We start from the raw sequence: 244972 nt of genomic DNA on the forward strand, positions 1-244972 counted from the left end.
GGCAGGGGTGTTGGTGAGGCCAAAAGGCATGACGAGATATTCGCAGTGGCCGCGGGTGCTGTTGAAGGCGGTCTTCCACTCGTCCCCCTCTCCTATCCGCACCAGGTGGCAGGCGTTTCGTAGATCCAGCTTGGAGAAAACAGTGGCCCCTGGAGCGGCTCGAAGGCAGAGGAAATGAGTGGTAGCGGATTACGGTTCTTCACAGTAATGTCATGGAGTCCCCGGTAGTCAATGCACGGGCGCAGGGTCTTGTACTTTTTCACCCGCCAGTGGGAGAGGAAGAGGGACAGATAAATCCTGTAGCTATGGAGTCCCCAATGTAGGTCTCCATTGCCTTGGTCTCTGGTCCCGACAAAGAGTACAGACGTCCCAGGGGCGGCGTGGTTCTAGGGAGAAGGTCAATCCTGCAGTCATAGGGGCGGGGAAGGGAAGTGAATGGTCTCAAGCCAGCCAGCTAACATTAGCTAGCTCGCTAACAGTACACTTTAACTTGAAATGGAAAGACTATGTCAAAATTAGAAACATGTCATGTCTGAAAATGTAGCTATCTAGACCATCTTGCCCGTGGTCTGAAATCGAAGTAGATAGCCAGAGTGAATTTCCAGCTAACGTTACGTTTATCAAGTTGTTGCAGTGACATTCTAATGAAACGGATACTTGCATAGTGGATTATTTTGTTAAGACATGTAACCAGTTAGTTAGCTAGCTAAACAATGAACCATAAGCCCAACTCATGACGTTACAACCCTGCATTAATCTGCAGGTAGCTATCTGACCAGGTTCAATGTCAGCTAGCTAACATTAGGTTATAACTGGCCAAGCAAATGGCTGTGAGATACAAATAATAAGATCATACATGTAACGTTAGCTATCAAGCCAGCTAAAATTAGCTAGCTGACAGTACACTTTAACTTGAAGTAAAACCACTTTCTGTCAAAATAAGAAACGTGTAATATCTAAAAATGTCTTGTTAACAAACTATAGTTTTGGCAAGTCGGTTAGGACATCTACTTTGTGCATGACACAAGTAATTTTTCCAAAAATTGTTTACAGACAGATTATTTAACTTATAATTCACTGTATCACAATTCCAGTGGGGCAGAAAATAACATGCACTAAGTTGACAGTACCTTTAACCGCTACGCTAAATGCTAATAGTATTAGTTAAAACTTTTAAAACATTAAAATACACATGCAGGGTATTGAATTAAAGCTACACTCGTTGTGAATCCAGGCAACACGTCAGATTTTTTAAATGCTTTTCGGCGAAAGCAGGAGAAGCTATTATCTGATAGCATGTAACACCCCAAAAGACCCGCAGGGGACGTAAACAAAAGAATTAGCATAGTCGTCGCTACACAAACCGCACAAATAAAATGTAAAACATTCATTACCTTTGACCATCTTCTTTGTTGGCACTCCTAGATGTCCCATAATCACTATTGGGTCTTTTTTTTCAGATTAAATCGGTCCATATATAGCTTAGATATCGATCTATGAAGACTGTGTGATAAACGGAAAAAAAATAGCGTTTCATAACGTAACGTCATTTTTTAAAATTCAAAAAGTCGACAATAAACTTTCACAAAACACTTCGAAATACTTTTGTAATGTAACTTTAGGTATTAGTACACGTTAATAAGCGATAAAATTCATCAGGAGGCGATGTCAATTCTATAGGTGTCTGTTTCGAAAAAAATGTCTTGGAGAGAGCTCGACCAAAACATCCGGTCGGATGTCCGGTCGGATGTCGGATTTTTTTTTTTTTCAATTGCGAATCAAATGACAAGACTCTAGACAACGTGTGGAAGCTGTAGGCACTGAAACCTCGGTCTCATGTAATTCGATTCACTTTGAACAATTCCTTGAAGTCGCGGATGGATATTTATTTCCATTTTCATTGATCAGATATTCCTGCACTTTTCGATGAAACGCACGTTCTGTTATAGTCACAGCCGTGATTTAATAACCAGTTTTATAAACGTCTGAGTGTTTTCTATCCACACATACTAATTATATGCATATACTATATTCCTGGCCTGAGTAGCAGGGCGCTGAAATGTTGCGCGATTTTTAACAGAATGTTCGAAAAAGTAGAGGGTCGACTTAACAGGTTAAACAGCTTGCAAAATTCCAGAAAATTATCCCATGGCTTTAGAAGCTTCAATTAGAGGTGTACCTGTGTAAGTATTTCAAGACCTACCTTCAAACTCTGTGCCTCTTTGCTTGACATCATGGGAAAGTTCAAATAAATCAGCCAAGACTTCAGAAAATAAATTGTAGACCTCCACAAGTCTGGTTCATCCTTGGGAGCAATTTCTAAATGCCTGAAGGTACCACGTTCATCTGTACAAACAATAGTATGCAAGCATAAACACCATGGGACCACGCAGACATCATACCGCTCAGGAAGGAGACGCATTCTGTCTCCTAGAGATGAAAAGTGCAAATCCATCCCAGAACAACAGCAAAGGACCTTGTGAAGATGCTGGAGGAAACAGGTACAAAAGTATCTATATCCACAGGAAAATGAGTCCTATATCGACATAACCTGAAAGGCTGCTCAGCCAAGAAGCCAATTCTCCAAAACTGACATAAAAAAGCCAGACTACGGTTTGCAACTGCACATGGGGACAAGGCTCGTACTTTTTAAGAAATGTCCTCTGCTCTGATGAAACAAAAATAGAACTGTTTGGCCATAATGACCATTGTTATGTATGGGGGAAACAGGGGGAGGTTTGCAAGCGGAAGAACACCATCCCAACCGTGAAGCACGGGGATGGCAGCATCATGTTGTGGGAGTTATTTTCTACAGGAGGGATTGGTGCACTTCACAAAATAGATAGCATTATGAGGAAGGAAAATTATGTGGATATATTGAAGCAACATCGAAGTTAAAGCTTGGTCGCAAATTGGTCTTCCAAATGGACAATGACCCCAAGCATACTTCCAAAGTTGTGGCAAAATGGCTTAAGGACAACACAGTCTAGGTATTGGAGTGGCCATCACAAAGCCCTGACCGCAATCCTATAGAAAATTTGGGGGCAGAACCAAAAAAAGCGTGTGCGAGCAAGGAGGCCTACAAACCTGACTCAGTTACACCAGCTCTGTCAGGAGGAATGGGCCAAAATCCACCCAACTTATTGTGGGAAGCTTGTGGAAGGCTACCCAAAATGTTTGACCCAATCAATTTAGACGCAATGCTACCAAATACTAATTGAGTGTATGTTAACTTCTGACCCACTGGGAATAATAAAAGCTGAAATAAATCATTATCTCTACAATTATTCTGACATTTCGCATTCTTAAAATAAAGTGATGATCCTAACTGACCTAAGACAAGGACTTTTTACAAAGATTAAATGTCAGGAATTGTGAAAAACTGCATTTAAATGTATTTGGCGAAGGTGTATGTAAACCTCTGACTTCAACTGTACATCATAGATGGATGCGTCTCCTGTTTTCTCCATCTCCTTAGCTATCATACTCAAATTCCACTGATTTCAAAACTCTGTCCACCATATCAAATAGACAAAAGCGTCCTATGTGACAGACCAATTCAAATTCATCTCTTGGCATGTCCAGCCTACTCATTATCTCAGTCAATCATGGCTAGCAGGAAGGTTCCTGTCTTTTTTCGTGGCTAAACCAACTAGGTTTGTAAATTAACAATAGTATTTGTATTTACAGATGACATACACATTTATTATTAAGGCACATGAAAGTTCACATGTTCGAGAAGGTATTTCTGTCAAAAAAACACATTTTGATAAAATAAAATAAAATTTACGTTCAAATGGCTCTCCTGTGAAGTAGTGACCCGCGACATATGCCTAGTTTCCTGAAACGGGTCACATATGAGATGTGAATAGGTAACATTTCATTCTGAAGTCGGAGTGTGTTTTTTCTCACTTCAACTCGAATGATGGCCATGATCGATTTAAATACATTTTTTATGTGGTTGCGTCATATTTCTGTGCTTACTTTCCATTGAAGCTTGCATCGATGCATGCTTCAAAATATGTACAAATGAAGTACGCATTTGAGAAGTGCCCTCCGTGCTCCAATATGGGTGCTCGGATCACGGTAGCCTGCATTTTGAGAAATAACCAATGTGTGTCTATGGGCTAATAGCAGAAAGGCTCAATTCAATGTTTCATCATATATATATTTTATACCTACAGGGGTCCTAATATGTAAAATAAAATAGCTACATTTTCAATGATATGACCATCTTAAAACCATTCCAAATGCTAACTTACAAGAAACCCAGCCCTTCGACCTGGTGGTAATTGGGAGCATATATGTGTGTATGATGACAATCTTCTCATGAGAGGAGCTGACATTATTTGATGCAAACAAGGAAAGCACTTGACAACAGGAGAATAATACAATTGTTTTGTAAGTCTTGCATCAATTCTGAAACAATCAATTAACATGAGGGTACGTTTAGTTCATCTGCTTTGACTGTGTAATCACAGGCAGTCATAAACCTAAAAGAGGAACATCCTGATTCCCAATCAAACTAAGTCAATAAATCATCATCCCTGGCTTCAATCTACTCAACACCACTCATAAAATACAACCTCAACCCAGAAACCAGGCTCTATAGCAAAATCCTTATTCAAAGACCACACAAGCCATCTCTTGTCCCACCAGATGTAAATTATTGGAGAGTCCCCACAAATTAGCATCACTGCGGGCTGACACACTGTAGGTCCTCACGCTGACATTGTACAGTGACATGGCACGGTCTCCGATGGCCACTCTGCATGACTGATCATGTTTCAGCTCACATGAAGTGGGGCAGGACCCTGATGCAGCTGTAGGTTTTATACACCGTTGATTACTTCCAATGAATTACCCTAAGTCTGGGCACATGGATTGACTTTGGCAACCTTGATTTAGGCTGACTGTGCCATAAACAAAGGGCCCACCACTAACTCATGGTAACAGTTATATCAGCGTGATTGAATGACCACCTGTCATCCTTTCCATCACTAGCTACAAAGTGATTTTGTATTTATTCAACACTCATTGAATTGGATTTCAATCTGTTTGGGGTTCAAATCTGGTTTAGTTACCACAGTACTACTCATGGGCATGGGAGATCAAAGTCAGCAAGAGATGACGTTGTTCTTATGTGATGCTGTGAAGGTCAGTTGAGTATATCACTACATCCTAGACCGGGGACAGAGGAATCATCTTCCATCAATGTAACAAATGAATTGGACAAAATGAGAAATGGGAGCAGCCGGTTGGAGCTTAGTACCTAGTATCATCACCTCACATCACCTCGGTTCCCTGTGAGAGGGGAGGCTAGGGGGTCTGACTGGATAATCAAGGATAATCAAAAGGCTTATTGTTGATCATATTTCTAACATTTTAAGAACAACTTAGAAATAATCTGCCATTATTACTGAATTTAATGTAAATGGAAACTAAATATGACAAATGCATTATTGTCAAATGTAAAGTTTCAATTTATGTAGCTAGGGAAATGCATTTGTGGGTAATAGATGCAAACACTAATGATTTAATTGAAATAAACAAATTCCTCTTCCCATCTCCTCTACAAAGACCTGGCAAGACTTGACAGTAAAAAACCCAGAAACATATGTTCTCTTGGCAATCCTAGCCACATCCTACTATAACACCTCTGTAATAACCACGTCTGTCAGCTCCAACGTCACTGAGCCATGTTACATGCTTTGTTCTGTAAATGTCAATACTGTCACTATCATCATCTCTTATCTCACAGGTGAATGAATTTAAACCTCGGTTTTTATTTGAATTGATGAAACTGATCAGAATTCCAGTAAAATGAAACCTGAAACTGAAACAGAATATGTCACTGCAGTCTGCTTGCAATGTCCAATTCCAAAGAACTGTTTTTTCTTCCTGTGGGATATTATTTTGTGGTATATATTTTGGCAAGCTTAACAAAGTGTGATAAAACAGCATTTACGATAAGAAAGTAAAGCTCAGTATGGCTCTTTGTATTCAAAGAGTTATTATAGCAGGTGAGGCTCTAAAATAGACATGTGAGATAAGGAAGAGGAAGGAACTGGTGTGTTTTTTAGCACGAAAACAATCTACTTGAACATTTAGTACATTTTCATCCGGTTTCCATTTCACTACAGTTAAATAACATTAAATCAGAGGCAAATAGAATTGACTGCACATTTGCCCTGGAAATGTACAGTAAAGATCCTAGGATCAAACACCATGTTCTTGATAAAAACATGTATATCTTTACTACTTTACTACATAACTACAAGCTGTGTTTATAAATAGTAGGCCTACATTTCTACTTCTGAGGATAGTTGTATATGCATGATGTAGATCTTGATTCCTGAGTTCTGAATCCACGATTTGGCAGAGGTTGAAAAGCCATGGCACATAAATTTTCCTAACAAAAGGTTATGGTCGATAATATCAACGGCTGCACTGAAATCTAACAGTACAGCTCCCACAATCTTCTTATGATCAATTTCTTTCAACCAATCATCAGTAATTTATGTCAGTGCAGTACTTGTTGAGTGCCCTTCTCTATAAGCATGCTGAAAGTCTGTTAATTGTTTACAGAGAAATAGCATTGTATTTGCTCAAACACAATTAACCAGTGAAGGCTGTTTTACCACTCTTGGGTAGGCTTCACTCCAGGCCTGAGGACAATTACTTTTTTCTAGGCTCAGATTAAAGATATGACAGATAGGAGTGGCCATAGAGTCAGCTACCATCTTCAGAAGGGTTGCTCTCCACTTTCTGGAGGACCGAATTTTGAAATCAGTGGAATCCATAATGGAATTAGAGTATGATAGCTAAGGAGATGGAGAAAATTCTGCCGTTTGATTGCAAATATGCAGAGAGAGTCGAAAAGAGAACACACAGAAGGCTATTAGATATTATACGTTATAATTTTGTCAGAAAGTTGTTTTCATTTCAAGTTAAAGAGTACTGTTTGCTAGCTAACTAAGTAAGTGTATGGTCTGTGTAGTAATATTATTCGTATCTCAGAGCCATTTGCATTGCTAGTTATAGCCTAATGTTAGCTAGCTAACAATGAACCTCGTTGGTTAGCTACTTGCAGATTCATGCAGGGTAGTAACATTATGATTATGGATCATTGTTTAGCTAGCTAGCTACATGTCTAAAATAAGCAAGTAACCATTTCACTACACCCTCTGTATCCTGTGCATTTGACAAATAAACATAGATTTTATTTGATATATAATGTGTTTTCCAGATACGGTAATGTGAAGAACATGACCTGCACCAAAGTCAAATTAGGATATAACGTTAGTTCTCCAAGTTCTAAAATTCTCTGGTATATTGCCCTGCTTTTATTTCGTCACACTCACAACCATAAGAGATTTTCTACAATTGGCTCGCCATTAAATAATGATCTTGTTGTGAGTTTATTTTCCTGTAATAATGAAGACAAATTAGTTAAAGTGAAGATGTTGTCAGTTATATGATATGGTCATTATTTGAATTGGCTTACCAGCTAAATTGACATTAGCTACCTAGCGAACAAGCTAGAAAAAATAAACATTGTTTAGAAAATTATTTTTAGTTGCCTGGTTTACTAGATTGAAATATGCTAAATTCCTTTTTAAATGGGGGAGGGGGGGTGGTGGTGTTAAAATACACTAGTTATTCTATTTTGGACAACCAGGCTGCTGATGTCATGCAGCCTGTAGATTTTGTGTTTCTACTTTTTCATAACGACAATGACAAGTTTGAAGTCGGACGACAATAGAATGTTCATGATGTCACTGTGATATCTGTCAATAGACATAGTATCCACCAGACTTTAGTCTTTAAATCTTTGATTGTTTAGTTGATATCCCCACCATCTCTCTTGTGAGGCTAAGGCTTAAGAGGGTGTGGACAATGCTGAATGGGTGTAGACAAAGAAGAGCTCTCCAGTAGGTTTACCAAAACATTCAAGTGCCATTTTCTCAAAAGTGAGGTTACAAATTTATCAGCTTTCAAAGCAGAATGACTTTCCCATTGTTCCTGAGGTAGCAATTATATAGGAAGAGAGACTACATATTCTGTCAAACAATATTTTTTTAAAGACTTGTAAAAATGGAGCAGTTTAACAATCCACTGATGGTGCACAGTTTTTAAAAAAACAAAGAACTGGATTGGCCGTCTCCTTTTATAGAAAGTACATCCTCTTATCTATGTGACAGTTAGCAGATGTGCAGAAACAGGGCCTGGGAACTGAGTTGTAAATCTCCAACATTCTCTGTTCCTCCCTGCATTTCCCACATAGCTACAGTACCAGTCAAAAGTTTGGACACACCTACTCATTCCAGGGTTTTTCTTTATTTTTTACTATTTTCTACATTGTAGAATAATAGTGAAGACATCAACACTATGAAATAACACATACTGTATAGACTCATTAAGTAACCAAAAAAAAGTTTTTAAAATATCTTTGATTATATGAAGAAGCCACCCTTCGCCTTGATGACAGCTTGGCACACTCTTGGAATTTTCTCAACCAGTTCAATGAGGAATGCTTTTCCAACAGTTTTAAAGGAGTTCCCACATATGCTGAGCACTTGTTGGCTCCTTTTCCTTCACTCTGCGGTCCAACTCCTCCCAAAATTGGTCAATTGATACATTTTCAATGAAACTCAGCAAAACAAGAGACATCCTCTCACTGTCAACTGTGTTTATTTTCAGCAAACTTAACATGTGTAAATATTTGTATGAACATAACAAGATTCAGCAACTGAGACATAAACAGAACAAGTTCCACAGACATGTGACTAACAGAAATTGAATAATGTGTCCATGAACAAAGGGGGCTAAAATCAAAAGTAATAGTCAGTATCTGTTGTGGCCACCAGCTGTACTGCAGTGCATCTCTCCTCATGGTCGGCACCAGATTTGCCAGTTCTTGCTGTGCGATGTTACCCCTCTCTTCCACCAAGGCACCTGCAAGTTCCCAGACATTTCTCAGGTGAATGGCCTTAGCCCTCACCCTCCGATCCAACAGGTCCCAGACGTGCTCAATGGGATTGAGATCCGGGCTCTTCACTGGCCATGGCAGAACACTGACATTGCTGTCTTGCAGGAAATCACACACCGAACGAGCAGTATGGCTGGTGGCATTGTCATGCTGGAGTGTCATGTCCAATCATACAGGTTACAGATACTTTTACCCCGTAACAGCCTGTACTATAACCTGTACATTCATGATATGCACAGCAGGCCTCACAGTGCCTGAGGTGTAACACAGAAAGAGAAATCCCTGCCCCTGCCTCTCCTTTACATGGCTTTTGACTTCTGCAGCTTCTTTACATGCACTCCAACTTCTGCCTTTCATAGAGCTCTGTTTTTGTTGTTTTGAAGTAATGTGTATGTGGTTAGAGCAATAGCTAAAGACCTACGTTTGTGGTAATTATAATCATACTGCTTCCTTGTTAGTTTCAGTTAGGATAAGTTACTCAACTGATAATCCCTTAGAAAAAGCTATCACTGGATGGTCAGCCCAGGGAATTACAGGAAATGTTGGTTTATTTCAAGGCATGTTACAGCTGAGTCAACAGTCGATACAAAGCTGTCCAACATTCTGTCCCTATACAGGATCCAGAGACAAAGCCAGCCCACACGAGTATTGTTAAACATTTTGTTTGGAGGGGGGATTGGATGTCTGTGTCAGATAGAGACTTTCCCATGAAAAAGCCCATGTTTTAAAAGGGTACAAGGACACACACACACCCATTGCTATGTCACAACCAAAGCACAATACGAATACATACTCTTTAATAAACAAAGAAGCACGACGTTATAACATCCCGAGTACTGACACAGGCAAAAACACATTGCCAATAACCCACAGATAAACCTAGGAATATGGCTACCTAAATATGGTTCCCAATCAGAGACAACGATAAACAGCTGCCTCTGATTGAGAACCAATCTAAGCAACCATAGACATATAAACACCTAGACTAGAAAAACCTTAGACATACAAAAAACCCTAGACAATACAAAAAAACTAAACAAACCACCCCTTGTCACATCCTGACCTAACCAAATAAAGAAAGAAAACAAAGATAACTAAGGTCAGGGCGTGACATGCTATCTGGACAATTACAAGGGTGGGGTTTGCAGGTTTTTATGGCAAGCTTCAATCTGCAATGTAAAAGTCTTTTTTTTCATCTTCTGTGGGAACTAAAAGCTCTATCCAAGCCTTAACATCAGGTTGATTATTTACCCTGTGAATCTGCCTTTAGTCCTGTTATACACCTGGAGCAGGGCATCACTATGATATTTTCTGTTGCTTTATTATACATTTTCAGACAGATCTGTTACTTAATTCTCCCAAAATTATTTTGTCACCTATTTCCCAGGCTCTGAAAAAACCAAGCGTAATGCTTACCTACTGTAGCAGCTACAGTGTCTTCAGAAAGTATTTAAAGTATTTGAATTTAAAATGGATTAAATTTAGATTTTTTTTTGTTACTGGCCTACACACACAATACCCCATAATGTCAAAGTGGGATATTTTTTGAGGTGAGAATAAAAAAAATCAATTTGGAATTCAGCCTGTAACACAACAAAATGTGGAATAAGTCAAGGGGTATGAATACTTTCTGAAGGCACTGTATATCTAAGGTGACAGTTGATGCTTTTAAGGCCTGTGTCCAGAAAGCGACTACACTTCCTTATTTGGCCTTGTGTTTTTAGCTCGCTTATTAAAAAATGCTCTCAGCCATGCATGGAGCTGAACGAGAGTTCTCACTATATAAGACGCCCACAAAGTCAAAGGGCAGGTCTGTATCACAGTTTTCAGTAGTTACCACAGCCACACAAAGTCAAATAGACTGCAATTACTGCAGCTAGCGGAAGAGGACGAACTCAAAATGTGTTTACCTTAGTGATGCATGTATGTTCCAAACTCAGTTTTGGATGAGACTCGCTTTATGACCAAAATGATCCTATTTCCACATTGTAGTTAATTTTGACACTAGAGTAAATATTTCTGACTCATATTAATTGTCACGCCTTGGTCATTGTATTTTCTGTTTTTGGTAAATGTTTGGGTAGGCCAGGGTGTGACATGGGTTTATATGTTGTGTTTCGTATTGGGGTTTGTATTAATTGGGATTGTGTATGATTAGGGGTGTGTCTAGTTAGGCTTGGCTGCCTGAGGCGATTCTCAATTGGAGTCAGGTGATTCTCGTTGTCTCGGATTGGGAACCGTATTTAGGTAGCCTGAGTTCGCGTTTTATTTTGTGGGTGTTTGTTCCTGTCTCTGTGTTGTAGTCACCAGATAGGCTGTAATTAGTTTCACGTTTTCTTATATCAGTTATTTCATGTACCGTTTTCATTCATTAAAGTCATGAGTAACCTACACGCTGCATTTCGGTCTGACTCTCTTCTTACAACAGACGAACGTCGTTACATTAATGCCATATGGTCCGTTTTCGACGAGATTGGTTGCTTTTTAAAGGCAGTCGCTCTTCAAAGCTACATTATGTTACTTTTTGGGAGACCCGACCAAATTCACATTTTGTGTCATTGTCATTGAAAGCAAGTCTAAGAAGAAGTAGATATGTTCTGTGTGCACTATTTCTATGCTTCCCATTCTTAGTTTGTTTTTGTACACCAGCTTTAAAACAGCAGAAAATACTATATTTTTTATTTATGAAAAATATATTTCACAGTGGTTTAGATGGTACAATCATTCTTTGCACTATACAGTACTAGGTTCTTTTGTCACAAACTGAAATTTGGCGAACTTTTCTAATTTCTGCGATTTCTGCATAGAACATCTTTAAGTGTTTCCCTTAACTTCTTAGGGCTGCAATCCTGTTAACGGGATCGATATGACAACAGCCAGTGAAAGTGCAGGGCGCCAAATACAAAACAACAGAAATCTCATAATTAAAATTCCTCAAACATACATGTATCTTATACCGTTTTAAAGGTAATCTTGTTGTTAATCCCACCACAGTGTCCGATTTCAAATAGGCTTTACTGCGAAAGCACCACAAACGATTATGTTAGGTCACCTTGTGTATGACGCTACAAGCTTGGCACACCTGTATTTGGGGAGTTTTTCCCATTCTTCTCTGCAGATCATCTCAACCTCTGTCAGGTTGGAAGGGGAGCGTCGCTACACAGCTATTCTCAGGACTCTCCAGAGATCAGGTTCAAGTCTGGGCTCTTTTTAGGCCACTCAAGGACATTCAGGGCATTGTCTCCCAGTCCCTGCCACCGAAAAACATCCCCACAGCATGATGCTGCCACCACCATGCTTCACCGTTGGGATGATGCCAGGTTTCCTCCAGACGTGACGCTTGGCATTCAGGCCAAAGAGTTCAATCTAGGTTTCATCAGACCAGATAATTTTGTTTCTCATGGTCTGAGAGTCGTTTAGGTGCCTTTTGGCAAACTCCAAGCGGGCTGTCTTGTGCCTTTTACTGAGGATTACCCATTGGAAACTTGGTCACCTCCCTGACCAAGGCCCTTCTCCCCCGATTGCTCAGTTTGGCAGCTAGCTCTAGGAAGAGTCTTGTTGGTTCCAAACTTCTTTCATTTTTAATTATTATTATTATTATTTTTTACCTTTATTTAACCAGGCAAGTCAGTTAAGAACAAATTATTATCTTCAATGACGGCCTGGGAACAATGGATTAACTGCCTGTTCAGGGGCAGAACGACAGATTTGTACCTTGTCAGCTCAGGGGTTTGAACTTGCAACCTTCTGGTTACGTAGTCCAACACTCTAACCACTAGGCTACCCTGCCATTTAAGAATGATGGAGACTACTGTGTTCTTGCGCCAAGATAGGATATTGCTGCAGACATTTTTTGATACCCTTCCCCAGAACTGTGCCTCGGCACAATCCTGTCTTGGCGCTCTATGGAAGATTCCTTCGACCGCATGGCTTGGTTTTTGCTATGATATGCACTGTAAACTGATGTGTGTGTGCCTTTCTAAATCATGTCCAATCAATTTAATTTACTACAGGTGGACTCCAATCAAGTTGTAGAAACATCTCAAGGATGATCAATGGAAACAGGATGCACCTGAGCTCAATTTCGATTCTCATCGCATAGGATCTGAATACTTCTGTAAATAAGGTATTTCTGTTTTTTATTTGTAATACATTTGCAAAAAATTCTAGGGTTGGGGATTCAATAGTTGAACTTTCAGGAGTATGTTGAATGCCGGACTGAATTCTCACCTTTCGAAATTTCTGCAAATGTATTACAGGGTGCAATTTTGAAATTGGGTAGTGCATTAACAGTTTCCTTCTTGTCATGTCAGTCACTGCAGACCTTAGTGCGTTATTTATAACTTGTCAGAAATGTCTGGATCAACTCGCCCATGTCAGCTAGCGTTTGTATACTCCTATGAGTATAAAATCTCCGTATGGATGGACCCAGCGGGAATCGAACCCACGATCACCCATGATCATGAGAGACATTAGCATAGGAAGCAGAAAAAGTGTATGGGGTTGCTAAACACTCAACATCATTCCAGGTTTTCCTGCTGCTTGAATACCTAGACGGCAGAGGGCTGTGGTGGTGCACATCGCAATGGCATGTGCTCCAGACCAGTGTAACTTAAGATCAAAGTGCTTGTGCCCTGGAAAATTACAGTGTTCACAGAGTCGTGTTATCCCAGAATACATTAATAATAAAAAGGGGGCAGCATCTCAATTAAAAGATGGGTGGTATTTTCTGGTTTTCATTTTCTGATTAACTCATAGATTTCCAATAAATAGGGTTTGTACAAGATAAGTGGATATGCGTTTTCAGAATTGGTCATTAGCACTGCCCAGCAAGGTTCCTGGTTACCACTGATATTCTAATCCATGCAAAGGTCAGTAAGAATCTACAGGCTTAGGGGGAAAAAAAAATAAACTGAGTCTCTCACATTAGCACATGATGGTCATGTTTACACCTTCCTCTGTGTACGATGTGGTATGAACTCTGGTAAAAGGATGACATGGGCCTTTCAATATTCAGTTGCCATATGAAATGCATTATTGCTTGCATCAGATGTACTCCAAGACTGTCCTTTTATATAAAAAATAATAATAAGGAAACAGATATTTTTAAATGGTTTAATAAAATCTCTACTCACCAAATAAAATATAAATAAATACATTTCAAGTCAACAATTAATACAAATTTTTTAACTTATAAAGTGATAATGCTTGTTAGTGGAAGTTCAACATCCCCAAGAATATAGTCTCTTTTCATAGTGGACATTTTATTGACAACTTTAAATCTCAGGGAGCGTTGGCCGAGATCTGAGATGGCATCAAAGAAAAAGTCCTCATTGAATATGGGGTTATGACACTTCCTGATGACTGTGCTACGCTGCTTTTGGACCTTTCCAGGCACCAGGGAGAGGCTGAAACTGCAGTTTATACTCTTGGGGTCCACCGAACGAGTATATAGCCCCTCAGCACTGATGAGCCGCACCCGCAGCCTCTGGTTATCAGGACAGTATTCTGCAGAGAGACGCAGGAGGCCATCCTTCCCTATTGGGATCAAGCTCTCCCTCATCACCCTTTCCTTGTGCAGAACCAAGTCTGTGGGGAAGATGGTAGGAGGAGCCAGACCGAAGCTTGGTGGAAGGCCCTCTACCAGCCCCTCTGACACCCTCCTTATGACATTGGGGCTATTGTCCGTGGAGCTGCCCTCGTCTGTCGACAGGGAGTTGTTTCTGGACACCACAGTCTTCCTGATGTTTCTGGAGAGAAGCCTTTCATGACTCAGTGTTTTGAAGAGGGAAGACTTGGGTGGGGACCTGCTCAGCATTGGGGAGCTGAAAGGGGATGACTCAGCTGACGAGGTGGTGTCGCTGTCCACTGTGCCCTGTCTGTTGAGGGTATAACCTCTGGGGGACAGTCTGGAGGTCAGGGTGTGGAGACTGAAGGAGGAAGGGGAGGATGACAGGACGGTGTTGGACCTGCTCCTGGGGAGCAGCAGCGATGTGCCACAGGACCCAGGGTCATTGTGGAACAGGGACTCCTTCCTCCTAGTGTGGGGGCTCTCCAGCAGGGTACAGAAGCCGTAGCAGGTCTGGGCTTTGGCCATGTGGGGCAGGGAGAGGGCTGCCTGGCTCTGAGGGTCTGCGTTGGTGGTCTCCTCATCATTACAGTCATAGGGGCTCTCGTCCACACTCTCCACCTGGATGATGTGTGGGTTGATGAGCTCTCGTGCTGGGGCCTCCCTCTTAGGAATCCCCCTCTCTCGCTCAAACAGTAACACTCTGATGGTGGGGGCCTGGTGGCTCTGCTCTTTACCTTTTGCCTCCTGTAAGGGAGGGATCTTAGGAGGGATGCAGAACTCTGGTATAGTGTCTGGGGTGATGACGTTAGGACACAGGGAAAGTCTCTTGTGTTTGTTAACTTTCTCTCCAAACATGTCTCCGATCCTGAAGCTGTATTCTGTTGAGGGGAGATGCAGGTTGGGTCTCTCTGCGGACACACGGATCTTCTCCACCACCCACATTAGTTCTCTGACAGGGCTTGGAAACTGCAAAAGGAAAAGGAAATCCTAATTAGATAACAGAAATGGACCCAAATCACAGGCAATCCAAAATTATATTTAAAAAAAACAAGTTAAATACTTTTTATAAACACAAATTCAACTTTATATTGAAAGCATATAGAAAAGGTAAATATTGAAGTTAAGCTTACCTTTTGTGAATGAGATGTGAGCAAATCCTACTGTCCTTCCAGGCAGGCTTGTGAGATATATAATAGATAATGATTGTAATAGTAAAGTTTTTATAAGCAATATCTGAGGCTCTCTATAAGTAGCAGGCTCAGGCTCTCTCTTGTTAAGACCAGCTCATCTGTAAGCGACTGACAGAGAGCTGCAGGCTGTTTAAATATGGCCGGGTGATGGGGAGGAGACCAGGATGACTTCCATACACCCTTCAGTGTTCGGACAAGAACCTCCCTCTCTCTTTGCTCTCCTGTTCCCATGGAGACACCCAAGCAGCAGGGGGCAAGGCCAGCATGATAAGACAACTGAACTACTTTCAAATTGAACACATGTATTTGACCAAAGGAATACATGTTAATTGTTTGTTTGATTTCCATTTATGCAGATGAGAAAGGAAATGTAACTTTGGGTTGTTCACAAATTTCACAAATAAAGTGAAATGGTAAGATTATGGCTGAGGCCTATTGGTGAATTTTATTGAATAGAATAAGAGTCAAACCTCTCTACATCAATGAATTACAGGAAGAAACAATTGCTTGCTTAAGACACTTTAATATGTGCTTGATTTATTATTGACGTCAATACGTAGTCTTTGAGTCAAGTGAATCTTTGTCCATTTATGTTGCTGATAATATTTGTTAAATCCACATACATGTGTCCCTTTCCTATCAATACTACTTACAGTTTTGCTATGAAATAACTGAGTCACTGTAAAGATAGCCTAAGTGTATAGATGTTGCAAAGCCACACACTGAAATCACAATATCCGACAGGTTTGTTTGTCATCTTCTTTTATCGATTTTGAATGCAACACGCTATCATTTCAAATCACATGAATACTCAATAGCCTGCTATAAGTATTTTCTATACAGGTCACCACCTTAATGTAGCACATGTATTTGTATTAAATGTAACCTTTATTTAACTAGGCAATTCAGTTAATTAAGAACAAATGCTTATTTACAATAACAGCCTACCCCAGCCAAACTGTGCACCGCCCTATGGGACTCCCAATCACAGCCAGATGTGATACAGCCTGGATTTGAACCAGGGACTGTAGTGACACCTCTTGCACTGAGATGCAGTGCCTTAGACGGGGGCGCCACTCAGGAGCCCAGTATAATGACTGTGATATTGGCATGAAGATTACAACAGTTATAACTGGACTTGTTGAGCAACTCTACAACACAACGCTACTTTGAAGACAACACAGATCACGCTCTCACATTATTTTAGTCACTTTGAAATTAAAACACAAGTCTAACAGGTCTACACAATGCAACCTGTCTTAATTCATGCCAGGGATACCCTCTTGTGGTGGGAGAAGTATCAGCTTTTATGCCATAAAAACTATTCTATTTTGGACAGCAAAAGAAGATGAGAGCCAGTGGAGCAGCATGGACACCTCCAATACTTTACCCATAGAGATCACGGATCATTCAATTCTTATTAAAACCACGTCACACCTCAAAAGGCATGGTGTTAAATGGTAATTGCCATTGTGTAGGTTGATTAGTATACCTTCAATATTCCCTTTGACTTTCCTCTCTGGGTTTCTTAGAAAAGCTCAGTTCTCTAATGGCCAAAGTTCAAGTGGAGTAGCTTAGTAACTATGTGCAACCACACCATTAGACAGATGGTGGGATCATACCTAATGCTATCTAGAGATAAAATGTAAAGAGTGGAAGTTCTTAGAAATGTTGTTTTTAAAGGTCCAAACTTATTGTGGTTTCGTCAGCTGCACCTGTTACACGGATTCCAGACAGCGGAGAAAAAGGGGAGAGTGTTTCAAGATCAAATCAAGTCAACATCCCTTATGATCTATTTAGATTTGCTTTTGGGTTTCAAAGCCTATACTTTTCATCGTCTCATCCTATTCGATCAAATTTCTTTTTTTTAAACTAATCCGATTCATAGTTCACTTAAATGTTATCTTTTTAGCTGAACTAAGGTTAATGAGGGTTTTTTTGCCTCAGAAACTGAAGTGTGATACCAGTTGTCTCATTAGCTTAACCAAATGTATGTGACCCTTGCCCCAGTGAGCTGGATCTGGCAGCAATAATCATCCAGTGCTGCCAGGTAATAATGTACATGTGTTCAAAACCTCAAAACATAACCTGTTTTCCATCTAAAAGTAATACTATGCCCTTTCATTCCAAACAGGGGGTTACATTCTGTAGGATAATGTATTCCCCCTTCAGAGTATGTAACAAGCTTTCAGTCACCAGGCTGTCCGTGTGTTCATTCACTACTGCCAACAGAGGGCAACATCTAGCTAGGTAGAAAACACACATTTGTCTTAAATTTGTCTCACACAGATCCCTATGTAGAATGATGGAAACTCTACCTGACCCACCTGAGGAAGTACTACTATATCAGGGATACTGTTCTTTCATATCCTGAAGGGATGCCGCAATGGTTCACATAGAAGGGGCCAATATGGGGGTGTTCTGTAACCAGGCCTCGTCACAGCTCTCCACTAACACGGAGATCCACATCTTCAGCACAAATGTGATGCGAACCCTGAAAAACCACACAACCCCTAATCAATAAACTACAAGTCTTCATCGACAACTGCCTACGTTATGTACGGAGGATATAATTGCCCTTTAAATTAGATACATACTCATGAAAGACACAATGGACATACATTAACTGGACTACTACAACCCACTAGGAAAGAGAAAGCAGGGAAGGCTAAAAAACAACTGGAGACACTCCACTCAACAAAAACCGAGTACAGCGGGCAAAAGCCCTTGCACAAAACAGAAATGGGCTTACAAACAAGTATATTAGGCCACCAGCTACATCATCCTGTCACCGGCCACATCATCATGATATGGAGAGGCGGCCGGTGACACTTTGCTTCTTGAAAGTCCAATATCTTGAAAACTTGACGTCTGACATGCAAAACGTTTTGGGACTGTATCAACAGTGGACTAATAAATCAAATACCAAAAGATAGTTTTTGAGTGGATTTTCCCTTTAACTCTGTCTGAAGAACATTTCAAACTCCTGGTTACTTTTGGATCGGAACAGCTATTGATCCCAAAGCGCACTGCCAAAGGGCGTCCAAACCACAGGTGCTCACTGTTATTGATTGGTGTGACGTCATTGGAGAACGTCACTTTGCCTAATATTAAATTATGTTTATTATTTGGTGTGCGTTAATAGATATGAATACTAAGGCCTAAATAATGAAGCCTAAATGAATAAGGCCTAAATAATTACTGGAAATATTTTGAGATGATTCATATTTATTATAAAGGTTTTATCATTATAGGCTAGCCTACTTACCTATTGTGAGGTTGAAGAAAATGTACCCATGTTATTTGGATCGGACGGCATTGCCCAAGGAAGGGATAGGCAGTTTCCCTTTTGTGTGGGAGTCTGCTATAGTTTCTGTAACAGAGAGGGGCTACAGGCCTAATGTACATAGTTGCTGTGAGCTGTGCCATGACGCATAGGCGTTTGTATTGCGCTGTATAAGTATCTTAAGATGTTTATACAACTAATGTTGATAATGTTTTGTACACTCAGTGTATATGATGATTGTGTATAGACATTATTATTATTATTAGTATATGAATATAAAAGGTGTGTACAGCAGTAGTTATATATGATAGGCCTTGACTAGAATACAGTACATACAGTACATGTGAAGGGATAAAACAGTAGATTAACATTATTAAAATGACCAGGTTTCAATGACGATGTATATAGGTCAACAGTCTCTAAGGTGCAGGGTTGAGTACCAGGTTAGTTCAGGGCAGGGCACTGGGCAGAGGCCTGCTAGTGATGACTGTTTAACAGTCTCTGTCCCAGCTTTGATACACCTGTACTGTCTATGCCTTATAGATGATACAGCGGTGAACAGGCTGTGGCAAAGGGGGCCAAGCCAAATTTGGATGGTTGTTGAGTCAATTAGACCATGCCAATTTGAAGCTTATCTTATTTCAAGCTTATCATGTTATTTCAGAATATTTTGCCAAGGTAGCTGGCTAACTCCTTGATCCTGCTTTGTAGTTTACCCCTCTGCACCCTGTCACCATAAATAAACCATTAGGCTCCTATGCAATTGAAGACGTTGTAAGCCTGCCTTCCTACATCTCCCTTGGCTACCCTGGGCCCCCTATTGTTTTACATAATAACAAGACTCATACAATACAATGCCATTCCTGTTACAACATTACTATACAGGTAAGTTATAGCACAGCATACTGCAAAGTGTTTATTATAGTTACCTGCTGGAGTTTTGGGCAACTGTCTAAACATATTGTAGGTCTATTGTGGAGTGGGCCTAAGTTTACAAAATGGAGTGCAATCATAAGTTGCTTTACCATTTCCATGCCAGATTCATTACAGCAGACATTTAAATAATATGATATGAGCAATGGTTTCTCTAAATAAATCAAATTACGTTTTGTGTGCCTAAACTAATGACACACATTACTAATAGAATGCTAAATGACTCCAATCAACGCTACATTTTCTAGCCCATTACCAGGGAGTGTGTTTTCATTTTGTTTCAAATTCCATCCATTTGAAGGGAAATACATGCATCATACGTGCACATAATCGCCCCCTCTCTTTCTCACGCTCTCACCTGCTCATTCTCCCTCCCTCCATCCCTCAAACGCACACACAGACGCATTGCATTACTGTATAAGATGAAGATGCGCCAAGTGGTTTGGTATACATACATACTGCTACAATTGTCAACCTACTTTATGGTAAAGAGAGGCTGGATCCAAACGTATGGAGTGCGAGTGTGTGACGCGCTTCCTCTTTTCTGCGCACAGAAGTAGGAGGGGCTTGATACGGTGGAGGCAGGACTGCTGCTGCACAGTGTGTGTGTGTACATCCAATTCAGCTCGAACGCACTAACTAGTGACAGATTTCAGGTAGGATTTAACGTTCTTTTATCGTTCTAACGTGTTTTAACACTGACGTTTTAGGTTGGTATGTGTACTGGCCAACTGGGCTGTATGGTAGCCTATGTCATTACGGTATTTGATTCGAACGCTCTAATGCATTTCACATAATGAAAACCTATGTTCAGTCGTTCTGATTCAGACTCAGAACGGACTTTTAATTTATCTTGTCTATGGGTGTCGCATAAATTCAATATTTAACCAGTTTTATTTTTGACCAGGGTACGTTGCAATGTCATGTGTCGTTTGCCCATAATTGCATCATTGATGATTGTTGATATAATTGCACCTGACACTGCAAACATGTACGTTATTTAATATGTGACAATCATACAACTTCATTAGACATAAGTGGCAAACTTAAGTAAATGTGGACTGGTTTCCTGAACCTCGTGTTAATGGAAAAACATTCAGTCCAGTCTCCAGTGCTGTTATCGGAAGGATCTGCGAATTTAAGAGGCATTCCCATATTGGTGTTGCTAACGTTTTCTGTAGGCTACTTTGAAGGTTCCATAGTCAGTACTGTCATCGCTAGTGTGAATTTGCCGCCATATCATAATGGTAGCCGATGTCTGAAAACTATCGATGCCATGTTATCAAAATTAACCAGTAATATAAGTACTGTAACCCAATACACAACTGGGCTGCTCTACTGCTAGTTTACATCAAGACAAAACAAAATCAGATTATGATATTAGGCTGTAACCCAATAAATCGTGTCCATAGGCGCATCAGTGGTTAAAATAAGAACCTGATTTAAATGTTTTATCAAGGTTGATTGTTTTCCTGTAGCCTACATGCAGTTTGATTGCAGAATGACTTTAAACAACGAGCCTCCCACTCATAGCATAGGCTTAGCAGTTTACATCAATAGCCTATGATGCTGATTCCATGTCAGAAGCAGAAGACGGGTTGCGATTACTGCTACTCCTGCCTTCTTGTTCATGCATTTCCAAACCCGAGTTGCGCCCATATTTGGTATCGGAAGGCTACGATTAAGAGATTTTAAACCATAGTGTCCAAAGGTGCATTCCAGGACAGTCATAAATAATAGGTCCACATTTACCAATCAGGGATCCTTTTTACATTTCTGTCCATCAAACCATTTGGACTAGCATGAATGCCCATATTAGCACGCTCCATATATCAAGATGTGAAATTGATAATAGAGGCACAACATAGACACAAAATAAAGGACATATCTTGGTAGACTATAAGTGTGATATCTTGTGCTCAGCTTTTGTCAAAATGGTACATAGTTGATATGCCTCAGGGCATTCTGCTCCACAGTAAGCTTCCTTGTTTGCTATATGTGGACCATTCATGTGACAGGTTTCCCACCAGTCTGACATGCTGAATTCCAAATTGACCCTTAACCCTTACCCCCCAGGCACTCCTGTAGATCTGAAAGGAATGCTTATGTGTAATGTCAAGTTTTTAACATATTGCTTAAAGCTATCCAGCCCTTTCAGAACTACGTAAGTGCCTTAGGGGCTGGGGGTTTAATTAGGCCGAGACTAAAATGTCTAAAGTACATCTTTGGCCTTATCAATCACATAGACATTCCATGCAGATGCTTTGCCTGCCCACTCCCCATGTCAGTTGGCAGTGTGCCTTCCTACTCCCATGAGTCAGCTGTCTATCTCTGCATTGCCACTGGAGGAGCTGGAACACAAGTCCTCTATAATGTATGTCAGTCACTATTGGTGGCTAGAGGAAGGGCTCTCTGAAGATCACGTTGACATGATGTGCCAAGAAAGATGCGCTTGAGACTGTAGGCTGCTGGAAAGGATTGAAGAATTCTAAACCTCTTTTTGCAAAGGGATTGTGCTGGATGGGTCAATTGATGAGTGTGTGTTAATTTCACCCTAGCCACTAAACTGATGTGTGCCATAATCAGACTTAAAATACACTCCAGGACTTTGCATAGAGTAATGATATCTGAATGTCATATACTCTTTGAAGGATAAGGGCATGTCTAGAGTGTTCAGGTGTTATTCATAGGGATGGGCATTTGACATATTTTGACTGTTCGAGTACTTGAATAAAACAAATTATACATTTTTTTCGAAGGCCCGCACTGGGAAAAAATCTGTATGCATTTGTCTACACTCAGCGGACAGTTTATTTAGTACACCCATCTAGTACCGGGTCGGATTCCCCTTTGCCTCACGAACAGCCTGAATTCTTTGGGGCATGGAAACATCGCTCAATTGGTATCAAGGGACCTAAAGTGTGCCAGGAAAACATTCCCCACACCATTACACCCCGGGAACAGCCTGTACCGTTGACACCAGGCAGAATGGGGTCATGGACTCATGCTGCGTACACCAAATCCTGACTCTGCCATCGGCATAACTCAACACGAACCAGGATTAAACGGACCAGGCAATGTTTTTTTTCCACTCCTCAGTTGTCCAGTGTTGGTTATCACGTCCCGACTGGAGCCGCTTCTTCTTGTTTATAGCTGATAGGACTGGAGCCTAGTGTGGTTGTCTGCTGCAATAGCCCATCCGTGACAAGGACAGACAAGTTGTGATTTCCGAGAAGCCGTTCTGCACACTGCTGTTGTACTGCGCCGTTATTTGCCTGTTCTTGACCGCCTGTTAGTTTGCACGATTCTTGCCATTCTCATTTGACCTCTCATTAAACGAGCTGTTTTCGCCCACAGGACTGCCACTGGCTAACTGTTTTTTGTTTGCCACACCATTTTTGGTAAACCCTAGACACTGTCGTGCATGAAAAGCCTACTGGGCCGGCCGTTTCTGAGATGCTGGAACCGGCGCGCCTGGCACTGAGGATCATATCATGCTCAAAGTTGCTAAGGTCACTTGTTTTGTTCAATCGGACATTAACTGAATGCCTCAATGCCTGTCTGCCTGATTTACAAGGCAAGCCACGTCCACATTACTCATTGTCTGTAGGAGCAAACCATTGTTGTGTACCCAATAAAAATAAAAGCAAGTGCCATGTAAGATTAATTTATTGAAACCTTAAACATCAACTGCTTATATTATAACGTAGAACACAATCTTCAATAAGGCAGTAACCTCAGCAGTGACACTTGCTTGTGGAAGCCTATGGCTGTGCAATGGCATTGCCTTATTTTGTTAATTTAGCAGACAAGACCGACACTCTTATTTCCTGAGCCCTTATCACAGTGAAGACGCCTATTTTATAGTAAAAAACAACAACATGATGCAATATAACAAAATGAAATAGAACCATATTTTTTTCCAATTGTAAAAGAGTTGCCAGTACAAATCTCATGCCTGGAACAGTTATTCTCAGAGTGATCATTTGAAACAGGGCTCAATTTGGCAAGTTGAAAGACAACTTTTTTCAGGGTTCAAGACTAAATCTGTCTTCTTTTCAACATACAGAAGTTTTATTTAGTTTATTTTTCCTGTTTGGAATTTTCTAAATGGATGAACAATTCCACATTGAACACTGCATGGTAATTAATTGTGGTGAGTAGGCATATGCTTAATGATTCTGATGAAGACATGGAGCGTATCTCTTTTCAGTGTGGAAGCTGTCTATGTTTAGTGGGTTATAGCCTATGCTAACAAATTCTAAATGACAGTAACAGTTAGCAAAGTAGCTTAAGCGGAAAATAGAAGGGACACAATTATTCCAAAACTACAGCTCATTGTTGGAACACATATTTTCCTACTTCAATACACCAGTCCATGTTGAATTTGTGATAAAACTGTCGTCAATTGTCAAGGAATGTTGCTTGTGTATCCCATCAGTTGGATACGTTTTTATAGGGATTTATTACTGTAGGCCTAGCGGGAGCTTGTGTGCGCACTCAGCACGCGTGTAGAGAGAGAGACACGGAGGGTAAAGGAAATTAGGGAGAAGAACATGTGATGCTTGGCTTGTTTTTTTGTTGTTGTTTTTGTGCCCCCGCAAATGCACATGTACAAATGGAACACTAGAGTCAAATGCACATGTACAAATGGAACACTAGAGTCAAATGCACATGTACAAATGGAACACTAGAGTCAAATGCACATGTACAAATGGAACACTAGAGTCAAATGCACATGTACAAATGGAACACTAGAGTCAAATGCACATGTACAAATGGAACACTAGAGTCAAATGCACATGTACAAATGGAACACTAGAGTCAAATGCACATGAACATTGTCTTCAAAACAACATTTCACTTGCCTGTTTGGGCAGCCACAAAGCACATTCCACAAAATAGTTATACAGTATTTGAAAATGAATTGATCGCTAGTTAAAGATCGAGCTTTGACATCCATTCGAATACTCGACTTCTCATGCCCATTCCTAGTTATGCATCCACACTGAACCATTCCAGCGCAAACTCTTGGCCAGTCCATGTTCAGAGATAGTGGGACCTCCCAATGATTCTACAGTACAGAAAATCTGTGCTCCGTCAGTCTGTCTTGTACACAGTTATATTTAGCTAACATTACCACAAGTGTCACAAGCTCAGATGGAGCACGCACTTGCCAACGACAACTGATAAAATCCTATTCAATTAATCAAACATCACCTCATGGAAACACAAAGGGGAATTGTGCAGCTATTGATCCAGAGGTTACAATATCAGCAGCACTGTACCACTCTTAAAACTGTCTGAGGCACACAACATATTTCTAGATCCCAACAGAGTAGTCATGTCCATGGGTCTCATTCTACCCTATATTCTATCAGTTGTTGATCTAGCCAATAGACTTCACAAAACAATATATAGGCCTACCTACAGTAGTAGACCACCTGGTGTAGACAACAGACAAGTGAAGTAATCCTGTCTCTGTCATGTGTGCACACATCAGATTATAATCAACATGCATTCAGTGCTGTCAATACGCACTGAAACCTGGTATCAGGTCATACAGTAATTACTATCAGTTTACCTCTTATTGACTTATCCTCATCTAGCTGGAGTACATATACTTCAGCTATCTTTTTAATCATTTGGACATTGCCTTTGCCTAATCACAAACCACTCATTTAAGAGGCCATTATGAAAATTACTCTGGATTATGGGAAGCTGTTAAGGTCTCTGTTATAACACACTCTAATTCATTCAAAAGTGCCCTCCTTGCGTAAATTATTCAATTTTATTGTGTTCTGGGGAATTACTAGTATTTGAGATCCCATATGGGACTGGGAGACGGCACACTCCAATTACCAGTGGCCCATGCTAGATAAATATATTTTTTCATTTTTGGCAAATTAAGGCATTTTGTGGCATGTGTTTTAGATAAACAGGTGCTACTGACAGTCTAATGAACTGTGCTACTCTCTTCATCACTCATGATCAAAGGCTTGAATAAGTCCAATTACGCTGGACAAAAATCTAAACGCAACATGCAACAATTTCAAAGGGTTTACTGACTTACAGTTCACATATTTAAATAAATAAATTAGGCCCTATTCTATCGATTTCACATGACTGGGAATGCAGATATACATGTGTTGGTCACTTATACCTTAAAATAAAAAGGTAAGGGCGTGGATCAGAAAACCAGTCAGTATCTGGTGTGACCACCATTTGCCTCATGCAGCGTGACACATCTCCCTCGTGTAGAGCTGATCAGGCTGAATGTGGTCCCACTCCTCTTCGGCAGGGTAGCCTAGTGGTTAGAGTGTTGGACTAGTAACCGGAAGGTTGCAAGTTCAAATCACCGAGCTGACAAGGTACAAATCTGTCGTTCTGTCCCTGAACAGTTAACCCACTGTTCCTAGGCCGTCATTGAAAATAATAATTTGTTCTTAACTGACTTGCCTAGTTAAATAAAGGTAAAATAAAAAAAATGGTTGTGTGAAATTGCTGGATATTGGTGGGAACTGGATGACACTGCCTTATACGAGCATCGCAAACATGGTCAATGTGTGACATGTCTGGTGAGTATGCAGTCCAGAACTGGGACATTTTCAGATTTCAGGAATTGTGTACAGCTCCTTGCGACATGGGGCTGTGCATTATCATCCTGAAACAAGAGGTGATGGTGGCGGACAAATGGCACGGAAATGGGCCTCAGGATCCCGTAACGGTATCTCTGTGCCTTCAAATTGTCATGGATAAAATGCAATTGTGTTGGTTGTCCGTAGCTAATGCCTGCCCATACCATAACCCCACCACTACCATGGGGAACTTCGCTTGCCCACAAGACACCATATATGCTGTCTGCCATCTGCCCAGTACAGTTGAAACCGGGATTCATCCGTGAAGAGTACACTTCTCCAGCGTGCCAGTTGCCATCGAAGTTTGGCATTTGCACAATGTAGTCGGTTACGATGCCAAATTGCCGTCAGGTCAAGACCCTGGTGAGGAGCTTCCCTGAGACAGTTTCAGAAATTTTGTACAGATATTCTTTGCTTGTGCAAACCCACAGTTTCATCAGCTGTCCGGATGGCTGGTCTCAGACGATCCCGCAGGTAAAGGAGCCGGATGTGGAGGTGCTGGGCTGGCGTGGTCTGTGGTTGAGGCTAGTTGGACGTACTGCCAAATTCCCTAAAACGATGCTGGAGGCGGCTTAGTGTAGAGAAATTAACATTATGTTCTCTGGCAACAGCTCTGGTGGACATTCCTGCAGTTAGCATGACAATTGTACGTTTCCTCAACTTTAGGCAAGTGTGGCATTGTCTTGTGCGACAAAACTGCACATATTAGAGTACCATTTTATTGTCCCCAGCACAAGGTGCAAGTGTGTAATGATCATGCTGTTTAATACGCATCTTGATATGCCACCTGTTAGGTGGATGGATTATCTTGGCAAAGGAGAACTGCTCACTGACAGGGATGTCTACACATTTGTATACAACATTTGAGATGAATAAGCTTTTTGTAGGTATGGAACATTTCTGTGATCTTTTATTTCTGCTCATGAAACATGGGACCAACACTTAACAAATGTTAGTTTGAGGTGAAATATGTGGGATAAGACTGTTCTAAGACGTCGATGAGAGATTATACAATCTGTTGATCTGCAAAAAAGCAGTCCAATAATGCAACACAGGTCATAATGACAATGGTTAATTAAAAACAGGGAGTTGTTCTTGGTCTAGTGCCAGTGAAGAGGACAAGCTGCTATTTACTGTCTGTGAGATTTGACCTATGCGTTTCTGCCATCCACTAGAAAGTGGTTTTCCTCCCAGCTGTTGCAGTTGCTCCTTCATCAACATAACATAACATTCCTGGACGGAATTCCCCAGGAAATGTTTAGTCGCAGGGTTGGGAAGTAAGGGGTTGGGACTGTTGGGGAAGTGAGGGTTTTGGAGTCATCAGAGAGTGTGATTGATGAACCATAATAATGCATGATGATGATTGTGTGGGAGCTGGAAACTGCAGCACACCCTGTGCTATACTGTACTGCTGTGGCTCTTGACCCTGTATTTGTGTTCTCTGTTTACAACTGAAATAGATCTCTCCTTTTCACTGCTGTCTATATGGTCACGCACAGCAGCTTCCATAGGTCTTGCCTCATCCTCCCCTGTTTTTTCAAGGAACTCAAGTATGTTATTCTTTCTTCTTCCTATGCTTTGGGCCAACCATAAGTATTTCTAGCATGGTGGATGGGTTTTACAATGACTAACCATGGGTACTATGAACAATCCCTTTGATTCCGTGGCAATGAAAGGCTTGGGTGTGGAGAATTGGTGGTTTATCTTATTTATTAAGTTAAGATTGTCTGTGGTTGTTTGGTGGTTGGTTGTTGGGTGTGTGTTCAGGTTAAAGGAGCAAGACATTATTAGACTTAGACAGTGAGAAGAAAAACCTTTTTTGTTGTTGTTGGTTTAATATGTTCTGTCCACATGCCACTAGTTTGAGTATGGCGCATGTGGCTTGTCTCATATGAGACACGGATGGAACTCCTGCATCATAGCTTTTCACTGGAGCAGCACTCTTCTTTGTGTTCCAATAGCACTTACACAGCCTGGAGGATTGTTTTGGGTAGTTGTCCTGTTGAAAAACAAATTATAGTCACACTAAGCGCAAACCAGATGGGATGGTGTATCGTTTCAGAATTCTGTGGTAGCCATGCTGGTTAAGTGTGCCTTGAAATCTAAATAAATCACTGAGTGTCACCAGCAAAGCACCCCCACACCATCACACCTCCTTCTCCATTCTTCACGGTGGGAACCACACATGCAGAGATTGTCCGGTCACCTACTCTGCTTCTCACAAAGACACCACGATTGGAACCAAAAATCTCAAATTTGGCCTCATCAAACCAAAGGACAGATTTCCACTGGTCTAATGTCCATTTCTCGTGTTTCTTGGCCCATGCAAGTCTCTTCTTCTTATTGGTGTCCTTTTGTAGTGGTTTCTTTGCAGCAATTCGACCACAAAGGCCTAATTCACACAGTCTCCTCTGAACAGTTGATGTTGAGGCTGCAGCTGAGGTAACTCTGGGTCTTCCTTTCCTGTGGCAGTCCTCATGAGTCAGTTTCAACATAGCACTTGATGCTTTTTGCGACTGCACTTCAAGAACTTTTAAAATGTCTTCAAATGTTCTGCGTTGACTGACCTCCATTTCTTAGAGTAATGATGGACTGTTGTTTCTCTTTGCTTATTTGAGTTGTTCTTGCCATAATATGGTCTTGGTCTGGTATTGGTACTGTAAGTGCATGTGATGCCAAATAGCCTACAGTGAATTTGTCTCCCAGCGTCTGTTGGAAAGCAGACTGAACCAGGTTTTCTTCTAGGATTTTGCATGGGCTTAGCTCTATTCCATAAATTTATCTTAATTAAACTCCCTAGTTTTTACCCATAACAATGCAGCCACCACCGTGCTTGAAAATATGAATAGTGGTGTTACTCAATGATTTGTCGTTGGATTTACCCCAATCATATTGCTTTGTGGTAAGGACATAAAGTTCATTTCTTTTCCACATTTTTTCAGTTTTACTTTCATGCCTTATTGCAAATAGGATGCTTGTTTTGGAATATGTTTTTATTCTATACAGGCTTCTTTCTTTTCACTCTGTCATTTAGGTTTGTTTGGTGTAGTAGAGTTGGGTGGTATCCAGATTGTCATATCCGCATACCTTCCTTCTCTCACATTTGGATTTACAGTATTACCGGTTTAGTACACAAGGGGGCACAATTCATTTTTTTAAAGACCATTTGGTGTCTATTACCAGAATGCTAACAAAATTAGTACAAGTAATAGCAAATTTCGATAGAGGCTGCTAACTAAATAAGGGCAAATGAAAATAAACTAATTGCAAAGACCGGCAGTCCAGCATATAAAGTTATACATATATAGGTAGGAGCTACCGAATGTCATGTTTTGTTAATTTGGACATTTACAAGCAAATGTGATCGGGAGACATTGTGCTTAATGAACACATTTTTGAGGCACGCTTGTTTGAAGAGAGGACAGTACTGTGTGGAGTCTGGGAGTTGCTAGGGCAACAGGCATGCCTGCTCTGCTCAGAGAAGATAGGGGAGGAGCAGACTGGCCCAGAACTGAGAGGATAAAAAAATGCAAGGAAATCAAGCTGCAGTGGCAGCTGTACATATAACTCATCCAAAGGGCTTTGACTTCTCAACCATGGCAGAAAGCTAACATAATATAATGCCCTGTGACCTTATTAATTCAGCCACTTACTTAGATAACTAGCATGTTAAACTTAGGGGTCGCCCTAACGCAGAATTCTTTGTTTTCACGCAGGAAAAAATATTAAATGCGTAAGAAATATCTTGTTGCATTTTGTTAATGCAAATCTAAAATGCTTCATATTGTAATTTCTACTCAGCATCAACCAAATTTTGTGCTTCAGTTGCACTTGGATTAGAATTCAGGAAGGAGCCTTCTATCAAAAGACCGCGCTCTGACTGAAGTGTAGCTTCTTCTCTCTGGTATTGTTCTCGGTGTAGCCAGCCTACTTCTCTCTGGTAAAATGCCAGATTAACTTTGGGAAAAACATTAGTAAATGTAGCTGATTACATTCTTTCTATAATGAACATTAGAAATATAATGGCAATGCATAATTTTTAGCAAAAAATACCTTGATTTTTAATTGTAAGCTCATTTAGCTGCTAGCCAAATAATGTTGCACTTCTGTTGTCGCCTGATGACAATGAAGCTATTTTCTGCTGAATGTGTTGCACTCAGTTATTTTCTGTGAAGGAAAACTATAGTTGTACGTCCCTGATCACTCTATTGAAACAAAAAACACTGACTTTCAATATAAAACAAGACCTCTGTCAATACATAGCTGGACTCACCTGCTCCTGCTATCTCACGTTGTGCCATTTACAAACACAAACGTGACTGGCTCAACTGTTCTGGGGAGCTACGGTAAGATTCATAATGTGACAGGTGAAATGATTAACGTGGTCTGCTTTATCTCCTAACATATTGCACAAGTTGACTGCAAGTATCTGGCTATTTCCAAATTCCCCAGTATATGGTATTTACGGTATACTACCTAGTTTCATGTGCATTTTTATAATCATCTGATTTGACCATATATGCACAGTGGCGTAGTGCAGTGTTTCCCAACCATTGTCCAGGGTTACAATAAAAATGTGTACTGTTGGTGGTACTCGAGGACCAGGGTTGGGAAACAGCGGAAGGTATACGTTCTCATGCAACGCACTACCACAGAAATCTGTTCCTTTTCTTACCCCTGTGCTTATCTGATCCCTTACTCTAACATACCAGCCATAAGTGCTAGGTCTATTATTACATGCTGGATATCATGGTGAATGAATTTCACATTGCCATTATTTTCGGTTATTCTGAATGTCACCATTTCTCATATAATTTTACTTCGCCAGAGTGGGCGGTTAAAAACAAATAAAATAAAGAAATAATGTGAATGTACCCACTTCTCCATCTACCACTACTCTACTGCGTATTTGTTATTTGACTTGAGGTGGCTGAGCATTACAAAGTGTACAGTAGGATTGTAGTTTGCACTCTGATTATCATGCTACTGCAATTCTTTTAAAGATGTTTATCGCAAGTCCGGAGGACTCAAATTGACAGCCTTAATGAGAATAAAAAAACAAAAAGAACAATAAATGTTGTGCTGTCACATACACAGGATGGGTGCAGTGAAATGTGTTATACGATGCCCCTACAGTAAATTAAGATTAAGTGCCTCCCTCAAGGGCACATCCACAGATTTTTTTTTTCTGTCACCGGCTGGGGTTTTCGAACCAGTGACATTTGGTTACTGGCCCAATGCTGTAACCGCTAGGCTACCTGACGCCCATAGAAAAACACCTGGCTGTCATTACCCCATAATGACTGTTTGTTCCCAGTGAATAATGGTTATCTTGTTGTGACTTACATTTACATTTAAGTCATTTAGCAGACGCTCTTATCCAGAGCGACTTACAAATTGGTGCATTCACCTTATGACATCCAGTGGAACAGCCACTTTACAATAGTGCATCTAAATCTTTTAAGGGGGGGGGGTGAGAAGGATTACTTTATCCTATCCTAGGTATTCCTTAAAGAGATGGGGTTTCAAGTGTCTCCGGAAGGTGGTGATTGACTCCACTGTCCTGGCTTCGTGAGGGAGTTTGTTCCACCATTGGGGGGGCAGAGCAGCGAACAGTTTTGACTGGGCTGAGCGGGAACTGTACTTCCTCAGTGGTAGGGAGGCGAGCAGGCCAGAGGTGGATGAACGCAGTGCCCTTGTTTGGGTGTAGGGCCTGATCAGAGCCTGGAGGTACTGAGGTGCCGTTCCCCTCACAGCTCCGTAGGCAAGCACCATGGTCTTGTAGCGGATGCAAGCTTCAACTGGAAGCCAGTGGAGAGAGCGGAGGAGCGGGGTGACGTGAGAGAACTTGGGAAGGTTGAACACCAGACGGGCTGCGGCGTTCTGGATGAGTTGTATGGGGTTAATGGCACAGGCAGGGAGCCCAGCCAACAGCGAGTTGCAGTAATCCAGACGGGAGATGACAAGTGCCTGGATTAGGACCTGCGCCGCTTCCTGTGTGAGGCAGGGTCGTACTCTGCGGATGTTGTAGAGCATGAACCTACAGGAACGGGCCACCGCCTTGATGTTAGTTGAGAACGACAGGGTGTTGTCCAGGATCACGCCAAGGTCCTTAGCGCTCTGGGAGGAGGACACAATGGAGTTGTCAACCTTGATGGCGAGATCATGGAACGGGCAGTCCTTCCCCGGGAGGAAGAGCAGCTCCGTCTTGCCGAGGTTCAGCTTGAGGTGGTGATACGTCATCCACACTGATATGTCTGCCAGACATGCAGAGATGCGATTCGCCACCTGGTCATCAGAAGGGGGAAAGGAGAAGATTAATTGTGTGTCGTCTGCATAGCAATGATAGGAGAGTACATGTGAGGTTATGACAGAGCCAAGTGACTTGGTGTATAGCGAGAATAGGAGAGGGCCTAGAACAGAGCCCTGGGGGACACCAGTGGTGAGAGCGCGTGGTGAGGAGACAGATTCTCGCCACGCCACCTGGTAGGAGCGACCTGTCAGGTAGGACGCAATCCAAGCGTGGGCCGCGCCGGAGATGCTCTACTCTGAGAGGGTGGAGAGGAGGATCTGATGGTTCACAGTATCGAAGGCAGCCGATAGGTCTAGAAGGATGAGAGCAGAGGAGAGAGAGTTAGCTTTAGCAGTGCGGAGCGCCTCCGTGATACAGAGAAGAGCAGTCTCAGTTGAATGACTAGTCTTGAAACCTGACTGATTTGGATCAAGAAGGTCATTCTGAGAGAGATAGCGGGAGAGCTGGCCAAGGACGGCACGTTCAAGAGTTTTGGAGAGAAAAGAAAGAAGGGATACTGGTCTGTAGTTGTTGACATCGGAGGGATCGAGTGTAGGTTTTTTCAGAAGGGGTGCAACTCTCGCTCTCTTGAAGACGGAAGGGACGTAGCCAGCGGTCAGGGATGAGTTGATGAGCGAGGTGAGGTAAGGGAGAAGGTCTCCGGAAATGGTCTGGAGAAGAGAGGAGGGGATAGGGTCAAGCGGGCAGGTTGTTGGGCGGCCGGCCGTCACAAGACGCGAGATTTCATCTGGAGAGAGAGGGGAGAAAGAGGTCAGAGCACAGGGTAGGGCAGTGTGAGCAGAACCAGCGGTGTCGTTTGACTTAGCAAACGAGGATCGGATGTCGTCGACCTTCTTTTCAAAATGGTTGACGAAGTCATCTGCAGAGAGGGAGGAGGGGGGGGAGGGGGAGGAGGATTCAGGAGGGAGGAGGAGGTGGCAAAGAGCTTCCTAGGGTTAGAGGCAGATGCTTGGAATTTAGAATGGTAGAAAGTGGCTTTAGCAGCAGAGACAGAAGAGGAAAATGTAGAGAGGAGGGAGTGAAAGGATGCCAGGTCCGCAGGGAGGCGAGTTTTCCTCCATTTCCGCTCGGCTGCCCGGAGCCCTGTTCTGTGAGCTCGCAATGAGTCGTAGAGCCACGGAGCGGGAGGGGAGGACCGAGCCGGCCTGGAGGATAGGGGGCATAGAGAGTCAAAGGATGCAGAAAGGGAGGAGAGGAGGGTTGAGGAGGCAGAATCAGGAGATAGGTTTGAGCAGAGGGAAGAGATGATAGGATGGAAGAGGAGAGAGTAGCGGGGGAGAGAGAGCGAAGTTTGAGACGGCGCGATACCATCCGAGTAGGGGCAGTGTGCGAAGTGTTGGATGAGAGCGAGAGGGAAAAGGATACAAGGTAGTGGTCGGAGACTTGGAGGGGAGTTGCAATGAGGTTAGTGGAAGAACAGCATCTAGTAAAGATGAGGTCGAGCGTGTTGCCTGCCTTGTGAGTAGGGGGGGAAGGTGAGAGGGTGAGGTCAAAACAGGAGAGGAGTGGAAAGAAGGAGGCAGAGTGGAATGAGTCAAAGGTAGACGTGGGGAGGTTAAAGTCACCCAGAACTGTGAGAGGTGAGCCGTCCTCAGGAAAGGAGCTTATCAAGGCATCAAGCTCATTGATGAACTCTCCGAGGGAACCTGGAGGGCGATAAATGATAAGGATGTTAAGCTTGAAAGGGCTGGTAACTGTGACAGCATGGAATTCAAAGGAGGCGATAGACAGATGGGTAAGGGGAGAAAGAGAGAATGACCACTTGGGAGAGATGAGGATCCCGGTGCCACCACCCCGCTGACCAGAAGCTCTCGGGGTGTGCGAGAACACGTGGGCGGACGAAGAGAGAGCAGTAGGAGTAGCAGTGTTGTCTGTGGTGATCCATGTTTCCGTCAGTGCCAAGAAGTCGAGGGACTGGAGGGAGGCATAGGCTGAGATGAACTCTGCCTTGTTGGCCGCAGATCGGCAGTTCCAGAGGCTACCGGAGACCTGGAACTCCACGTGGGTCGTGCGCGCTGGGACCACCAGATTAGGGTGGCCGCGGCCACGCGGTGTGGAGCGTTTGTATGGTCTGTGCAGAGAGGAGAGAACAGGGATAGACAGACACATAGTTGACAGGCTACAGAAGAGGCTACGCTAATGCAAAGGAGATTGGAAGGACAAGTGGACTACACGTCTCGAATGTTCATAAAGTTAAGCTTACGTAGCAAGAATCTTATTGACTAAAATGATTAAAATGATACAGTACTGCTGAAGTAGGCTAGCTGGCAGTGGCTGCGTTGTTGACATGCCTGTGTTTTTTGTTCAAGTGTAGTGGACCAGACTCATGGTCTACTGTCACTCTGTTAACCCCTCTAAAACTAGGATTATATTTCACTCATGTTTACACTTACATCATTTTTACTGTTGGTGAACAAATGCCACGGTAGTCTTACACATTACACCCGTGTGTGTGTGTATGTGCTGTTGAAGCAGTGTGTGTGTGTGTGTGTGTGTGTGTGTGTGTGTGTGTGTGTGTGTGTGTGTGTGTGTGTGTGTGTGTGTGTGTGTGTGTGTGTGTGTGTGTGTGTGTGTGTGTGTGTGTGTGTGGGACCGGGCCAACGTGACCATAGCTATATTTCCATCATGTCCAGTGATTTATTTTTTTGATGTCGTCGACATTTAGAACGTTTGCATAGAAAATAAATGTCACAATTTCCTGCTATGGTGCGTTTCCATTTAACTGTTGTGTCGATACAAACAGCTAGACGTAATGACGTCACACCTACATTGTTTTAACGTTTCAGCAAAAACACTAGAATGTCGAATACAAATGAAGTAGTTGAAGTGTTTCCATTACCCATTTAGGAACATTTTGCGTTAATAAATTGCAGACGGCCTGCATGCCCTCCCACCTATCTCTTTCATGTTGCAGGTAGCCTGCAAAATTCTACATGGATAGAATACTAGAATATTTGCCATATTCTAATTATCGTCATGTGCCAATGTATCGCCACGGCCCGTGCCCTGGTGAATCTTGCACTCCAGTAGATCTGAAATAATTGGATGGTGAAACTTGCATCCAGCCAACTGGAAAAGCAAGTTGAAGCAATTCAGTTATTCTTTTCTCTGGTACTTTTCTCGGTATAGCCAGCCTACTTCTCTCTGGTAAAATGCAAGATTTAGCAAACAGTAGGTAATAAATAAATTAGGCAACTCATCATTTATTTGAAAAACACTGTTTCAATCATTATTTGTCGCAAAGAAATTTAGACAACACATTCGAACAGATACAAATATTGTTTATCTTTAGAAAATGTATCCTATATCTGCCGTTTCCATTACAACATTGCTTTTGGCGAATAAACCTGGGTCAATGGAAACCTGCCTACATTAGGAGAATTAGGAGCTGTCTCTGTGGGTTCCTGAGGGCATTGCCCCCCCCCCCATCACCACGCTGGGAGTGCTCTGTGTTGACAGGGTCTACCACAGCAGCCCATAGGAGCCAAAGGTCAATGACAGTGGAACGCTGAGAACTGCTGATCAAGCTGCTCATCGATCCGCATTAATGATACATCACTGCTAAATATGGCAGAGCAGGAGAGCTGTTGGACATGGAGGACATTTGGATTCGATTCATTTTTATGAATGTTGTTCTCTCTATAATCAAGATTACATTGTTTATCAGACTGGTAGAGGTGATGGTACTGTATAGTTTGAAAATCATCCCATTGTAAGTAGCCTACGCCATGATGGCAGTGGGCCAGTGGCTTTAAAGCCAGACTCCCTGGACAACAGATGATGCCAAGGGCTGGGGGAGCAGGGAGCTTGGATGTAAATACAACAACAAATTAACCAAAACAATGATATTGTTGTTGAACTACACAGTTGATTAGCTAAGGACAAGCCAATGCTTCCCGATCAGATCAAGGTCAATAGGTTCCTTCTCGTCAGGCTCCTGGTGCAGGGCAGCTATCAGGATGTTTACATGGCTGTCTGTCTGCTGGAGATGACCATCCTGTCTAAAGATCACCTCTGAAATAGTGCTGTCCTCTAGTGAGATCCTCTGCAGCTTGCTGCTGACCCAGCGATACCAGGCTCCAGCCCCCTCTCTCTCTCTCCCCTCTCTCTCTCCCCTCACTCTCTCCTCTCCAGAGCCCAGCGCCCTTTCAGCCTAGCCCAGCTAGTCAGCCACTTCTGTCTCACAGCTACGGCGTCAGCACCTTGACTCACAGGGAGAGAGTGGGCCATTTTGGCAGACAGCGAATTATTTCACATTTGGAACGGAAATGCATTTGGCTGCTAGAAGCTGTGTTGAGTGAGTGCCTTGTTTTAGTCCTGTGCGTTCAGCTCATCAGCATAACCAGCAGTAATGTCATAGGGATTCTCAGTGTACCCGATGGGGAAGATGAGTCGCATCAGTAGTTTTGATCTATAACAGTGATTAATTCAAGAGACTGACAAGGCCTTCTAATGATTGATAAGCAATGCATTTCAACAATGAAAAATATTATCATGTACCATCAATTTGAAACATTTCCTGTTAACAGTGTTTAATTAAGCCATAGTTTATTTCTTCTGACATGGGAGTGTTCAACGTGTTTGTTTCTATCACTGCAGCTCTGGTGATCAACATAACTGGACTCACTGTGTGGTCTTCCCTCTCTTACAAAGGAGCATGCATCGCCTCGTTGTCTACAGCTTTGGTCTGACAGTCACAGTACACTGAGGAGCTGATTGGCAGTTTGTTTGTATTGTGTACAATGTGCTCTGTGCTGTTCTGACTCTTGTCTCAACAGGGTTCTAAGCAACATCACAGTACTCTCATAGTTTGTTGTGTAACTGAGAAACTGGACTGAGTGTTAATCTCTAGAAACCTGGCTGGTGCAATCCCAGCAGCTGTAAAGAGGTTAAGGACAGTACTGTACTGCCAGTATAGGCCTATATCCATGGGACTCTTCTCGTCTTCTGACCTCTTGGAGAAAGATACCATTTTTAGAGCTACTGTTCCACAATGGTCGCCTATCATATTTCTCTACATTATATATGAGGTTATTTTCTTCTATGGTAGATTACAAACCAGGTGGTTTGAGTCCTAAATGCTGATTGGCTGAAAGCCGTGGTATACCACGGGTATGACAAAACATGTATTTTTACTGTTCTAATTACGCTGGTAGCTAGTTTATAATAACAATAAGGCTCCTCGGGGGTTTGTGGCATATTGGCCATAATATCATGTGATATAAGGCCAATAAACCATGGCTAAGGGCTCTATCTAAGAACAGCCCTTAGCTAAGGAAAATTGGCCATATAGGACACCTCCACAGGCCTTATTGTTTAATTATACTAGTTATTTATAGATTTATTGTATTTTAAGCCATAAATACCAGCATTTATTATTATATTGGTCATCAACAAAACATTTTCATATGGAACATTTTCATCATACACCAGGCAGTTGGTGCATTCATGCACTGTTCAGCACAATGTAATAATCTCTGTGAGATGTGCTTTTCCTCTGTGTAAAAGCAGACCTGTTTCTGGGAAATGACCTCTCCAATGTATCTAACCTCTCCTCACAGCCACATGAACATGCCCCAATTAAATAGCTTCATCCTCCATTTCCACTGCAATCATGTCCATGCTTATACTCTGTCTCCTGTTCATCCTCTGTGTGGGATGGTCTGCTCTTTCACTATGCAATATTTATGCAACGAAGCAGCCGCAGTATCGCTTTCAGCTCTCTCCACATATCCTATATGAACAGAACATTCACCAGAGACACTACAGATCTGTTGTCTGTTTGTTAGAAGTAGCGTATTTAGAATGTCAGGATCTATTCACATTTGTGCCAGATGTATTAAATAACGAGAGAGGATTAAAAAAATGTCCAGTTTGTTTTAATTCTAACCATTCATTTAGTTCTGTAATGGGTGTGAAAGGTACAATTTGAAAACCAAAGATACTGACCCACTGTGCAATCATACAATACAGATTGTAGGGTTTTTGGTTCAGACTTGGGTACAGGGATATGTAATGTACAAGGATGGATCATGCTATTTCATCTTGTATGGATTTTGGTGGAAGACATTTTCATTAGTCTGTTTTTTAAATCTCTGCTTGCATTCAATCATGGCTGTGAATTTATCATTAGTTACTTAAATATGACCCCCCTCTTTCGTTCTCTTGTCTTTGTTACCTCTCGCTGGCGCTCTCATAATCTTTGTAATATACACAAACTGAAATGAGATATTTAAAGACTATCTAATAAGTAGGAAAGGGGAATTAAGATTGAAGGGCATAAAAAGGTCCATTCAGCAACCAATAATGGCCTTACTGTAGATGTCTACCGTGTCAGAGTAAATGCTTGTGTGCAGAGCAGTGTGCTAACAACAGCATCAGTGGACACACAGTGACAATGGCATGGTGTCTACAGTAGCTGTCACTTTGGAGGGCCTCTTCACACAGCAGTTCATTCTGTTACTATACCAAGAAACCTTACCACTGCCTACTCATGCACCACCTGCAATGCACAAACTACTGAGACTGCCTGTATGGTTTTCTCCAGAGGAGGTCTAATGTACAGTAGCCGATTAACAGTGCAAGGCATAGTCAGAACATTTTTAAAAATCTATTAATATCAAAAAGTATATGCAGAAGCAGTTTGTCTAGTACTGAAATGGAAATGCTGTCTATAGGTTTCAAATGATACTGTGTGAACTTTTTGCCACCTTTACCATCTGCTCTGTGTATAGTGCATGGCAGCTGCAGTCTGTTCCATGCAGGTCTTCAGTTTCCAAAGACGTGAAATGGCACTTTAACCAGTGACGGGTGGTGGGCCACCCCGGGGTAGACAGGCTATCCTCTGCCATCCCCAGGAGATGGCTCCTATCCAGCCTGGATCGGTCAGGGCCAGAGGGTGTCATGTAACACCACCAGGTGTGTGTGCCAGTCTAGGGTCATAGGTCACAGCATCACTATGAACACGGCTGGTAGGGCTCTCCTTTTGATATACTGTACAAGACTGGCTGATGGAAGGCTTTATTCCACTTATAGTTCCTCATGTAAAGCAGCTTTCTCATTCATTATCTATGCTCACGTTTCTTTCTTTTTCATAATCCATAAGAATGTAATTATTGACTCGGTTATTTAATGACTGCCAGGATCTCTGGCATTTATTAGTGATCTACTGGCCTATGTGAGTAGCTCATACTGGGGAAACATGCACTATATTTACAGTTTGATTTGATTTCTCTGGGCCTGGGAAAAGACTGTAATAAATTATAGGAGTGTCATGCAGAGAGGCACTGCAGAGCTGTATGAATTCCCTGTAGGGATGAGGGACAAAGAGGGAGCAGTGCAGAGAGGGTTTTGAAAGGGACCGCTGTGCTGTGAGAGAAAGAGAGAGAGAGCCAACTCTCAGTCTCTACTACTGACACATGGAGGAAGCTTGCTGCTGTGCTGTAGGCTTACCGGATAAGGTGGCTGCCTCTTCTTTTCATGTGACAACAAAAGGACCATGGCAGTTTTCTCTGTGCTTTGATGGCCATAGCATGCAATCTCTGCACATTGTCAGTGTATCAGGTTCAGGTTTAGGTTGCCCGGGTGGCAGAACAGTTTTTCAGAGCTTGTGTTTAGTGCCCGAGGGATCTATAGTATGTCAGAGTGGCTTTAATGTTCAGCACTATCACCTGCGACATTTGTGCCAGTTGTCCTCTATGTACACTAGATCCACACGTCCACTACACCCCATTCACAGCTCAGCACTGGAGCTAAGGGGCTAATTGAATTACACCCCCTCCATATTCCTTCTCTATTCCTCTCTGCCCCATGGGGAGGCACAACTAATCATTTGGAATCTCTTCTTTTCAGGAAAGGGGAGGTGGGAGTAGGGGCGTGGTTATCCAGTGTGTAAGCAAAAGGGAAGGCTGATGTTGGGATTAGATGGTGTCTCTCCAGAAGGACACTAACCTACTGACCTGTAAGGACATCTGGGCCGGGCTGGCAACAGATGCTCCACAGATGTGCCCAACTTCTAGTTCGCTAATAAAAGATGATTTGACATTCAGAACATGATAGAAAGAGCCCTGTGATGCCTCTTATGGTACAATTCTTAATGGCACGTTTCACATGTCTGTCTGAGCATTTGAGTGGTGGTTTTGGTGTGTTTTGTACAGAAGTATTAATTGAGTGCACTGCTCAGTTTGAATATTTGACCATGTTGAATTTGTATTTGTTTGAGACATTTATATAATGTGCCCTGTACGCTACGTGGCTTAGAGAGCTGTTACGAGAACTCTACAGTCTGTACTAGAGGTCGACCAATTAATCGGATTGGCCGATTAATTAGGGCCGAATTCAAACTTTCATAACAATCGGAAATCGGTATTTTTGGACGCTAAAATTAATTATATATATAATATATTTTTTACACATTTATTTAACTAGGCAAGTCAGTTAAGAACACATTCTTTTTTCAATGACGGCCTAGGAACGGGTTAACTGCCTTGTTCAGGAACAGAACGACAGATTTTCACCTTGTCAGCTCTGGGATTCAATCTTGCAACCTTACGGTTAAACTAGTCCAACCACCTGCCTCTCATTGCACTCCACCAGGAGCCTGCCTGTTACACGAATGCAGTAGAAGCCAAGGTAAGTTGCTAGCTAGCATTAAACTTATCTTATAAAAAACAATCAAACAATCAATCATAATCACTAGTTAACTACACATGGTTGACGAAATTACTAGTTTATCTAGCATGTCCTGCGTTTCATATAATCGATGCAATGCTGGGGGATGATTTAACAAAAGCACATTTGTGAAAAAAGCACAATCGTTGCACGACTGTACCAAACCATAAAACCAATGCCTTTCTTAAAATCAATACATGGAAGTATGTATTTTTAAACCTGCATATTCATCCCCTTACACTGTGTATAAGACAGTAGTTTTGGAATTGTTAGTTAGATTACTTGTTGGTTATCACTGCATTGTCGGAACTAGAAGCACAAGCATTTCGCTACACTCGCATTAACATCTGCTAACCATGTGTATGTGACAAATAAAATTTGATTTGATATAAAAGAAATCCAGGTTAGCAGGCAATATTAACCAGGTGAAATTGTGTCACTTCTCTTGCGTTCATTGCACGCAGAGTCAGTGTATATGCAACAGTTTGGGCAGCCTGGCTCATTGTGAACTAATTTGCCAGAATTGTACTTAATTATGACATAACATTGAAGGTTGTACAAAGTAACAAGAATATTTAGACTTATGAATGCCACCCGTTAGATTAAATACCGAACGGTTCCGTATTTCACTGAAATAATAAATGTTTTGTTTTCAAAATGATAGTTTCCGGATTCTACCATATTAATGACGAAAGGCTCGTATTACTGTGTGTTATTATGTTATAATTAAGTCTATGATTTTGATATTTGATAGAGCAGTCTGACTGAGCGATGGTAGGCCGCATCAGGCTCGTAAGCATTCATTCAAACAGCACTTTCGTGCATTTTGCCAGCAGCTCTTTGCAAGCACAGTGCTGTTTATGACTACAAGCCTATCAGCCTAATGGCTGGTGTAACCAATGTGAAATGGCTAGCTAGTTAGTGGGCTGCACGCTAATAGCGTTTTAAACGTCACTCGCTCTGAGACTTGGAGTAGTTGTTCCCCTTGCTCTGCATGGGTAACGCTGCTTCGAGTGTGGCTGTTGTCGATGTGTTCCTGGTTCGAGCCCAGGTAGGGGCGAGGAGAGGGACAGGAGCTATACTGTTACACTGGCAATACTAAAGTGCCTATAAGAACATCTAATAGTCAAAGGTATATTAAATACAAATGGTACAGAGAGAAATAATCCTATAAATACTATATTAACTACAACCTAAAACCTCTTTACTTGGAATATTGAAGTCTCATGTTAAAAGGAACCACCAGCTTTCATATATTCTTAAGTTCGGAGCAAGGAACTCAAACGTTAGCTTTTTTTACATGGCACATATTGCACTTTTACACTTTGTTTTTGCATTATTTAAACAAAATTGAAAATGTTTCATTATTTATTTGAGGCTAAATTGATTTTTATTGATGTATTATATAAAGTTAAAATAAGTGTTCATCCAGTATTGTTGTAATTGTCATTATTACGAATAAATAAATAAAAATTGGCAGATTTTTATTTTTTTATTTTTTTTTTTTTTATTTTTTAATTTTTATTTATTTTATTTTTTATTTTTATCGTGATCGGCTTTTTTGGTCCTCCAATAATTGGTATCGGCGTTGAAAAAGCATAATCGGTCGACCTGTAGTCTGTACTCACTTGTAAAGGGACACATACAAAACAATTTGGAGTTCTCCTGATGTATTGTAATTGCTATAATGGGAACAACAACCTGCCAGGCGGGAGTGAGCTTCTTTCTCCTTGACCTTTGACTGACTATGGTAAAGTTGTGGTTACGTATGGGTCTGAAGTTATTATTGCTAACATCCTAACATTAAGCAGCATTCACCCGGTTTGTCTGCTGTGGTTTGTTTTGGGAGATGTTTATATGACCCTATTAAATCCACGTGGGGGAGAATGCGGATGGAATCACGGAATCCAAAAATTAAAATGACATTAATCAATATTTTCCCAGAAAAATCAAAATACATGAACTAAATGCTTCAGTGACTGGTATTTTCCTTCATCTTTCTGAAATGGCACGTGTGTGTGTGTGTGCGCGTCTACACTTCATGTAGCAGTTAGTAATGATGCTAATGATAGCCTTCTTCTGGTACCGATGGAAAGGCTTTCCCACAATCCTTCTCAATTAAGTGTTAACTACACAGTAGCCTATGCCTACAGTACCTGGCAGAATATGATTATTTGCATCAATCTTGCCATTAATTTAGCAAACTCTGAAATCACATGAGCAGTACAGAAACATTGCTAACCAAACAATGGTATCTTGCATAAAAGGGCAACTACACCCAAAAATCTAATTTCTTCTATTTTTCCTAAACCTCAAAAGTGGTCTCCTGATGTGGTTGAAGCATTGTTGTGGACATGGAATATCCAAATGTGTTGTTTTTCTAAAAGTGTGCTTTTGAGAGTAAAAACTGAAACCTGGAAAAACTAAATGGAATTTGGGGAAAAAACTAAACGTAATAAGGCAAACAATATAGCAGATTTTATAGGGCCGTATGTCTGTGATAAATCACATTAACTGTTACTACATCTGTAGAAGCCATGCAAATAAAGTACCACCAGCCCAGAGAAATGGCATTGATTTAATTTTCTGCCCGTCTGTGTTACTCTCAGGGTACTAGATAGAAGATTACATGGGAATGTCATATCTAAATGGAGAGATTCAATAATCAACTGCATGTCTGGAGGAGATGGGTCTCTGTTCTCTGCCTCACAAGTAGATGTGGATGTTTAAGAGATATTAGCTACTCTTCCTCTGGCTCGTCCAGACCTCTGGAGCGTAGCCTATCCTCAGATACAGTTTGAAGTATGGTGTGGCAGGCTCTGCTCGTTTGGACAATGGAGGCCATCTGACAGTCTAGGCTAATCCCTGTCAGGGATCTTTCCCCTCACAGCTCTGAGCTGGACCTCACTGAGGCCAGGCCAGTTATCATAAGCCAACGCTAAAACAATTCACTGCCTCTCTCTCTGCCTGCCTAGTCTCTCTGATGTAGCTAGGGGAGAATGGCAGGCTTGGCAGAGCACTCCTCCACTGCACCAGTGGCCTCTGTACTGGCACTGGTGTCCCTTACATACAACCACACGAGTTCACATGAAATGTCAGATGAATTCATGTGAAAATGGGTTTTGCAACACTTCACATGTTTTCACGTGTAGTTTCATGTTCTCACATGTTGCTTTACAAGTCACGTTATCACATTAATGTTATCACATTCTGTGTGTTACTGTTCATAAGGACAGCATTGGGTAACTTAACTTTGTACTTTTGATAAATCAATATATCTGCAGAATGGATGGTGTACATACTGTATATGTAAATGTTATACTTAAAAGTTATATAACTTGAATAAGATAACTTATCAGCTCCTCTTACTATCTTTCCTGCTCTGATATTGTTAGATCTCATTCTATAATGACATTTCAACAACTCATATGGAGAGCGACAGATTCCTAAGTAGAATACTATATACCCTGACAGTAAGTATCAAAAGCCCTATGGTTTACCTATCACCTCTCCGTATCCAAGAACCAATGTATTTTTCATGAAAAGAGACTTGATACTGTATGCCTTTGCTAACACACCGTCCTCTATTATACCGTCATTCCTTCTCTCTGGGTTCCTCAGTTCTAAGGACATCTTCACATTGGCTTCCCCCTCAAGGTGCTGTTCAAATCTTAATCCCATCCTGTAAATGGTATCAACTGCTCTTTTTGAGATTGTCATCTATATGAATAACCCTGTTGAGAAATGCCATACATTCCTGACTTGTGATACTATATGTGCTGTTTGATAAGGGGCATTTTATACAGTTAAACTTAATAGGTATAATATATCTAGCTGGCAAACATTTAGTTGGGAATTCCATATTGTAACTAGATTGCCTGGCGCATGCTGCACAACAGTGAGTTATTTACAAAGCTCTGGTCTCTCGTCTTTGTGTGCTTGTAAACAAACACAACGTGACACATGACTGGAGACTACCATAAGCTTATAATAATGTTACAGGTGAAATTAACAATGCAATGTTCTTTATCTCCTAATGTATTGCACAAGTTGACTGCAGGTATTTACTAGAAAAGTAGCTACAAATATTCAAATGTATTTAAAAAACTACAAATAAATAGTTTCAACAGTATTGACGGTATTTTAATACCCTCCCATGGCTATTTCCAAATACCCCAGTATACAGTATATACAATATACCGTCCAAGCCTAAACCACACCTGTTTGGAAGCACCTGCTTTTAATATACTCTGTATCCTGCATTTACTCAAGTGTTTTCCTTTATTTTGGCAGTTACCTTTATGTACAATATATTCCATTGAATTTCTCTGCGTAAAACATGCATAAAAATCAAATCAAAGTTTATTTGTCACGTGTGCCGAATACAACAAGTGTAAACCTACAGTGAAATGCTTACTTACAGGCTCTAACCAATGGTGCGAAGAAAAAGGTGTGTATGTGTGTGTGTGTAAAGAAAGAAAACAACAGTAAACAACAGTAAAAAGACATTTGAAAAAAACAGTAGCAAGGCTATATACAGACACCTGTTAGTCAGGCTTATTGAGGTAGTCTGTACATGTAGGTATGGTTAAAGTGACTATGCATATAAGATAAACAGAGAGTAGCAGAAGCGTAAAAAAGAGGGGTTGGCGGGTGGTGGGACACAATGCAGATAGCTTGGTTAGCCAATATGCGGGAGTACTGGTTGGTCGGGCCAATTTAGATAGTATGTGCATGAATGTATAGTTAAAGTGACTATGCATATAAGATAAATAGAGAGTAACAACCGTGTAAAAGAGGGTTTGGGGGGGGGGGGGGGTGGCACACAATGCAAATAGTCCGGGTAACCATTTGTTTACCTGTTCAGGAGTCTTATGGCTTGGGGGTAAAAACTGTTGAGAAGCCTTTTTGTCCTAGACTTGGCACTCTGGTACCCCTTGCTATGCGGTAGTAGAGAGAGCAGTCTGTGGCTGGGGTCTTTGATCGTTTTTAGAGCCTTCCTCTGACACAGCCTGGTGTCGAGGTACTGGATGGCAGACAGCTTTGCCCCAGTGATGTACTGGGCCGTATGCACTACCCTCTGAAGTGCCTTGCGGTTGGAGGACGAGCAATTGCCGTACCAGGCGGTGATGCTCTCGATATTGCAGCTGTAGAACGTTTTGAGGATCTCAGAAACCATGCCAAATATTTTTTGTTTCCTGAGGGGGAATAGGCTTTGCCCTCTTCACGACTCTTTTGGTGTGTTTGGACCATTCTAGTTTGTTGTTGATGTGGACACCAAGGAATTTGAAGCTCTCAGCCTGCTCCACTACAGCCCCTGAGAATGGGGACATGCTCTGTGCTCCTTTTCCTGTAGTCCACAATCATCTCCTTAGTCTTGGTTACGTTGAGGAATAGGTTGTTAATCTGGCACCACCCGGCCAGGTCTCTGACCTCCTCCCTATAGGCTGTCTCGTCGTTGTCGGTGATCAGGCCTACCACTGCTGTGTCGTCAGCAAACTTAATGATGGTGTTGGAGTGGTGCCTGGCCATGCAGTCGTGGGTAAACAGGGAGTGCAGGAGGGGACTGAGCACTCACCCCCGTGGAGCTCCAGTGTTGAGGATCAGCGTGGCAGATGTGTTTCTACCTACCCTCACCACCTGGGGGCGGCCTGTCAGGAAGTCCAGGATCCAGTTGCAGAGGGAGGTGTTCAGTCCCAGGATCCTTAGCTTGGTCATGAGCTTTGAGGGTACTATGGTGTTGAACACTGAGCTGTAGGTGTTCCTTTTGTCCAGGTGGGAAAGGGCAGTGTGTAGTGCACTAGAGATGACATCATCTGTGTATCTGTTTGAGCGGTATGCAAATTGGAGTGGGTCTAGGGTTTCTGGGATAATGTTGTTGATGTGAGCCATTCAAAGCACTTCATGGCTACGGACGTGAGTGTTACCGGTCTGTCGTCATTTAGGTATGTTGCCTTTGTGTTCTTGGGCACAGGGACTATGGTGGTCTGCTTGGAGCATGTTGGTATTAGACTAAATCAGGGACATGTTGAAAATGTCAGTGAAGACACCTGCCAGTTGGTCAGCACATGCCCGCAGCACATATTCTGGTAATCCGTCTGGCCCCTCAGCCTTGTGTATGTTGACCTGTTTAAAGCTCTTACTCACGTCGGCTACAGAGCACGTGATCACACAGTCGTCCGAAACAGCTGATGCTCTCATGCATGCCTCAGTGTTGCTTGCCTCGAAGCGAGCATAATAGTGATTTAGCTCGTCTGGTAGGCTCGTGTCACTGGGCAGCTCGCGGCTGTGCTTCTCTTTGTAGTCTGTAATAGTTTGCCAGCCCTGCCACATGCGACGAGCGTCGGAGCCGGTCTAGTTTGAATTAATCTTAGCCCCCTATCGACGCTTTGCCTGTTTGATGGTTCGTGGCAGGGCATTGCAGGATTTCTGGTAAGCTTCTAGGTTAGAGTCCTTCTGGCTTCTGGTTGGGGTATGTACGTACAGTCACTGTGGGGACGACGTCCTCAATGCACTTATTGATAAAGCCAGTGACTGGTGTATTCCGCAATGTCATTGGAAGAATCCCGGAACATGTTCCAGTCTGTGATAGCAAAGCAGTCCTGTAGTTTAGCATCTGCTTCATCTGACCATTTTTTATAGACCGAGTCACTGGTGATTCCTGCTTTAATTTTTGCTTGTAAGCATCAATCAGGAGGATAGAGTTGTGGTCGGATTTACCAAATGGAGGGTGAGGGAGAGCTTTGTACGCGTCTCTGTTTGGAGTACAGGTGATTGAGAATTTTTTTCCCTCTGTTTGCACATTTAATATGTTGATAGAGATTTGGTGGAACTGATTTAAGTTTCCCTGCATTAAAGTCTCCGGCCACTAGGAGCGCCGCCTCTGGGTGAGTGGTTTCTGTTTGCTTACTTCCTTATGCAGCTGACAGAGTGCGGTCTTCGTGCCAGCATCTGTATGTGGTGGTAAATAAACAGCCACGAAAAGTATAGCTGAGAACTCTCTTGGCAAGTAGTGCGGCCTGCTGCACAGACGCCCCCCCCCGGGCTGCTCTATCCTGCCGGTGCAGTGTGTATCCCGCTAGCTGAATATCCATGTCGCCATTCAGCCACGATTCCGTGAAGTTATAGGATGTTACAGTTTTTGAATGTCCCGTTGGTAGGATATTCGTGATCTTACCTCGTCTAGTTTATTGTCCAATGATTGCACGTTGGCGAGTAATATTGACGGTAACGGCAGCTTTCCTAGTTGTCTTCTGCGGATCCGGACGAGGCATCTGGCTCTTCGTCCTCTGCGTCACTTCCTTTTGTGAATAATTGGGATGTCTGCCCTGTGGGGTGTTTGGAGAATATCGTGTGAGTCCTGCTTGCTGCTGCTGTTGTTGTTGAAATCTTTGTCTAATCCGAGGTGAGTGATCGTTGTCCTGATATCCAGAAGCTATTTTCTTCCTTAAGATACAGTTACAAAAACATTATGTACAAAATAATTTCTAAATATTGCACAAAAAAACACATTGGTTAGGAGACCATCTCCTGTCCATCTCCTCCGGCGCCATTTTCATTGCATCTCAAGGGAAGAATGCTGTTATTGCCAACTTGTACCATTTGAACTCTACCCAATTTATTCTGTTGACTAAGGCATGCTTCAGAAACAGGCTACAACATGTATTTTCTATAAAATATATTTGTTTGAATTCTCAAACTATACTGAACAAAGATATCAACGCAACATGTAATGTGTTGGTCCCATGTTTCATGAGCTGAAATAAAAGATCCCAGAAATGTTCCATACGCACAAAAAGATGATTTCTCTCAAATTTTGTGCATAAATTTGTTTACATCCCTGTTAGTGAGCATTTCACCTTTGCCAAGATAATCCATCCACCTGACAGGTGTGGCAAATCAAGAAATTGATTAAATGGCATCATTACACAAGTCCACCTTGTGCTGGGGACAATAAAAGGCCACACTAAAATGTGCAGTTTTGTCACACAACACAATGCCACCGAAGTCTCAAGTTGAGGGAGCGTGCAGTTGGCATGGTGACGGCAGGAATATCCACCAGAGCTGTTGCCAGAGAATTTAATGTTAATTTCTCAACCATACGCCGCCTCCAACGTCGTTTTAGAGAATTTGGCGTTCAACCTGCCTCACAAACGCAGACCACGTGTAACCATGCCAGCCCAGGACCACCACATTCGGCTTCTTCACCTGCGGGATTGTCTGAGACCAGCCACCTGGAAATCTGATGAAACCAAGGAGTATTTCTGTCTGTAATTAAAGCCCTTTTTGTGTGGAAAAACTCTGATTGACTGGGCCTGGCTCCCAAGTGGGTGGGCCTATGCCATGGTTCCACCTCTGCCCAGTTATGTGAAATCCATAGATTAGGGCCTATGGAATTCATTTCAACTGACTGATTTCCTTATATGAACTGTAACTCAGTAAAATTGTTAATTGTTGCATGTTGTTTATTTTTGTTCAGTATAGTTTTGCTTCAGAAGGCAGATAAATCATGTGTGTTTTCTATCAAACACTTATTCATGTGAAAACAGGGAATACTAACTCATTCATAAGGTGAATGCACCAATTTGTAAGTCGCTCTGGATAAGAGCGTCTGCTAAATGACTTAAATGTAAATGTAAATGTAGTTCAACTTGACCATTTTCAGTTCTGTCCAATTTTCATCTGATGTGAAATCTTATGTAACATAATTCCAGTTATGTAACAGAATGAAATGCGGAGGTGTTGTCAATTTGTCTCACACTAATAGATCTGTGTGTGTTATGCACTCTAGATATTTTCCATGCCCTAGAATTAATGTATTGATTTAACAGTAGATGGTTGTGTGTGGTCGAGAGAATTAAATGTCACTATGCTATGCTAAAATGTATTGCATTCGATGCCCCCCAACTAATTAGAAGTCTGTGTCGGCGTTAATGAATTGTGAAACTGTGGGAAAACTCATGAAGGCAATTAGTAGCCTCAGTAAGCAGCTACAGAAAAATGCTGAGCTCTAAATATTGAGACCTGTATGATTGAGAGGTGTGAGGTTAATGCTATGCGCTAAGCCCGATCATGACCGCTGCCAGTGTTATATAGACTTTGACAACACATAACAGCACTGGGTGCATGTATACTACATGGATTATGGTGGGAAATGTTGATTTCAAGTGCTTGAGCCTGAAGTGTGTGTGGCATTTAAGTGTGGGCTTGTTGTGAAAGAGAGGGATTAGCTCAGTTGACTGGTGAATTGGGTTACCTTTTAGCAAAGAATCAGGGGCAGATAATTTGTCTACACTGCTAAAGGAATGCGAGTGGTGTCTATATATTCTTTGTTTTCACCCCAGTGTATTGTTTTTGGATAGAGCTGTGAAGACTCTGTTCAGAGTGGTTCACTGTTACACCCCCAGAGTTGGCAGCTGTTTATTCTCTTGGCACGAGGTCTCACAGGCACTACTCACTGAACTGGGTGAATAAGAATAGATTTATACTAGTAATGACAAAGATGATATCTCACACAGGTCAAAAAATACTTTCTAGACAATCACAAGGTCAAGACGGAAAAGTATCATTAGATATCATTCAACACAGTAATGATTTGGAATGAATGTGTGCTATGTTTACAGGGAGATAATAGAATGCTGACCATCCTGCTGATCAAGCTGCAACTCATATTCCAGAGTCACTGGTCGAGTCAGAATACCCATACTACATACTTAAACTGCATACTGTTTACTCATACTCGCATACTATTTAGCACATACTGTTTTGTTAAAAGTATGCAGTATGACATGGTGTCAACGCAGTAGCGGCTCCTGATTGGCTGAGTAGGTAAGATGGGGCCGAGTGCGGGTGGATTTTTGCAAATTCAACATTCATGTATCGCATTAACCAGCCTGATAATAGTTGATTTCCAATTTTGATTAATTTCTCTAAATTCTGTATAGAATAGGATTGGAGGTATAGGCCTACGGTGGTTCCTCCTTTAAAAGTTGTAGCGTACTGCGGCGCAGCTTGCATGGTGCCGCAGAATTCTATGGCACGTTATTTAACTTCTTGGATATAAGGGGCGCTCTTTTAATTTATGGATAAAAAAACGTTCCCGTTTTAAACAAGATATTTTGTCACGAAAAGATGATCGACTATGCATATAATTGACAGCTTTGGAAAGAAAACACTCTCACGTTTCCAAATCTGCAAAGATATTATCTGTGAGTGCCACAGAACTGATGCTACAGGTGAAACCAAGATGAAATGTCAAACAGGAAATGCCCCAGATTTTTATTTTTTTTTTTTTTTATTTTACCTTTATTTAACCAGGCAAGTCAGTTAAGAACACACTCTTATTTTCAATGACGGCCTGGGAACAGTGGGTTAACTGCCTATTCAGGGGCAGAACGACAGATTTGTACCTTGTCAGCTCGGGGGTTTGAACTCGCAACCTTCCGGTTACTAGTCCAACGCTCTAACCACTAGGCTACGCTGCCGCCCCAGCGTGTCTCCTTATATGGCTGTGAATGCGCAAGGAATGAGCCTACACTTTCTGTCGTTTCCCCAAGGTGTCTGCAGCATTGTGACATATTTGTAGGCATATCATTGGAAGATTGACCATAAGAGACTACATTTACCAGGTGCTCCGGTTGGTGTCTTCTGTTGCAATTATTGCGTAATCTCCAGCTGCGTGTATTTTACCATTTGCTTCAAAGGAGAAACCAAACTGCCACGAATGACTTATCATCGAATAGATATGTGACAAACACCTTGAGGATTGATTCTAAACCACGTTTGCCATGTTTCTGTTGATATTATGGAGTTAATTTGGAAAAATGTTTGGTGTTGTAAAGACTGAATTTTCGGGGTTTTTTCTTAGCCAAATGTGATGAACAAAACGGAGCGATTTCTCCTACACAAATAATCATTTTGGAAAAACTGAACATTTGCTATCTAACTGAGAGTCTCCTCATTGAAAACATCCAAAGTTCTTCAAAGGTAAATTATTTTATTTGAATGCTTTTCTTGTTTTTTTGAAAATGTTGCCTGCTGAATGCTAGGCTTAATGCTATGCTAGCTATCAATACTCTTACACAAATGCTTGTGTAGCTATGGTTGAAAAGCATATTTTGAAAATCTGAGATGACAGTGTTGTTAACAAAAGGCTAAGCTTGTGAGCCAATATATTTATTTAATTTAATTTGCGATTTTCATGAATAGTTAACCTGTTACTCCTACCCCCTACTTTTTTGAACATTCTGTTAAAAATCGTGCAACATTTCAGCGCCCTGCTGCTCATGCCAGGAATATAGTATCTGCATATGATTAGTATGTGTGGATAGAAAACACTCAGACGTTTATAAAACTGGTTAAATCACGGCTGTGACTATAACAGAACGTGCGTTTCATCGAAAAGTGCAGGAAAATCTGATCACTGAAAATTGAAAAATATATCCATGCGCGACTTGAACCCATTGATAGAGGTGAACCACATTTAATGGGGCTGAGGTTGCAATACCTACAGCTTCCACACGATGTCTAGAGTCTTGTCAATTGCCTACTATTTGTTTCTTGGTCAAACAGACGCAAGGCAGCGCAGTTCTTCCGGTCTCCGACCGGATATTTTGGTTGAGATTTACCAGGACATTATTTCCAGACGGACAGCTAAAGAATATACATCGCCTCGTGATCAATTTGGTCGCTTATTAACGTGCACTAATACCTAAAGTTGCATTACAAAAGTATTTCGAAGAGTTTTGTGAAAGTTTATCGTCGACTTTTTTAATTTTAAAAAATGACGTTACGTTATAAGACGCTATTTTTTTCCGTTTATCACACAGTCTTCATAGATCGATATCTAGGCTATATATGGACCGATTTAATCGGAAAAAAGACCCAATAGTGATTATGGGACATCTAGGAGTGCCAACAAAGAAGATGGTCAAAGGTAATGAATGTTTTACATTTTATTTGTGCGGTTTGTGTAGTGACGGCTATGCTAATTCTTTTGTTTACGTCCCCTGCGGGTCTTTTGGGGTGTTACATGCTATCAGATAATAGCTTCTCATGCTTTCGCCGAAAAGCATTTAAAAAATCTGACTCGTTGCCTGGATTCACAATGAGTGTAGCTTTAATTCAATACCCTGCATGTGTATTTTAATGAACGTTTGAGTTTTAACTAGTACTATTAGCATTTAGCGTAGCGCATTTGCATTTCCAGATTCCCATCAACTCTGGAGCCCCCATCCACAAAGTATCAAAATACAGAGCGTTGTTACTAAAGGTATATTGTGCTGCTAATAGCCCATAATGGGCAAGTATAATAATGTGCATGGTGCCCAGGTTAGGATAACCAAAACCATTTATTTATTAAAGACTATCAGAAAGAATGTTGATACTTATTTATTTTGATCCAAAGCCATGAATGAGTGAGTCACTCAGCATTATGTTGGTGCCGCTATATGACTGTCATCAACGATATTTTGGAGGTTATTTCATTTTCCAAAAAATGAAAGAGTGATTTGTAATCTGAATAAAGGCCAAAATAATATTTGTAAATGCCAAAACATGTATTTCTGTTTTTAGAGGGAGAGAAATGCTGGGCCAATTGTGCGCTGCCCATGAAGGTAAAAAAATATAGCCCTGCTAATAGCCATAATGGCGCTGTACCACGTGACCGTGTGTTTGAAAGTGTATTTTCCAGTAAGCAACAATTTGTTTACCTTCATTAGGCAACTTTGTTCCAATATTTCTGTAATTCAGTGATATTTATTCCCATAGTAATTCCATAACTAAATAAACATTAGTATTTAGAAAGAGTATTTTTATCATTATTTTATTAATGAAAGCATGAAGATGTTGACGCAGAAATCCTGTATTGCTGTTTTGAGTTAGAATTGTAACACTTCAGAGTACTTATGCATCAAATACATTGCAGGTAGGGGGATGTTCACATCTACAGTAGCCGGGCTATAAAGAGTCTGTTATCCTGCTAATCGGGCTACAAGTGTTTGAAAACCTTTTTCCAAAATGCCACAAAAATACAGAGGGTTTTTCAGTTTCCTTGGAATAGAAACACTAAAATATTAATCAAATTAATCCCAAACTACCTTTCCAAGGTAATTTACATACAAAGTCATTGGAAAGGTAGTTTGGGATTAATTTGATTAATATTATGGTGTTTCTATTCCAAGGAAACTGAAAAACCCTCTGAATTTTTGTTAGGATGGAAAGTATAATGTGGTGCTGTACAAAGTGACGGTCGGGAGTACAGTACTGGGCTATTTAGCTAAAGAATCCGGTGTCCTGCGGGCATGCGGGAGACTGGGGTCCAATTCTCAGATGGGGAGGAAGTTGTAGTTGGTGAACTTGGTTAAAGTTAATTTCCTGCAATTCTACAGATTTTGCTCGAGTCACATGACTTAGAATCAAGTCTGACTCTGTCACAAATTTGACAACTTGATATAAAATAACTTGAGACTTGACTTGGAGCCTCAAGACTTGGAACTTGACTTCGACTTGAGACTGACTTCAAATGATCTGTCCAGGTTTTGTAACATTTTGTCTCTCCTTTTGTGGCTCAGTGTCTCTGTGGATGACTCCACGAAGCCAGAGACCGTATCACACTTGCAAAAAAACAGATTGGTTATTGAAACGCACACTCGGCAATGTTCCCTCTAAACTCCATGCGGGGCCTTGCTCCTCCTCTAGGACTGCCACGCAGGCCGCGCAAAGATGCAAGATATTGAACTTCACTGAGTTTTTCCACTAGTTTGCACTATATAGATGAACGTTTTTCCTGTGATCGAATCAACGTTAAATCAGCCCCTTTTCAATGCAACAAACCAAACCAAATCTAACTTTGCAAAATTGAGTCTGTGATTTTGTTGTAGGCAGATCGCAACAGAGTATAATTCTATTGGCGGTGGTAGCCCATGAGGTCTTTCAATAACTCGCCAGTGAATATGCTCTTCAGTTCTGATCAGACCACATATCCATACATGTGCAGATTTTGTTGATATTCTTTGCTAGTTAGCGAGTTATTAGCCCAGTTAAGTATAGGTCAGCAATGTGTAGTTACTGCTTCCTACAAGAGCAGAAAAAGGTATAGGCTAAATTTTCAAGCTGTCTTTGTAAAGCAAGTCAAGGGGCAGTGTTTTTTATTTTGAGATGGCTTGAATATTTAAATAAGGCAATAGGCCGAGGGGTTGCCTACATTGTCTAATTCTCTGTATGGTAATAATGATTATTTTTATTTTGAAAAGTGGTTTCTTGTGTCATACAACACAATACAATGCAATTTACAGTCACCTATTTTACCCATGGTGTTATAGACAAAGTAAAAAATCATTACATTAATGCATAATGTAAAATATAGTCCTTCATTGAACACTGCATATAGGCTACTGTAGGCTATATCATAGAAATCAAAATCTTTTTCCAATGTTATGGGATTTGCTCCATTGGTTTTGTTGTTAGGCCTACATTAATGCATCACTGTTTATGGCTGTAATGACAGGCTACATTTTCTCAGTGCAGGTGCACGCATGCATGTGCGTTGGGGGTCACAAGCTTTGAACCACTTATTAATTTGGGGTCGTCGGTCAAAAGGTTTTAGAACCACTGAGTTAGCAAACAGATTGGTGATTTGCTGTACAGCTATAGGATCGGGTGCAATATGCAAATGTAAGATGTAGGGAGAGTGGATTGCCATAAATAAATATGTAGCTCAAAAACAAGTTGGTGATTAAGAATATTACCTGTTTACTTTTGCAAGCTCACCAGCAATGGGGCATCAAGCTACAATTACTAGCATAGGCATGCTGGTATTTTGTTATGTCAAAATTGCTTGAACTTGATACTTTACATATGAAGCTTGCATTTGTAGAAAGGTAGAACCCTTTCCTTAAAGGGTTCTACCTGGAACCCACGAGGCTTTCTCTTTTTTCTAAGAGTGTAGTTGAACAAGTCATTGCATGTGCGCGTGTGTGTGGGGGGGTCGCAAGCTTTAAATCACTCCTTTTTGGCTGGTCAATACGTTTCTGAGTGACAGAGTGAGAGGCTTTGCATAGGTGCTTTTTTTTGTTTGTTTTTTGTCAGACTGGGAAAAATATCCCGGAATGTAAATAACGTTATTAACTGGTTCCCATGCTTTTAAAATAACTTATGTTCCGGAACAGTATAGATCACCTTTGTTTCAGGTTCTCATTCTGTTCCTCTAAAATGTTTGTTATTTTATGGTTTTCAGTTCTGTTCCCTGAACCAGTTCCTACCCCTGCTTGTGACTAGAATAATAGTGACTTGGTCCCACCTCTGCATTTCGCCATGGGGCGTAAAGAAAATGCACTTTTAAAGGAGGTTTTCTTCAGTTCTACACATTTTGCATGCCCCTGTGGTGAGGGTGAGAAGACAGATGTGGAGGTCCAGGAAGTGAACCAATCAATATGTGCTTTGGTTAGTTGATACAACTCAATTGACATTACAAAAAATACATTCCATTGAATGAGCCCCATCACTTTAAAAAATTTGAATGAACATTCTACATTAAATTATTGTACATGCAGGCAGCCATAGATGCGGTAAAGGTCAATCGAACTCGACCAAAACAATGTAATTGCCATAGAAATACGTGGCGGAAAGGGCCGTGGGGGAAAGATCCTGAGTCTCCTCATTACCCCCAGCTATTGTTTATAATGTATGTGTATTTAAGACTATGTTGAGGTAAGAATTGGAGTATGATGCATGTATGGAGGTGAACCCCAACACATGCTCATGTCATTGTTACCAATCAACTGCTTTACAGTTAAAAACGACTAACACCACATATTTTTGTATGCTAGGTAAGCTAATCGACCTGGCCGGGGTATCCTGGAAGGATGTTGATCTCATCCCGTCAGTAGAGGATGCCTGTTTTTTTTTAAATGCCTTCCTCACCTTCTTAAACAAGCATGCCCCATTCAAGAAATGTAGAACCAGGAACTGATCTAGCCCTTGGTTCTCTCCAGACCTGAGTGCCCTTAACCAACACAAAAACATCCTATGGCGTTCTGCATTAGCATCGAACGGCCCCCGTGATATGCAACTTTTCAGGGAAGCTAGAAACCAATATACACAGGCAGTTAGAAAAGCCAAGGCTAGCTTTTTCAAGCAGAAATTTGCTTCCTGCAACACAAACTCAAAAATGTTCTGGGACACTGTAAAGTCCATGGAGAATAAGAATATCTCTTTCCAGCTTCCCACTGCACTGAGGATAGGAAACACTGTCACCACCGATAAATCCACTATAATTGAAAATTTCAATAAGCATTTTTCCACCTGGCTACCCCTACCCCGGTCAACAGCACTGCACCCCCACAGCAACTCTGCCCAAGCCTTCCCCATTTCTCCTTCTCCCAAATCCAGTCAGCTGATGTTCTGAAAGAGCTGCAAAATCTGGACCTCTACAAATCAGCTGGGCTAGACAATCTGGAACCTTTCTTCGAAAGCCAAATCAACAAACAGATTACCGACCATTTTGAATCCCACCATACCTTCTCCGCTATGCAATTAGGTTTCAGAGCTGGCTATGGGTGCACCTCAGCCACGCTCAAGTTCCTAAACAATATCTTAACTGCCATCGATAAGAAACAACACTGTGCAGCCGTATTCATTGACCTGGCCAAGGCTTTCGACCCTGTCAATCACCACATCCTCATCGGCAGACTCGATAGCCTTGGTTTCTCAAATGATTGCCTCGCCTGGTTCACCAACTATTTCTCTGATAGAGTTCAGTGTGTCAAATCGGACGGTCTGTTGTCCGGGCCTCTGGCAGTCTCTATGGGGGTGCCACAGGGTTCAATACTTGGACCAACTCTCTTCTCTGTATAAATCAATGATGTTGCTCTTGCTGCTGGTGAGTCTCTGAGCCACCTCTACGCAGACGACACCATTCTGTATACTTTGGACCGTGTTAACAACCATAACAAGCATCCCTCACTCATGCTGACAAACATACCCTTGTAAAACTGACCATCCTACCGATCCTCGACTTCGGCGATGTCATTTACAAAATAGACTCCAATACCCTACTCAGACTACATCCAGTTTGCTATCACAGTGCCATCCGTTTTGTCACCAAAGCCCCATATACTACCCACCACTGCGACCTGTGCGCTCTCGTTGGCTGGCCCTCGCTTCATACTCGTCGCCAAACCCACTGGCTCCAGGTCATCTACAAGATCCTGCTAGGTAAAGTCCTCCCTTATCTCAGCTCGTTGGTCACCATAGCAGCACCCACCTGTAGCACGCGCTCCAGCAGGTATATCTCTCTTGTCATTCCCAAAACCAATTATTCCTTTGGCCGCCTCTCCTTCCAGTTCTCTGTTGCCAATGACTGGAACGAACAACAAAAATCTCTGAAACTGGAAACACTTATCTCCCTCACTAGCGTTAAGCACCAGCTGTCAGAGCAGCTCACAGATTACTTGCACTGGTACATAGCCCATCTATAATTTAGCCCAAACAACTCCCTCTCCCCCTACTGTATTTATTTTGCTCCTTTGCACCCCATTATTTCTCTCTCTACTTTGCGCATTCTCCACTGCAAATCTACCATTCCAGTGTTTTACTTGCTATATTGTATTTACTTCGCCACCATCGTTTTTTTTGTCTTTACCTCCCTTCTCACCTCATTTGCTCACATTGTATACAGACTTATTTTTCTACTCTATTATCGACTGTATATTTGTTTTACTCCATGTGTAACTCTGTTGTATGTGTAGAACTGCTTTTCTTTATCTTGGCCAGGTCGCAATTGTAAATGAGAACTTGTTCTCAACTTGCCTACCTGGTTAAATAAAGGTTAAATACTTTTTTTTTTTTAAATAATAATAATAATAATTAAAGCTAACCAGCTTATATGAACGAGAGTTAGCATTTAGCAGTCATTTCTTCTTAACCTGAGAAGGGACAACTTCTACAGGTTATGCAGCGAAAACAGCTAAATATATCCAAATCGGTCCTAAGCGACCACATTGTGGGCCTTTTACAATACATAAATCATGATGAATTTGACGAATATCCACTTTGTTAGATTAGATTTGTTGAATATTGTCCAATCTGGCCAATGGAATGCATTCCATTGACTCCTTTACCACGTCTATTGTAAGTGGACCTAATGAGTTTACCAGTCAAATTGCCAGTGTTAGAGGTTCCAAGCCCATTATATCAATCATGTGCTCCAACACCTTGCTTGTTTTAGCAAGGAGTAACAAAGTTTAATCATGTTAAGAGTCCATGTTATTGCAGAAACTGACTCAACCGCACGAATGCCCAGCCGTCCCGTCATCAGGCAGCTGTTTTTGTTTGAAGAGAAATGCATAGAAAATACACATTGTGGTGTAGTTTGGGAACCATTCCAGTGACCAGTTTGTGCATTTAAGGGTTGTGGATTGACTGCTGAAAAATACATTGAGGCAATGTTCTAAAACATTGATCAGTCTTTCTAATGGGTGATAATTCCATCAGAGATGTCCTCCCATATCAGGATGTACTACTCTTGTTCTCTCCTGGGTTAGCTCCATTCAGCCCATGTCAAGACTGGGCTCTTCTCCCATTTTTCTCCATTACTTTTAGTGCTTAACGAACATGTCTTTCTCCATGCTGGCTCTTTATCCCTCCCAGGGACATTAAAGGAATTAGAAATCCTAACAATTTTATGGATTTATCTTAGAGATGATGAGAAGTTGGCTTCCAGAATGTGCACCATGGGCAGGCAAGCCTCCGGTATTCTGCAGATGTGAGGAATGGACTGTTTGAAAACTTGTTCCCCGTCAATGGGTGCTTCACTGTGCAGAGGAGGCAGTGTGCAGAATTTATTGACACTGCACTGTTTCTTCTGGAGAACAAAATAATCGCCATAATATAATCGTCTCTACCACTTTCGTTTTCTTTGAGGGTTGTTGACATAGTATTTTAGTGTGTGTTTATTACATTTTTTACCTAGTTGGTCCACTATGTATACTTAATAGCCAACATAGTTCTTTTGATAGATCTTTGGGTAAAAAATCCCCTATGCCCAAGTAAAATGTTTGTTCTGTCGACCATCAGGAATTGTCAGTAGTACTATTGAGAGCCCTCCTCTAAGAATACTGTTTAGAATGTATATAGGACTTTATAAACTGGGTGGTTTGAGACCTGAATGCTGAATGGCTGACAGCTGTGGTATATCAGACCATATTCACAGGTATGACAAAACATTTATTTTTACTGCTCTAATTACGTTGGTAACTAGTTTATAATAGCAATAAGGCACCTGGGAGGTTTGTGATAAATGGCCAATATACTACGGCTAAGGGTCCAGGCACACCACCTCGGGCCTTATTGCTTAATTATAGCCTATACAAAGCAACTTGGGAGAGAAGCACCTCTTTGCTATTTTTCATATTTGGACAATACAGAATATGAGCAAAATGTGTGTCCCCAGTTTTGTTATATTGTTTTAACATAAACATACTGTATTGCATTGTCCTGCCACTTCTGCCTCTTATAGCATGTGACACACTAATCCTGGAGACTGTTGCATTTCTCTCTAACCAAGCACATTTAGTCCATTACTGTTATCTCTCTACCTAATTTTTTTACGTAATTTTGCCAGTTTATGAAATGTTGTCTTGCATACTGAATTGTGCATGTAAACTGTTTGCATTTATGTGCTTTATATCTCATATGTGGAGTTTAGCATCCATTGCCAGTGCATTCTCACCATTGAGGCATAGAATTCCCCCAGCTCTGATGAGACCTTTTCATCTGCCTCTGAGGGAGTAATGGAGAGAGGATGGCAGGCAGCAGCCTGATTGTCTGCATGTGTGTTTGCTGCTGTGCATTCAGCAGTCTCTAAGCTCATTACAGTAATCAGGTTAAATAGAGGGGTTCAGGGGAGCACTTGGCCTCAGGCATTCTTCCTGCAGCCTGTGTGCCTGAACCTGTGATGAGGGGAGTTCCTATCTCTGACCCAGTGGAGAACCCTGTCCTGCTTTGGCCCTGTCCAACTTCTAATGATCACCTCAAACAGCCTTTGTGTGTGAAGCATGCACACTGTGACATTCAACTGCACCCACGCTGTCATAATGATTGCCTTGTAATTGTAAGGCCCCTCGGAATCAGACATTCCTCCGCAAGTGTGTGATTGTTTTCTAACACTACCCACTCACAGTGACACATTTAGTAAATACGCAATATTATCCTCTGTAATTACATCCTTTTTTTCGGGGGGGGGGGTCAATTAAGAACAAATTCTTATTAACAATTACCACATGGCCAATGAAAACTGGGATGTACGGTGCATTAAAATAATATAACAAAAAATATTTGAAATAACAGGATAAGACAGACATCACAACACAGAAGGATGGGTAAATAAATAAACACAAAAGTTAATAGAGAACAGTTACAGCACAAGGAGAACAGATATCACAGCAGGACAGAAACACATGGCAACAACTCAGCATTTAGTGAAAATGTTTATCTTGCACAGATTAAATCATTGAAAAACCGTTGATCATTTCACAGCTAAGCTTTTAGCTTACCTAGTGATGTTACCTTTTGAGCTGTTGGGAAATCTTAATGTAATATGTCTATGTTGTTTATTTTGTTTTTGTCTCAGTATGCATTACTGGTCAAAAGATTTAGAACATCTATTCATTCAAGGGTTTTTCTTTATTTGTACAATTTTCTACATTGTAGAATAATAGTGAAGACATCAACACTATAAAATAACACGTATAGAAATGTGTAGTAACCAAAAAAGTGTTAAACAAATTCTTCAAATAGCCACCCTTTGCCTTGATGACAGCTTTGCACACTCTTGGCATTCTCTTAACCAGCTTCACCTGGAATGTTTTTCCAACAGTCTTGAAGGAGTTCTCACATGCTGTGCACTTGTTGGCTGCTTTTCCTTCACTCTGTGGTCCGACTCATCCCAAACCATCTCAATTTGGCTGGGGTTTGGGATTGTGGAGGCCAGGTCATCTGATGCAGCACTCCATCACTCTTCTTCTTGGTCAAATAGCCCTTACACAGCCTGGAGGTGTGTTGGGTCATTGTCCTGTTGAAAAATAAATGGCCAAACCAGATGGGATGGCGTATCGCTGCAGAATGCTGTGGTAGCCATGCTCGTTAAGTGTGCCCTTAATTCTAAATAAATCACAGACCGTGTCACCAGCAAAGCACCCCCACAGATGTCTGTTACTTGAATTCTGTGAAGCATTTATTTGGGCTGAAATATCTGAGGCTGTAAACTCTAACAAACGTATCCTCTGGAGCAGAGAGCTGCATAGGGCTTGATGGTTTTTGCGACTGCCCTGGAAGAGATGTTAAAGTTCTTGAAATGTTCCGTATTTACTGACCTTCATGTCTTAAAGTAACAACGGACTGTCGTTTCCCTTTGCTAATTTGAACTGTTCTTACCATAATATGGATTTGGTCTTTTACCAAATAGGGTTATATTCTGTATTGCCCCCCCCCCCCACACACACCTTGTCAATGCACAACTGATTGGCACAAATGCATTAAGATGGAAATAAATTCCACGAACTAGCTTTCAAGAAGGCACACCTGTTAATTGAAATGCATTCCAGGTGACAACCTCATGAAGCTGGTTGAGAGAATCCCAAGAGTGTGCTAAGCTGTTGTCAAGGCAAAGGGTGGCTTTTTAAATAATCTCAAATGTAAAATATATTTTCATTTGTTAACAATTGTTTTAGTTATCACATGATTCCATGTGTTATTTTGTAGTTTTGATGTCTTCACTATCATTCTACAATGTAAAAAATAAAGAAAAACCCTTGAAATGAGTAGGTGTTCTAAAACGTTTGACCGGTAGTGTATATAGTAATTACTTTTCCATTTTATGTTACTGTGTCATCTAAGAATGCACTGAAGATAAACCACACACTGCTTTGCTTGATCATTAAATGTATGTTTTGAGACAATTATGGCTCTTATGGAATGGTTATGGGTTGTCTTTCAGTAGGAGAATTTGCTCTTCTGAGAAGTGGTGATTCAGCAAAATTGTCAGCCGTGCATATTTCCTTCCTGTAGCTTACTGGGTCTTTGTTTCTTTCCAGCTGTAAAAACCTGCTTAAATCCTTGGCCATTTTATGATTCAGCAATAAGGTAAGGCTTTGGTATTTTCTCTCTCATCAAGGGAAATCAGCAGTTGGGGTCTTCCTGGGGCATACATCTATAAATATACAGACAACCCTGAGGCTGAGGACAGGAACAAGTATAAGAACTCTCACTTCGACCCCTGCAGAGTCATCAAACGGGCAAAAGGACAATATAGGAATAAGGTGAAATGATATTACAAAGGCTCTGACACCTGTCGCATGTGACAGGAGCTACAGTCCAATACGGATTACAAATGAAGACACAGCCATGATCTGCCCAACAATGCCTCTCTACCAGATGAACTCAATGCATTTTTTGCACGCTTTAACAACACTGTGCTGTGCATGAGGGCCCTCAGTGACCCAGAGGACTGGGTGATCTTGTCTTTAATCAGGTCAACACTGGCACAGTATTCCAGGGTGTGTTCTCAGAGCATGCGCAGAACAGCTGGCAGGCATATTCACGGTCATTTTCGATCTCTCCTTGTTTTAGTCTGTATTCCCCACATCCCTAAAGCTGACCACCATCATTCTTGTTCCCAGGAACTGAGGCCTCATGCCAAAAATACTACAGTCCTCTTGCACTCACATCTGTAATCAAGAAGTGCTTTGAAATGAAGGTTATGGCACACATCAACTCCATCATCTTAAATACCTGAGACCCACTCCAACTTGCATACCGCCCCAACAGATGTATAGATGATGCAACCTCAGTTGCACTCAATTGCCCTCACCCACCTAGATAAGATGAATACCTTAGTTGCTGTTCATTTACAGCTCAGTATTGAACACCATTGTCCCTTCCCAAGCTTGTCACCAAACTTAGGACCCTGGAACTGAACAATTCCCTCTGCAACTGGATCCTGGACTTCCTGACGGGCAGGCCCTAGGTGATGAGGGTAGGCAACATCGCCTCCGTCATGCTGATCCTCAACACGGGGGTCCCACAGGGGTGTGTGCTTAGTCCCCTCCTGTACTCCCTGTTCACCCACAACTGCGTGGTCACGCATGACTCCTACACGATCATCAAGTTTGCTGATGACATGACGGTGGTCGGTGACAATTTGACAGCCTACAGGGAGGTGGTCAGTGACCTGGCAGGTGGTGGTGCTGGGACAACAACCTCTCCCTCAACGTCAGTAATACCAAAGGGCTGATCGTGGACTACAGGAAAGGGGGAGAGGGGGCAGCTTCAAGTTCCTCTGTGTCCAAATCACTAAGGACTTAAAATGTTCCACGCACAATCGTAAAGAAGGAGCGACAGCGCCTATTCTCCCTCAGGAGGTTGAAAAGGTTTGGCATGGGTCCTCAAATCCTCAAAACCTTTGACAGCTTCACCATTGACCGCATCTTGACTGGCTGCATCACGGCTTGGTATGGCAACAGCACAAACCTCGATCACTTGGCCCTACAGAGGGTGTTGCGGACAGCCCAGTACATCACTGTGGCCTAGCTCCCTGCCATCCAGGACTTCTTTATCAGGCAGTGTAAAATAATGGCCCGGAAATTGTTAGACTCCAGCCACCCAGGCCATAGACTGTTCTGTCTGCTTCTGCATGGCAAGCGATACCGGTGCATCAAGTCTGACACCCAACAGGCTCCTCAACAGCTTCTGTCCCCAAGCCATAAAACTGCTAAATAGCTAACAAAATGGATACATTGTCTCTATGCACACTCAGAGGACTCTACACACTCACACACACACACACTCACACTCGCTTCATTTACTCACACATAACATGCACATATTTATACTGACTCCACACACGCATACACACTCACATACAGTCATCATATACAGTACTTTGCTGCTACTCTGTTTATCATATTTTGATGCCTAGTCACCTTACCCCTATACGTCTATACCTTACCTCTCACTCCAGTATCCCTGCACATTGCAAATATGGTATTGGAACTGACCCTGTATATAGCTTGCTTATTTCTCGTGTTATTCTTATTTATACATATTTTTTCAGTGTGTTTTCTATCTTATGTTGTTTTTAGTACTACATTAGTTTTTTTCTCAAAGTTGCAATTGTGATTTGGGTGAACTGTTGGAATCATGGAAATAGAATGATTATACTAATTCTATAGTTAAAATATAATATTGGGCACATTGAATACAGTGTTGTTTGACATGACAACCAAGGAAAATGCCAGAGACGAGTTAGGGTAGAAACCAAAGTGTTAAGTGTTTTCTAGGGGATACTATAATCTTTGGCTACATTTGAATGTTTTCATCTTACCTAGTTCATGTTAACATATTCATGCTTTGCGTATTCCTCTTCGATTTAGAAGATACAGTTGCACAAACATGCTGATTTTAGGTCAACACCGTCGTTGGTGTTATCAGGCTGCATTGCTAATTATTACTAGCCAGCTCACTAGCAATCAGCATTAGTGGCTTACACAACTTAGGCCAAACTTGCTACGAAAAGACAAACTAGATGTTTGCAGAATAAAGAAACACAAACTAATAGTGTAATTATAGAATGCTAGTGGATTTATATTAAGAAGTAAAGTGGAAACGGCATTGTTGTCATCGACATTGTTGCCTGTGGTGCATTGACCATGCAGACCAAACGCATGTGTCTCGTGGTCAAGGAACAACAAATGCGCTCCTTGAATGGGGCGAAGTAAACTATAAAAATGGACGTTACACACGGCGTATCACATTTCACAAACCAAACATTCAAATACAGTTATAGAAGGTAAAATGTAAAAAACAAACCAGTCCGTGCATCAATACCGGTATATCGTTAAAAAATACAGTATACCACCCAGCCCTAGTTGATGGTGAAAAACCCAGCAATGTTGAGGTTCTTTACACAAACCGGTGCGCCTGGCACCTACTACCAACCCCGTTCAAAGGCACGTAAATATTTTATCTTACCCATTCACCTTCTGAATAGCACACATACTATACTGTACATAATCCATGTCTCAATTGTCTCAAGCCTTACAAATTATTCTTTAACCTGTGTCCTCCCCTTCATCTACACTGATTCAAGTGCATTTAACAAGGGACATCCAATAAGGGATCATAGCTTTCACCTGGATTCATCTGGTCAGTCTTTGTCATGGAACGAGAACGTGTTCTTAATGTTTTGTACACACTCTATATTTTTTAAATGGCAGTGATTTGCATATAGGGGAAACACTGACAATTGACTCATGTCAAGAATTATATTAAGTAGCTTTTGTTAGTCTTTGCTTGGGCCTGTGCTGTGAGTGAATGTCTGACTGCACAGCAAAGGCCTTTAAGGGTTGTCTCACTGCACGGCGCCGACAGAAGCCACCTGACCTGGGAATTGCCCCAAAATGTTGTTGCTATGGTAACCTTCAGATGTGAAGCATGAAATATGGTGCCTGCGAGTCCTTAACTAAGCGTGGCAGCATCCTTCATGTGCTCGAATCCCTAATCGCTGGACAGAGGAGGCAGACTCAATGCTGCAGGACTGTTTTGAGAAAATTGATTGGAAAATGTTCAAAGATTCATCCCACCAAAACTCATCCATCAAACATTGAGGAATATCACAGGAATCTCACAGGCTTCATTACGAAATGTGTTGATGATGTTGTACCCACAATAACAATCCGGACATACCCCAACCAAAAACCCTGAATGAAATTCGTACCATGTTGAGAGCCCATACTGCAGCATTCAGTGTCAGCAGAATGAACCCTGACAACTCGGTGGGTCAGGGCAAGCAGGTACGAGCGACGCAAATCCATTAGGGGTGCAAAAAGACCATGCAAACTCAAACTTTAATCAATATTTACCAACTCAGACTCTCGACACGTGGTAAGGACTACAGGCTATCACTGACTACAAAGGCAAATCCAGCTGTGTGGTTCCCACCGTAACCTCCCTCCAAGGAACTTAACACATTTATGCTCGCTTTAAGGCAGAAAATAGAGCCATTCAGGAAGGCTCTCACCGTTCCGGATGACCAGGTGCTTTCTCTCTCCGAGGCTAACATGAGAAAAACCCTCGCGTGAATACTCACTAAGCGCAGGCCCAGATGGCATCCCTGGCCACGTCTTCAGAGTGTGCGCTGACCAGCTGGCGGGCGTCTTCTCAGACATCTTCAACCTGTCCCTGTCCCAAGCTGTAGTCCCCACTGTAGTCCCCACTTTCTTCATTCATTGCACCCCTGTCATCATTAAGTGCTTTGAGAGGCTGGTCATGGCTCATATCTATGCCAGGCACACTGGACCCACCAGAATTTCCCTACCGCTCCAACAGATCCACGGAAGATGCCAAGCAGCCAACAAGTGCTCAACATAACTCATTCAAGACTGTTGGAAAAGCATTCCAGGTGAAGCTTGGTTGAGAGAATGCAAAGAGTGTGCAAAGCTGTCATCAAGGCAATGTCTCCTTTTGAAATATCTCAAATATAAAATATATTTTGATTTGTTTAACACTTTTTTTGGTTAGCACATGATTCCATATGTGTTATTTCATAGTTTTGATGTCTTCACTATTATTCTACAATGTAGAAAATTGTAAAAATAAAAACCCTTGAATGAGTCAGTGTCCAAACTTTTGATTGGTACTTTTGATATTCTACTGAGCCATTTTTACTTTATTTTCATTTTCTTATCTTGAATTTTTTGTTGCGGTGTCGAGAAGGAGCCTCGTAATCATTTATTTGGATGGTAAATACCATGTGTATCCTCTACATACGACTAATAAAACTTGAAACTAATCCTGTAGCTCGGTCCAGCCACCAGCCCTGTCCTGGAGTGGCTCATTTGTACTCTCCCCTACAGCACATCCACATAATCACCACACGTTAGCTCTCCTCAGATGACTCTTCAGATCTAAAGCAGGTGTTGCACAATGACTGTGGGAGTCTAATCATGGTGATCAGATGTTTTGGTGGATTTCTGCTGGATGTTTGTTTTTCTTAATCAGAAACAGGGCTAGGCCTAGGGTCTGGTCGCAGGGCATAAATGCAGTTGAGGGGAAAAGTGCTTAAAAGGTAGTTCTGATGACCTAGATGACTCTCAAAATGTGTGAATTGCAGTTCACGACAGTATCCAATTATGTGATGGAGCTGTATGCCAAGGAGTTAACACAATCAAGTAGATTACCTTTCCTCTCTGATACATTGTGGAAGCTGATATTTTTAGGGAGTTTCTCTGTTCTTTTCATAAAGTATGTTTGGAAATGTGGCCAGCACAGGTCATTGGTGCTCTGGTTGGTGGGCTTGAATCAGAGGGAAAGCGTGGATGCTGGCAGTGGAGTTAATGGTTCTCAGATGTCCGCCTGTGACACACCCAGACCCCATCTGAGACTAATGATAAGAAAAAGAGGTGAAATCATATGGGTGAAATGCTCAGTAATTGGGAGAAGGCTATGTTCTTCCTCATTCACTCAGTTTCTGCCATATTGTGTTCTTGATGTTTTGCTAAAACGTGTGTTGTCAGATGTTGATGAACATGGTTGGTGCTAGTTTTCACTGAATACGAAACATTCATGTTACATAAAACAAGTCCTTATTTCAAATGAGAGTATTGGCAATACCGAGCTGTCATGGTAGGAATGGGAATACATGTCTTTTGATATTTTGTGTGTCCTCTAAAGGGATTGTATATGGAATATTGGAGAAAAATAAATCAGCCAAGTGTGTCTTTGCGTAGCTATCTTCAGAAACGGCTTCCAGTTTGTCAGCAGGCCTCCAGCACACGGTACCCTTTAGGAGAACTTTCTGAAGTGGATAATATTTTGTAGCAGGAGAAGCTGTTTGTTTACGCCTTTCCCAGACAATTTAAACATTTGATTCTCCTTTGCTCTCAGACCGTGGTGCTGAGAGGAAAACAAAGCTGCTAGAAGTGGCATAGAGATACTGTGTGTTTGTTGACCAATCATGAATCATTTGGAGAGGGAACATACAGTAAATAGCTGTCTTCCTAATTGCGTGTGTGGAAAGGAGTCTTGCCCGAGTACCTTATCTGCTGGCCGGCTGGCTGGCTGTTTTGTGAAGTTTTGTTTGGTTACTTAGCCTCCAACTATGTGTAAGAAAGTTTTACTTTGTTTTCAGACCAAGTGAGTCCTGTGAGAAGATAATTACTCCACAGCAGTGATCGTCTGTACAAGCAGTAGTAGTGTCTAGATAAAAGGACAGGTCATACCAGCCGAACACCAAATGAACAGGGATCCTCTCAAAGCAGTGGTTGTTACTGTTACCTTCTCACTTCTTCAGTTTGTTCAAAGTACAGAAATAGCAGAAGGTCTCAGGTTATTAATACAATGTATAAACTTTACAGTTTTATAATGCACTCCTTCACCAAGCACCCTCACTGAAGCAGTAAAACCAATATGGCAGTTTTACTGATGAGTGTTTTTTAATTTTTCAGGCACACTTTGTGAAACTGGATCAGTCATCCTTTTTAATCTATTTTCCTGCCTCTGCTTTCTTCTATTGTTTTATAGCAAGTTGGCTCATACTGAACGTACACAGTTAAGTGCTTATTTTAGTGCTTTTACAGTGAATATAGCTCTTTATAATGACATTGTTTATCTGACATTTGAAAGCAGACTTTGGTTCAAATGTTAAAAAGCACAGCAGTGAATATTTTTATAAGGATGACCTTGCAGGCAGTGGCAGCTCTGAACCTGTGGTAACAGAAGTGGCCCAGCCTGCTCCCGCTGTCCATCCTTATAAGTCCAGGAAAAGGTGGGCAATGCAAAGTCAGTGATGTGGAAACAATGGGCCAACAACATGCCCTCCCCCTGAACTTCTGCCTTCAGAGACTAAGAAGGTTTGACTCAGTTATGATGGTTTTTATGATTAATAAAACATTCACAAGGACATTGTCTTTGAGTGTTCCAAATACAATATGTTAACTATATCCAAATACAATTGGTCAAAAACAGACATGTAGATAAGAAAGGGATCCACAACAGTATTTCAATATTTCATTTGTTCACCTTTATTTAACCAGGTAGGCCAGTTGAGAACAATTTCTCATTTACAACTGCGGCCTGGCCAAGATAAAGCAAAGCAGTGGGCCAAAAACAATGACAGAGTTACACATGGGATAAACAAACATACAGTCAATAACACAATAGAAAAAATCTGTATACAGTGTGTGCAAATGAAGTAAGTAAGTAAGGCAACAAATAGGCCAATAGTGGCGAAGTAATTACATTTACATTACATTACATTACATTTAAGTCATTGTACTTACAATTTAGCAATTTACACCGGAGTGATATATGTGCAGATGAGGATGTGCAAGTACAAATACTGGTGTGCAGAAAAACAAGAACATATGGGGATGAGGTAGGTAGTTGATTGGATGGCCATTTACAGATGGGCTGTATACAGCTGCAGCGATCGGTAAGCTGCTCTGACAGCTGACGCTTAAAGTTAGTGCCGGAGATAAGTATCCAACTTCAGTGACTTATTTATTTTGCAAATCGTTTCAGTCATTGGCAGCAGAGAACTGGAAAGAAAGGCAGCCAAATGAGTTGTTGGCTTTGGGGATGACCAGTGAAGTATACCTGCTGGAGCGCGTGCTACGGGTGTGTATTGCTATGGTGACCAGTGAGTTGAGATAAGGCAGAGCTATACCTAGCAAGGACTTGTAGATGACCTGGAGCCAGTGGGTTTGGCGACGAATGTGTAGCGAGGACCAGCCATACAGGTCGCAGTGGTGGGTAGTATATGGGGCTTTGGTGTCAAAACGGATGGCACTGTGATAGACTGCATCCAATTTCGCTCCCGCGGGTAGTATAACTTTTTCATTACATTTCATTACATTTCATTATATTTCATTATAGCTCAACGGTTTGATTTGTCTAATCTTAGCAATTTCTTCTCAGCTAGCTACATAGCCGTCTTTGTATCAAAGATAATTGTGTAGTCTAGAGCGATTTTCTAGGTTCGCTAGCCAGCTATTGTCGTTCTTTTAACGCAACGTAACGTAAACAACACTGCTAGCTAGCCAGCTAGCCCCCGAATAGCAACACTGCAGAAACTATTACACTCAACGGAACGACTTGATTAGTGTAGTGTCAACAACGCACCCACTGCCAGCTAGCCTACTTCAGCAGTACTGTATCATTTTAATCATTTTAGTCAATAAGATTCTTGCTACGTAGCTTAACTTTCTGAACATTCGAGACGTGTAGTCCACTTGTCATTCCAATCTCCTTTGCATTAGCGTAGCCTCTTCTGTAGCCTGTCAACTATGTGTCTGTTTATCCCTGTTCTCTCCTCTCTGCACAGACCATACAAACGCTCCACACCGCGTGGCCGCGGCCACCCTACTCTGGTGGTCCCAGCGCGCACGACCCACGTGGAGTTCCAGGTCTCCGGTAGCCTCTGGAACTGCCAATCTGCGGTCAACAAGGCAGAGTTCATCTCAGCCTATGCCTCCCTCCAGTCCCTCGACTTCTTGGCACTGACGGAAACATGGATCACCACAGACAACACTGCTACTCCTACTGCTCTCTCTTCGTCCGCCCACGTGTTCTCGCACACCCCGAGAGCTTCTGGTCAGCGGGGTGGTGGCATCGGGATCCTTATCTCTCCCAAGTGGTCATTCTCTCTTTCTCCCCTTACCCATCTGTCTATCGCCTCCTTTGAATTCCATGCTGTCACAGTTACCAGCCCTTTCAAGCTTAACATCCTTATCATTTATCGCCCTCCAGGTTCCCTCGGAGAGTTCATCAATGAGCTTGATGCCTTGATAAGCTCCTTTCCTGAGGATGGCTCACCTCTCACAGTTCTGGGCGACTTTAACCTCCCCACGTCTACCTTTGACTCTGTCCTCTCTGCCTCCTTCTTTCCACTCCTCTCCTCTTTTGACCTCACCCTCTCACCTTCCCCCCCTACTCACAAGGCAGGCAATACGCTCGACCTCATCTTTACTAGATGCTGTTCTTCCACTAACCTCATTGCAACTCCCCTCCAAGTCTCCAACCACTACCTTGTATCCTTTTCCCTCTCGCTCTCATCCAACACCTCCCACACTGCCCCTACTCGGATGGTATCGCGCCGTCCCAACCTTCGCTCTCTCTCCCCCGCTACTCTCTCCCCTTCCATCCTATCATCTCTTCCCTCCGCTCAAACCTTCTCCAACCTATCTCCTGATTCTGCCTCCTCAACCCTCCTCTCCTCCCTCTCTGCATCCTTTGACTCTCTATGCCCCCTATCCTCCAGGCCGGCTCGGTCCTCCCCTCCCGCTCCGTGGCTCGATGACTCATTGCGAGCTCACAGAACAGGGCTCCGGGCAGCCGAGCGGAAATGGAGGAAAACTTGCCTCCCTGCGGACCTGGCATCCTTTCACTCCCTCCTCTCTACATTTTCCTCCTCTGTCTCTGCTGCTAAAGCCACTTTCTACCACGCTAAATTCCAAGCATCTGCCTCTAACCCTAGGAAGCTCTTTGCCACCTTCTCCTCCCTCCTGAATCCCCCCCCTCCTCCCTCTCTGCAGATGACTTCGTCAACCATTTTGAAAAGAAGGTCGACGACATCCGATCCTCGTTTGCTAAGTCAAACGACACCGCTGGTTCTGCTCACACTGCCCTACCCTGTGCTCTGACCCCTTTCTCCCCTCTCTCTCCAGATGAAATCTCGCGTCTTGTGACGGCCGGCCGCCCAACAACCTGCCCGCTTGACCCTATCCCCTCCTCTCTTCTCCAGACCATTTCCGGAGACCTTCTCCCTTACCTCACCTCGCTCATCAACTCATCCCTGACCGCTGGCTACGTCCCTTCCGTCTTCAAGAGAGCGAGAATTGCACCCCTTCTGAAAAAACCTACACTCGATCCCTCCGATGTCAACAATTACAGACCAGTATCCCTTCTTTCTTTTCTCTCCAAAACTCTTGAACGTGCCGTCCTTGGCCAGCTCTCCCGCTATCTCTCTCTGAATGACCTTCTTGATCCAAATCAGTCAGGTTTCAAGACTAGTCATTCAACTGAGACTGCTCTCCTCTGTATCACGGAGGCGCTCCGCACTGCTAAAGCTAACTCTCTCTCCTCTGCTCTCATCCTTCTAGATCTATCGGCTGCCTTCGACACTGTGAACCATCAGATCCTCCTCTCCACCCTCTCCGAGTTGGGCATCTCCGGCGCGGCCCACGCTTGGATTGCGTCCTACCTGACAGGTCGCTCCTACCAGGTGGCGTGGCGAGAATCTGTCTCCTCACCACGCGCTCTCACCACTGGTGTCCCCCAGGGCTCTGTTCTTGGCCCTCTCCTATTCTCGCTATACACCAAGTCACTTGGCTCTGTCATAACCTCACATGGTCTCTCCTATCACTGCTATGCAGACGACACACAATTAATCTTCTCCTTTCCCCCTTCTGATGACCAGGTGGCGAATCGCATCTCTGCATGTCTGGCAGACATATCAGTGTGGATGACGGATCACCACCTCAAGCTGAACCTCGGCAAGACGGAGCTGCTCTTCCTCCCGCGGAAGGACTGCCCGTTCCATGATCTCGCCATCACGGTTGACAACTCCATTGTGTCCTCCTCCCAGAGCGCCAAGAACCTTGGCGTGATCCTGGACAACACCCTGTCGTTCTCAACCAACATCAAGGTGGTGACCCGTTCCTGTAGGTTCATGCTCTACAACATCCGCAGAGTACGACCCTGCCTCACACAGGAAGCGGCGCAGGTCCTAATCCAGGCACTTGTCATCTCCCGTCTGGATTACTGCAACTCGCTGTTGGCTGGGCTCCCTGCCTGTGCCATTAAACCCCTTCAACTCATCCAGAACGCCGCAGCCCGTCTGGTGTTCAACCTTCCCAAGTTCTCTCACGTCACCCCGCTCCTCCGTTCTCTCCACTGGCTTCCAGTTGAAGCTCGCATCCGCTACAAGACCATGGTGCTTGCCTACGGAGCTGTGAGGGGAACGGCACCTCAGTACCTCCAGGCTCTGATCAGGCCCTACACCCAAACAAGGGCACTGCGTTCATCCACCTCTGGCCTGCTCGCCTCCCTACCACTGAGGAAGTACAGCTCCCGCTCAGCCCAGTCAAAACTGTTCGCTGCTCTAGCCCCCCAATGGTGGAACAAACTCCCTCACGACGCCAGGACAGCGGAGTCAATCACCACCTTCCGGAGACACCTGAAACCCCACCTCTTTAAGGAATACCTAGGATAGGATAAGTAATCCCTCTCACCCCCCTTAAGATTTAGATGCACTATTGTAAAGTGACTGTTCCACTGGATGTCATAAGGTGAATGCACCAATTTGTAAGTCGCTCTGGATAAGAGCGTCTGCTAAATGACTTAAATGTAAATGTTGCCAAGTAGGGTGTTGGAGGCTAATTTGTAAATCAAATGTATTTATAAAGCCCTTCTTACAACAGCTGTACAGAAACCCAGACTAAAACCCCAAACAGCAAGCAATGCAGGTGTGCACAGTGGCTAGGAAAATCTCCATAGAAAGGCCAGAACCTAGGAAGAAACCTAGAGAGGAACCAGGCTATGAGGGGTGGCCAGTCCTCTTCTGGCTGTGCCGGGTGGAGATAATAACAAGACATGGCCAAGATCAAATGTTCATAGATCACCAGCAGGTCAAATAATAATAATTACAGTGGATGTCGAGGGTGCAACAGGTCAGCACCTCAGGAGTAAATGTCAGTTGGCTTTTCATAGCCGATCATTCAGAGTATCTCTACCGCTCCTGCTGTCTCTAGAGAGTTGAAAACAGCAGGTCTGGGACAAGGTAGCAGGTCCGGTGAACAGGTCAGGTTTCCATAACCGCAGGCAGAACAGTTTAAACTGGAGCAGAAGCACGGCCAGGTGGACTGGGGACAGCAAAGAGTCATCAGGCCAGGTAGTCCTGAGGCATGGTCCTAGGGCTCAGGTCCTAGGGCTCAGGTCCTTTGAGAGAGAGAAATAAATAATTAGAGAGAGCACACTTAAATTCACACAGGATAAGACAGGAGAAATACTCCAGATATAACAGACTGAACCTAGCCCCCCAACACACAAACTACTGCAGCATAAATAACATTGCCAAAGTCAAGGATTGGTAGGATAGTCAGTTTTATGAGGGTAAGTTTGGAAGCATGAGTGAAGGAGGCTTTGTTTCAAAATAGGAAGTTGTATGGGGGTTGAAGCTCGTTTGGAAGTTTGTTAGCACAGTGTCCAAAGAAGGGCCAGATGGAAACAGAATGGGATCAAGGAATCACCCGCAGCAAGAGCGACATCATTGATATATACAGAGAAATGATTCGGCCTGAGAATTGAACCCTGTGGCACCCCCATAGACTGCCAGAGGTCCGGACAACAGGCCCTCCGATTTGGCACACTGAACTCTCAGAAGTCTTTAGTGAACCAGGAAAGTCATTAGAGAAACCAAGGCTATTGAGTCTGCCGATAAGAATCCGGTGATTGACAGAGTCGAAAGCCTTGGCCAGGTCGATGTTGGCAGTACTGTCTTTTATCGATGGCGGTTATGATATCGTTTAGGACCTTGAGCGTGGCTGAGGTGCACCCATGACCGTCTCGGAAACGAGATTGCATAGCGGAGAAGGTACGGTGGGATTCGAAATGGTCTGTGATCTGTTTGTTCACTTGGCTTTCGAAGACCTTAGAAAGGCAGGGCAGGATGTATATAGGTCTGTAACAGTTTGGGTCTAGAGTGTCTCCCCCTTTGAAGAGGGGGATGACTGCGGCCGTTTTCCAATCTTTGGGGTTCTCAGACGATAAGAAAGAGGTTGAACAGACTAGTAATAGGGGTTGCAACAATGGCGGTGGATAATTTTAGGAAGAGAGGGTCCAGATTGTCTAGCCCAGCTGATTTGTAGGGATCCAGATTTTGCAGTTCTTTCAGAACATCAGCTGTCTGGATTTGGAAGAGGAGGAGAAGCGAGGGGGGGGGGCAGAGCTGTAGGCCGGGGTTGGGGTAGAAAAGCATGGCCAGCCAGAGAGAGATGCTTATTGAAATTCTCAATTATCGTGGATTTATCAGTGGTGACACTGTTTCCTAGTCTCAGTGCAGTGGGCAGCTGGGAGGAGGTACTCTTATTCTCCATGGACTTAGTGCCCCCCCCAAAAAATTTGAAAAAGTGCTGCAGGATGCAAATTTATGTTTGAAAAAGCTAGCCTTTGCTTTCCTAACTGAATGTGTAGTGGTTCCTGACTTCCCTGAAAAGTTGCATATCGCAGGGAATATTCGATGCTAGTGCAGTATGCCACAGGGTGTTTTTGTGCTGGTCAAGGGCAGTCAAGTCTGGAGTGAACCAAGGGCTGTATCTTTTCTTAGTTCTACATTTTTTTGAAAGGGGCATGCTTATTTAAGATGGTGAGGAAAGCACTTTTAAAGAATAACCAGGCATCATCTACTGATGGTATGAGGTCAACATCCTTCCAGGATACCTGGGACAGGTCAATTTGAAAGGCTTTTTGGAACGTTTCACAGTGAGGGATGGTCGTTTGACCACTGACCCATAACGGACGTAGGCAATGATCGCTGAGATCCTGGTTGAAAACAGCAGAGGTGTATTTAGAGGGCAAGCTGGTCAGGATTGTACCTGGTAGGTTATTTTATCATTTTTGTGAGATTGAGGGCATCTAGCTTAGTTTGTAGGTCTGCCGGGGTGTTAAGCATATCCCAATTTAGGTCACCTAGCAGTACGAACTCTGACGATAGATGGGGGGAAATCAATTCACATATGATGTCCAAGGCACAGCTGGGAGCATAGGGGGGGTCTATAAAAAGCGGAAACAGTGAAGGACTTATTTCTGGAGAGATGGATCTTTAAAGGTAGCTCAAACTGTTTGGGCATAGATCTGGATAGTATGACAGAACTCTGCAGGCTATCTCTACAGTAGATTGCAATTCCACCCCATTTAGCAGTTCTGTCTTGACGGAAAATGTAGTAATTGGGGATATAAAATTTCAGAATTTCAGAATTTTTGGTGTCTGAATCCTTCCTAAGCCAGGATTCAGACACGGCTAGGGTATCGGGGTTGGCGGAGTGTGCTAAAGCAGTGAATAAAGCAATCTTAGGGAGGAGGCTTCTGATGTTAACATTCATGAACCCAAGGCTTTTACGGTTACAGAAGTCAGCAAATGAGAGCGCCTGGGGACACAAAGGGCCTGGGTTAACCTCTATATTACCAGAGGAGGAGTAGGATGAGGGTATGGCTAAAGGCTATAAGAGCTGGTCGTCTAGTGCTTTGGGAACAGAGAATAAAAGGAGCAGATTTCTGGACGTGGTAGAATAGATTCAGGGCATAGTGTACAGACAAGGGTATAGTAGGGTGCGAGTACAGTGGGGGTAAACCTATGCATTGAGTGACAATGAGAGTTGTTGCATCTCTGGAGGCGCTAGTTAAGCTTGGTGCGGTCTCCGAATGTTTGGGAGGTGGGACAAGGGGGCTATCTGAAACATGTTGAGCAGGACTAGGGGCTCAGCAGTAAAATGAAACAATGAGAGCTGCCCTTAACTACAGTATACAAGGCATATAGACAGAGAGTGGCATAAAGCAATCACAGGTGTTGTTTGGGATAGCTAAGACAACAACGGGTGAGACAACAACAGATAAACAACTAAGACAACAACAATAATGGTTAAATGGTGATAAATGGGCAGAGAGGGTCAGTTAGCTACACACAGGGCCTGAGTTCGAGGCTGGGGTCGACAGATAAACAAAATGAAGGTCCGTGTTAATGAATGGTCCAGCAGGCATCAGTTGTGTAGCCGAGTGATCATAGGGTCCAATGAGCAGCAATAGCTGGAACAGGGAGCCGTTCGGTAGTCGATTACTACGCTAGGCAAGCGGGATACAGTGTTCAGGAAGCTAGCGGACCGGGGATAGCAGATGGATCTTCTCCACATCCGCAACGCAGAGGCCGGGTGAGTAAGCAGATCAGCAGACCATTCGTGATGGATCCGCAGGGCTCCATGTCGACAAAGGGTCCAGGCCAAATTGACAAGAGGGGTATTGTAGTTGGTGTAATTAGTTTGCTAGCCGGGAGATGGGCCTAGCTTCGAGGCTAGCTCGAGACTAACTGGTGCATGCTTCTGGACAAGCGCGTTAGCCTCAATAGCCCTCTGTAGCAGCTAGCTAGCTGCGAAGATCCGGTGTAATGGTCCAGAGCTTGCAGCAGGAATCTGGTGATGTAGTGGAGAAACGAAGCAGTGCAATATGCTCAGGGCTGATATCGCGCAAGTAGTGTGATTGTGATGTAGATATTTATTTTTCCTCGTGTAAGGATATCTAGCTAACATTCTTAGAAAATATCCTAGTCCATCACACATTGGGGCGCAGGCACTGTTTATAAGTTCTGTTCCAGTGCTCTTGATAACACAATTAGTATGCTGCTGGTAGCAGACAGCAGGTAGTCCGGGACCTGCCTCCTCTGGCCTTCTGACGGATGAGACCGAGAGAGGAAGGATGGCTGTGAGCTGAGGAGAGGAGAGGCTGGACCTGAGATTGCTTTTACTTGATTTGCAGGACATTAAACATTGGCCAGGATTTATATGACTGGGAGGCAATGCTCTGAGCATGTTGCTAAATACTAATTCTCTGATGCTCCCAGTCTCCTGATCCAAAGGCAGGAGGAAGTTCATCTCTCCCACAGATTAATCTAATACATTTAATGCCGTATTAATGACTATCCCCATATGTTTAACAGTGAACAACTAGTAAGTCAATCAAACTATCAATTCATACTGTAGTAGTTGGTATACGATTCCCTGAATAATTTTCTCTAAGCTTTGTTTTTTGTAAATCACTAATATCCTGTACTGTACAGTATGTGTTTTTGTTAGGGAGATGTGCCCTGAGGGCAGGGGAAAGCTCTGTATGCACATTGAGTTTGTATGGCGTCTGTACTGGTTTTACTGTGTGTGAGAGACTGAAAGAGGGAGTATCCCAATGGTCTGTTAGCCTTTGGAAGCAGCAGCGCAATGATTTCATACGCCCACTTGAATCAGCCCAGAGGAAAAGCATGTTTGCTCTATAACTGCTTTCTTTTCAGAAAGAGAAATCTTAGACTGATGTTTTGTTTCTGTAAGCTCGCCATAGCAATGATCTCTCCTTAATTACAATCACATTTCATGATGCTCCTCTCTCCGGCTATCCTCTTCCTCTGGTGATAATAGCTCATATTACTCCAATTGCAACCATACTATAGTTAGTGTAGCACGCACCAGTCAGATTCACTGCAGGAGCAGAGAAAATAGCAACATTTTGTTACTTGAGTCTTATTTTTTCCTGAGAAGATGGAAACAATGACGGAAATAGCCTGGAACATAAAATGGCTGTTTTGATCTGTTTTGATCTGAATTTCTCAAAATACTCACATTTTCTCTAAGCGTTTTGTTACGGCGGTAAATAAAGCCCTACAAATACTGTGTATCTGGGCTTCTCCAACCCAGTGGTGTTTGCAGACAGCAGCACTTTCCCTGACTGGCTGACATCATCCTGACAAGGGCCTGAGGATGTGGGCAGAGCTGGGTGATATGGACAAAATATCATATCGTGATGGAAAGCTTTTATGTGCAAATATTGATATAATAACCATCATATCGAAATCGACTTGGGGTCACGTGATGAATCATGCAGGTTATTAGACTACAGGTGAAATAAATGATGACGAACTTCAGGGTGGTGAAAGTGCAAGGTGATGAGCCTGATGCTCCTTTCCAACAAATATCATGGATCTTATTCTGGCGACATGATCAGCAATACTTTCCTTTCTAAAAAAATTAAGAAATAATACAAAAGAGTTGAATACATTTTCTGAGTCAAACCAGCAAAAGCTAGTACAATAGGAAAGCAAAACATGGATATTGTAAATGCATAACTTGCTAGGTGAAAGAGCATATCATTTCTAAATGTTTGAAGGGAATCGATACTTGTTTGCCGTTTTAACAAATACTTTTGCTCTTTTGTCCATAATTGTCTCATTGTGAAGGCTATACGTGCGCTCTAGCGAACAGCGGGCAGATACTGTACAGCACTGTATCTGCCCCATGCATGCTTACTTTCATGTGTGCACCTTCAGCACCAGCGCTGCATCATAGGCACTATTCCAAAAACTACATGTGAGCAAATAAGCACTTACTGCCGGTAAGAACAGATGATTGCCATAATCAAGTTTCATCACTGTTATTTGATGTGTATTACATTTAACAAACCAAACATTGAAATACTGTTATGTAAGGTAAAAATCAAAGTGGTCCATGCATCAATACTGGTAGATAGTAAAATATGGATTTTACCACCCAGCCCTAGTTGAAGGGGGATGATCTGTGTCAGTCCTACTGTACCACTGACTCTGACTAATACTGCCAGCTGTCAGACACCTATCCATCCACATCCTTTATCATCCCGCTCACAAAGGGTATTATTCACCTGCTACATATGTACGGTATACCGGTGTTGTCAGCTTTTGAATGGGTTGTAATCTGTGAAATGTGTTAGTCTCTCACAGTCACACACAAACTATGACCCCATGCTACGCTGAGTGGGCTGAGTTGCAAGGCGAGATAGTGTGGCAGATGCAAGCTGAACTCCTGACTCTCACTCGTACTCACTATGTCAGAACTTACACATAAAACCAACTTCAGGAGGTTTTATGTGTAAGATCCAATGGTGGAACAAACTCCCTCACGACGCCAGGACAGCGGAGTCAATCACCACCTTCCGGAGACACCTGAAACCCCACCTCTTTAAGGAATACCTAGGATAGGATAAGTATTCCCTCCAGATTGACCAGAGGGACCACTCAGGCTTGAAGAGAGGAATCCAAACACCTCCCACAGTCTTGATGGGTGGAAGGGAATCCAGCCAGTCTTGGTAAATAGTGCAACATCACAGAGATTCAAGACTTAATATTAATTTTGCCTGGGTCTGTTGTTTACAGTCAATGAAGTAAGCAGAACAGACCCCTTGTCTTTGCATTGGTGCCCCCATTGTTTTGTATGACCTGAGTTAAGATGTACCTCCAGGCTCTGATCAGGCCCTACACCCAAACAAGGGCACTGCGTTCATCCACCTCTGGCCTGCTCGTCCTCCCTACCACTGAGGAAGTACAGTTCCCACTGGCTCAGCCCAGTCAAAACTGTTCGCTGCTCTGGCCCCCCAATGGTGGAACAAACTCCCTCACGACGCCAGGACAGCGGAGTCAATCACCACCTTCCGGAGACACCTGAAACCCCACCTCTTTAAGGAAAACCTAGGATAGGATAAAGTAATCCTTCTCACCCCCCTTAAAATATTTAGATGCACTATTGTAAAGTGGCTCTTCCACTGGATGTCATAAGGTGAATGCACCAATTTGTAAGTCGCTCTGGATAAGAGCGTCTGCTAAATGACTTAAATGTAAATGTAAATGCAATACAGAGAAACAGGTGTCTTTCCTAACTCAGTTGCCAGAGAGGAAGGAAACTGCTCAGGGTTTTCACCATGAAGCCAATGGTGCCTTTAAAATGGTTAGAGTTTAATGGGTGTGATAGGAGAACATTGAGGATAGATCAACAACATTGTGGTTACTCCACGATAATAATCTCAATGACAGTGAAAAGAAGAAAGCCTGTACAGAATAAAACATATTCCAAAACATGCATCCTGTTTGCAATAAGGCACTAAAGTAAAACTGCAAAGAATGTGGCAAAGAAATTAAATATGTAAATATGTCCTGAATACAAAGCATTATGTTTGAGGAAAATCCAACATAACTCATCACTGAGTACCACTCTTCATATTTTCAATACAATAACATGTATTGACTCAGAGGTGTGAATAAATGAGATTTCTATACTGAATAAAAATATAAAACAACATGCAACAATTTCAAAGATTTTACTAAGTTTCAGTTCATATAAGGACATTTAGTCAGTTTAATTACATTTTATTGTTTTATTTATCTGTTATTTTACCAGGTAAGTTGACTGAGAACACGTTCTCATTTGCAGCAACAACCTGGGGAATAGTTACAGGGGAGTGGAGGGGGATGAATGAGCCAATTGTAAACTGGGGATTATTAGGTGACCATGATGGTTTGAGGGCCAGATAGGGAATTTTTAGCCAGGACACCGGGGTTAACACCCCTACTCTTATGATAGGTGCCATGGGATCTTTTAATGACCTCAGAGAGTCAGGACACCCGTTTAAAGTCCCAACCGAAAGACAGCACCCTACACAGGGCATTGTCTCCAATCACTACCCTGGGACATTGGGATATTATTATTATTTTTAGACCAGAGGAAAGAGTGCCTCTTACTGGCCCTCCAACACCACTTCCAGCAGCATCTGGTTTCCCATCCAGGGACTGATCAGGACCAACCCTGCTTAGCTTCATAAGCAAGACAGCAGTGGTATGCAGGGTGATTAGGCCCCAATCTATGGATTTCACATGACTGGGAATACAGATATACATGTGTTGGTCACATAAATATATATATATTTTTAAAGATAGGGTTCTGGATCAGAAAACCAGTCAGTATATGGTGTGACCATGCAGCACAACACATCTCCTTCACATAGAGTTGATCAGGCTGTTGATTGTGGCCTGTGGAAAGTTGTCCCACTCTTTCAATGGCTGTGCGAAGTTAATGGATATTGACGGGAACTGGAACATGCTGCTGTACAGGTTGATCCAAGCATCCCAAACCTGCTCATTGGGTGACATGTCTGGTGAGTATGCAGGCCTTTGAAGAACTGGGACTTTTTCAGCTTCCAGAAATTGTGTACAGATCCTTGCAACAGTGAAATGCTTACTTATAAGCCCTTAACCATCAATGCAGTTTTAAGAAAATACAAAAGTGCCTCCCGGGTGGCGCAGTGGTTAAGAGCGCTGTACTGCAGCGCCAGCTGTGCCATCAGAGTCCCTGGGTTCGCACCCAGGCTCTGTCGTAACCGGCCGCGACCGGGAGGTCCATGGGGCGACGCACAATTGGCCTAGCGTCGTCCGGGTTAGGGAGGGCTTGGTCGCACCAGCGACTCCTGTGGCGGGCTGGGCGCAGTGTGCGCTAACCAAGGTTGCCAGGTGCACGGTGCGGCTGGCTTCTGGGTTGGATGCGTGCTGTGTTAAGAAGCAGTACGGCTGGTTGGGTTGTGTATCGGAGGAGTTATTTAAGTGTTAATTAAGTGGCTATGCATAGATAATAACAGAGAGTAGCAGCAGCGTAGAAGGGGGGGAAATGCAAATAGTCTGGGTAGCCATTTGATTAGCTGTTCAGGAGTCTCATGGCTTGGAGGTAAAAGCTGTTTAGAAGCCTCAAAAAGAAAGGAGGACCAAGGCACTCTTCATATAATTAACTATTTGTATGGCATGTTCAATGGGGGAAAAGGTTTTTAAAGTCCGACGCGTTACGGCTGCATGGCCTTCGTCAGGGACTCCCCTTTACCAAAGAGCACATTCTGTCTACCAAAATGTACTATTGTGTACCTTAGTAGCGCTTCCCTTCCTCCTATTTCTACCTGTTTAGATGCCTCTTGGACCTAGACTTGGCGCTCCGGTACCACTTGCCGTGCGGTAGCAGAGAGAATAGTCTATGACTAGGGTGGCTGGAGTCTTTGACAATTCTTAGGACCTTCCTTTGACACCACCTGGTACAGAGATCCTGGATGGCAGGACGCTTGGCACCAGTGATGTAATGGGCCGTACGCACTACCCTCTGTAGTGCCTTGCAGTCGGAGGCCGAGCAGTTGCCATACCAGGCAGTGATGCAACCCGTCAGGATGTTCCCGAAGGTGCAGCTGTAAAACCTTTTGAGGATCTGGGGACCCATGCCAAATCTTTTCAGTCTCCTGAGGGGGAATAGGTTTTGTCGTGCCCTCTTCACGACTGTCTTGGTGTGCTTGGAACATGTTAGTTTGTTGGTGATGTGCATGCCAAGGAACTTGAAGCTCTCAACCTGCTCTCAACCTGCTCCACTACAGCCTCGTTGATGAGAATGGGGGCATGCTCTGTCCTCCTTTTCCTGTAGTCCACAATCATCTCCATTGTCTTGATCACGTTGAGGGAGAGGTTGTTGTCCTTTCACCATCCCTATAGGCTGTCTCGTCATTGTCGGTGATCAGGCCTACCATTGTTGTGTCATCAGCAAACTTAATGATGGTGTTGTTCCTGGCAGTGCAGTCTTGAGTGAACAGGGAGTACATGAGGGGACTAAGCACACACCCCTGAGGGTCCCCCTTGTTGAGGATCAGCGTGGTGGATGGGTTGTTACCTACCCTTAACACCTGGGGGTGGCCCGTCAGGAAGTCCAGGATCCAGTTGCAGAGGGAGGTGTTTAGTCCCAGGGTCCTTAGCTTAGTGATGAGCTTTGAGGGCACTATGGTGTTGAACGGTGAGCTGTAGCTGTAGTCCTTTTGTCCAGGTGTGAAAGGGCAGGGTGGCGTGCAATAGAGATTGCATCATCTGTGGATCTGTTGTGGCGGAATGCAAATTGGAGTGGGTCTAGTGTTTCTGAGATAATGGTGTTTGATGTGAGCCATGACCAGTCTTTCTAAGCATATCATGGCTACAGATGTAAGTGCTATGGGTCAATAGTCATTTAGGCAGGTTGCCTTAGTGTTCTTGGGCACAGGCACTGAAGGAGATGGCGGCGGATGAATGGCATGGCAATGGGCCTCAGGATCTTTTCACGATATCACTGTGCATTCAAATTGCCATCGATAAAATGCAGTTGTATTCATTGTCCATAGCTTATGCCTGCCCATATCTTAACCCCACCACCATGGGGATCTCTGTTCACAACATTGACATCAGCAAACCTCTCGCCCACACAATGCCATACACGTGGTCTGCGGTTGCGAGGCCTGTTGGACATACTGCCAAATTCTCTGAAATTATGTTTGAGGTGGCTTATGATAGAGAAATTACCGTTCAATTCTCTGGCAATAGCTCTGGTGGACATTCCTGGAGTCAGCGTGCCTATTGCATGCTCCCTCAACTTGAGACATCTGTGGCATTGTGTTGTGTGACAAAACTGCACATTTTAGAGTGGCCTTTTATTGTCCTCCGCACACGGTGCACCTGTGTAATGATCATGCTGTTTAATCATCTTCTTGATATGTCACACCTGTCAGGTGGATGGATTGATTATCTTGACAAAGGAGAAATGCTCATCAATGGGGATGTACACAAATTTGTGCACAACATTTGTGAGAAAAAAAGCTTTTTGTAGGTATGGAACATTTCTGGGATCTGTTATTTCAGCTCATGAAACATGGGACCGACACTACGTTTTTGATACATTTCTATACATTTCCTACAATGTCTAAAAACATGTTTTCAGTTTTTCATTATGGGGTATAACATGTGGATGGGTGAGAGAAAACAATGTATTGTATCCATTACAAATTTAGTATGTAACTCAACAAAATGTGGAATAAGTCACGGGGTATGAATACTTTCTGAAGGCACTGTAGTTGGAGAAATGTAAAAGAATAAGCTGTGCTCCTTTTTTGAAAGTAGTCTAAAGTGGAGCAAGTATCATTTTAGAGCCACTTACATAATGATTGTAGAGGATTTACACTTTGTTTTACTCAATACTTACAAAACCCTCTGTGTTTTATATTAGCTTAATTTAAAGTATTTATCCTCATGACTTAGGAATAAAAAATTTGGCTCAATTTAAGTATAAGTGGAGGTTCTTGTAGAGGGAAACCATCATATTAGCTCTACTAAATGGCAGAGTGGTTTCCTCTTAAATGCTTAGGGAGACGGGAGTCTATTTGGATCCCTGTGAAGCAGTGCTGGAGGACGTTCTACTTTTCTGGGTATTTTTAGAGTAGAAGGAGCTGTTTTCTCCCTGCCCCTGCGACAAGGGTAAGATTTACAATTTCTGTCAGCATCTGTATCGTCAAATGACATTAGAGGAAAGCCTATATCCTTTCTGAGCCAGCATCAGTGAAGACACAACAGCCTGCTCCTCGTTACTGTTTGAGACATATTACTTATATGCAGGGGTCAAATAGTGAATTTGCTGGTGGTTTAACGTCGCAAGTGCTGAACCGTTTGCCTTAGTTATAGTACAATCGGCATTCACAACCAAGAACACTCCTACTTAGGGACTTTTATTCCATACTGTAACACGAAGTATGACAGTTCTTTCAAAGCCTCTCCTGATGACCTTAAAATATCCCAGTACTGAGTAAAATTATGTGCAATGCATTGTCTGTAGAGAAGGCCAAACATGGAGGCATTAGTTAGCCGCGAGGTTAGTGGGTTGGGCCAGTAATCGAAAGGTTGCTGGTTCGAATCCCAGAGCAGACGAGGTGACACATGTCACTGCCCTTGAGCAAGGCACTTAACCCCAATTGCCCTGGGGCACTGGACAATGGTGACCCTGGCTGTAACCCCACTCCCTGCGGGTGTCTCGGGAGTTGGGATATGCAAGAAACACATTTCCATGACACACTTGGAACAATGAACACTTGTACAAGAGTTAAACAGGACAAATATAAGCACTCCCAAAATGATTATTATTGTTATTGCTCTGTTCATTGTTCAAGGGCACAAGGCCAGTCTGAAGATGCCTTTGTATTAGAAGAGCGGAGAGTTAGAGTGAAGGCCTCAGATTGATGATTAATCATGGTGGTTGTATTTAGTTCAGCCCACAAATAGGCCAAACTATGGCTGTTTTCCGAGAACAGAAGTGGGTGTAACAAGGACATCTTGATATGTAAAGAATAGGAAGGTGATGTGTAGATTGTCATTGCTTGTGTGTGAGCCAAGTTTCAAGTTGTATTAGTCGTATGTACAGGCTACATGGTATACACCGTCCAATGAAATTCATACTTGCAGGTTCCTTCTTTAGTTGTATGTAAAGCAGGTTTGTATTTAATGCACATTAGAGGAACAAATAATTACGTTGTGTAATTACAGGATGTTTACTCTACTTTATATCTGCTCACGGGAGCCTGGGAATCCTACTCATACAAAAAGTACAGTTTTTTATGATTAAGGTTAATTAACCATCTCACTGGCTGCACTATAGATGTGATATTTATGTGAAACATGTACTGTAGATGTATGATAAGTGTGATGATGCATCTGACAGAGTGATGTATCTCCTGTCTCGTTTGGTATTCACAACCCTGGGTAGTTAAAGGGATGGGTCATCATTTGCTGCTGCATGTTCTGTGGATAAATCACGCCTGGCTCTTAACTGAGGATGTATTTATGATGGCTGATTAATGCCTCTCTGCTAGCAAGCTGTTCTTCAAACCTCTGATTTACTCTTTTCCAATTAAGACATGTTACACTCGAATGTCATTAAATTCAGAAATAGCACATGCGGCATAGCGGCCTTGAAATCAGATTAAATTAACAGTCCTGACCTTGACTTTCTGCCTTAGTAAAGTGCTAATGTTTGTGGTAGGTTGTATTGTAGTCATGGGGCTTGAATGTTATTTGCTATTGAGAGCTGGTGTTTATATGATTTGGAATGAATGATATCTGGAATATATAAGGTCATCTTTAGTGGATGTGACAGCAACTCCCAGAGTGTTATTAGCCCCAGGTTGTTCAAAACTCATAAGTGTAATGGTATAGACCAGAACATGAAGGATATTCTAAAGTGGGATATCCTCCCTATCCTTGTCATGTTTTTACCAGATGGCCAACAATATATATTCTGTTGACGTGTACACAATTTATTTTATAGTGTCCCTAAGCATCACTTCACATACGACTGCGTGTGTGTGTGTGTGTGTGTGTGTGTGTGTGTGTGTGTGTGTGTGTGTGTGTGTGTGTGTGTGTGTGTGTGTGTGTGTGTGTGTGTGTGTGTGTGTGTGTGTGTGTGTGTGTGTGTGTGTGTGTGTGTGGTGTGGCAGGCAGGCAGGCAGGCCGGCCCGGGGCATGTTGCCTGGGGTCATCTCTAGGCACACAGTAGGGGTGGGGGAGGCCTGGAACGCACACACTAGAGGTGACCCCAGGAGACATGCCCCGGGCCTGCAGCAGATTGACCTGTCTTTTAATCAGACAGGGATTGAAAGGGGGGATGAATGTGGAGCACAAGTGGAGGGTATAAAGATGAGAGAAAGGAACCCAAGGAAAGATTGCATTCATCAGCATATGACACCTTTCATCCTTCTCTCTCCCACCTTCTCAGAAAAACGCTGATGATGGATTTATTCTCACCCTACTTCCTCATGCCAGTCACTTACAGATGTAGGATCTTAATTTGATCAGTCTTTTGTTGCTACGAATTTGCAGATGAGCTTTGTGATTTACAGAAATTCACTGAAAACCCACACTAACATGTGGTAATTTTGCACTTTTCATGTAGCCTACGTTTGGCCAGCTAGTAGCCCAACCACCAATCAAGCAACATTATGGACTAAACGTTCAAATCCTGTTGCTGCAGGATTATTTTGCTGTGACAATATAGTTCAAATTAAGACCCTACATATATTTTGTTTAATTAACAATCATAACTAAAGAAGTACATTTACTGAAGAAAATGTGTCTGCTTGCTAACTTTTTAAAGGCATTTATGGTTTTGAAATAAATTACAGTAGTGGAAGTGACTGCAGTGGTAATGGTAGTGACTGGTTATAGTAGATAAATAGCTAAATGGACTGATTGATTTTTTGGATAGGATAGCTTGAACATGTGAAGTTGGTTTCAAGAGTTACTGTTGGTGAGTTATGTTATTCTAATATATACAGATTTATATAGTTATAGTTCATCAACCTTCTACATAATTTGAAGTTTAGGATAGCCTGAGCATGAGAAAGTTGGTTTGGTGTCTCTAGTTTGAATGGTTCAAGAGTTATTACTGTTAGAGTTATTTTATTGTAATTTGCAAATGTAAATAGTTGATACAAGTTTTTAAGAACTTGAAGTTAGGTTTGCCTGAATTATTAAAAGTTGGTCTTCTTTCTTTATTTGCCAAGGAGCAGGAGCATTTTGAATAGCTACCACTGAATGTCTATGATTCTCATTCAAACCATGTTAATTTATGCACATTTAAAAGAGTTATACTGAGGTAACAAAAGTATAAATGGTATCAAAAAGCCTTTGGCAAAAATCTAAGTAGGGTCAGAATGAACACCTCAATGTTGTTTTGGTGTTGATAGCTTAAATGTGGTAGGAGGAGATGTATGGCAGAATGTTTTTTTTTTTTAAATGTCCCAATGTACATAATTCTATGGGCCTTTTATTGCCATTGTAATGCATTGAGAGCTCATTTAAATATTGTTTAAGTACAAAAGTATAAATTATATCATAATAATAAGAGTATGTAAGAAGTCAAGAGCTATGCTTTGCTTTCAGCAAGACTATCTAATGAATTCATGTACAGCTTAGGTTTTTGCATGCTCTTAGACAAGGGAATCAGTTATAGGTCTGAGGTTGTTTTAAATCTTATTAGAGCTTGTTAAAATCTCCTCACCCTGACTAGGCTGGGATAGGGAGCTGGTATGCTAATCCACCTTTGATCCATATAGGGCTTTGCTTCTACTATTTACAGCTAGTGCTTCTGCATGAGAGGGTTGATTATATTAGTAAAGCCAGACTAATGCATTTTTAGCTTCAACCTGCATGGTTTCCTCTTATTTTCTAATAGAGGACTAACATTTTTGAGAAATGGCATGATCATTATCTATGTTTTGGTAGCCCATTAAGATTTATGTTAGTCCTTTCTTTGCCATGACCTTGAAATTCACTTAGTAGATCAGCTGATGGGGGGTGTTTTTTTAAATCTATGTAGCCTAACAAGGGTGTTGCAAGAATACATCATTTTGATTCTGGTGTTGCAAGAGTATAGGTGTGGTATCATTTTTGTTTTATATTACTGCCTGACCTCATTTGTTTGTAAACCTTCATCTTTTATTAAGTCACTTGCAATAATATAGGTCAGGAGGTTTAGGTTTGATATGCTTGTGGGATTAATTAATGTGTACAGTTGAAGTCGGAAGTTTACATAAACTTTAGCCAAATACATTTAAACTCAGTTTTTCACAATTCCGGACTTAGGTCAGTTCCAATTCCTGTCTTAGGTCAGTTAGGATCACCACTTTATTTTAACAATGTGAAATGGCCCATTCCTCCTAACAGATCTGGTGTAACTGAGTAGGCCTTGCTCGCACAAGCTTTTTCAGTTCTTCCCACTAATTTTCTATGGGATTGAAGTCAGGGCTTTGTGATGGTCACTCCAATACCTTGACTTTGTTGTCTTTAAGCCATTTTTCCACAACTTTGGAAGTATGCTTGGGGTCATTGTCCATTTTGGAAGACCAGTTTGCGACCAAGCTTAAACTTCCTGACTGCTGTCTTGAGATGTTGCTTCAATATATCCACATCATTTTCCATCCACATCATCTTTCCCCCTCATGATGCCATCTATTTTGTGTAGTGCACCAGTCCCTCCTGCAGCAAAGAACCCCAACAACATGATGCTGGCACCCCCGTGCTTCACAGTTGGGATGGTGTTTTTTGGCTTGCAAGCCTCCCCCTTTTTCTCCAAACATAACGATGGTCATTATAGCCAAACAGTTATATTTTTGTTTCATCAGACCAGAGGCCATTTCTACAAAAAGTATGATCTTTGTCCCCATTTGCAGTTGCAAACTGTAGTCTTTTTCATGGCGGTTTTGGAGCTGTGGCTTCTTTGCTGAGCGGCCTTTCAAGTTATGTTGATATAGGACTCATTTTACTGATACTTTTGTACCTGTGTCCTCCATCTTCACAAGGTCTTTTGCTGTTGTTCTGGGATTGATTTGCACTTTTTGCACCAAAGTACATTCATCTCTAGGAGACTGAATGCATCTCCTTGCTAAGCGGTATGACGGCTGCGTGGTCCCATGGTGTTTATACTTGCTTTCTATTGTTTGTACAGATGAACGTGGTACCTTCAGGAGTTTGGAAATTGCTCCCAAGGATAAACCAGACTTGGAGGTCTACAATTTTTGGATTGATTTCTTTTGATTTTCCCATGATGTCAAGCAAAGAGGCACTTAGTTTGAAGTTAGGCCTTGAAATTCATCCACAGGGACAACTCCAATTGTCTCAAATTATGTTAATTAGCCTATCAGAAGCTTCTAAAGACATGACATTTTCTGGAATTTTCCAAGCTGTTTAAAGGCACAGTCAACTTAATGTATGTAAACGTCTGACCCACTGGAATTGTGATACAATGAATTATAAGTGGAATAATCTGTCTGTAAACAATTGTTGGAAAAATTACTTGTCATGCACAAAGTAGATGTCCTAACCGACTTGCCAAAACTATAGTTTGTTTCTTAAGGATGACGCAGAATACAGTTTCCATGCAGGAACATCACTCAGCGGAATTTCAGAGCGCCACCTATAGTTTTTGATAAAACTCAAACTTTCATTAATCTTTCATTAAAATACACATTCAAGGTAGTGAATTAAAGCTACACTCGTTGTGAATCTATCCACCAAGTCAGATTTGTAAAAAGTTGTCTAAATACTTTTGTAATGCAACTTTAGGTATTAGTAAACGTTAATAATCTATCAAAATTATCACGGGGCGATGTATATTCTATAGCTCCACGTCTTTAAATCATGTCCGGATATTTCTCAACCAAAACATCCTGTCGGAGACCGGAAGAAATCGGCTTCCTTGTTTCAGTTTGACCAAGAAACAAATCAGAGACAAATTACAAGACTGTTGACATCGTGTGGAAGTTGTAGGTATTGCAACCTCGGCCCCATTTAATGTGGGTCACTTTTAACAATTGGTTGAAGTGGCGCATGGATATATTTTCCCATTTTCAGTGATCAGATTTTCCTGCACTTTTCGATGCAACGCATGTTCTGTTATAGTCACAGCCGTGATTTAACCAGTTTTAGAAACGTCTGAGTGTTTCCTATCCACACATACTAATCATATGCATATACTATATTCCTGGCATGAGTAGCAGGGCGCTGAAATGTTGCGCGATTTTTAACAAAAAGCTGCGAAAATTCGCAGCCTCCCTAAGAGGCTGAAATGGTTGGAGTGGTTTTAATGACACCAACCTAAGTGTATGTTAACTTCGAACTTCAACTGTATGTAGAATGTATGCACACATGACTGTAAGTCGCTTTGGATAAAAGCGTCTGCTAAATGGCATATTATTATATTATTATTGTTACTTAGTATTTGAATGTTCACCAGCTTCTTTTTATTAGTGTGTTTTATAATCACTGCACATTGTGTTGTCTGCATTATGCACCCAGTCTATTGGTTTGAACACATTGAGAGGGTTCATCATTACTATATGTTTTACTGTTGACTTGTCTTTTGACTTTAAAGATGCTATATTAGGCCATCAAGCAGCTGTAAGATTTTACCAAACACAGCTGGAAGTCATAGCCACAGCTAGCTTCCCATGTACCTCTGGAATTCTGGAGAACTAATTCCAGATTGTGTTGTAGCCTACACTGTCTGACTTTCATTTTGATGGGGCATGAGAAAATATTTTAAATGGTTTACTTGGGCCTATTCTATTTGACCCCCCCCCCAACAAAAAAAATCCATTGTGGCAATGGAGGTTTGTTGGTGATGACCCAATTCCACAAAACGTAGTGATCAGCGATCACATTGTCTCCAATGACGTGATCATGTCCAACATGTCCATCCAGCTCACTGTTGACTGTCTGATTCTGTGACTGGTGCTGTACTAATCCAGGCTGAGTAGGAGACAGTGGCTGGCTGTCGTCGGGGGCTCTGCTCTCTGCTATTGTTATTACAGCAAATCATTAGACATGAATCCCCTCCAGATGGCTTCTGACTTCAGCTCTTATTTAATTGTCCATGTTTACACTGCCCTCCAAGCTGCTCTTCTCTAATGTTTTGAGTAGTAAACAAACCTACCAGTAACTTAATACTGGAAGCCCTCTGGATAGATGAGAGAAAGCCCTGGTAATGGTATATGAGAGGACAGGGGTCTGGAAATGAATACTAATTTAAGTCCACTTTGAAGCATAATGTTTCGGTGGACACAGTAGAAACCAATTCGTTCTGTGTGTTGATATATCTCTGGTTGCGATCTGCTTGCTCCATGTTGTGTCGTCTCTGCTCTGTGATGGGTCTGTGTTTGCCTGAAAGCTGAGCTAATGAGAAGCCTGCTGCTGCTGTTGAGTGTTTGCCAGAAGAGAGAGAGGAGAGGAACTCTGTGAGAAATGGGTTCTCGCGCTGCTACTGCTACTGTTAGCTCCGCTCCAGAGTAGTGATTATCCCCATGGGTTTCATAATGTGGATGCTCCCTCTGTCTTGTGCTCTCTTTCTGGAGTGACTGCTGGCCTTCACTTGAGAATTTCATTGATTTGGAATAAAATATATCCTTACTGCCTAGAACAGGAATGTTCTAATTTTTCATTCATCGCATTTGAAGCCGACATGGCGGAGCTTTGAGCTATTATTGATGGATATAAAGTGAAACCCTGATAGAAAGGAGCGGGTGTTCTATCCTTTACGCAACGGCTGAGTTCCATTGAATGATTCTGGTTGTCTTCAGCTCCTCCTCCTACATTGTTTCTATTCCAAGGTTGCAATGGAATATACTGTGCAGTTCCTGCTTTCAAAATACATATTTATACTTTCATTATCACCACACAGTAAAGGCCATGTTACACCCTACTGCCCTTATAATGTTCCCTGAATCAGGGCTGTGTGTAGCATAACCCATCCTCTATGTGTGTGCACATGCCTGTGTATGTGTTGCCTGAGCTAGCTGGTCCTCATGTGGCCTTTCTAACAGAGACTAACCACATATCTGAGCCACAAAGGCGCAGCAGGACTCCTGTGGCAGGTTGTATGGAGCAGGCCCCATGCAGAGCCATTACCTCTGACTCTTAGCACAATCTAGAGAGAAGAGGTTCTGTGTGGGCTGCAGGAGAAGGGTAGAGTCACTACTATGAAACACTGCTAGTCAGAAGGGACCTCATTCATAACCACATCATTAGAAACGTTTTCTCTGAAATTGCTCACAGAATGATTGTATGGGAAAACATTTTGTCATGGCTATATTTCTCTAAATTGAGTCAATTTGGTGGTCCTTCTGTAGTTCAGTTGGTAGAGCATGGCGCTTGTAACGCCAGGGTAGTGGGTTCGATCCCCGGGACCACCCATACGTAGAATGTATGCACACATGACTGTAAGTTGCTTTGGATAAAAGCGTCTGCTAAATGGCACATATTATTATTATTATATTATTATCAATTTGATGATTCACAAGAACAGTTTAAATGTGACCTTTGTCCCCAAGAAGGACATAGTGAATGTCAACTCATATTATCCATAATACAGTATTCCCCTGTACAGTATATATAACATATATGCACTCCCTCTACCATAAAGGGGAAAATTGAAGGTTGTCTGAAAATGATCTTGTCATCCAGATTTGACAGTGTACCGAGTAGAGGAAAGAATTGCTGAACTAAATTCTGAAAAAAAAGAGGCTTAACTGTTGGAGAGATCCATTGTAAATGGTTTTCCCTCCCAGCTAAGAGAAAGAAAAACATAAAATGGTATCATTAGAGTTAACTTTTGTCTGTGTGTTTTCTCTTTAGTAGGAATAGGAACCGCAGTGTACTAGAATTGGGTTGCCTTTTAACAGATGACATAACACCCACTGGTTTGACTCTGGTGTCTGCTTGTATGGGGTTGTACTTGTAAACACAGATAATGATGCTGCTCCTGAATGTAATTTCCTCTGTAGCATCTTCTGTCCTATTATTGTATGTAGGTGACTACAGAGACGTTTGCTTTCTGCTGAAAGGTTAACCTGCTCACCGTGGCTCGGCTCAGCATATGCTAAACACTGCCAGTAAACAATTCTACTTACTTCTTAACCCTTGTAAGAAATCAGGAGAGATGGAAAGTAGCTGATGCATTAGACTAATTCAAAGCAGCGCTTCTACAATATACCTGAGGACAATTATGATCATATCCTGTGTACGCTGTTCTGGTGTACATATCCAGTGTCATGTTATTCACATTTCTCTGAGCCACAGATATCTAAACACATATTTTTGTGTTTTTCAGGTGTGTAGGTTGGTGACACCAATACACCACCAGTGAAAATGGTGGCCCTGTCACTCAAGATATGTGTCCGTCAGTGCAATGTGGTGAAGACCATGCAGTTTGAGCCCTCCACTCCTGTGTATGACGCCTGCAGGATCATCAGGGAGAGGGTTCCGGAAGCCCAGACTGGCCAAGGTGAGAAGTACCTCAAAATGGGGCGAACTACTGGTAATGGGGCCTCTTTGAATGTCAGAAATCGTCACTTGCATAAGGCTCAGTTGCACTAAGAGAAAATATAAATGCAAAAACGACATAATTACTTGTGTAAGTCACTCTGTACTGAATACTGTAGTCATGTCTGCTAAAAAATATGAATTTTAAAAAAAGGCATAAGTTTCTGATCTCCAATTCTGTTTCAGAGTGCATGAAAAGGATACAGATGGTTCAAAACTGTTTAAACAGGAGATAAAAACCCATGTCACCCACAGCATGGCTTTCTGACACAGAAAGACAGGAAACTGTTTAAATAGGAGATTAAAACCCATGTCACCCACAGCATGGCTTTCTGACACAGAAAGACAGGAAACTGTTTAAACAGGAGATAAAAACCCATGTCACCCACAGCATGGCTTTCTGACACAGAAAGACAGGAAACTGTTTAAACAGGAGATTAAAACCCATGTCACCCACAGCATGGCTTTCTGACACAGAAAGACAGGAAACTGTTTAAACAGGAGATTAAAACCCATGTCACCCACAGCATGGCTTTCTGACACAGAAATACAGGAAACTGTTTAAACAGGAGATAAAAACCCATGTCACCCACAGCATGGCTTTCTGACACAGAAAGACGGGAAACTGTTTAAACAGGAGATTAAAACCCATGTCACCCACAGCATGGCTTTCTGACACAGAAAGACAGGAAACTGTTTAAACAGGAGATAAAAACCCATGTCACCCACAGCATGGCTTTCTGACACAGAAAGACAGGAAACTGTTTCAAAGCCTTAGTCTATGCTCTCTCTGAGGAGACTGGTTCAATCTGGGTCTGTGGGTGGTGTTCCTCTATTGCGGAGGTGTTAGTTAGGCAGCCTGGATAAGCTCTCTGTGGTGTGTGTTAGGCAGGCTGGATAAGCTCTCTGTGGTGTGTGTTAGGCAGGCTGGATAAGCTCTCTATGGTGTTAGTTAGGCAGGCTGGATAAGCTCTCTGTGGTGTTAGTTAGGCAGGCTGGATAGGCTCTCTGGTGTTAGCTAAGCAGGCTGGATAAGCTCTCTGTGGTGTTAGCTAAGCAGGCTGGATAAGCTCTCTGTGGTGTTAGCTAGGCAGGCTGGATAAGCCCTCTGTGGTGTTAGCTAAGCAGGCTGGATAGGCTCTCTGTGGTGTTAGTTAGGCAGGTTGGAGACTCTCTTTAAGCTGTGAGCTCTCATTAGACTTTAGAAGAGATTTATATCAGCTAGAGAGTCTGATTGGCAGCATGATTACCCTTCTTTCCCAACTGCATGTCATTATATGGATAATTCATATGAATGTCAATGAGATCAGAAGAGACATCCTCTACATCATAAAACAGTAACTACACGAGATGCAGTCAAAACATTGTTTTACTGTCAAAATAGACAGTATCTTTCATTTGGACTGCCAGCTATATGTGTACTCTTAGTTGCCTCATAGTATTTAAACAGTCAATAAAGCAACTGTTCCCATTACTACTCTAATATACGTAAGTTCTCTGTGTCTCTGTTTCAGCCTCTGATTACGGCCTGTTTCTCTCTGATGATGATCCCAGAAAAGGAATCTGGTTGGAGTCTGGGAGGACTCTGGATTACTACATGCTCCGGAACGGGGTAAAGCCCAATCATAGAGCCCAATCATAGAGCCCAATCATAGAGCCCAATCATAGAGCCCAATCATAGAGCCCAATCAGACCCCTGGATAACACCTCATTAAGTTCTATTTAAATCTGAAGAGGTGTTGAGAAGTCTGTGACTTAGATGTTCTACTTACATACAGATGTTTAGGTGTTCTCTTCTTGGTTTATGTCACATTCCATCAAAGGTACTGCGTCTGATTCACCTCTCCCCTTGTTTCCCAGGATGTCTTGGAGTACAAGAAGAAACAGAGGCCCCAGAAGATCAAGATGCTGGACGGGGCAGTTAAAACTATCATGGTGGATGACTCTAAAACTGTGGGAGAGCTGCTTGTTACCATATGCAGTAGAATAGGTGGGTAAACTCTCTCCAACTGCAATGTAAACCCAGTCAACCAATCCACTAGCCTTAAATTATTAAACCTGGTCCTATTTTTAGCTCACTACCTTACATTATGGATGCACGCCCCCTAGCTTTCAGAACATAAGAATTAGCTATGGTACTGGCATAGTCCAGGTTTTATATAGATATGTCTGATGGTGTAAAACATATTTTCCTCCTCTGTTAAAATGATGGGTGGTAATTGTGTAGCCATAGACTGTGCTGTCCTCTCCTCTTATGGAGGTGTTTCATTCCAAAGCCATATATTTCAGTTATGCTGGGCTGCCTGTGCCCAAACTCAATTGGGTGAGGAGAAGAGAGATGTCTGGTAGATGTCTTTATTGGCTGGTGTTTGTTTAGAGACAGCTTTCTGCTTGGCTTCTCCTCTTCTGAGTTCCCACTTTAGTGTTCTGGCTGCTCTCCAGTTTCCCCCACTGTTTTTTTCTGGGCAGAGGGAGATGGAGAGGGAGGACGTAGGAGGCAGGGGATGGTTTCTCTAATATGGCACAGCTCAACATGCTGGCTCTGTGTTCTAAACGGCTCCCTCTCTGAGTTTCCTGGCTGTGTCTCCTCTTCAGGAATCACCAACTACGAGGAGTACTCCCTGCTCCAGGAGGGGTTGGAGGAGAAGAAGGAGGACGGTCATGGGACAGGCACCCTGAAGAAGGACAGGACTCTGCTCCGAGACGAGAGGAAGATGGAAAAGCTCAAAGCCAAGCTCCACACAGACGATGACTGTGAGTTTGAAGAGCACTTCCATAAGAGCACAAAATGTGTTGTTAATTGTCCAATATTACATGCTCCCTGTCAACGCCCCTACCAATGTCTCATTAATAAGTACATGTAAGTCCAGTATCATCTCCTTTTAACATGTGCTTTATCTCTAAATTCAAAGTCATAGTACTGTATCAATGTTGAATTATTCTACCACAATGTGACAGAAACAGGAATGTCACCAGGACCCGGCTGATTTTGGGTCAGCCCCGACTGATTTTGGGTCAGCCCCGACTGATTTTGGGTCAGCCCCGAATCTTTTGTACTGCTGTGATGGTGTAAAAAATGTTGTATGGTCAACTGAATGAGCTGCTTAGTTCAAGCTGTGTTTACATGAAACTCCTGAAGTCATCTAACTGTAATACAGTGGCTTGTGAAAGTATTCACCCTCCTTGGAATTTTTCCTATTTTATTGCCTTACAACCTGGAATTAAAATACATTTTTGGGGTTTGTATCATTGGATTTACTCAACATGCCTACCACTTTGAAGATGCAAAACAAACAAGAAATAAGAACAAAAAAATGGAGAACTTGAGCATGCATAACTATTCACCTCTCCAAAGTCAATACTTTGTAGAGCCACCTTTTGCAGCAATTACAGCTGCAAGTCTCTTGGGCTATGTCTCTATAAGCTTGGCACATCTAGCCACTGGGCTTTTTGCCCATTCTTTAAGGCAAAACTTCTCCAGCTCCTTCAAGTTGGATGGGTTCTGCTGGTGTACAGCAATCTTTAAGTTATACCACAGATTCTCAATTGGATTGAGTTCTGGGCTTTGACTAGGCCATTTCAAGATATTTAAATTTTTCCCAATAAACCACTCAAGCGTTGCTTTAACAGCTTAGGGTCGTTGTCCTGCTGGAAGGTGAACCTCTGTCCCAGTCTCAAATCTCTGGAAGATGAAACCGGTTTCACACATGAATTTCCCTGTATTTAGCGCCATCCATCATTCCTTCAATTCTGACCAGTTCCCAGTCCCTGCCAATGAAAACATCCCCCACAGCATGCTGCTGCCACCACCATGCTCCACTGTGGGGATGGTATTCTCAGGGTAATGATTGATGATGTTTGCGCCAGACAGAGTTTTCCTTGATGGCCAAAAAGCTCAATTTTAGTCTCATCTGACCAGAGTACGTTCTTCCAAATGTTTGTGGAGTCTCCCACATCCAAACTTGTTTTCTTATTTTTTTCTTTAAGCAATGGCTTTTTTCAGTCCACTCTTCCGTAAAGCCCAGCTCTGTGGAGTGTACGGCTTAAAGTGGTCCTATGGACATACTCCAATGTCCACTATGAAGCTTTGCAGCTCCTTCGGGGTTATCTTTGGTCTCTTTGTTTCCTCTCTGATTAATTCCCTCCTTGCCTGGTCTGTGAGGTTTTTGGTGGGCGGCCCTATCTTGGCAGGTATGTTGTGGTGCCATATTCTTTACATTTGTTTTATAATGGATTTAATGGTGCTCTGTGGGATGTTCAAAGTTTCAGATATTTTTTTATAACCCAACCCTGATCTGTATTTTTTTTTTTTTTGATACTGGCCTGTTTGGAGAGCTCCTTGGTCTTCATTGTGCCGCTTGCTTGGTGGTGCCCCTTGCTTAGTGGTGTTGCACACTCTGGGGCCTTTCGGAACAGGTATACACTGAGATCATGTGACAGATCATGTGACACTTAGATTGCACACAGGTAGACTTTATTTAACTAATTATGTGACATTGGTTGCACCAGATCTTATTTAGGGGCTTCCTAGCAAAGGGGGTGAATACATATGCACACACCACTTCTCCGTTTTTTAATTTTTTAGAATTATTTCAAACAAGTGTTGTTGTTCTTCATTTCACTTCACCAATTTGGACTATTTTGTGTATGTCCATTACATGAAATCCAAATAAAATCCATTTAAATTACAGGTTGTAATGCAACACAATAGGAAAAATGCCAAGGAGGATGAATAGTTTTGCAAGGCACTGTAATCGGGGGTGTATAGTGTCCTCAGCGGAGTGACACGCCGCCACTTCTCAGAATGGTGCAATGTCTCGCAAGATCACTTAATGATGAATTAGTATTCTACATAACAAACCAAATATAATAGCATACAGTGGGGCAAAAAAGTATTGATTTTCCACCATAATTTGCAAATAAATTCATTAAAAATCTTAGTGTGATTTTCTGGATTTGTTTTCTCATTTTGTCTGTCATAGTTGAAGTGTACCTATGATGAAAATTACAGGCCTCTCGTCTTTTTAAGGGGGAGAACTTGCACAATTGGTGGCTGACTAAATACTTTTTTTTGCCCCACTGTAGATAGTTAAGATACTGTTAGACCAAAAACACCACATCATTTCTAATGAGAATAGGATGATTGTGCTTGATTCTTTTTTTAAATTTTTCTCATTAGGACAACTCAACAGCACACATCCTATGCTTTGATTGAAACAAAATACAGGTGGCTGTGTTTAACGCCATCTGCTCTAAAATGAAGTTAAACATTAGTTAGGCTACTTAGCCTACATCATTCAAGAAGGTCGAAATGCATTTTCCCATGAAATTGATTTGGATCAAATGGTTGGCATGCATGCAGCATGGACTTTTCACCTGTAAAACATGAAGAATTATCATTCACAATTGTCAGTGATGATTGCCCAATGTTTAATTAGGTAGGCCTAATTTGATGTTTTAGGATTTTAAAAAAAAAGCTTTTTTTATTGAGCCACTTCTGTGTAGGCACTTCTTAGCTGTGTGCTTAGGGTCATTATCCTGTTGGAAGGTGATCCTTCACTCCAGTCTGAGGTCCTGCGCGCTCTGAAGCAGGTTTGCATTAAGGATCTCTCTGTACTTTGCTCCGTTCATCTTTCCCTCAATCCTGATTAGTTTGCCAGTCCCTGCAGCTGAAAAAATATGCCCACAGCATGATGCTGCCATAGGAATAGTGCCTGGTTTTCTCCGGACGTGACGCTTTGTATTCGGGCCAAAGAGTTCAATCTTGGTTTCATCAGACCCGATAATATTTTTTTCTCATGGTCTGAGAGTCCTTTAGGTGTCTTTTGGCAAACTCCAAGTGGCTGTCAGGTGACTTTTACTGAGCAGTGGCTTCCGTCGGGCCACTACCATAAATGCCTGGTTGGTGGAGTGCTGCAGATATTGTTTCCAAATCATGTCCAATCAATTGAATTTACCACTGGTGGCTCCAATCAAATTGAAGAAACATCTCAAGGATGATCAATTGAAACAGGATGCACCTGAGCTCAATTTTGAGTCTCATAGCAAAGGGTCTGATTATTTATGTCAGTAAGGTATTTCTACAAACCGGTTTTCACTGTCATTATGGGGTATTATGTGTAGATTGATGAGAAAAGTAAATGTAATACATTTTAGAATAAGGCTGTAACGTAACAGAATGTGTGAAAAGGGAGGGGGTCTGAATACTTTCCGAATGCACTGTAGCTGTAACCACTGTTGGATTCTTTGACTTACTGTATTTATTATTTTGTAATTGCAGGCTAAGCTACTTGCTGATACATTATTAAAAATATTATTGTAACAGTAGGCCTACCTACACAATAACCTCATATGCGGTTGCTGACTACAATCCATTGAATTATTAATAAGAAGTGTTGATTATTTGGCCTTGGGGAGAGCACAGCACATGGAAGAAAACCTAGCACCACAGGAAAGGGTGCCGGAGGTGTTGCAGATAAATGTAAATAAATGTACCAAATTATATAATTACTCCAATCTCTACAGAAATAAATGAAATCATTGAAAATACTACACCGGAGAGCATCATTTTGCCAGAGAGTGTCAATAGCTTTAAAAATAAAATAAATCCTGTATATTGTGTGTTGTCACTTAAACGCATAGTATATGCCTACAGTCGGGAATCCTGCCATTGGGCAGCCTGCGCCTCAAATATATTAAACAGCTGTTGCCAGCAATGTCAAGTTATGGCTGTCAATGTGGATGTCAATGAACAGCAGGCAGCAGCTAATAGGTCTTTTGCAATATTTCCAAATGCAATTGCAGAGTGCCGCTGGACAGTTGCTGGACTATAATCTCCTCCTCATATTGTAGGTTTAAGATCAGTGAATCCACTCTTTTCATTGGCTTGTTGGTTACATTTAAGACATTGGTCAGTAATTTTATTGTTCTCAGTATGTCAATATCAGAGTAGCTTGTCATTTTATGTGGTATATATATTTATATTTATTTATATTTATTTATTTTTATTGTATTGTCAGTAGTGTAAAATTAACGTTGGATTGCAGGAATTTATTTGAGAAAATACTACTTTTTTCTCGGACCATTAAACCCCTCAGCCCCTGGACTTCAGGACTGAAGCCTGAATGTTACGAAACTCTGACGGCCCTGGACAGAGATTGTATTTGGAAAAGTTTGAATTCATAAATCATCTTCAAAATGTCTCCTTATTCTCAGCAGAACAGTATGCAAATTACTGCCCTCGTGTTTAGTCGAACTTCACTTGGTGATTAGTTTGTCACCTGGAATTCATTTCAATTAACAGGAGTGCCTTGTTAAAAGTTAATTTGTGGAATTTATTTCCTTGTTAATGCGTTCGAGCCAATCAGTTGTGTTGTGACAAGGTAGAGGGGGTATACAGTCGATAGGCCTATTTGGTAAAAGACCAAGTTCATATTATGGCAAGAACAGCTCAAATAAGCGAAGAGAAATGACAGTCAGTCAATACGTCACATTTCAAGAACTTTAACATTTCTTCAAGTGCAGTCGCAAAAACCATCAGGTGCTATGATGAAGCTGACTCTCATGAGGACCGCCACAGGACAGAAGACCCAGCGTCATTAGTTACCAGCCTCAGAAATTGCAGCCCAAGTAAATGCTTCACAGTGTTCAAGTAACAGACACATCTCACCATCAACAGTTCAGAGGAGACTGTGAATCAGGCCTTCATGGTCGAATAGCTGCAAAGAAACTACTACTGAAAGACACCAATAAGAAGAAGAGACTTGCTTGGGCCAAGAAACAAGAAAAATGGACATTAGACCGGTGGACATCGGTACTTTGGTCTGATGAGTCCAAATTTGAGATTTTTGGTTCCAACCATTGTGTCTTTATGAGAAGCAGAGTAGGTGAACAGATGATCTCTGCATGTGTGGTTCCCTCCGTGAACCATGGAGGAGGAGTGATGGTGTGATGGTGCTTTGCTGGTGACACTGTCTGATTTATTTAGAATTCAAGGCACACTTAACCAGCATGGCTACCACAGCATTCTGCAGCAATATGCCATCCCATCTGGTTTGCACTTAGTGGGACAATCATTTGTTTTTCAACAGGACAATGACCCAACACACCTCTAGGCTGTGTAAGGGCTATTTGACCAAGAAGGAGAGTGGAGTGCTGCATCAGATGACTTGGCCTCCACAATCACCTGACCTCAACCCAATTGAGATGGTTTGGGTTGAGTTGGACCACAGGGTGAAGGAAAAGCAGACAATAAGTACTCGGCATATGTGGGAACTCCTTAGACTGTTGGAAAAGCATTCCAGGTGAAGCTGGTTGAGAGAATGCCAGAGTGTGCTAAGCTGTCATCAAGGCAAAGGGTGGCTACTTTGAAGAATCTCAAATATATTTTGATTTGTTTAACACTTGTGGTTACTACATGATTCCATATGTGTTATTTAACAGTTTTGATGTCTTCACCATTATTCTAAAATGTAGAAAATAGTAGCAATAAAGAAAAACCCTTGAATGAGTAGGTGTGTCCAAACATTTCACTGGTACTGTACGTGAATGTGTTTTTTTTCTGTTGTCAGTGAACTGGCTGGACCACAGCCGGACGTTCAGAGAGCAGGGGGTGGAGGAGAGTGAGATGCTGCTGCTCAGACGCAAGTTCTTCTACTCCGACCAGAATGTGGACTCACGAGACCCTGTCCAGCTCAACCTTCTCTATGTACAGGTCAGACCCCCCCCTCTCTCTCTCTTTCTCTCTCTCTATGCTCATTGCTGCACGGCATACAGTAATACAGCTGTAATAAACTAGCCTCCTCAATTCCGCTCTACTCTTCCCTCCCCAGACTCTTCCTGTAGCCCTACGGTCAATAAAACAGACATCAGCACAAACAAAGCTGAATCTGCTGTCCAAAGCTATGGGGCTGTAGCTCTTATGCAGCGTTCTGTCCTACATTCTTGCTGGTACTGTTGCATCACAAGCTCGCTGACTTATGCAGCTTTGATGGTACTGCAGTTCTCAGAGGATGAGCTGGGCCTGGCTTACAGGGGTATGTGTATGTGGATCACAGACAGGCTATCTTATGTTGCTGTGCTGTGGGGATTGGGTCAACCTTGCAAGGCTGGTGGTACACTACAGGGTTGTTCTACACTAGAGTGTGGATAGAGTTGGAGTAAGAGAGAGGGCTGCTGACACAGGGAGTACCCAGGTGGGGTCAGCTGAGCCTGCACTACACCAGGCATGCTTTGCTCACTGCACACCTCACTGTATCCACATTAGCTTCCCCTGCCTTGAGGTTGAGAGGAGGGCTCCCCGCTGACACCTGGGAGCATTCTATGCACAGTACTGTACACATATACAGTTGAAATCAGAAGTTTACATACACCTTGGCCAAATACATTTAAACTCAGTTTTTCACCATTTCTGACATTTAATCCTAGTGACAATTCCCTGTGTTAAGACAGTTAGGATCACCCCTTTTATTTTAAGAATATGAAATGGCAGAATGATAGTAGAGAGTGATTTATTTCAGCTTTTATTTCTTTCATTACATTTCCAGTGGGTCATAAGTTTACATACACTCAATTAGTATTTGGTAGCATTGCCTTGAAATGTTTTAACTTGGGTCAAACGTTTCGGGTAGCCTTCCACAAGCTTCCCACAATAAGTTGGGTGCATTTTGGCCCATTCTTCCTGACAGAGCTGGTGTTACTGAGTCAGGTTTGTAGGCCTCCTTGCTGGCACACACTTTTTCAGTTCTGCCCACAAATTTTCTATAGGATTGAGGTCAGGGCTTTGTGATGGCCACTCCAATACCTTGACTTTGTTGTCCTTAAGCCATTTTGCCACAACTTTGGTAGTATGCTTGGGGTCATTGTCCATTTGGAAGACCCATTTGCGACCAAGCTTAAACTTCCTGACTGATGTCTTGAGATGTTGCTTCAATATATCCACATAATTGTCCTTCTATTTTGTGTAGTGCTCCAGTCCCTCCTGCAGCAAAGCACCCCACAACATGATGCTGCCACCCCGTGCTTCACGGTTAGGATGGTGTTCTTCGGCTTGCAAGCCTCCCCATTTTTCCTCCAAACATAACGATGGTCATTATGGCCAAACAGTTCTATTTTTGTTTCATCAGACCAGAGGACATTTCTCCAAAAAGTATGATCTTTGTCCCCATGTGCAGTTGCAAACCGTAGTCTGTCTTTTTTATGGCGGTGTATATATACGGTATACACATATATACCACCATAAATACACATACACGCGTGCGCGCACACACACACCTACATAAATACTGTACTGTACATCCATTGTGAACTCCCTCCTTGTCTTACATGCTGCATCCGAGCTACAGTCCATAAATACATCTATAGTTAACACTATCCATTCTCCCTATCCTCCCCTTCACTCTTTTATCTCTCTCTCTCTTGCCCTGACTCCTTCCCTCTCTCTGTTTTTTTTCCTCACGCCCTCTCAATCCCATAAAAATTATGACACATCCACACCCGCTTACTCTGGCATACATTGCAGTGTTCCATCATGCATTCCCTTCTCTCACAAACACAAGCCTGTATTCTTTCTCACAAAAACACATTTCCTTCCTCTAGCTATTCGTCCTTTTGCTCCTCTTGCTGCCTTCCCCCTCCCTTTCTTGTTTTTACTCAGTCACACACACAGAACCACGCAGACACACATACATACACACACACTCACACATGCTGATCAGAGTCCCCCCCCACATGGCGTTGCCTCAGACTCCAGTGACTCTAATTTGTCACAATATTAAAAAGGCCTGACAGAGCAAGAAGAGAGGGAGCATTCTCTGGCTGGAACACACCCCAGGCCCCACATCCACTCTCTCACTCCTTCCTTCCAAGACTTCTCCCTCTGCAGTGCTCTCAGATGCGTCTAAGGAACATGACTGTACTACACATGCTTCTTGTCAATGTCTCTATTCTGCTATGATGGAATAGTCCTCATTCACCATGCAACCATTACCATAGGAGACTGACATAGTAGGTTCATTTAGTGAGTGTAGATTATAGTATCATCCCTGGCATTCTTTAGGGAGAGCCTCTTAGTGATGAGCCCCAATGTTTATTAATGATGTGCAGCTTCCATGATCTCATCCGCTCCCCTCCACCCAGCGGGGTTCTCCAGCAGTTACAGCCCCAGCATTCATAACCAGACACCAGACAATCCACTCCTTTCACACATCTATCTACTCCACTACTACAGGAAATACAGCGCCATAGCAACAACCTTTGTATTGAGTTGGGCGGTATCCACATTTCCACATCTTCATACTGTTCCTGCACACGAGTGGCACCATTTATTTCCAATGTATTATTGAAATGTTTGTTATGCTAGAAAATGTTAGCAAAGTACTAACTAATTCCCATTGTGTACACTAGCTAAATGCTAATGAATGCCCACAAATAACTATCTCAAAAGGCTTTACTCACACTTGCCAAGTACCTCAACTCCTTGTTGAACACAGATTATAGTTTTTTTAATTAACCTCTGACTCCTTCGAGTCGCTATGCGGTGATAATAAAATAAAGTAAATTCTTAAATCCTTACCATGTACCTATATTTGTCATCTGTTGATGCGTGCCTTTCTTTGCTCAAATCCATACTTTTTAATAAAATGCTAATCAAATTCAACCACTGACTGTTTCCTTGAGATTCATTTGGCACAACTTAGAGCAACAGCAATGAGAAAACAGTCAGTGGTTCTATTTGATTACCTTTTTATTCAAATGTATGGATTTCAGCACTTGGCAACACTCACATTTAATCCAGAGGTGGATTGAGTGTCTCTGCTGTAACCAATAAACTTAAATATTCTAAACTAGCCACCGAACATTATAGCTTGCAAAGTTAGCAAACCAAATGTGTAGAGCCCTGAGCTAGAGAAAATGTATTTAGCACATCTAAGATAGTTAACTTTATAATTATAAGATATTTAGCTGGCAGACATTAGTAGTGACTTTCAAGTGTATCTTGATCACCTCTTGTGCTGATCAACAGTGGATCGGCACGTCACGTTTGCTCCAAGTACTTTTTGTAAACAAACATTCCATTTTTTGATTTACGGTGGTATGAATTAGGCAATTATCTCATTGTCAGCATTTGTTCATTGCTGTAAGATTCCCCCCAGGTTAATGGTGGAACTATTTAGGGTACAGTAGTAGACTGATTGACATTAGTGCTAACAGAGAGTGAGGTATGTTGAGCTATGTTTTGCATTCAGCATTACTACTTCAAGGGAAATATAGTATTCTATCAAACAAAGATATCTACATATATTTCAGAATGTTGTGTATCCCTGGAAATAAAATCTGAATTTATAGAAACATAATAGTTTCGAAAACATAGCTGGTCCAAACAAAGTGGTGTCTTGGCACAACTTACATCGGTTATGGGGTAAGTTGAGCATAGACACAGGGTAAGTGGGTGATGGTGTCCTTTGACAGTGGATGATGGTGCTGGTAGGTCAAAGTGTAGTTAATGAGATGGGGGTGTGGTATATTGTATATCTCAAATGCATGCCTACATTCAGATACACACTGAGTGTATAAAACATTAAAGACACCAGCTCCTTCAATGACATAGTTTTCAGCTGAATTCATCTGGTCAGGCTATGATCCCTTATTGATATTTAAATCAAATCACATTAAACTTTATTTGTTACATGCACCGAGTACAACACGTCTAGACAAGTCCTTACTCAACAGTGCAGTTCAAGAAAGAGTAAAGAAAATATTTACCAAATAAACTAAAGTGAAAAATAATGAAAAGTAAAAGAAAAACACAACAATAATGAGGCTATATACAGGTTGTACCGGTAGCGAGTTAGTGTGCGGGGGTACAGTTTAGTTTAGGTCATTTGTGTATGTAGGTAGGGGTGACGTGACGAATAAACAGCGAGTAGCAACAGTGTACAAAACAAACGGGGAAGTGGGGTGTCATTGTAAAGTCTGGTGGTTTTGTGGTGCCCTCTTCACAACTGTCTTGGTGTGTTTGGGCCGTGATAGTTCGTTGGTGATGTGGATACTAAGGAACTTGAAACTCTCGACCCGCCCTGCTACAGCCCCGTCGATATGTCGATATTAATGGGGGCCTGTTCGGCACACCTTTTCCTGTAGTCCACGATCAGCTCCTTTGTCTTGCTCACATTGAGGGAGAGGTTGTTGTCCTGACACCACACTGCCAGTTCTCTGACCTCCTCCCTATAGGCAGTCTCATTGTTGTCGGTAACACTGTTGTGTCGTCAGCAAACTAAATGATTGTGTTGGAGTGGTGTGTTGGCCACGCAGTCGTGGGTGGACAGGGAGTACAGGAAGGGACTAAGTACACACCCCTGAGGGGCCCCAGTGTTGAGGATCAGCGTGGTAGATGTGTTGTTGCCAGCCCTTAGCAACTGGGGGTGGGCCATCAGCAAGTCCAGGATCCAGTTGCAGAGGGAGATGTTTAGTCCCAGGGTCCTTAGCTTAGTGATGAGTTTCGTGGGCACTATGATGTTGAACGCTGAGCTGTAGTCAATGAACAGCATTCTCACATACAGTAGGTATTCCTTTTGTCCAGGTGGGAAAGGGCAGTGTGGAGCGCAATTGAGATTGCATCATCTGTGTATCTGTTGTGGTGGTATGCAAATTGGAGTTGGTCCAGGGTGTCCGGGAGGATGCTGTTGATGTGAGCCATGACCAGCCTTTCAAAGCACTCCATGGCTACAGACGTGAGTGTTACAGGTCGGTAGTCATTTAGGCAGGTTACCTTTAGTTCCTGTGCCAAAGAACACTATGGTGGTCTGCTTGAAACATGTTGCTATTACAGACTCGGCCAGGGAGAGGTTGAAAATGTCAGTGAAGACACTTACCAGTTGGTCCGCGCATGCTTTGAGTACACATCCTGGTAATCCGTCTGGCTCCGCTGCTTTGTGAATGTTGACCTGTTAAGGTCTTGCTCACATCGGCTATCGAGAGCGTTATCACACAGTCATCCAGAACAGCTGGTGCTCACTGTTGCTTGCCTCGAAGCGAGCATAAAAGGCATTTAGCTCATCTGGTAGGCTCTCGTCACTGGGCAGCTCGCTTCTGGGTTTCCCCTTGTAGTCCGTAATAATTTTGTAGTCCGTAAAAGCCCTGCCACATCAGAGCCGGTGTAGTAGGTTTCAATCTTAATCCTGTATTGACACTTTGCTTGTTTGATGGATTGTCTGAGGGCATAGCGGGATTTTTTACAAGTGTCCGGATTAGTGTCCCGCTCCTTGAAAGCTTCAGCTCTAGCCTTTAGCTCAATGCGGATGTTGCCTGTATTCCATAGCTTCTGTTTGGGATGTGTACGTACAGTCACTGTGGGGACGACATCGCCGATGCACTTATTGATGAAGCCGATGACTGAGGTGGTCCCGGAACATATTCCAGTCTGTGCTAGCAAAACAGTCCTGTAGTAGCATCCAGGTCATCTGACCACTTCCGTATTGAGAGAGTCACTGGTACTTCCTGCTTTAGTTTTTGCTTGTAAACAGGAATCAGGAGGATATTGTTATGGTCAGATTTGCCAAATGGAGGGCGGGGGAGCTTTGTATGCATCTCTGGGTGTGGAGTAAAGGTGGTCTAGAGCTTTGTTTCCTCTGGTTGCATATGTGACATGCTGGTAAAAATTTGGTTAAACTATTTTTAAGTTCACCTGCAATAAAGTCCCCGGCCACTAGGGGCGCCACTTTTGGATGAACATTTTGTTGTTTTCTTTTTGGCCTTATAGAGTTGGTTGAGTGCGGTCTTAGTGCCAGCATTGGTCTTTGGTGGTAAATATACTGCTACGAATAATGTAGATGAGAACTCTCTGGGTAGGTAGTGGGGTCTACAGCTTATCATAAGGTTCTCTACCTCAGGTAAGCAATACCTCGAGACTTCTTTAATATTAGACATCGCGCAACAGCTGTTATTGACAAATAGACACCCCCCCGCCCCTCATCTTACCAGACATAGCTTCTTCTCTGTTATCCATGTTGTCGTTCAGCCACGACTCAGTGAAACATAAGATATTTGTTTTTATTGTCCCATTGTTTGGATAATTGTAGGTCATCAATTTTATCTTCCAATGATTGCATGTTATCCATTAGAACAGATGGCAGTGGGAGTTTACTCTCTCGCCTACGCATTCTTAGAAGGCAGCCAAACCTGCGCCCCCTTTTCCTTCGTCTTTTCTTCACGCAAATTACCGGGATTTGGACCTGTTCCCGGGAAAGCAGTATATCCTTCTCGTCGGACGCGTTAAAGGAAAAAGCTTCTTGCAGTTTGTGGTGAGTAATCGGTATTCTGATGGCCAGAAGTTATTTTTGGATCATAAGAGACGGTAGAAGCAACATTATGTACAAAATAAGTTACTAACAATGCAAAAAAGCTAACAAAATAGCATAGTTGGTTAGGAGGATGTAAAACATTCAGGAGATCGGTTAAAGAAGGATTTATAAGCCTTGAGGCAATTGAGACATGGATTGTATAAGTGTGCCCTTCCAGAGGGTGAATGGGCAAGACAAAATATTTAAGTGACTTTGAACGGGGTATGGTAGTGGATGCCAGGCGCACGGTTTGTGTTAAGAACTGTAGAGTCCATGCTCTTTGAGGCCACTAAGCCCATGAAACTGGTCCGCAAGATTGTTAATATTTTGCTAAGCAAATTCCATGTCATCAGATAAGACCTTGTGTACCTCTGATATTCTATCATAGCCTCTCTTTCACACAGGTACATGTTCGTTTTATTTTTTGTCAGTGTCATTCAGTAAAACAAAAATGCATCCCTTGCTGCTGCTCAAATGGGCTTCTTCCCTTCTCTCACTTCCTTGTCTTGTCTCTCAAGAACCTCAAGGGGAGCTAAACCCCAGCTTGTTTTACGTTTGTATTCACAGAGCATGATTATGTATGCTCTGTCAATAAAAATGTATGACACATTGCCAAAAAATACTATTATGCAACAAAATGTAATCATATCATTTGTATGGGGTATGGTGGCCATTGGCTCAATGCTAGAGGACAGATGGCTCCACCCATATGGATCGCGAGAGAGCGATCCACGGAGAGAGAGCGAGCCACGGAGAAAGAGCGAGCCAGTGAGTGAAAGAGCCATTGAGAGCCAGCAAGAGAGAGAGCCAGCGAGCGCCACCGAGGGAGAAGGAGCCACCGAGGGAGAGGGAGCCAGTGAGAGAGACAGAGAGAGCAAGAGCCAGGGACAGAGAGAGCAGAATTAGGCCGATACACGCTAATGATCAAAATCCAGAAAAGAGACGTTAAATTCTACACCACCTAAAAGGAACCGATTCCCAAACATTCCATAACAAAGCCATCACCTACAGAGAAGAGTACCCTACGCAAGATGGTGCTGAGGCTCTGTTCACAAACAGACCCAACAGAGCCCCAGGACAGCAACATAATTGGACTCAACCAAATCATAAGAAAACAGAAAGATAATTACTTGACACATTGGAAAGGATTAACAAAAAAACTAAGAACTGGAATGCTATTTGGCTCTAGTACACAGTGGCAGAATACCTGACCACTGTGAGTGACCCAAACGTAAGGAAAGCTTTGACTATGTACATACTGTGAGCATAGCCTTGCTATTGAGAAAAATGAGGTAGAAACTGATCTGCACTTCCTAACCTGCCAAATGTATGACCATTTTAGAGAGATATGTTTCCCACAGATTACACAGATTCAGAAAGAATTAGAAAACAAACCCAATTTTGATAAACTCCCATATCTACTGGGAGAGATATCTGTGTTCCATCACAGCAGAAAGATTTGTGACCTGTTGACACGAGAAAAGGTCAACCAGCGAAGAACAAACACCATTGTAAATACAACCCAAACCTGTTTAACTATTTGCATATCGTTACAACACTGTATATATAGACATAATATGGCATTTGAAATGTCTTTATCCTTTTGGAACTTTTGTGATCGTAATGTTTACTGTTCATTTTTATTGTTTATTTCACTTTTGTTTATTATCTACGTCACTTGCTTTGGCAATGTTAACATGTGTTTCCCATGCCAATAAAGCCCTTAAATTGAATTGAGAGCGAGTGAGTGAGAGCGCCACACACACACACAGAAAGACATTACTGACACGCCCCATGAGGAAACGCAGGCCACATGCTAATGCTTTTATGGACAAGACATTTAAATATAACAGATACCTTAGATTATTGGTGCAAAATGGAACTGTATATTCCAACTGAAGCCTTGATGGAAGTGTATTGAAATAGTCATTCCTGTTGTGGCCAGACAGGGGACATGTTGCTACATGGTTGCTATCAAGCATTAGTGAGGCCTGGCAATAAGTATTCATTTGGACTTTATTTAGGCCTGCACTATGTCCTGTTTATTGTTTTGTATATAAATTGTTCATATTGTAATAATTAAAAACCACTCAGTGAAAGTTGCTCTTTCATTTTCAAAGCAGTTTATTAATGACACATTGTGGATCCCTCTGCTATGTTGGTGTAATATTCTGAGAAATGTGCATGTTTATTGACGTCTTTGTTTCTGGTAATATGTCACCACTGACTGTAATGATCCATGATTTAGGCTGTTCCATTTCATATGTTAGCAAAGGTCTTGGATTGCTACAAACTAATCTTGTTTGGCTCCTCTGAGTCCATTCATCTAAGTTAAGTGTTTATGTTGTATCCCTGCTGACGGTTTACATTTTTTCACCTAGCAGGCACTCTTCTCTGAAGCAACTTTCAAGACAGAAAAAGCTGCATTACTCTCTAGCTTGAACTCAGTGTAAAGTACACTCTTTCTTTTCTCTCTTCTGTCTCCTTCTCTCCTCTAGGCCAGAGATGACATACTGAACGGCTCCCACCCTGTTTCGTTTGATAAAGCCTGTGAGTTTGCTGGAATTCAGGCTCAGATCCAGTTTGGACCCCATGTCGAACACAAACACAAGCCTGGATTCCTAGAGTAAGTCCTCTTATCAGATATCATTAACAACACTATGCTGTACTTTCCAACACTACTATTCTTTTAGACACTCTGTCTCAATCCTCCCATCTAGTTTAGATGCAATCCTTCTCTTTGGGATACCCATTTGAGTGCATGCAATAATGTTAACACTTGACAAATGTAGGTGCTGAGGTAAGAATGACCTCAAGTGTGAAAGCATGTTTTGGAAAGGGAAATACCTCATGAGTGTACATTTGTAAAATGTGATTTATCTCATAGCCTGAAGGAGTTTCTACCCAAAGAGTACATCAAGCAGAGAGGGTCGGAGAAGAAAATATTTGTGGTATGTTGTAAGCGTATGGATTTATATGTTATCAAAGGGAAATAAAAAAAAGCTGTGAATTAAAATCAATAATTTTCAGAACATTTGAAAATTTTAAGTCTCTGAAAAGTTCATATTGCTGCACCTATTTCCCTCTGACCCGCAGGATCACAAAACCTGTGGAGAAATGACGGAGATTGAGTCTAAAGTGAAGTATGCGAAACTAGCAAGGTCCCTTCCGACATATGGGGTCTCCTTCTTCCTGGTGAAGGTAAGACATAAGAAGAGAGGATTGTGTTCTCCAACAGGAAGTCAACTGAAGGATTTACAATGTAAATACAGCTGACTGCAAGGTAAAGATTAGCCTTGAGAGCTGTGTGTATACGAGCGAGAGCGAGTGAAAGAGAGTGGGTGAGAGAGAGAGATGAGGAGAGGGAGTTGGGAGTTTTAAGAGCATGATAAATAATACAGCACTCTCTCACACAGCAAAGCCAAAAACATAGATATACTGTAGGTAATGCACAATTTGGAAGTTTATTGCAACCTTTCATTTGTTATGTGTCACTCTTAAACGAGCTCAGTGTTTCCAGAAAAAGCTTTTCATAACTATAAGGCTCCTAAATATGATATTGAAGCAATTCAGCCTGTCTGTGATGGTGGGACTACAGCCAATAAAACCTCTCTGACAGGTCACCTGTGCTGTGAGTCCCAGACCAGAAGATGTTACAAAAACCTCACCCACCTGCTATGTCTGAAATAAAAGGATACAGATTTAAGATCATTTCTCTAACATGTCAAACCCATTAATATTTCAGAATCTGACTTCCTGAGTTGTATACACTGTGAACAACTTCTTGAGTAAGCAAAGACGAACAATTGGAATAGTTCTCTAAACATAACATTATGTTGATTATCATGGTAGCTATCTGACCTTGGATGAATAACAATGAGTCTGTACACGTTGCTCTAAAGCGGTTCCCTTGTTCCTGTCAAGGAGCTATACTTTTAGAACCTGACAATAAAAGTATTTGCCTGGAGACGTGAAAAGGTATTTTTCAACTCCCCTGTCCCCCTAACCGTTAATTGTGCGTAGTGTTCAGCATTGCTGGAGTGGAGCCAACAGTCGGCTTATGCTCTGAAGTGAGGCATAATGGATGGTGTGTGGGTAGAGAGGAGGAGGGCACTAGAGCCAGGCAGAGTGCTGCTGCTGGTGGAAGCGCCATCCTGACGAACTGACAGCCACGCTGAGGCTCCCCTAGCAACAGAGGCCTGGGGAAGGAGGGACTGGGGAAGGCCTGTTCAGCAAAACAGCAGGGAGTCCCGGTTAAACAAGCCTGAACTCTGCAAGGTCACTCCCCATCAACCCTCCTCCTCCTCTAGGGCTCCTGACTCAGGACAGAGAAACAGAACAGAGCATGTGTGCTATCTATGGCACGCAGTGCTGCTCTGCTGCGGTTTTAATTTCTCTGAATAAAGAGATGCCCCCAGTGAGTCATCTGTGTAGGTGTTTAACACCTATGGAAATATTGTCTTATGTCTTGTCTGTTAGGAAAAGATGAAAAGCAAGAATAAGCTGGTCCCTCGGTTACTGGGGATAACCAAGGAGTCGGTGATGCGGGTAGAAGAGAAGACTAAAGACGTGGTTCAGGAGTGGCCCCTAACCACGGTGAAGAGATGGGCTGCTTCTCCCAAGAGCTTCACCCTGGTATGAACTGCCCTCCGTCTACTCCAATCCCACATTCACAGGAACACATTCTACTCTCTTGACCTCTCTTCTGTCCCTTCCATCTCCATATAGCAACAGAAATAACTGCGAAATAGTATGTGTTGTTGTTACTACCTCTAATCCACAGTGTTATTGTGCTTTCTTGTTAATAAGCAGTTCTTGTATATATTAGACTGTGTATATATACAAGTGATTTTACTGGAAGAATGTGAAGCACTTGGATGTTTTATTCATTTGAGTGCTTTTTCAATTTAGTATTTTGTTTGTTGTCAACATTGCTGTTTTTTGTTTCGTCTCGCTTTATTAAGCCAGACTTCACTCAACGGATTAACCCATTTAAAGATTAATAAGAAGTGCAACATACTCAAAGGTGCATTTGCCAACATTGATATGAATGATATATTACTTTTCTGTCTCACATAGGCAGCCTTTGAAGTGTGTGATATTGATATTGATATTGAAAATGTGTATTTCTCATATTTAATCAGCTTTTTGAGGACTGCAATTCGTAGTGGAAGGGAGTCAAAGTGTGTCTGTTCATTAGGAGAAGGAATGGTAAAGGTGTTGCCAACATACCTTTAGTCCATTCTAAGCTTCTTTCTCAGTACTCCCACATCTTTCTATGCTTGTGTGGATGGAAATAAATTTTGAACTTCGAGAACAGCATGGTAAAGAGCTGTGGCATGTGAAAGTAGAAGGCCCTGGTTCAACCTTGACCTCTGAGAAAGCTGCTGTACTCTCCATACGACATACACACACTTCTCCATTTCCTAGAGGTATCACCAGGTGGACCTGTGCTATAACTTCAGTATCTCTCCTGACTAACTGCTTGTATGCTGCAGGACTTTGGGGAGTACCAGGAGAGTTACTACTCTGTTCAGACCACAGAGGGGGAACAGATCTCTCAGCTAATTGCAGGATACATCGACATCATCCTCAAAAAGGTAAATCAAGACAAACCAGAGATGACCAAACCAGAAATGACACTTCCCAAGTACTTTATTTTCTTTATTATGACACCTTTTGATATTCCCTTCCACAGAAGCAGAGTAAGGATCGTTTTGGCTTGGAGGGAGATGAGGAGTCCACCATGCTGGAGGAGTCCGTCTCTCCAAAGAAGTAAGAAAGGTTCATAATGCACATCGTCTTAATAAGGTGCAGTCCTATTCACGTTGAGAATGCTGACCAGCCATATTCAGAGACTACAGGCTAGTTCCTCATTCCTCATGTGAATGTAAACCGTAGTTTAATTGTGGCATATAATCACATTTCTGCCTGCCATGCATTACAGCCCTGAGAAAGAGAAACATAGAAGGAGTTAAACTGATTTTACCTTTAACATACTGTATAGTATATGTGAGATTAATGTGTTCTCTGAAACACTATCCTAGAATTCCATCTGTCCCTCTCCTTCAGGAATGTAGTAACTATCCTGGTACTCCCGAGTGGCGCAACGGTCTAAGGCACTGCATCTCAGTACTAGAGGTGTCACTACAGACCCTGGTTCGATCCCGGGCTGTATCACAACCAGCCGTGATTGGGAGTCCCTTAGGGCGGCGCACAATAGGCCCAGTGTCATCCGGGTTAGGGTTTGGCCAGGGTAGGCCGTCATTGTAAAATATGAATTTGTTCTTAACTGACTTGCCTAGTTAAATAAAAAATGTTGGCTTTTCATTATTCCTAACCTCCATAAGAAAAAGACCCCAGAGCAAGACGGTTATATTATTCTGCAAAAAAAAACACAAGATCATCAGGAAGATATTGTGTTCTTGGAAGTATTTGTCTTTTATATTTTTTTGTGGCCTGCAGCCAGACTCCTAAAGACTCCATAATACAGATGGACTCTTGTCCTGTTACGCCGAATCCAGACACCGGTTGTTATTGGAAACCTGTTTGTCTCATCGCGGATCCTGCTGTGATAGACACTGGGCATCATATCACTCCCTGCTGTTTAGGTGCGAATTGACTCATGTTTTTGTTCTCAGCACAGAACATAATTGCTGCCTCTCAAAATAAGCAGTAATTAACCAATAGTGAGTGTGGCATCTGTTTACAAGGGCAGGAAAACAGCGCTTTTCATGTCTTTCAGTGCCTATCGTCGCTAACTCACTATAAAGGTTTTGGTACTACTGTCCCATTGTTAGGGAGAAAATACTGAGCATCGACTTCAACCTTGTCAGAGGTTGTCTTGTAAAGGTCTGAATCTCTCTCTCTCTGTCTCTCTGTCTCTCTGTCTCTCTGTCTCTCTCCCTCCTTCCCTCATCCAGGTCCACCATCCTACAGCAGCAGTTCAACAGGGTGGGTCGTGTGGAGCATGGTTCGGTAGCACTGCCAGGTATCATCCGCTCTGGGTCCATCGGCTGCCCTGACAACACCTTCAACATGGGCACCATGCCCTCTGCCCAGCAGCAGATCACCACAGGGCAGATGCACAGAGGACACATGCCCCCACTGGTGAGCATGCCCCTGGCACCCATGCCAATGACACACAGTAGGAGCAGTGATGTGCAGAGAACCTTGCTTACACCATCACTAACTATGATCTTTGTTTGTGTATAAAAATCTGTACTTTCTGTGTGTGCAGTTGAAGTCGGAAGTTTACATGCGTTTAGATTGGAGTCATTAAAACTTGTTTTTCAACCACTCCACAACTTTCTTGTTAAAAACTATAGTTTTGGCAAGTCGGTTAGGACATCTACTTTCTGTATGACACAAGTAGTTTTTTTAACAATTGTTTACAGACAGATTATTTCACTTATAATTCCCTGTATCACGATTCCAGAGGGTCAGACGTTTACATACACTAAGTTGACTGTGCCTTTTAAACAGCTTCGAAAATTCCAGAAAATTATGTCATGGCTTTAGAAGCTTCTGATAGGCTAATTGAAATAATTTGAGTCAATTGGAGGTGTACCTGTGGATGTATTTGAAGACCTACCTTCAAACTCAGTGCCTCTTTGCTTGACATCATGGGAAAATCAAAAGAAATCAGCCAAGACCTCAAAAACATTTGTAGACCTCCACAAGTCTGGTTCATCCTTGGAAGCAATTTCCAAATGCCTGAAGGTACCACGTTCATCTGTACAAACAATAGTACAAAAGTATAAACACCATGGGATCACGCAGCCATCATACCGCACAGGAAGGAGACGCGTTCTGTCTCGTAGAGATGAATATACTTTGGTGCGAAAAGTGCAAATCAATCCCAGAACAACAGCAAAGGTCCTTGTGAAGATGCTGGAGGAAACGGGTACAAAAGTATCTATATCCACAATAAAACAAGTCCTATATCGACATAATCTGAAAGGCCGCTCAGCAAGGAAGAAGCCTCTGCTCCAAAACCGCCGTAGAAAAGCCAGACTACGGTTTGCAACTGCACATGTTGACGAAGATCATACTTTTTGGAGAAATGTTCTCTGGTCCGATGAAACTAAAATATAACTGTTTGGCCATAATGACCATTGTTATATTTAGAGGAAAAGGGGGGACTCTTGCAAGCCGAAGAACACCATCCCAACCGTGAAGCACGGCGGTGCAGCATCATGTTGTGGGGGTGCTTTGCTGCAGGAGGTACTGGTGCACTTCACAAAATAGATAGTATCATGAGGCAGGAAAATTGTGGCTATATTGAAGCAACATCTCAAGACATCAGTCAGGAAGTTAAAGCTTGGTCACAAATGGGTCTTCCAAATGGACAATGACCCCAAGCATACTACCAAAGTTGTGGCAAAATGGCTTAAGGACAACAAAGTCAAGGTATTGGAGTGGCCATCACAAAGCCCTGACCTCAATCCTATAGAACATTTGTGGGCAGAACTGAAAAAGCGTGTGCGTGTAAGGAGGCCTACAAACCTGACTCAGTTACATCAGCTCTGTCAGGAGGAAGGGGCCAAATTTCACCCAACTTATTGTAGGAAGCTTGTGGAAGGCTATCCAAAACATTTCACCCAAGTTAAACAATTTAAAATGAATGCTACCAAATACTAATTGAGTCTATGTAAATGTATTTGGTTAAGGTGTATGTAAATTTCAGACTTCAACTGTATGTATTGTCAGAGCTTGGCCCAGCAGGCCCTGATGGGGACCATTAACACCAGTATGCAGGCGGTGCAGCAGGCCCAGGCTGATCTGGGGGAGGTAGATAACCTGCCGCCACTGGGCCAGGACATGGTGAGTTCCCACCTCCCATTTACTAGACTAATCCCCCTTTATACACAACAGCCACTAAATCTCACCATTCAAAACTTTTCCAATACTCAGAATCTTTTGGTCCATGCATTCTGGTCAGTGAAGATTAATTTGTTATTTTAGTGTGTTTTTGGAAAATATATTAAATTATTAATCCCATTGAATGTATTAATTTTTTTAAAGATGCAATTTTGGCGTTTTCCCTCTGTATTGATTTGTTATGTGTAGAGATACTCAGTTTTTTTTTAAAGTCCATTTGAACTCCCATGTTCCACGTGTAATTAGGTGGTGGAAATTGACTGTAAATATGGAAGATGTACTTTAAAGCTCGAGACTGGTGCTTCAAAAGCTGTAGGAGTTGTGAAGAAGCGCTAGTCCTTTAATCACTGCTAGTAAAGTTTATCTGGGTTGAAAATCTCCTACTGTGATGAAAGCCAATACCCATCCTTCTCCCTCTCCTGAAAGGCGTCCAGAGTTTGGGTTCAGAACAAAGTGGATGAGTCCAAACATGAAATCCACTCTCAAGTAGATGCCATAACCGCCGGAACGGCGTCTGTGGTCAATCTTACAGCAGGTGAGTGCAAGAGGTTACCTAGGGATATTTTGAGTTGTCTGTTATTCTTGCACTGGAATCATTTTCTGACAAAAGGCCTCTAGTCCTCTAGCTTGAGAGAAAAAAATAATAGGCGCTCATCTTCAAGGGCAAAACCCATAGGGATAGAATCAATACACACATTTTCCTAGCCAATGTGGAACGCCCAGAGAGGAGGGGCTCTGAGTTCCCTTTACATAATGGAGCATTTACCATTTGCCATAATACATTTTTCCATTGATGGAATAAATAGTTAGCGTGTTGTCTTGAATCTGAACTGGCTGGCAGCCTCTCCCTGCCTTCTGGCTGGAGCTGTGCCATGCTGCTCCACACTGCTCCCTGCCAGCCGTTCGATAAGTTTTCATCTTTCCCAGCCATCTGTTGGATGGCACTGAGGCTCCCTGTTATCATCCAGTAGAACCTTTTACCTCTCCACAAATAACTATCACTTCTCTCTTTCTCTGTACTTATCTCTGCTGTACCATATCCAATGTGTTTTCATTATGATAGTGACACGGGTGTGTGTATTATAACACCACCCAGGTTGCTGATTTGTGGTTTGGGCTGAGAGAGAAGAGACATTGTCAGAGGTAGAGCAGAAGGCACTGGAAAGGGTTAACAAGGACTTTCTCTCTTCCCTAGGTGACCCCACAGACACAGACTACACAGCGGTGGGTTGTGCTATCACCACCATCTCCTCCAACCTGACAGAGATGTCTAGGGGGGTGAAGCTGCTGGCAGCGCTGGTGGAGGACCAGGTGGGCAGTGGGCAGAACCTGATGGGAGCTGCCAGGACCCTGACAGGGGCCGTCTCTGACCTGCTCAGGTCTGTGGAGCCAGCAGCTGGAGAGGTACAGAAACAACACAGCACTGTTCTACCCATCACATCTGTTCTATTCTCATATATTGATGTGTACTGCCTTTTTAACAAGTCCACTAGTCTGTTTCTATAGTATGTTTTCTAAAATGGTTGAAGGACACAATTTTGTGTCCTGTAGATATAATCACTGGGAGCTGTTTTGATTTGTGATGTGAACTGTGTCTGAGAGCAGCCAAGTGCTGTGATTGGTCTGTGGTGCCGCGGTGGGGTCAGTGTTGTGAACGTGGTGATGTCATCCTCTCCCATTCAGCCCAGACAGACGGTGCTGACTGCAGCAGGAAGTATAGGCCAGGCCAGCGGGGACCTGCTGCGTCACATGGGGGAGGGCGAGACTGACGAGAGGTTTCAGGTTGGACTGCACTTTACTCTGTTTCTATAGCTCCGCTGCCAAACAGGAAAACACGCTGGTTCCCAGTTCCTGTTTAAAGCTGCACACACACTTATGTAACGGTATCAGGCTTTGTTTTCTTTAGCTATTGTAATTGAGTGGACAGCAAATCCCTCACTAGAGAATGCCTGTATTTCTACTGTTTCTGCATACTGACTATGCAGCTATATAGCTACCAGAGTTGAGACCACATAATGGAAATGTCCTTATTCAGTCTGTCCAGTCACGATTTCTTAGCTCTGCTGTGGCTCAGTGAGTGACGGTGATGCATGTCTTTCAGGACATTCTGATGAGCCTGGCCAAAGCAGTGGCCAACGCAGCTGCCATGATGGTTCTCAAGGCCAAGAACGTGGCCCAGGTGGCAGAGGACACGGTGCTACAGAACCGAGTGATTGCAGCTGCTACTCGGTGTGCCCTGTCCACTTCACAGTTGGTGGCCTGCACCAAGGTACTGCTCCAACTGACACCCACACCCCTGTTCCCTGTCTCCTGTAGCCATGGAGGACAGCTCAGGACAAGGAATGGTGATAGGAGAAGAGCTGGCTTGCTGAACTGACATGGCTGTTTGTTTGATTTCTTGATTTCTGGCACAGACTATACCCTATTCTAAATTAGTTATGTCAAGAATAGGATTATCAGTCTTGTACACACAAGCATTTCGCTACACTCGCATTAACATCTGCTAACCATGTGTATATGACAAATACATTTCATTTGATGTGTTCCGAGGCCAGTGGTCAACAACCTCCAAAGCATTCCTAATTGCTCACCAAACATTTCTTTAAGAAACCCACGATAAAGCCTTGCATTCCTATTTCGTCTCGCGCTGTTGGTGGTAGGTGCACCAAATTCAGCTACCGGGTAGGCAACGTGTTCCCATTTTGAACCATTTCATGTGTCTGAAGTTAATTAATTCTACCTTCCTCGTGGGCCCTGAGAGCAAATCAAGTGCATCTATTGGTCTACCACTGGCCAATCTGATATGTCAGATTACAGTCTGCAGCTTCCTCAAGCTCACAGAAAAGTTGACAGTGACATTTCTAAACTTTTTCAACCATGGCTAGAGAGAAAAGCTGCTGTTTCAATGAGTTAATGTTTAAGTTGTGCCACAACCAGCACTGCAATGAATGAGTAGGAAAGTGTATCGATAGGCTTACGTTGTTATTAGCAGCTTGCGTCTTTTTTTATATTGAGTAAAATCAGTTTCAGCTGAGGGAGGGAGAGCAGAGTGATGTTGAGAGACGGACCCTCTGCTACTCTCTCCCTCTGCTGAGAGTCACCATCAGATGCATTGCAGGAACAAGCCCAGTTAAATAAAAATATAAAAGCAACTTATTTAAATGTATGCTCACTCAGCTGTGCATCACAATTAATACAACAACTGATCTATTATTGGTGTGATCAAATACGTTTTGAAATATAATTTTTAAATGGTCTCTGAAGAACAGCAATGCAATGGCAGGGCAATTCAACCATAGCCAATATGTAATAGTGATAATGTATTGAGCGTATAGCCTACTGCACAAACCTCATTGCTAAAGAACTGTTTTTAATAGGTTAATGTTGCATGTGCTTTTTATTTTATTATCTGAGTGATATACAGTGGGGCAAAAAAGTATTTAGTCAGCCACCAATTGTGCAAGTTCTCCCACTTAAAAAGATGAGACCTGTAATTTGCATCATAGGTATACTTCAACTATGACAGACAAAATGAGAAAGAAAAAAATCCAGAAAATCACATTGTAGGATTTTTTATGAATTTATTTGCAAATTATGGTGGAAAATAAGTATTTGGTCACCTACAAACAAGCAAGATTTCTGCCTCTCACAGACCTGTAACTTCTTCTTTAAGAGGCTCCTCTGTCCTCCACTCGTTACCTGTATTAATGGCACCTGTTTGAACTTGTTATCAGTATAAAAGACACCTGTCCACAACCTCAATCAGTCACACTCCAAACCCCACTATGGCCAAGACCAAAGAGCTGTCAAAGGACACCAGAAACCAAATTGTAGACCTGCACCAGGCTGGGAAGACTGAATCTGCAATAGGTAAGCAGCTTGGTTTGAAGAAATCAACTGTGGGAGCAATTATTAGGAAATGGAATACATACAAGACCACTGATAATCTCCCTCGATCTGGGGCTCCATGCAAGATCTCATCCCGTGGGGTCAAAAGGATCACAAGAACGGTGAGCAAAAATCCCAGAACCACACGGGGGGACCTAGTGAATGACTTGCAGAGAGCTGGGATCAAAGTAACAAAGCCTACCATCAGTAACACACTACGCCGCCAGGGATTCAAATCCTGCAGTGCCAGACGTGTCCCCATGCTTAAGCCAGTACATGTCCAGGCCCGTCTGAAGTTTGCTAGAGAGCATTTGGATGATCCAGAAGAAGATTGGGAGAATGTCATATGGTCAGATGAAACCAAAATATAACTTTTTGGTAAAAACTCAACTCATCGTGTTTGGAGGACAAAGAATGCTGAGTTGATCCAAAACACACCGCCCGGGCAATGAAGGAGTGACTTCATAAGAAGTATTTCAAGGTCCTGGAGTGGCCTAGCCAGTCTCCAGATCTCAGCCCCATTGAAAATCTTTGGAGGGATTTGAAAGTCCGTGTTGCCCAGCAACAGCCCCAAAACATCACTGCTCTAGAGGAGATCTGCATGGAGGAATAGGCCAAAATACCAGCAACAGTGTGTGAAAACCTTGTGAAGACTTACAGAAAACATTTGACCTCTGTTATATACCCTTTGTTGGCAATGACAAAGTGTTGAGAAACTTTTGTTATTGACTAAATACGTATTTTCCACCATAATTTGCAAATTAATTCACAAAAAAATCCTACAATGTGATTTTCAGGATTTTTTTTCTCATTTGTAGGCCTCTCAACTTTTTAAGTGGGAGAACTTGCACAATTGGTGGCTGACTAAATACTTTTTCGCCCCACTGTATCTTGGTTTGCATTTTGACTCAGAAAGTGATCTTGACTCAAAAAAGGTTGTTGACCACAGCCCTAGGCCTAGCATCTTTAAATGTGTTGTATTTTGAGAGTGGCCACTAGAGATTGACTGTGGACTTTGTTTGTCCAGGTGGTGAGCCCCACCATCAGTTCCCCGGTGTGCCAGGAGCAGCTGGTTGAGGCAGGGAAGCTGGTGGATCGCTCGGTGGAGAACTGTGTCGAGGCCTGTCTGGCGGCCACAGACGAAGGTGAGCTGCTGAAGCAGGTGGGTGCCGCGGCCAACACAGTGAGCCAGGCACTCAGTGACCTGCTGCAGCACGTACGCCACTATGCCAGCTGTGGTGAGCCCATCGGACGTTACGACCAGGCCACAGACACCATCATGACAGTCACTGAGAGCATCTTCACCTCCATGGGTGATGCAGGTGAGCTCTGGGAAAGGAGGGGAGGGGTGGGTAGGGTTGATAAGGGGAGAGACTGGTGTAGTGCGGAGGGAAGGGAAGTAGTTGATAACAATTTTGGTGGTTATGGTGAGAGAACCTTTCACTCTTTTGATTAATCTTACAAGTATTTTCACATTCCTGGTCAGTTCTGGCTTCAAGCAGTTTGAGTTTAAAAAGTTTAGCTAGCTATTATCCAAGGACTTAATTCTTACTTACTATCACTGAAGTAGGTACCAGTATCTAGCCTGTGTTTCTTGTCTTTTTTTCTCAAGACTTTCACTGAGGTTGTTCCCCTGTATTTTGACTGAGTGGGACCAAAGATGTTTTCAGGTTATGGTTTATATTAACTGACCTTCAAAACTCTGCTGTTGCAATATTTTCAAAGCCTGAAGTATTTGTTATGGTTCGCCGATGAGTCTAAAGAATTCCTAACCCCAGCCAATCCTCAAGGGGTTGTAGAAAACATGTCATTGAAAACCACTACAGAGCTTCAAATCTGGTCTCAATCACTGTTCAATGGGGCTTTGAAACTTAAAAGAAAACATATGACCTGAACATTTTTGGAGGGCTAAAGGGATACTTCGAGATTTTAGCAATGAGGCCCTTTATCTACTTCACCAGTCAGATGAACTTGTGCATATCATGTTTATGTTTCTGTGTCCAGTATGATGGAAGTTAGAGGTCGTTTCGTAAGCCAGTGCTACCTAGTGTTAGCGCAATGACTGGAAGTCTATGGGTATCTGCTGGGAAAGTAGATAAAGGGCCTCGTTGTCAAAGTCCCGAAGTATCCCTTTAACATGCTAACTTTCATAAATTATTGTAAAAATAAATTGCAGTAATTCAGCCAAGTATTCTAAAAAGTCCCATTTCATTGACCATTTTGCCTGTAAATACTGCGGGATGTAACATAGCCTTGATGTCATGTGTTTTATAGTCTTCTCTCTAGGTATTTCTAGCTGTAGGCAAGGTTTTTATAGGCTGACTGGGGACATATGGTAGCTTCTAAACAGCACTCTAGCAGCTTTCTAGTTCTTTTCTGTGCATTTTTGTGAAGGAATAAAGAAATATATATTTTTATAACCAGAGTGGAGAATGCCAAAGGGAAACTACTGTGAGTACGACACCAGAAGGTGAAAAGGAAGCCGTGTAGTGTATTGTGTGAGGCCCAATGAGGGATCAGCATTCAGAGAATAATCTAGGCCATGTTTCTGTGGTGATAGCACAGTGGGGAGGTATTGATGTCTCTCTCTCTCTCTTTTCTCTCTGATCGCTCTCTTTCTCTGTGACCGTGTGTAGGGGAGATGGTGCGTCAGGCCAGGGTGCTGGCTCAGGCCACGTCGGACCTTGTCAATGCCATGAGGTCAGATGCTGAGGCTGAGGTTGACGTGGACAACTCTAAGAAGCTGCTAGCAGCAGCTAAACTCCTGGCTGATGCCACGGCCAGGATGGTAGAAGCTGCTAAGGTATTAAGACGGACGACCACTACACTGTACTTATTATAATCCTAGGAAGGATTAGTGTATGCCATTTAGTTTATGATATGTCATATTAGTGTATTATCATTAGTGTCATGTCTGCAACTAAAACTGGAACTCTACTGATATCAGTTGATGGAAATGAGATGTTCCTGCTGTAGTCTGAGCCGTTGCGTCTCTTTAGAGCTGAAATAATGAAAGGGAAGCACCAATGGTTCTTAATAAGCCCATGGCGCTGTAGACAAGTATAAATGAGCAGGATATTATCAATGTGAAAACGCCAGGCAAGTGAAACGTGTGACACATTCATCACGAATCCACTGCCGTTACAAAGAAGAAATGGGAATCTTGCTCTGACGGTTTCCTTGGAAACTGTCAGAAAACAGACAGAGCCTAATGCCTCTGCATTTAATATACAGTCACAGTGTTGGGGAAATGTGTAGAGTACCACTGAGACTATGAGAGCGGTTTTGATATTCCCTTTGCCACTGCAGAACTATGATTGTATTTAGTGGTGTTTTTGCTTGCAAGCAACTAAACGCCACTAAATACAATGGTAGTTCTGCAGTGGCAATGGGAATGGGAATATCAAACCCTCTCTCATTTCTGCCTGCGTGCTTGTGTGTATGTCTGTGTGTGCATGTCTGTGAACAGGGGGCTGCAGCGTACCCAGAGAATGAGGACCAGCAGCAGAGGCTGAGAGAGGCTGCAGAGGGGTTACGCGTTGCCACGAATGCTGCAGCTCAAAACGCCATCAAAAAGAAGCTGGTCAACAGGCTGGAGGTGGGTGGAGGGACAATGACAGCACATTGTAACCGTTGTGCTACCATTGAGACCCTGTCCTGCTGTAGTTTTGTAGCAATCAGCATTTGTCCTTCTTCACAAACCACAGAAGTCCATCCAATACCATGACACACCATTAAAGAGGAGACTGTGTCAGATAGAACTACCTAGATCTATGTGAAGATGGATGGATCTCCCCCCAAGCCTTGGGAAGTGCATAGCAAAAGGCTCAGATAATTTTGAATTAATTTGCACAGATGAGGCATATTTAGCATATTCTCTACATCATTTATTATCCTGCAACAGAAGATGTGAAGTCCATTAGTTGTGTGAATGAGTTAATCGTAGTGTAAAGATTTGGGTTTAGCCCTTAGTATTTCAGTCCCTACTGACAAGACCCTCACTTCAGTCATTTGGAGCTTCCACTGCTCACTAACCCAAGGCTGTAATCAGTTTGTTATCATAGATGCACATCTCTCTCTGTCTCTGTAGCCTGTAGTTGTAAAGAGTTACACCCCAAACAGGATACAGAGATAATAAAAAATATTTAGAATGTAATGGGTTTAGGTTAACTGAGATTACACCTCCACCTGCCCATTCATATGGCTGAAATCTCTCCTACTGATCACCTAAAGCTTTATTTATCTGTTTAGGTTTCAACACATGGCCATTTGTGTTGTATTCTTCCCAGCATGCTGTGGTCTTGGGAGCATAATAAATGTAGTGTGTATGTTTCACCAGCAAGAAAGGAATGCTCTCTCTCTTTCTTGCGCTCTCTCTCTCTCTCTCTCTCTCTCTCTCTCTCTCTCTCTCTCTCTCTCTCTCTCTCTCTCTCTCTCTCTGTGTCTCCACCACTCATCTCCATCCTCTCCTCTTGCGTTTTACGTTGTGCTGTCTGTTTGTTTTCCCCAGGACAAAGATAGCATTGTTATTCAGGTTCTTGTTTCATCCTCCATCGTTCCGCCCACAAAACTTGGAATGTCTTTCCTCTTGCCACTTTCCATTTAGTTTACACTTCAAAGGAAGTCACCTCTGTGTGGATTAATGGAAGTAGAAAACATGTATTGTACAGTGCTTATGTATTTTATGAATTGTCAACATTGCATGTTGAGACAATGTGGTACTCGACCCAAAATACAGTAGTATGAAAGGTTCAATGACTTGGATTCTTTTGTCAGGTGGCGATGTCCACTGGGAAATTCTGAAATAACTCTTTAGCTTAGTTTATGACCGCCCCTATTTAGTTTGATCTTTCTGAGGAGCTCAATCTGATATTGTATACAAGTAGTACACTACCCTCATCTATTTATCTAATGTAAGACATTTACCCACAATAAACCTCTGTCAATATCTCTCTCTGTTTCTGGAACAGATTGCTGCTAAGCAGGCTGCGGCTGCTGCTACTCAGACCATCGCAGCTGCCCAGAACGCTGCTGCGTCCAATAAGAACACTGCCTCTCATCAACAACTAGTACACAGCTGCAAGGTACAGTAATAATGACCCACAGCAAACAAGATCACTCTTGGATCACTATGATGAAATGCCTACACGTGTAGGATCATAATTTGATTGATATTGTCATAGCAAAATAATCCTGAAGCAACAGGATTTGAACATTTAGTCCATAATGTGGCTTGATCGGTGGTTAGGCTATTAGCTAATAGGCTACATGAAAATTGCAATACTGTTAATATAATTGTGTGTTAGTATGGGTTTTCAATTAATGTATGTAAATCTCGAAGCTCGTCTGCATTTCATGCGTTGCGGAAAAATTCTCAGCAACTAAACAATGATCAAATTAAGATCCTACATTTGTACAGTATTGAACCAATACTATCACTAGCCGGTTGCTATATTGGTTTAAGCAAATGATATGTGTACTTGTAGGCAGTGGCAGACCACATCCCTCAGCTGGTCCAGGGGATGAGGAGTAACCAGGCCCAACCAGAGGAGCTCAGTTCCCAGCTAGCGCTCATCATGGCCAGCCAGAGCTTCCTACAGCCTGGCAGTAAGATGGTGACGTCTGCAAAGTCAACCGTCCCCACAGTGACAGACCAGGCTGCAGCGATGCAACTTGGCCAATGTGCCAAGAACCTGGCCACCTGCCTAGCTGAGTTGCGGACAGCCACCCAAAAGGTAAGTCCTTTAACCCCCTATCCACAGCTACTGAAGGTCATATTTTCATACAGCACAGACATCCTCTGGACTGTGTGAGAAAGGTTTGTGTCTGTGTGCTTCTGCAGGCCCATGAAGCCTGTGGCCCACTGGAGATAGACTATGCCCTCAATGCTGTCCAAACTCTGAGGAGTGAGCTTCAAGATGCCAGGATGGCTGCACACGATGGGCAGCTCAAACCACTTCCTGGGGAATCGGTCAGTACATGAACATAACTAAATCCATATTAGAGCATTTGGAATACAGTGATTTGCGCCAATCATGCAAAGCAAATCTGCAGATGTGTGAGAAGGTGTGACATTGTGCTCATGTGTCGTCCCTACAGCTAGAGAAGTGTGCCCAGGACCTGGGTAGTACCTCCAAGGCTGTTGGCTCCTCCATGGCTCAGCTGCTGACCTGTGCTGCCCAGGGCAATGAGCACTACACAGGTAGGAGTTCAAACAGAGAGAGTGTGCACTGCAAATGATTGAGCAGTACAAGAGCAATGTTTACCTAAACTCAAGGTAGACTCATTAGTTTCTGGGATTTTGGTTAGACAGTGCTAACTGTTCCTAATGTCATCTAATACTATGTGACGATTAGCTCAAGGGTCCCAGTAAAGCTCTACCAAGTGGGGTGAAAGAGGATAAAGTAGACAGCAGAAACCCTGACAGGCATTCACTTTCCCTTCACCAATAGATGTACAAGTCTAATTCATTTCTTGATTTATTGATGTTATCACTATTGCCTATGAGGGAGGAATAAACATGATTGGGTTCTGCTGCAAAGCCGGGCATTTTCTTTAGCCTCCATTCTAGCTCCATTTAGTCTCTCAGGAGAATTGATAAAGACACATTTTTGAATAGTGTGTTCTAACAATGGCTTCTCCTGCCCTCCTACTCTCTCTCTCTCTCTTTCTCTCTCTCTCATTCATCTTATTTTCACTAGATTTAACATTCCATCAGCAATGGGCTCCACTCGGCTGGATAATGCAATTTGATGCGATTTGCTGCATTCCCGCATCTCTGCTTTGTGTGTAATAAGTAAAGCCCCAATCCCACATGGTGCCTCGTTCTCCTATCTAACTCATTTGTTTTAACAACAGGGGCGCTTTAGGTTGGGCTCACCGTGCTGTTCCTACTGTTCAGTTACACATTACCAACAACTCTTTCTATTCATTCTGAGCACTAAAGCTGCACCCCTGAATGTGTATGTACATATTTTTGTGTAAGGACATATTTAGTGAAGGGATAATGAGATTGAAATGAGGTAGGATTCAGCTTGGAGTTTGGCTAGTGAATAAATCATGATGTAGCTAGCCAGAGGAAGAGTAGGTTGTTTAGCTCCATCTTAAAGAACACTAATGAGACACAGTGGGACGTTGACACCAGGTTTTCCATCATTATTTCCTGGACTAGCTTTGTTATTCCAACTCCAACACTTCCACTTCCTTCCTTATCTGTCTGTCTGTTGTGTGCAGGCGTAGCTGCCAGGGAGACGGCCCAGGCCTTGAGGACATTGGCCCAGGCAGCCAGAGGTGTGGCGGCCAGCACCAAGGAACCCCAATCTGCGGCGGCCATGTTGGATTCTGCCCAGTACGTCATGGAGGGATCTGCCATGCTCATCCATGAGGCCCACCAGGCCCTGGTCTCCCCAGGCGACGCAGAGAGTCAGCAAAGGCTAGCACAGGTGAGGAACTTGCTGACTGACTGTATTGACATCTTACTCCTAGACAACTGGGTTCGTGTTCCAAGCATAGTGTTTTCTGTCAGGCTCTTTCCTCTCCTCTGCTGTCTGGCTGATAACCGATTTGTAAACACTGCTACTCTCCATAACAATTATCTACTTTAAGTGTTGCCATTTTCTTTCCTCTGTCTCCTGCTTAGCGATCCTCTCACAGGAACGCTAGCTGCCGGAAAACTGCTTATTTGCAGCAGGGCCCTTTGGGAGATCAACATATTGGTTGGCATATGTCTGTGACAGTAGCATAAATTAGTGACATGGATTGTCGTTCTCCACTTGCAGGCTGATTTGCATTTGATGTTTTTCCTTTTCATAGCTGTGCCCAAGTACTGTGGGAAATTGTTAGAATCTGTAATATCAGCACACTGACAGGCTTATCTGTGCTGTGTTTCAGGTGGCCAGGGCAGTGTCCCACTCTCTGAATAACTGTGTCAACTGCCTGCCTGGCCAGAAGGATGTGGACATGGCCCTGAGGAGCATAGGAGAGGCCAGCAAGAAACTGCTGGTGGACACTGTGAGTCCTGCTGCCAGATGCGCGAGGCTGCAGTTTGGAGTGTTGATGTCTTATACACAACCTAAATATAAGGGGTTATAGAAGAGCATGGCAATGCTGTCCTTAACACACATTTTCCATTCATTACTGGAGTCATTAATCATCTGTACAGATGTCTCAAATCTATTCAGGGCAAATTCTAACAAACATAAGAACAAATACAATATGGATTATGATCTGCAGCCATTTTTATTTATTTCTCAGGTAACAAACAATTAAGTGCCTGTTTTCAAGTATTGTTTTTAATTAAAATGGTCAAAAAGAAACTTCTTAGCGAAGAGAAATTTCTCAAGCAAAAATGTTGCTCGGACTGTCTGGGAGTGGTCTGAGTGGGAAAGGGGGAACTGAAAACTAGCTGTTATTGGCAGTGAGGTTTGGAACGGTCTTTCTTATTGGTCTTTTAGCTAATCAGGCAAGCCAAAACACCATCCCAGCAAAACAGGCTTAAATGTCAAGCGTTCTTTTCAAATGCTCTTAAACTAAAAGGGCATTATCATATTTTTCACAATTTCACAGTGTTATTCAAATCAAACTTGATTTGTCACATGCGCCGAATACAACAAGTGTAGACCTTCCCGTGAAATGCTTACTTACAAGCCCTTAACCAACAGTGCAGTTCAAGAAAGAGTTAAGAAACTATTTACCAAATAAACTAAAGTAAATGATAATAAAAAAAAGTAACACAATAACATAACGAGGCTATATACAGGGGGTATGGGTACCAAGTCAGTGTGCGGGGGTACAGGTTAGTTGAGGTCATTTGTAGATGTAGGTAGGGGTGAAGTGACTATGCAAATCAAATCACATTTTATTTGTCACATACACATGGTTAGCAGATGTTAATGCGAGTGTAGCGAAATCCTTGTGCTTCTAGTTCCGACAATGCAGTAATAATCAACGAGTAATCTAGCTAACAATTCCAAAACTACTACCTTATTCACACAAGTGTAAAGGCATTTAGAATATGTACATAAAGATATATGAATGAGTGATGGTACAGAGCGGCATAGGCAAGATGCAGTAGATGGTATCGAGTGCAGTATATACATATGAGATGAGTATGTAAACAAAGTGGCATAGTTTAAAGTGGCTAGTGATACATGTATCACATAAAGATGCAGTAGATGATATAGAGTACAGTATATACGTATACATATGAGATAAATAATGTAGGGTATGTAAACATTATATTAAGTAGCATTGTTTAAAGTGGCTAGTGATATATTTTACATCAATTCCCATTCCCATTAAAGTGGCTGGAGTTGAGTCAGTGTGTTGGCAGCAGCCACTCAATGTTAGTGGTGGCTGTTTAACAGTCTGATGGCCTTGAGATAGAAGCTGTTTTATGCTACTGTCGAGTAGCAGCAGTGTACAAAACAAATGTAACAAGTGTAGGGGTCAATGTAATAGTCCGGTGGCCAGTTGATTAATTGTTCAGCAGTCTTATGGCTTGGGGTTAGAAGCTGCTAAGGAGCCTGTTGGTCCTTGCCATGCGGTAGCAGAGTAACAGTCTATGACTTGGGCGACTGGAGTCTCTGACAATTTTATGGGCTTTCCTCTTTCCTTTCCTTCCAACCTCATATTGTGGAAATATATATTCACAACTGAATGCATTCAACCAAAATGTGTCTTTCGCATTTAACCCAACCCCTCAAACACAATCACGTTGATTTATTTTTAAAACGTAAACAAATATTTTGTGATATCCAATTGGTAGTGACAATCTTGTCACATCGCGGCAACTCCCGTACAGACTCGGGAGAGGCGAACCCGGAAGCCAGCCACACCATTGTGTCAGAGGACACACCTTACAACTGGCGACCAAAGTCAACGTGCATGCGCCCAGCAGGTCACAAGAAGTTGCTAGAGTGCGATGGGACAAGGACATCCCAGCCGGCCAAAACCTCCCCTAACCCGGACGATGCTAGGCTAATTGTGCGCCGCCTCATGGGACTCCCGGGTTGCGGCCTGCTGCGACACAGCCTGGGCCTTTAATGTTACAAATTATACTGATAATGAGTACTTACAGTATGTACTAATAGTGAGAAGGAGTACTGAGGCCTACAGTTGTGTTTCTCCTCTGTGTCTCCAGCTCCCTACATGCAGTAAGTCCTTCCAGGAGGCTCAGAGTGAGCTAAACCATACTGCAGCTGAGCTCAACCACTCCGCAGGGGACGTGGTCCACTCCTCCCGGGGTACCAGCAGCCAGCTGGCCATGGCTTCTGGGAAATTTAGCGAGGACTTTGACGAGTTCTTGGACACTGGCATTGAGATGGCCGGACACACTCAAGTAGGTATCATTAACTGTAGAAGATCCCAACAGCCCCATATATCTGATTCGTCTCCCTGTGAAATAAATGTGGATAAATGTTACGATGCCTGATTATACGGTTGGTAGACAGTTTAGGTTAAATAAGATAAAATGAAAATGCCTCTGAGGTAGTCAAATGTTGAGTGATTTCAAATGTTTCTGTCACTTGAACACTTAAGCTATTTATATGTATTTGTTCATTAGACCTTTTCATCTAATTCACTTAGGTACATGATTATCCCCGAGAGCACTAACACGGTCAGACGTAAGGAGATCTTTTGATGATCTTGTTCTGGTTATTTTGCTAATTAATTTGGATAGATCGTGTGAGAGTGCAGTTGATGTAGCATGACACACAGGCCTTAATCTGGTTGAAAGGGAATTGGCTGTCTGAGGTGGGGAACACAGTTCACTTGATGTCAATTTCATAGGCTATTCGAGAGCATAGACAGTGTGACTGTGTGGCAATAAGTACAGTTTCATTTTCCTGGAAAGAGTTGTCTCGAAAAAAAACGTCATAAAATGTTTCTTGAAGGAACAGCTGAGTTGTATTGTGATGTTGTCTTTATAGTGCCAAGAGGACCAAATCGAAGTGATTGGCAACCTGAAGAACATCTCCATGGCATCCAGCAAGCTCCTTCTGGCAGCCAAGTCCCTGTCAGTGGATCCTGGAGCAGCTAACGCCAAGAACCTGTTAGCTGCTGCTGCAAGGTGAGGCCACTCAATATGGAGTTGAATGGCATTGTGTAAGGATGTCACAAGCTCGTGAGTATAAGGACGGTCTATGTTTGCACAAAGTAAGAGCGTAAGGAGTGGCTATAGTTAGCTAGTTAGAACAAAAAACATACTCAATATTCAGAGCCATTCTGATCCAGTTTCCAATCAAAGCCACCCATGTACTGCAACATCTCTGCTGTGACTGTGGTTGTATGGCCCTCCTCACAGCATGCTGCTAGGCTGAGAGACAGACAGAGATAGTATGGTAGAATCCCTCCTGCTGGAGACATGGCAGGCAGCTGGCCGCACTGGGATTTTAGCCTGACTGACTTCTCTCTCTTTAATTAGGCAGATGGATGGAAGCCATGGCTGGAGCTTGTCTGTGATCACTGAGGCTGAGCGTGGCCTCGACACTCCTGTGCAGTGTTAGATTGTCACAGGGAGATCGGGGCAATGGGCTCTGCCATGCGTGTGTAAAGTAAAGGGCTGAGAGTGTGTGCTGTGTGTACATGTGGAAAGAGATGTGAGAGCTAAAAAGCCCTATGCTACTGCCCTTGTGTTTCAGAACGGTGACCGAGAGTATTAACCAGCTCATCACACTGTGTACCCAGCAGGCACCGGGCCAGAAGGAGTGTGACAACGCTCTAAGAGAACTGGAGGTAGCCTTTTTACCAAACACTACACAGACCTTTTTATGTTCAGGCTAGATAATGTTTATTTCAGTCTCGACAAAATAAAGGGTTTTGATGTAAATGGTTATTTTCCCCCTTTTTTTCTGACAAAGCAATGTTTTACCAGTACATATCATTCAGGATGGATGATATTTAATGTCTGAATCAGATGCATGTCGCTGTGGGTTTCTGTGTGTATATTATTGTATGCACAGCAGTGCTCTGTCTCTATGGTAAATAATGACCAAGTCATTTACTTCCTCTGTTCCTTCAGCCCACGTCCCCTCCTCTTCACCCGCTCTGAAAATTGTTACCTGTCTCTGTCTTTATCCACCCATCAACAGAGCCTGCTCAACATTTAATGACAGTCCCCATTCATTTCTACCCCTTGAGTAACACTAATGATACTGTTATGTAACTAACAGATCTGTGGTTTCTTTTCCAAGTAATGACTATAAATTAAAGATTAACATGGCTTCAAAACAGTCAGATTAAAAACAGTTGGGCTTGTTTTTCATATAGCACACATTTTACTGCCCCAACACTGTGGGTATCAGATTGGTAAAGTAGTTTGTGCTGTCCTTATTGTTGAGCCCCTCTCCCTCTGTGTACAGGCTGTGAGAGGATTGCTGGACAACCCCAGTGAGCCTGTCAGTGAGCTCTCCTACTTTGACTGCATCGAGAGTGTCATGGAGAACTCAAAGGTAAAGCCTTACAAAACAATCACATGCACCATAGACTTTAAATTGCAGTAATCTTACAGTTTATTTCCATTTCTCCATGTACAGGTTCTTGGAGAGTCCATGGCGGGGATTTCCCAGCACTGTAAGACGGGCGACGTGCCAGCGTTTGGGCATTGCGTGGGAGTGGCGTCCAAGGCCCTGTGTGGGTTGACGGAGGCGGCTGGACAGGTGAGATCCCAACCTAGCACTGACGTACTGCCTGGAGCTTCCAGCCTCCCTCCCACTCCTTCCTGCTATCAGTCCTGGGCCTGGGTCTGGCACACAACCAACAGTCTCTATCAGCTCTAAACCTCCGTTCATGTTTAATAACAGCAGCTAGCTGTCTCTAAAGCAGAAACTAAGCCATGAGCATTCCTCTCACCCGCTGTTCATGTTTAATAACAGCAACTAGCTGTCTCTCTAAAGCAGAAACTAAGCCATGAGCATTCCTCTCACCCGCTGTTCATGTTTAATAACAGCAGCTAGCTGTCTCTCTAAAGCAGAAACTAAGCCATGAGCATTCCTCTCACCCGCTGTTCATGTTTAATAACAGCAGCTAGCTGTCTCTCTAAAGCAGAAACTAAGCCATGAGCATTCCTCTCACCCGCTGTTCATGTTTAATAACAGCAGCTAGCTGTCTTTAAAGCAGAAACTAAGCCATGAGCATTCCTCTCACCCTCTGTTCATGTTTAATAACAGCAGCTAGCTGTCTCTAAAGCAGAAACTAAGCCATGAGCATTCCTCTCACCCGCTGTTCATGTTTAATAACAGCAGCTAGCTGTCTCTAAAGCAGAAACTAAGCCATGAGCATTCCTCTCACCCGCTGTTCATGTTTAATAACAGCAGCTAGCTGTCTCTATAAAGCAGAAACTAAGCCATGAACATTCCTCTCACCTGCTGTTCATGTTTAATAACAGCAGCTAGCTGTCTCTCTAAAGCAGAAACTAAGCCATGAACATTCCTCTCACCCTCTGTTCATGTTTAATAAGAGAATATTTATCCTTAACAGAAACTAAAGCTATGTGGCATTCCTCTTTTCTCTTTCTCCTTCTCTCCACACTGCAGGCATCCTACCTGGTGGGTGTGTCTGATCCAAACAGCCAATCGGGTCATGAGGGGCTGGTGGATCCCATCCAGTTTGCCCGGGCCAACCAAGCCATTCAGATGGCCTGTCAAAACCTGGTGGACCCTGCCAGCAGCCCTTCTCAGGTGAGAAGACCGATGTAGTGGGACACATACAGGGACATTTGTTGACGTATTTAGTCTATTATACGAATAGTTACTTGGTAAATTTGACGAAACATCAAACGTCTTCTCAACATACGCCTCTTTAGAGAAATGTCCCATGTTTATACTGCCTTGTTTGTCGTTTGTTTGTGCGTTTGGCTGTTTGTTAGGTTCTGTCCGCAGCAACAATTGTAGCCAAGCATACCTCAGCTCTTTGCAATGCCTGCCGCCTGGCCTCGTCCAAGACATCCAACCCTGTGGCCAGGAGACACTTTGTTCAGTCTGCCAAAGAAGTTGCAAACACCACGGCCAACCTTGTCAAAACTATAAAGGTATGTGTGCTCTCTGCCATGGTCCAGTCATAAATGGGATTCTTGTCCTTTGTACCTTCAGCAACACTAGATTAATTAATGTTCTCTGTTTCCAATTAAAATAGTTACACAATTCAGACATATTTCTTCATTACTAATCATGTATCTGCATTGGGGTGTTGGCTTAGGGCAGGGGTACTCAAGTACTATTTGAGAAGGTCCGGTGACACACATTTCCTAGGTGGCAAAGGTCCAGATGGGTATTTACATTTATCGGCATAGTAACAAACCCCCACCTCGTAACCCATGTGACCCCAAACTGTTCACACCCATCTTGTTGGCAGAGAGAACATTTTGCTCATTTAAAGCTAATTTCCTGCAATTCTACCCTTTCTTCCATGACTTATATATGTTTATATGATACTGGGGTCAAAGCCTGACCTAGAACATAGTTATTATTTTAAAATTATTTTCATTTGTTTCCGGACCTGCCTTCCGTATTGACCCCGTTCTGGGTCCAGATCCGGTACACCAGTTGAGTATGGGGGACTTAGGGCATGTCCTGTTATTTTCCTCCAGGCCTTGGATGGTAACTTCTCAGAGGAGAACAGAGACAGGTGCCGTGTTGCTACAACTCCACTCATCGAGGCTGTAGAGAATCTATCCACATTTGCCTCCAACCCAGAGTTTGCTAGTATCCCTGCACAGATCAGCAATGAGGTTCGTATAGCTGCTTGTTCAGGGGGTGACTTTTGTATTGTGCGATACAGCAGTGCATTCGGAAAGTATTCAGACCCCTTTACTTTTTCCACATTGTGTTGCGTTACAGCCTTATTCTAAAATGGATTAAATAAATATTTTCCTCATTAATCTACACACAATGCCCCATAATGACAAAATGAAAACAGGTATTTAGACTTTTTTGCAAATGTATTAAAAATTAAAAAACAGAAATACCTTATTTACATTGGGGGATCCATAATAAATACAAATACATCAGTATTCAGACCCTTTACTATGAGACTCGAAATTGAGCTCAGGTGCATCCTGTTTCCATTGATCATCCTTGAGATGTTTCTACAACTTGATTGGAGTCCACCTGTGGTGACATGATTTGCAAAGGCACATACCTCTATATAAAAAAACAAACCATGAGGTCGAAGGAATTGTCTGTAGAGCTTCGTGACAGGATTGTGTCGAGGCACAGATCTGGGGAAGGGTACCAAAACATTTCTGCAGCATTGAAGGTCCCCATGTCACGACTAGTCAAGGTGGGTGGAATCAGGCGCAGAGAGCAAATAATGAATAGAGGTTTATTCTCCGGTGAACAACAAACACGGACAACCCAAAAATACAAACAGGGTGAAAAATATCCAAAACAGGAAATAACAGACAAACCGGAGAAATAAAACACAAAAACACCGACAGCCGAAACAAAATGACAAAAACAAACAATCCCGCACAAAACAAGGGTGGGACAACCTACATTATATACAGATACTAATTAACTAACACACAGGTGAAAACAATTAGACAAAACCAACAGATAACAGAAAAAGGGATCGGTAGTGGCTAATAGGACGGTGACGACGACCGCCGAGCACAGCCTGAACGGGCAGGAGAGCCAACCTCGGCGGAAGTCGTGACACCCCAAGAACACAGTGGTCTCCATTCATAAATGGAAGTTCCTAGAGCTGGCTGCCTGGCCAAAGGGAGCAATTGGGGGAGGAGCAATATTCAGGAAGGTGTAGAGCTGTGGAGAGACCTGAAAATAGCTGTGCAGAGCTTGAGAGGATCTGCAGAGATGAATGGGAGAAACACCCCAAATACAGGTGTGCCAAGCTTGTAGCGTCATACCCAAGAAGACTTGAGGCTGTATTCACTACCAAAGGTGCTTCAACAAAGTACTGAGTAAAAGGGTCTGAATACTTACGTAAATGTGATATTTTTTAATATATTTTTTTATCAATTTGCAAACATTTCTAAAAATGTGTTTTTGCTTTGTCGTTATGGGGTATTGTGTGTATTTTGATGAAAAAACTATTATTTTTAGAATAAGGCTGTAACTTAACAAAATGTGTAAAAAGTCAAGGGATCTGTATGTAAGCTTTTCAATCAAAATTAAAATGCAGTTCTTGCTCAGAGGACATTTTTTTTGATCTCCTACGAGGTTTCTTTAGCATATATTGTCACATTTGTTTTATTTGTCTGATTCCTCATATATGAAACGGCAAAGCTACCCCTACAGTATCCATGAATACATTCGTAACTACGGCATTCAAGCCTTTTGAAATAGAACCTCAAATATAGAGCCAGCACAGAGTTGTTTCTCCAGGAAAGCTTGGGGAATTGGTTTGATATACCATTTCTCTCTAGTTTATTTGATGTGGCTCAAGGAGAAATGTTGTGTATTTTATGTTAGTCTAGCAGAAAGAGTCCTCACACAGCCCTGAAAGCTTTATGACTTTAATATGTTGGAGGGCAGTGTTTAACCGCTCTCTCGCAGCACAGCTGCTCTAATCTTCAGCTTGTTAATCTAATTGTCGAGGGAGGCTTTGGCTGGCATCTTAAAGACTGAAGGTGTGCCTCTGCGTCTCCGTGTAAAGCTGGGTCTCTAATCTCATCCCCCCCTGTGATACGCGGCTCTGATTACACCTTTGATCCATCAGAAGTTGGGCTGAATAATAAGAGATCAGGGACAGCTGTGTAGTGTGTTGCTATTGAGCTGTTCTGTTAGTTAGAACACCACAGGTTAAAGATCTTCTATCAACTCCACTATCCTCACCTCCCACCCTCTCTTCCATGTCCAGGGATCGGCAGCCCAGGAGCCCATCGTGCGTTCAGCCCGCTCCATGCTGGACAGCTCCACCCTGCTCCTGGAGACCGCCCGCTCACTCATCATCAACCCCAAAGACCCGCCCACCTGGTCCATCCTGGCTGGGCACTCCCGCACCGTCTCCGACTCCATCAAGAGCCTCATCACCTCCATCAGGTCAGCACTGACCCCTCTGGTAATAAACTATGGTGCTCTGGATATTATTATGTTGAAGCCGAGGGGGGAGTTCAGCTAGCTCTGGGTAAGTGTCGGTTCGACTGAGCAGTGCGTTGTCATGGTAATTTATGGTGGCTGGGTTTCCACCTCCCATGTATTATGAAGAGGAACGCTCTAGGGCATTATAAAGATGAATAGGTAGAGTTCCGTGGAGGATCTGCTGTGCTCCTGGTGCTGGTTACAAAGCTTTCTTATACTGAGAAAGTCCCTCCTGCTGTTATGAATTGGGGATTCTCTCCTCATTATCTCACACACACACAGACAGTAAATTGCCCCTCAGCTCCAGCACATTTTGCATCTGGTCAACCTCTAGAGACCATGCACCTACTGTAGTATACAATGCATTCGTAAAGTATTCAGGCCCCTTGTCTTTTTCCACATTGTTACGTGACAGCCTTATTTGAAAATGTATTAAATCAAAATGTTCCTCTTCAATCTACACACAATACCCCATAGTGAAAACGGGTATTTAGACATTTTTGCAAATGTATTAAAAATAAAAAACAGATAACATATTTCATTATTCAGACCCTTTGCTATGAGACTCAAATTCGAGCTCAGGTGCATCTTGTTTCCATTGATCATCCCAGAAATATTTCTACAACTTGGTTGGAGTCCACCTGTGGTCAATTCAATTGATTGTACATGATTTGGAAAGGAACACACCCGTCTATATAAGGTCCCACAGTTGACAGTGCATGTTAGATCAAAAAACATGCCTTGAGGTTGAAGGAATTATCCGTATAGCTCCGAGACATGATTGTGTCAAGGCACAGATCTAATCTATTTTAGAATAAGGTTTTAATGTAGCAAAATGTGGAGAAAGTCCAGGAGCTCTTGAATGCGCTACATGATTTCCCTTATAATATATAAAAATAATATATGCCATTTAGCAGACGCTTTTATCCAAAGCGACTTACAGTCATGTGTGCATACATTCTACGTATGGGTGGTCCCGGGGATCGAACCCACTACCCTGGCATTACAAGCGCCATGCTCTACCAACTGAGCTACAGAAGGACCACCAAAAGGTCCTGTAAAACTGCATTGATAACCTGCTTGTAGAAGTACTGCCTTGTTCATATGCCTTGATTCGGTCTTATGTAGCAACATTTGAAATTGTGTTTTTTACATTGGATAAAAACAGAGACACAGAGCTACAAAATGGTATATCACACACTGCATTTGAGGAACAATGAGAAAGTAATTCTGCTTTGAAAGTTGATAAACTTGTAAACCTCACTTTTGAGAAAATGGCCTTTGAATGTTTTGGTACCTATTGGAGAGCTCTGCTTTGTCTACACCCATTCAGCATCGTTCACACCCTCTTCAGCTTTAGCTCCACCAATCTCTTTAAGGGTTGATCCAAGCGTTCTGTCCTAATAACAGCAGTCAAGCACCCAAGCTAACTGGCTAACAGTTGTCACAGTAACAATCTATTAAAATGGACACTTGCATAGTGGAGTCTTTTGTTAAGACTTGTAGCCATAATCACAACTTGTCATGTTACTACCTTGCATGAATCTGCAGGTAGCTAACCATCCAGGTTCAATGTTAGCTAGCTAGCTAGTTTGAAGACGTAATCCAGAGACGTTGTTTTCTCCATCTCCTAAGATATCATACTCTAATTCCACTGATTTCAAAACTCGGTCATCCAGAACGTGGAGAGCAACACTGATGCAGTTCTATGGGCAATATATATATTTTTAAGCCGCGTTAGACAGGATTACCTACAAATACTAACTTGCTCAAATAGAGAGAAGCATGCTATATGACAGACCAATCCAAACTCATCTCTCGGTATGTCCAGCCCACTCATTAGCCAATCATGGCTAGCGGGATGGTTGCTGTTTTTTTCTGTTGCTAAACCAACAAGGCTCATAATTTAACAAGTTTGTTATTAAGGCACATGGAAGTTAACATGTTCCAGAAGGCATTTCTGACCAAAAAGCGCATTTGGATTACGTTCAAATGGCTCTCATGTGAATTAGTGACCCATGACATACGCCTAGTTTCCTGAAACGGGTCACATATGTATCATGATTAGGGCTGCAAAGCTATTGTTGATTTAATATATCTTTGGTTATTTTGATAAGTAACTGAACATCTATGGTAACTTTGGTAATTTATACTTGAATAACTTTTTTTAAATGTATTCATATATAGTTTACATTTCTTTTTTATATCTGTGTCCAAATTGTCAATGAGTTTCTAGTAGATAGACCATATGGTTCAAGAGAAAATTAATGAAAAAGCATCTAATCAACATTGGTATTATTTTCAATTACCTCTTCCAACTACTGCCACCAGTTTGACGCAGAAACATTGACAACAAATACATATTGACATAGTAAAACAAATAAAGGTGTGTAAGAAAAAATGTTTTAAAAAATAAAGGTTATTTCATGCTGAAACCCTCCTATTTAACACCAATGGTTTTCACTAAGTTGGTTTATATTTAGGATAATGTTTTACAGCGTTGTCATATTTTTATTTGTTTTGATATTATCTTATTTAATTGTTTCATATATTTTACATGTGATAACGCCACACAGGAGGCCAGAGATAATTACAGACACCTGTGATAATCTGAAGTTCCCAAAAGGGCCACTAGATGTCTTGTGATAACTTACATAAAATCCTTGAATGATACTGTTCCAATATTCTGGTACTTTACTGGTTTCCAGTAATATACCCTCACTTTGCAACCCTAACTGTGATGCTGCATTCATAACCTGCTTGTAAAAGTACTGCCTTGTTCCTATGTATCATGATACTGTTAGGGACAAGGCACCAGGGCAGAGGGAGTGTGACTACTCCATTGATAACATCAACAAGTGTATCCGGGACATCGAGCAGGCTTCTCTGGCTGCTGTCGGACAGAGCCTACAGGGATGTAGGGATGACATCTCTTTAGAAGTAAGTTCAAATGGTCAATATAATTGGTTTCTTGAGCTTTCATTTTCAGTTTCCACTTCATAATTCTTTGCCACTCCCATAGGCTTTGCAAGAGCAGTTGACATCGTCGGTGCAGGAGATTGGACATCTCATCGATCCCATCAATACTGCAGCCAGGGGTGAAGCTGCCCAGCTGGGACACAAGGTACTCAGCTACGACAATTCCCCTATAGCAACCTTTTCTAAGTTAAGATCACTTTCACATGAACCTAATAACAATAGTTCTGTAGGAATGAGGTTTGTGCAGTATACCTAATATTATCACAGCATGTTGGCTATATGCCTTGCCTGCCAATGTTGTTCTTCTCAGACCATATTCTATTTCAAAACTCAAGCTTTGATTACAAAATAGATCAGTCGGTGTAGCACTTGCAAGCATAATTTTAAATAATTAGCAAATCATTTGCTTTCTTATTTTACTGGACTGATGGTACCAGCATCTGATGGTCATGGTGCTTTCAAGGCAACTGGGAACTCTGGCGGGAACTAAGTCAAATCATGATGTCGGTGATCTTCAGGTCTGAAAGCCGGAGGTCTGGAAAGATGCCAGAGTTTCTGACTTGGAATTCATGCCCCCCAAAATCCTGGCAGATCTCGTTTATTCCTGAGTTTCCAGTTGTCTTGAACACACTGTAGTCAGAAGTTGGAGATTTACAAGTTCCCAGTTGTTAGTCGCAGCAAAAGGAGGGAGAGCGCAGCAGAGTCTCTACTTCCTTTCCCCTGGTGAGACTGACCAGAGAGAGGGAATACCATCTTCCACCTGATGGTGTAACTCGAGTAGCACCGCATCTGATTCATGCACACATTTATGTTGTTCCTGTGGCTAGAGAAAGTGAAATATTCCTCAACATTAAAATAGACACGACAAGCTGCTAATAATAAAAGGGCAGGGCTATCGATACACTTGGCTACTCATTCATTGCAGCGCGAGTGGAAGTAGGTAGAAGCACGTTTTATATTTTGTACTAGTGTTGAATAAAACCTTTGACATGAACTCACTTATAAAAACAACAGCTCTTTGCTGTATTCTTTGACAGTCTCTCTGCAGTCATGGTTTTAAAAGTTATTCAATCTTATGTAGGCTAGTATCAAACGTTACTGTGGCCGGGTTCATGGAAGCTCTGTAGGCACAGTGATTTGATTTGAGTTATCTGATTGGCCAGCGCAGTAGGGACACTCGATTTTTCCACAGGCGGCGTTTGACTTTTCAGACAAATGAAATGGTTCAAAATGGGAACATTTTGCTTACCCGGTTGGCAGTGCTTCTGAATCAAGTGCACCTACCGACAGCAGCACAACACGAATAAAATACACAAGCCTTTATCACAGCCTTTATCATTGGCATTTCTACAGAAAAGTTTGGTGATCGACGAGGAATTCCTTGAAGATCGCGATCGACCGGTTGGTGACCACTGCCCTATAGGGAGAAATTCCTGTTTCCTAGATCCACTCCAATCATCCAATCTGTGTCTTATACTGTTACATGATACTGCTTCTCCCAGGTGACCCAGCTGGCCAGCTACTTTGAGCCACTGATTGTGGCGTCTGTTGGCCTGGCTTCTAAGATCATGGACCAACAGCAGCAGATGAACATCTTAGACCAGACTAAGACCCTGTCAGAGTCCGCCCTGCAGATGCTCTACGCAGCCAAGGAGGGAGGTGGAAATCCTAAGGTAATGTTACTGGGCACAAAGCCATGTTAGAGCAATGGAGCAGTACTAAATTAGTATGGATTTCTGTGCACCTTATTCTACAATATATCTTGTTTATTGTCATGTGCATCGCCATGTATATTGATATGATGAAGATCTTTGAGTTTCACGATGGTCTGGTGGGTTTACTGCGTGTCCAGGCAGCCCACACCCACGACGCCATAGCAGAGGCTGTCCAGCTGATGAAGGAGGCGGTGGACGACATCATGGTGACGCTGAATGAGGCGGCCAGCGAAGGCGGCATGGTGGGAGGCATGGTGGAGGCTATTGCTGAGGCCATGGGCAGGGTGAGTGGGGGCTGGTGTACTATACAGCTGGGGGTGTCGTACTGTATAGTTGTGTGTGTACAGTGGTTCTTCCTTTAAAAGTCGTGGTGTACTGCAGCACAACTTGCGGGGTGCCACAGAATTTTAAGTGTCAGCCATTGTTGCCAGAATGGCGCAATTTACCACAATCTGCCACCATCTACGACAAACTGTCGCGGCATAAGCGCAACACTTTTAAAGGTAGAACCACTGTATATGTGCATGCATGCGTGCGTGTACACATGTGTATACTGTGGCCCCAGACAGCTCAGGAGTAGAACTCTGCTGTTAACACCTTTCCTCCTACTGCTTTAAGATGTTTCCTCCACGGTGGGCAGGCAGAAAAACATGCCCCTCTAACTGACATTCATTAGTGAAAGGGATGGGAAGTGTCGGCTCCAGACCTCAGAACTGACAGCTGTCACTTATCCACTGGCTGTCACCCTCCATCCACTGTGATCTGTCAGTCTTGATGATGGCGCTCCTAATAATGAATTATATGTGATTGCCTGATTGCTTCTATCAGATGTTGGTCTCTACATGTTTCCACCCCAGTGAATTCCATTTCTACTTCTGCATTGAAACTAACACATCATCCGGCCTTTTGTGGATATCTGCATTCTGCAACATATTTATGCATAGAGTTCATTGAATAAATAAAATATTTATTCAAACGCGTGGTACATGCATGGTTGGTATTCATATGTTTAGATTATGTACAATAATAGGTAGCTAAAGTTAATATATTAAATTACTCATGGTTTTCCCTCTGCAGTTGAATGAGGGCACTCCCCCTGAACCAGAAGGATCCTTTGTGGATTACCAGACCACCATGGTGAAATACTCCAAGGCCATCGCCATCACAACTCAAGAGATGGTGAGCACAAACAACTACTCCCTGAATATGTAATGTGTCCTTATATTCTTTTTTATATTATCCTTATTATCAAAACTCTAACATGTCATGTTATGGCCTTGTTCTGACTGTCTACAGATGACTAAGTCCGTGACATGTCCAGAGGAGCTGGGTGGCCTGGCCTCTCAGGTGACTGTAGACTACAGCCAGTTAGCCCACCAAGGTCGGCTGGCAGCCGCCACCGCAGAACCAGAAGAGGTGAGAGGTCAGACAGTGCCTGTCAAAGCAGGAAACATTGTTAAAATATTGCATTATGAGCTCTAAGAAGGCATATGGAATGTGATTTCTCTGTGGTGCACCTATAGGCAAGCCCTATGTATTTTTAAGGCAACATATCAAAAGAGATTTGAATATGCTAGGAAATAAATATGCAGAAATATCACACAAAGTATTCATACCTCTCATTCTACATTTAGTTGTTTCAGCCTCAATTCACATTTATAAAATGGATTTCTCACATGAAACCCCATAATGACAAAGCAAAAACATGTTTTTATACATTTTTGAAAATCTATTGAAAATAAATAGACTTATCTCATTTACATAAGTATTCACACCCCTGAGTCAATACTTAGTCGAAGCCCATTTGGCAGCGATTACATCTGAGTCGTTCTGCGTAAGTATATAAAGCCTTGTTTGCATTGGCAGTTTGAAGTGACTCAAATAAAAACAAATGTGCATATCTGATTCTAATATGTTCTCAAATGGAATTGGGTGGTTTGAAGCCAGATACAAATCTGATTCCTGGCCATGCGACTTCTGTCTGAATGGACAAATCTGATTTATTTGCCCTCACGTGGTTTTTAGATGTTTATTTGGCATATCTTGTTGCTTGGTAACTGGGTCATTCTATGAAAATAGTGGCTTTCTGAACAGCCAACTTTTACAAATTGTAATTCTTTTTTTTAAATGTAAACATATAGTCAGATATTAGTTAACATCTTAACATTATAAATCAACATAAATGACAGCTTAACATAATTGTATATTTTCACTACATTACATTAAAAAAAGCTTGTGCTGCCTTTTTGTCACTGGTGATACCTATATTTTAGATGACAGTTCACGCTTTCTAGAATGCAATGAAACCAATGACAAACATGGGATTATTTCAAACAAATTTGATCAATTTATTAGTAATATATTTAGTGACAAATCATTTCGGATTCCATAAAATGGGTTGATTTAATATGAACAATACAATGAAGGTTATTGGTTAAGATTATAAGATTAAGACCAAAATATGAAGCCTATTGACTAAAATGTGTCTTTCATAACACAATAGATTTGTTGTCTGTAAAGATGTTAATTATTTATATATATATCGACTTCCAGTTTAATATGCATGCAACATTATACAAACATGAAATCCTACTGTCACACCTATCCACAAAACTACATCGGTTGTTAAAACAGTATATGTCAATTCTCGTGCCGTGAAAAATATTGTGTAGGCCTACCTAAAGGGATAGTTCATCTGAATTACAAAATGACATTGGTTTCCTTACCATATAAGCAGTCTATGGACAAGGTATGACGGCAATCAATGCTTTGGTTTTGTGCCACAAATGCAAAATAATTAGCATTTGAAACCGTGTCCAGGTAAACAAAAACATGGCTTTGGATTCCTTGAACAAAGACTGCATACATGGTACACTGAAGATGGCGCCCGAAGAACATGGCTGACGTTTTACTTTCTCCCTACCAATTGCGCAATTTTAATTTTTGTTTGCATTTTGTGTAACTTATGTTTTTAACTTATTGCGTACATATTGTTGCTGGTACCGTCTCTTAAGACCGAAAATAACTTCCGGACATCAGAAAATCAGAAAAGCGATTACTCACCGCGGACTGGAATAAACCTTTTCCTTTAACGAATCCGACGAGAAGGATATCCTGCTTTCATTGGAACATGCCCATATCCACACCTTTTGCATGAAGAAAAGACACCGGAAAAGAGGCCGCAGATTGGGCGCCCTCCCATTGCCTTCCATTCTCCTTGCTAACGTGCAGCCGTCAGAAAATAAAATTGATGACCTACTATTAGCATTATCCTACCAACAGGACATTAACCTGTCTAGGACTGGAACACCGTTCCACTAGCGGAACCCCTCGCCAACAGCCAATGAAATTGCAGGGCGCCAAATACAAATCAACAGAAATCTCATAAATTAAATTTCTCAAACATACAAGTATTAGGCACCATTTTAAAGATAAAAGTATTGTTAATCCAGCCACAGTGTCTGATTTCAAAAATGCTTTAGAGCGAAAGCTCCACAAACGAGTGTTAGGTCACAGAAAATCCCAGCCATTTTTCCAGCAAAAGAGAGGAGTCACAAAAAGCACAAATGGAGATTAAATTAATCACTAACCTTTGATGACACTCATAGGACTTCATATAACTCAATACATGTATGTTTTGTGCAATAAAGTGCCTATTTATAACCAAAAATCTAATTTTACATTGGCATGTTCAGTAGTTCCAAAACATGCAGTGATTTTGCAGAGAGCCACATCAATTCACAGAAATATTCATTATAACTGTTGATGAAAATTCAAGTGTTATGCATGGAACTTTAGATACACTTCTGTGTCAGATTTCAAAAGAACTTTACGGAAAAGCATACCATGCAATAATCTGAGTACGGAGCTCAGAGCCCAAACCAGCCAAAATAAATATCCGCCATGTTGCGCAGTCAACATTAGTCAGAAATAGCCTTATAAATATTCACTTTCCTTTGATGATCTTCATCAGAATGCACTCCCAGGAATCCCAGTTCCGCAATAAATGTTTGATTTGTCCGATAAAGTCCATAATTTATGTCCATATGCCTCCTTTTGTTAGTGCGTTTGGTAAACAAATCCAAACGTGCATGCAACTTCCAGCAGAAAGGTTGGACGAAAATTCCAAAAAGTTATATTACTTGTCGTAGAAACATATCAAACTATGTATAGAATCAATCTTTAGGATGTTTTTATCATAAATGTTCAATAATGTTTCAACCAGAGAATTCCATTGTCTGTAGAAAAGCAATGGAACGAAAGCTACCTCTCATGTGAATGCGTGTAACTGAGCTCGTGGCTGCTGGCAGACCTCTGACTCATTCCCCTCTCATTCATTTACATTTACATTTACATTTAAGTCATTTAGCAGACGCTCTTATCCAGAGCGACTTACAAATTGGTGCATTCACCTTATGACATCCAGTGGGACAGTCACTTAACAATAGTGCATCTAAAACTTAGGGGGGGTGGGGTGAGAGGGAATACTTAACCTATCCTAGGTATTCCTTAAAGAGGTGGGGTTTCAGGTGTCTCCGGAAGGTGGTGATTGACTCCGCTGTCCTGGCGTCGTGAGGGAGTTTGTTCCACCATTGGGGGGGCCAGGGCAGCGAACAGTTTTGACTGGGCTGAGCGGGAGCTGTACTTCCTCAGTGGTAGGGAGGCGAGCAGGCCAGAGGTGGATGAACGCAGTGCCCTTGTTTGGGTGTAGGGCCTGATCAGAGCCTGGAGGTACTGAGGTGCCGTTCCCCTCACAGCTCCGTAGGCAAGCACCATGGTCTTGTAGCGGATGCGAGCTTCAACTGGAAGCCAGTGGAGAGAACGGAGGAGCGGGGTGACGTGAGAGAACTTGGGAAGGTTGAACACCAGACGGGCTGCGGCGTTCTGGATGAGTTGAAGGGGTTTAATGGCACAGGCAGGGAGCCCAGCCAACAGCGAGTTGCAGTAATCCAGACGGGAGATGACAAGTGCCTGGATTAGGACCTGCGCCGCTTCCTGTGTGAGGCAGGGTCGTACTCTGCGGATGTTGTAGAGCATGAACCTACAGGAACGGGCCACCGCCTTGATGTTAGTTGAGAACGACAGGGTGTTGTCCAGGATCACGCCAAGGTTCTTGGCGCTCTGGGAGGAGGACACAATGGAGTTGTCGACCGTGATGGCGAGATCATGGAACGGGCAGTCCTTCCCCGGGAGGAAGAGCAGCTCCGTCTTGCCGAGGTTCAGCTTGAGGTGGTGATCCGTCATCCACACTGATATGTCTGCCAGACATGCAGAGATGCGATTCGCCACCTGGTCATCAGAAGGGGGAAAGGAGAAGATTAATTGTGTGTCGTCTGCATAGCAATGATAAGAGAGACCATGTGAGGTTATGACAGAGCCAAGTGACTTGGTGTATAGCGAGAATAGGAGAGGGCCAAGAACAGAGCCCTGGGGGACACCAGTGGTGAGAGCGCGTGGTGAGGAGACAGATTCTCGCCACGCCACCTGGTAGGAGCGACCTGTCAGGTAGGACGCAATCCAAGCGTGGGCCGCGCCGGAGATGCCCAACTCGGAGAGGGTGGAGAGGAGGATCTGATGGTTCACAGTATCGAAGGCAGCCGATAGATCTAGAAGGATGAGAGCAGAGGAGAGAGAGTTAGCTTTAGCAGTGCGGAGCGCCTCCGTGATACAGAGGAGAGCAGTCTCAGTTGAATGACTAGTCTTGAAACCTGACTGATTTGGATCAAGAAGGTCATTCAGAGAGAGATAGCGGGAGAGCTGGCCAAGGACGGCGCGTTCAAGAGTTTTGGAGAGAAAAGAAAGAAGGGATACTGGTCTGTAATTGTTGACATCGGAGGGATCGAGTGTAGGTTTTTTCAGAAGGGGTGCAACTCTCGCTCTCTTGAAGACGGAAGGGACGTAGCCAACGGTCAGGGATGAGTTGATGAGCGAGGTGAGGTAAGGGAGAAGGTCTCCGGAAATGGTCTGGAGAAGAGAGGAGGGGATAGGGTCAAGCGGGCAGGTTGTTGGGCGGCCGGCCGTCACAAGACGCGAGATTTCATCTGGAGAGAGAGGGGAGAAAGAGGTCAGAGCACAGGGTAGGGCAGTGTGAGCAGAACCAGCGGTGTCGTTTGACTTAGCAAACGAGGATCGGATGTCGTCGACCTTCTTTTCAAAATGGTTGACGAAGTCATCTGCAGAGAGGGAGGAGGGGGGAGGGGGCGGAGGATTCAGGAGGGAGGAGAAGGTGGCAAAGAGCTTCCTAGGGTTAGAGGCAGATGCTTGGAATTTAGCGTGGTAGAAAGTGGCTTTAGCAGCAGAGACAGAGGAGGAAAATGTAGAGAGGAGGGAGTGAAAGGATGCCAGGTCCGCAGGGAGGCGAGTTTTCCTCCATTTCCGCTCGGCTGCCCGGAGCCCTGTTCTGTGAGCTCGCAATGAGTCATCGAGCCACGGAGCGGGAGGGGAGGACCGAGCCGGCCTGGAGGATAGGGGACATAGAGAGTCAAGGGATGCAGAGAGGGAGGAGAGGAGGGTTGAGGAGGCAGAATCAGGAGATAGGTGGGAGAAGGTTTGAGCGGAGGGAAGAGATGATAGGATGGAAGAGGAGAGAGTAGCGGGGAGAGAGAGCGAAGGTTGGGACGGCGCGATACCATCCGAGTAGGGGCAGTGTGGGAGGTGTTGGATGAGAGCGAGAGGGAAAAGGATACAAGGCAGTGGTCGGAGACTTGGAGGGGAGTTGCAGTGAGGTTAGTGGAAGAACAGCATCTAGTAAAGATGAGGTCGAGCGTATTGCCTGCCTTGTGAGTAGGGGGAAGGTGAGAGGGTGAGGTCAAAAGAGGAGAGGAGTGGAAAGAAGGAGGCAGAGAGGAAAGAGTCAAAGGTAGACGTGGGGAGGTTAAAGTCGCCCAGAACTGTGAGAGGTGAGCCGTCCTCAGGAAAGGAGCTTATCAAGGCATCAAGCTCATTGATGAACTCTCCGAGGGAACCTGGAGGGCGATAAATGATAAGGATGTTAAGCTTGAAAGGGCTAGTAACTGTGACAGCATGGAATTCAAAGGAGGCGATAGACAGATGGGTAAGGGGAGAAAGAGAGAATGACCACTTGGGAGAGATGAGGATCCCGGTGCCACCACCCCGCTGACCAGATGCTCTCGGGTGTGCGAGAACACGTGGGCGGACGAAGAGAGAGCAGTAGGAGTAGCAGTGTTGTCTGTGGTGATCCATGTTTCCGTCAGTGCCAAGAAGTCGAGGGACTGGAGGGAGGCATAGGCTGAGATGAACTCTGCCTTGTTGACCGCAGATTGGCAGTTCCAGAGGCTACCGGAGACCTGGAACTCCACGTGGGTCGTGCGCGCTGGGACCACCAGAGTAGGGTGGCCGCGGCCACGCGGTGAGGAGCGTTTGTATGGTCTGTGCAGAGAGGAGAGAACAGGGATAAACAGACACATAGTTGACAGGCTACAGAAGAGGCTACGCTAATGCAAAGGAGATTGGAATGACAAGTGGACTACACGTCTCGAATGTTCAGAAAGTTAAGCTACGTAGCAAGAATCTTATTGACTAAAATGATTAAAATGATACAGTACTGCTGAAGTAGGCCAGCTGGCAGTGGGTGCGTTGTTGACACTACACTAATCAAGTCATTCCGTTGAGTGTAATAGTTTCTGCAGTGTTGCTATTCGGGGCTAGCAGGCTAGCTAGCAGTGTTGTTTACGTTACGTTGCGTTAAAAGAACGACAATAGATGGCTAGCGAACCTAGAAAATCGCTCTAGACTACACAATTATCTTTGATACAAAGACGGCTATGTAGCTAGCTAAGTAGCTAGCTACGATCAAACAAATCAAACCGTTGTACTGTAATGAAATGAAGTGAAAATGTGATACAACCTGTGAATGCGACCGGGTAGTTGAGTTCTATACAGAAGACGTTGGCTAGCGTTGGCTAGCTGTTGGCTAGCTAGCAGAGTCACCTACGTTAAGGACGACAAATAGCTGGCTAGCTAACCTCGGTAAATTAAGATAATCACTCTAAGACTACACACTCTAAACCTAAACAACACAATTATCTTGGATACGATGATACGATGATACGAAGACAGCAAAGACAGCTATGTAGGTAGCTAACACTAAACTAATCAAGTCGTTCAGTTGAGTGTAAAAGTTTCTCAGTGCAGCTAATCAGTGGACGTTAGCTAGCTGGCTAGTGAAGACTACGTTAGGACGGCGAAATACGATAATTACGCAATTATCTTTGATACAAAGACGGCTATGTAGCTAGCTGAGAAGAAATTGCTAAGATAAGACAAATCAAACCGTTGTGATATAATGAAATATAATGAAAAAGTTATACTACCCGTTGGAGCGACGTGCAGATGCGACCACTCGCTCCAACCGGCACCCCTTCATAGTAGAAGCCTGAAACAATGTTCTAAAGACTGTTGACATATAGTGGAAGCCATAGGAAGTGCAAGATGACCAATATCCCACTATCTTCATTAGGGGCTGAGTTTAAAAACTACAAACCTCAGATTTCCCACTTCCTGTTTTATTTTTTTCTCAGGTTTTTGCCTGCCATATGAGTTCTGTTATTCTCACAAATCATTCAAACAGTTTTAGAAACTTCAGTGTTTTCTATCCAATACTAATAATATGCATATTTTAGCATCTGGGCCTGAGTAGGAGGCAGTTTACTCTGGGCATGCTTTTCATCCAAAAGTGAAAATTCTGTCCCCTAGCCCAAACAGGTTAAAAACTGTAACATCCTATGTTTCACTGAGACGTGGCTGAACGAAGAAACAGACAATATAGAGCTGCCGGGATTTTCCATGCACCGGCAGAACAGAGACGCTACACCTGGTAAGACGGGGGTGTGTGTCTTTTTGTCAATAACGGCTGGTACACGATGTCTAATATTAAAGAAGTCTTGAGGTATTGCTCACCTGAGGTAGTGTACACTAAGGTAGTGTACCTAGACAGCAACTATCTACCAAGAGTTCTCATCTGTATTATTTGTATCCTTCTATTTACCAACACAAAGCGAAGCAGGCACTAAAACCGTTCTCAACCAACTCTATAAGGCCATAAGCAAAGAAGATAATGCTCACCCAGAAGCGGCGCTCATAGTGGCCAAGGACTTTAATGCAGGGAAACTTAATTTCTTGACGCACCCATCCCGTTAGCGGGATCATTTTCATCAACATCCTCTGAATTGCAGAGTGCCAAATTCAAATTCAATTACAAAAAATATTTAATTTTTGTGATCATGAAATCACAAGTGCAATATAGCAAAACACAGCTTTGCTTGTTGTTAATCCACCTGGCGTGTCAGATTTCGATAAAGCTTTTCGGCAAAAGCTATCCAGGCATTTATGTAAGCACATCTCTCTCAGTAGACAAAATATTACAATATTACAAACAGCAGCCAAGTAGATTGGTCACGAAAGTCAGAAAAGCAATAAATTGAATCGCTTAACCTTTGAATATCTTAGGATGTTTGCACTCACGAGACACCCAGTTACACATTAAATGTTCCTTTTGTTCCATAAAGATTATTTTTATATCCAAATACCTCCATTTGTTTGGCACATTATGTTCAGAAATCTACAGGCTCGAGTGGTCACGACATCGCAGACAAATTCCAAATGGTATCCGTAAAGTGCGTAGAAAGATGTCAAATGTTTTTATAATCAATCCTCGGGTTGTTTTTACAATATACAGTGCCTTGCGAAAGTATTCGGCCCCCTTGAACTTTGCGATCTTTTGCCACATTTCAGGCTTCAAACATAAAGATATAAAACTGTATTCTTTTGTGAAGAATCAACAACAAGTGGGACAAAATCATGAAGTGGAACGACATTTATTCGATATTTCAAACTTTTTTAACAAATCAAAAACTGAAAAATTGGGCGTGCAAAAGGCTTCAGGGCAACAAAGTCAAGGTATTGGAGTGGCCATAACAAAGCCCTGACCTCAATCCTATAGAAAATATGTGGACAAAACTGAAAAGGCGTGTGAGAGAAAGGAGTCCAACAAACCTGACTCAGTTACACTTGGTCTGTCAGGAGGAATGGGCCAAAATTCACTCAACTTATTGTGGGAAGCTTGTAGAAGGCTACCTTAAACGTTTGACCCAAGTCGTTCCTGCTCTCAGTCTCTCTGTGTTTTGCCTGTCTGACCCGCCATTTTCATGGCTCCTGTTTTTTTTCCCTTTCTGTGAGATCCTCCACTCCCTTTCTATTTTGACTCTCTAAATCCTTTAAGTAAGTCTAGTGTTTATGTTTTAGGCAGCTCTGTGGTGTGGATCAGCATCCCTGCGCTGTCCGTGGAGTTTGCTTTTCAGCAGCACCTAATTTCGCTATATCTATCAAAAGGAAAGCCATATTATGTGATTACAATATTGAAACAATAATACAATGATATGTCTTTTTAATTCTAGCTCTGTCAAGTTGGTTGTTGGACTTTGCTAGACAGCCATTTTGAAGTCTTGCCACAGATTTTCAACCTGATTTAAGTCAAAACTGTAACTAAGCCATTCAATGTTGTTTTGGTAATCATTTCCAGTGTATATTTGCTTTGTGTTTTAGGTCATTGTTTTGCTGAAAGGTACATTTGTCTACCAGTGTCTGTTGGAAAGCAGACTGAACCAGGATTTCCTCTAGGATTTTACCTGTGCTTAGCTCTTTTCTGTTTTTTTTGTCCTAGAAAACTCCTGAGGCCTTGCCAATTACAAGCATACCCATATCATAATGCAGCCACCACCATGCTAGAAAGTAATATGAAGAGTGGTACTCAATGATGTGTTCTGTTGGGTATACCCCAAACGTATTGCTTTGTATTCAGGAGATAAAGTACATTTCTTTGCCACATTTTTTGCAGTTTTACTTTAGTGGCTCATTGCAAGCAGGATGCATGTTTTGGAATATTTTTATTCTGCACAGGCTTCGTCCTTTTCAATCTGTCATTTAGGTTAGTATTGTGGAGTAACTACAAGGTTGTTGATCCATCCTCAGTTTTCTCTCACAATCATTAAACTCTTTAACTGTTTTAAAGTCACCGTTGGCCTTGTTGTGAAATCCCTGAGCGGTTTCCTTCCTCTCTGGCAACAGGGTTAGGAAGGACAGCTGTATCTTTGTAGTGATTGAGTCTATTGATACACCATCCAAGTGTGATTAATAACTTCACCATGTTCAAAGGGATATTCAATGTCTGCTTTTTTATCCATCCTACCAATAGGTGCCCTTCTTTGCAATGCATTGGAAATCCTCCCTGGTCTTTGTGGTTGAATCTGTTTGAAATTACCTGCTCGACTGAAGGACCTTACAATTATCTGTATGTGTGGGGTACGGAGATGAAGTAGTTTTTCAAAAATCATGTTAAACCGTACTATTGCACACAGAGTCCATGGAACTTATGTGACTTTACTCCTGAAATGTAGGCTTGCCATAACAGAGGTTGAATACTTACTGACTCAAAATATTTCAGCTTTTCATTTTTTATACATTTTTAAAAATGTCTAAAAACACAATTCCACTATGACATTATGGTATATTGTGTGTATACCAGTGACATAAAATTGATATTTCGTGTGGAAAAAGTTGAGGGGTGTGAATACTTTCTGAAGGCACTGTATGTACAGATATACTACAGATACAGCCTTATTCTAAAATGGATTAAATACATTGTTTTCCTCATCAATCTGCACACAATACCCCATAATGACGAAGTGAAAACGGGTTTTTCGAAATGTATGCAAATTTATTAAAATTGAAAACAGAAATGCCTTGTTTTCATAAGTATTCAGACCCTTTGCTATTCGACTTGAAATTGCGCTCATGTGCATCCTGTTTCCATTCTTTATCCTTGAGATGATTCTACATCTTGATTAGAGTCCACCTGTGGTAAATTCAATTGATTGGACATGATTTGGGAAGACACACACCTGTTTATATAAGGTCCCACAGTTGACAGTGCATGTCAGAGAAACGACCAAGCCTTGAGGTTGAAGAAATTGTCCGTAGAGCTCCGAAACAGGATTGTGTCTGGGGAAGGGTTACAAAAAATGTCTGCAGCATTGAAGGTCCCCAAAAACACAGTGGCCTCCATCATTCTTAAAGGGAAGAAGTTTGGAACCACCAAGAATTCCTAGAGCTGGCCGCCCAGCCAAAATGAGCAATCGGGGGAGAAGGTCCTTGGTCAGGGAGGTGACCAAGAACCCGATGGCCACTCTGACAGAACCTTCCAGAAGGACAACCATCTCTGCAGCACTCCACCAATCAGGCCTTTTATGGTAGAGTGGCAGACAGAAGCCACTCCTCAGTAAAAGGCACATGACAACCCGCTTGGAGTTTTCCAAAAGCCACCACTAATGAAACCACGATTGAACCCTTTGGCCTCAATGCCAAGCATTACTTCTGGAGGAAAACTTTTTTTTTTTTTGTGGTACTTTCTAACACTTTTCGCCACAATTTTGTGATATCCAATTGGTAGTTGGTCTTGTCCCACCGCTGCAACTCCTGTACGGCCTTGGGAGAGGTGAAGGTCGAGGACCATGCGTCCTCTGAAACACGATCACGAGAATGGGAGATACTCCCTAAACACAGGTGTGCCAAGCTTGTAGCGTCATACCTAAGAAGACTCAAAGGCTGTAATCGTTGCCAAACGTGCTTCAACAAAGTACTGAGTAAAGGGTCTGAATACTTATGTAAATGTGATATTTTTGTTTTATCATTTTTTAGAAATTAGCAAAAAAAAGTTTTTGCTTCGTCATTATGGGGTATTATGTGTAGATTGAGGGAATAAAAACAATTGAGTACATTTTAGAATAAGGCTGTAATGTAACAAAATGTGGAAAAAGTCAAAAGGTCTGAATACTTTCTAAATGCACTGTATGTCACAGGGTGGATGGCATTCTTTGATATGATGCATCTTCCTTGAGGCTGTACTCCATAATGTGAAATCAAACTGGAATATATTTTCACATCTCAAACCTCTGGCTCCCTGTCTCAGCTGCACACAACATAGTCAGTGTTTAAAGATCATCTCTGCTATGAGATGGGGGCCGCTAACGACAGTATGTGTCAAAACGTAGCCTAATAACAACACACACTTATCAATACCCTTTACATAACTGGCTGCTGGAAATCCTTGTTACCATAGTGACATTGTACCCCTCCAAGCCTAAAGGCCTATAGTGATGCTAGTAATGAAGTACCACCCACCCATGAATCAGGTTTACCCAGCAGCCTGATAAGAGGCATTGTCTGCTCTGTGGAGGGAAGGAGGGAGGGAGGGCTGGCGGGAGGGAGTGAGTGGGTGGGTGGCAGCTCTCTCAGAGATGACTCTGTGGTACTGATGGACTGGCTGGCTGTGCTTGCAGGTGGGCTTCCAGATTAAGACGCGGGTCCAGGAGCTGGGCCATGGATGTATCTACCTGGTTCAGAAGGCTGGGGCCCTGCAGATGAGCCCCACTGACAGCTTCTCCAAGAGGGAGCTCATCGAGTGTGCCCGTGGCGTCACTGAGAAGGTAGGCTGGAAAGAAGGCTGTTATAGTGTAATTCTTAAACCTTGAGATAAATTGTGATAACTTTAAAGTCTGCAATGTTATTATCTGAATGCAAAGAAATATATATCAGTTGAACAAAGAGTCAAGGTATGAATGTCGTTCTGGTGTCAGGGAAATAGCTGAGAATAGGCTCTCAGGATTATGGTTTGTTATAATGGAGCATTCTCCACTGTGCCTGAAAGCCCTTATTCCCCTGGGGGAAGAACTGGGGGAGTGAATCAAGCAGACCTACAGTAGGTGTCATGAAACTGGAGTTATGTTTTCTATGTGTTGTGTTAAGATAACAACTTGTGCTCTACAGTAGCCGTGAAGATTAATATCAGTTCAGTGTTTCAGTTTATGTTCTCTTGATTGTACTTATATAGTGAAATTAGACCAATTTGTCCCTTCTGTGACCCTAGAACTAGCAGAAGATATCACTGGTTCTCAATGAGTCGGCATTAGAATTTATTGTCCTTGCCCACTGCATGATTTGATTCAAGACTCATATCAGACTTGAATAATTTGTGGCCTAATGCTTTTGAGGACTGGGGAGCTGAACCTTGCTATGCCTCATTTGAATGCGTCTCCCATGGCTTTTCGTTTGTTTGAGGGACCGCAGACGTCTGTCTGTCTGGACTGGGAGGGAGAGTGTGTGTGATGCAGCGTCGGATTCATTGTTTTAACGTGTTTGTGCAGCAGCAGGCTCAAGGCTATTGCACGGTTCCCCCTCTCTCTCCTTCTGCTAGCTCCCTAACAGCTCCCTGCTCAGTCCAGCTCTCTCAGATTGCCTCACAGTCGGTCCTCCCATTACCTTGATTCGCATCTTGAATTGAATGCAAATGGGAAGCTTTAATCAAATGAGGATTCTACCAACATGTTAATTGGTGATGGTGGATCGTGCACTGTAAGCCGTGGATCCTGAGTGGTGGTTGTCATTCACAGATTATAGCAGATATTATGCCTAAGCTCCTTCGTTTTCTCTTAACATAATAAGGTCAGAGGGTATGATTAGTTTATGATCATGCTGTGTGTTTGAATGTTTTTGAGACCGACCTGGAAGTGCTGTTATTAATCCTGGGTTGTGTGTTGCTCTGTCTGTCTGTCTAGGTTTCCATGGTGCTGTCTGCACTGCAGGCAGGTAACAAAGGCACTCAGGCCTGCATCACAGCAGCCAGCACTGTCTCTGGCATCATCGCTGACCTGGACACCACCATCATGTTCGCCTCGGCCGGAACACTCAACCCTGAGAACGAAGAGTCCTTCGCAGACCACAGGTGAGACCAGACCAGGACAGAGTAGTGAGGTGAACACTGTTCTGTTGAGGAGATGACCTTGGGACAAATGTATTAAGTCCACAGAAACCACAGGTCAAATATGGGTCAGTGAAGGAATAGAATAGAATGCATGGACTTTGACCTCATACAAGATGGCTTTCTTTTGAGAAAAAGGAATATTTCTTCCCATAAATTGCAGCTTCTGTATGACTATAGAGTATTCATTTCAATAAATCTTTATTGTTCCCAATGGGTATTTGACAAGGTTTTGTGTGGTGTTCTTCAGGGAGAGCATCCTGAAGACAGCCAAGGCTCTGGTGGAGGACACTAAGCGGCTGGTGTCTGGGGCAGCATCCAGTCAGGACAGATTGGCCCAGGCCGCCCAGTCCTCAGCCAACACCATCACCATGCTCACTGATGTGGTCAAACTGGGGGCCACCAGCATGGGCTCTGACGACCCAGAGACTCAGGTAATACACTGACCACACCCTGTTGGATTGAAAGGACAACAAATAAATGTAACACTACAGCAATCTTCAGACACTAAACCATTTTTTAAAATAAATATTTACACATATTTATATCACATACCAAATAGTCCAATCATAATTTAACCTGTATGCCCATGTATTATATAAAGGTAATCCTGACAGACCCGCACTGTTCTGATATTCTTTTGTCATTCTGTCTAGTCATTCTGTAACCGAGCCCTCTTATATACATTTCCTCCTGCTGTATCTCTCCCCTTCATTTTGTTAAATGTATCATAGTTCCAAGAAGAAGTGATAAGGCCTGATAAACCTGTACTTGTGCTGTATTAATGTCTCTCTCTCTCTCTCCTGCCCCCTCTTGTCAGGTGGTCCTCATAAATGCGGTGAGAGATGTGGCCAAGGCTCTAGCTGAGCTCATCGGTGCCACCAAGTGTGCTGCAGGCAAGCCAGCGGATGACCCATCCATGTATCAGCTGAAGAGTGCTGCCAAGGTACTGTAAGACACACACATCTTTAACGTAGAGAATATCGCACTGAATTTGTGTATTCAGCCGCCCTTGTTTTGCACAAATGTAGCTCCTGTACAGGGATATGCTTATCTATAGATACAGTATCTAATACAATATGCTGTCTTGTGTGTGTCACAAATCATTACGTAGGATCCGGTTTCCAGCAGGATATGACACCTTCTTATCGCTGTTCGTGTTTGACCGTGTGTGTTTGACCGTGTGTGTTTGACCGTGTGTGTGTGATGCGTGTGTGATGCGTGTGTGATGTGTGTGTGTGTGTGTGTGTGCGTGTGTGTGTGTGTGTGTGTGTGTGTGTGTGTGTGTGTGTGTGTGTGTGTGTGTGTGTGTGTGTGTGTGTGTGTGTGTGTGTGTGTGTGTGTGTGTGTGTGTGTGTGTGTGTGTGTGTGTGTGTGTGTGTTTGCCACTGTCACTGAGATGGGTATCAGGTGTGTGTGACTCATGCTTGTCCCAGTGGGTGTGAGATCTGAGCCATCTGTCATCACACCACTGTGACTGTTGGACTGTAGAGGCTCCTTATCTCCAACACTATGGAGAGATGGCCACTGACTGGGGCTTTACTGAAGCCTAGCCAAACCTACCTGCCCTGTCCATTCTATTCACACTCTCCCACCATATCCACCAACACATAGGCCAGCAGTTCAGAGACACAAAATAAACTCCACAGTAATGTTTCTCAATTTTAATAGAGGATATCCAAGGAAACATTACACTAAACAGACTTGGGAGCATATTTCACAGTGTGCAGAGACCTCATAGTTCGCAGGCCTTACAGCCCGAGTCCAGGTATGGGCTTTAAGTATATCTGTCCTTGGTTATAACTTGGACCAGATCAAAGGATTTATAGGTCGACTGTATAGCCAGCATCATATAACCATAACCAAAGCATTACCTCTCTAAGACACGCCCCTAATCCTTCTCACCCTTCAATCACTCTTATCCTCCAACAATTCAGCCATACATATGCAACTCTAACTGTTACATTAGGCTTATTTTCCTCTCTAGTTTTAATCTAATTAGGGCCACCCATGTAACCTACTCAAGCTCACAGCTTGTTTTCATTCCTCCAACATATGGTGACCTCCGAATGGGACCCTCTCTCAAACCCCTCAGTGCTCTGTTAGGTTTGTTGAAATATGTTCAGCGTTCCATGGCACAATCTGCTCCTCACAAACAAGCTGTACACGGTCTGTTTGAGGTTTTGTAGCACGGTTCTTGCTTATAAAACAAGTTTGTCTGTGTTTCTGCTTCAAGGTTTTTGTATAGTATGTATAGTATTGTCCTTCCATACTGTTGGTGTTCTATCTACTGCGAGACCCCAGTCTTGTCTCTGGTACTGGGGGGAGATGGCGCCACCTGCTGGCCTGGCACTGTGTTTTGTGAGTGTCATCCCCACTTTTACAGTCCCTCTCTCTCCCTGAAAGGTGATGGTGACCAATGTGACGTCACTGCTGAAGACGGTCAAGGCTGTGGAGGATGAGGCTACTCGCGGGACAAGGGCATTGGAGGCAACCATTGAGTGCATCAAACAGGAGTTGACAGTAAGACTCCTTGACAGGCTCCCCTTGCCAGGCTGGTTAAAACCAGGGAGGTGTGCCTCTATATTGAATGCAGTACCTAACCGTTAAAAACAACCATTTTTTACTTGACTTAAACTCTGATATCTTTTCAACCTTTGCTACTCCTCTTCTCCTCTCCTCCCCAAAGCCCTGCAGTATTCTCATTGGTCTTATCAGGGATTTTGTAGCAGACACAGGGGGAAAGGGACCCTGAAATTTTTGTCCGCTTGTTTTTCTTGTGATTTACTGCTAATCCTTATCAGTGTACCCTCAGGACCACAACAGGCTTTACCTAGGTTGCAAATCCAATTCAAACACATCCCACTTAGCTCACAATTATAGTAGCATCAATAACACTAGGACATTTGTCCACCCTATGTATTTACTATGTATTATTATTACTGTTCAAGACTAACAATAAGCGCCAGGAGTATTTTCTAGTCAGGTCATAACGTCAGGAAAAACTCCTGTCCCTTAGTAATAATGCACAAACATGTGCATCAAAGTAGATCATCCTCAGTGGCTGGCAATGCAGTCACAGTTAGTCATGCTGTGTGTGTGCGCAGGTGTTCCAGTCCAAGGACGTCCCCGAGAAGTCGACCACGCCGGAAGAGTTTATCCGCATGACAAAGGGCATCACCACAGCAACAGCCAAGGCTGTGGCAGCGGGCAACTCTGCCCAGCAGGAGCACGTCATCGCCACAGCCAACCTGAGCCGCAAAGCCATCTCTGATATGCTGACCACCTGCAAGGTGATAATCCACCCCAACCCTGTCAAATCAGGCTTCACACTGACACTACAGCACAGCATTCAGTCCCATTATGCTGCTCTGCCAGGGAAAATGTGAGAGCAGGACAGCAGGGGCCTAGTTCAGATGGCCGGTGTGACTCACTCATGGTTCGATGTCACTAAGCCTTGAACATTAGGCATGATGTCCTTCAGGCACATCACAATATTTTACTTCTAGCAGTGAAAAGACCAGGAAAGAAGGATCAAAAAGTATTTGGAGACCTTAACAAACTGGCTCATACTGCTCTAAATAACATACAGTCTGGATCACAGGAGGTTGGTGGCACCTTAATTGGGGAGAACGGGCTTGTAGTAATGACTGGAGCGGAATCAGTGGAATGGTATTTAATACATCAAACACATGGTTTCCAGGTATTTGATGCCATTCCATTTGCTCCGTTCCGACCATTATTATGAGCCGTCCTGCCTTCAGCAGCCTTCTGTGGTCTGGATAGTATATCCTAATGTACTGTTTCCCAACTCCAGTTCTCGAGTACCCTCTGTGGCAGCACCGGACAACCACACATGATTCAACTCATTGACGGCTTGAATGATTAGTTGAAATGTTGAATCAGGTGTGCTTGTACGGAGCTACAACAAAACATTTTACTGTTGGGTGGTACTGGAGAACTGGAGTTGGGCATCACTGGACTAGTGGTCACACTATATTTTAGACATTGACTCACTGACTAGGCAGAGCATATCATCTAGGCAAAGCATATCACTAAGCAGAGCATATTACCAGGCTGAAAATATCACTTGGCATAGAAAATGTCACCTTTTTAAGTTGTTGTTTCTTCTTCCAGCAAGCGGCCTGTCATCCAGAGGTGAGTGAGGAGGTAAGGAGCAAGGCCCTGCACTACGGGTCAGAGTGCACCACTGGATACATCGACCTGCTGGAGCAAGTACTGCTGGTGAGATGGAGAATACAATGCATCACACGGACAACACCTTATGACTCATAACCTCTCTTAGCTTGGCCTGATGGCATATGTTGCCATAAGAAAGATTGTGTTCTCTGTTTGTGTCCAGGTGCTTCAGAAGCCCACGGCTGACCAGAGGCAGCAGCTGGCGGTTCACTCCAAGTGTGTTGCGGGATGTGTGACAGAGCTAATTCAGACAGCTGAGGCCATGAAGGGTGAGACCGTACACAGCGCTGCCACACACAATTGCATACATGCACACACACACACACATTCACCTAGAGGAGCATAGTTCGATCAGACTACTGCATTCTGCAGAAACACGACATACCATTCTGGCTATTTATTCAAACAATGTACATTTGTGTGCATGTGCGTGCGCTGGAAACTTATTGTAGCTGGAAATTACAGATTTATTTTATGGAACATCTACATAGGCGTACAGAGGCCCATTATCAGCAACCATCTCTCCTGGGTTTACTAATGATCAATTAGCCTTTTATAATGATAAACCTGTATTAGATAGCACAACATGTCATTGGACACAGGAGTGATTGTTGCTGATAATGGGCCTCTGTACGCCTATGTAGATATTCCATTTAAAGAATCAGCAGTTTCCAGCTGTAATAGTTATTTACAACATTACCAATGTCTACACTGTATTTCTGATCATTTTGATGGACAAGAAATGTGCTTTCCTTTCAAGAACAAGGACATTTCTAAGTGACCCCAAACTTTTGAACGGTAGTGTAGTTCGGGTATAATGTGTATATTTAGGTTTTATATACAGGGCACGTTTGTAAAAGAGATCTAGGTTTCAATATGTCTTCCCTGTTAAAATAAAGGTTCAATAAAAAATAAGAATATTGTGTTTGGGTGAGAATTGGATCCCAGTGTACAGCCAAAGACCCACTGGGGTTATCCATTTCACCTCTAATGGCTCTTCTTTCCCTCTCTCTATCCTGCCTCAGATGGGGGTAAGTGAGAGATGGGGCTGTTTGGTTCCTGCAGATCACTTTTCACACAGGCACAGAGGGGAGGTAGAGAAGGGGGGAAGGGTGACTGAACAGATTTCCCCAGGGTTCAACATAATCTGCAACAACATCATTCCATCTGCTTTTCCAAGCTGTTCTCAAATAGTCCTGTTTTATGGCCACTTTAAAACCTATAAAGGGTGGCAATAATCCATTGAAGGTATATCTCTTTAAACTCTTATTTAACTTTGAGGCATTAGAATCGCTATAGACAGAACATGGAGTGGAAAACCTGGAAGGTAGATCTGGTTGGCTTTGTATGTTCAGAGGTGTAATGCTCGTTATCATTGCATGTGTGGAGTTGTTTGTGTGTTGACTGGTAAATTGACTGGTGTTATGTGGATCTTGTTATGTGCGGTGGCATTTGTATAGACAGGGCATAAGTGAACTGGCTTTGTCTGAACTGGGAATGTATTTCTGTGTTGTAGGATTTGTATAATGTGGTTATGACCTCTCGGTGGTGTGGTTTAGGGTCAGAATGGGTGGACCCCGAGGACCCCACTGTAATCGCAGAGACTGAGCTGCTGGGTGCGGCAGCCTCCATCGAAGCCGCAGCCAAGAAACTGGAGCAGCTGAAACCCAGAGCCAAGCCCAAGGTAGGCCTATCAGTCCCCTTCTCAACCACCTCCAGCACCTCTCTCCACACCTCTCAGACCAGACCTCCAACACAGAACACACCTATCTACTCAGGAAGGCTACCTGTGCCAAAGATAACAAAGGTTCACATTGACTTTAAAGTACAGTAATTTGTTACAATCTCAGAGCTGAGATTGTGATTTGTTGGGGGGGAAATGGGAGTATTATGTGAACTGTAACCCACCTGTAAAACGATGCTGACTCAAGACAGCCTACTTGTGTGTTCTGTGAGCTTGCAGAATGTTGATGTATTTATGGCCGTTAGAAGGTGTTGTCTGGGGAGCAATCTGGTGTTTTTCTAGAGATTCTGTAGAGCCGTGTTGCCAGGAGACAATTACATTACTGGGACCTGAAGCTTATGTTGGAATGAGTACACATTTGTGATGATCTGTCTGAAACCTATTGAAGGAAAGGTCATCCTCCTTGTTGAACCCATTTCCTTTGTTTAATTACAGCATTCCGTTGTTTTTAGAGTAAAATAAGAAGGGCCTTTCTCAGCCCAAGGTGTTCACCCACTTTCATGGAATGATTTTGCACAACCCAACTTTACTGATCTTAAACTGTAACAAAACTATCTCTGTGAGTACTTGCATTGTCTGAAATTCGATTACAAAAGTTGAACAGTAAGTATGTAAGGTGTGAGCTGTATACATTTGTGTGTTTGTTTGTGTGTGATGGTGTGTACATTGAACCTCCCAACATTGAACCTCCCAATACTCTTCCTCCTTCTCCTGTAGTGCTCTGTGGTGTTCTTGTTTTGTGTCATTGGTTGATCAGATCTGGTCCCTCTCTCCAGCTCTCTGGTGCAGTAATAAACATGGCTGGAGAATCTCCTGTTTTCATAAGCGACTTTCTGATAGCCCTGCAGTCTCAGGTCCAGACTTCAGCAGGGCACAGTGTTTATGAGAGGGGGGTGTAGGGAGGTTTGCTTAGTTTGGATGTCAGTATCTGTCTGCCCTCTAGTGAGCTGTTAACAATGGTGCATGCCATCTTCTTCCACAAGGCAGAGAGGCAGGGCAGAGATTTTGAGGTCTTTGTTTCATGATGTAAACCGTAGCTGGTAAGAATGATTGTTTCTGAGGTTTACTGCAGAATACCTTAGACCTCAAAATATCAAGCCCATAGTACAACTTCAGAAAGGAACATTGAATAAAACATCTAAATCAGAGTGAACCATGTTTCCTCTAATGACGAGGTAGGGTCTGTGACTATCCTTCCATACTTTCCTCTCTGTGCCCCTTCTCCCCTCCTTCCCACCCTGTAGAAGGACCTCTCCCGCCCCAGCATGCTTCACTCTTCCTCCATTCTCTTGAGATTTTGTAGACCTGGAAGCCTTCTCTGCAGGCCTCTGTCTGATATGTTTGATATATTAGGTTGTTATTCAGTCCAACTATATATCAAACATATTCCTACAGTGTCCCGCCCTGTCTCCAGCCACGTGTGCCTTGTGTGTTGGTGCTGCTGGCATGATCTGTGGTCACTGACTGATGTAGTCTACTGAGACAGGAGTGACATTATTTATTTCCCTTTTTAGAGGTGCTTCTGTATCTTGCCAAGTGTTTTGTTTGGATTTTCCAACCGCAAACAGTATTTGAAGATCCGTGGAAGCATTCCCCATTATGAAATGTGTTGGTGGATGTGATTGGCCAGTAACTCAACATGGCACCATAAAACAACCAATGGAGTTTATTGTTTTGTCTTATTGCCACAAGATATCACCCTAAGTGCATTTCCATGGTTAAATGTGTGCTTTTGCTTTTAGCAAGCTGATGAGACGCTGGACTTTGAGGAGCAGATCCTGGAGGCAGCGAAGTCCATAGCTGCAGCCACTAGTGCTCTGGTGAAGTCTGCTTCGGCAGCTCAGAGAGAGCTGGTGGCGCAGGGCAAGGTCAGTTACAACTGTTTCAGAATCATAAATGTCTGAATGTCACCTCAGCAACAAAAAACACAAGTCTGTGAAATGTCTCTCTCTCTGCCCTCCAGGTGGGATCCATTCTTGCCAATGCTGTGGATGATGGCCAGTGGTCACATGGTCTCATATCTGCTGTGAGTTTCCATCATTTTGTATTTTTTACATGTAATATTAAAACCAAACTTGATCGTGAAACTGTGCATGGTGAATCAATGTTTCTGTCTGAGGCTGTACCCTGATGTGTGGTTGCTATTCCCTGTAGGCAAGGATGGTGGCGGCAGCGACCAGTAACCTATGTGAGGCAGCCAATGCCTCAGTCCAGGGCCACGCCAGTGAGGAGAAGCTCATCTCCTCAGCCAAGCAAGTGGCAGCCTCCACAGCCCAGCTCCTAGTGGCCTGCAAGGTCAAAGCTCAACCGGACTCCGAGGCCATGAGGAGACTACAGGTATAACCCTACTAAAAACAACACAACCCACTGGGTTCCACTGCTATTTCCCTGACTTCGCCTCCACACAATATGATGGCATTAACCATGGGTTCTGTATCCCTAAGGCTGCTGGGAACGCGGTCAAGCGGGCATCAGACAACCTGGTGAAGGCGGCTCAGAAAGCAGCCTTTGACAAAGCTGATGACCACAGTGTGGTGGTCAAGACCAGGTTCGTGGGTGGCATTGCTCAGGTGAGATTTTAAGAGTTTATATTCTGAATACCCTGTAAGTGACACATTGAAGTGTCACTTCAATTTTACTTTGTGGATTTTGCACCTCCCAGCTTTGCTGCCTTCACATGCAAATGTTTCCTCTAACTAAATGGTTTTGAAATTGAGGTATGACTGAATAGAACAACAGCTGCGATTCAAATCTGTGGTTTCGCATGCATCCACAGCTGCCTGAACATCAAGTCCCTTGAAAAGTTTTCACATTCTTGTGGTTATCCACTCACTTTTCATCCATGGCCATATGTAATTGAAGAGTGGATGTCTACTTCTTAGCCTAGGGCTCCCTTCTACCTAGGAAGCTTTGTTTTCAACTGAGGAAGGTGATTGAGTGTCTTCCAGAAATCATGTTGTGTGTGCATTTGTGCATATATGTGTGCCTGAGTGTCCGTGCATACATGGGTGTGTATAACACTGAAGGGCTTCTAGCCAGCACCCCTCCAGAGACACTTTCCCAAAGCGGGTCTCTCTCAAGTGGGCTAATCATAACCCACCCGCTGCCATCTCCCAAATCCACAAGAGCTCCTTGCTTAAGAAAATAAATGGATACTTACTACTTAAATTTAAGACATTCCACCAGTTACCACAGAACAGTTATGTTAATTCTAGGTTTTCTATAACCCGCTTTGAAGAAACCTACTGTGAAATGGAGTATGAGCAGTATTCCAAATGTTCTGAAGAAAATATTTCCTTTGTAGAACTCAATCAAGTCCATATGTACACTGAAGGGACTCAAGGAAATGGTTTGACAATTTTATTACCTGTTGGGTTTGAGTGTTACAGGACAGATTGAAGATGAGCAGACTAAAGCGTGTATTTAATATTTAACCCTTTCCTCCTCTCCTCAGATCATTGCAGCCCAGGAAGAGATGCTGAGGAAGGAGAGAGAGCTGGAGGAGGCCAGGAAGAAGCTGGCTCAGATCAGACAGCAGCAGTACAAGTTCCTGCCCACTGAACTGAGGGAGGATGAGAGATGATTGGTCCGGAGGAAAGTTGATGGACATCAGATTGGAACCTATTGTTACACAGAGATGTAGCTGACACCTGTGGTTAGCTGTTTCTCTCTCACTTACGGGTGGAGTATATAACGTACTTGGGCCAGGCCTGTTTTATGAGAGGAACTAGTGCCTGTGTTCAGATGTGTGTGTGGATGTGTGTGTGTGTGTTTCACAGAGGATGATATTCACAGTATGACTTATAAGGACCAGCTGGCTACAGCTGTACTGTATTAGCGGGGTTAGGACCTGCAATCTGAAGATTAAGACAGATTATTTTACTGATTGTTATGGTAGGATACATGAATAAGGACATCAAAGTTAATTTAACATTATTGGACCCAATAATGGCTAATATTATTAATACTTTCAGCTTTCATGGATACATCTCTAAATCTGTTGAAGGTAGTTTAAAACATGAAAAATAAAAATGGGTAGCTCACTCCAACTGGCACAGCTGACATAGGGATCTATTGCTTAAGTTCCTCAGACAGCATTCTAAGTGTTGGTCGAAGTATTGCTGTACTCCAATGCTTCATTTCATCATTGGCCTGCATGCACCATTATAACTAATACACATCAATAAAGCTACTAACCAATAGTGTAGCTTATAATTGGGCATTTGTAATATGTTAGTATATGAATGTGATCTTTGGATTTGCTGTTGAATAGGTAAATGTTTGAATTTTATATACTGTATTTAATGTGATAGAACTTCATCTTCACACTAAAATCATAGTGTCAGTGGGTCTGGTCTGAGTGGATAGTAAAGCCAACAGCAGATGCTAGTACATCTTACAGCATCATAATACCTTTTACAGTAATAATTCTCCAAGTAATTATTATCAATGGTGTGTGAGTAAGGTGATCACTGCCTCCTTCCTTTGGACATTCAGCTGTCACTCATATTTAAGGAGCATAATGCAGTCTCGTGCAGAGGGTCATTAAGTGGCTAAATCTTGGGGTCTATGTGCGATCCTATCTGTAATGCTTGTCAGACTAGTATTCTCTCCCCACACCCCTCTTTCTGTGCTGCCTGCTGCCTGCACGAGGAGGCTCAAGTTTACATTCTTTGTCATGTTTGTTCTCTCTTGTCTCTGTGTTTTAATTCCAGTCTAATTGACAGTAGCCAGAGTTGGTAGTTCCACCATACACATGCAACAGCAAAGCTATGCTCCGTTTGGCCATGCCCTTTCCAGCTGATGGTGTTTATACTTATTACAGATTCCATTGAATTTGGAAGATGAGCTTCTTCTTGTGTTCATGTTCTTATTGTTACTCTCGGCTATGATCATAGCAATACATTAACACTCAATATACTATATCAGATTGATGAGAGTGCAGCACTGATTGGAATTGTATATGCAGCTGTGTATGGTGTTTTTACTCTTAAACAGCACTGAGATGGCTGGTATAACCTTATGCACTGAGCAGCGCAAGCAATGCCTTCCATGTTCAACCATTCAGGATTACTACTAATGCTCTTGTCAAATGTAACGTGATGAAACTATATACAGTCCAGTCCTGACTAGGAAACTAGTTCATTTATGTTATTACAGTATTGGTGTAGTATAAGGTCATTAGTATTGCTTCCACTCCACCACCTCAACCCCTTGTTGTCAGTCTCTGGTCTACATTGTGTACTAGTGCCTTAATTGATTCTGCTGTACCAACAGCTCAAAGCTGTATCTAAGCCTCATCCTTCTGGATGAGAACATGTCTCTATCAGCCTTTCCCAAACTCGGTCCTCGGACCCCAAGTGGTGCTGCTACACAGCTTATTTCAAATTTTCAAAGCATGATGATTAGTTGATTTTTTTGAATCAGCTGTGTAATCCTAGGGTAAAAACCCAAATGTACACCCCTTGAGGTCCTGAGGACCGTGTTTGGGAAACCCTGCTAGTCTATTCTAACCATAACTCTCTAAGTCTTCAATTACCACCTAGTCCTATGCCATAACACAATGTATTGCCTTGGCTGGTAGCCCATCTGCCTGCCGTAAACCCTGCTGGTATATAAAGTGCATCCATGGGTCGTTTAGGTTTTAGACTAAATACGAAAATGAACACACCACTGCATTCCATGAGCATGTGGCAAGTTATTGAACTCTTAAAGATGGGAATTTGCTCTGCCTTGATATTCATTCAACATACAAGTAATCCTTATAAATAGGACAAATGAACTTCCTTGTTTAATTGTTAAACCACTATAAATTTGTTTTTATCGATAAATGTAATGACTATCCTGAGATAATGTATATTGTCTAAGCAATTTGTCTATAAGCATTAATTGAAATAGGAAAAAAAGACTAGCTGTTATTCAAATGTAGGTGTTGTGCATTCTTTAACAGACTGAATTTGTTTGAAAAGTTAAAATGAACTGATACTCTATGTATAATATTTATCTGGTCACAAAGGTATTTTTTATATTCACTGAAAATAAAGAGTTTGAAACAAGCATGGCCCAGTTTGTTGCTGGTCATTCTGATTTAATGTACTGTATGTATCATTCATTCTTGAACAGGAATCCTGAAATGTCTGAAAGGGAAGTCGAATTGAATAGCAAAGCAAAGACTTTATCAGCTCACCAACATTCTTTCCAGTAGAGGTCCCTGTTTGTCTTTTCAATGCTGCAGTTGGGGTCACTGGGTGTTCTGAGAACTGATGTAGTACTGGAGGGCCATTACATTGCAAATGCAGTCAGCCAGACCAAATATGGTCATACAGTATATGCTTTATTCCCCCTGGTTCACTGAACAGACTGTGGATACCATGCAGGGACTGGCTGCTATTTTAGATGTTTGGATGTGCTGGTGATGATGGTTGGTATTTCAATTCACTTTAATAGAATGCAAGTATATGGAAAGGAATTACCCATTTCTATATTATTGCTGATATTAAAAGTCCTCTGATGTTTAAGTGATGCCATGTACTGTACATTAGACTGATTCTGTTTCTAGTAGACCTGACAATGGCAGTGGGCACGTTCTCTTCAGGTGGCCATTCTTCAAGTCAGTCTGGAGCTCACGTGCCAGTCCTCACAGTGCACAGCCCTGATTCTTCCCAGGACAGGCTGTATGAAATATGGTCAGAGCAGTGTTGCCCAGCAGTACAATACACAGAGCCAACCTAATGAACGCCATATTTGGCTGTTTGAATGTTTGGGTCTCATGTGAGGCCTGACCACACGGTGGAGAGGGAAAATTCAAGCCATGTGTTCAGCAGGGAAGGGAGTGCCATTCTACCACTACACAGACCAGAGGAAGAGGAGGATGTTTGTTTGGGGAGCTTTGGCTCTGGAATTGGGCTATCAAAACCTTCAATGGGATATGACTAATGCTGTGTAGAACCCACAATCTTCAGTGTGTATGTCCTCTTATTGTCATGAACTTCATGATTGCAGGCTGATTAGGAAACCGCTGTATTAGAACTGAAATCAAGTTACCACACTGGCCATTATTATGGAAACGTTTTCTGCCATCGGCATGAATACCTTCATGGCTCCAACATGAAAGCACCAGTGGTGTGTATTCATGGATGCCAAGGGAAGCCAGGCTTACCAAAAAAACATAAAATAATGTATCTTTCGTCTCTGTGTTTCATAATTTTCCTTCAATTCGTAAGAGGCTGAATGTATTTCACAGGAGAAAGCATCCGAGCGGGCAGAACAGCGATCCGCTGTCACTCTACGTGTAGACCATCTATCTGATGATGTCCAAACGAGTGTGACATTGTTGCCGCCCATAGCATTGAAGGCAAGGGAGGCCAGCAAGCATTTGTCCTCCCATGATAAAAAAATATAGAAAAAAATTGCCAATCAGAGTTGAGCTAAATTGAGTGAGCTCAACTGTGAATGGTCCTGGCGAACCAAAAATAGTGTCTTGGGAAGCCAGCTTGGATTGTGACGTCACAGCTATCAAATCCCATTGAGAGCACACATCATTGACAGAAAAACTTGAATTGTTGTGTGTTGTCCTCCAGTAGCCACTAGCTAACTAAAATTGTCCCTTTCCTAAATTAGCCATGGATGGAGATAGGGAATTAATTCTCCATACTGGCCAATAATTATAACGGCAATTCTCATCCAACCATTAATTCATACATTGTTGTGCCCCTGGCCAGAGAGGATGAAAGTTCAATATTTTGCTAGTTATAGAAGGCTAATGTTAACTGGCTAACTAACGTTGCCCACTAACAGAAGTTAGGCTAGCTAGAATGCATTTTAGCGAGGTAGCCTAGGACAACATAAGTGTGTACTGTATGACAGCGTGATAGACCGCTTCATCAACATAAAAGAGAAGAGGATGGCATTGGCATTTCTCTACGTGTTTTTATACTTGCACGAACGCAAACACACACCGAAATCAGAACCATGTACAGGCATATCATATTTAGCTTACGTTGATTGGACTACGTTGATTGGACTTGTTTTTGGTATCTTTTAGTTGCTACTGTATTAGAGTAAGCAGTGGTGATTTGACGATGCTGAAGTTGAAATGGTGCTGGAATAGTGGAGAAAGCTCCTGTTTTCTTTGCGACTTGCACTAAATCTCTGTGGTTCTAAATCAATAGCTGTTTAGTGGTCAGAAACATTAACTTGCTTGACCATGCTGTAGGCCATGTAACTGACTGTTACTGTACATGCAATATGCTTTGTGGACTTCACTGGGCAGAGGTTGCTATCCGGTTTTGTGATCGAACAAAGGTGTTCTTGAATTTATTCTGCCACTGTGTCTTCTCATAGTCTCTGCCTTTAGGCCTATACACTGTATATCATGGTCACAAGGCATATGAATAAACAGGTTATAGAGCAAACAATGCAATTATCACAACACATAGGTTGTAATATGGTTTGGGGGGCTTGACTTCCCCAGTGATTTTACCCACATGCTGCTACTGGATTGCACTGATAGTGACTTTGTTTCTATATTTTTGAACCCCTTTCCCTCAGGCACACACACACACACGTCAATATTCGCTCTTTCATACTCTCTCACTCTTCTTGAGACTTGATCAGGTCCATTCAAAAGTAAGAGTGTAAGCCTAGAGAGAAAGACATCTGTTGCTGTTATAATGTAGATGTGGAGTTCTTGTCCACTGACCCCTGTCAGTCCGGCTCACTCGTATGAAGGCCAGCTGTGCCTGGCAGTGGTTATGATGTCAGATCGGTTACATGAGGGAGTATGTCATTAATAACCAGAGAACCTCTGAAGGCCCTCTTTGGGCTCCTAGAGGCTCACGGGACATCCAGTAATCCCAGCCACCCACACCAGGGAACTGTGACCTTCCAAATGTGTTACATTAACAGTGCGTGGTGTTTTTATTAGAGGGACTGTGGCTTGTGCCGTGTCTAATCCCCACAGCATGGTAGCCATTTACTCCCTGCTTCGTTCCATGCTCAAGTTCACAGAGAAGAGGCCTTGTCAAGCCATGGCTAAACTGGATGACAATAGGTCAATGTTTGGGTTTCATTTTTTGCAGACAGGTGATATTCAATGTGCAAGTAACTAGAGGGGTTCATACTCACTTAACTGATAAATTATGTAGCACTTCAAACACCTTGTAAAAGCAAATATCAGAAATGTGTTGGATTATTGCCTGAAGGCTTTTTGTGTTGCTGACTATGTTTAAAAGGGGTAGTTCAGCCATGTTGTATTATGTAAATTAAACTGAACTGACTCAGAAATGTCTGACAGTGTAAATATCTGGGAATAGATGGATCTAAATAAACGTGCTAAGGAAGGTCTTGGTAACATGTCTTACTGTCATTCCTGATGATTGACTGGAGATGGTACCAAGTGTTGAGCAGTGCGAGCCCATAACATTTTTAATTTAGATCCATCAATTAATTAAGTAATTTGAAATAGCTTTATAGAGCACTGGCGGCGCTGGGCAGACTGGGAGCACTGGCGGCGCTGGGCAGACTGGCGGCGCTGGGCAGACGGGAGACTCCGGCAGCGCAGGAGAGGAGAAAGGCTCTGGCTGCGCTAAACAGGCGGGAGACTCCGGCAGCGCAGGAGAGGAGAAAAGCGCTGGCTGCGCTGAACAGGCGAGGCGCACTGAAGGCCTGGTGCATGGTGCTGGAACTGGTGGTACTGGATCGAGGACACGCACAGGAAGCCTGGTGTGGGGAGCTGCTACCGGAGGACTGGAGTGTGGAGGTGGCACAGGATGGGCTAGACCGTGAAGGCGTACTGGACATCTTGAGAGCAGTGTAGGCACAGGACGTGCAAGGCTAGGGATGTGCACAGGAGGCCTGGTGAGTGAGGCTGGCACCAACTTCACCAGCCGACTAACACGCACCTCAGGTTGAGTATAGAGTGCTAACTCAGGTGCTATCAAATCCCCGACACGATCCGTCGGACTAATATTGTATCTATAGCACCAAGCTAGCAACTCCCTCATTACTCTCCACTCCACTTTCCCCATTAACTCCTTCACAGTCTCTGCTTCGCTCACCTCTAACACTGGCTCTGGTTCTGGTCTCCTCCTTGGCTCCTCACGATAAACAAGGAGAGTTGGCTCAGGTCTATCTCCTGACTCAGCCATACTCTCCCTGATCCCCCCCCCCAATACATTTTTTGGGGTGACTTTCAGGTTTCGCTCTGTGCCGCCTTCTCTTTTTTATTGACTCCATTCGCCTATAGCCCTCTTTGCATTGCTGCAGCGAATCCCAGGCGGGCGCCTGCACTCTCTCTGGGTCGGCCGCCCACCTGTCGATTTCTTCCCACGTCGTATACTCCATGCCTCTACCGTCCATAACGTCCTCCTTTCGCTGCTGCCTGTTCACACGCTGCTCGGTCCGTGAGTGGTGGGTGATTCTGTACACGGCGTTCGTCTGTTGGAAGGAAGAGAGTCGGACCGAAATGCAGCGTGTTTGTTACTCATGATCTTTAATGAATGAAAAGTGACGATACATGAAATAACTAAATACAAAAACAACAAACGGAACGAGAAACCTATTACAGCCTATCTGGTGAACACTACACAAAGACAGGAACAATCACCCACGAAATACAAAGCGAAACTATGGCTCCCTAAATACGGTTCCCAATGAGAGAGAACGAGAATCACCTGACTCTGATTGAGAATCGCCTCAGGCAGCCAAGCCTATACAACACCCCTAATCAGCCGCGATCCCAAATACTACAAACCCCAATACGAAAAACAACATATAAACCCATGTCACACCCTGGCCTACCCAAACATATGACAAAAACACTAAATAAAATGACCAAGGCGTGACAATTAAACATTTACTGTATATTTGTCTATTGGTGGTATTGCTTGTTCAGTTCTATTGCAAGGCTGAACATAATTAAGAGATGTATACAATGAGACAGCACAAACACAAAAAATTCTTGGGATAGAAGAAACCCATTGTCAGTGAATGGACTCTGTCTGGTTTGCAGAGACTTATTCTCATGGAAACCAGTCCAAGATAAGTAAGGCTGAAGTTGGACTGAGTTCAGATGGCATCATGCCTTTTTCTCATTTACAGTATATCCATACTGAAGCAGTAACTGCTCAGAGACAAATATCTCGTTCTACTACTGCTTCATAAATTGGAGAGAGAGCAAGCAGAGAGAGTTTGTAAAAAATAATAATGTCAGGAAGGTTGGGCCTTTTTCAACATCTCAGGGCCCTTCAGACGTGATGTTATTTAGACTGTTCAAGTGTAAGCTCTGAGTATGTGGATTGAAGTAAAATGTTGAATGTGAAACTAATGAGAAAATCAAAGCTTATGAAACAGGCAAAAGAGCAGAAATCAGTATTGGGTAAAATGCTATGTAGCACATTTTGGTCCTTTTCGTCAGGATGTTCCAATAACCGCAGCCCAGAGTCTGAAGCACACGAATGGAGGTGTGATGGTTTTATTTGAATTGGCTCCTCAAAGCCAAATTTCAGGGTGATTTGTTATGATGAAACCCCTGACAAGTGCTGAAAAAAATTCTCCAAACTTCCTGAAGTTTTTTTTCTTTGGTCCTTGTCTGTTTTAATTATATTTTTACAGCTGGTTTGTTTTGTATTTCTTCTTTCTCACTGTAAAAGTGTCTACCTCTTTTTAACGTCACAATACTCTTATCTTTGACAATGCTCTTATATACTGTACCATTAAGCATTTACAATTTGGTCTTCTCTACCTATAACTCTGAAATAGCGAAGTGATGTCTTGACGAAGTCCTTGAGTGAGATCATTGTGTTAAAGTGAGCCTGCAGTGAATGGATGACTTTTAAACACGTTCCGTCTTCTTGTGTGGACTAAATGGAATCTGCTTGGAAAGGTATTGCTCTTCAACATAAACCCAGATGACAGCAGCTTATGGATGACTGAGAGGATGCTCCTGCTGCACTACACATGACTATGTTAGGCCATCAATGGGCCTCGCATAACGTACTGGCTTTCACTCAGCCAGAATACGAGAGTCTTCTCAAGAATACAGGACATAGTTCCAGTGATGCCGTCAGCAGTTTTATAACATGGGCCACAGTCTATTCTCTTCTACATTTTGATCAGCTCTCACACTTTCTCTTTCTCACTCTTCTCCAAAATGGTAAAATTACAAATGTGATGTGTGGTGGTTGAATTGACAAACCATTACATCTGTCTGTTATACAGCACTATTTGTACAATTTATTTGACCTTAGACCAGGTATGAGCAACTTTGATGGGGAAGGGGGCCACAAAAAATCTGAATTCACAAGGGGCCCCAGTGGCTAGTGGGTCTGCGTACCCATATCAATGCCCACACATGCAGTGAAAGCCGGTCCTAGCCTTTGGGGGTCCTAAACTATGCTATGAAAGAGATAAGAGATAAGTTATATAAAGACTAATAGTACAAATCTTTGGAGCACCTTAAATTAGATTTTGGGCAAAAAGGCAAACTCCATAATTCATTGAATCAGATGGCTCATTCATCACAAAACCCACTGATATTGCCAACTACTTAAATGCTTTTTTAATTGACAAGATTAGCACACGTAGGCATGATATGCCAGCAACAAATGTCGACACTACACATCCAAGTATAACTCACCAAGTTATGAAAGATATGAATTGTCATTTTGATTTCTGTGTGAGTGTGGCAGAGTGAGTGTGGCAGAGGTGAAATAATTATTGTTGTCTATCAACAATATCAACCCACCAGGGTCTGACAACTTGGATGGAGAAATGCTGAGGATAATAGAGGATGATATTGCCGCTACTATTTACAATAAACAAATTACATTTATGTCTTTACACCCACTGCTATATTGTGGATAAAGACTTACCTGTCTAAAAGACCATAGAGGGTGCTCTGTAATGGAAGCTTCTCCAACATACTGTAATCCAGGTAGAATCACAAATTCCCCATGGCAGCTGTCTAGGCCCCTTCCTTTTTTCAATCTTTACTCCCACAATCTTTGAGTAAAGCCAGTGTGTCTATGTATGTAGATGACTCAACACTATACGATTCAGCAACTACAGCGAGTGAAATCACTGCAACACTTAACAAAGATCTGCAGTTAGTTTCAGAATTGGTGGCAAGGAATAAGTTAGCCCTAAATATTTCAAAAACTAAAAGTATTGTATTTGGGACAAATTATTCACTGAACCTTAAACTTCAACTAAATCTTGTAATGAATAATGTGGAAATTGAGCAAGTTGAGGTGACCAAACTGCTTAGAGTAACCCTGGATTGTAAAACTGTCATGGTAAAAACATGTTGATACAACATTAGCTAAAATGGGTAGAAGTCTGTCCATAATAAAGTATTGTTCTGCATTCTTAACAACACTATCAACAAGGCAGGTCCTACAGGCCCTAGTTTTGTCACACCTAGACTACTGTTCAGTCGTGTGGTCAAATGCCACAAAGAAGGACTTTTTTTTTTAAATTTACCTTTATTTAACCAGGCAAGTCAGTTAAGAACAAATTCTTATTTTCAAAGACGGCCTAGCAACAGTGGGTTAACTGCCTGTTCAGGGGCAGAACGACAGATTTGTACCTTGTCAGCTCAGGGGTTTGAACTCGCAACCTTCCGGTTACTAGTCCAACGCTCTAACCACTAGGCTACCCTGCCGCCCCAATTTACAATTGCCTCAGAACAGCGCAACACGGTTGGCCCTTAAATGTACACAGACCGCTAACATTAATAAAATGCATGACAATCTCTCATGACTCCAAGTGGAGGAGAGATTGGCTTCACTACTTGTGTTGACATGCTGAATGCACCGAGCTGTCTGTTTAAACTACTGGCACACAGCTCGGACACCCATGCATGGCCCACAAGACATGACACCAGAGGTCTCTTTAAAATCCCCAAGCAGAGAACAGACTATGGAAGGAGCACAGTATGACATAGAGCCATCACCACATGGAACTCTATTCCACATCAGGTAATTCATGCAAACGGTAGAATCATTTTGTATTCTAGATATGTAGTGGTGTAATAATGTTTTATGATGTACAATGCATTCGGAAAGTATTCAGACCCCTTCATTTTTTCCACATCGTTACATTACAGCATTATTCTAAAAATGATTAAATACATGTTTTCCCTCATCAATCTACACACAATACCCTACATTTACAAATTGAAAACAGATTTCTTTGAAATTTTTGAACATTTATCACAAATAAAATATTAGAACTAACATATTTCAGTATTCAGACCCTTTGCTATGAGACTTGGAATTAAGCTTGAGTACATTCTGTTTCCATTGATCATTCCTGAAATGTTTCTACAACTTGGTTGGAGTCCACCTGTGGTAAATTCAATTGATTGGACATGATTTGGAAAGGTGCACACCGGTCTATGTAAGGTCCCACAGTTGACAGTGCTTGTCAGGGTAAAAACCAAGCCATGAGGTCAAAGGAATTGTCCATAGAGCTCAGAGTCAGGATTGTGTCGAGGCACAGACCTGTGGAAGGGTACCAAAAGATTTATGCAGCATTGAAGATCCCCCAAGAACACAGTGGTCTCTGATCCTTCTTAAATGGAAGAAGTTTGGAACCAGCAAGACTCTTCCTAGAGATGGCCGCCTGGCCAAACTAAGCAATCGGGGAGAAGGGCCTTGGCCAGGGAGGTGACCAAGAACCCGATGGTCACTCTGGCAGAGCTCCAGAGTTCCTCTGTGGAGATGGGAGAACCTTCCAGTAGGACTGCCATCTCAGCAGCACTCCACCAATCAGGCCTTAATCGTAGAGTGGCAGTTTAACTGCAATTCTACACCTTTTTTGCATAAGATGGAGAGAAATGTTTGCCTTTTTTAAGCAAATTTCCTGCAATTCTACACATTTTACCCTGACCGATGCCATGTTAATATGATAGCTTTGTGAGAGTGACTAACAAAATCGATCCCTACCTTAGATTGAGAGACCTGCAGTGAACTGTATGAATACCACTCCACAGAGCACATAATGTAGAAAGTTCTGTAATGGCTGGATGAAGAGAGTCATGTCCTCCATGAAGGGAATCTCCCTTTGAGCAGCAGACACTGGACTAGAAAAAAATAACATAATACAGTATTATTTTTCAGATGTGACCTCAGACATATTGGAAAGACAATAGATATTTAAACATTTTAAAAGTCTGTTCATGACTGACACGTTATTGTTTATTTAATGACGAAAATCACATTGTCTGTCCACATTATGTGATATTTTAATCGTTGGGTTGCAGGAAGTGTTGTGTTACATCCTACTTCTTATGTAATGTTTATTCTTTGGGCAAGGCGTGCCTCAAGCGACCCACCTCGACAACATCCGTTGTAATTACAGAGTGCCAAATTCAAATTACAGAAATCGTAATATTAAACTTTCATGAAAATACAAGTGTCATACATCATTTAAAAGATACACTTCTTGTTAATCCAGACGCATTGTCAGATTTCAAAAAGGCTTTACAGCGAAAGAACACCATGCGATAATCTGAGAACAGCGCCCCGCATTCAAAAGCATTAAACATTTTCCAACCAAGCAGATGCATCGCGAAAGTCAGAAATAGCGATAAAATAAATCTCTTACCTTTTGAAGATCTTCATCTGGTTGCAATCACAGGGGTCCCTGTTACATAACAAATGGTCCTTTTGTTTAATAAAGTCTTTCTTTATATCCCTACTTTATATCCCATTAAATAATTCACCGGTTTCCCCTCGTTCAAAATGCATACAAAATGAATCCCAAATGTTACCAATAAACTTGGTCCAAACATGTCAAACAACATTCCTAATAAATCCTCAGGTACCCTAATATGTAAATAAACAATCAAATTTAAGGCAGAAAATAGTATATTCAATACTGGAGATAAATAACCAAGTGCGCACCTTCACCGGAGCGCTTCACAATCATTTTCCAACCAAGCAGATGCATCACGAAAGTCAGAAATAGTGATAAAATAAATCGCTTACCTTTGAAGACCTTCATCTTTTTGCAAAGAATGGTCGTTTTCGATAAAGTCCTTCTTTATATCCCAAAAATGTCAGTTTATTTGGCGTGTTTGATTCAAAAATACACCTGTTCCAACTCGCCCAACATGCCTACAAAGGAATGTAAAAAGTAACCCGTAAACTTGGTCCAAACATTTCAAACAACTTTGTAATCCAACCTCAGGTACCCTAAAATGTAAATAATCAATCAAATTTAAGACTGAATAAGCTGTTTCCAATACCGGAGAAAAACAACAAGGAGCGCACAGTCATTCACGTGCAACATAAATACTTGAGTCCTTCTGAGTGACACATAGAAAGAACACGAATACTTCTTTATTTTTCAAAGAAAAAACATAGAACAATTTCTAAAGAGTGTTGAAATCTAGTGGAAGCCATAGGAACTGCAATCTGGGTCCTAATAATTCGGCTTCCCATAGAAAAGCATTGGAAAGTCGAATGACTTCAAAACAAAAAATCCTGGATGGATTGACCTCAGGGTTTCACCTGCCAAATCAGTTCTGTCATGCTCACAGACATTATTGTAATAGTTTTAGAAACTTTAGAGTGTTTTCTATCCAATACTACCATGCATATGCATATCCTAGCTTCTGTGCCTGAGTAACAGGCAGTTAGTTACCTTTGGGCACCTCAGTCATCCAAACTTCCGAATACTGCCCCCTATCCCTAAAAAGTTACGTCAGATTTCACCATTTTCTATTAGATAGCATCTATTCCACCTATAGTCCTGTTATTATTTGACATTGGCTGAGGTCCCTGATGTAATGTTTCTGGGTTACTGACCGGGTCCCTATAGGAACACCCCATCACCTTAGGAGCACCGTGTCCCTGCTCTGTGATGGTAATCAATGCCTCTCTCAGTCTCAGGCATGGCACCTTTACAGGAGGGGTGTAAGAAAGAGACAACATTTCTGAGTCAGCAGTGCAGTGAGAGCTGTCCTATATTGGCCCAGAGCTATAAGGCTCAAACCTACAGGGCCTAATTTTGGACACATTTTAAAAATGTTTACCTACAACTGCCAACTCATACCAAAGCCAATACCCAACCCAACCCAACCAGTAATGGATTTGCTATGAGTTTTGGAGATGGGATAGTTCAACTCACATCTGAGACAGATTCATGATGGGGAGCAGTGGGAGAGCTCTGTCTCAAACTGTGCTGCTGCAGACTGGAACCGAGCTGCAGTGTCTCCTGGGATTTAAGCTGTCTCGAGTGAAATGTAACACTCCTCCCTCTGTCCTATCTCCTCCTGTCTTAATAAGGAAACTTTGCAGTGAACACTACAGATGTAGGATCTTGATTTCGGCTAGTTTGCTACAGCAGGAAAATAATCCGGCAGCAACAGGAAATGTGAATTATTATGTGGATTATAATTGATGGGACATTTTTGTAGGGGCTGCTACATTTTTGTAAGGGAAGATTAATTAAACTGCAGAAGCCTTTTTAACCCTCAAATACACTACAAAGTTATTCTGCAACAAGGGGATCAAATCAAGATCCTACATCTGTCGATGTTAGCCCACATTTCTGTACACAAACGTCCTGGCCTGGCTACTTTTTTCTCCCAATTATGTGGCTTCTCCTCCCTGTATAAAAGCTGAATAAACAGTTACTCTGGATAGCAGATTTTTCTCTCTAGACTGATTCCATTTTTCCCGAGAGGATTGAGACTATGTTGAACGAGAGTAATTAATTGATGTGACTAAACCCTACATTCTCTATTACTTTAAATCGTCTGTCCACTATTCCAGTGTATTGTTTACGCAGCAGCTCTGACTGCAAAGACTGACCCAGAGACTGGGCTGGTTGAGGAAGTGTGATCCTGGGATAGCTAGAGCCAAGAGTTCTATCAGACTTCATCTTTCATCAAGCCCTTTCCCAGTTGCTTTAGATGTGACTCATGATATAAGAGTGTTCCCCTCAGCATCCTCAGGAGATAATGACACTGATCATATGCTGTTATCTCTGGCGGTGTGGCCTCAGGGCAGGCTGCTATAGCGGACGGGGAAGTCTGAGGTAGATTGTGATGGGAAAACAGTCACAGCATCTGAACAAATACAGACAGGGTCACAGCCAGGCTTTGGAATGAGCAGCAGACAGGAACTATAGAGTTGTGGGTTCCTGCAGCATTCCTCACTGTAGGGAGACCGCAGGGCCCAGTCAAAGTATGCACAGTTTGTCAGCTTTTCACCAGTCACTCAAAGCCACACTGGAATGTATCATTGCCAGACATTTCCAAATGACTGCTTTACTTTAACCAAGCTAAAGTCATTTGAGGGTTTGGAGTTTAAACTTAGTTTAAAACGCCATCTTTCTGATGTCATTTTGGAAAGGAAGAGTTTCTTTTCAAAACGCTATATATCCATTTTCAGAAATGTTGGCAAATTATCTTTTATCGTTTAAAGAACTTATAAAAGAGTGTTTTATTCACAATCTAATCATGGCATGGGTTTGTTCAATGACTTACATATATTTGCTAAATGCTATATATCTGCCTCACTCTCAGAGAAATAAGTAGTACTGCTAGGTTTCACACAGTCAAATGTAACTAACTACATTTTTTTATAAATAACTGTACAAATGATACATTTGTGATGTCAATATAAAAATATATATCAACACAATAATATGAGATCCGTATGTAACATTTACATTTGACATTTTTGGAATTTAGCAGATGTTCTTATCCAGGGTGTCTTACAGTTAGTGCATTCATCTTATTAAGATAGCTAGGTGAGACAACCACATATCACAGTCAAAATGTACAGTATAGGAACATTTTATTCCAGCTTAAAGGATATAGCGTTTTGTAAAATCTATGACTAAAAGAAATCTGTGAACAATCATTTTTCACACACACGTGAAGGTACCCATAAGTCATCATTGCTGATGTAAAAACACAAATGTGGATGTAGCATTTTGGAAATAAAATCTTTAAATGTTTTTTTACGAAGGGAACAGGACATTTCCCACTTTGGGATGATGCACACAGAAGTACAAACTGGCATGGATTTTAGTTTAAGAGCTAATCAGATTGGCTATGCCATTGGCAATCTATGTACAGTATGTGCTGGCCATACTGCTCAGTGTGACAATATATTGGCATTAGGTAGCACTTTTTTTGAAATGTCCATATGTAGATGCTCTACAACAGGACTCTCCATCCCTGTTCCTGTAGAGCTACCGTCCTGTAGGTTTTCACTCCAACCCTATCTAGCACACTTGATTCTAATAATTAGCTGATTGATAAGCTGAATCAGGTTGGAGCAAAAACCTACAGGAGGCATTGCTTGCTGTTTGGGGTTTTAGGCTGGGTTTCTGTACAGCACTTTGAGATATCAGCTGATGTACGAAGGGCTATATAAATAAATTTGATTTGATTTGAGGAGGATAGCTCTCCAGGAACTTGGTTGGAGAGCCCTGTTCTATAGACTATCTAGACATTCAGTAACATTTTAACTATCTACTAACCCTACTGTAGCTCTAACCCTAACCTTAAATCTTATTTTACCCCTAAACTTAACCCTTACCCCTAACCTTAACCCTTACCTTAACCTTTACCTAACTGTAACCTTAAATCAAATCAAAGTTAATTTGTCACGTGTGCCAAATACTACCGGTGTAGACCTTACTTACAGGCTCTAACCAATAGTGCAAAAAAGGTATTAAGTGAACAATAGGTAGGTAAAGAAATAAAACAACAGTAAAAAGACAGGCTATATACAGTAGCGAGGATGTAAACGTAGCGAGGCTACATACAGACATCGGTTAGTCAGGCTGATTAAGGTAGTAGTATGTACATGTAGATACGGTTAAAGTGACATATATGATGAACAGAGAGTAGCGGTAGTGTAAAGAGGGGTTGGTGGGTGGTGGGACACAATGCAAATAGCCCGGTTAGCCAATGTGTGGGAGCACTGGTTGGTTGGCCCAATTGAGGTAGTATGTACATGAATGAAAAGTTAACATGTTATGGCTGCAATCCCGATACCGAGATCGATATGACAAGTACCAGTGAAAATATGGGGCACCAAAATTCAAACCACAGAAATCTCATAACTACAAATCCTATAACATACGTGTCTTATCATTTTAAATCTATTTTCGTTGTTAATCCCACCAGTGTCCGATTTCAAGTAGGCTTTTCAGCGAAAGCACTACAAACGATTATGTTAGATCTCCACCAAACCACAATAAGCACAGCCAGCAAAATATAGCCTTCACAAAAAACAGAAATAAAGATAAAATTAACCTCTTGAAGCTATGGGGGCACTATTTCATTATTGGATTAAAAACGTGCCCGTTTTAAGCGCAATATTTTGTCACAAAAAGATGCTCGACTATGCATATAATTGACAGCTTTGGAAAGAAAACACTCTGATGTTTCCAAAACTGCAAAGGTATTATCTGTGAGTGCCACAGAACTGATGCTACAGGCGAAACCAAGATGAAACTTCAAACAGGAAATTAGCAGAATTTTTCAGGCTCTGTCTTCCATTGTCTCCTTATATGGCTGTGAATGTGCCCTGAACGAACCTACGCTTTCTGCCGTTTGCCAAGGTGTCTGCAACATTGTGACGTATTTGTAGGCATATCATTGGAAGATTGGCTATAAGAGACTACATTTACCAGGTGTCCGCCCGGTGTCCTTTGTCGAAATTGCTGCGTAATCCCCAAGCTGCACGCATTCATCCATGTGATTCAGGGGAGAGAGGAGACTTCCACGAACGATATATCATCGAAGAGATGTGTGAAAAACACCTTGAGGATTGATTCTAAACAACATTTAGCATGTTTCAGTCGATATTATGGAGATAATTTGGAAAAAAGTTTGGCGTTTTGATGACTGAATTTTCGTTTTTTTTTTGGTAGCCAAACGTGACGCACCAAACGGAGCGATTTCTCCTAAACAAATAATCTTTCAGGAAAAACTGAACATTTGCTATCTAACTGAGAGTCTCCTCATTGAAAACATCTGAAGTTCTTCAAAGGTAAATTATTTTATTTGACTGCTTTTCTGTTTTTTTTGTGAAAATGTTGCCTGCTGAATGCTAACGCTAAATGCTACGCTAGCAATCAATACTGTTACACAAATGCTTGTTTTGCTATGGTTGAGAAGCATATTTTGAAAATCTGAGATGACAGTGTTGTTAACAAAAGGCTAACCTTGAGAGCTAGCATATTTATTTCATTTAATTTGCGATTTTCATGAATAGTTAACGTTGCGTTATGGTAATGGGCTTGAGGCTGTAGTCACGATCCCGGATCCGGGATGGCTCGACGCAAGAAATTAATCACTAACCTTGAATTATCTTCATCAGATGACACTCATAGGACTTCATGTTACACAATACATGCATGTTTTGTTCGATAAAGTTCATATTTATATAAAAAGAAATCTGGCGGATTAGATTCACTAGTTCCAAAAACATCAAGTGATTTTGCATAGCCACATCATTCAACAGAAATACTCATCATAAATGTAGATGATAATATAGTTATACACATGGAATTATAGATATACCTCTCCTTAATGCAACCGCTGTGTCAGATTTCAAAAAAACTTTACGGAAAAAGAAATGCATACAATAATCCGAGACGGCGCTCAATTTAAAAACACCACAGCCGCAAAGATGGCGTAAACATAAACAAGACATTACATGATAAATATTCCCTTACCTTTGATGATCTACATCAAAAAGCACTCCAGGAATCCCAGGTCCACAATAAATGTTTGTTTTGTTCGAAAATGTGCGTTATTTATGTCCAAATACCTTCTTTTGTTAGAGTGTTTGGTATACATATCCAAACGCTAATTCTGGTCAGCGTTATATCGAACAAAAACTTCACAAAGTGATATTACTAGTCGAAGAAACATTTCAAACTAAGTACAGAAACAATCATTAGGATGTTTTTAACATAAAGCTTCAATAAAGTTCCAACCGGAGTATTCTTTCTTGTCTTCGTGAGCAATGGAACGCAAGTGACTACCATGAGGAAAAAATGGGATCACAAAATGGCTGCTTGATGGACAGCTGATATATTATGCTCTCATTTTTTTTATTTTACCTTTATTTAACTAGGCAAGTCAGTTAAGAACAAATTCGTATTTACAATGACAGCCTAGGAACAGTGGGTTAACTGCCTGTTCAGGGGCAGAACAACAGGTTTGTACCTTGTCAGTTCAGGGATTTGAACTTGCAACCTTCCGGTTACTAGTCCAACACTCTAACCACTAGGCTACCCTGCCTAGTCCCACAACAACATAGAAGCCTCATTATAATTTCTATTGATGGTGGACATCTAGTGGAACCCCTAGGCAGTGCAACATCATTCATATCTCAAGGGGATTTTATTGGGGACTCTGGTGAATACATACAAGCTCAGATTTCTGACTTCCTGTTTTGATTTCAACTCAGGATTTTGCCTGCCAATATGAGTTCTGTTATACTCACAGACATCATTCAAACAGTTTTAGAAACTTCAGAGTGTTTTCTATCCAATACTACTAATACTATGAAAATATTAGCAACTATGACTTAGGAGCAGGTCGTTTGATATGGGCACTTTTTCATCCAAGCTACTCAATACGGCAGCCATAAAAAGTTAAAGTGACTATGCATATATGATAAACAGAGAGTAGCAGCAGCGTAAAAAGAGGGGTTGGGGGGGAACACAATGCAAATAGTCCGGGTAGCCATTTGATTACCTGTTCAAGAGTTATGGCTTGGGGGTAAATACTGTTGAGAAGCCTTTTTGTCCTAGACTTGGCACTCCGGTACCGCTTGCCATGCGGTAGTAGAGAGAACAGTTTATGACTGGGGTGGCTTTTACAATTTGTAGGGCCTTCCTCTGACACCGCCTGGCGTAGAGGTCCTGGATGGCATGAAGCTTGGCCCCAGTGATGTACGGGCAGGACGCACTACCCTCTGTAGTGCCTTGCGGTCAGAGGCCGAGCAATTACCGTACCAGGCAGTGATGCAGCCAACCTGCTCTCGATGTTGCAGCTGTAGAATCTTTTGAGGATCTCAGGACCCATGCCAAATCTTTTTAGTTTCCTGAGGGGAATAGGCTTTGTTGTGCCCTCTTCATGCATGTCTTGGTGTGTTTGGACCATTCTAGTTTGTTGTTGATGTGGACACCAAGGAACTTGAAGCTATCAACCTGCTCCACTACAGCCCCGTCGATGAGAATGGGGGCATGCTCAGTCCTCCTTTTCCTGTTGTCCACAATCATCTCCTTAGTCTTGGTTAAGTTGAGGGATACGTTGTTATTTTGGCACCACCCGCCCAGGTCTCTAACCTCCTCCCTATAGGCTGTCTCGTCATTGTCGGTGATCAGGCCTACCACTGCTGTGTTGTCTGCAAACTTAATGATGGTGTTGGAGTCGTACCTGGTCATGTAGTCGTGGGTGAACAGGGAGTACAGGAGGGGACTGAGCACGCATAGTGTTGAGGATCAGCGTGGCAGATGTATTGCTACCTACCCTCACCACCTGGGGGGCGGACCGTCAGGAAGTCCAGGATCCAGTTGCAGAGGGAGGTGTTTAGTCCCAGGATCCTTAGCTTAGTGATGAGCTTTGAGGGTACTATGGTGTTGAACACTGAGCTGTAGTCAATGAATAGCATTCTCACATAAGTGTTCCTTTTGTCCAGGTGGGAAAGGGCAGTGAGGAGTGCAATAGAGATTGCATCATCTGTGGATCTGTTTGGGTGGTATGGACATTGGAGTGGGTCTAGGGTTTCTGGGATAATGGTGTTGATGTGAGCCATTACCAACCTTTCAAAGCATTTCATGGCTACGGACGTGAGTGCTACGGGTCTGTAGTCGTTTAGGCAGGTTGCCTTTGTGTTCTTGGGCACAGGGACTATGTTGGTCTCCTTGAAACATGTTGGTATTACAGACTCAATCAGGGACATGTTGAAAATGTCAGTGAAGACACCTGCCAGTTGGTCAGCACATGCCCGGAGCACACATCCTAGTAATCAATCTGGCCCCGCAGCCTTGTGTATGTTGACCTGTTTAAAGGTCTTACTCATGTCGGCTATGGAGAGTGTGATCACATAGTCGTCTGGAACAGTTGATGCTCTCATGCATGCCTCAGTGTTGCTTGCCTCGAAGCGAGCATAGAAATGATTTGGCTCGTCTGGTAAGCTCATGTCACTAGGCAGCTCTCGGCTGTGCTTCCCTTTGTAGTCTGTAATAGTTTGCAAGCCCTGCCACATAAGACGAGCGCCATATTCTCACATTGTCTCTCTTATCATTGCTATGTCGATGACACTTAACTACTTTTCTCCTTCCCCCCTGGGGTGGCAGGGTAGCCTAGTGGTTAGAGCGTTGGACTAGTAACTGAAAGGTTGGAAGTTCAAATCCCCGAGCTGACAAGGTACAAATCTGTTGTTCTGCCCCTGAACAGGCAGTTAACCCACTGTTCCTAGGCCATCATTGAAAATAAGAATTTGTTCTTAACTGACTTGCCTAGTAAAATAAAAAATTGATATTTCTTGTGTGCCTGGCAGATATCTCAGTTTGGATGTTGGCCCACCATCTCAAGCTCAACCTCAACAAGACAGAGCTGCTCTTCCTCCCGGAAGGCCTGCCCACTCCAAAACCTCTACATCACAGTTGACTCCACAATGTCCTCCTCCCAGAGTGCAAAGAACCTTGCTGTGAACCTTGCTGTGACCCTGGACAGCACCCAGTAGTTCTCTGTAAACATCAAAAGAGTGGCTCACTCCCGCAGGTTCATGCTCTACAACCCTACAATACCTCACACAGGAACTGGTGCAGGTCCAAATCCAGACACTTATCATCTATGGACTACTGCCCGCTTGTGCATCAAACCCCTGTATCTTATCCAGAAAGCTGCAGCCCACCTGGTGTTCAACCTTTCCAAATTCTCCTGTCACCCCGCTCCTCCGCACACTCCACTTGCTTCCAGCCGACGCTCGCATCCACTACAAGACCATGGTACTTGCCTACTGTGCAGCAAGAGGAAATGCTCCTCCCTGACTCCAGGCTATGCTCAAACCCTACACCCCAACCTGAGCACTCCATTCTGCCACCTCTTGTCTCTTGGCTCTCCAACACCTACAGGAGGGCAGCTCCCATTCAGCTCAGTCCATGTGCTTCTCTGTCCTGGCACCCCAATGGTGGAACCAGCTTCCCGCTGACGCTAAAACAGCAGAGCCTGCCCATCTTCCCGAAAACATCTGAAACCCTACCTCTTCAAAGAATATCTTAAATTATCCCACAGCACCCCCCTTGCACCCCCTCCTCTGGATAAGGGTGTCTGCTAAATGACTAAATGGAAATGTAAAGGGATTTTGCTGTTTCGTCTCTCTCTCTCTCTGTGCCAGTAGGTTCTGACACAAGCAGGAGAAGAGCAGTGACCCAGTTGTAAGTGCATACCAAAGAGTTTTATAGCACTGTAAAATAAAAAATAAAAAAGTAAAGGAGGACTTAGACCTCACACACGCAGAAGCTACTACACAAGAGACTCCGTATATGGACACATGTATGGAAGCGTATCTCTGTGTGTGTAGACACAGAATGTTCTGATCCTGTGACTTTAGGTGCAAAATAATTTAGGCAAATATTTAAACAACAAGATGCTAGGTAACAAACTGCATTAATGCAAAACTTGTAGTTTGATAATATTTGTCAGAGCCCAGCTAACCCACAATTTACCCACAATGTTCCCCATATGTTTGAGTGTCCAGTTTTCCGTTTATTAGGGGTACATTCTATCTATGTTAGCAAATACCTTCGGAAGAACATTTTTAGCATGTTTTGGTGTTAAAGTTAGGAAACATTCCCTTAATGTTAAGCACAACTTATCTAGAATGTGGTTACAATGTTCTCAGGATGTACAACATTAATATTCTAGACGTGCTTTATGGGACGTTGCAAGAACATTCAAGTCCAGTTTTCTGAAGGCTAGGAGAATATTCCATCAACCCCACATCAAACATACACAGAGCATGGTTGCCATGTTCTCAGAATATACAATATTAATGTTGTAGACATGTTCCATGGGAACATTGCAAGAATATTTATATGTATCAGTTTTCCCTAAACAAATTTGGTTAATAAAATTATTACACATCACACCTTGTTAATGTTGCCAAACCCCTCAAGTCCCTGATTGGTGAACCACTGATCCATTCATATCTCTTTTTGTCTGTGTCACGACTTCTGCCGAAGTCGTTGCCTCTCCTTGTTTGGGCGGTGCTCGGCGTTCCACGTCACCGGTCTTCTAGCCATCATTGATCCTTTTTTCATTTTCCATTGGTTTTGTCTTGTCTTCCCACACACCTGTTTTCTATCCCATTCATTACCTGTTGTGTATTTACCCTCTGTTTCCCCTTATGTCTTTGTCAGAGATTGTTTTATTGTCAGTGTAGTGTGATTGTTGTATAGGTGCGTGTCGGGGTCCTCATACCCATGTTTGTTTGTTTGTTTATGTACGTTTAGTGTTATGGAGCACACTCCGTGGACTTTATTAAAAGACTCCATTTTACACTCCATTTGACTCTCCTGCTCCTGACTTCCCTGCCACCTATTACACCTATGCATGACAGAATCTCTGACCAATATATGAAGTCAGCAGGAGAGGACACTATGCCCATGGAGCTGGAGGAACGCGTTCAGGAACAAGCGAGGGAGCTTGACGTTATCAGCTCCGTCATGGATCAAATTGTCATGAAAATGGATCGCTGGGAGAGACTGGGAGTTTCTCCAGCGCCACCACCACCACAACCGGAATCTCCCGTGAACGTTTTTTCCCCTCCGGAATCGAGGATCCATTTATCCCTACCTACGGGATACAATGGAGATACTGCCGGCTGCCAGGGTTTCCTCCTTAAACTGAACCTGTATCTAGCCACGGCCTCCCCAGTACCATCTGACTGTGAAAAGAGTTACGCCCTCGTCTCATGCCTCATCGGGAAAGCGCTGTGTGTAGTAGGGTGGATGCGTGGCGGACAGTATTCGATCACCCACCTGAAATCTGGGGCAGGAGACGAGGCCTGTAGAGACACCACCCTCACCTTTGACCAGCTGGTGGACATGCACCCTCTCTCCCGAACCTATGGAATTGGGAGGGATGGTGCGCAGGGAGACCGGAGGGGGTTCCTGCTGGAGCACCATTGAAGGTCGCAGAGAGCACACTGCTGGTCGGTGCCGGGTTGGTTCCTCTGGGAATAGAGAGGGCAGGCAGGGCATTCTGGCGTCACCCCAGGTGAGTAGGCACCATTCTCATTCAGAGCCCTCTGCTGCACTAATGTTTGTCTCTGTCTCTTTTCCTGATTTTTCACTGCATTCCCAGTATAAGGCGCTAGTAGATTCAGGTGCGGCTGGGAATTTCATTAATAAAAGTCTAGCTCATAGTTTAGGGATCCCTATTGTTCCTGTGGATATGCCTTTCCCTATTCATGCCTTAGATAGTCGACCATTAGGGTCAGGGTTTATCAGGGAGGTAACCGCACCTTTGTGTATGATAACGCAGGAGGGTCACAAGGAGAAGATTAGTCTTTTCCTTATTGATTCTCCTGCGTATTCTGTGGTGCTAGGTCTACCCTGGTAAGTTTGTCATAACCCCACTGTTTCTTGGCCACAGAGGGCTCTCACAGGCTGCTCAGGTAGGTGTTTAGGGGTTTCCGTTGGTGCTACTACGGTGGAAAGTCCTGGTAAAAAGAAGGCGACTCAATTACCAGCCCATCGACAGGGGGATTGTGCGATAGATCTCCTGGTAGACGCTGCATATCCCAAGAGTCACGTGTATCCCCTGTCGCAAGCGGAAACGGAGGCTATGGAGACATATGTCTCTGAATCCCTGCATCAGGGGTTCATTCAGCCATCCATTTCACCCGTCTCTTCGAGTTTATTTTTTGTGAAAAAAAAGGATGGCGGTTTACACCCGTGCGTTGATTATCGAGGTCTTAATAAAATCAGTGAAATATAGTTACCCGATACCTCTGATCAATACGATTATTGAGTTAATGCAAGGGGCACGTTTTTTCACAAAATTGGATCTCAGGAGTGCATACAATCTGGTGCGTATTAAGAAGGGTGATGAGTGGAAGACGGCATTTAGCATCACCTCAGGTCATTATGAGTACCTGGTCATGCCATATGGGTTGATGAATGCTCCATCAGTTTTCCAATCATTTGTAGATGAGATCTTCAGGGACCTGCACGGGCAGGGTGTAGTGGTGTATATCGATGATATTCTGATATACTCTGCTACACGCTCGAGCATGTGTCCCTGGTGCGCAGGGTGCTTGGTCGCCTGTTGGAGCATGATCTATATGTCAAGTCTGAGAAATGCTTGTTTTTCCAACAATCCATCTCCTTCCTAGGGTATCGGATTTCCACTTCAGGAGTGGAGATGGAGAGCGACCGCATTACAGCCGTGCGTAATTGGCCGACTCCAACCACGGTAAAGGAGTTGCAGCGTTTTTTGGGGTTTCCAATTACTACAGGAGGTTCATCCGGGGTTTTGGTCAGGTGGCAGCTCCCATTACCTCACTGCTAAAGGGTGGCCCGGTGCGCTTGCAGTGGTCGGCTGAGGCGAACAGGGCTTTTGAGCACCTGAAGACTCTGTTTACCTCTGTGCCTGTGCTGGCTCATCCGGATCCCTCTTTGCCATTCATAGTGGAGGTGGACGCATCCGAAGCTGGGATAGGAGCAGTGCTCTCTCAGCGTTCGGGTACGCCACTGAAGCTTCGCCCCTGTGCTTTCTTTTCAAAGAAGCTCAGCCCAGCGGAGCGAAACTATGATGTGGGGAACCGAGAGCTGTTAGCTGTCGTAGAAGCTTTGAAGGTGTGGAGGCATTGGCTTGAGGGGGCTAAACACCCTTTTCTCATCTGGACTGACCACCGCAATCTGGAGTATATCCGGCAGGAGAAGAGATTGAATCCTCGCCAGGCAAGGTGGGCCATGTTTTTCACTGGTTTTGTGTTTACTCTTTCTTACAGACCAGGCTCCCAGAACGTTAAGGCAGGCGCATTGTCTCGGCTGTATGACACAGAGGAGCGGTCCATGGATCCCACTCCCATACTCCCAGCTTCGTGTCTGGTGGCGCCTGTAGTGTGGGAGATGGACGCGGACATTGAGCGGGCGTCACGTGCAGAGCCTTCTCCCCCTGAGTGTCCAGGTGGTCGTCTGTACGTTCCGACTGCTGTCCGCGACCGATTGATATATTGGGCTCACACGTCACCCTCCTCTGGTCATCCTGGGATAGGTCGGACGATGCGCTGTCTTGACGGGAGATACTGGTGGCCCACTTTAGCTAAGGACTTGAGGATTTATGTTTCTTCCTGCTCTGTGTGCGCCCAGTGCAAGGCTCCTAGACATCTGCCCAGAGGTAAGCTACAACCTCTACCCGTTACTCAACGGCCGTGGTCGCACCTGTCGGTGGATTTTCTGACTGATCTTCCACCTTCACAGGGTTACACCACGTCTCCTCCCTTTGCCCGGTCTCCCTACGGCCTTACAAACTGCAGAGGCCCTGTTTACACACGTTTTCCAGCACTATGGGGTGCCTGAGGATATAGTGTCTGATCGGGGTCCCCAGTTCACATCAAGGGTCTGGCAGGCGTTCATGGAGCGTCTGGGGATCTCGGTTAGTCTAACCTCAGGTTTTCACCTCGAGAGTAATGGTAAAAACCTGCCCCTTCGCCTGCTCTGCCGGAAGCTGGGTCCGCGGTTTGTGGGGCCGTTTAAAGTCCTGAGGAGAGTGAACGAGGTATGTTATAGGTTACAACTACCCACTCATTACCGTATTAACCCCTCGTTCCATGTGTCTCTCCTCAGGCCGATGGTGGCTGGCCCACTCCAGGAGGCTGAAGTGCGTAATGTTCCTCCTCCTCCTCTAGACATCGAGGGGGTTCCGGCGTACTCTGTTTGATCCATTTTGGATTTGAGACGTTCGGCGCGGGGGCCTTCAGTACCTCATGGACTGGGAGGGGTACGGGCCGGAGGAGAGATGCTGGGTTCCGGTGGAGGACGTGTTAGATCCTTCCATGTTATCAGAATTCCACCGTCTCCATCCGGATCGCCCTGCACCTCGCCCTCCGGGTCGTCCCCGAGGCCAGTGTCGACGCGCAGCTGGAGCCGCGCGTCAGGAGGGGGGTACTGTCACGACTTCTGCCGAAGTCGTTGCCTCTCCTTGTTCGGGCGGTGCTCAGCGTTCGACGTTACCGGTCTTCTAGCCATCATTGATCATTTTTTCATTTTCCATTGGTTTTGTCTTGTCTTCCCACACACCTGTTTTCTATCCCATTCATTACCTGTTGTGTATTTAACCCTCTGTTTCCCCTTATGTCTTTGTCAGAGATTGTTTTATTGTCAGTGTAGTGTGATTGTTGTATAGGTGCGCGTCGGGTCCTCGTACCCATGTTTGTTTGTTTATGTACGTTTAGTGTTATGGAGCACACTCCGTGGACTTTATTAAAAGACTCCATTTTACACTCCATTTGACTCTCCTGCGCCTGACTTCCCTGCCACCTATTACACCTATGCATGACAGTCTGTTAGTAGGGTTAGGGATACTCACACACATGCAGTGCTGTTAACATACACTGTTTTTCCTCAGGACTTCACAAACAACACAACAACACGTAAAAAACTGTGCAAAACATTATTTAAGGTGATCAACTTATGTTTTCCAAATTCTGTCAAATATTTCAGTTTTTTGTTTAACTATATAATATACCAAATCTAAAGGGATATAACTATATACAGTGGGTCAAAAAAGTATTTAGTCAGCCACCAATTGTGCAAATTCTCTCACTTAAAAAGATGAGAGGCCTATAATTTTCATCGTAGGTACACTTCAACTATGACAGAAAAAATTAGAAAGAAAATCCAGAAAATCACATTGTAGGATTTTTTTATGCATTTATTTGCAAATTATGGTGGAAAATAAGTATTTGATCAATAACAAAAGTTTATCTCAGTACTTTGTTATATACCCTTTGTTGGCAATGACAGAGGTCAAACGTTTTCTGTAAGTCTTCACAAGGTTTTCACACACTGTTGCTGGTATTTTGGCCCATTCCTCCATGCAGATCTCCTCTAGAGCAGTGATGTTTTGGGGCTGTTGCTGGGCAACATGGACTTTCAACTCCCTCCAAAGATTTTCTATGGGGTTGAGATCTGGAGACTGGCTAGGCAACTCCAGGACCTTGAAATGCTTCTTACGAAGCCACTCCTTCGTTGCCCGGGCGGTGTGTTTGGGATCATTGTCATGTTGAAAGACCCAGCCACGTTTTATCTTCAATGCCCTTGCTGATGGAAGGAGGTTTTCACTCAAAATCTTATGATACATGGCCCCATTCATTCTTTCCTTTACACGGATCAGTCGTCCTGGTCCCTTTGCAGAAAAACAGCCCCAAAGCATGATGTTTCCACCCCCATGCTTCACAGTAGGTATGGTGATCTTTGGATGCAACTCAGTATCCTTTGTCCTCCAAACACAACGAGTTGAGTTTTTACCAAAAAGTTATATTTTGGTTTCACCTGACCATATGACATTCTCCCAATCTTCTTCTGGATCATCCAAATGTTCTCTAGCAAACTTCAGACAGGCCTGGACAGGTACTGGCTTAAGCAGCGGGACACGTCTGGCACTGCAGGATTTGAGTCCCTGGCGGTGTAGTTTGTTACTGATGTTAGGCTTTGTTACTTTGGTCCCAGCTCTCTGCAGGTTATTCACTAGGTCCCCCTGTGTGGTTCTGGGATTTTTGCTCACTGTTCTTGTGATCATTTTGACCCCCCGGGGTGAGATCTTGCGTGGAGCCCCAGATTGAGGGAGATTATCAGTGGTCTTGTATGTCTTCCATTTCCTAATAATTGCTCCCACAGTTGATTTCTTGAAACCAAACTGCTTACCTATTGCAGATTCAGTCTTCCCAGCCTGGGGCAGGTCTACAATTTTGTTTCTGGTGTCCTTTGACAGCTCTTTGGTCTTGGCCATAGTGGAGTTTGGAGTGTGACTGATTGAGGTTGTGGACAGGTCTATTTTATACTGATAACAAGTTTAAACAGGTGCCATTAATACAGCTAACGAGTGGAGGACAGAGGAGACTCTTAAAGAAGAAGTTACAGGTCTGTGAGATCCAGAAATCTTGCTTGTTTGTAGGTGACCAAATACTTATTTTCCACCATAAATTGCAAATAAATTCATTAAAAATCCTACAATGTGATTTTCTGGATTTATTTTCTCATTTTGTCTGTCATAGTTGAAGTGTACCTATGATGAAAATTACAGGCCTCTCTCATCTTTTTAAGTGGGAGAACTTGCACAATTGGTGGCTGACTAACTACTTTTTTTGCCCCACTGTATATTACATTTTTATATGGACACAAATGTTCTTACAACATTCCCATGAAATGTCTACAACATTAATATGTTATGTTCTGAGAACATGGCAACCATGTTCTGTGTATGTTTGCTGGGACATTGATGAAATATTATCCTAACCCACAGAAAACTGTACACGAGTGTTCTTGCAACATTCTAACTTAACATGTCTAGAACATTCATATCTTAAGTTTTGAGGACATCGTAATCACATTCTAGGTACGTTCTATTTGATATTAAGGGAACAGTCTCTTGGAAATGTTCCTTGCACATCACAGGAACATTCCTATTAAATTGTTAGTTAATAACCTAATGAGACTCTTAAGGGATCCTTCTCTAAAGTTGTGGGAACATTTGTTGTTAGTTGGGAGGGTCAACCCATTCAGAACGGGAAGTTGTCAACACAACACAAAGAACAGTGGATTTTCAGTTCAACCACTATCTTTTAACATCCTCTGATCCATGGAGGGATAATTCCTGGCCAGGACATGGCCCTGGTGATGCTGGTAAGAAATCTCTCATCTGAAACTTGGAGAAATTCAAGCTGCCAGTAAACAGTCATTTTACTCTCCTCCCCCTTGTTGGCGTTCCCTTTGGTATGTGCAAACAAGCATAGTCAAAGTGCAAAATACAATGACCCCAAGTACAAACCATTTTTTTCTCATTTGAACGGGGCTACATGAGAATCTGGCATAAGCAAGTCCAAAGTAAGTGTTTTAAAAGTGAATGATAGGGCTGATAATGGTATTAAAAGCTTTCAGGCTCGTATACATTTGATTTTGTATTTAAATTGTGGTACTGGCACCCACCATGACTTAGAAATGAATCATGGTGGTTCCCCCCTATTGCATCTCCCCCTTATGACAGAGCTGCATCAGATATGCCTGACATTCTTCACTCTGTGTTTCCCCAGCTGTGGAAGGGGAACACAAACAAACGCTTTGGGAGGAGTCCTCACTAGCCCACAAATATTCCTCCATTATGGCTACCACGCTACCAGTGGTATTTTTGGAGCAGAAACAAAGAACGTTCTTCACACGGGTTTCCTTGCCTCCAAAGTTCTGCTTGTTTTCTTTTAGTAGACTGTTGCTGTCTGTTTGCAGTGTACTGGAGGCTAGATGTAGGCCTACTACTTCAGACAACATATAACTTTGAATTAAAACAGGAAATAAAAAGCTATTCAACTGTGACAGATTGCTTTGTACCTCAAGACAGAGTCATCCCTGAAACAGGATGTGAACTTCAACCTTGCAAGCTGAAATATGTCAACTGAGGGTACACAGATCCACCTAACACAAGAATAATGCTGTTGACTTTGAGGATAGCCTTGATGATTTTCCTAATGGTTTGTGAGGACAAAGATAGGGCAAAGATAGGGCCCCATTCCTGGCCCATATAAGACTCACCTAGGCAAGACACACTCTCTATCAACTGAAATCTCGTACAGGGAAATACCTGGCACAGGTGGAATTCTATGCAGCTTTAATGAGTCACCTCTATCTGAAACATATAACCTCCCCACCCCTGTCTGTGTCTCTAACTTATAAGTCATTAATTAAATGTGAAAACGTACCTAGTGGTGAAGGCATGGGCTGTGGCTAGATGTCAGTCTGTCTATGTTAATTTAATGTGTGAAAACTGTAACTCGGTGGAACATATCTGCAGAGAAACCCGGGACCTTTGACAAATGGAAATTAATGGGCCGTGGCACTCAGGTTAAAGGAGGCTAGGTTTACAGCCCCCCAACATACCCTCTCCCTATTTGCTGTGCTAAATGAATATGCCTGTGCATGGCACTCTCTGAGAGGGATCCAAGGGGCTCAATATATATCTGACCCATGGCTGCAGAATCCTCACATACTATTTTACAAAGAGCCTTCCAACACTGCACTCCTCAGAGAGACTCTCTGAGTATTGGGTTCTAAACCAAATGCAGTATACTCTCAGTAACCCTATTGACTGACTGACTGAAGTCAACATGGCTTGGGTTCGCACCGCTGTTTTGTGTGTTAAATGCTGTTTTGTGCGTTAAATGGTAGATGTGATTTTGTCCAGACAAGAGAGAGCACACTACCACTGATAGCATATGTAAGATTCCTAGGTAGCGCTGTACTTATGAAGTCTTGCCTAAGGCCTTTTCAGCTACTGGCTCTGACTGGTACAGTATTTTCAAACCTGGCTCAGAGGACTTCTCCCCAGATGTAGACTGCCGGAAGCACAACAAGAGAAAATGTTTGCAGGTTTGACAGGAATTTGGCAGGCTCATGATTTCATTCCAATGTGTTCCTATGCTATATAAAGTTTGGTGAGATATGTTACTTAATGTACTGTATCTACAGTATATTCATTACTTTCCAAGCAGAGGTGTCAATCCAACACACTGTGAAGTTTCGAGTCCATTTAGTGTGAGGCTCTGAGGCTGAGTGAATGGCACGTGCAACTCAAGAGCATTTTCATTCCCATTCTCTCCCATGGGATCTCTGACTTAAATAAACAATCATACACAACAGTCCAGTGCAGCTCAGCTCCTCCCTATGCAGCCAAGGAGGGTAACCGGACATTCCATACACACAGGGGGCCGTTACTGTACGAGATCAGCAGACCTGATAGACCCTCGCTATCATCTTCATTAGCAAAGGCTACTCATGTCTTGTCTGATTTCTCTCAGCTGTTGCCATACACAACATACTGTAAGCCAAAAGGAATGAGTTCTTCATCAGCTATAACTTGGCAGGAGTATTGCAGCTGTCGGACACCCTAAAGCACTGGTAAAGCGTGAGGATCCCCAGCTGATCTCCATGTATTCCAGGCATGCTGTTGTTTTGGGCTCAGAAAAAGCCAAGAGTCAACTCTCTCACATAATAGAAGTAACACAACCTTAGTTTGCTAGAGGATGAAATGATGGGAGCCAGTGGTGGTAAATGACCATGAAACAGTTAGTTAACCCGATGCACTATGAGAATGTTCATTATTTATAGTGAAAGGGAGAAACCTAGTCAGTTGTACAACTGAATGCATCTTCTGCATTTAACCCAACCCCTCTGAATCAGAGAGGTGCCAGGAGCAGCCTTAATCAACATCAGCACCCAGGGAACAGTTGGTTAATTGCCTTGCCCAGGGGCAGAATGACAGATTTGTACCTTATCAGCTCAGGGATTTGATCCTTTTGGTTACTGGCCCAACGCTCCCACCTGCCAGGCTACCTGCTGCCCATGCAGTAAGGATTCAAGACACCTTGCATTTAGCCTACATAAACACCTTAATCTTCTAAAGATGTTCAGATCTCTCTAAAAAAGTTAGCAAAAGCTTTGAGTTACAGAGGTATGTAATTATCAAGAGTTATTTTAATTCTTGGATTCCAAGCAAACGCATAATTATACCACTTTAGATTTTTTTTGTTGCTTGACTTCAATGGTAGGGAAACAGAAATGTAGGGTTCTGCAGCTGTAAAAAGCTACCAGGACTGAGACATAGTTGATACACTAAGTCCAACTAAAATCTGACTACTCTCTATGTTCTGCAACTTGCACTTTAAAATCATATTCATGTGTGGATTTGATAACAGGGGAAACATTTGTTGTTTTCTACATTTACAATATAACATTTTCATACACTGATCATTCTAGGAGTGATATACTTATCATCTTTAATCAAAGAAGGATTACCTCTTAAAACAATAGTGTTTAAATTCAAAAAATAGTTTGTGACGATTTTCATCAAAGCAATGCCACTGCAAATCTAGCATGCCACCACAAACGTATTTTTACTCCTTCACACCGAAAATACTATAAGGACAATAATGGGCACCGAAGATCGAGCTCAGAATACAATACTAAAGGACATAGAGGCCGTGCAGACACAATACAACTTTACTGTCAATAATTGTGTTGCTATTCTCTCATAGTCCTGCTGTGATGATAAGATCTGCAGTCTGTCACTATTTGGAATGCAATATTAAAATAAATGTGCACAGTACAAGTAGACATAACTTTGTTCTGACAGTCTTGCAATGTCGGGTAAGAATTGAGATCAATGTTGCATATATTGCAGCTGTAGTGTATACTGTATCTCTGAGCGGGAGTTATATTAATGAAAACAAACCATCAAGGCATATTCACAGCATGATGAAAAGTTTAAAGGACGAACGTTCAACTGAACCCTGACCTCTGAACCATATGTCTTAAAGATCACTATTCTGAGTCAGCGTGAAAAAAAAGCAGTTCGAGACAAATGTGGAGCTATTATGTTCTCTGCCAATTATTATTATACAAGGAGCTTTTCTGGTACAGCGTGGTCTGGCTTAGCCCTGCAGGATCATCAGAACATCTTAATACTACCTGTCACTCAAAGCCCATGGCACATTGACCACAATGACTAACTACACCGTCAGTCTGTCTGGAGACTGTGCTGTGCTGAGTCTGGAAATACAAGTTTGTCAAGATTTGCTCCACAAATGGTAGGCACCATCCACTATCCTACACTCTGTTATTGTGGGACTTAAGCCCAGTATTACTATCTCTAACTTCTCCAATAAAACCATATATGAATGGCAATCAACTTATTTCATTTGCTGTGATAACAATTTTCCAGCCAAAATCCAAAGTGAACAGAATACGATAAAATGCTTGGATTAATCTAGAGGTTTATCTCATAGGGTTTGGCCTGAACAATTGGCGTAGCGACGTAGTTGAACTTTACAAACCTAGGCAGGTGATGGAAGGAGAAGACGATCTTAAAAATATCCTCAGAAGAATCTTGGTGAGGAAAAAGAGAGACTCAAGAAAGGCCTATGCTTCTTTAGGCTTTCTGTCTGGCTTTGTACATTATGATAAGAAATACAGTACATTTGCACACTAATCACAATTAGTGATTAGACCTACTTAATGGACTTCGATTTTGTTTTCCCAATATCAACTTTGACTGTTCGGGTGCTTCACAAATGGCTCTACTTTTGGTCAATTATGGCAAATTTGTATCTATTCAGTTATGGTTAGCCTTCAATGCTGTGGATAATATGAGGGATTGTCAAACAGATCAATTCATTTAATTATTCATATTTCTCTAATTTCCCAACTTAAACATTTGCTAAAAAAAACCTGTCATGTACTGTAGGGCCATTTAAAGTGTTCATTTAACTAGGCAAGTCAGTTAAGAACAAACTCTTATTTACAATAACGGCCTACCCCAGCCAAACCCTAACGACGCTGGGGTGATTGTGTGCCGCTCTATGGGACTCCCAATCACAGCCGGCTGTGATACAACCTGGAATCAAACCAGGGTCTGTAATAACACCACCAGCACTGAGATGCAGTGCATTAGACTCATGTGCCACTCGGGAGCCCACAGTAAGCCTTTCCCTGTAGATAGTTTTTTATGATTACTATTCATATATCCATATTGAACAGTCTAAGCAGCAGTGACAGTTCTCTAACATGAGAACTACACAGCTACTGTAGACTGTCAAAGGGAGCAGGTGGGCTGTTGAAATACCATCTCACTTGGGTATCCCATGGAGTCTGTCTGGCTTAAAGAGTTAGCAGGGAGGCTACTTGATACATTATCTGGCTCTTCTCAGATTGTGAACAATGCCTCGAGGGGCTGGTTGACCTGAGTTTTTCACCAGCAGTACCTCTTCACTGACTGTACACTTGACCTGAGCTATTACAACACCTCACAGTAGGACAATATCAACACGAATGCTGATGGAAACTGACTGTACACTTGACCTGAGCTATTACAACACCTCACAGTAGGACAATATCAACACGAATGCTGATGGAAAGAAGCTGATGTAAGCCCTTGCAGACAGCTCCATGAGTAGCACTGGGCACTGGCACGGTTGTATATGGTCCAGTATCCTGGGACAAAATGAAAAAAAAACCAACAACATTAAACACGATTTGAAATCAGCTCAGAATGGACAAATCTCAATACATTTTACATACTGTACTGTATGGTCCACAGCTAACATGCTGTTCCTAAGCAGTTTCTAAAATACACCGATGCAACTGTATAATAATGTGTCAACTCCATAAGGGTAAATGCACGTTTTTCCTCACAGTTCCTCTCCATCTTCTCGGGATTGTGTCCTGCCCAAACAGCAGCACTTTAGAAAACTGAACCTACGTTTTGAGGGGGCTGTGCTTTCCTCCCCATCAAATCCTTATATAGTCATATCAATGGTCAAATGTCTGAGAGCAGCGAATCACCGGAGCAGATCCATAAAAAAAAAAGATACGGCAAGGGGAAGGCACCCCCGAGATGCCGTCTCCAAAAAAGTATTGGATGTCCAAAGGAATTCAGTCTCCCCCCACCCCCTTGAAAGTACTTATTTGACAGGGCACAGTCAGAAAGAGCTTGCACTCCCACCAAGGTTCAGTAAGGCACAGACGCTCAGTCTCCTTCCTCGGCTCTCTTTTTGGATCATTTGGTGGAGCCAAGCAACACAATAAGCAGCCATGGACGCCATCAAGAAGAAGATGCAGATGCTTAAGCTCGACAAGGAGAATGCTTTGGACAGAGCTGAGGGAGCCGAGGGAGACAAGAAGGCAGCAGAGGACAAGAGCAAACAGGTCGGCAATTTATTTGGAAAATCGAAATGATCCTAAAAAAAAGCACCCGAATACCCGTGGCTCTGTGCGCCACTGTATCTTAATATGGACCACCTCTACCATGTGGATGTATCACTTTTACGGATCATTCAAAATAAGGAGTATTTTGAATGATCCGAGGATCTGAGGAGTATATATACCAATAACTTTTCACAACTGGTAGGCTAATTCGTGACGTGGGTATGAATTATTGGGATCAATTGTCTATTTCACTTATTGATGGGTGGATGGAGTTGTATTACTGTAGCATTATACATTTTACAACAAAATCGTGAATAAAAAAATAACTGTAGGGAAATTATAAATGGGAATAATAGAAACAGTATTGTAATGGTGAATATTGCTGTTGTGGGGAATATGGATAGGCTATTGAGAAACATGTAGCCTATACTTTCAGAATAATTGCAATATGATTATCACTTGTTTCAGATGCTCTATTTAACTAAATAAAATGTTGTCCTTTGTACATGTGTAGTTAGAGGATGAAATAAGTGAGTTGGAAAAGAAATTGCGGATCACCGAAGATGAGAGAGATAAAGTGCTTGATGAATTCCAAGCCGCCGAGGAAAAATTGCTGAGCGCGGAGGAGGTGGCCACCAAGGTATTTTGTATGGCTCGCATGATTTCCCCTAACTTCTCTATTCTCTCTCCCTTTCGCTGTCCGTCTGCGCTCTTGTACCTTGTGTGCGCTCACGCCCTCTGTTTCACGCTGATTACCGCTGTGAAACTATCCGCACTAAAACACACCTCAGCTCGAGGATGACGTGGTAGCTCTGCAGAAGAAGCTGAAGGGAACAGAGGATGAGTTGGACAAGTACTCTGAGTCTCTTAAGGATGCACAGGAGAAACTTGAGCTGGCTGAGAAGAAAGCCACTGATGTAAGTAAAGGGCACAAAATCACAATTCCTGCACACTGCTTCCCACGTCTTTTCTGTCTCACATATCAAATTGTAAAACTTGTAAAATGACAGTGTAACTAACGTGAGAGGCCTTTATTCTGTCTCATTATTGTGTTTAAAGTCCATTCTCAGATTACCAAATGTAGGTAATGTCCAGCCCCTTTATGTCTATGGGCCAACTGGAAAGTAAGATGATATAGTGCCAGATATTGTTGAACTGTCATTTTACATATTTTGTTGATGTTTGTTTGTTTGTCTGTCAACGATCACAAGTCACCTAAGTCATATCAACCTTAAAAACAAAAGTGTTTCAGTTTTCTTGTGTATGAATGTCTCCACATTTGAGATGGCCTACATATGATACCCCCATGCTATATGCTACATCAATGTAAGACAGTAAATCAAGTTCTCCTCTACAGCTCCTTAAGAGGGGACATTTATGAGTGGAAACTGAATTAGTTAAATGTGCCGTTTCCAAGTAGAGAGCGAACACAGAGCAGCGCAGGGATAAATATAGCTCACTGCTTTATATGGTCAATGGTCAAGTCAGACTGAAACGATTTCTTTGGGCTGTTCTTGCAACAGACTACAGTAAATTCGATTTTCCTCTGAACATGTCATTTTTTGTTCCTATAATTTATGTTTTTAGGTCAGTTTAGTTAAACCCATAGGCTACCGAGAGTGTAATTTGGCTTCATGCATCGACATTTTTAATTAGGGAAATACTACATAAAATGGGAAACTATGCCGAATATGTGTGCATGTAGATTCATGCGTGACACAAGGAGCTGCATCCAGGAGCAGAAGAAAATGATCAAATACATAGGCTGGAGTTGTATGGCATGATCATCTAAGTAAAGATCAACAACTACAGCAAACAGCAATAATCAACAGATGAAGAGGTTATCAAATGAAACGTTGACAACTGATTTTCATGTATTGAAAGTGTCCATAGGGTAGCCTACATCTCAGTCGACTGAAGGGACGTCCTATGCGCATCTCCTTTCCCTTAATCTGCGTTGATGGAAATCGTATTTTCAATTACGCCCTAGGAACTGCCTTGTTCAGGGGCAGAACGACAGATTCGATCTAGTCCAACGCTCTAACCACTAGGCTACCTTTCGCCCCAATATAATATAGTTGAAAAACTGGTGAAAGCCAATTAATGGAAGACATTCGCCATTGTGCTTCATCTATCTTGTGTTTTCATACCACTGCAAATGAAGGAAAATGGATCAGGAAAGAAACCACTTGTTGAACTCCTTGAGTAAGATTCTACAAAGGCATATAGAGGGCCTCCTCTTGGGGCTATTTAGGAACTACAGTCTGAAAATCTTTTCAGTCCCATGTGTACTTTATAGATAATAGCAGCAGATGGTGCTATATGCCAGTGCACGGCGGCCTACCTGAGGAACGCTTATGATAACAAGGCGTGCCCTTATCATTACTGTATGTCTACCACATATACACTTTTTATTGTGACCAAATGTTGTTTAACCATTATTATATTACGAAAACAACTACATCAATATTTGTTTGTATACGTGTCAATATATTTTCGTTTGTTGTAGCCTTGGACTTGGCTATGAAAATATGGTTACTTCCGGTGTAATGTTCAGTTATTGCTGTGTGCGTCCTCACAGACGACTCGAGTATCGCGGGCAGCCATCCTCGTACATTCCAGGGCGTCGTTGTGCTCAATGTCCATTCCAAGGAAACTCTTAACGTAATTTTCTTAGCAAAGTTGACATAATGGCAGGTATAACATCATTGGAAGCGGTTAAACGGAAAATAAAAACCTTGCAACAGCAGGCTGACGGTGCCGAAGAAAGAACTGAAAGACTACAGAGAGAATTGGGTTTGGAGAGGAAAGCCAGAGAATCAGTAAGCATGTCATAAAATAACTGCAAAGCTGTAAAATTGCTTCAAAATATGTATCAAGTGCAACAATGATATATTAATTTTGCAATGTTTAATGTCCGATGGAGTTGCACAGGCTGTACAAATGCATGGTGATGCACGCAGCACACTGACATAGCGGAATATCTCCGACATCCCGTTGCGGTGTTTGGTAGCTAACAAACTAAATGTGTCATGCTCATTGCTGACAATATGCCAACTCTTGACAGATTACGCGTTTGAGACCAATTGGATGCTTTCCTCAAGTATAAATAGTGTTCAACTGTGGCGGTAGAGGACTTCAGGCCTTTTGATGGATTTAAATTATACTTTGTAATTATTTTGTACCCCGTGAATATTTATCTTAATTGATGGACATGATGTAACTGTTGCCACAAGCAGTTCTTGCAGCATTGTTAGGCCTACATTGTTTCTTGGTACTGCATCACCCCCAATATTTTCATTTCCTATGCTAGGCTACTTATTGCACACACTTTAGTATATATTGTTACCTAAAGATTACATTTGAGTAAATGATTCTCTTTGACACAATTGCAGCACAAAGTGTACTCAACTCTTTTTGAAACTCTTTCACTTAATTAAGCAGGAAGGAACTTCAAAATAAATGCTGCAACAGAGCTGAGGAACACCAATAACAGACTGTTAATACTGTCGGTTATGTTTGAAACAAGGTTTCTGTTATGAGGACAAAGCGTTGTGACATGTTCTGAAGAACAGGGGGCCAGACTCTGGCCTATAGAAACAGGAAATGCAGCCTATAATGCATTTTCCATTTGGAGGGTTAATTGCCCGCATCAACATGGTCACTTATATGACTAGGTTATTGGTAGTTCATTTAAAGGAAACACTTGTGGGGTTTGAAAAGCCACTAGATGAACTCCTATTTATCTTAATTTCACTGGCTAGTTTCTATATCTCCATTCGCAACATGAAATGGACTTTGATCCTGCACACCACTCTTCCAAGTCTTGGTATGTGATCAGGCCTCTGAGTGGTTAAGCAGGTGTAAAGACTGGGTAGTGCCACTGCACATACTCATAAACCAAGGTCAGATATGGTTGTCTTTTGGTTTCCGTACAAAAAGTGTTTTTAAGATTTAAAATAAGTAGCCTTTTAGTGCGTATAGAAACAAAAAAGGATAGAGGAGCGGCTGTCCCTAGCCATTGTTTCTGCTATCAAAAGTTCAGTTTTATTACCACATATAAAAGCATACCTGTAGCATTGTAGCTGAATTTCACTTCCTCTTTATCAATTGTCTTGAAACAATGTGTGTGTGTGTATATATATATATATATATATATATATATTTATTAGTGCAATGGTTACATAACTTAATAGTACTGAAGGTAAGATAATCAGAACATTAAGGGGGAAAACTTGATAGTAAGTCACCTCAACAGGTCACCAGTCAAATAACAAAGATGGAGTAGCCATTTTGTGACATGAAAGCTGAACTTAATCGAATCTTCAGTTTTGGTCCACTGGGGACTCCTTCAGGGGTGTGTGTGTGTGGCCTTTGGCAGTGTAAACTTCTGTGGCACACAATGACTGCAGCAGGCTCCTTGTTAATGTCCCCTCTGGGGTCTCATAATGAGGCTAGGTATTCAGCCTGTGCCAGCCAGGAGCATTGTTCTCATTACACACAGTGTGTGGAGTGCAGCACAGCACAGGGGAATCCTCCTGGGAAGGCCCTCTTCTTTCCCCAACAGATGCCACTGCCGTTAGGTTGACGGATGCAGAAAGCACCACTTAAATAGTAATTACCCAGACCGCTCACTTATAAAACGCACAAGACACTAGTGGAAAAGTCACCAGTGTTATTGATGTTGATATTTGTTTGTGTGTCCTTGAGAGTACTGTGTATGTATGTTTGTCTGTCTTAATACATTTTGCCCCAAGATGCAGGTTTTGACAAGTTCTTCTCTCCTAGGCTGAGGCAGATGTCGCTTCCCTTAACAGACGTATCCAGCTGGTTGAGGAGGAGTTGGATCGTGCTCAGGAGCGTCTGACAACTGCCCTGACCAAGCTGGAGGAGGCTGAGAAGGCAGCTGATGAGTCTGAGAGGTGTGCACTTATTGAGGACAGGGAGTTAGACTGTAGAGTAGACTGTTTCCCTTGCTCCTTACTGTATTTGGAGTTGTTAGGGCCTTTAGACTAAGGACAGCTTTAGCCTAAGTCATGACTGGCAGTGCCACAGACCAATTTCAACAAACACAAGCTGTTTGTCGAGACTGAGGTCCTGAATAAATGGGCTGTGACGCGAGGCTCTGTTTCCATTCCTTTGTTTGGTGTATAAACAGCCCCTCTGTGCTGCACAGCCCAGTGCCTGAACTCTATTGAGACTGTAGGTCAGACCCTGTGTGGGCTAGGCCTGCCCTGTCATCCCCAGTGCTACAGCAGTGCAGTATTTTCCCCCATCAGTCCCATAAGAAAGCTGCCAGGCCTTGACATTGAAAGGCCATATTAAAGATTCACAAGCAGCCAGCCAGTCTGGATGTGCACTAGGCGTACACTGCCCACCCAAGTTTAGTCTTAGACTCAAACTATTGATCTGAGTCATTGAGTTACTGTGCAGTGCTGCTATGAGCCTAGGGATGGGACTCTTTCTAATGTCTACTGCCTGTCTCTCCCTTCCCTGCTCAGAGGCATGAAGGTCATTGAGAACAGAGCCTCCAAGGATGAGGAGAAGATGGAGCTGCAGGAGATCCAGCTGAAGGAGGCCAAGCACATCGCCGAGGAGGCTGACCGCAAATATGAGGAGGCGAGTCTCTCAGCCACTGCAGTTGTTGGCTGCTGTCCAGCTGTCTCTGCAGTCCAGCCTCCCCACACCTTCCTTTAACCTACAATAACATAATGGCGCACACACGTATGATTGAGTCCACTTTGTAAAGCAAACATGGTGATTTAGTCATCTCTACCCTGACATACCCCAATTCATATAGGGTATATGTACAGTACACAGATGTATTGTGTGTATATATACAGACTTTTTGTCTATAGAGTGTAACTCCTTGGTGTTCTGTGCCTTAAGGTTGCCCGTAAGCTGGTCATCATTGAGAGTGATCTGGAGCGTACAGAGGAGCGCGCTGAACTTTCAGAAGGGTAAGATCTAATGCCCCTAACAGTAACGCTGCACTTAATTAACATGCATGGCTGGAGTTATTTAACATTCTACTTTAACACCACGCCTGGCTCAAAGTTTAGTGTTTATTTTCAACATGTTGCTCACGCTCGTTGTTGCATGTACTATTAATTTGCATGTGTTCCATGTTTTGAATGGCCGTTTCGTTCGCCACATCCACTAACAGACGGATTCGAAGATCGGAGGACGAGCTAAGAGTTTTGGAACAAAGCTTAAAATCACTTACAGCTTCCGAAGCAAAGGTACTGCAGACTAACAATGTATTTGGTTAGACCTATCTTTATAGACTTTTGTACTACTTCCTCTTGTCACGTTCATTCACTCTGCTGAATGACGCCTCTTTCTTCTTTGCACCTTGCTCTGCTTTGCTATATTTTCGTTTGTTTGGGCTTATGCTCGGGATATCCTAAAACTAGAACCTTTTACACCTCTAACCTGGCAGGGACTGTGCAAGAATAACATCTTTCACATGCAGCACTAGCCAATAGTCTTAATCTGACCAAATCTGCATGCTAAAAGGCATTTCTGAAAGTTTTCTTTGTAGTCTACTTTGTAGTCTACTCTCCACCTCTGTTAATATTGTCACGTTCCTGCTGTGTTGAGGTACTTTGGTCTCCTTCCTGTAGTTCTGCTAGTTCGTATTCATTTTGTTTTATTTCTTCTCCTCTTTCCTGCTCTCCCGCTTTCCTTCCTGCTTCCATTTCTCATTGGTGTCTCAATATCCCCCTCCATTTTGGCACACTTTTCTCTGGACCTTCTCCCTTCTAACACCAGCAAATGCTCTGAGCTTGAAGAAGAGTTGAAAACTGTGACCAACAACCTGAAGTCACTGGAGGCCCAGTCTGAGAAGGTAGGTAGTCTGCTGCTGTGTTCAGGCATGCTGTCCATACCAGCTTCTCCAGAGCCATGCTGGAGAATTAATGGATGGAAGGAACCCAAAGAACCATTTACAGCAACACTTTGTTCAATGGATACAGTATCTGGCATACAAATTGCCTTGGTCTAAGATTAGTCTAACTTTGTACTTTCTGCAGATGTAAGGCAAATGGACCTTCCAGGATTTTTTTTTTCTCTCAATTGAATATAAACTTATTGTATCATGGTAGAACTGTATTATGATGAATTGTCATTAGATGTAAAGTCTTTGTTTTATATAACATGCAAAGTGAGTGTTTTTAGACCACTTATCTGTCTCTGTAGACTGATGGGGGTGTAGCAGTTATCTGTGGGTAAATGCATGACTCTTTTGGTCCACAGTACTCACATAAGGAGGACAAGTATGAGGAGGAGATGAAGGTCCTCACCGACAAGCTGAAGGAGGCAAGTTTCACCCCCCCACCCCACCCCCTTATCTACAGACTTTGGCCAGAGGCCAGGCTTGTTCAGTGCTGTAGGCCTAAACTATCACAGTATCACTCACCGTGTGAACTTTAAAGACTTACTGATTCTTAAGAACCTGTCTGTCTACCACAGGCTGAGACACGTGCTGAGTTCGCTGAGAGATCAGTAACCAAGCTTGAGAAGACCATTGACGACTTGGAAGGTATTACGTTTTTGCAGTTCATTTCAAAACTGTACTTTGATCTGTTTGGAGTAGGCCTACATTACAGTGTAGGCTACATTATAGTGTCACTACATTATAGTGTCAATTGGTCTCATTCATGGCCATTCGGTGAGTGTCTACTTTTCAAATCTCTTCTAAAGGAGGAAATCATCTTCCCTTTTTTTGCAATCTAATCTTTGCTACCTCTCATTTCTGTTATTATCAGTGTCTTTTGAGCATCACATACCCCTTATTGAGTCAATCTACTTTTGGGTTACAGCTGAGTGGCAATTACATTGGTAGTTGGACATTTGACAGGTCTTCCTTGTCACTCTATATTTAAGATTGTTCATAGACTGGGTTGCTTTTGCCTGTATCTGCAACAATGAAGTTGCATCTGCTCAATGAGAATGGGCTATTAGTCATGGTAAGGGAAATGCTGCCCTACAGCTGCTGATTCCTGTTAATCATCCATCTGATTAAAGAATGTCTCATGAGGCTGTCATAGTAATTAGTAGGGCTGAGGAAGCAGCCATATGGTAATGATATCTCTGACATGAGATGTTCAAGGGCCAGCTCCAGTAATATATTCACTATTTCTTGATGCTGAAGAATTTGTCATGGCCTCATTCAGATTTCTGTTCTATCCTCTTCTGGTATAACATGTTTTCCTTTTCCACTCTGTCCATCTCTCTCTCCCTCCCTCTGGGGTCTTGCTGATGACTTGGACACCCTTCACCCCCCCTTCCCACGCACCCCTCCATTTCTGCCCCTCCTCCTCCGTTTTTGGTGCACTTGGTCCACGTCCCAATAGATGAGTTGTATGCCCAGAAACTGAAGCACAAGGCCATCAGTGAGGAGCTGGACCACGCCCTCAATGACATGACTTCCATGTAATTCTTCAACTGTGCTGCCTGCTTGTGCCTCTGTCACCTCCTTGCAACTCACCTCCCCATTGTCCAGCCATCACACCCTTCTGTTCTGTCTCTGATGTTCTCCATCTGTCTGCTGTTTTGTGTTCATACAAAATAAAGTGGTTACTGTTAGAAAGCAGCTATTTCATTTTTATACACAAGGTAGTCTTAAGGTCGTAGTCAAGGGATGGGCTTAAGGGTGGTTGTATATTGTCTGTAAGTACGGGCCAATTATGTGGTAAGTGTTTAAGCTCAGTCAGTGGTTTCCTCTCACACTAACTTGCGTGTGGTTGTGAGGACATTCTCGCCATGATAGTCAGTAACCATTTTAGCAGTACAGTGCGTGAGCCTAGAGACTTGTTTTGTATGAACAGAACACAGCATGGAGGTTCTTTGTTTACTGATTTGGACTTTAATTTTGACCATATTGTATTACTTTTTACATCTATTTTTTTGTGAGTATTTGAAATGTACATTGTTCAACCAACAAAATTAAAGTCTTAATTTCAAAATATTCAGTATATTTTGTCAACCCTTAATGCATGCGAGGTGTCTATTGAAATGCAATACAACTCTTTGTATTTCAATGTGAGCCTTCTACTGGGTCTTACATTGAGAAACACAATGTGCTTTGTTTCTTTTCTGCACCTTTTCAAGTGTAGCTCACTTGTATCTACTACTAACAAGGTCTACTTCTGTATGGAAGAAAGGCCCCCTTGAAGTTCCTTTTTGTTCTGTGATAACCACAGTTGAGGGTGAACTGCACAATCTGGTTGCTTTTGGAAGGTGGGTTTTTGTCCGGTGTCCCTTTGGCATCTGAGCAAATGCAGACTTTGTCAATCCAAATCTGTATGACAGAGTGGTTTATTCAAGTGACTCTTCTCATGACTCCACGGAAAGGTCTTCATGTGCTCAGAGAAGTTTGGTCCAACCTTTTGTGTTTTGAGGTGGTTGAGTAGTTGCCATACGTTTTCTGTATTCCTCAGTGGGGCATTGTGGCTCTAGACTGCTGTGGCTCCAGTAGCGTTGGTGTGTTGCTAAACGTGTCACTCTTCCAACAGAATCTTTTTGTTGTGGTAAAATAAAAGCTTACATAGAAGGAAGTTTCTTATCTCAAGCGCTCTAATAAAACTAGGATGCCTTGATGTTAGTCAAGTTTTCCATGTTTTTATATCTCAGGAAATCATAATTTATTTTATTTAACCAGTTAGGCCAGTTGAGAACAAGTTCTCATTTACAACTGTGGCCTGGGCAAGATAAAGCAAAGCAGTGTGACAAAAACAGAGTTGCACATAAACAAACTTTACAGTCAATAACACAATAGAAAAATATATGTACAGTGTGTGCAAATGTAGGGAGGTAGGCAATAAATAGGCCATAGAGAGGAAAAATAATTACAATTTAGCATTAATACTGGAGTGATTGTGCAGATGATGATATTCAAGTAGCGATACTGGGGTGCAAGAGGGTAAGTAATAATATGGGGCTGAGATGTGCTATTTACAGATTGGCTGTGTACAGTGATTGGTAAGCTGCTCTGACAGCTGATGCTTAAAGTTAGAGGGAGATATAAGACTCCAGCTTCAGAGATTTTTGCAATTTATTCCAGTCATTGGCAGCAGAGAACTGAAAGGAAAGGTGACTAAAGGAAGTGTTGACTTTGGGGATGACCAGTGCAATATACCTGCTGGAGCGTGTGCTACGGGTGGGCGTTGCTATGGTGACCAGTGAGCTGAGATGGTGGGGCTTTACCTAGCAATGACTTATAGATGACCTGGAGCCAGTGGGTTTGGCAACGGATATGTAGTGAGTGCCAGCCATCGAGAGCATACAGGTCGCAGTGGTGTGTAGTATATGGGGCTTTGGTGCTAAAACGGATGGCGCTGTGATAGACTACATCCAGTTTGCTGAGTAGAGTGTTTGGTGATCTCATTTACAAAATAGCCCCCCTAGTCGAGTATCGGTAGGATAGTCAGTTTAGCGAGGGTATGTTTGGCGGCATGAGTGAAGGATGCATTGTTGCAAAATAGGAAGCTGATTTTAATTTTGGATTGGAGATGCTTAAGGAGAGTTTACAGTCTAACCAGACACCTAGGTATTTGTAGTTGTCCACATTCTAGGTCAGAACCGTCCAGAGTAGTGATGGTGGGAGGGTGCTGGCAGCGATCTGTTGAAGAGCATGTACTTAGTTTTACTAGCATTTAAAAGCAGTTGGAGGCCACAGAATGAGAGTTGTATGGAGTTGAAGCTCATTTGGAGGGTAGTTAGCACAGTGTCCAAAGAAGGGCAAGATGTATACAGAATGGTGTCGTCTGCGTAGAGGTGGATCAGAGAATCACCAGCAGCCAGAGTGACATCATTTTTACATACAGTGGGGAGAACAAGTATTTAATACACTGCCGATTTTGCAGGTTTTCCTACTTCCAAAGCATCTAGAGGTCTGTAAATTTTTTTATCATAGGTACACTTCAACTGTGAGAGACGAATCTAAAACAAAAATCCAGAAAATCGCATTGTATGATTTTTAAGTCATTAATATGCATTGTATTGCATGACATAAGTATTTGATACATCAAAAAAGCTGAACTTAATATTTGGTACAGAAACCTTTGTTTGCAATTAAAGATCATGCGTTTCCTGTAGTTCTTGACCAGGTTTGCACACACTGCAGCAGGGATTTTGGCCCACTCCTCCATACAGACCTTCTCCAGATCCTTCAGGTTTCGGGGCTGTCACTGGGCAATACGGACTTTCAGCTCCCTCCAAAGATGTTCTATTTTCCATTGGCTTCAGGTCTGGAGACTGACTAGGCCACTCCAGGACCTTGAGATGCTTCTTACGGAGCCACTCCTTAGTTGCCCTGGCTGTGTGTTTCAGGTCGTTGTCATGCTGGAAGACCCAGCCACGACCCATCTTCAATGCTCTTACTGAGGGAAGGAGGTTGTTGGCCAAGGTCTTGCGATACATGGCCCCATCCATCCTCTCCTCAATACGGTGCAGTCGTCATGTCCCCTTTGCAGAAAAGCATCCCCGAAGAATGATGTTTCAATCTCCATGCTTCACGGTTGGGATGGGGTTGTACTCATCCTACTTCTTCAACACGGCAAGTGGAGTTTAGACCAAAAAGCTTCTTTTTTTTTGGTCTCATCAGACACATTGACCTTCTCCCATTCCTCCTCTGGATCATCCAGATGGTCATTGGCAAACTTCAGACAGGCCTGGACATGCGCTGCCTTGAGCAGGGGACCTTGCGTGCGCTGCAGGATATTAATCCATGACGGCGTAGTGTGTTACTAATGGTTTTCATTGAGACTGTGGTCCCAGCTCTCTTCAGGTCGTTGACCAGGTCCTGCCGTGTAGTTCTGGGCTGATCCCTCACCTTCCTCATGATCATTGATGCCCCATGAGGTGAGATCTTGCAAGGAGCCCCAGACCGAGGGTGATTGACCGTCATCTTGAACTTCTTCCATTTTCTAATAATTGCGCCAACAGTTGTTGCCTTCTCACCAAGCTGTTTGCCTATTGTCCTGTAGCCCATCCCAGCCTTGTGCAGGTTTACAATTTTATCCCTGATGTCCTTACACAGCTCTCTGGTCTTGGCCATTGTGGAGAGGTTGGTTGGAGTCTGTTTGATTGAGTGTGTTGACAGGTGTCTTTTATACAGGTAACGAGTTCAAACAGTTGCAGTTAATACAGGTAATGAGTGGAGAACAGGAGGGCTTCTTAAAGAAAGACTAGCAGGTCTGTGAGAGCTGGAATTGTTACTGGTTGGTAGGTGATCAAATACTTATGTCTTGCAAATTAATTTCTTAAATCATAGTGTGATTTTTCTGGATTTTTGTTTTAGATTCCGTCTCTCACAGTTGATGTGTACCTATGATCAACATTGCAGACCTCTACATGCTTTAAGTAGGAAACACTGCCGATTTTGCAGGTTATCAAATACTTGTTCTCCCTACTGTACATGCATACATACATGCATGCATGCATGCATACATGCAGAGAAAAGACTCGGCCCGAGAATTGCACCCTATGGGACCCCCATAGACTGCCAGAGGTCCGGACAACAGGCCCTCCGATTTGACACATTGAGCTCTTATCTGAGAAGTAGTTGGTGAACCAGGCGAGGCAGTCATTTGAGAATCCAAGGCTATTGAGTCTGCCGATAAGAATGCGGTGATTGACAGTCGAAAGCCAGGTCGATGAAGACAGCTGCATAGTATGGTCTTTTATCAATGGTGGTTATGATATCGCTTAGGACCTTGAGCGTGGCTGAGGTGTACCCATGACCAGCTCGGAAACCAGATTGCGTAGTGAAGAAGGTATGGTGGGATATCGGTGATCTGTTTAACTTTTTATTTATTTTATTTCACCTTAACCAGGTAGGCAACCAGGTAGGCAGGTTGAGAACAAGTTCTCATTTACAATTGCGACCTGGCCAAGATAAAGCATAGCAGTTCGCCACACAACGACAGTTACACATGGAGTAAAACAAACATGCAGTCAATAATAAAGTATAAACAAGTCTGGTCAACAACTTGGTCTTCGAAGACTTTAGAAAGGCAGGGCAGGATGAATATAGGTCTATAACAGTTTGGGTCTAGTGTCACCCCCTTTGAAAAGGGGGATGACCGTGGCAGTTTTCCAATCTTTTAGGATTTCAGACGATGCGAGAGGTTGAACAGGCTAGTAATAGCGTTGCAACAATTTCTGAGTTTAATTTTAGAGAGGGTCCAGATTGTCTTGCCCAGCTGATTTGTAGGGATCCAGATTTTGCAGTTCTTTCATAACATCAGCTGTCTGTATTTGGGTGAAGGAGAAGTGGGGGGGGGGGTTGGGCAAGTTGCTGCAGGGGGTGCTGAGATGTTGGTAGGGGTAGCCAGGTGGAAAGCATGCTTATTGAAATGATCTATTATCGTAGATTTATCGGTGGTAAGTGTTTCCTATCTTCAGTGCAGTGGGCATCTGGTAGGCAAAACTTTTCAGAATTAGTGCTACTGGAAGCAAATTTCTGTCTGAAAAAGCTAGCCTCGTCTTTCCGAAATGAGTATATTGATTCCTGACTTCCCTGAAAAGTTGCATATCGCGGGGGGCTATTCTATGCTAATGCAGAACGCCACAGGATGTTTCTGTGCTGGTCAAGGGCAGTCAAGTCTGGGGTGAACCAAGGGCTATATCTGTTCTTAGTTCTACATGTTAAGAATGGGGCATGCTTATTTAAGATCGAGAGGATAGCACTTTTGAAGAGTAACCAGGCATCCTTTCCTAATGGGATGAGGTCAATATCCTTCCAGAATACCCGGGCCAGGTCGATTAGAAAGGCCTGCTCACTGAAGTGTTTTAGGGAGTGTTTGACAGTGATGAGGGGTGGTCGTTTGACCACGGATACAGACAATGAGGCAATGATCGCTGAGATCCTGGTTGAAGACAGCAGAGGTGTATTTAGAGGACAAGTTGGTCAGGATGATATCTATGGTTATGGATTTAGGGTTGTACCTGGTAGGTTCCTTGATGGTTTGTGTGAGATTGAGGGCATCTAGCTTAGATTGTAGGATGGCCGGGGTGTTAAGCATATCCTGGTTTAGGTCACCTAACAGTACGGACTCTGAAGATGGATGGGGGGCGATCAATTCACATATGTTGTCCAGTGCACTGTTGGGCTGAGGGGGGGGGATCTATAACAAGCGGCAACGATGAGACTTGTTTCTGGAAAGGTAGATGTTTAAAAGTAGAAGCTCAAATTGTTTGTGCACAGACCTGGATAGTATGACAGAACTCTGCAGCACAGAACTAAACAAATGTTAGGGTGCTCATATTCTTACACTTTCAGTTGACAGTACATCTAATGATTTGGTTGGCAAATCAACAGCAATGGACATTAAAAGGTTCATTCATTTTGAGGGGCAAGATGCATTTAGTGCACTTTACTGAACATTTCTTGCAAGTAGGCCTACTGCACACTTGTAGCCCTTATTCAACTTTCCCTCATTTATTGGGTCTAGCCTTAAGGGAAAAATGGTTCTTACAGACTTATTGAAGGTCTAGGTTTTTAGGCGCATCATGGCATTACACATGTTAAAACAAATGTAGCTGCTTAGGTGAGTGTAATTTGGCTAAGTACAATATAGTTAATGTAATGGTTTGATCAACAGGTGGCACATGCTGGGTTGCTATTGAACATGTAGAGTAAAGGGAAGGACAGTGTCTAAGATTGTCTGCCTCTGGGTGTTTTAAATAAGTGAGTTGAAAAAAGGATGGCAAGTATGATTGACCATTGCAATGTTGATGACATGACGTCTGTAATTTGCAATATCCTTTTATAGTTGAAAATTAATATTTTCATGTGGAAAATCCTGGGAATCTGACATCAGGTAGTGGTCCTCCATACAAGGCTGGAATTTAAACTTTTATACTGCCTTAGAAGCACCTGTAAGACTTTAAGCAGGATCCGTACATGCCTTCTGGTTCTGGAAGGTATATTTAGGCAGTGCGTAGAGCCCACTAGACAAGTGTCTGGCAATTTATTACTTGTTTGCTCAATTATCCACCCAGGAGAAATGTTCAAATCTCCATTCACAAAGTTCAGAGGCATTCTACCCATCACTTCTGCTGTTACTGCTCCACTGTTCTGTGGAGAGTAGACATTCTATATAATTTTTAAACAAGGTAATGTATAATCAGGTGCGAAGTGATCCCACATGAAGCTTTCTCTTGAGCTCTCTAGTCTGGTACTGCACTGATTTCCTCTTTCTCTTTCCTACCTGCTTTCCGACTGACAAGATCACCTCTACCAGCAACTTGAGAAAAACCGCCTTCTCTCTAACGAACTAAGAGTGGCCTTGAATGAGGACTAAACATAGTGTGAATGTTTCATCTATTTAAGTAATGAGCTTATTTATGTACAGTATTGCAAGTGTGTGTGTGTATGTGATGCTAATAATTCTGGAGTTAAGTGTTACTGCTGGAGTAACAAGCTAGCAGCATACAGTACCAGTCAAAAGTTTGGACACCTACTCATTCAAGGTTTTTTTTATTTTGTGTATTTTCTACTTTGTGTATTTTCTACATTGTAGAATAAGTGAAGTTTAACTATGTAATAACATGTATGTAATCATGTAGTAACCAAAAATATATTTTATATTCTTCAAAGTAGCCACCCTTTACCTTGACAGCTTTACACACTCTGCATTCTCTAAAACAGCTTCATGAGGAATGCTTTTTCAACAGTCTTGAAGGAGTTCCCACATATGCTGAGCACTTGTTGGCTGTGTTTCCTTCACTCTGCGGTCCAACTCATCCCAAACCATCTCAATTGGGTTGAGGTCGGGGGACTGTGGACGCCAGGTCATCTGATGCAGCACTCCATCACTCTCCGTCTAATGGCACTTACACAGCCTGGAGTTCTGTTGGGTCATTGTCCTGTTGAAAAACAAATCATAGTTCCACTAAGTGCAAACCAGATGGGATGGCATATCGTTGCAGAATGCTGTGGTAGCCATGATGGTCGTGTGCCTTGAATTCTAAATAAATCAGTGTCACCAGCAAAGCACCCCCACACCATAACACTTCCTCCTCCATGCTTCACGGTGGGAACCACCGATGCGGAGATCCTCCATTCACCTACTCTGCATCTTACAAAGACACGGTGGTTGGAACCAAAAATCTCCAATTTGGAGGACTGATTTCCACCAGTCTAATGTCCATTGCTCGTGTTTCTTGGCCCAAGCAAGTCTTCTTCTTATTGGTGTCCTTTTAGTAGTGGTTTCTTTGCAGTAATTTGACCATGAAGGCCTGATTTCACGCAGTCTCCTCTGAACAGTTGACGTTGAGATGAACTCTGAAGCATTTATTTGGGCTGCAATCTGAGGCTGGTAACTAATGAACTAATCCTCTGCAGCAGAGGTAACTTCCTTTCCTGTGGAAAGGAAGTTTTGGTTACTACATGATTCCATGTGTTATTTAATATTTTTAATGTCTTCATTATTCTACAATGTAAAACATTGTAAAAAGAAAAACCCTCCATTGAGTAGGTGTGTTAACTTTTGACTGGTACTGTATAAATCTGGGATTATCTCTAATCTGTATATTTACTGTATACTCTGACATACAACCAGGTAGTATATACAGTATTGTTAATTGTCCATGTTTAGAGCATGAGGAAGGCTATGCTGTAAAAATGTTTATTTCCTGCATGTTTACTGCCATAGCATAGTCACAGCATTTGAGTTTTTCTTTAAAACTGAAAGTGTCTTGCATTTGTTAGCTAATTATGTAGACCTAACCGTACGATATACTTCTTTTGCATGTTGTGTGATGGTAGCTTGGATTTTAATATTTTGTTTTATTTGGTGTCTAACAGAGAAACTGGCACATGCTAAAGAGGAGAACCTTGATATGCACCAGATGCTGGACCAGACTCTAATGGAACTAAATAACATGTGAAAGCCTGGTTTATCCACTATGGTTTGGGCTTCTTGTATTTGCACCTTGCTTGCCATGAGCCCTCATTCCATTCCATGCCCAGGGTGAGGAACACATAACCAGATGCTTTTCCTTTCGCACCGTCCTGCTTTCAGTGGAGCTCAACAAGGGAGCAGAACTAAGGGAAAGGTACAACATTTCCTTAATGAAGCCTAAAATGAGAAACACTTTTTGTTTTTTTTGCCAGCTGATTTATGTCAGCATTTTAATCATTGACATTAGTTCGCTTTTGACGAGTTATCAGGTGAAATGACGCATTTGCTACAAAGGTTGTTTTTGGGTCATTCCACTAATTCGGTGCCTTTTGAGATGTGGGACAAACTTAGTTTCACCCAATTTTTACATTCTGTCATAAAGAACATATGTTCAACTTAATGAAAAACAAGTTCTCATCTTAAGGTTAAAAAAACACATTTTAATTGATTAAGTGCCATATAAAGTAACAGGGTTGACAATTTATCATAAATATTCCATAAATTCCCATGTGACAGGGAATGGAATGTTGTGTGCAACAGGGAGCGGCAATCGAATGCAAATTTCACAAATAGTTAACATTTGTAGCCTGTATAGTTAACGGGGTTGACATGTTCTGCTTACCCCACTCTGTTTTCCACAGCAAAACACCAGGAAATGGCCAAAAGAGTAGAACCAGCTCACCTGCTTATACACTGACTTAACTATTAGATGTTCCAATGTTACTTTGGATATTTTAAATAAAATAAAAACGTTTTTTTTTTTAAAATGTAGGACTAGTTTCACCATATTAAAGAGTTCAGGTAACAGGGTTGATCTTAAAATGAGGGACAGTTTTATTTGTTTTTCCTTTAAAACTAATGATGGTGAAAACTTGAAGACATTTTGGGGTTAGGTGGGTTAAAATCATCCTCAGTCAGAGGGTTCACAGTGGGACTTGTCAAAATGCTGGATTTTGGCACTTAGGGCAAGTCTTTTTGTGTTCATCTGAATTCTCCATGTAGTCTATATTGTAGGGGACATTATTGAATACAACATGCTTTTAAAATGCAATATTGGTGCACTATTTCTACTTCAAATATTGAATGTAGGCAAAAGGCACTCATTTCGTGGAACAACCCTTTTTATCGGCATTTGATAAATTGAGTTTATATACTAACATTATTTTGATTGTTTGGTGCCAATATTAAGCCCTGTCTAGAAAGGGATCTACTTTCACTCCCAAAGTATATTTATTTTTCTTTTGAGCCTGAAACTCATCACAAAATGCATGGCAACATTACCTTGCAAAATGCATTCCTGTTCCCTGTTCTTGTTTTGTTTTTTTGTCTAGAAATATGACTCCATGTGATTGTGCCTCGCATAAAACTATTGTTTTATTAAATGTAGATGTTTTAAATGTATATCATATCTGAAATGAATATAAATAAAACCACAGTTTAAGATTTGTGTATTTTATTATATAATGTATTGTACAGTATCTTAACATTCTAGTAAGCTTCCATTGATCATATTGTAGATTGTATAATATTTTTTTTAAAGGGTTAACTAATTCCAGAAGTTAATATTTTCAGCTTTCATGTTGAATTGAGAAGATGAGGGTAATAAAGTGGTCCCCTTAAACACTGCTGCATTATCAACCTGGTTTAACCCTCAGCTCAATGAGTGTTTCCAGAACAAATGGTAATCTGTTCATCTGCCGGCATTATTACATTTACTCTGTGCTCATTCTGGTCTCGGCCTTAGTTTGACTTCCTAAGAGAGAAAGAACTTGTCACGAGTGCATGCTTATGGATCACTGTAGCTGTGGGGCAATGCAGCAAAAATAGTAATGTCTATTTACACATGTAATTGATCATATTTCTGTGGTAATAAAGCTCGGTGTTTTATCGCTCATTTTAATTTAAATGTCATGCATTTGTAATGTGTTAATTCCAGGCCACATGCTGTGGCACTGGTCAGTGGATTATAACTGAACTAGTTGTATCCCAGGTGAGACTGCAAGGTGAAGATTAATTTGGAAGTCAAATTTAAAAGCTTATCTGTGTTTTGACTACAGTCCTGACGCCATGGACTGAAAGTGTAAACAAGCTAATTCAGAACAGACTGCTAATGTTTTCTAGGTGCTGACAGGAACCATGTGCTGGCCTTTGACCTCTGAGAAAGTACTTTGTCACCCTAGGGGACTGGGTAATCAACTAAATGTAAGGGTCGTATTCCCCTGCTCAGACGTAGCATGCATCAACCAATGGTTGCGTACCACGTCAACGGTGTCGGCGACTGACAGATTGCAAATGTGGTAGTTAGCTGATATGTAAAATACCTATCCAGGTGTTGTAATGCAGCGTTCAAGAATGGGAACTCGGAACTCCGACTTCAGTGCGCTCAAGACAACTGGGAACTCGGGGGGGGGGGGGGGGGGGGGGGTATGGTTGTGGCAGGCTCATGTTGTCAGAATTAGTCATTAAAATACTACAATTAGACCTGAACTTTCTTGTGATAGGATAAAGATCAGTCATTTTGGTCAGGAAGTTGGTCAACCGTTGTTTGCCAGTGCTGTGATAAGATATTGTATAAAGTAATACATTTGGAAAATGTTTCTGCACTGTATGTTTGTTAGCCAGCAAGAAAGTTTTCAAATTAACTGCCAATATGCCAACATTCCATTCAAACATTGCAGTCAATCTACAGCCATACACTGGCTGAAATCAGTTGATGATAGGACTTAGACAAGTAAAAAATGCAACAAGTACTGATATTGTGTCATACAACAGCACTCACAGCTTTCCAATAAATAAAAAGTGACATTTATGGTGTGTTTACAAATATTCTTATAGGCTATGTATACAGACAATCGGTATAAAATGGGTATAAACTGTATAATTATACAGCAATATTTAATGTGCCTTTATAAAGTGGTTTATCCATTGCAAGTGTGGTTAGCCACAAGATTGCATTAAAGTCTGGGGGGCATGCAACAGACAAAGGAAGGAACCGAAGAGATGGCATCCCTCAAGGGAAGAAAGACATTTTTATGTGGAAAATTGGATGATTTTCACAAGGAGTGAAGATTGATGTGAGCCGTAAGCCATACCGAGTTCTGGAGGTGAAAAGGAAGTGAATGAGGGAGTTAAGTGAGGTGGAATTTGTGGTAAAGAGCTCAGAGCCCGAGCTTGGAATCAATGATAAAGAAGAATCTGGTCCAGTAGGAGTGACATTTTTGGAGAAAGTGGATCCCTGCCTTTTGGCTGATACATTTGTGGTTTTAGGGTGGGTGGGAAAGGACGAATGAAGGTAACCTGTACTGGACTTATATTTATTTGTGTTTCTTCTGCCCAGAGGAAGCGGGTGCTCTGTCTCATTTAATCTGGGTCAAGATCTGTTTCTTGCTTTGCGCTTAGGAATAGGGCAGCATTAAAGGAGTGATTTCTGGGGTAGCGTTAAGTGTAGAGGTGGAGTAATTGAAGATGAAGATTCCTGGTGTTTGTGAAGCCTGTCATTTGGTGCGACTCATACCCGGTGATGAGCTTGGTGAAACAGAGGAGTCACTATCGGTCCTTTTGAGTTGAGTCTGTATTTACCTCACAAAGTCATGTTAGGATATATAAATTGTCCTGTTAGAGCTTGGGTGCCGAATCCACTCCGATGTTTCAGGTGCAACGTTTATGGTCATGTTGCAGCAGTGTGTAGAGGGCGGAGAATCTTAGATGTGGTAAGTCTGCAGAAGGGCATGTATTGTTGTGATCTCTCTTGCCATGATGTGTGTTTTGTCCTATGTTTTTAGTTTATGTTTAATCCCCGCAGGAGACCTTTTGATAGGCCGTCATTGTAAATAAGAATTTGTTCTTAACTGAATTGCCTAGTTAAATAAAGGTTTAAAAAAAATATATATAAAAAAAATAGATTGTGTGGTTTTGGTGGATAAAGTAGTGTGTGTCAACTGTAGGGGTGCCTATGTTGCTGGGGATCGGAAGTGTCCGGTGCGAGAGAGGCAGATTGAGGTGACCAGAGACATAATTGTGCAGAATGTTTCGTAATCTGAGGCAGTGAAGAAAGAAGAAGAGGAAGGATCAAGGTTGAGGGATCCTGAGAGGATCCATTTGAGTAGTAGATCTGTGCCAGCACAGAGGGATAGGCCAACAACTAAAATATGCTTCAGTAAGGTTGGCTTCTTAGCGTTCATATCAATGTTCAGCAGAAATTCAACTTCATCAAAGAAAATATATGTTGTGGTGACTGCTGCAGAGAAGTATTTGGGTATAGTATATTTGGGTATACCGCATAGTATATCTCTGCTCCCAATTCGCTCCCAATTAATGTGGTCTGATGAAAGCAGGTGTCTCAGGAAATGTTGTAAACTCAATTCGATTGTATTGGTTTTCAACGGGGAAACAAACTTCAGTCAGCTAATAGCCAAGAGAAAAGTGTTACATTTTTACCATGTCGCGGTTACCATAGGCCGACTTGCCATTTAATTTTGTTCCGAGTGTAAAGATTGCCGTGCGGTGATCATGTGCTCTTATTATTTTTTATTTTTAGGGGTAGATCAGCTTTCATATTCCATAGATTGTGGCTTCCAATTTGTAAGTCGCTCTGGATAAGAGCGTCTGCTAAATGACTTAAATGTAATGTAAATGCTTTTATCAATGTAATTTTCTGCATAATTTCCAACCCACTATTTTTTGGTGGGTTGTAAATATATAGTGCATTTGGAAAGAATTTGGACCTGTTGACTCTTTCCACATTTTGTTACGTCACAGCCTTATTCAAAACATTTTTCAATTGCTTATTGTCCTCATCAATCTACACACAATACCCATTATGACAAAGCATAACAGGTTTTTAGAGATTTTTGCTAATTTATTCCAAATAAAAAAACTGAAATATGACATTTACATAAGTATTCAGACCCTTTACTCAGTACTTTGTTGAAGCACCTTTGGCAGAGATTACAGCCTCAAGTCTTCTTGGGTATGAAATGACAAGCTTGGTACATCTGTATTTGGGGAATTTCTTCCATTCTTCTTTGCATATCCTCTCAACCTCTGTCAGGTTGGAAGGTGAAACTTCGCCCCAGTCTGAGATCTTGAGCACTCTGGAGCAGGTTTTCATCAATGATCTCTGTACTTTGCTCTGTTCATCTTTCCCTCGATCCTGACTAGTCTCCCAGTCCCTGCCACTGAAAAACATCCCCACGGCATGATGCTGCCATCACAATGCTTCACTGTAGGGATGGTGCCAGGTTTTCTCTAACCAAGCTCAATCTTGGTTTCATCAGATCAGAGAATATTGTTTATTGTGGTCTGGGTGTCCTTTAGGTGCCTTTTGGCAAACTCCAAGTGGGCTGTAACGTGCCTTTTACTGAGGACTGGCTTCCTTCTGGCCACATTACCATAAAGGCCTGATTGGTGGAGGGCTGCAGAGATGGTTGTCCTTCTGGAAGGTTCTCCCATCTCTACAGAGGAACTCTGGAGCTCTGTCAGTGACCATCGGATTCTTGCTCAGTTTGGATGGGAGGCCAGCTCTAGGAAGAGTCTTGGTGGTTCCAAACCTCTTCCATTTAAGAATGATGGAGGCCACTGTGTTCTTGTGGACCTTCAATGCTGCAACATTTTTCGGTACTCTTCCCCAGATCTGTGCCTCAATGCAATCCTGTCTTGGGGGTCTACGGATAATTCCTTCGAACTCATGGCTTGGTTTTTGCTCTGACATGCATTGTCAACTGTGGGACCTTATATAGACAGGTGTGTGCTATTCCAAATCATGTCCAATCAATTGAATTTACCACAGATGGACTCCAATGGAAAAAGGATGCACCTGAACTCAATTTCAAGTCTCATAGCAAAAGATCTAAGTACTTATGTGAGTAAATAATACATATTTCTGATTTTGCTTTTTTTATAAATATGCAAACTGTTTTGGCTTTGTCATTATGCGGTATTGTATGTAGATTGATGAGGGGAGGAAGTATTTAATCAATTTTACAATAAAGCTGTAACGTAACAAAATGTGGAAAAAGTCAAGGGGTCTGAATACTTTCAGAATGCACTGTATATTATTTGAAATATATATATTTTACTTTATTATTTTCCCCTAACCCTACCGCCCTCCCCTAATTGGAGTTAACTAATGGACAACAACACTTAGGCTTCTACTTCCAGTGTAGACATACTACATAAAATATATTGTGTCTGTAAAATTTACGCTAGTTATCTTTTGTTTGATTTTAGTCCCCCCCCTTCAGCACCCCTCAACCCCTCCAGTTTTGAATTGTATTTGCCATATATTTTTCAACCGTGCTGTATTGTTTCACAAATGTTCTGAACCTTTCTATTCTCATAAATTCCAGAGATTGTAAATGAAAGAAACATGTTTGCAAAGAGTATTAATTATTGCATTATTGATCGATTGACTATGACTTTTTAAATCACCCAGCAGTGCCATTTGAAGAGTTAGCTCCCGGTAAATGTTGCAATTCTTCAGCCATTCCTGAACCTGCAACCAAAAAAAGCTACATATGGACAGTACCAAAACAAATGATCGAATGATTCCATCTCTTTGCAGCAAAATCTGTAGAGCTGGGATGGTTGTATGCCCCATATACAGTATATAACATATCGGTTGCAAGAATTCTGTATAATAATTTTAACAACGTTTTGAATCCAGAGTCGTTTTGTGTATCAGTACATGTGCCATGGAATCGTACATCGAAGGTTTCATCCCCAAACGGTATGGCACAGCTGTACATGTTTTGGTCCTTTAATGAAACTGGTACTTTTTTATTTATCACAATTTTATATAACCAATTTTGGTATTTAATGCAGGGCCGACAGACAAGTTCCTTGCTTTCTCCCCCTTCCACTTGCCTCTTCCATTTTTGTGGTAATGCTGCAATTAGTTGGTTGTAATTTTGGATAGAGCAGAAGTTTCCATATATTTTTGTTAGCTGCATGTGTGACATAACTCCACTAGTCCTATTTAGGACATAATTTTCAAAGATTTTACCATTTAAAAAATAAAATCTAAAAATATGTATTTATTTTTCTCAGTGAGTATTTGAGTTTAAAACCATAATATTTGCTGTAATATTGGTTCTCTCTTTTCTGGTGTATTAAACTGAAATTGCAACCACCTTTCTATGGCTTGTTTTAAAAATAGCTATATTTTTGAGATGATTTCACTTTCAAATAACCGAAAGTAAGAGGTTGTAATCTGAATAAAGGGGAAAAGGCCATTCTTGAACACGAAGTGAGCCATTCTTACTTATCTGGTAGAGAACCCATTCAGATTTAAGTATTGCTTTTGTAGGACTGAAGCCTTTAGTGAGAGGTCTAACGCTTTAATATGTAATCATTTCTGCCATCCGAATTCATATTCACTATATAAATAGGCCTGGATAATTTTGTCTGGCTTGCCGTTCCAAATAAAATGGAACATTTTTTACTCATATAACTGAACAAGTCCTTAGGTGTCGGCAGGGCCATAAGCAAATAGGTCAATTGGGATGTGACTAAAGAATTAATCATGGTGATTTTTCCACATATAGACAGGTATTTTCCTTTCCATGGTAACAAGAGCTCATATATTTTTGCTAACTTTGTATAAAAATGGTTTGTACTGAGATCATTTTTCTTTCGGGATATAAATACAGAGTGTGTCCACTTCACCGTCAGATCATTTTATTGGTAAACTACACGGTAATGTAAAAGTTGTATTTTTTTGTGAACCTATACATAATACATAACCTATACATAATCCAGAGAAGTTAGACAAATGTTCTAGATCCTCTATGAGGCTGTGGAAGGATCCACATTGTGGATTTAAAAGAAAACATCAGTGTACAATGAAACGTTTTTAAGCCCTGGATTTCTAGCAGCTTGATATTATTGTTGGATCTGATTTTTTAACTTAGTTGGTCATAATAAATAGATATGCTGATAGTGGGCAACCTTGTTTTACTCCTCTTTACAGTTTAATGCTTTCTGGGCCTGTTTCACAGACAAAATTTAAGCCTAGTCTCAGACTAAAATGCCTGTTTGAGCTATCTTAACTCAAGTCTGGGCATGTTGCTTTATCTTAAAATAGTCGTAGATTTATCCAGTTCTGGATTAAACAAAGCCGATTTCAAGAGGGAGGATAAGAGCTACTCTAGGACTAAATTTAAGCTTAAATTAATCCTTCAAAGAGGCAGGCTTAACTTCTGCTTAGTACGGTTTGTGAGGGAGCATGGACTATTTGGAATATCTAAATGAAGACCAACATGCACTACAGAGGCCAGCCAGATGAGTATTTGCAGATAGGAGTAATCCATTAAATTACTTTGGTGAAATAGTTTGAGACCACTTTCGTATGTACAATGAAATTGCATTGGAGATAATATCTTTGCTTGAGCCTAAACTTTCCTCTCTGTCTCATAGAGGAAGGCCTTTACCCAATTCTCTCCAAGTTCTGATCACACTGAGGTTTTTGACATCTGGAATCTTTCATCGTGAAACTGGTGATTTGTGTGGTGCCAGTGAAGCAACTGTGTGTAGAATAGTTTAAAGTCTGCAGGGCCATTTGTGAACTGAGGAGTCTTTACATCAAGTTTCCTGACGCTCCTGGCCAAGCCAACAAAAATGGCAATTCTATGAATATGGGCACATCCCAGGAGTGATTGGCTGTATAGATGGATGTCATGTTCCCATCAAGTGTCCATCAACTCCTGATGCTGAGGAGTAACTCCTGACGCTGAGGAACCATAAGAACTGGTTTTAAATCAATGTTCAGAGTGTATGCACTCCTAATTTAGAGTTTTCAAACATTGTTCCCCATTGGAAAGCTACAAATCACGATTCAAGGATTTTTCTCAATTCTTCATTGTCTGCTCAGTTTCAGAGAGGACAACATAGTGGACTACTACTTGGTGACAGTGGATATGGTCAGAGTAACTTTTTATTCACTCCATACATCAATCCCACAACAGCAGAGCAGCAAAGATACAACAGAGCTCATATCCCCACAAGAGGGTTAGTCAAGCGTATGTTTGGAGTATGGAAAAATCGATTCCAGTGTTTAAGCAATACACTTAGTTTCAAGCAAAGATGCTGCTGCAATGTGATCATTGCTACAGCTGTGCTGCACAACTACTTAAAGCAGCATTGCTGTCTAATGGAATATCAGGATCAAGCAGATGTGCCCATGGGGCTGAGGCAGGCAATGACCAACGAGGACTTGCACACAGTTGTTTTCACATTGCAGCACTTCAACTAGATGAGATGCATTTAAATATGGAATGTATTCATTATGGCTTATTTTTGCTTTGATAATGTGTGTTCTGTACAAAATTAAAATAGTGTGCAGCAAAATTAAATGGGTGACTAAACCAAGGCTGGTTTAAACTGTCATTTGTGGTGATTAAAATACTCTCACTCATGAATATCCAAATGACAAAAAAAATATTTTTCACATATCATATTGTTCACCATGACTGGTAATCACGATGGTCTCATTACTGTATCATACCTCTCTCTTCCAACTTCATATCCAATTCAACTAAACTAATTCTCATTTCCTGTTCTTCCTTCAGATATCTCATTTTATGCTCATGAAATTCTCTGGCTAACTTTTCATAAATGGTCATCTTTTTTGTTCTCTGCTGAAAGGCGATGGCAGCATCTTCTCTAAGGGATGCTATAGCAGATGTGGAGGGTACACCCTCACTGTGCACTGGCTCTTCCAACCTGTTCTGATTCCTTTCCTCTGGAAAAAGAACACCTTTAGAAGCACAAATAAACTCATATGGTTCTTAGAATAAAGGAGAATAAACATTGACAGACAGTGGAATATATTTACCAAAGGAAGTAACCAATTTACTTTCTTTGGTATATGTACCATTTGTGCTCAGATCTTCATCTGAACTGTCCAAATGGTCATCGTCTGGTATACCATCCAGAGGTTGGTCATCGTCTGGTATACCATCCAGAGGTTGCTGGTGCTCTATTATTCCAGACAGCAAGTCACTCGTCTTGTGTTTTTTTTTTGTGGTCCACCACCAGTAGTAAATCGCTCTCTTCTGATCTCTGCATTCTCTTTTTAAAGCAAGTTTAAGGTTCTTCCAGAGTCTATAAAGGCAGATATCATTCAATACAAGTGATGTCACAAACATATGCATATGAGAAATACTGATAATTATGAAGATATCTCACCTGAAGTTGTTGTAGTCTTTTGTTACATTTTCATTGAATTCACTGCAAAATGCAGGCCAACCACCTTTTCTTTTGCTCAGTAGCAGTAGTAGGGTATTTACTTTCAATAACTGGATGGTTTGACAAAATTTGTTTTAGTAGTGATTTATCATACTCACAAAAGTTTTTTGAACCAATTATTTTTTACCTCTGCAATTGTTTTGTCTTAAGATACATGTAATGGTGTTTTCTATTCCATGCTGGTTTTTATGAGCACTATTAGAACAACAGCATGCGCTCATACTTAACCTAATCAGGCTTAACCCAGGTGTTCTCATTTAGGTTTAGGCTACTTATCTTACTCCAGGACTCCATAGTCTCTGACTAACTAAGCCAAATTTAAGCCACGCTCATGAAAGCTACTTAAATGGCCTAGTTTAACTAGTACACATTAAGGCCTACTCCTGGCTTAATCTAAAAACCTGTCTGTGAAACTGGCCCTCTGAGAAGTAGTGTTATTTACTATTTTACACGTGCTGCTAGTCTTTGTTGACACCACAAACTCGCTGACTCCAGCTGTCAAAACAACAGGCCTTTGTCGTGTTAGAACAGAAAAAGGGAACATTTTCCGGACTTTCACATTGAGTAACTACTCTGTTTTACACTGTGAGCTCTCCAAACTGATTTCCCAGTCGCGTTCCAAAAATTCAGCCACACAAAAGTACGTCGAGAGCTACGCAAATGAACCACTATCACATCCGTTGTGTAGATTGTGTAGATCTAGGGTGCTTTCAAGACAACTGGGAACTTGGAAAACACTTGATCAAATCTTGACGTCAGTGATCTTCAGGTTGTCTCTTGTGTGAAGAGGACTTCAAGCAGACTGGAAGGTATGGCGCTGCCATTCAAGTTATCAGACGTTGTTCAGCAGATAAAGGTACAGGTATTTTGAGTTTTTGGCATTCAGATTTTTTAAATCCTGAACTGCTAAAGTTTAATGTCATAACATTCAGCTAATTGGTGCATGCAACTCAACCTCAACATGCTCATTTTATAATTTCTCTGTCTCTGTCCATCACCTCTTTCTTGGTGGGACAGGATGAGGTTGGGGAGCCAGAGCTGGTGGTCTGTGTATCTGTGGCTGGCACTCATGTCCGGTGTGAAGGTTGGTGCAATGCAGTACTTTTAGGTTCACTGTAGTAGATGTGATATACTTCTCATATGTTCACAAATTAATACAATGCATAATGCTACTGTTTCAGACATGCTTCTAACTAACAGATGTCCATGTTGAAGGACTTGGCTATGCTGACCTGGAGAATTGTGTGCCGTGTGGCCCAGAAATGGTGCTGAGGATCGCCAGCATCAGTAAATCCCAAACTACAGTAGCAGCTGGAGGGGAAGCTGTACCTAGATGCCCCTGTCCAGAAATAAGTCCCTGAGTTCCCCCAAAAACAGGTTAAGGGAGATGTAAGTTGAGTTCTTTAAGTTACATTAAAGATTCTATCAACATTCTATCAAATGGACATGATCATCTCACCTTGAACTCTCTTTTCCTACTAATGTCAATATTTGAATTATCAAAGTGTTGTGTCTTTCTTGAGGGTCTTTATTTGTTTATTTGATATCTAGGTGACTATAACCCCGCGGTTGATTCTCTCACCTAAGTGGCATACGGCACTAGAAGGATGCTAATAAGTGAGGGAGCGCATGGATAAGGCCAAACAACTTTTGAAACTGCCTGGTAAAGAGGAAAATGACTAATTCTATTACAAAGAGAACCCGAGGACAGCAGCACCATGTGCACGGAAACCAAACAGGGCCAGAAGAAAAAAATAATGAGTAAGAGGAATACTACCTGAAAGACAGCTTTGACAGTGTCATTCAAGCCTTTGCTCTTTTCCAGGACGATCCTCTCATTTTCAAACCTGGTAGGTACCATGTAAGAGTTATGGCTGTCAATCAAATCAACAAATTGAATCCTATGTGCATTTAAATGAATTGACAGGAAAGTAAACTTTCGCAGACGACACCATTCTACACCACACTACTAAACGCAGACGACACCATTCTGTATACTTCTAGCCCTTCTTTGGACACTGTGTTAACTAACCTGAAGACGAGCTTTAATGCCATACATCTCTCCTTCCGTGGCCTCCAACTGCTCTTAAATGCAAGTAAAACTAAATGCATGCACTTCAACCGATCGCTGCCTGCACCTGCCCGCCCGTCCAGCATCACTACAGGCATGTCGGTGTTCTGCCATGGTCGGCGAAGAGCCTGAATCTCAATCCCATTGAGCACATCTGGGACCTGTTGGATCGGATGGTGAGGACTAGGGCCATTCCCCACAGAAATGTCTGGGAACTTGCAGATGCCTTGGTGGAAGAGAGGGGTGTCATCGCACAGCAAGAACGGGCAAATCTTGTGCAGTCCACGAGGAGGAGATGCACTGCAGCACTTAATGCTGCTGGTGGCCACACCAGATACTGACTGACCTTTGATTTTAACCCCCCCCCTCCCCCTCCCTCAAATGCAGTTGACAGTGAGAGGACTTTTCTTTCTTCTTTTGCTGAGTTTTTAACTTCTCAAGGTAATCCATCTCCACAGCATTTTACATTCAGTGGTAACTTGGTGTAAGATCAGCTTGGCTTTTGAGTTCTGAGTATTTTTACAGACGTTCTGCACATTCTGTTTCAGGTTTCATCATTGAAATAAGAAAGGATCCATAGTAAACTGCCCTTATGTGGATGTCTCCTATAAGTGGGCAGGAGGTGGCTTTCTCTCTGCTGTGGGAGATCTGCTCCTCTTTGGGAATGCTCTGCTCTACAACTACAAAGTGGCCTACCTGAAGGGTGGTGCAGACCTCCTGTCTGGCTTCCTCAAACCAGAGACGGCACAGGCTCTGTGGGCATGGTGGACAAGACAGGTCTGCTGGGATAAGGATGGGCTGTATGCGCAGAGCTGGCTAGTGGTGGAGAAGGATACTGCAACATTTCCAATGGATGAATGATTTATCATCAGCACTCATTTGTATATTTGAAACTGCTTTTATACGTCTACCTTTTATTTTGTATTTATTATAAAATACAATCTTCAACTTTGGTGTGTAATGTTGTAAATCTTGATTGATAATCACCTTTGTGCAATTGAGACTATCCACCACTAGGTGGCAGCATTCTACTGCTTTTCTATAAATAGGAACCAGTGATTCCTGAAGTCACACGGTGAAGTGTATTTTCTAATTAGGTTGGACTTTTGCCCAATCCCCTCCCTCTCCTCGGTTTCTGGGTCACAGAGAGGTGGTCGACTAGTCTTTCGATTTGTTAGTAGGTAAAAGGCAGACAGTCCACCCCCTCCTCGATAGCTTCCTTTTGGCAAGGAAGCACAAGTGTAGCCTACTTCAGAAGTGTTGATATCTGCCACACCTCCAGCTGTGTGAAACCATGCACATGTTTAAAAATGATATGCTACTTCTAATTTTATCTGTAACTGTCTTGCACAGCAAACTTCATTTGTATTCATCACTTTACATGCATACTTTGGGATTCACCCCTGACGACACGCGAGTGGAGAAGGAGCTTCTAGGCTTGTTTGACATTGATGATGACAGCATGGTGACTGCCAACTGACTGATCTACAAGTGACTTTGCATCATTACTAACCACTCATATTTGTAAATCAGTCCGTCTCAATTTACCCAGGATGCTTAACAGTTTTGATACTCTCAAACACGGCCTCTCATTTCATAGAAGCTCATTTTTATCCATGTTCACACTCCTGCTGCCACTCCTGGATTACGTTTGAACTTCTTTAAAAGGAGGCGAGAGAGGATGAATGAGAGAGGAAGCAGAGGTTAAGCTAATTTAATTAAGAAAAGGACAATACCTCAGTTGCATACTCTTCTCGCCTCATCTCCTCAAACCCATTGGAGGAGAAGGTCAGAGGAGCAGGACTTATGGATCTACTCATCCAATAGGTTTTGAGAAGGAGATGAGAGAGGACGCGAGGATAATGCACTTGAGATCTTCCGACAGTCTTTTCAATACTGATAAGTACCTCAATTGTTTCATCTACTTTCTCTACTTCAGCAAATCAATTGTAGGCCGTGCTGGGTGGAAAGAGCAGTTTGCTTTAGGTCTGTTCAAGTTGTTGGGGTCCTATCATGGATCGAAATGGAATTGACTCCAACCTCGGTTTCCCTCATTACTGTCACATTAAAAACTATATAAAACACTTCAGGGGCACAGTGGTAAATGGGGGTGGTCTTCTTGGGCCATGAATAAATGAACATGACTCATAGTAGTTCATATGAGATGAGGGACCCAGTCTGTTGGTTGAAGTCTAACGTACATCTGAAATGGAACTGGTGACAATTATGGAGATTATATGATCTGAATTATCTATGATCCAGACTCATTGATGAACCTCCCATGAATGCCAGTACCACAATGTAAACCATTGTATTTATAGCGGATATTACAATCCTTACTTATAACTCAATTACATTACTTCAAAAGTCTTGATTGACATTGATTACTGAAGAAAACACAACGCCTTGTTTCCTCATACATGATTTATTATTGTGATTTGTGATATTCGCAAATGATGGTGTGTCTTTGTTGTATACATTCATTAAATAATACAAGCTTACAAGCTTACTGTAACTAATGCTCACTTCACGTTTGACTTGAAATTAAAGTTTCACAAATATATGCATTATTCTCCATTAAAAATAACTGTTCTAATTATCACCCCACTGTGCTCTAATCTACGGTATACCAGGCTCAAAGCAAACATTGTATTCCTTTGAATGAAGGCATCGTGTATCACTCGTCCATTTTTTAAGCATGCATTCTGTGTCAGAGGAAAATAGCCACTGGCATGAAATGCATTGTAACAGGTTATAATCTGTCCTACGCCCAGTCACACAGACTGGAGAAAAAGTGGGTGACTGTGTGTCTACAGCAGCTCCAGCTTTTGATGGCCACTCAAACAGGCTTGAGGTTTGATGCTTGATGCAAAATATTGAAGAGGTTTGTTGTTATTTGACCAATAGTATTGTTATGATCCTCTTCTTACCACCTCATAACATTCCAGTTTGTGTTAGGGTTAGTGCAGGTTTCTAAGGTGAGTCACAGAGGCAGACTGCTGAAAATAACTCTGACAACTGCTCTTTCTTGGACCTTAAAAGGCACTAATGTGGGCGTGTTCCTTTGAGCCAAGAAATGTTGTGATAGCTGTTTGTCCACATTGTAAATGGAATGCTAAATGTTAGGATTAGCTCTATTGATTCTGACTCATTTTGGTAGAATGCCTGATTGAGTGAAATGGGGTCGTTTTCAATTGGCGCCTCAGAATATAATATTCCCAACATAGAGTAGGTAAACAAAGGCTTTTATGAGCCACTAGTGGAAATGATAGATAATTTTACAACATTGACCTTTCAATAAGAGAATGTGCATTGGTTGTTTACTTTCATACAGACAATAGGTGTCTGCAGACACTGTAATGTAATGATACAGGAAGGCATTAGCTTGTCAAAGCCAAGTAATTATGATTGCATCACAAAATCCATCCACAGGTGGGAAAGGGGATACCTAGTCAGTTGCACAACTGAATGCATTCAACCAAAATGTGTCTTTCGAATTTAACCCAAACCTTCTGAATCAGAGAGATGTGGGGGCTGCCTTAGTCGACATCATCGGCACCAAGGGAGCATTTGTTGTTGGGGGTTAACTGCTTGCTCAAGTGCAGAACGGCAGATTTTTCCACCTTGCTGACTTGGGGATGCGAACCAGCGACGTTTCAGCTACCTGTTGTCTGTGTGATTGCAACATGGCTTTACATAGATAACCTATGGGTTTCGAGAGACAATGGAATGACTGCTAGGCTGAGAGGGAATTGGAGCAAACAGTGCAAGTATGACTGGAATCGTGGCAACTTTGCTTTGCTCTGGGCATCTAAATGACATTCCTCCTGCCTCAACACTTCCGGCATGCTTGTAAACATTGTTCTGTGGACTTTTTCAAAACCGTTAGCATGTTAACTCATCAGTTTTTATTATACCTAGCAAACGTTCCCAGAACATTAGCTAAGATTCCCATTAAGTTCTAGTTTTTTATCTAACATTAGGATGATAACCTTCAGAGATGTTTTAATTTTTTTATATGTATTTATTTTTTAACCCTTTTTCTCCCCAATTTCGTGAAATCCAATTGCGATCCAATTACGATCTTGTCTCATCACTGCAACACCCCAACAGGCTTGGGAGAGGCGATGGTCGAGTCATGCGTCATTCGAAAAACATGACCGGCCAAACTGCGCTTCTTAACACCCGTCCGCTTAACCTGGAAGCCAGCTGCACCAATATGTCAGAGGGAACACCATTCAAATAACAATCAAAGTCAGCCACCACCATGCTGTGGTGGATGTTTTTCAGCTGAAGTGACTGGGAGACTAGTCAGGATCCCACATGCCTTTTGAAAATTGCTGTGCAGTGACGCTCCCCATCCAACCTGACAGAGCTTGAGAGGATCTTCATAAAAGAATGGGACAAACTCCCCAAATACAGGTGTGCCAAGCTTGTAGCATCATACCCAAGAAGATCCAAGGCTGTAATCACTGCCAAAGGTGCTTCAATAAAGTCCTGAGTAAATGTGATATTTCAGTTAACATTTTTAATACATTTACATTTTAAATGTAAAATGTCTCAAAACCCGTTTTTGGTTTGTCGTTATGAGGCGTTGTGTGTAGATTGATGAGGGAAAAAACTATTTGATACATTTTAGAATAAGGCTGTAATGAAGAAAATGTGGAAAAAGTCATGGGGTCTGAATACTTTCTGAATGCACTGTAGATAAACCCTGGATTGCTGATACCATGTACAGTGGCTTGCGAAATTATTCACTCCCTTGGCATTTTTCCTATTTTGTTGCCTTACAACCTGGAATTCAAATAGATTTTGGGGGGGGTTGTATCATTTGATTTACACAACACTTTGAAGATGCAAAATATTTTTTATTGTGAAACAAACAAGAAAAAACAGAAAACCTGAGCATGCGTAACTATTCACCTCCCCAAGGTCAATACTTTGTAGAGCCACCTTTTGCAGCAATTACAGCTGCAAGTGTCTTTGGGTATGTCTCTGCAAGCTTGGTACATCTAGTCACTGGAACTTTTACCTATTCTTCAAGGCAAAACTGCTCCAGCTCCTTTAAGTTGGATGGTGTATAGCAATCTTTAAGTCATACCACAGATTCTCAATTGGAGTGAGGTCTGGGCTTTGACTAGGCCATAAATGTTTCCCCTAAAACCACTCGAGTGTTGCTTTAGCAGTATGCTTAGGGTCATTGTCCTGCTGGCAGGTGAACCTCCGTCCCAGTCTCAAATCTCTGGAAGACTGAAACAGGCCATCCATCATTCCTTAAATTCTGACCAGTTTCCCAGTCCCTGCCGATTAAAAACATTCCCACAGCATGATGCTGCCATCACCATGCTTCACTGTGGGGATGGTATTCTCGGGGTGATGAGAGTAGTTGGGTTTGCACCAGACATAGTGTTTTCCTTGATGGCCAAAAAGCTTAATTTAGTCTCATCCGATCAGAGTACATTCTTACATATGTTTGGGGTGTCTCCCACATGCCTTTTGGCGAACACCAAACGTCTTTGCTTCTTTTATTCTTTCAAAATTGGCTTTTTTCTGGTCACTCTTCCGTAAAGCCCAGCTCTTTGGAGTGTACGGCTTAAAGTGGTCCTATGGACAGATACTCCAATCTCCGCTGCAGAGCTTTGCAGCTCCTTCAGGGTTATCTTTGGTCTTTTTGTTGCCTCTCTGGTTAATGCCCTCCTTGCCTGGTCTGTGAGTTTTGGTGGGCGGCCCTCTCTTGGCAGGTTTGTTGTGGTGTCATATTCTTTCCATTATTAATAATGGATTTAATGGTGCTCCGTGGGGTGTTCAACGTATCTGATATTTTTTTTATAACCCAACCCTGATCTGTACTTCTCCACAACTTTGTCCCGACCTGTTTGGAGAACTCCTTGGTCTTCATGGTGCCACTTGCTTGGTGGTGCCCCTTGCTTAGTGGTATTGCAGACTCTGGGGCCTTTCAGAACAGGTGTAAATATACTGAGATCATGTGACATTTAGATTGCGCACAGGTGGACTTTATTTAACTAATAATTGGTTGTGCCAGATCTCATTTCGGGGCTTCATAGCAAAGGGGGTGAATACATATGCACGCACCACTTTTCCATAAAATATTTTCCGTAAAGTTATTTTTTTCATTTCACTTCACCAATTTGGACTATTTTGTGTATGTCCATTACATGAACTCCAAATAAAAATACATTTAAATTACAGGCTGTAATGCTACAAAATGGGAAAAACTCCAAGGGGGATGAATGCTTTTGAAAGGCACTGTATTGGCTATTGAGGGGCTTTGAAGCCCCTGGTCGGCTATATTGCCACTCCCCAGTAGGATACGTTCTCCATAGGAATTAATGGAATTCTAGTGTCACGCCCTAACCATAGAGAGCCCTCTGGGTTCTCCATGGTATATAGGTCAGAGTGTGACTAAGGGGGTTTCTAGCATTTGTATTTCTATGTTGGTGGTTTGTATGGTTCCCAATTAGAGGCAGCTGGTAATCGTTACCTCTAATTGGGGTTCATAGTTAGGTAGCCCTTTTCCCCATCTGCGTTTGTTGGATATTGTTTTGTGTGAGTGCATTCAGCACCACGTAGTTCACATTTTGTTGTTTGTTTATTGTTTTTTGTTTAAGTTGCACTTTAAATAAAGATGTGGAACTCAACTCACGCTTCGTCTTGGTCCGTCCTTTATGACAATCATGACATCTAGAGTATTTCAATTAAATGTTTCAAGGACAAAACTACATGTACTTTTTGTTGTTGTACTGGATACAGTGACATTAGTAATCTCATTAATAAATGAATTTCTAAAGTTTACAAAATATTTTTGCGATGGTGCGTGGGTGGATGCACGGTGGCTTCAACACGGTGCCCATTACCGTTGTCCAGTGTATATGTAAATCATTGGTGCTGATCGATGATCACTTTGACTTATCAGATCATGAAAAATAAGGCAGAGGGGACCATATCAAAGCATCTCAAAGTAGGAATTATATTGGGTGTGTTTTTTGAAGTTGAACAGTACATTTTTACACAATATTTACAGTTTGCCTAAATAGTCATCCTCTCATTTAGTAGAGTATAGCTGCACCACAATATCCCATGTTTTCTAAAGAAGCATGGTTACAGAATATGTGGGGTTGAACCAGCCACATAATTAACACTCTGAGCCACCAAGGTATAACTTTTCTGTCGTCTGTGTCCTGCTTGACATATGTCGTGGAAATTTCCTCTATTTACCAAATCATGGGAGCAAACCACACACACAAGTCAGAGTTAGTTATCAAAGTCCATCTTTAATTATATGAGCTCTATCACAATCCTGTGACTCTCAGGTAATTCAGTGTCTCTCAGTGAATTCTCTGAGAGCCCCATTACAATGCAACTGAGATCCTTTAATAGCAAAGAACACACATAGTCAGACAGCATAGACATAGTAAATCGTTCAGCTTTATATCAAATTGTCATTTAGATACAACCAACTCTAAATACAACCAATCCTGGACAAGATCACACAGACACACTGACTGGCACACAGACATTGTGGAGCAAAAGATATGTTTACACATGATGACACTTTGACCTCTCCCCTCTCTGCGGCCCATGCAACTTAGTCTTGACATAGAACAGATAACTGCAACCCCGCCACACTATTATCCAAAAATACCATTCTGATGAGAAGTAACTTACACACATTTGATGAATATAAAACATCTTACATATGTTACCAACAAATTCTGAATCTTCCACGACGCATATTTGACTGAAAAAAAAACGCAAGGCCACATATATCCCCTGGTGATGCAGATTATCAACATATAAAGTGTAAAAAATATGCTTGTGTTTTTCTGGACTCCATTCCCGCCTGCCCTGACCTCGAGCCTGCCTGCCATTCTGTACCTCTGAAACTCTGAACTGGTTTTGACCTTTTGCCTGTCCATGACCATTCTCTTGCCTACCCATTTTGGATTGTTAATAAACATCTGGACTCTAACCATCTGCCTCCGGTGTCTGCATCTGGGTCTCGCCTTATACCCTTATATCCTCAAATGTGAATTGTCACTACGCCAGGAAAGAAACATCATGTGAATGTACTGTATTCCAAGCTGCTTTAAGGAGCTACACTTGCATGCTGAGAATGTTGTGGTAATATTATTTAAAACTTCAATATAACATTGTCTAAATGTTATGAAGAACTCAAAGACAAAGTGTATATTGTGTGAACATCAATAGAATATTATGTTAAACCTAAAAGAACGTTCCTGTAATACTAGGTGAATGTTTTTTGCACCCTTAAAGAAACATTGTATAATCGTCCGCACAACTGGACAGTCTTTGTGTTTTGGGAACGTATCTTTTGTGATGTCCCCACAATGTTCCCACCAGACTGTTCCCACAACCAGTGGTGTAAAATACTTTAAAGTACTACTTAAGTAGTTTTTTGTGGTGTCTCTACTTAACTTGACTATTTATGTTTTTGACAACTTTTATTTTTACCTCACTAGACTCCCCCCAAAAAGTATGTGCTTTTTACTCCATACATTTTCCCTGACACCAAAAGTACTCGTTACATTTTAAATGCTTATCAGGACAGGAAAATTGTCCAATTCCCTGGTCGTCCCTACTGCCTCAGATCTGGCGGACTCACTAAACACACATGCTTTGTTTATAAATTATTTCAGAGGGTTATTTCAGAGTGTCTAGTTTTCTTAATATAAGGAATTTGAAATTATTTCTACTTGTACTTTTGATATTCAAGTATATTTTAGCAATTACATTTGATTTTGATACTTAAGTATATTTTAAACCAAATACTTTTAGACTTTTATTCAAGTAGTATTTTACTGGGTGACTTACTTGAGTCATTTTCTATTAAGCTATCTTTACTTTATGACAATTGGGTACTTTTTCCACCACTGCCCACAACTTAATGAAACATTCTGGGAACCTTTAAAGAACAGACAAAATGTGTTCTGGGAATTTTCTTGTACTACCAGGTGAAGGTTATTTTGCATCCTGAAATAAACATTGTGGACAGTTTTTGTATTTTGGGAACATATTTTGTGATGTCCTCACAATGTTCTAACCAGACTGTTCTCACAACCTAATGAAACATTCTGGGAACTTTTAAAGAACAGACAAAATGTGTTCTGGGAATTTTCTTGTACTACCAGGTGAAGGTTATTTTGCATCCTGAAATAAACATTGTGGACAGTTTTTGTATTTTGGGAACATCTTTTGTGATGTCCTCACAATGTTCTAACCAGACTGTTCTCACAACCTAATGAAACATTCTGGGAACTTTTAAAGAATAGATGAAATGTGTTCTAAAATGTTCTTGCAAAATCAGGTAAATGTTTTATACAAACATTCTATAATCATCAGCTTGACTAAACTGTTTTTGTGTTATGAGAACAGTTGCCGCGACCCAACAAATGTTCTCTTAAACTTCACAGAATCAATTTTAGTTATCTGGGTAGCCAGTCTTGGATGTCCAATGAAATACTATTTTCAAAAGCGTTCCAGGGGAATGCTGGTCCATGTTGACTCCAATGCTTCCCACAGTTGTGCCAAGTTGGCTGGATGTCCTTTGGGTGGTGGACCATTCTTGATACACATGGGAAACTGTTGAGCATGAAAAACCCAGCAGCGTTGCAGTTCGTGACATGGTGTGCCTGGCACCTAGTAGCACACTCCGTTCAAAGGCACTTCAATCTTTTGTCTTGCCCGTTCACCCTCTGAATGGCACACATTCACAATTCATGCTTCAATTGTCTCAAGGCTTAAAAATCCTTTTTTAACCTGTCTCCTTCCCTTCATCTACACTGATTGAAGTAGATTTAACAAGTGACATAAATAAGTCAGGGATAAGTTCAAAGTCTTGTAATCATAATTACTATGTAATGTTTAAATAGGCCTACTACTTTTTGAAACTACAAGATTGCCTAAATGTCAGTCGTGTAGCATAATCTGAGGAACATATAGCTAACCTATATCTAGATCTATGAAGGTTCTGATTCATCTTTTACTGCAGTGGGCTAAATCAAGGTCATAAGAGTGTTTCTAGGTAGTCTTAAACAAATCTACTTTGAAACAAAAGTATGCATCTCACACATGGTTATAGGCTTTAAAAAATAAGATACTTGTACCATGTCAGATATAGAGTTGAAATGTTCTCCATTTATTTTCAGTTTGCATTCCAATATTACACTTTATATACATCACAGAAGACTGAAATATAACAAAACTGTTTGACATAGAAACGCTAG

At 42.4% G+C, this 244972-nt stretch overlaps 3 protein-coding genes, 1 long non-coding RNA gene and 1 pseudogene across 18 annotated transcripts; 3 read left to right on the plus strand and 2 right to left on the minus strand.

Moving 5' to 3' along the window:
* Nucleotides 1-14099: 14099 nt before the first annotated feature.
* On the minus strand, nucleotides 14100-15865 carry LOC123992562 (C2 calcium-dependent domain-containing protein 4C-like). Its single transcript, XM_046293784.1, has 2 exons — nucleotides 15695-15865; nucleotides 14100-15530 (listed from the first exon to the last, which is right to left on the minus strand). Exon 2 carries the CDS (start codon nucleotides 15504-15506, stop codon nucleotides 14184-14186), a length of 1323 nt encoding a protein of 440 aa, XP_046149740.1. The 5' UTR covers nucleotides 15507-15530; nucleotides 15695-15865; the 3' UTR covers nucleotides 14100-14183.
* Nucleotides 15866-20522: 4657 nt separating this feature from the next.
* Nucleotides 20523-172562, plus strand: LOC124000967 (talin-2-like). 3 transcript variants are annotated; one of them, XM_046307615.1, is made up of 58 exons: nucleotides 20601-20629; nucleotides 63686-63734; nucleotides 95675-95848; nucleotides 97401-97498; nucleotides 97747-97876; nucleotides 98482-98640; nucleotides 104457-104599; nucleotides 113723-113850; nucleotides 114112-114175; nucleotides 114321-114425; nucleotides 115704-115859; nucleotides 116723-116824; nucleotides 116923-116999; nucleotides 118148-118334; nucleotides 119937-120050; nucleotides 120534-120642; nucleotides 121303-121511; nucleotides 121791-121889; nucleotides 122209-122376; nucleotides 125023-125317; nucleotides 126632-126798; nucleotides 127465-127593; nucleotides 128966-129079; nucleotides 129482-129730; nucleotides 129838-129966; nucleotides 130095-130197; nucleotides 131229-131437; nucleotides 131886-132005; nucleotides 134137-134334; nucleotides 134927-135066; nucleotides 135638-135731; nucleotides 136358-136447; nucleotides 136532-136654; nucleotides 137531-137674; nucleotides 137863-138024; nucleotides 138583-138723; nucleotides 140814-140995; nucleotides 143839-143974; nucleotides 144057-144158; nucleotides 145516-145686; nucleotides 145866-146012; nucleotides 146806-146907; nucleotides 147025-147144; nucleotides 159084-159230; nucleotides 160359-160525; nucleotides 160812-160995; nucleotides 161382-161507; nucleotides 162968-163084; nucleotides 163669-163854; nucleotides 164699-164806; nucleotides 164925-165030; nucleotides 165787-165792; nucleotides 166321-166445; nucleotides 168248-168373; nucleotides 168469-168531; nucleotides 168660-168842; nucleotides 168950-169075; nucleotides 169960-172562. In XM_046307615.1, the coding sequence occupies exons 3-58, from the start codon at nucleotides 95713-95715 to the stop codon at nucleotides 170086-170088; spliced, it is 7650 nt and encodes a 2549-aa protein (XP_046163571.1). In that variant the 5' UTR covers nucleotides 20601-20629; nucleotides 63686-63734; nucleotides 95675-95712; the 3' UTR covers nucleotides 170089-172562. The 3 variants fall into 3 exon arrangements, with proteins under 3 accessions (XP_046163570.1, XP_046163572.1, XP_046163571.1); XM_046307614.1 differs by lacking the exon at nucleotides 63686-63734 and having other exon boundaries at nucleotides 20523-20629; XM_046307616.1 differs by lacking the exons at nucleotides 63686-63734; nucleotides 165787-165792 and having other exon boundaries at nucleotides 20523-20629.
* Nucleotides 172563-205231: 32669 nt separating this feature from the next.
* On the plus strand, nucleotides 205232-223834 carry LOC124001003 (tropomyosin alpha-1 chain-like). Of its 13 annotated transcripts, XM_046307662.1 has the most exons (10): nucleotides 205240-205478; nucleotides 205993-206118; nucleotides 206270-206395; nucleotides 210267-210400; nucleotides 210980-211097; nucleotides 211368-211438; nucleotides 212253-212328; nucleotides 212736-212798; nucleotides 212952-213021; nucleotides 222295-223834. In XM_046307662.1, the coding sequence occupies exons 1-10, from the start codon at nucleotides 205365-205367 to the stop codon at nucleotides 222375-222377; spliced, it is 981 nt and encodes a 326-aa protein (XP_046163618.1). In that variant the 5' UTR covers nucleotides 205240-205364; the 3' UTR covers nucleotides 222378-223834. The 13 variants fall into 13 exon arrangements, with proteins under 13 accessions (XP_046163580.1, XP_046163578.1, XP_046163577.1 ...); XM_046307624.1 differs by lacking the exons at nucleotides 205993-206118; nucleotides 212253-212328; nucleotides 222295-223834 and adding exons at nucleotides 211645-211720; nucleotides 213836-214441 and having other exon boundaries at nucleotides 205232-205478; XM_046307622.1 differs by lacking the exons at nucleotides 205993-206118; nucleotides 212253-212328 and adding an exon at nucleotides 211645-211720 and having other exon boundaries at nucleotides 205236-205478.
* An 8047-nt stretch (nucleotides 223835-231881) lies between these two features.
* Nucleotides 231882-232800, minus strand: LOC123992568. The gene is made up of 3 exons (XR_006831278.1): nucleotides 232577-232800; nucleotides 232263-232492; nucleotides 231882-232130 (listed from the first exon to the last, which is right to left on the minus strand). It is a non-coding gene; the product is annotated as an uncharacterized LOC123992568 (long non-coding RNA).
* A 58-nt stretch (nucleotides 232801-232858) lies between these two features.
* LOC123992570 lies at nucleotides 232859-234655 on the plus strand (annotated as a pseudogene).
* Nucleotides 234656-244972: the final 10317 nt, after the last annotated feature.

This window comes from Oncorhynchus gorbuscha, linkage group LG02 (assembly GCF_021184085.1).
Source record: "Oncorhynchus gorbuscha isolate QuinsamMale2020 ecotype Even-year linkage group LG02, OgorEven_v1.0, whole genome shotgun sequence".
NCBI classification, from domain to species: Eukaryota; Metazoa; Chordata; class Actinopteri; order Salmoniformes; family Salmonidae; genus Oncorhynchus; species Oncorhynchus gorbuscha.

Bases quoted from the DNA above. Each gene is read 5' to 3' on its own strand.
- LOC123992562 (XM_046293784.1), bottom strand. From the start codon at position 15,506: ATGTGGGTGGTGGAGAAGATCCGTGTGTCCGCAGAGAGACCCAACCTG.
- LOC124000967 (XM_046307614.1), top strand. From the start codon at position 95,713: ATGGTGGCCCTGTCACTCAAGATATGTGTCCGTCAGTGCAATGTGGTG. The intron at 160,996-161,381 runs GTAATACACTGA...CCCTCTTGTCAG, and splicing joins CTGACGACCCAGAGACTCAG to GTGGTCCTCATAAATGCGGT. The intron at 166,446-168,247 runs GTAGGCCTATCA...TTTTGCTTTTAG, and splicing joins AACCCAGAGCCAAGCCCAAG to CAAGCTGATGAGACGCTGGA.
- LOC124001003 (XM_046307662.1), top strand. From the start codon at position 205,365: ATGGACGCCATCAAGAAGAAGATGCAGATGCTTAAGCTCGACAAGGAG. The intron at 206,119-206,269 runs GTATTTTGTATG...AACACACCTCAG, and splicing joins CGGAGGAGGTGGCCACCAAG to CTCGAGGATGACGTGGTAGC. The intron at 211,439-212,252 runs GTAAGATCTAAT...TTCTAACACCAG, and splicing joins CGCGCTGAACTTTCAGAAGG to CAAATGCTCTGAGCTTGAAG.